The sequence below is a fragment of the Equus caballus genome, chromosome 14 (assembly GCF_041296265.1).
Source record: "Equus caballus isolate H_3958 breed thoroughbred chromosome 14, TB-T2T, whole genome shotgun sequence".
NCBI classification, from domain to species: Eukaryota; Metazoa; Chordata; class Mammalia; order Perissodactyla; family Equidae; genus Equus; species Equus caballus.
In genome coordinates this window covers 37,747,052-37,961,397 of record NC_091697.1, presented here as the reverse complement: position 1 = coordinate 37,961,397, position 214,346 = coordinate 37,747,052, and the positions used below count along the sequence as shown (strand labels likewise).

The 214,346-nt window shown below is 40.5% G+C and overlaps 2 protein-coding genes across 6 annotated transcripts; both read right to left on the bottom strand.

Annotated features, from left to right (window-relative positions):
* Positions 1–99,414: 99,414 nt before the first annotated feature.
* Positions 99,415–191,815, bottom strand: TIMD4 (T cell immunoglobulin and mucin domain containing 4). 4 transcript variants are annotated; one of them, XM_070232992.1, is made up of 13 exons: positions 191,612–191,815; positions 184,400–184,457; positions 182,417–182,758; positions 175,911–176,006; positions 172,314–172,369; positions 169,238–169,349; positions 130,823–131,161; positions 128,039–128,296; positions 126,919–127,002; positions 108,520–108,566; positions 106,974–107,067; positions 105,696–105,735; positions 99,415–104,597 (listed from the first exon to the last, which is right to left on the bottom strand). In XM_070232992.1, exons 1-13 carry the CDS (start codon positions 191,711–191,713, stop codon positions 104,513–104,515), a joined length of 1,713 nt encoding a protein of 570 aa, XP_070089093.1. In that variant the 5' UTR covers positions 191,714–191,815; the 3' UTR covers positions 99,415–104,512. The 4 variants fall into 4 exon arrangements, with proteins under 4 accessions (XP_070089093.1, XP_070089092.1, XP_070089095.1 ...); XM_070232991.1 differs by having other exon boundaries at positions 175,911–176,009; positions 191,612–191,812; XM_070232994.1 differs by lacking the exon at positions 191,612–191,815 and adding an exon at positions 184,850–184,902 and having other exon boundaries at positions 175,911–176,009.
* A 2,914-nt stretch (positions 191,816–194,729) lies between these two features.
* HAVCR2 (hepatitis A virus cellular receptor 2) lies at positions 194,730–211,861 on the bottom strand. 2 transcript variants are annotated; one of them, XM_005599264.4, is made up of 7 exons: positions 211,606–211,861; positions 210,270–210,608; positions 209,318–209,401; positions 205,038–205,078; positions 203,446–203,572; positions 199,713–199,749; positions 194,730–197,855 (listed from the first exon to the last, which is right to left on the bottom strand). In XM_005599264.4, exons 1-7 carry the CDS (start codon positions 211,658–211,660, stop codon positions 197,696–197,698), a joined length of 843 nt encoding a protein of 280 aa, XP_005599321.1. In that variant the 5' UTR covers positions 211,661–211,861; the 3' UTR covers positions 194,730–197,695. The 2 variants fall into 2 exon arrangements, with proteins under 2 accessions (XP_005599321.1, XP_014586038.1); XM_014730552.3 differs by lacking the exon at positions 209,318–209,401 and having other exon boundaries at positions 211,606–211,832.
* Between the last annotated feature and the right edge of the window lie 2,485 nt (positions 211,862–214,346).

Below are 214,346 nucleotides of genomic sequence, written 5' to 3'. Positions count from 1 at the left end.
ATTGGCCCACAGATGGGAATGCAACCCAAACTGGCCAAGAGAATCCTTCCCTAGGATTTTGTCATCTGATGCTAGGAAAAGAAACCGTCTCTCTTACTTCTGAGGTTGCTGAATTGGCTTGGTTTAAGCCTGAAACTATTGCAAGAATGCAGCTTCCCTATACCTTGCCCTATCCCAGATGTCTGGAGGAATCCAATCTGAAGAAGGAAAAATTGGGGCAGCTCAGATAGAGAAGTATCACACAGAAAGTAAGAGTGACCGAGACTGGCTGACACTGTGAATCTTCAAGATTGCCCTACCCCTATCTCATAAATTCCTTTTGCTTAAGCCACTGTCTGAGTTTGAGACATTTCAAACTTAAAAAATTCTGAAAAGGATTCATTAGGCTCACATCTAAAGATCAGTCTTAAATTCCAGATACACGCATAATCCTGTGGTTCTTCAGGGATCCTCATCTCTCTTGCAGCCCCCTACACAGATCTCATAAACTGGAGACGAAGTCCTTCATTTCATTTTGTAAACATAGATTTTACACCAGTCACCCATGTCTTTTGTACTGCACGGAGCCCAGATTAAAATTCACAGAAATTCACAAGAGGTCAAATATGCCCTTCAGTAGTGCCTGCACATGGGTAGCTAGAATAAGAGAGAAATCACTCTAAGCCATTTAGGAAGATAAGAAAATAGACAAACATTCACATGATCCCTATGATCTCTTTCAGGCTCTGACAATGTTGTGGGGTTATATGGTAATGGAGATGATCAAATTCAAAACTATCAAATCTTTGTTAAAAAAGTTAACTTTGCAAAAAGAAAGACAACAGGAAAAGCGTGCTTCTTCCAATGCTGGTGTTACTCTGAGTGGCCTCTAGAGGTCGTGTCTGGCCAATGCAATCCTCCTCTGATAATGCAAATATCTCATCGGCTTCCTTAGACTAATGTTTTGCAAATGCTGACTCATGGGGCCCTTGAAGTTCTGATGAGACAGCAGGGACTTTAACCAGGGTGAAGGGGAGGGCAAGAGGACAGGACTTTGGGTTACCATCCTGCATCAACCAGAATATTTCTTTTTAAAAATTATCTTTTATAAATCGAGTTCCCAAGGAAAACTTGTTTAAAGAAAAGTTTGACTGCTTAAAAATTAGAAACCAACTGCTCTAACTATATAAACAGCACCAATCCAGGTATTGAGTTCTTAGGTATCCCAGGTATTGAGGGTTTTAGATAATAGGAGAAGAAGGTACCAATGGCTTCTCATGGATCAGGTAACCTCTGATGCTGAAAGTTGTGTGCAAAGTATTGATCTAAAAGGCTCACCCTCTTCTGCCAACCCTTCATTAGAAAATAAGTTTCTGCTCGTCTTACTCTCCAGAGCACACGCCAGCTGATGAGCTCTGCATTTGTCAGGAAGTGAAATAAAGTTTGAGGATGGGGCACCAGTACTGCCTCTGGGACTTAATCACTCGGGCTTATCAGATTGTCCTGATGTGAAATTCTACCATTTGAGATCAGAAGCCCACCACGCAAATAAACCCCTGTTGTTCCAACACAGAGATTCCGTACATAAGCAACATTTCTTCAAGGCATTCTCTTTATATGTGATCAATAATGCAAAAAACACTTGGGCTAGCACTCTCTGGTACGAAGGAGAGACAGAAAGAGGCTATTAGGAAGCACTGATGTAACAAGCCTATAGACGTATTACGGTTTTATAGAACTTATTCTCCAACACATCTGAAACTAAAGTTATTGTGACCTTGTTAATGTTACAATTCTGTCCTTTTCCATAACCAGAAAAGGCCTTAAAAGAAAAGGAAGGACCTCTGATTCTTTATCTTCCTCTCCATTTTCAAAGCAGGCTTTCTTTTCTCCCTTGCATTTAGATTCCGTTCTTCTGATTCAGGTAGTAAGTTCAGGAAATTTTCAAAGAGACAAAAGCTACTCAAAAGAATATAAATGTCAAACACATGTAAATTTCTCTTGCTCGATTTTTTCCCCAAGTCTGGAATGTCCTTTGTTTTCTCCTGGTACGTTTCAGCTGGCTGACATCTCTGGTTGAGGAGCAATCATCCAGGCAGCGTCCTTACACTGTAATGACAATCAGTTACCAAAAATGTGCAGGCACTGATAACAGGATTCAGAAGGGTCAGAAACGAGTGGAAGAAAATAGGTGTTTCAAACAAGTGCATAGCAGCTGCTGCTGACCTTGGCTTTAGATTGCATCCAAAACATTCATTAATTTTCTATTGTAAAATAGAGGGAAGCCAAGTGAAATCCTGATAAAGGATAGTTCTGGAAGGAGAGGGGGGAACACTTTATTGTTTAAATAGTATTCTTGCAGTTAAATTAAATGCTTTCAGAAACATCTTTTCTCCCACCTGTGTCCGTTCAGCCAAGATGAAGGAGGAGGCAAAGCACATCTTCAGAGTTACACCTTCTTTGAGGATGATCCTATAGTTTTCCTACAATTGGACAACTGAACCAGGTACATGTCAAAAACAGAGGAACAGATGCACAAAAGATTTCAGCAAACCTGTAAGAACAACATGAAGAATTTATCCCAAATACATGCCCTCTTAAGGAGGTGGTGAGAATACAAATATAGAAGCAACCACAGTAGCTACCCTTCATTGAATGACTTCTATAATCCAGGTGCTCTTTTAATCCAAAAGTACTCTGAAAGCTGGTAGTATCCTCTACCTTGCTAATGAAATAAATTAACTTGTTCATGGTGAAGCAATTAATACGAGACAGATCCGGGATTTAGAATTAACCTTTTTTTGACTCTAAAACCAGGAGTCATCATCTTTGTGTTCTCCATTTAAAAAACAAAATAAAAGGTAAATTGGGAAACCAGAATGGTGAGGGGTCAGGAGATTACGTCGCGTGAGCTGAAGAATTTTAGCCATTTAATCTAGTGAAAAGAAACTCATTGGGCTTTATAGGAACTGCAAGAAAATATCTGAAAAGTTACCATATGGATGAGGAGAGATTTCTTTTGAATCCGTATGTTTTATTAAAAACAAACAAGAACTTGTGGGTTCTACTTCTAGCTATGACAAAGAAGCTTGATTCTGACTAAAGTTCCCATTAGGAACAACTGCAAAAGCTAGGTAAAACACAAGAAAAAAAAGACTCAACTGTTTATATTCATCAGAAGGCAATTAAGGCAGTCAGGATTCAATAGATCAAAAGGTCAGGATCATTTTCAAGAACTAAATTTTAGATTTTAAAAAATCATTAAAAATGATTTAGAAGGAAAACATATTGAGAAAACCCTCATATGTCAGTTTTTCCCTCCAAGTTACCCTTGCCAGTTTTTGGAGAAAAGGACAGAGACAGATCAGAAAGTGGCAATCAAGAGGTTCTGGAAAACTCCCTGTGTTGGGAAGGCTAAAATAAATTAGCTCAAGGCTCCCAAGGAAGCCAGCATTTCAAGTAAAATAAAAATATTTCTAAATAATTCCCCCTAAAAGCGAGATAATTTGTCACTAGCTGCATGACAAGAAATACTATAGGAAGTTCTTCACACAGAAGGAAGATGATCCATAGAAGAAGAGGACAATAATGCAGAAAGAAATGAAGAACACCAGAAAGGGTAAATACGTGGATAAATCTTAAGTGAATATTGACCATTGAACACAAGTCATGTTGGGGTAATAAATGTTATATATACGCATACAAACATATGATTGAACATATTTTATACATAATTTTAATACATGACAATAATAACACAAAAGGTTAGAGAACAGTAAATGAAGCTAAAAATCTTAAGCTTTGATTTACCCCAGAAGTGGTAAAAGTCGATTTAAGTTAGTATAAGTCAAAGATTCATTTTGTAATCTTTAGGATAAAATCTAAAATGAAATAAAAGAATGTACAATTAATACGACAATACAGGGAAAAGAGAATAAAATAGAAGTATTTTATTAATTCAAAAGAAGAGAAAAATAGCAGGGAAAAAATGTGGGACAAATAGAAAACATAATAAAACAATAGATTTAAACCTCTCTGTATATAGAAATTACTTTAATATAAATGGACTCAATATACTATGAAAACATAAACATGGTCCAGTTGGAGAATAAAGAATAAAACTCTACCATATGTTGCTTCCAGGAGACACACCTAAAATATAAAAACCAGAATAAGTGAAAATAAAAGGATGTTTATCTTGCAAATACTAATCAAATAGTGCTGGTATAGGCAGACTGATATAAAGCTAAGAAGATTTCAAGACAAAATATATAATTAGTGATAAAGAGGCATAGCTTGTAACGATAAAAGATCAATTTGACTAGAATGCAAATAAGTATACACCTAATAACACAGGCTCAAATTATATGTCAAAAATGTCCAAACTACAAAAAGAAGCATAACAATACAAATTCATAGCTTGAGAATAAGTCACATCTCTCAGTAATTGATAGGATACACAGAAAAATAAAAATCAAGATATATTTTTGAACAATCCAGTAAACTAACTTGACCTAATTGGGGTACATATACAGAAGACTACACCAAACAACCACAGATACACATTCTTTTCAAGCATACATGTGTCTTTACCAAAATGGGCCATAAAGCAAGAATATATCCTTTGACTACAGTGGAATTTGGAAATCAGTACCAAGAGATAACTAGAAACTCCTCAAGTGTTTATAAATTAAGCAAATGTCTTCTAAATAAACAATGAATCAGAGAGGAAATCACAAGGCAAATTAGAAATTATTCTAAACTGAACAATTATGAAAACACAGATATCAGAATTTGTGGAATGCAGCCAAAGTAGTACTTACAGAGAAATTTATAATCAAATGCACACTTTAGGAAAAAAACCTGAAAATTATGTAATCATCTACTAAGAAGCTAGAAATAGAACAGCAAATTAAATGCAAAAAAGAATAAAATAATAAAGAGAAAACAGAATCAATGAAATAGAAAATACATAATAGAAACAGAAAAATTTGCTTTTTTTAAAAGATCAATAAAATTGATAAACATCTAGCAAGACTGATTATAAAGAAATAAAATATTTCAAGAACTAAAAAGGGATATCATTAGAGATCTTAGAGATATTTAAAAGATAATAACTTCCAGCTTTCAGATACGAAGTAGAAGGTCCTAAAGGACCATTGCTCCCATCGTTTAAACTCAGAAAAACAACTGAATCCCGCCCCCCACAACCCCACATATCATATTTAAGATATTAGAGAATTGCAGATGCAAAATGGTCTAGAGAAATTAAATTACAGAGGAGTTTAAAGGCTTTCTAGGTGAGCACACGTCAGTCGCCAAATTTTCTTCTGCAGAATCTCCACAGGGACTAGTGGAAGTCTGGGCCTAGCACAGACACTGGAACTTCACTGGGATATGGAAAGCCTGCAGGCCTTGTGGCATGGCATGAATGGACTGAAATCATTAGAAGTTCCAAACGCAGAGAATTTATTCTTGCCTGCTAACTTTTCCCAGGGAACTTTTGCTGAGTGTGCAGAAGTGGCATGGATGCTGCAATGGAAAGCAAAGAGAGCATTCTGTGGTCTCACAGTGCTTAGATTCCAAAGTTCTCCTAGAGGGAGTGTTTTGTAGTATATACAGGACAGACCAAGTTCGTTCTAAAGACATTCAAAAACACAGATGAAGTGAACCTAACTAAAGCTGTAAACCAGCCACAAATCAGCTCAAGTCCTCACTGGATTGCAAAGATTGACCCCTCTCTGTAACTTAGTGATGGGGAAAGGTCATGCCTTTATATTACTTCAGGGGCTACAGTTTTTTTGTTACACAATTTCCAACATACAACAAGAACTTACAAAAAAAGTGAAGAAGCAGTATGAGATGATGCCTAATTAAGAGAAAAAACTGTCAATAGAAGCAGACCCACAGATGGCTCAGATGTTGGAATTTGCAAAGACTTTATTAAAATATATTAAAGAAATTAGAGGAAAAGATGGACAAAATCAATAAAAAGAATGAAAATTTTAGGAAAGAAACAAAATCTCTAAAATAGAATCAAATGGAAATTCTAGAACTGAAAAAATTACAGTATATGAAATGAAGAATTTATTTAATGGACCAGTAGAGAAAAAATATCAGTTATTTCATCCAGGTCATCACAAACTGGTTGCAAACCAAAGATAAAGGAAGAAATTTTACGCACAGACATAAATAAATTCTTAAACACAGACAAAGAAAATAGATTACATTTAAGAAAACAGCAATAAAAATGATAGCTGACTTTTCAACAAAAAACAATGGAAGACAAAAGACAATGAAAAAGACAACTTTAAAGTGGTAAAAGAAAAAAGTTTAGAATTCAAAAAATGGATCCTATATAAAGACATTTTTAGACAAACAAAGGCTGAAACAATATGTCACCAGCTTCTCAGGTTGAATGGGAACAATCCATAATGACAGCACAGATCTGCAAGAAGGAACGAAAAACACCAAAAAAGTCAAATATGTGCATAAGTGTAAAAGAATATTTTAAAAAGTTAAAAGCAAATTATTGACAATTTAAAACTATGATAAGAGCAATGCATCATGGGATTCATAATACATGTAGAAATAAAATATATGACATCAACACTACTAAGGTAACAATTAAAAAAAGAGGTTATAGCTTAACCTGGAATGATTTAAAAACATGATATCCAAAAGAACTCAAGCAAATAGAAAAAAAAAATAGAGAAAAGATAGGACAAATAAAAAAATAAGCCACTGGACATAGAAGCAAATATATCAATGTTTACATTTTATTTTTACGGGCAAACACTCCATCTATTGGCATAAAGTGGCTCATAATAAGACAGATTGTGAGACAATCTGGCAATCTTTCCAGACAGACTGGAAAAAATAAAACAAAACAACTATTTTTTGTTTTCAAAAGACACACTAAATATAAGTATACAGATAGATTGAAAGGAAAAGAATTTTAAAAAATATACAATACACATTCTAACCATAATAAAGCTTGTGTGGCTATATCAATATCAGACAAAGCAGACTTCAAGACAGAGAGTACTATTAGAGATAAAGAGAAACTTCATAATAACAAAATGGTTGGTTAATCAAGAAGACATCATTCCAAATGCATATGTAACTAATAGCATCACTTCAAAATACATGAAGCAGAAATTAAATTGCAATTTGACAGAACTAAGAAGAGAAAGAGACAAATCCACATAGTTGGTGGCGTTAAGATATCTCTTAGTAATTGACAGAACAAGTAGTAATTGATAGAACAAAATTATTCAGTACTATTCAGTAAAGGCAAAGAAGATTTTGAGGAAAACTGTTAACCAATTTGACCTAACTGATATGTATTCAGTGTGACAAACAACAACCCGGAATACATATTCAAGTGCACATGGAACATTCTCCAAACTAGAACATATGCTGTTCTGTAAAGCAGGTCTGAAAAGTTTAAAAACAACAAGGAAACCAAAAAGAAAATATTCTCTGCCCACAATAGAATTAAATCAGAAACCAATGATAAAGACAACTAGAAAATCTCCAAATGTTGGAACATTAAATAACGTATTTCTAAATAACCCAAAGTTAAGAAGAAATCATATTTAAAATTTGAAAATAACTTGAAGGAAAAACAATGAAAATTCAACATGTCAAAATTTCTGAGATGGTACTAAAGCAGAGTTTAGAGGAAATTTTATAGTTTAAATGCAAATATTGGAAACGTTTAAAATCAATTATTTAAGTTTCCTTCTCATAAGGCTAAAAATAGAAGGGTGGAAATAAAGAGTAGAAATCAATGAAATAGAAAACAGAAAACAAAGTAAAAAGAAACTGGTCTTTGAAAATGTTAAAATTGATAACTTCCTTGCAAGATTGATCAAGATAAAAAGAGAAAATACAAACTACAACTATCAGGCATGAAAAATAAACATCACTATAGATATTAAAAGATAACAAGAGAATGCTATGAACAATTTTATGCCAATAAATTTGTCTAGTTGGATGAAACAAGCAAATTGCTTGAAAACACATCTTACCAAAACTGACACAAGAAAATAAAGAAAAACTAAATATTTCTATATTGCTTAAAGAATTAGAATCTATAATTTAAAACCCTCCCACAAAGTAAATTCCTGACCGGATGGCTTCAGTAGTGAATTCTACCAAATCATACTAATCTTACACAAAGCCTTTCAGAGAGAAGTGATAAAAGGAATACTTCCCAACTCAATTTCTGAGACCAGCAGTATCCTGATACCAACATTCAACAAAGTTTTTATAAAAACGAAAAGAAAAGAGATATAAAAAGTCTAAAACAACATATCAGCAAATAGAATACAGAAATATATGAAAAAAACCCAACACATCATGAGCAAGTGGGCTTTATCTCAAAAATGCAAGGTTAATTTAACCTTCAAAAATCCACTGAATAGGGTCCAGCCCATGGCCAAGTAGTTAAGTTCTCGTGCTCTGCTTTGGTGGCCCAGGGCTCACCGGTTCAGATACTGGGTGTGGACCTATGTGCTACTCATCAAGCCATGCTGTGGCGACCTCTCACATAGAAGAATTAGAATGACTTACAACTAGGATATACAACTATGTATTGGGACTTTGGGGAGGAAAAAAAAAAGAGGAAAATTGGCAACAGATGTTAGCTCAGGGCTAATCTTCCTCACCACAAAAAAAAAAAGCACATACTTTTAAAAACAAAAAAGCCACTGAATAGATATATACCCCATATTCATGAATTGGAAGACTCATTATTAGGATATCAATCACCCTGCCCCAAAAAATTAATCTATAAATTCAATACTATCCTTACCAAAATCCCAGTTGGCCTTTTTTTTTTTTTTTTGCAGAAATTGACAAGAAATTGACTAAAATTTGTATAAAATGTAAAAGACGTAGTCTAATTATAAAAATCTTGAAGAAAAATAAATTTAGACAACTTACGCTACTAAATTTCAAGACCTTCTATAATGCTATAACAATTAAGACAATGTAGTGTTGGGAACAAGAATAGACAGATCAATGCAATAGACTAGAGAGTCAGGAAGCAGATCTACAAACAAACAGTTGCTTTATTTTTCCAAAGCAATTCAATAGAGAATGGAAGTTCTATTCAATATACAATCTTAGAGCTTCTGAGGGGAAAAAAAATGAACCTTGACCCCTACTTCATACCATACATGAAAGTTAGTTAATTTAATTTAGGTTGTGAATTTGAAGACGAAAACTATAAAGCTTCTAGAATAAAACATTGTGAATGCCTTTATTTTCCTGAGGTAGGCAAAGTTTCCTAAACAAGACACGAAGAACACAAATCATGGAAAAAATGATACAATTGACTTCATCAAAACAAATCTGCCCATCAAAAGACATCTTTAACAAAGTGGAAAGGCCAGCCACAGACTAGGAGAAAACACTATGTGTACGTATACAGATCTATTGACAAGAGACTTTTGTCTATAATGCGCAAACAATTCCTATAAATTGATAAGAAAAAGGTCAATAGTCCAATTTTTTAAAAATGAGCAAACAACTTGAAAAGACATCTTCCAAAAGAAGATATTCAAAAGGTCAATAAGCATATGAAAAGATTCTCAACAGTGTAAACACAACAAGGAAATTCAAATTTAAACAACCAAGGGATACCATTACACACCTATTAGTAAGACTAACATTAAAAAATTTCACAAAACCAAATACTGGAGGGAGTGTGGAGCAGCTGTAACTTTCTACGTTACTGGTGGAAAGTGAAATGGTTCAACCACTTTTGACAACTGCTTGGTAGTTTCTCATAATGTGAAATATATATTTGCCCTATGACCCTCCAATTCCATGCCTGCTCTATATCAAAAAGAAATGTGTGGATGTCTGCAAAAATACTTGTATAAGAACATTCATAGAAACTTTATTCATAGTAGCTTAAAACAAGAAACTGTCAGTTTTCAACAGAAAAATGGATTAAAAATTTGTGTCATATTCACGCAATGGAATATCATACAGCAATAAAAAAGAATAAACTACTGACAAACATAATAACACAGGTGAATCCCAAAAAATTCACAATCAGCAAACGAAGCCAAACACAAAATACACACTGTATGATTCCGTTTATATGAAATCCAAGAACAGATACAACTAATCTATTGTGATATATGTCAGATTAGCAGTTGCCTTTGAAGGACAGTGCAAATATTAAGTAAGAAGGAGTGTGAGGGAACTTTCTGGAGTGATAGATCTGTAACTTTATCTGAGTGATTCTTTTTTTGTGTGTGCAGGGAAAGATTCACCCCAAGCTAACATCTGTTGCCAATCTTTCTCTTTTTTTCCTCCCCAAAGTCCCACTGTATGGTTCTATATCCTGATTGTAAGTCTACCCAGACTTTTTTTTTATAAGGTATAATCATAGATAAAAACTTACTGAGTTGTACACTTAAGACTTGTGTATTTTACTTTATTTAAATTATACTCAATTTCAAAAGAGATAAGATATTATGAACAACTTTATGCCAAAATATTTGAAAACTTAGTTGAAATGGAGAAATCCCTGAAAAATCACATTTAACAAAATCTGAACAATCTTGTATCTAATAAAGAAATTTCATCCACATCTCTGACAAACAAAATTCCAAGGCCACGTGGCTTCACTGGTGGTTTTCTTCCAAGAATTTGAAGAAGAAATAATAATAATGTTACACAAATTGCACCAGAAAATGAAAAACAGGGAACACTTTTAAACTGGTTTTATAAAGTCAGCATAACCTTGAAGCCAAAACTTGACCCAGGACATTAGTAGAAAGCAAAGCATTAGGCTAGTCTCTCTCTTATGTTTAAGATTTTAGGCAAAGATGTCTTAACAAAATATTACCAAAATCAAATGTACCAATAAAAACATAGAAGATAATACATCACGAATAAGTCAGATTTATTCTAAGAATACAAGTTTGGTTTAACATTAGAAAGATTAGTCGTTATAATTGACCACATTAACAGAAAAATTATCTGATCAACTCAATAGATGAGCAAACCTTTTGATAAAATTCAATACACATTCATAATTTTAAAAAACTTTAGCAAACTAGGAATAAAGGAAACTTCCTTGATCTGGTATTATATCTAATACCTTAATTAATGATAAAACTCTGAAAGGTTCCCCTGCTATCTAGAAAGATACAAGGACACCAGCCGTCACCACTTTATTCAACATTGTCCAGGAGTCCTGACTAATGAAATAAGCCGTAAAAATGAAATAAAGAGCATAGCATTTGGAAGTAGAGAACTAAAATTATTATTTCAAACATCATAATTGTGTATACAGAAAATCCAAAAGAATCTATAAACTGATAGAATTACTAAGTGGATTTAGCAAGGTCACTGAATATGGAATGCATTGCATTGAGTACTGGTCACTGAATACGAGATCACAGAAATTTTAAAAGATGTAAATAAATGAGAAGATACAGCATATTCAGGGATTAGAAGCCTTAAATGATGTAAAGGCATCACTTCCTCCCAAATTTATCTATAGATTCAATGCAATACCTATCAAAATGCCTGTTTCTTTCTCTTTTTTAAAGAAAATTGACAAACTGATTTTAATATATATATGAAAATGCAAAGGGCTGAGATAAACTCAAAGAAAAAGAACAAAGCTGGAGAACTTACTCTACTAGACACCAAGATTTATTTAAAGTTTTATTAACTGAAACAACATGGAATTGGCACAAGAAGATATACTCAAACCAGAGAAAGAAAACAGAATTCTTAAACAGACCCACACATGTTTTAGTCACTTGATTTATGACAAAGGACAAAGGTATCACTGTAATTCAGTCAAGAAAGGATGGTCCTTTAAGAAACTATGGTAGATTAAATGGATATTTATATGAGTAAAACTTGATGGTTGATATTCTTTTCCCCATTTTATAGAGGACCCTGAGATGTTTATAGTTTATAGGGACACTGAGACTCCAAGGGGTAAATGATGGAACTAAGATCACATAGCTGATAAACCGGAGCCACAAAAGATAATGTTGGGCCTAGCTGTGGACCAGGAACTTTACATCCATTATTTCATTTGATTAATCTTGTTTTTATCAAAATTTTGTAGATAAGGAAACAGACTCCTAGAAGTGAAATAACTTGTCTAAGTCTACCTGTGATAAACAGAATAGTGACCCCCTCTCTACAAAGATAGCCACATCCCAATCCCCAGAATCCACGAATATGTTACCTCACATGGCTCAAAAGACTTTGCAGATGTGTTAAGGATCTTGAGATGGGGAGATTATCCTGGATTATCTGGATGGGCCAAATGCAAGCCAAGGACCCTTATAAAAGGGATACAGAAGGGTCAGAATCAAAGAGGAGATGCATAGAAGAAGGGTTCAGAGAGCGAGAGAAAGATTTCAAGATGCTACGTTGCTGGCTTTGAAGACAGAGGAAAGAGCCTCAAGCCAAAGAATGTAGATGACCTCTAGAAGCTGGAAAAAGCAAGGCAATCGGTTTCTCCCTGGAGCCTCTGAAGGTAGCACAACCCTGCCGACACCACTGAAGAGCATTTCAGATTCCTGACCTCCAGAATTGTGAGGTAATAAAATCGTGTTGTTTTAAGTCACTAAGTTTGTGGTAGTTCGTTACAGCAGCAATAGAAACCAATACCTGTATCCAACTAGGATTTGCTCCCAGGTTTTTCAATCTCCACGGTCTATGTGTTTAAGGTGGGCGAGAGTATCATAATTGGAAGCAAAGCTAAAGCATTTATCAGAATGGTTTGCCCCATAGAGATCTTTGGTATTGCCAAATTAATCATGATGTCTCTAAAACTGAAATCTCATGCAAACTACTAAAGCCTTATTTGATTTGTGTAAGCACATAGATGCACTTAGCAACTGGCAGAATCCTCATGAAGTGAAAGCTCATGAATAGTCCTGAACTTTTCTTCCCAATTTATGTATATAGGTAAGTATACAGACATACATGTATATTTTATATATACACAGACATACATGTATTATGTGTGTATATACATACATGTTATATATACACATTTATGAATATCTAGACATGCATCCAGATATACACATATATATGTATATGAATATATTTGCATTTTTATTAATAAAATATTCTTGATAAAAAATCCATAAACTATTTAGAAAAATTGCTTCCAAGAGGGGAACTGAGTTCCTAGGGAATAAGAATGGAAGGCTTTTAATTTTACAATTAGATGTCCTTTTGTACCTTTTAAATGTTGACCCATAGAAATGGTTTGCTGTTAAAAAAATGTACACATAAAAGTTAAAAATTTAAAAATTTCTCCTATTATACCTCCATCAGCAACAGTGAAGAGAGACTCTACGTGTTTTTTTCCAGGACCCTCAAAACCATTTCTCCTACCAACACTCACTGCCTTTTCTCCACTCTCTGCCTTGAGTCTGGGAGGTGTCATCTTACTGTCCCCTCTTTATCCCTGTTCGCCATAGGAAGCCCATGCCCTCCAGACCAGCCCACAGTCACCAGCCTCTCATTTCCCATGGCTCCCTGCAGAAGGGGAGTTCCTCCTGCCCTCCCTTCCTTGTTTTAGTTTTCTCCATAGCATTTATCACCATCTGGTACACTTGATATTTTACTTGCTTATCTCGATCATTGCTCATCTTCCCCCACTAGAAAGCAAGCTCCATTAGGGCAGGGATTCTTGCCTACCTGGTTTGCTCCTGTAGCCCAGCACCTGTAAGAGCGCCCGGACCTCTTAGGCTCTTGATAAATATTTGACGAGGGAATGAGAAGAAGTGAGCGAAGGAATAAGTGAGTGATCTTTCAGTGCTACACTGGAAACCCCAGTTTTTCTGGCACCAAAGTGAAGAAGAAATGAGCAGAGGGAGGTTTATTCATTATGGTCAGTAATCCACCTGTCTGGCAATACATTGCTATTTATAAGAAAGAAGAAATTGCTATTGGGTCACGTCCCCTCTGTCATATGTCAGGTCTCCTGCAGCCATGTCTTCCCCACAGCACCTGAGGCAGCAGGAGCACAAGGAGGAAAATGCTGCAAGCCGACTAACTGGACAGGAGGCCAGGTTGCAGGGCAAAGGGCTCTATGGCTGGGAAACAACTGACGTCAGAAAGGGAGCACAATGACAGTCACATCTGAACCAGGCATTAGAGCACCATGAGCAGCTTAATAAAGACATTTTACAATTTCCTAAAGGGAGAAAGCAATCTCCAGAAAGAATAACAGACGATGATACTTGGAACTTGCTGCTTGATTTGTGTTAATCATAGAAAATTTTTCAAGAGATGAGGTCCTAACCTTTTTTATACACAAATATACTCCTAAAATAGGTTCATTTATGAGAATATCATCTATGAAAAATTCCTGAATCACCCAATAAATATTTACAGAACACCGTGTGTGTGCACCAAGCACAGTGCTGGTCCTCGCAGAAACAACACTCGATGAGACACATGAAGCCCTCAAGGAGCTTATGTTCTAACAGGGCAGATGGGCAATGAGCAGGTCACCCAGAGCATAAATGCTGTCATTTCAGACCGCACTTTGCAACACAAAGGAAACAAATTGAGAGAACCTGGGGAGACCTCCTTGAGGATGGGCATGAAGGAAGGTGCAGCCGACAGCATCGCGGCCTCTCCTGCCCGGGCCTCTGACTTATCCTCGTTATGTACTCTTGATGCTTGCTTGCTGCCCACAGTGTGGTCCTCAGAACGTCAGCAGCGGCATCATATAAGAGAGAATCTCTGAGAGAGGCAGAGTCTCTGGCCTCGTCCCAGGACACCCGAATCAATCCGTATTTTAACAAGATCCCTGGGGTTTGTGTGCACGCTAAAGTTTGAAAACTACTCTTCAGGATTGCTTCTAACTGCCTGTATTTTTGCTATTTCTGTCCTCTTTCTGCATAACAAGGAGCAATCCAGAATTGGCCTCTCCCTCCCGCAGGTGTCCCCTACCATGACTGAGGGGAGCAGGTGTATTAATGCCCAGATCCCTCAACCCTCAAGTGTGCTCACTCTGAGGCGTGCATTTTACACTTTTCCCAGAGCTTCCCATGGGATTAAGCTTGGGCGCCTGCTGTGGTACCTGGTGCCCTCTATCACTGCCTTCCCTTCCCCATGTCATTTCCCTACTTCCCTGCCCATGTTCCCTGTACGTCCCAGATAAACTTCTGTCATTTGCTTCCTGTCTCAGGGTTTCTGAAGGGAACCCAGGCTAAGACAGCAGACCTCTCTGAGGAGATGATATGTGAGCTGAGAGCTGAAGGATGAAAGGAACCATCTGATGAAGAGCTGAGGGAGGAGCTCTCCCAGCAGAGGCAACAGTTAATAAAGGGCCCTGAGGCTGGGAAAAGGGGCAGTGCTCAAGCACCAGAACTGAGGCCAGTGCAGCGGGAGCACAGTGGGAAGCTGTGTGGGAAGGAAGTGCAGGAGTAGAAGGGAGAAGGGTTGATGAGCTGCACTAACACAGGTGATAGATGGCCTGACGTGGACAGACGTAGTGGTAGCGATGGCAGAAGAAGGTCAAAGAGGCAGGCAGAAGAGTCTTGACCTCATTGAAAAGTCTGAGCTGAAGATATCCTCAGACGGTTGGAAATATCCACGTGCTCACTTGACTTTTGACTAATGCCGTAAAATCAAGCATGTCCTCCAATCTTACCTGTCCCAAATAGGACTACATGAAAGATGCACAAGCAAATGGCTCCACCAAAAATGTTTAGTCCTTGTGTGAAAATGCCCAGCACAGCGCCTGGCCCAGGTGAAGCACTCAGTAACGTTTCCTTCTCTAAACATCAAGTCAATGTTCACAGTGAAGCAAAGATGGTTGAGATCATCACTAATCCACTTCCTGGCTTTCGTTCCCAGACTTAGGCTGATGTTCATTCATTTAACAAACATGTATTAGGCATCCTCTATTGGCAGGCACTTTCTGAGCACTGGGGATTCCAAGATGGGCAAGATAAGGTTACAGAGGGAAGCAGCCTGGAATACTAGATTTCCACATGGTAAGTGTGATAAACACACTATGGAGAAGGACTTATGCCACCCACTATGGAAGGAAGTATCTAACCCTTTTCCTGAGAGTTGGGAAAAGCTTCAGAGAAGAGGCAAAATTATAAAACTGGCACTTGAGTTGAACTTAAAGAATGAGTAAAAGTTTATCAGCCAACGCAAAGAGGGAAAAGAATAGCATTGACCTGAGGAAAAGTTCAACAGGGCTCGAGCGCAACCTGCATGAAGTGATGGGAGGGAAGGAGGGACCAGTTTCCGAGGAGGTTTCGACGAGTGGCTGGTACAGCTTTCTTAACTTCAGAACTTCTCGAAGACTTCAAGATGTGTTTTGTGATTCTCTGCAAGAGAGGCATCATATTTAGCCTTTCCTAATCTTGTTTGACCATGGATAGTGCTTTATAACTTCTAGATAGGAAAAATAACTTTAGATCACATTATGAAGTGATTTGTGTGCCAAACCCAGAAAGGGAGAACAAAAAAGTAAAATACATTTTTAAGAAAGGACTATCGATATGATCATATTGGTATTTTAGAAAGCTCCTTCTAATAGTCGAGACTGTTTTCTTGAACTATGATGGCTACAATAACAGGATTAAAAAATATCCCATAGGCCAGCCCGCAGGCACAGTGGTTAAGTTCCCACACTCCGCTTCGGTGGCCTGGCATTTACAGGTTTGGATCCCAGGCGCTGACCTATGCTCTGCTTATCAAGCCATGCTGTGGCAGCATCCCACATATAAAATAGAGGAAGATGGGCACAGATGTTAGCTCAGGACCAGTCTTCCTCAAAAAAGAACCATCCCCTAATCTCTACCAAGAACACATTCTAATCTTAAGAAACCATTTCTATCAAGAAGAACTTCAGTGCATCTAACTTAAGTCCTCTCACTGCAGATTAAGTTGATGTTTCATCCCTGCATCCTCCTTTACAATTAATGCTATTTTTCCAGCAGATTATCATAACAACAGAGTATTTTCCTCCTTTGCTGACTCCAGCAGAACTCTCACTACATAAATAACAATACACTAGAGAAGTGCAGGTGGTGAACACTAAAAATCAGTTGACTTCCAAACTCAAACATTTTTTCAAAGAATGAACAATTCAGCTTCCTGGGCATTTGTTCCAGAGTCTATTCCTTTCTAGAAATGACTACTCTATCTAGATATAAATAGGCTCTTTCTTCCAGGGCCTATTTCCTCCTTCATAGGACTATTCCTTTTTTGTCTCCTGAACACTATGGTCCAGGAATATTTGCTCACAACAGACTGTGCTGTCCGATGGTTGGGTTACATGCTCTTCCTCACAACACCCAGTGGGAATCCCAGATCAGGATTTAGGAGAGCTGGAACCAGGAGTCCTCTACCACCAGCTGTGTGACCTCGAGTAGGGCACTGCCCCATCTGTGCCTCACCTTCTTGGTGTGTAAAATGAAGCTGTCTCTAAAGCTTGTACTATCACTGTGAGTCTGAGAACTCCTCTCTCCTCATCTCAGCTCTCCTGTCTATAAAAGAGGCAAATTCCAGGGTTGGAGAGACTTCAGAATGCTTCCTTCTCGCGGCACATTCACCACAGAAAAATAGCAACACTGAAAATCTGATAGTAATCAAACTTTCCCAACCTCTCCTAAATCAAATGAGGTTAAGGCTGGATATTTAGCCTTTCTGGTCTATACCGTGCCCTCAAACAGCTACACAAAACATTTCTTTTTCCTTGGAATAAAAAAGTGATACAGTCCCCATAAGACAAGTGAACCTTGTGCATCTCCCAGGAAGCTCCCCTCATCATGCTGGAGCCAATCAATTAGCCCAGACGAAAACTCGGGGAAAAGAATCCAAGTCAGAAGAGAAAACATTCAAGTTATCCTACAGAGATTATAGCTTGTTATCCTAGAAGTCCTCTATCTAGCCCACAGATGGGTTTTGGTTTTTTGGGGTTTTTTAAAAATTTTGAGCCAGGTTATATAAATAAGAAGAATTCACATAAAAATCTAGATTTCCCATTTCTCTTGAAAAATCTGAAGATCCACCACTGCTGGGACCCCGTCCTCGTACTGGCATGTAACATGACTGGTCCCTTATATGTTCCCCATTGTTTCCCTGACATGTGGCCAAGGGCCTTCATCATGTTTTGGCCATCTTGTTGTTGCTGTTCTTGTTCTTTGAGAAAAGAAGAAATTTTCTCTGTATCAATATTGGAAAAGCAAGAGATACACCAAGTGGACTGATGAAGAAAAATGGGAAACGGCATATTTCTCTGGAGAAGAAAAGATCATCCCCATCTTGTTTGGGCAAAATGACTCTTATCTGCCCAGTCCTGTGGGCATTTAAGTTGGAGACAGTTTGGGAAGCCTGGGGTGTGGGAAACCATCCTGAATGGGAATCAGCTATCCCTTCTCCAGGACTCCGTCTCTCTATGTGTGAAGTAAGCTGGTTGGACTAGGTGGTCCTTCCTGGCTTGGACAGAAGGGCTAAGATCTTGTAGTCCAACAAAGCCAAAAAGCCTCTGAAAAGGACAAGCCATCCCGATTTGGGTCCTGCTTGGGTAAGAAAAGACAATACTGACACCCAGTGGTCCATTAACCAGCTCCCATTTGATGCTCTGAAATTCCTGAGGACCGCTGGGTACTCAGGCTCAGCCAGAACCTTCTTTGTCTCGGAGACACAGGAAACAAGAGACCACAAAAAGTTAGTGACAGTAAAACGAAAAAATGGCATGTACCAGTTTGTTTTCTAAAACCTTCTCGTGGAGATCTGGCTAAATCTTGATTTGGCTTAAATACATTCATTATATCAAAAGCATTGTATTCAACAATGTATTTCTCTTACATAATGGAAACAAATATACTTTTGAAAATGCAGGACTTATTTCCCAGAAGGTGGAAGCCCAAACATCCTGAATGGTTTGATTATGATTTCTTTGATTTATTAATTAGTCTTCTAAGCCCTAAATAGTAAATAACAAACACCTGAGATTATGACGGCAGGGCCTCTGTTTGACTAATTTTGTGACCCTCCCAGCACAGCCTCAAATCCTTCAATTTGGGATAATAGCGAGGTCACTATAGGAGGGAGGGCTGAGGCAGAATTGGCAGGAGAAATCCATTTTGAAATCTTCTTTCACTTCCATTGGGCTAATGTAGTTACTAGAGATTTAAAATCAGCAAGATCTAAAATATAGCCTTTGGTGACATTTAGTCTGACTGCTGAATGAGAGGAAATAAGTGAAAAATGTACTTTAATAATTATTATTTCACATCTAAAGCCTTCAATTTTGAAAAGAAGGACTAGAGACCTGGCTTCCACTCATCAGGTGAGCTGACATCTTGATGTAATACTCTAACTCAGACCGCAGCATAATAGCACTGGTGAGAATCTGGGAGGATTTAATGCTAGTTACCACAATGTCTAAGGATCTTGCCATTTTATTGCTGGACAAGACGCCAGCTGGCATCACGGCATAACTGACAGGCTCATGACACACATTCATGTCCAGATGGAGTGAACTGGTACATAGACTCTGCCTCTGCTCATAAACAATGAAATAAGAAAAAAAAAATACCAAAAAAAATCAGCCATAACTGAAACCAGCAAACAGTTAGCCATTGATGATTAAGTAGCTAGTAGCTACATTCTTTTCCTTTGTGCAATTACTGATTATAGCTTTTAGTTGCTCCCCCGCCCATTGTTAACTGTGCTGTTTAAGCAGTATGCCATCTGACTCCCACTAGGTTCCTATAGATAACATCTCCCTGGACCCTGGGTCACCATGGTAATGGGTGTCTGAGCTGTTTTTCAGGAATTAGAACCCCTTGTCCACTTCAGGCTGGTTGAGACCACCAACCCTTCAACTGGGCCTGCGCAGATGTCCAATAAGTGACCTTTTGATGGCAAGAGGCTAAAAGCTCAACCCTCAGATCATGCTAATGCCACCATTTTGGGAACATGTCCTGTGAAGAGCATGAAGTTTGACTTGACTTGTGCAGAGCATCAGTTGTCTCCCCTCTCCTCACCTCCAATCACCTCTCTCCACACTTCAGACCACCTTGCCTCCTTGGCCCGTAAATATCCCTGAGTCCCCATTTTGTGGGGAGTGGATTTGAGACTCATGCTCTCGCTTCTTCGCTTGGCTGCCTTGTGATTAAACCCTCTCTCTGCTGCAGTCTCATCTTGGTGTTTGTCTTTCCAGGCGACGGGCAAAAACGAACCTGGGTTTGGGTAACACAATCACCCGTGGAAATCGAGTGCCATAATCTCCAAGAGGTAGTGGCAAGGAAGAAGGAGACTGGCTCCTAACCTATCCCCAGAGGGTACTAAAAGACCTGAGAATGTCCCTCAATACTACCAAATTGGGCAAGAAATACAAGAAGAATCGTATCTTTTTTGTCTCTTTTGACCTCAAGGAAATACCTAGAAATGGTCTGGGCTGGGGAGAAATGAAAAGGGAGGCGAACAGTCAAATTGACCCACTTGTGCAGAAGTGCAGGCTACTGGACTCCATACTGAATTAGGGGAACTATCTAGAAGATATTCCCCTATGCTTCTTAAGTGGAGCAATCCCAGGCACAGGACAGGAAACAAATTTAAGAAAAAATAACAGAAACCAGTCCCTCCAAGAAAGATTGCACCCAACCCCAGGTGAGTTCTCCCTTCCCCCACCACGCACACAGGCTGGAGAGAGGCGGGTGGACTCAACACCTGAGCCTCCCAGTGGCGGAAGGAGGATGACACGAGTCTCAGGTGACGGTGGAAAGAGGCAGGGAGAACCGTCTCCAACTGTCAGAGGAGGGGCATCAACTACAGAGCAGCTCTTTTAAGCAGGAGTAACACAAAAATGAGGAAGGTGTTAACCTGAGAATACCCAAGAAAATATAGAGTGAAAGAAGTTAAAAAGATTAATATCTCGGTTTCATAGAAAACAAACCCCAAGAATCATTCCCAAGTGCTTTGTCTGGTGGAAGAGATTACTGAGAATAGGATTAAGCAAAATACAAAACCTCTCAAAGTCTAGCCAGCAAAACTATAGAATTAAATATAAAGCGATATGGTAAACCTAAGGAAACAAATTAATAAGCAAACTAAAATAAGACCATTTTAGAACTAATGAGTAAATTAGAAACAGCAAGAAAGAATAGATATAATGATTGAAAATGAAATTCAGAACATAGAAGAAAGACAAGGCAATCACAGAACATATGGAGGAAAAAAATAAAGCTAATGAAGAGCAGCTAATAGACATAAAAGAGGAAGTTGTTATACTCTAAAGAGAAAAAAAAGTCCCCGAAGTAGGGTTGTGGGTTGCATTGTGTCCCTCAAAAAAGATACATTGCAGTCCTAACCCCTAGTCCCTGTGAATGTGAATTTATTTGTAAACAGGGTCTTGGCAGAGGTAATCAAGCAAGAGGTATAGGATATCTAGAGGTATAGGTATCCAATAGGTTCTCTAGCTTGCAGGGGCAGCTTTTTTGTATTTTCCTTAATCCAATAGGACCAGAGAGCCTGTTAGAGAAAACAGGGACACTGAGAGGAGAAGGCCATGTGACGACACAGAGACACACGGGGAAAGACGGCCAAGTCAACATGGAAGCAGAGGCCGGAGTGATGTGCCTACAAACCAAGGAACACCAAGGAAGGGTTGCCAGCCTTCCCCAGAAGCTGGGAGAAGGGCATAGAACAGACTCGCCCTCAGGGAGAAGCAGCGCTGCTGAGATCCTGATTTTGAACCAGTAGCCTCTGCAATTGTGAGAGAAGAAATTTCTGTTGTTTTAAGCCACTCAGTTTGTGGTACTTTGTTATAGCTGCACCAGAACACTAACACAAGTAGCAAATAATCCTACACATGGAACGAAAGAACAAATCATGTAAATATGTATTAGCAGGAATTTTTTAAAGAAACAGGATAACTACAGATTGACAGGATAGATCATGTTCCAGGAGACTTTGAAATAGCTGACTGACACGAAAGCCTACCATGGTTAAACAACTAAACTTCAAGAATAAAACAATTTCCAAGCTTGGAGGCAGAAAAAGAACTCAGGGAGTCTGATCATCTATGACCCCTTCTTTTAAAAAATAAAAAATTGTTTTTGATGAAATGATGAAATTCAGCCAATCAACACAGAAATCAAAACAGAGACCTCAGTTATGCAGAACCTCAGACAGAACAACTTAAGGTGAGCAGTGAATCGATTTAAATATATACTAACAAGAATTACACTAGAAATTAGGATTAGGAAATAGAATAGAAATATTATAAATCTTGGTAGAAATATTTTAAGTATAAAATGCATAAAAAACAAATAATAATTTGATAGAAAGACATGAGTCAATAAATATTGGGAATAATTTAAATATGAGGTATAAAAAATAATGAGTCCCAATTGTTCAATGTTTTACCTCATTTTTCTTAATATTCAACATTCTTAACAAATAGTGACAAAGTTCTACATGGGAGCCACTGTGTTAGAAACTGGGAATCCAATGAGTAAGACATGGTCTTTGAACTTTTGACAAAAATAATAAATCTGATATTTGAACACTTTCTTACGTTTTTCCATTGCCATCCTCACAGGTAGCTAGTATGAAATAGGCGTTGATCAAGGTGCTTGATCCATGTCTCATGGATTCCATGCAACAGAGCTACAAGAAAATTACGTTATTATCGTCATCGTACATTTTATGAGGAAGAAATATTTAACCTAAGGTTGTTAACTTCAATTTCACTTTCGTTTCTTTTTGTCTGTTAAATTCTAGTAAAATTCAATTTAACAGCTTTTTTTTTGTCAAAGAAAGAAGAACAAAGGAAGGTAGGAAGGGAGGGGAAAATGGCAGCCAGTTTCAGCCCTACTGTTAATTAGCTGTGTGTGATGGTTAATTTATGTGTCAACTTGACTGGGGATGACCAGATAGGTGGTAGAATCCTATATCTGGGCATGCCTGTGAGGGTGTCTCCAGGAGACGTTAGCATTTGAGTCAGTAGACTGAGTAAAGACCAGGTGATGCAAGTGAGCATCATCCAACCCATTGCTGGCCTGAATAGAACAAAAAAGCAGAAGAGGGCAAATTCGCTCCCTCTGCCCGAGCTGAGACATCCCTCTTCTCCCGCTCTCAGCCATCTGTGGGCCTGGTTCTCAGGCTTTTGGACTCAGATCGGGATTTACACCATTGGTCCCCCAATTCTCAGGTGTTTGGACTCAGACTGAACTACACTACTAGGTTTCCTGGTTCTCTAGCTTGCAGGGGCAGACTGTGGGGTTTCTGAGCCTCCATAACCACATGAGCCAATTCCTATAATAAATTTCTTTGTCTCTCTGTCTCTTTCCCTCTCGGTCTCTCTCTCTATATAGATAGATAGATAGATAGATAGATGTATACATACACACATACATGATGTATGTGTGTATGTATATGTATATATCCTATTGGTGCTGTTTCTCTGGAGCATCCTGACTAACACACTGTGTGACCTTAGACATGGGATTATTCTGCATCTAAGACCAGAGGGATGGTACTAATTGTCCCCAAAACAGTTCTTCTTTCCTTTCTTTAATTATAGAACCCCTGGATTGTAGGTGGACAAATACAGAATAAGAACTATAATTCCGAGCTTGTTTAACAGTTACGTGTGACCATGTGACTATGACAGTACCCAATGGGTTGTAAGTAGATTTTGCACAATTTCTGGGAAGTGACCTTAAAGGGAAAGGGTGTGTCCCCAACTTACCCCTCACCCCGCTTGCTGCTTAAAACAGCAATGAGATGACTGGAGACATTTCCTTCATGAAGATGGGGCTCCGTTCTCAGGAAGCAGGAACAGAAAGCCTGGAGAAGACTGGATCTAAACCATTATGGAGCTGCCACACCAGCTCTGGCCAGGCTATATGTAGACTTTACACAAGAGGGAAACAAATGTCTATCTTATTTAAGCCACTATTTTTGCATTTTAGCTACAGCTAATTTAATCTGCACAGTTGCAAATAGACTTCCTTTTCATTTTTCAAAGCAGTAGACGCCCTTCACCCAAACAAAACAATCACCAGGTAACTCTCTGGTTGAAGCAAGGGTAGGAGACAGCCACATTTTACCAACAAGTAAGGTGAAGCTCGGACAGGAGAAATAACTTACTAGCAAAGAGCAAAGCTCAAATCGAGACCTGGATCATTCTGACGTGGGCAGTTACTGGCTGGCAAAACAAAACTGTTTTGGGTATGTTTCCCTGTTGACCCATATACTGTCCTCCCCTGAATCCTCCTCAGCACAAGGAGAATATAAGCTATTTTATCCCTCATCGAGTGTGGAAAACTGCCAAAGTATTTTAACTATGCAAAAATGAAAAGATCAAAAAGACAGTGGGCGTCTCTTTCAAAAGCTGACATAATTTTTGACCAAGAAAGAAAAGGAGTAATAAAGAGGAGAAACCAAAGAGCTACTAACCAATTCTGGGATCCCCATAGCTCCCACTTTCTCCACCTTGAGAATGACTTCTGATTGCCTCCCAGACATCGATCTCTAGCCCCATCTCTCTCTCCAGCTCCAAGGAGATGCTGGAAATTCAAGAGCAGCCATTCAATAAATAATCATAAAGATCTAAATAGGAGCCACTGTGCTAGACACAGGGGGAATCCAATACACATAAGACATGGTCCCCACCTTCCAAGTTTGAAATTTTCTGACAAAAATAGTAACAATGGTATTTGAATGCTTTATTAGATGTTTTACATTAGTATCATCATAGCAGCTCACACCCTAGTATGAAATAAGCATTGCTCAAGGTGTTGTCCATGCATATTATGGGTTCCATGCAACAGATCTATAAAAACTGTGTATTATTATCCTCATTTTATAGATGAGGACCTGAGGCGCATAGCAGTTAAATAATTTACCCAAGGTGACGCAGCAAGTTGTGTATGCTGTCTCATTTAAGACTCACAACAGTCCTAGCTATTGGTACCCGTATAATACCTGAAGTGTTATAGTCATTGTTGGAAAAGGTGTGGGGAAATGGATGCACAAAGATGAGTACTGAGAGTGTAAACTGATACAACTGTAGTAAAATAAGTATAAAACAAGATTTAGGGAGATAACACTACTTAAAATTTGACAGGTATTAAAACCCAAACATGAGCCCAGGTAAACTGAACTCCAAAGTGAACTTTATCTAAAATCTTACAATATAACGAGTGCTAAGATATGGGTAAGCATATGGAAGCAGCACCCAGAAAGGACCCCTCAGGAAGTGGGTAGGGGAGCATTCATGAAATGCTCCTTAAGGAAGGAGACATCCAAGCTGAGCCCAGAAGCATGATTAGGTCCATGGTAGGAAAGCCAGTGTCTGCAACTAAAGCCAGTCTTTCTCTAAATCTTCACTCCTTCTCCTGCTTCTCTGACTCAGTTATTGTCTTAATAATTCAGGTTCTAAGTCTTAAAATCACCTTTGACACGTCCCTCTCCCTTGTCTCTGCATTGAAATCCTTACCACGTCTTGTTAAATTATTGATATGCATCCCTTTTTGTTATCCCATTACCACACCTTGAGCAGAGCCCAATTCACCTCAAGACTGGACATTAGCAATATCCGATCAGCCCACAATTTTCAGCCTATGTTGTTAAAACCCATACTCCACACAAGATCTTGGGGTCTCATGGACACATGGCAAAAACTGGCATTTCACTCCTGCATGTCAATAGCCAATACAAATAGCATCAAATACGTGGAAAGATACTCAGCCTTACTAGCAACCAAAATAAGTGCAGATGATAACGAAGTTTTTACCTCTTAAATCTTGAAAGATTAAAAAGATTGGCAATTGTTGACAAAGGTATGAAGAAAAGGGCACACAAAGATTGCTTTGGGAGTGTAAATTGATACGACTGTTATGGAAAATGGTTCAGCAACGGGTATCAGCATCTTTAAAAACGTCCCTGCCTTTTCCCAATAATTCCACTTCTTAGTATTTATCCACAAGAAATAATTGGACCTGAGTCTCAACAAGTATATGTAAAGATACTTATCAGAGTATAATCCAAAACTGAAAACTATGTATCAATTATTAATTGACATTTTCTAAAAATGATAGAATGTACATATAATGGAAATACTATCAAGCCAATATAGATACTCATTTATTGACATGGAAAAATGTCAATAAATATGAATATATACATACATACACTCACACATGTATAAACACATAAAGTGAAACTCTAGGCAATGAACAAATACGTGTAATATGGTCCCATTTTTATAAATATTTACCTATCAGTGACCCTAGTAAATTCCATAGCCAAACCTTGCCACAATATCTTAACGAAAGAAAAAGGAAAGGCTGAAATCAAAGAAACACAGTTGCAAAACTAGGAGTCAACTCTTACTTGGATCAAGGGAGATTCAATGTATCACATCACACAGCACTTCTCACGCCCTTTGTTGTCCTTTCCTCTCTGGTTTCACTCTCTCACAACCTGATGTTGTGCAGAATCCTTCATCTCCCTCCATTCCTCACTCTCCACCATCTACCCAAACCTCCCTGACTCATGCTTTCTTTCCTCCACTCCTATTTTCTTCACTCTCCTGCCAGGCAGTCTTGTTCCTCTCCAAAGCATCCATCTCCAAAGCGCACCCTGGTCTTCAGAGATCACCTTACTGAGACGCAGGGGAAGGGAGAGGGAAGAGCTGAGGAAAGGGAGGGGGAGGTGTGGAGGAAGGGAAAAGTCCCAGAAGGCTATATCAAAATATTTATAAGCCTGCTGAATGGAGATTCTTGCAAGTATTTATTTTCTAGTCAAAATGGACTGGCAGAAAACTCATAGAGACAGAAAGCAGATTCAAGGTTTCCAAGGGATGAAAGAAGGAGAAGAATGAGAATTACTGCTTAATTAGTTACAGAATTTCTATTGCGGTGATGAAAACGTTTTGGAAATGGACACTGGTGATGGTTGCACAACATTGTGAATGTTATTAATGCCATTGAATTGTACACTTAAAATTGGTTAAAATGGCAAATTTTATGTTATATATATATTTTACCACAATGAAAAGGGGGGGACTGGAACAGCCTTTGCTATTTTTGCCCCCTTGGCCCCTTCTTTGCACCCAGAATACAGATAATGCCCATATTGGTACAGGAGCCATCTAGACACCATGAGATGACATGCACAAGGATGAAAGCCGACAGATTAAAAATGGTAGAGCAGAAAGATAGGCAATATCAAGGTCCCTGTGGGTGTGAGCAGCCTCCCAGTCCCCAACTGACTATCCAGATTTCTTATTATAAGAGAAAGTTAAAGTCCTCTTTGTTTAAGGTACTTAGCAAGCTTTCGGTTACTTGCCACTAACTACGCTCCTGACAGATACAACTCCTCATTGCCCCGTTATCTGGGAAATCAGATATCTGAACATGGCATTTAAGACCCTTCCCAGTCTATCCCCAACTCCCTTTGAAGACTTATCTCACTCTTTTTTTCTCATCTGAACCCCGGACTCCAATTTTGCGTTTATCTAAATATAACATTCACCTTCCTGCTTCCTATGCCTTTGCTCATGGCAGCTTCTTTCTCAGAATGCACTCCCTACCATCTCCTCTTAGCAACCCTTCAACCTCACCTCTCCCAGAAAGAATGTACCTCATTCCAGCAAGAAGAAAAGACTCTCCTGCTGAAATCTCAACCCCCATTAGATCACATTTATCAGCAGTATCCAACCCAGTGGCAAGTCTTTTCAGATCTGCTTTCATACTACATCCTCCAGCTTATTAGGGCAGAGGCTCTGTTCTGTTTATCCCTGTATCTCCAGCATCCACCACAGCACTGGGCATATAGCAGGCACGGCTACTTTAACTCATCCTATTTGTGTACAGTCTGGTATCTGTTTCATCATTGCCACTACGCGGATATTAGCAACTTCAGGTCATATTGGAAGTTCCCTCTAACTTGCCCTTCTTTTCCTCCCAATCTTCTACCTACTCCCTGTACCTATAACAAAGTTCAGAACATCCAAACACTGGTAGAGTGAATGAACACTTCAGTTTCTCATTTTACTGTAAGTCTGTCAGGAATCTCCTTCTTAATCTGTAGTCTTACAGATTATTTTACAACTAACAAAAATTGGCCTTTACCAAATAGATTAACTACTACTAACCAAATAAGTCAACTACTATGAAATAATTTTGATGGTGATGATTATTAAATCACTTGTTTTCTTTTCCTATTTCATTAGGAAAAGCAAAGCCACTTTGAATCCTTCTTGCAAAGAGAGATCAATGCATTTTAAAATACAAAAGATGGAATAAAGTTTAAAATCTAAATAAATAGAATAATAGTTTGCTATTTAAAAGGATAGAATTTCTAGTGACCACAAGCCTGTACATATATTAGGTAGCTATTCTTTCTATTTATTTCTGCTCTAAATCATTCAGCTGAATGACCACCATTAAGTCTAAATTTCCAAGTTTCTTGAGAATGTTCTCTCCATGCCAGCCTCATTCCAGACAGCAGCTCTCATGGAACTGTGTCCAGGATTGAAATTCTGATGACTAAGGTCTTCAGCAGCAATGCTACTTTAGATAAAATTATTATAAGTGTAGTCCCCCTGAAATGCATGTAGGTTAGTGAAAGAAGCCAGTCTGGAAAGGCTACACGTTGTACGATTCCAACTATATGCCATTTAGAAAAAGCAAAACTATAGAGAAAGTAAAAAGATCAGTGGTTGAATTTAGTTAATGCAACTAAATTGTACTTAAAAATAATTAAAATAGTAAAGTCGTATTTTATGTATATTTTACCAAAATAAAAAAAAGGCAAAAAAAAAAAAAAAAAATCAGTGGTTGCCACAGCTTCAATAGGAAAGATGCAGAGGGATGACCAGGTAAAGCATAGAGGATTTCTAGGGCAGTGAAATTATTCTGTATGATATGGTAGTGGTGGATACACGTCATTACATATTTGTCAAAACCCATAAAACATACAATACCAAGAGTGAAGCCTAATATAAACTATAGACTTTAGTTAATAATAATGTATCAATATTAGTTCATCAATTGTAAACTATGTGCCCCACTCATGCAAGATGTTACTAACACTGGAAACTGAGGGGAAGGGGGAAAGGAGGCAGATGGGAAATCCCTGCACTTTCTGCTCAATTTTCTGCAAACCTAAAACTGCCATGAAAAATAAAGTCAGGGCTGGCCCCGTGGCCGAGTGGTTAAGTTCGTGCGCTCCGCTGCAGGCGGCCCAGTGTTTTGTTGGTTCAAATCCTGGGCGCGGACATGGCACTGCTCATCAAACCACGCTGAGGCAGCGTCCCACATACCACAACTAGAAGGACCCACAACGAAGAATATACAACTATGTACCGGGGAGCTTTGGGGAGAAAAGGAAAAAATAAATTAATTAAAAAAAAATAAAGTCTACTAATTTTTTTTTTAAAGTTCCTTTTCTGGTCATCAGTATCTGCTCAAATAGAAGTTTAAAAAAGTCGTTAGCGGCAAGTTGTAGATTTAGGTTGACATTACCTTAATCGCTTTTTCATATTTCTTTTCTTCTCAGAGAACTGAATGAGTTCTCTGTTTAATAAGTATTCTTAAATATCAAACAACTCATTTGAGCAGATATTTATTAAGTGCCTACTTTTTGCAAGGCTCTGTGATAGTCATTCATATGCCTTTTTTTGAGGAAGATTAGCCCTGAGCTAATATCCACCACCAATCCTCCTCTTTTTGCTGAAGAAGACAGGCCCTGAGCTAACATCTGCGCCCATCTTCCTGTATTTTATATGTGGAATGCCTGCCACAGCATGGCTTGATGAGCCGTGTGTAGGTCCACGCCTGGGATCCCAACTGGCAAACCCAGGGCCACCAAGCAGAGCGCTCAAACTTTACCACTATGCCACCAGGCCAGCCTGGCACTCATATACTTTTAAATAAATAAACCAAAATATTTATTCAGAATCACTGAGGGGGAGGGAAAGGAAAGCTCTCCGTGGGATTTCCCCAGAAGCTTTTTCCTGGATGCACAGGTCACCTTGCTCCTTAATCATTGTCCCCAAAAATCTCAGAGGAACTGGGACTGTCTCTCCTATCTTCTGCACATTTTTATGGATTCCTCAGCTCTTCTCAACAGAAAGAAGATAATTCCTCAGAGCCAACGGCCACATTGATATTCATGGGATAAACGGTTTGTAACTCAACAGCTACACCCCACTAATGTAAATTTCATACACAGCTTCCAAAAGGTTAAACAATGCTGCTCAGCTCTACTGTGCCCAGAAAGCAAAAGACAGTGAGAGACTCACCCTTGGCACCAGGCTGAGTCCTCATGCAGAAAGTTCTCCCAGTAACAAAGTCTTACTCTCTGCTTGGGAGAGGTGTTCAAAGCCCTTAACAGTCAGAGGCCACTGGAAACTAATGACTCAGCACACATGCAAACAAGCCCCACTCAACTTTGTCGACTCAAAAATGAAAGATCAGAGGTAAAGGATGAGGGGAAACAAAGATGGCATTATTTTCAAGTTTGCTTTATGAATATGTACTTTTAAACAACTTTCCCAAATATGCTTGTTGAATATCATCATCCTCTCCCACTGGTCCTTAACTTAGCTCTCTAATTCCATCCTCTCTCGTTCACTCAATAGTTGTGGAATGCCTACTATAAGCCTAGCACCCTTGCAGGTACTGAGGGTATAACAATGCGGAATTCAGACAACTTCTCTGGCCCCAAGGAGTTTAATATTCTGGGAGAAGCAGACAATAAACAAGCTAATTTCGGATTGTGTTAAATGCTACAGAGAACAATAAAATTGGTTGATGGTGTAACAGGGAGAGGGATGGTGGTGAGGTATTTGGTGTATAAACTTTAGATAACTGGGTCCTGGAAGACCTCCATAAAGAAGTGACATTTAAACTGAGAGTAAGATGATGAAAAGGACTCAACTATCTAAAGACGTGTAAAGGCCCCCAGGCAGAAGTAACCTTGCATATTTAAGACAAGGAAGGAGGCCAGTTTGTCCAGAGCTGACTGAGGATGGGAAAAAGTGGTGGTCAGGGGCTGGGTCATGGAAGGCCTTGTAACCATTCTGCATTTTATGCTACATATAATAAGGAAGCAAGTAAGGATTTTAATCAGGAAAGCAAAGTGATCTGATAGATGTTTTGAAAGATCTACTTTACCATGGCGTATAGAAAGGACAACAGAAGAACAAGTTTGGAGACAGCAGATGCATCAGGAGAAGATTGGCAGAGACCAGATGATGGGGGGTGGCTTGGACCACAGGCTGTAGTGTGCTGCCACACAGACTATTATGAATGTGCCCAACCCAAGGGACAAATAGGGTCAAATTCTATCCCTTGCCCATCTTGCCAAGCCCTATGACCCAGTTTGTCAAGGGGCTGACTCAGGCTGGAAAGGGGAGCCTTTTGACAATTTGTCTACTCCAAGGAAACACCTTTTTTCCTATATGTGAAGTTGACTTGACTGCTTTGGGAGCCCCTTGAAGCAGGATAGCCCCAATGTGATGGTGAGAAGATCCTCAACGGGGGAAAGACAATAGAAGGTGACCTGAATAGGATTTACTGGTGGATTCAATTGGGGGAGAAAAGAAAAGGAATAATTAACGGTGACTTCTAGGTTTTTGGCTTGAGCATCATGGTGAGTGGCCCCATTTCCTGAAATGGGGGAAGACTGGAGACGAAGAACTTTGCAGCACTGGAAAACCAAAAGTTTTGTCTCAAACATGTTAATTGAACTCTCTATTAGATGTCAAATGGGCACTCAGGTAAAGTGAGAGTTTGGAAAGAGGAGAGGAGAGAAGACTGAACTGTGTTGGAAGGTGGCAACAATTAGAGGTCAGACAGAGGAAAAGGAGCCAGCAAGTTCCACACTTGACTCATTAGCTGCTAACATGCACTCACGCAGTGAAATAGGACATGAAGACCATTTGTTCCAGAAACAGCTGCCTGGCAGGGGGAAGCTGGGTGGCGATCACTCAACATGTGTTTTATAGCTCATTTTCAATCAAGGGCTCCCATACAAATCCAGACAGTAGATCATCTACAAATTTAATTAACTATATTTGTGCAGAATCTCAATTTGACCATAAAAATTTAATGTTTAATATAGTTTAAAGTTCAATGGCTTTTCCTTTTAAAAGAAGACAGATGAAATGGCCACAGATTAATTTTTCCGGTCATCTCCAATATATGAGTTATGAAGACAATTGAGAAGAGTGAATGTTACAAGTATAAGTCTGAATATTGGAAAAACATATAGGATTTAACTACTTTCTCCCAAATTCTCCTTAATCAAGCATTATTTTCTCTAGTTAACTAATTTTTTGCTCATAGGAACATCTAACTGGTGCCTCTTGAAGCTATTTTCTGAAGCCACCTATCTACGCCCAGGCAGAACAACCATATCACCCTTTGCCAGTGAGTCCAGACAAGTACTGTGTGCATTTGCTAATAATAATGAAAACAAAACAAAACACCCTGCAATAATTCTTGCCAGACCTGTAAATATTTATAAGGCTGAGGGTGAATTCCTTCACGTTTTTCGGTCTGCTGATTTAAGAGGAGTTGTCATAAAGAGCACTAGACCTGGATTTCAGTCATCTGCTAGTTGTGTGACTGTGGGCAAAGCAGTCACCAACAGTGACTTCCTCTGCTTCATAGGTGGGTCGCCACCACAGCATGGCTGACAAGTGGTGTAGGTCAGCACCCGGGATCCAAACCCACAAACCAGGGCCACAGAAGCAGAATGCACCATCAATCTTGTTATAAATACAAGGACACCAAAGCCCAGAGAGGAGAAATGACATATTTCTGGTTTCACAGCAAATAACTCTCAGCCTATGTTTCCCCATCTATTAAACAAGGGGCTTAGATGAGATAAGTCATTTTAAATCGGTGTTTCACAGCAGAGCGTGCCCATGGGGGTTACAGGGGAGACAGAATGCAGCCTCCATTCACCCAGAGCGGATCTGTTTTTAGGGCACTCTAAATTCCAGTTCTACATAAGATTAGTTAGAAAAGAGAGTTTCATGCTGCTAACAACGACAAAATATCTTAAAGAAACTCTTGGTTTATGAGACTTGACAAACTGGCTTGGCCAAATCCTGATTGCAGAGTCTTTGGGGACTGGAATATGGTCTAAATGTTAATGTCTTCAAGCAGGTCACAGCTCTGCAATTCACCTGGTCCCCATAGCTTCCTTTTTTCTTGTACCAACCTACTTCACTGAATCAAGGTGCCTGCCTAGCCCCAGAAATGCCCCCATCTCCCTGCCATCTCTTATATTTGGGGGCAATCTGATGGTTCACGTGCTTAAGCTCTTATTTCCATACTTAGGATGCCAATGTAGCTGCTATAAAATGTAACAGTAACTTAAACAAGATAGATTACTTCTCTCTCACATAGCAGTTTGAGTGTAAGCAGTCCAGGGCTGATGTGGCCATTGCATGGTGTCTGGGAAGAATATTCCTCCTGTCTCTTTGCCCTGCCGTCAGGCATTCATGAGGACAGATAAAGCTCAGGATTTCTAAAGGGAAAAGGGGACAATGGCTACCAGGAGAGAGCTGTTGGTTTATGCTGCATCTTCTCTATTAAATTTTAAACTCTGGGGGCTGGCCCCATGCTCTGCTTTGGCAGCCCAGTGTTTCACTGGTTCATATTCTGGGTGCAGACATGGCATCGCTCATCAAGCCATGCTGAGGTGGCATCCTACATGGTACAACCAGAAGGACCTACAACTAGAATCTACAACTATGTACTAGGGGGGATTTGGGGACAAGAAGAAGAAGAAGAAAAAAAAAAAGAAGATTAGCAACAGTTGTTAGCTCAGGTGCCAATCTTTTTTTTTTTTTTTTTTTTTTTTGAGGAAGATTAGCCCTGAGCTAACATCTGCTGCCAATCCTCCTTTTTTTTGCTGAGGAAGACTGTCCCTGAGCTAACATCTGGCCTCATCTTCCTCTGCTTTATATATGGAACATCTGCCACAGCATGGCTTGCTTGAAAAGCAGTGAGTAGGTCCGAACCCAGCATCTGAACTGGCAAACCCTGGGCCACAGAAGCATAATGTGGGAACTTAACCACTGAGGCACTGGGATGGCGCCTCAGGTGCCAATCTTAAAAAAAAAAAAAATTTGAACTCTGAGGCAGAGACTGTGACATAAGCATCTGCATACCCTACATGATGCCCAATTATGTGCAAAATCTGTGCACATAGCTGCATAATACTCATTTACTGTAAAAAAGAAACCAACAGGGAAAGGAAAGAGTCTAGATATGAAAAGCAGTTTGGGTCTGAGGCATCAATTCAATTTTGGACATGTTTAACTTGCATACTTGTTAGTCACCCAGTGGAGAGGTTAAGCTGACAATTGTATAGACCAGACTCAAGTATCGGGGCAAAGACTGGGCCAGGAATATAAATTTGGGACAATCAACATGTGCATGGTGTCTAGAGCTTTGGATCAGAACCCAGGGGAATGAATGTACATAGAGAAAAAGAGAGGTTCAAGAGCTGAGTTTTGGGGTACATCAACATTTAGAAGTTGAGGAAACAAGGAGAAACCAGCAAATGAGACAGAAATAGCCCTTGATGGAGGTAGAGAGGAATGATGATATTTCTGCTACCCAAGGAAGGGTTTCAAGAAGATGGTGTGATCAATTGTGTCAAATGTTAATGTGGTAGAAAATAAGGAATCGGAAGTGAACATTGGATTTAGCAAAGGCAAGTCATCTTTCACTGGTTACTGATTGAACAGAATGTTAAAAACAAAAGCCTAGTTGAGACAGGCTCATGAAAGAATGGATAGAGAAGAACTGGAGACAGCAAGGATGGAGGATTCTTCTAGGAAATTTTGCTGTAAAGAACAAAAATGGAGTTTGACAGGGAAATGGGGAAGAAAGGGTCAAGAAAACTTTCTTTAAGATGTGAGAAATAATAGCCTGTTCCATGGCTAATAGGAATAATCTATCAGGGAGTTAAAATTCAATGATGGAGGTGAGAGGGAATAATTGTAGCCACATCCTTGAGAAGGTGAGAGGTAATTGGATCTAATGTAGAAGTGGAAGAACTGACGTTAGAGAGGAGCACGGGCACTTCATCCTTGGTCATAGTTGGGAAGGCAGAGTACATGGATGTCAATGCCGGCAAAGGGGCAGATGTGATGGAGGAATGAGTGGCAGATCTTCTCTCTTCAGCTTTTTCAGTAGACTAGGAATAAGATCACTATTGAGAATGAGGCTGGAGAAGGAAGTAAGAGAGTTTTAAAAAAAATGAGATATAATATTATCTAGAAATGGAAGAGTGAATGGATTAAGATTGTAGAGTATGCTTGCCTGGAAGCACCCAGAATCCCCTTGAGATTTATGGCTATGAAATTAAAGTGAGAACAAATCAGACCAATTATATGTTTTATTCCTACCACATTTAGCTGCACAGATGCAGGCACAAGGTAGTGAAAGTGAGTGAGTCAAGGGTGTGAAAGGTAATGATTATAATGACCGATCTTGGAATTTAGGAAGGAAAATGAGACCATTATGGTGATAAGGTATATAAAAGGCAGTAAGATTAATAAGTTGAATGTCCAAGTGGGTTTGAAGGACTGTTGCGGTTGAGAGATGCAGGTAGTGAGCAGAAAGATGGAGGTGGTGGTTGGAGACTCAGTTACAGGAAATTGGGATTATGAAAGGGATGCAGCCATTTGTAGTGATACGTTCTGGTGTAAGACCATGTGAGTAAGTGACCAACAAACAGAGAAACAGAAAGCCTAGCTACTATGTCTTTTATCCCCATCATCAAGGCTGATTATGGCCCTCTGCTCTTGCGATAACACCCAGCTTCTCTACAAGTCAGTCAGCAAGGTTAAGACAAGTCTACATGTTCAAAGTTTCCCTATCCCCAGCAGGGATTAAGGAGGAACCAGTGCATGAGGATTAAGACCCCTCCTTAGACCCTCTATACCCATTATAAGGATTAAGAGGGAGCTCGAAGCCCTCCAATACACATAACCTTGCCAGCGTTACATGCTTTGAATCCTAAATTGAATCTCACTATGCTCTTTATTGGACCATCACTATACAGAGCCCCAGATCACCCTTCATCTCCTATACTCTAATCTTCACAGTGCTCTATGTGTTTTGGTATCCAGCAGAATTGCCTAATGCATAGTTCCCACTTTGTCCCCCAGAATATTAAAAAGATAGGTTCTCAAAGATCAAAACTTAATTATTGTGTTTTAATGCTTCATCACAAACATTCGTAAGTGAAATTGGCATACATATATTCACATACCTATATACAATCAATCCTCATTATTCACAGATTCTTATCTGTGGCTTTCTCTATTTACTAAGTCTCATTTGTAACTCCAAAATCAATACTCGTGGTTTCACAGTCACCCACAGACATGTGCAGTATGGTGAAAAGTTTGAGCCAACCGATGCACACCTTCTTAGATGAGACGGAACAAGGCAACACTCTGCCTTCTTGTTTCAGCTGTCAAAATGTGAATGTGTCCTTTTCACACTCTATTTAGTGCCACATTTTTGCACTTTTATGCTTTTTGTTGGTGATTTTGTTGTTTAAAATGGCTCTCAAGCATAGTGCTGAAGTTCTGTTGAGCTCTCCTGAGCACAAGAAGGCTGTGATGAGCCTTATGGAGAAAACATGTGTTAGACAAGCTGCCTTCAGGCATGAGTTATAATTCTGTTGCCCAAGAGTTCCTTGTTAACGAATGAAGAATATATATTAAATAGGGCATCTTTAAACAGAAACACACATAAAACAAGGTATGTATTGACTGATTAATGAGGATGTTGAATCAGAGGCTCACAGGAACCTAACCCTGTATTTCTCCCAGGAGCAATGGTTCCATATTCACTAACTCTGTGCTTGTAATGACTTTATAGAATAGAACCACAGTGCAACAGCGAATAATGGACATCAACTATACATATGCATATATGTACGTGTGTGTGTGTATTTTATGTATATATAATTGTGCGTGGATGGTAGTAAAGAATTCAGTGATCACTAATAGAATTTGGTGCCACTGTTGTGACTTGTTCTAAGGTACCAGCAGTTTTTTTTTTCTTTTTTTTTTTAAAGATTTTATTTTTCCTTTTTCTCACCAAAGCCTCCCAGTATATAGTTGTATATTTTAAGCCGTGGGTCCTTCTAGTTGTGGCATGTGGGACGCCGCCTCAGTATGGCTTGATGAGTGGTGCCATGTCCCTGCCCAGGATCCGAACTGGCAAAACTCTGGGCCACCAAAGCAGATTGCGGGAACCCAACCACTTGGCCACAGGGATGGCCCCAGTACCATCAGTTTTACACCATGACGTTTGCACCATCAGTACAAATGTCAAACAGTGTAGAAAATAAAATCTTAGTACTGTTATGAAAATACTAGGATATTCCCCTGGGGTTAAAAAAAATTTTCATTACCAAACAGATATATTTAAAGCATTAATTTCTGCCTTAAAATACATCTGCATTTCCCTGGTACTGTACGTATAAATTTCACTGTTGTTACTTTTTATACATTCATGTAGGTAGTGTCTCCAAATGCTTTCTAGATTGTAAATTCCTCAGGACTGTAATAAGTCTTGACAACAAATATTTAAATGGAAGTAAAATTCACGCCTTATTTTTTTCCTTGTTGTAAATACTTTTGTTTTATTTTGTTTTGTTAATTTCCTTAATTAATTGTTCCTATGGTATCTCTAAGTCACATCCATTAAGACATATATCAAATAGTTTATAAATTACCCATTTACACAATTTAAGGCAGAAGATGATCATATCCAAAGCATGACTTGAAGGAGTTATAAATGGAAGAGATAAACTTGGTTTGAGGTGATGGCAAAATAAAATTATTAACGGGAAGAGAGACATTTTTTATTTTTAAATTACAGATATTATTGCCCAAAGGGAGGAATAGACAAATAGATCACTTATATTGCCTTCATGTCTAAAACATAATTTGATAGGAGAAAAAGAGAAAGGATTATGATTTAAAAACAAAAGGAAAAGGATAGGTAATATGAGTGGATAAAAGAGGAGATAAATTGGAAATAAGGATTAAAAGCGAAGAAAGATTGAGAAATTATTAATAACAGACACATGTTTAGAAGGCAGTTTGTGTAGGAGACCATCTTTCAACAAATCCTATCATTCCAGCCTGATGGAGCTTCTTATCTCACCTCCTTCTTCATGTCCTAGACATGCTGTAAGGTTATTAAAGGTGAAATTTGAATCTTTGATGAGAAGAGGCTGAAAGGAAACTGGACAGAGTTGGTGTTGTCCCTCTCAGGGCTCACAGGCCATAGTTTAAGACTGAATAGGGGCTGGCCCGGTGGTGCAGCAGTTAAGTTCACACGTATTTTTAAGGGATAATTGACAGAGTAAATATCCATTTCCTCCAATGGTTATAAGCACCTTTCCCACAGTGTGGTCTATTCAGTGTTTTTGTTTTGGTTTTTTTTTTTTTTTTTTTGAGGAAGATTAGCCCTGAGCTAACTGCTGCCAATCCTCCTCTTTTTTCTGAGGAAGACTGGCCCTGAGCCAACAGCCATGCCCATCTTCCTCTACTTTATATGTGGGATGCCCACCACAGCATGGCGTGCCAAGCGGTGCCATGTCCGCACCCGGGATCCAAACCAGCGAACTCCAGGCTGCCAAAGCGGAACATGCGAACTTAACCGCTGCGCCACCAGGCCGGCCCCTGTTATTCTTGAAGTATTCTTCCAAATCCCTTCAGTTGTTGCTGAATTTTGGGTTAGACTTTGCTGCCTCAGTTGTACTATGGGGAAGTCAGGAGGGTCTAAGCCCACAGATGAGACTGAAGAGCAGCTGCTCCTCTCTTGAGCCTGAGCAGTGACAGCAGCAGCGGTCACTGGCGGAGGAGAGCAGACCCGGTGGAAAGGTGGTGCCTTGAGGGTCACCTGCCACAGAGCCAATATATGGCTGTCAGAGGAGGACGCCATCACGGCGAAACCTAAAGACTTATTCCTGAGAATGCACAGAAAATAGAGGCCTTTGAGGAGAATTAATTTTGGTCAGTGAAGCAACAGAGGATCGTGTCACATACAAGTCATTAACGTTCTTGGTAGCTGTAGGGTCAGCAAGATAAAAGACTAGCTTGGGTTAAGTTTTAATGTTTGTGTTTCTTACAAATTATCTTTTCATGAGGGTTGCACAGGCTTTACTCTGGAATCAGGAAATGATGCAAGAAGGTCGAGTCTTTCATTTGTTACAAAAACATCTCCCCTTGCTTAGCTCGCTATTGTACCTCTGCAGGACTTGCCCTAGAGATGTTTCCCTTAATGTCTTGGCTTTGTCCTTCCTCCACTGGTTTCACTAAAGACAGGATCAGTTCAGCCCAGTATGATAACACACAGCCTTTGTGTAACGGCAACCTTATTTCTCCAACTCAGAAACTGGTTAAAAGCCCTAATCAGCAAATAAAAGCCTCCTTCAGCAGACAAGTAAAGGGATTGAGAAAGCCATAAAAAGCCAAAGAAAGAAAGCCTGATGAAGTTCAAACAAATTTGAGCTCTAGGTCTCCATTGATCTCCACAGTAACTATAAAAAATGAACATGTTTATTGCCTTCTCTTGATTATAAGTCATTATTATTGCACTGTTTTCACATCTACTAATAGCTTCATAGTCGGGACTTTCCAGTAAAACACTAGAAATGGGCATTTTTAAAGATAAAGAGACACAACTATTCAGATTCTAAACTCCTAAAGTTGTGGTTTTCCAGGGGCACTTGGAATTAGAACATACATATAAACAATGAGGATCCTAAAAACCAAACTTTGGTTTTATAAAATACATGTTTAAATCTTGTTGGATAAAGAAAAGAGACATCTCTAAATTAAGAAAGGCAGGCTATATAGAAAGCTCCTTCAGGAGATAATAGTCTGGCTAAATATAAGTGTAACTAGTGAAATAAGCACAAAGGCTCATTCCTATAATGTGATCACGTATTAAACTATTGTTCTATACCTGGCAGAAGGTTGAATTGAAAAAAAATAAATAAATAAAAAATTTTAAAAATGGGCAGAAGAGGGGCTGGCCCCGTGGCCGAGTGGTTAAGTTCGCGCGCTCCGCTGCAGGCGGCCCAGTGTTTCGTTGGTTTGAATCCTGGGCGCGGACATGGCACTGCTCACCAAACCACGCTGAGGCAGCGTCCCACATACCACAACTAGAAGGACCCACAACGAAGAATATACAACTATGTACCAGGGGGCTTTGGGGAGAAAAAGGAAAAAATAAATAAATAAATAAAATCTTTAAAAAAAAAAAATGGGCAGAAGATAATATCTAGACATTTTTCCAAAGAAGACAATTGAAGGGAAGCGGAACACATCACCCCAAAATCTGCTGCTTTGGCACATAGATTATTTTGAGCTGAAGGCAATCAAGACCCAACAGGCTTAGGAAGAACTTTTACCTCACCCTTAACTGCCTAGAAGAATTTAGATAGGAAACCCATACCAGGAAAAGAGCTATGCCCAGAGATAACTTGTTTTATCTGAAAGACCTATCTGCATGGCAGGGCAAACTTCTAATCGCCAAACATCTGCTTTTCTTATCGTCCTGTGACTTGCTCTCCTCCTCTATGAAGCCCCAGATCCTATCCCATTCCTTAGCGTGCTTGCCCTTGCATCTCATATCTTTGGGGCTCTCGTACACACAAAATTAAATTTGTTTTTCTCCTGTTAATCTATTTTATATCAATTTAATTATTAGACCAGCCAAAGAATTTAGAAGGAAAGAAGGGAAAAGTTTTTCACACCTACAACATACAGATGGACAACAGGTACATTAAAATGTGCTCAAATCACAAATAATCAGGGAAATGCACATCAACACTATGTAGGGGAGGAGGACATTTCCTCTCCCCAAATGGGGGTTCGTCTGGCTGGAGAACGAATTAAATTCACATGAGACAGAATAGCAAGAGAAAATTAAACAAAGCTTTATGAGGAGCCATGGCCCGGGGCCTTTCTTCCCGAAGGAAGAAAGGGCACCGAAGAAGTGGGGTGCACAGAGTGGTTATATAGCCCCCAAACGGGGTGTTTCATATGTGATTGAAAAGTCCCTTTTACAATAGTCACGAGGCTGCTCTGTCAGCACAGCGCTTGATGGAAACGGCAGATAGGTCTGCTGTCTCAGTGAGCACCGCAGGGTGGCAGGTGTGTTGCCTCGGGCTGGGGGGGTGGGGTCACAGATGAGCGCCGGCAAGCAATCGGTTCCCAGCCTAAAGAAAGATGCTTAATCCTTAAAGAAATGCCAAAGTTGGGAGGGGGAGGGAAGTCAGTTACAGGAGGTTACCAGACTACCACAATAAAATGCAGATTTAAGTCCTTGCCTTTGGTATTGATTAAGAGTTTTTAGAGAGAAGGTCATCTCCTTTCTTCTTCCTGGTACAGAGAGGGAGGCACCTTTTACAGATAGAGATTTACCTTACAAATGTAAACGTGTCCTAACAAAGGGCAAGTTCCATTCCTCAGAGCCTCCTTGCCTATCCCAGTTTATCAAAAGCAATCAGCCTCAAATAATCCTGATGCCAAAGAGACATATCTTGGGGTGGCCATTTCCAGGTCCCCACAACTACAAGATATCACCTAACAACGGTCAGCCTGGCTATCATCAATAAGACAAAAGCTAACAAGTGTCGGCAAGGATGTAGAGAAAAGGGAACCCTCATGCACTGTTGGTGAGAATGTAAATTGGTGCAGTCACTATGGAAAACAGTATGGAAGTTCCTCAAAAAATTAAAAATAGAACTACCACACGATCCGGCTATTCCATTGGGTATTTATCTGGAGAAAATGAAAACACTAATTAGAAGATATATGCACTCCCGTGTTTACTGCAGCGTTATTTACAATAGGTTAGATAGGGAAACAACCTAGTGCCCATTGATAGATGAATGGATAAAGAAGATGTGGTGTGTGTACACACACACACACACACACACAATGGATTATTTTTATTCAGCCATAAAAAAGAAGGAAATATTGCCATTTGTGACAACATAGATGGACCTTGAGGGCATTATGCTATGTGAAATAAGTCAGAGAAAGACAAATATGATATGATCTCACTTATATGTGGAATCTGAAAAACAATGAGCTAGAGGCAGGGGAGTGGGGGTGAGCAAAATAGGGGAAAGGGGTCAAAGGATCCAAACTTCCAGTGATAAAATAAATAAGTCATAGGCATGTAATGGACAGCATGGTGACCACAGTTCATAAGACTGCATTGTGTATTTGAAAGTTGCTGACAGAGTAGATCTTAAAAGTTCTCATCACAAGAAAAAAATTATTTTTGTAACTATGTATAGTGACAGATGTTAACTAGACTTATTGTGATAATTATTTCACCATATGTACAAATATCAAATCATTATGTTGTACACCTGAAAGTAATATAATATGTCAACTATATCACAATAAAAAAACTTCATCTCTATGCTATAAGCAAGATGCATGCTTAAAACGAAGTAACTTAGAAGGACTAAAAACAAAAGGGTGGGCAAAGACATAGCAGGTAAGCGTAAACACTATGAAACCAGAGCTGTGATCCTGATATCAGGCACCCTAAGGCTGCACTCAGGCCCAAAGAAGAGTGCCTTTTATTATGTTATAGGCCACAAGCCACGATTAAAATAGAACAGTTATGAATGTCCAGATCACAAATAATATAGAGATCACCCACATATAGCAGAAACGATAAAAGCCGCAGAGAGAAACACGCTCATAATAGATTTTAACACACTACCCTCAAAGAGAGGTCAAGAGGACAGAAGGACAAGTGAGCATATGGAAGCCCTAAATGATAAAATTATTAAGATAGATGTTATAAATATATAGCAAACCTTACATTGGATAATAGAGAATATACCTCTTCTCCAGCCACGTGGAAGAATCATTGAAAAAAAGATCCACTTGAGTAATACGAGCCTCGAGATGACTAGAGCCCCACTCGATACCTTGGGGGGCCTGTAAGAGACCCTGAAACAGAAGATCCAGTTAAGCCACGGCCAGATTTCCTGACTCACAGCAACTGTGAGATGATAAATGTCGGGCTAAGCCACTAAGTTTTGAGGGTAATGTGTTACACAGAAGTAGGTAATGAATAAACAAATAGAATTGTGATTCTTAATTGGATCTAGGGGAAGAAAACACAGAGACAGAAGACATTACTGGGACAATGGGAGAATTTGAATTTGACTCTGTAGTATCAATGTGAAATTTCTTTGACATAATATTATCAGGGCTATGTAAGAAAATGACAGTTCTTAGAAGATATGTGCTCAAGTGTTTAGGGGCAAAATGTCATGTTATCTGCAATTCACTTTTAAGTAGTTCAAGAACAAAAATACAATAAAACATAACCATAAACAAGTGTATGGCTGTGTGTGTGCATGGAAAGAAAGAGAGGTGACAAAATGCTAATAACTTGTAAATGTACATGAAAGGTATATGGATATTCATTGTGTTAATACATATAAGTTAAATTATTATATAATTTTAAAATGTCACTGTATAAATTAAAATTGTCACCTCTTCTGTAGATTTTTCATTCTTCAAACTAAAAGGTTACATTTGTCACATGAATATTGCTGGAATTCCTAATACATAAATAGAATCTTTAAAATTACTCCATGGTGGGCGAGGGAGGCACAATGACCAGTCCCAGAGCTGTGCCCACTCAGCCCTCAGAACAGCCAGAGGACACTCTGGGAATAAGGCTCCATGAGGAACACAGTCAGAAAACCACTAGAATAGATCAATTTGAAGGTCTTGTCCTATCCTGGGCATCTCCAGTCTTATGCCTCTTCAGTCGTTGTGAAATCTGATCAACGGTAATAGTTTCGCCTTTATGTAAGTATCACCTTCAGCCATTTGAAATCTCACACGGTCCAGGAAAAGTTCCTGGAGAGCTAATTAGGTGTTTTGAGTTAAAAGACAGCTCTCCTACCTTGGATTTTATTTCCTTTAGAGTGTGCATAGGAATCATCGGAGAATCTTGTTAAAATGCAGATTCTCATTCATTAGGTCTGGAGTGGGGCCCCAGGGTTTGCATTTCTAATGAACTCCAGGGTAAGGCTGCTGCTGGTCCAAGGACAACATTTTGAGTTGCAGGGCCTTGGAACAACTTCCCAGCAGGCTGTAATTTAAAGTGAAGTTAAACTCTGACTCAGTCATCCCAGGGCTAATAATCTACCTGTGGATTCACTTTCTCAAGAAAGCAAAAGTAGGCACATAAAGAGGTTTGCTATAGCAAACTTATAATTGCAAAAAAAAAGGCAACAATCTAAATGTCCGTCAACAGGAAAAATGGTTAAATTATGGTTTATCTATATAACGCAATGCATATATGTTTTTAAAAATTGAAATCTAGGGGCTGGCCCTGTGGCCGAGTGGTTAAGTTCACGTGCTCCGCTGCAGGCGGCCCAGTGTTTCGTTGGTTCGAATCCTGGGTGCGGACATGGCACTGCTCATCAGACCACGCTGAGGCAGCATCCCACATGCCACAACTAGAAGGACCCACAACGAAGAATATACAACTATGTACCGGGGGTCTTTGGAGAGAAAAAGGAAAAAGATAAAATCTTAAAAAAAAAATTGCAATCTATACCTACCCTGAGACCCAGAAATTCCAATTCTAGGTATTTTCACAAGAGAAATGAAATAGGCCCACATAAACACCTATACAAGTATGTTCATAGCAGCCTTACACATAATTGCCAAAAACTGGTGACAGTTTATGTGCCTACAAATAGGAAAATAGATAAGCATACTGTAGTATATTCATTCAGTGTAATACTAGTCAGCAGCAAATAGGAGCAAAACTTCTGCTCTCCTCAACAGCATGGATAAATATCAAAAACATCATACAGTGAAAGGCGCATGACACACAAGAGTACATATTTTCTGGGTCTGTGATAATTTTCTATTTCTTGGTAGGGATTTGCATTACACAGGTGGATGCATTTATCAAAACTCATCAAATGTTACACTTAAGATTTGTGAATTTCATTGCCTGTAAAATTTATCTCCAAAAAGGAAAAATGTAAACAAATATTGAACTCTGTTTAATATGCATAGGAAGTATTTAGGGCAAAGTGGTCCAGTATCTGCAACCTACGCTGAACACATCAGAAAAATAAGATGGAGTGAGAGATGGATGGAGGAATGGCTATGTAACAATGCAAGAATAGTAAAACATTGGTGGAATCTATGTCATGGATAAAATTTCTTTAATCTTTCTGCACATTTAGGTTTTTTTAATATTTAACAGTTGTGAAAATTGAGATAGATGTTATGTGTTGACACAGAAAGACCAGCAAGCCATATTATTTTGTGGAGAAAAGTAAGTTACACAGATACACGCACATGGATACATGTTAGACTTCTGGCCAGATACACAGGAAAGTTAATTGCTGTTCTGTCTGAGGAACAGGAAAAGGTGTTGGGCAGTAGAGATGAGGAAACTTTCACTTTCTAACCGGGAAAACAGGGAAGAAATAGCAATACTGTCAAAAATAAAATTACACAAGCAGAGAAATGACCAAAGCAGCCAAAAGCGAGCTCAATGTTGTATGTAATGATAGGTTATTGGAATGCAAAAGAAGCATGTTTGTGTGCTCTGGCGCTTACAACTCAAACAGAAACATCGAACAGCTCCCTTGACCCTATTGCTCTGTGTGATTAACTTTTATGATACTAAGAAGAATCTAATTTTTAAAATTAAAATCAGTGTTCTACCGGGTTCCTCGTAATACTACTGAAAGAGAGAAAATTCAGATACCTAAATCTGTTAGGATGTGATTTGCAGCGATGGTTGTAACGGACAGCTTTGGGATGTCTGCCCAGTCAGACATCTCCCCTTCCTGAGGAGGCTTCTCGGGGTGGAATTTCAGGACCATATTTCTTCCACTTCACCCCAAACCTCCAGCCATGGCTAACCCGACTAGTCTGAACACCTGAACCCAAGATGATCCAATCAGATCCTCTCTCCCAGGAGTCCAGAATTCCATTAAAATCCATTCATTAATTTTTGCTAGTGCTGGACCTGAGAGGACAGGCAAGCTCAGGAACTACAGAGATGATGTTTTCCACCATGTGCAATTGAAAAGCAAAGAAAGCTGGTCTGCCAAGAGAGAGAACATGGCGGTTGTGCAGAGAGAAGTAAAGATGAGAGTCAATGAAGCCCCCAGAGAGCTAGCAAGAATAGCTACCTGATTTCTATTCACACCCTTGCACTTCTGTTTCCAGTACCTTGTAAAGCACACTCATGGGTCATTGCCCCTGGGTTCCATGAGACAACCACGAAGCTGTCTGTAAAATTTCTTTTTTTCTTAAACCAGGAAGAAAAATTTCTCTTGCAGCCTGAAGAGCCACAACTAAGACACTTATTGCAGAAGAATGTACAAAGTGCAATTCAGGAGGCTAGAGGAGATACCATCTGAGGCTCTGAGAATTCAAAAAACTTCATACTATATAGGATGTCACCTGGGACCAGGCTTCACAGGGCTCGATGCTCTGAACCCCTCCCTGCTGAGGACTCCTGTTCTGCGACTCTCTTCATCCATCTCTCCCAGCTGCAGGTCCAGAGGCAGAATGTGATTTGGAGATGACAAAGTCTTCATCAATCATTGCTCCTAAATTAACTTTCAATCTCGCTTTGCAAACACAGCCTCAAGATAATCTCCTAACCAACACTTACAAGTAAATTTTTACCCCAAATCCTTCCTACATAGAAGTTTCCATGACAGCAGAAATTCTGGGTCATTAAAAAGCAATTTCAAAGTTTTATCCGTGAAACTTTGCTTTACTTCTCATCTTCCTCTATTGCGCCAATGGAAGAACAACAAATGGCAGTAGGTTCAGACAAGTAGAGATTTAGAGTTTTGTGAAATAGGGTTCTTCATGCATTAAGAAAAACATGCCAGTTTCTGCATGCATGCATGAAAACGGAGAGCTGGCTGTCACTTGCTGGCTTTCCAGCTCCTGGTAGAGGTCATGGCCTTCTGTGCTTTCCAGTCCACCACTCCATTTATTTTTGAAATAGTATCTCTTAGACAGATACAAACACCCACCACAGCAGAGTTAACCTTCTCAGGACTCAATGTCTGGGTCATACTTTCCTCAGATAGAGGAAAACAAAAGAGGTAATCCAGTACTTTGGGTTAAAGTGAAGGAATTTCAACCCCTCTTCCATTTCAGCAACTTCTTAGTTGCACACTAATAATAATCAGTCAAAATAAGGAAATGGCAATGCGTATTTGTTCATTCAACAAACATTTGAGCAACTCTATGCCAGGCCATACTCTACGTGTAAGTTCAGGGAACACATGGGGAGGTCAGAATAACTATATGTCAGGAAGTAACAACATATTGAAGAAAAAGAACACAAGCTAAGAGTACATTTTAGGTAGGTTGGTCAGGAAAGACCTCTGTGATAGGATATTTGGGCAGAAGCCTGAAGAATACAGGGGAGCAGCTATCTCAGGAAAGAGCATTACAGGCAGAGGCACACCATACATGCAAAGGCCCTGAGGCATGACAATGCCAACAAAGTAGTCTCTAAGAAGAGAATATAATGTCACACAGAGAGTGAAAACAGGCCTTGATCTGTGTAAGCAAGGCACACTGCGAATGATGAAGAACTGCCTTGAGTCCTTAACACTTCACTGATCTTCATAAATCCCTTTGCTGTCTATATACCCCATCATTTTTCATCAAAGCTCCAAGGTAATTTATTACTAGAAAATAGTTCATGGTTATTTGGAAGCAAAACATTCTTTTTTCTCATTTTACCAAACTCTATTTCATCTGCCAGGTCAAACATTAAATCTGTCACATAAGCACATTACTTACTGATTTGATACATAAACAACCAGAGGCTAGCAAAAAATAATAAAATAAAGCAGCCTCGATGTCTTTTACTTGATTCAGCTATCAAGAAAATTTAAAGTGTAAAGTTGGAATCAAGATTAGCCAGTATGTGTAACTTGCAAACTGTGGCTTTTGCAGGAAAAGACAGATCAATGGAACAGAACTGGAAGTCCAAGATATACCGCCGCCCCTCCTCCCACACACACAAAGAACTTCTTCCAGGATAAGAGGTAGCATTAAAAGCAGTGGGACAGGGTAGGCCCCCACATCTCAATAATCACTCTAAATGTAAATGGATTGAACTCCCCAATCAAAAGACACAGAGTGGCAGGATGGATCAAAGAACAAGATCCAACAATATGCTGCCTCCAGGAAACACACCTCAGCCCCAAAGACAAACACAGACTCAGAGCGAAGGGATGGAGAACAATACTCCAAGCTAATAATGAACAAAAGAAAGCAGGTGTCGCTATACTAATATCAGACAAGGTAGATTTCAAAGCAAAACAGATAAAGAAAGACAAAGAGGGACAGTATATAATGATAAAAGGGACTCTCCACCAAGAAGACATAACACTTATAAATATATATGCACCCAACACAGGAGCACCAAAATTTGTAAAGCAACTCTTAATAGAACTAAAAGAAGACAGCAACAACAATACAATAATAGTAGGGGACCTCAACACACCATTAACACCAATGGACAGAACATCCAGACAGAAAATCAACAAGGAAATAATAGAATTAAATGAAAAATTAGACCAGATGGACTTAATAGATATATATAGAACACTTCATCCAAAAACAGCAGGTTACACATTCTTCTCAAGTGCACATGGAACATTCTCAAGGATTGACCATATTTTGGGAACCAAAGCAAACATCAATAAATACAAGAGAGTTGAAATAATATCAAGCATCTTTTCTGATCATAATGCCATTAAACTAGAAATCAACTACAAGAAAAAAGCAGAGAAAGGTGCAAAAATGTGGAGACTAAACAACACGCTTCTGAACAAACAATGGATCATTGAAGAAATTAAAGAAGAAGTCAAATTTTATCTGGAGACAAATGAAAATGAGAACAAGACATACCAAATCATTTGGGATGCAGCAAAAGCAGTCCTAAGAGGGAAATTCATCGCAATACAGGCTCACCTCACTAAACAAGAAAAAGCTCACATAAGCAACCTCAAACGACACTTAACAGAACTAGAAAAAGAAGAACAAACAAAGCCCAGAGTCAGTAGAAGGAGGGAAATAATAAAAATAAGAGCAGAAATAAACGATATTGAAACAAAAAAGACAATAGAAAGGATCAATGAAACAAAGAGTTGGTTCTTTGAAAGAATTAACGAAATTGACAAACCCCTAGCCAGACTCACCAAGAAAAGAAGAGAGAAATCGCAAATTAATAAAATTAGGAATGACAGAGGAGAAATGACAACAGATACCAATGAAATACAAGAGATCATAAGACAATACTATGAAAAACTATATGCCAACAAATTGAACAACCTGGAAGAAATGGACAAATTCCTAGACTCCTACAATCTCCCCAAACTGAATCAGGAAGAAATGGAGAATCTGAATAGGCCAATCACAAGTAAGGAAATAGAAATGGTAATCAAAAACCTCCCCAAAAATAAGAGTCCAGGACCAGATGGCTTCTCTGGAGAATTCTACCAAACATTCACAGAAGACTTAATACCTATTCTCCTCAAACTGTTCCAGAAAATTGAGAAAGATGGAGTACTCCCTAACACATTCTATGAAGCCAACATCACTCTGATCCCCAAACCTGACAAGGACAACACAAAGAAGGAGAACTACAGGCCGATATCACTGATGAACATAGATGCAAAAATCCTCAACAAAATTTTGGCAAACCGAATACAGCAATACATCAAAAAGATTATACACCATGATCAAGTGGGATTTATACCAGGGACACAGGGATGGTTCAACATCTGCAAGTCAATCAACGTGATACACTACATCAACAAAATGAAAAACAAAAACCACATGATCATCTCAATAGATGCAGAGAAAGCATTCGACAAGATCCAACACCCATTTATGATAAAAACCCTCAGTAAAATGGGTATAGAAGGAAAGTACCTCAACATAATAAAGGCCATATATGACAGACCCACAGCCAACATCATACTCAATGGACAAAAACTGAAAGCCATCCCTCTGAGGACAGGAACAAGACAAGGGTCCCACTTTCACCACTCCTATTCAACATAGTACTGGAGGTGCTGGCCAGAGCAATTCGGCAGGAAAAAGAAATAAAAGGAATCCAAATAGGTAACGAAGAAGTAAAACTCTCGCTGTTTGCAGACGACATGATCTTATATATAGAAAACCCCAAAGAATCCATAGAAAAACTATTAGAAATAATCAACAACTACAGCAAAGTAGCAGGGTATAAAATTAACGTGCACAAATCAGTAGCATTTCTATACACTAACAATGAACTAACAGAAAAAGAACTCAAGAAGTCAATCCCATTCACAATTGCAATGAAAAGAATAAAATACCTTGGGATAAACTTAACCAAGGAAGTGAAGGATCTATACAATGAAAACTACAAGACTTTCTTGAAAGAAATTGACGATGACATAAAGAGATGGAAAGACATTCCATGCACATGGATTGGAAGAATAAACATAGTTAAAATGTCCATACTACCTAAAGCAATATACAGATTCAATGCTATCCCAATCAGAATCCCAAGAACATTCTTCACAGAAATTGAACAAACAATCCTAAAATTCATATGGGGGAACAAAAGACCGCGAATTGCTAAAGCAATCCTGAGCAAGAAAAACAAAGCCGGCGGAATCACAATCCCCGATTTCAAAACATACTACAAAGCTACAGTGATCAAAACAGCATGGTACTGATACAAAAACAGGTCCACAGATCAATGGAACAGAATTGAAAGCCCAGAGATAAAACCACACATCTATGGACAGCTAATCTTCGACAAAGGAGCTGAGGGCCTACAATGGAGAAAAGAAAGTCTCTTCAACAAATGGTGCTGGGAAAACTGGACAGCCAAATGCAAAAGATTGAAAATTGACCATTCTTTTTCACCACACACCAAAATAAACTCAAAATGGATCAAAGACCTAAAGATTAGGCCTGAGACAATAAGTCTTTTGGAAGAGAATATAGGCAGTACACTCTTTGACATCAGTTTCAAAAGAATCTTTTCGGACACTATAACTCCTCAGTTGAGGGAAACAATAGAAAGAATAAACAAATGGGACTTCATCAGACTAAAGAGCTTCTTCAAGGCAAGGGAAAACAGGATTGAAACAAAAAAACAGCTCACTAATTGGGAAAAAATATTTACAAGCCACTTATCCGACAAAGGGTTAATCTCCATAATATACAAAGAACTCACACTGCTTAACAACAAAAAAACAAACAACCCGATCAAAAAATGGGCAGAGGACATGAACAGACATTTCTCAAAAGAAGATATGAATATGGCCAATAGACACATGAAAAGATGTTCATCATTGCTAATCATCAGGGAAATGCAAATCAAAACTACACTAAGATATCACCTTACACCCGTTAGATTGGCAAAAACATCCAAAACCAAGAGTGACAAATGTTGGAGAGGTTGTGGAGAAAAAGGAACCCTCATACACTGTTGGTGGGAATGCAAACTGGTACAGCCACTATGGAAAACAGTATGGAGATTTCTCAAAAACTTAAAAATAGAAATACCCTATGACCCAGCCATCCCATTACTGGGTATCTATCCTAAGAACCTGATATCAGAAATCTCAAGAGTCCGTTGCACCCCTATGTTCATCGCAGCATTATTTACAATAGCCAAGACGTGGAACCAGCCTACATGCCCAGAAACTGATGATTGGATAAAGAAGATGTGGTATATATACACAATGGAATACTACTCAGCCATAAAAAAAGACAAAATTGGCCCATTCACAACAACATGGATGGACCTCGAGGGTATTATGTTAAGCGAAATAAGCCAGTCAGAGAAAGACGAACTCTATATGACTCCACTCATAGGTGGAAGTTAGTATATTGATAAGGAGATCAGATTGGTGGTTACCAGGGAAAAGGGGGGTGGGGGGAGGGCACAAAGGGGGAAGTGGTATACCCACAACATGACTAACAAAAATGTACAACTGAAATCTCACAAGGTTGTAATCTATCATAACATTAATAAAAATAAAAAAAAAATTCTCCAGAAAAAAAAAAAAAGCAGTGGGACAGGGACCAGCCTGGTGGTGCAGTGGTTAAGTTTGCACGTTCTGGTTTGGCGGCCCAGGGTTCGCCAGTTCAGATCCCGGGTGGGGACACAGCACTGCTTGGCAAGCCATGCTGTGGTAGGCATCCCACATATAAAGTGGAGAAAGATGGGCATGGATGTTAGCTCAGGGCCAGTCTTCCTCAGCAAAAAGAGGAGGATTGGCAGCAGATGTTAGCTCAGGGCTAATCTTCCTCAAAAAAATAAAAAATTTAAAAAAATTTTAAAAGCAATGAGACAATGCGGATTATTAAATAAATGGTGATGGGATAATGGGCCAGACAATGGGGAAATGAAATACAGATGTGTCATCACAACTTACACCGAAATAGATTCCAGGGGATCTAAAGATTAAAAAATGAAAGTGTAAGAGTCGTCAAAGAAAACATTACGATTTTAGAAAATAATATTGTAGTGGGGAAAGCTAAGCAAGATATATAACCCAAAGGCCTCAGAGGAAAAGATTAATATCTATGACTACGTAAAAATTTCAAAATCATAAAAGAGTAAAAAAGACAAATATGGTAGAAAAATGCAACATGATAGAACAGGTAAATTCCTCAATTCACAAAAATGTTCTTCTGACATTGATTCGTCAGAAATAACTCTCTCACTCCCCTAAAAGTGCAAATAGTATGGATAGACACTTGACAGGGGAAAAAATGCAAACGGTTTTGAAACATACGTGTAAAGGCACATTCAAAATTAATTTAATTTAAAACTGTGAAATAATATTTTATTCACATTAACAAATACTAATAAGTTTAAAAACAAGGTGGTGGTGAGGGTGTAAGAAACAGTCTCTCCTCTGAGATTGTTGGTGGAAGTATAAATTGCTTCAATCTTTTTAGAGGACAGTTGGCTACATCCATAACAATCTAAAAGTTCACATGGTCTTTGACTTAGCAATTATACTTCAAGCAATTTATCCCAATAGACGCGTTCTCATATATGTGTAAAAAGGAATATCCAAGGCTGTAGCATGATTTGTAACAGTAAAAATTTGGAAACAACTTAAGCGTTCGCTGATGAGGAATGAGTTAAGGAAAGGACAGCACAATCATATAGTATAATCCTGTGCAGCCATTAAAAAGACTGAGGCTGACTTATATGGGCTGATAAGAAAGGACTTCCAAGACATAATGGCAAGTAATAAAAGCAGGACAGAGGTATTATAGATATTATATGTGCATACCCACACACATAAGAAAAATATACTAGCAAGGACAACCCTGGAAAATGTCTGTCATATCCTATGAGGCCAAAGTTCACTGGCTTTATTAGCCCACGATCGTACTGCCAGTGAGTAGCAAAGCAAGGACTCAAACCCGGATCTGTCAGACTCCAAAGCTCATGCTGTTACTCATGATGCTACATGCCATTTGATGATGCTAAAAGGACAACAAGAGCAAGAAAACAAATGGCAAGACATTACCTACTTTCCACTTCCCAAATAACCAGGTGTAAAAATGAACAGACCCACAATAAAGGAAATAATAGAATTTTACAAAAGAAAAGCATATTCATCTTTAAGTCCTTGAAGGGAAAAAACCAAGGAGGTAGAAGATTATTGAGTTCTGTCTCCCCTTCCCAGGATAATCCAAAAAGACAGCCAGAATTAGCCAACGTGAAGAACTTTTTGTCACTTATATGAGTTTTAAGAGCCAGGCCTATCAGGCTGGAATTCTTACCTTCTGGCCATTCATGAGATCTGGTGTTTTCCTTACTGGCTTTAGCTAAATTCCATCCAGTTTAAAAATTAAATAAATCCTCAGCTAGTTTGACAGCTTTCTGTGTCAAATAAACCAACTTATGTACAGGCAGATATATAAACATCCTTCAACATACTGCCAACCCATCCGGAAGGAGTGAGAACTCCCAGGTGAGCTCTGAAATTTGCAGCCCTAGAGCCTGGCGACACTGCATTCTCGCCCTTGTGTTAAATGTTTCTATGCCAAAGCCAATCATAATAGCTGCCCAGCCCTCAAGAATTTACTTTTCTTTAAGAACAATTTCTAATACCCAGGTTTGGCCCGAGCCAAAAAGCTCTGTGCCCTGTGATCCTGTCACCCAGGTGAAGCACACTGAGTGAGGGAAACCACGAGCCTCAGCTGGGCCAACCTGATTCTCTATCCCAGGAATCAGAAATTTAGAACCAAGTGACTGAGAGCCTGTTTTATTCCTGAGTCAGCTAAATGGCAGTACTCGCGACAGAAAGTCCATGAATTGCTGCTGTTGGAGTTTCCAGCATTCCTCAGGCTTCAACAATGCTTCTAATCTGTGAGCCAGTTCAGCATCCTTTTCCTCAGGCTACCCAGAGTCAGTTTCTGTTGTTTTCAACAGGAACAAAACAATAGGAACAATACGCCTCTGTTTGTTGCCTACCCAATACTCATTTCCTATTTCCTTTACTAACAGAACCCAGATTTCTCTTGGCATAACAATATATCCAATCAAGTGCTCAATCTCCCAACCTCCCTTGCAGCTAAAGACAGTCATGTGACCCAGTCGCAGCCAATGAAACAAGTGGAGTCACCATTGGCACTTCCTGAGGACCTCGTTAAAAGTGACTGCATGCCAGGGCTTTCATCTTTTGCCCATTGCTCTCACTCTCTTTCTTGGCTGGAATGCAGACGTGATGCCCAGAGGTGGATCTGCTGTCTTGTTACCCTGATGTTACAGCCACACACTAAGGACGGCAGAAGAGGAAATAGAGAAGGAGCCTGTGTTCTTAAAGACATCCTTGAACAGCTGTAGTAGCCCTGCTTCCTGATTCTTTATGCGAGAAAAATAAACCCCCATTCGGTTAGGCAGTTTGGACAGGTTTCTGAAACAAACAGCCAAACACAGTCCCAAAGGACACATCACCTGCGCTTCTGTGAAGTCTCTTGTGTGAATTCAATTTAATCCACGTATGAGGAGAGAATCTCCTAGTACAAGTTCAGGCAGGAGAGGAAATAATGACAAATAAGGACAGGTCTGCCCTCTTATGGTTAAAACACACAGATCCATAACTCACTCTAATAAAAGGTAGAGTTAAATAAGTGAGACACAGAAGTGCAAACAACTGCTATGGAAAAAGAGGGGGGACATGAAATCTGACTGAGAGATGAGGGAAAGTGTAATAGAAGAGGTGGTACCTGAATTGGACCTTGAAAAACAAGCAGAATGTTGATAGGCAAAGGGCCCATGGGCCAGGGCCAGGGCACGAACAAGGGCTTGCAGGTGTGCTGGAGAACATCCATTAAAGAGCTCCTCATCTGCTGTGATCATCTGAACACTTACTAACAGTGACAGCTGTCAGTCACTGAGTACTTACCCTGCACCAGTTTTCTACATGCATTTTCTCAGTAAATCCTCACTACAAGCCACAAAGAAGCAAGGTACTATTACGAGATCTCCAACTGAGAGATGAAAAATTGAAGCCTTATGAAGTCATTTCTCTAGGATAACAGAGCTAATAAGTGGCAGAGATGGGATTCCGGTGTGAATAAGTCTGGTTCCACAGCCCAGCCTCTTCAGTCTCTTTGCTCAAATGCTTAGTAATATTTTTATAAAGGACATTACTAAAAGATGGGAGTGGCTACTGGCACATGGAACTAAATGGAACCTGATGGCTAAGAGGACTAGTAAGTTTTTAAGTACATTGTGTTGTCAAGAGCTTGGACTAAAAGTAAGTGACTGTTCAAGACTTAAAATCACACTCAGGGCCCCAAACATCATTCACTGGTCAAGAAAGGAGCTGAGCCAGCTTTAAGTAAGGTATATAATCCCTATGTCCACAATACTTGTGACCGAGGAGAATAATGCAAACAGAAGAATATCCAGAAAAGCAGAGCCAGGGGCAAGGAAGAACCATTTACAATGGAAATACTCCCAGGGAGCAGAATGGAAGCCTCGTGAAGGAACATGCTCCAATAACAAGCTAGAAAGTCCTGAAAATGTGAGACTAGGGAGCTTTCAGAATTGCTCCACCAGTGACTACTGTGTGCCTCCCATTCTTCCCCAATCCAAATGCAAATGATTATTAAAATTATCCTGACCCTGCCTCTTTCATCGTTGTATATTGCAGAGTTAGATGAAAAGGAGTTTTGCTTTTTTCAAAAAATCACCAAAACAGAATCAAGAAGAATTGTAATCTTCTGTTTCCACCAGTGTTACGGATAGACTCTGAAAGGCCTGTCCCCTCAAAACAACTAGATCCTGCATAAGGCATACTTTTACTTTCGTTGCTGGAATCATAGGAAGCAAGAGTAATTCCCAAAGTGAAAGTAACACACATGTGTACCCACAAAACAAACTGAGCTTAAACTAGAGCAATAAACACAGAGAAACAATATGGTTACACTGAGGGTGAAGGGTTTTACCGTCAATGTTTCAAACAGAAGACTAGACCTTAAGCTAATAGGAAGTTGTGAGTGAAGGCTAAATCTGAATTTCACAAAATAAACCAGAGACTCTGGAACTAACTAAAGTGGTCCCAATATTAGTAACACTCCATTTCACAGCATAAGCAAAACAACTACAAGTCCTCTCTGGAAGAAACTATCTTCAGTTTAAAATCAACCTCATATGCTCTTAAAACCAAAGATTCTAGACTTACAAGGAAATGAACCACCATGAAGGAGAGTCAACAGAAAAAAACAATAACAGATTTAGGCTGTCCTTTCACCCAAAGAACTCTTCTTTTCTCCAAGGACTTGAGATATTAGCGTCAGATTGAGAATTAAAAATGATAGTTTATGAAACGATTTTTTTTAAAAAGGTGGAATCAGAAGACTACAGAAAATGAAAATAGTTTTAAAAATGAACCAAATAACTTAGAAATAAAACTATTTTTATTATATATTACAACATATATCATACAAATAATAGTATATGTTTACTATATATTATTATCAACGGGTGGAATAAATATAGATTAAACATTCCAAATGAGAAAATTTGTGGGTTGGAAGATAGATCTGAAGAAATGACTCAGAGTGCAGCACAGAAAGACAGAAATAAAAATTCCCAAAATAGAGAATTCAGGATAAAATGGGGAAAAAAAAGGAAGCAAAACTCCTAAATAAAATATTAGTAAGGTGACTTTATTAACTAATCAACCATACTAAAGTGAATACAAGAATTGTTTAACAGAGTAACAGAGAGGAAAAAAATGAACATACACAGAAAAAACTTTGATAAAAACCAACATTTATCTATGCTAAAAAACAATCAGCAAAATAGGAATAGAAACTCCTTAATCTGATAAAAGAAATACATCAAAAACTTCTAACAAATATTATGCCTAATAGTGAAAGGATAGAGACACTTGCTTTAAAGTCGGGAGTGAAATTCATCCTGCTTCTATTCTATATTAAACTAGAAATTCCAGCTAGGAGACAGGACAAAAATAAAATAAGGGAGCTGGCCTCAGGGCTGAGAGGTTAAAGTTCCATGCATTCTGCTTCAGCAGCCTGGGTTCGCGGCTTCAGATCCTGGGCACGGATCTACTCCACTCATCAGCCATGATGTGGAGGCATGCCACACACAAAACATACAGAAAGACTGGCACAGATGTTAGCTCAGGGTTAATCTTCCTCAAGCAAAAGAAAGAAAAAAATGAGGAAGGCGCCAGCCCTGTGGCTGAGTGGTTAAGTTCACACACTCTGCTGCAGCAGCCCAGGGTTTCACCTGTTTGGATCCTGGGTGAGGACCTAGCGCCGCTCATCAAGCCATGCTGGGGTGGCATCACATGTCGCAGAACTAGAAGCACCTACAACTAGAATATACAACTATGTACTGGGGGGCTTTGAGGAGAAGAAGGAGAAAAAGAGATTTGCAACAGATCTTAGCTCAAGGCCAATCTTAAAAAAAAAAAAAAAAAAAGAGGAAGATAGGCAAGGGATGTTAGCTCAGGGAGAATCTTCCTCACCAAAAATAAATAAATAAATAAAAGACCTACTCTGTCCACTGAAAAGATCAGGAAGCAAAGACTTCCCACTAGCAATGGGCACACCTAACACTCAGATATTGGTCTTTAACACCGTTCTCCACCGAAAGAAAATACAGCTCCTTGGAGAAATGACTGACTCTGATGAGGATTTTTAGGCTGGGTAATTTTAAAACTACAGATGAGAAGCAGGCTCCGAGGAGTGGAATTTGCTTGTCCTTTGTTGGTAAACATTTACATTTCTAAGGGAAACCTCTATCTGTGAAGATGCCTCCCTCTCTGTGCCAGGAAGAAGGGGGATGGCCTTATCTCTAGAAACTCTTAATCAATGCCAGAGGCAAGAACCTAAGTTGTTTACTGTCTGGCAACCTCATGTAACTGACCCCTCCCCCCCAAATCCTCCTTTGTCTTTAGCTGAGGATAATATTTAAGGGGTTGCTTCTGCCATTTACTCAATCCGGTTTGATTCTTATCTAAAGGTTGTGGGACTGCCCAATGGCCGGACCCTATGGGCACTGATACCATTTTAACTTTTTTACATATTCTTTCCTTTGTCTTGTAAAGAGATAACTCACATACCTATGCCTTAAATTTAGCTCTAACCTTCAACTTGGGGGAGCAGAAGCTCTGACTGCCCATGGCTCCTGTACCCATGCTATTCCACACTATTCTCTAAATAAAAGAGCACTACTGCCAGATCTTGAGAGTCCAAGAAATCTTTCTTTCAACGACTCAGCTCACTGACCCCGCATCAATTCCATGATTCTAGTGTTTGTGCCAGATTGGGACAAGATGAACCTGAAAATTCCTGGAATATGCCTGTAAGTAAGGAGGTGCTGAAAAATGATGTGAGTATATCACAAAGACACAGGAACCAGTTTTGGACACTAAAATAGTTAAGGACAGTAATTGATTGTAAACATTGGGAGAACATATGGGGATTCATGACGTCATTCCAAAAAAAGTAGATAGGTAAATAAAGTAGGATAATTATAGTAAAATGCTAAGTGTTGAGTGATGAATATGGAAGATATGCTGGAGTTAGAAAATTAGCATTTTGCAAACTTCTAAGTAAAGATTGGATCAGGCAAGAAGTATCAATGAATGTTAAATCTATAGGAGAATTTTGATGAGAAGCAGGAGATCTGCATGGTCCTTATTATTCTTTGCAAGGAAGAAACATAATTAATAGTGCAGTGGAGAAATCAGACAGCACCTTAACTGGGTGATCAAAATAAACATCTCCAAGGAGGGACAGATGAACATGTGGTGCCACCAGCTGTGATACCCTCAGAAGGACATGTTGCTCAGGTGGTGTTCTGGCCAGAAATGTATACCCCAAATGCAATCACAGGGAGCTGTCAGGCAATCCTAAACTGAGACACATTCTCTTGAAAATGTGTACAGAGTGGGAGCGGTAGGAGACGAGAAGGGCCTAAATGCAATGTGGTATCCTGGATTAGATCTTGGAACAGAAAAAAGGTATCAGGGGCCGGCCCGGTGGTGCAGTGGTTAGGTTCGCACATTCTGCTTCGGCAGCCAGGGGTTTGCAGGTTCAGATCCCGGATGCAGACATGGCACCGCTTGGTAGGCCATGCTGTGATAGGCATCCCACATATAGGGTGGAGGAAGCTGGGCAGGGATGCTGGCTCAGGGCCAGTCTTCCTTGGCAAAAAGAGGAGGATTGGTGGCAGATGTTGGCTCAGAGCTAATCTTCCTCAAAAAAAAAAAAAAGAAAAGAAAAAAGATATCAGTGGAAAAACTGGTAAATCTGAACAAAATTTGTAATTTAGTTAATAGTATTATATCAATGCTAATTTCTCAGTTTTGACAAAGGTACCATAGTTATATAAGAAATTAATTAGGAGAAGCTGGGTAAAAGATATATGAGAACTCACTGTACTATTTTTGCAACTGCTTTGTAAATCTAAAATTATTCTAAAATAAAAGATTTTAAGAAAAAACAACAAAAAAAGAAGAAGGGTTGTATTTTTCAAAAAATGCCAGTGTTATAAAAGACAAAGAAAGGCTATGGAAATGTTCCAGACTAAAGGAGGCCAAGGAGACAGCACCACTAAATGCAATACCTGATCCTACACTATATCCTGTCCTGGTGGGATAAAACTGGTATAAAAGGTATTGGGTCATTTGACAAAATTGGAATATGAATTGTAAAGTATGGTATCAATGTTAAATTCACTGATGTTGATAACTGTACTGTGATTGTGTAAGAGAATATCTTATTCTTCAGAAATACCACTGAAGTATTTAGGGATGGGGGAAGGAGTACACGCGTGACAGAGCAAATGAGGTAAGATGGCAACAAAAGGTGAATCTGGGTAAGTGGTATTGCCATGTAATTCTCATACTAACTACCCAGAGTTGGGTCAAATTTCAGTTTGAGAGCACAGTCCTCCACAAGACTGCCTTCATTTCAGACACCAACCACAAACTCTGTGGTTTCCAGGCTGCCAACACTTCAGACCAACTGGCTATAAATTCAAGGGTTCTCATTCGGGTTCAATGATTTGCCAGAACTCAGGAAAGAGTGAGACTTATGATTACAATTTCATTATAAAGGATACAAATCAGGACCAGCCAAATGAAGAGATGCAGAGAGTGAGGCTGGGAAGGCACTGGAAGCTTCCATAGCCATAGGACACGTCACCTTCCCAGCAGGTTGATATCACTACCAATCAGGGAGGCCCTCCTGAGCCTCAAGGTCTAGAGTTTTTATTGGGGTTTTATTATATAGGCATAATTCATTGAATCATTGCCCAGATGGTTGAACTCAGTCTCCAGTCTTCCTCCCCTCCCCACAAGTCAGGCCAATATCACATGGTTGGCCTTTGTGGCCTGGCTGGCCCCCATCCTGAATTATCTCTTCAACATAAACTCAGGTATGTTGAAGGAGCACACCATGAATAACAAAGACATTGCTATCATTTACAAAATGCCAACGATTTAAATCTTACCTCCCAGGAACCAGGGACAAAAGCCAGTCAAATTCTTTTCTTATTCCAGTTTTATTGAGATATCATTGACATAAAACATGGCGTAGGTTTAAGGTGTACTGTGCAATGATTTGATACACATATATTGCAAAATGTTTACCACAATAAGGTTAGTTAACACACCATTCACTTCACATGATTACCAGTTTTTTATTGTTATTATGATGAGAACATTTAAGATTAAGATTTATTATCATATTAAAAATAGAACTACCATACGATCCAGCCATCCCACTACTGGGTATTTATCCAAAGAGCTTGAAGTCAGCAATCCCAAAAGTCCTATGTACCCCAATGTTCATTGCAGCATTATTTACAATAGCCAAGCCATGGAAGCAACCTAAGTGCCCATCAACAGATGATTGGATAAAGAAGATGTGGTACATATATACAATGGAATACTACTCAGCTGCAAAACGGAACAAAATCATTCCATTTGCAATAACATGGATGGACCTTGAGGGAATTATGTTAAGTGAAATAAGCCAGCTAGAGAAGGATAATCTGTGTATGACTCCACTCATACGAGGAATGTAAAAATGTGGACTAAGAGAACAGTTTAGTGGATACCAGGGGAAAGGTGGGGTGGGGGGTGGGCACAAAGGGTGAAGTGGTGCACCTACAACACGAATGACAAACATTAATGTACAACTGAAATTTCACAAGATTGTAACCTATCATTAACTCAATAAAAAAAAAAAGATTTATTATCATAGCAACTTTCAAGTACCCTTTGACCAACATCTCCTCATTTCCTCCCACCCCTCAGCCCCTGGTAACCATCAGTCTACAATCCGTTTCTATAAGTTTGATGTTTTTAAATTCCACATATAAGTGAGATCATGTGATGCAGTCATGCACTGCATCACGACATTTCAGTCAACAACAGACCACATATATGATGGTGCTCCCGTAAGATTAGTACCGTATAGCCTAGGTGTATAGTAAGCTATACTGTCCAGGTTTGTGTAAGTGCACTCCATGATGTTCACTCTGTGATGGAATTGCCTAATGATGCATTTCTCAGAAACTATCCCTGTTGTTAGGCAACACATCACGGTGTTTGTCTTTCTCTGACATATTTCACTTAGTATAATGCCCTCAAGATCCATACATGTTGTCATGAATGGCAGAATTTCCTTCTTTTTTACAGTTGAATAATATTCCATTGTGTGTATGTATGTATGTATACACACTCTCTCTCTACATATATACACCACATTTTATTTATCCATTCATCCATTGATGGATACTTAGGTTGTTTCTAATATTCTTACTAAGTATTGGTCTGTTCAGATTTCCTGTTTCTTCATGATTCAGTCTCAGTAAGTTGTAGCTTTCTAGGAATTTATCCATTTCTTCTTAGTTGTCCAATTTGTTGGCACGTAATTGTTCACAGTAGTCTCTTATGATCCTTTGTATTTCTGTGATGTCAGTTGTAATGTCTCCTCTTTCAGTTATACTTTTATTCATCTTTCTCTTTTTTTCCTGGTAAATCTAGCTAAAGCCTTTCAGTTTTGTTTATCTTTTCAAAAACCAACTCTTAGATTCACTGATCTTTTCTATTGTTTTTCTGTTTCTGATCTGATTTTTATCTCCTTTCTGCTAACTTTGGCTTAGTTTGTTCCTTTTCTAGTTCCTTGAGGTGTAACGTTAGGTTCTTTGAGATCTTCTTTTATACTGTAGGCATTTATCACTATGAACCTCCTTCTTAACAGTGCTTTTGCTGCATCTCTTAAGTTTTGGTATGCTGTGTTTCCATTTTAATTTGTTTCAAGATATTTTTGATTTGCCTTTTGATTTCATCTTTGACCCATTGGTTGTTCAAGAGTGTGTCATTTACTTTCCACATATTTGTGCATTTTCCAGTTTTCCTCCTGTTACTGATTTCTAGTTTCATATCATTGTGGTCAGAAAAGATATTTGGTATGATTTCAATCTTTTTAAGTCTGCTAAGGCTTATTTTGTGACCTAAAATGTGATCTATCCATGAGAATGTCCTATGTGAACTTGAGAAGAACAAGTCTTCTGCTGCTGTTGGATGGAATGTTCTGTATATGTCTGTTACTTCTATTTGGTCTAAAGTATGGTTCAAGTCCAACTTTTCCTTATTGATTTTCTATCTGGATGATCTATCCATTGTTGAAAGTGGGTATTGAAGTCCCCTAATATGATTGTATTGTTGCCTATTTAATCCCTCAGATCTGTTAGTATTTGCCCAATATATTTAGATGTTCTGATTTGGGTGCCTAGATATTTACAATTGTTATATTCTTCTGATGATTGACCCCTTTATCATTATATAATGACTTTCTTTTTCTCTTGTTAAAGTTTTTGACTTAAAGTCTATTTTGTCAACATAAGTTTAGCTACCCTTGCTCTCTTTTGGTTTCCATTTGTGTGGAGTGTCTTTTCCATCCCTTCACTTTGAGCCTGTGTATGTCCTTGAGCTGATAGGAGGCTTTTGTAGGCAGCATGCAGTTGGGTCTTTTTTTTTTAATCCATTCAGCCACTCTATGCCTTCTGACTGGAAGACTTAATCCATTTACATTTAAAGTGATTACTGGTAGGTAAGAATATACTATTGCCATCTTGTTAGTTGTTTTCTGGCTGTTTTGTACTTCCTTTGTTCCTTTCTTCCTCTATTGCAAATTGATGATTTTTTGTACTGGTATACTTTGATTCCCTTCTCCTTATCTTGGATGTGTCTACTATAGGTTCTTGTTTTATGGTTAACCTGAGGCTTACTTGAAATATCTTATAGATGTAACAATTTATTTTAAGCTGATAACTTAATTTCAATAACATACAAAAACTCTGTCCTTTCACTCCTTCCCCACATTTTATGTTTTTATTTTTTTAGGAAGATTAGCCCTGAGCTAACAACTGCTGTCAATCCTCCTCTTTTTGCTGAGGAAGACTGGCCCTGAGCTAACATCTGTGCCCATCTTCCTCTATTTTATATGTGGGACGCCTGCCACAGCATGGCTTGACAAACGGTGCCATGTCCACACCTGGGATCTGAACCGGCGAACCCCAGGCCACTGAAGTGGAATGTGTGCCCTCAACTGTTGCACCACCAGGCCGGCCCCCTTCCCCACATTTTATGTTTTTGATGTCACAATTTACATCTTTTTACATTGTATATCCATTAACAAATTATTGTAGCTGTAGCTATTTTTAATACTTTTGTCCTTTAACCTTTACACCAGAGTTAAGTGCTTAACACCATCATGTTACAGTCTTAGAGTATTCTGAATCTCACTGTATGTGTAGCTTTACCAGTGTGTTGTATATTTTCATATATTTTTAATGTTACTAATTAGTGTCCTGTTTCAGCTTGAAAAACTCCTTTCAACATTTCTTGTAAGGCAGTTCTAGTGATGATGAACTCCCTCAGTTTTTGTTTGCAATACATCTTGCCTTCATTTCTGAAGGACAGCTTTGCAAGGTACAGTATTTCTGATTGGCCGTTTTTTTCTTTTAGTACTTTGAATATATCATCCCATTCTCTCCTGGCCTGCAGGGTTTCTGCTGAGAAATCCCCTGATAGTCTTATCAGCCAAATTCTTTATTATACAACAATATATAAGTATACTTATACTATCTTGTACTATTTTTATTTTGCAACTTTTCTGTAAGTTTTCCAAAGAATACATTAAAATATACAGAGGAAGTTATAAAGACTGTCTAGGAAGAAAGAAAAACTAACAAGAGTCACAGGGAATGTGTTTATATGTAAAAATCAAAAATGTATAAATAAAAATTATCAAAACTAATAAGAGTTCAAAAGGTTTTGGCAGCTAAGATCCACATACAGACATCAACTGTGTTCCCATATGTGAGCAACTGTTTAAAAGAGCTAATATTTTAAGTATCCTATTTATAACAGCAATAGATATATAAAGTATTTGGGAATCAAGTATTAAAATTTATGAATAACTGAAAAAAATTTTATTTAACATTAAAGACCTAAATAAATAGATATATACTGTGAACATGATATAACACATCTTATTATAAAGATATCAACTCTCCTCCAAATTATCCTGACAGGGTTGTTGTTAATGCTGTAGTTATTATTGTTGTTTTTTAAAAGTGTGTGTGTGTGTGTTTGTGTAAACAGGCAAGCTGAACCTTAAACTTCTATGAAGCAGCAAAGAACCAAGCATAACCAAGGCATTTCTTAAAAAGAACAGAGGGACTATCCTTACCAGGTCTCAGGACTTACAATTAAGCCATAGTAATTAACAAAATGTGTAATTTGATTCAGGGATAGACAGAGCAAATGTTATTAACTATTGTATCAAGTAGATGTTTTTGGCTGCAATAGTGGGAAAACTGTGACTTAAATGGCTTAAACAATTTATTAAGAAATCCAAAAGTAGAGTTATCTTCAGGGTTGATTAATTTTGTGGTTTGACAGTGAGATCAAGGAAGCAGGTTTGTTCTATCCCGCTGTTCTGCCATCCTGAATGTGGTGACTTTTTCCATCTGGCTGGCAGTCTTCATAGCCACAAGATGGCTGCCAGAATTCCAGGCATCACATCAAGATACAGTAATGAGAGAGGCAGAAAAGGTAACTATCTTCTTATGTTTCTTTCTCATAAGTTAGGAAATCTTTCTAGAAGTCCCAAAACAAGTTTCCCCTCAAGTCTTCAAGGCCAGTATTGTATCACTCACCCAATTCCCAAACCAAATACACTCATTCCTAAATCAAATACTGGCAAAGGGATTAAGGTCAGCATGATTATCTGAGACAAATAATTCCAGGTAGAATTAATGTTGGGGTGACAACCATCAAAACAATAATGTTAATTCTGGTTAGTAAGAAAAAACTTTGGTATTATTCTTTAAACATTTTTTTCTCAACATTAAAAAGTAAATTAATCCATCACCAAGTGAAACTGAGATGGTCTACTTAAAGATCATAATATTCAATCCTCTCTTTTAATAGTCATGGAATCAGTTGAAAAACTTGTATTTGTTGAGTTCCTACGAAACACCAGATATTGTGCTAAATCCACCGTCACACCCAATCCTTACAACCCCCCTTTAAGCCTCAGTAATTCTCCTTCTACGAAGGACAAAATGCAGCCTAGAGAAGGAAAGGGACTTGTGTCGAGTCATCTGTTGAATAAGAGTTAGAGCTGGGATCACACCCTGATCTTTGAACGAGTTCTCCATTCTTCAACCTAAACCTGAGTTCTCTGCCCTGTTCCAGAGGGGAAATAATTATCATCTGAGATGTAGAGTCGCACATCAGGAATAGTTGGCAAATATTCCCCTAGAATAAGATGTTTTCTTCTCCATGAACTATGCAAGAAGAAGAGATGGTCAATTTCAGAACTCTTAGGACCTGCTCTCCAGCGCCAGACTATGTGTTGGAGCAGGGTGGCAGATTGCTTCACAGGAAACAACTCAATCTTTCAATGATTTCCCAAGAAACACATAAGGTCTGTGTGTAAGGAAAGCGCCCTTGTATTTCTCCTCTACTCTCACACTGCTTCCACACTCGCAACAGTTTTGACGCATTATATGGGCTTTCCACATATCGAGGAATTCTCTGCTACACTAGCTGAGTGTCCTACAGTTCAATTCAATTCTGACATTAACTGGAGTTAGCCCAGATCCCACAGGTCAAGGACTCAGTCCCATGAGACTGACCCCAGCTTCAGACACCCATCGCAAGTAGTAGATCACTAGGTTACCCTCAACTTCTGTCCGACTTAGCTACAAATCAGAGGTTCCCATGACCCATTTTAGATTCCATTATTTGCTAGAACAGCTCACAGAACTCAGGAAAACACATAGGTTTACCAGTTTCTTATAAAAGATATGATAAAGGATACAGAGGAACACTCAGATGAAGAGATACACAGGGCGAGGTCTGGAAGTGTCCCGCGCACAGGAACTTCTGTCCCCGTGGAGCGGGTGTGCACCACCACCCTCCTGGCATGTAGATGTGTTCGTCAACCCAAAAGTTCCACAAACCCCATACTATTGGGATTTTATGTAGGCACGATCAATTATTAACTCCGTTTCCAGCCCCTCTCCCCTCTCTGGAGAGTGGGGGATGGGGCTGAAAATTCTAAGTTTCTGGTTATGCGCTTGGTCTTTCTGATGATTATCCTTCACCCAGGAGCCCACCAAGAGTCATTAAAACAAAAGACACGTCTATCTCCCAGGAAATTCCAAGGGATTCAGGAGCTCTGTGTCAGGAACCAAAGTCAAAGACCAAATATTAGAACAAAAGCTGCTCCGGGGGCTCTCCTCACTCAGGATATTACAAGAGTGTTAGGACGCTGTGCCAGGAACTGGGGTCAAAGACTAAACGTTAGAACAAAAGATTCTTCTAGCACCCATATTTACAAGAGTTTTGAGAACTCTGTCAGGAACCGGGGGCAAAGACCAACATGTATATTTCTTATGATTTCACAGTCTGGCGTCCCCATCGTGCCCATTCACACAAATCAACTTTCACAAGCACTGGGACATTTTGGCTTCCTTAAAGGTGGGGTACATCAGGGTTTGTCAACAATCCAAGGTGACTTAGGGTCAGACGATTAAGGGAGGAGCAACAGTGTGGAAGGGAAAAACTTTGAGAAGAAAAAGATGAGCCAGACCGGTCAGATGGAAACTAAACAGCCCAGTGCTGGGGACAATCGCCTGGCCAGTGGTGCGGGCATGATGAAAAGGTCCCTCCGAGGCTGCCTGTGATTGAAGCCAGATTGTCAAAAACAGACAGTAAACCAGGAGAGAGAAGCAGGAAGTTAGATGGTGCTGTCAACTTGCCAGGGGATATGCAGCAAAGAGTACTGGACTGGCATGAAGAGTGAGGAGAAAAAAACGTAGGGAGGTGGTGGATGAGTTTTTTAAACAGCCTCCAAGGACACCTGTGAGAAAGGCCGTGGCATCTGATGTCATAATAACAATGAGTTTGCAAAGAGATAATCTCATTACCTTCCAGGAAATGAGGCTGTCTGCTGGCTCCCGGTCTGCAAGCCGAGGGGAGCCAGCTGAGGGTCCCCACCTTCTAACAGACCTCTGAGACTCTTCTGGAAGACAAAAGCTCCTGGAGCTCTCTCTTTAGCAGCTGAACAACAGTGGATGAGCGAGAATTGTCTGCCAGTCTACCCCTACTCAACCCTGGAAGGAGGGGATGCACTTGGGGCTGTTTAGAAAGGCTTGATTCTGCTCTGGAGCTGAGACTGGTGACTCCCAAGAACCATGGGGCAGCTGCTTCATTAATTTCCTCTTAAACTTTATTGTAGAAGGACAAGCCTGTTAGTCTGCAGCAGACCAAGGAATCGAAAACCCCAGGGGAAAACTAGCAAGTCCAGTATGTTCACAATGTACTCTACAAAGTCCTAGGCATTCTGTAAAATTGTCTTAGGGATACAACTAGTGGACAGCGGGGAGAAACAGCAGGCAGGCCCCCAAACAAAGCGGCTTTCCTTGTATGAGTGTCGAGTCATGGCTAACATTTGTCAAGGACTTACAGCACGCCAGGCACTGTGCTGAGCACCTCACATGTGTTCTGTCACTTGGTTCTCATAGCAACCCCAACAGGTGATGCTATTAACAGTTCTATTATACAGGCGAGGAAACTGAAGCACAGAGAGCTTAAGCAATTTGCCGGGGGTCACACAGCTGGTAATTGGCAGTGGTGGGATTTAAACCCAGCTCTTCACCACTGTGTTATGCCGGGGTCTTCTGTAAGATTTCCTGTGTTCAAAGGGTTTTCTCCCCATACACGGGAGAGGTTTTATCCAAGGTGCTTCACAGGCAGCAACCTTAAGAATGACAGCCTGAGGCTTATCAAAATCTCTGACGGGCAGCCTCTGAGAAGTGAGAGTCCCAGCTGGTCTGCAGTTTACTCTGCCATCTGGTAAAATGAGGAGAATATTAAATATTGACCTCTTGTGGCTCAGGCAGGCTTTTTGAGTTGCAAGGATCTCATGTCTGAAAATCATCTTCTACAGTTATGTCAGGAACTTCACAGAAACTGTCCTGCAGACATTGTTCTTTTTCTCTTTCTCGCTCCCAGAGCTAAAGAAAGAGCAGGGGCCGATCTGAGGGCTCTATCCAGACGGTTGCCAGGAAGGCCTGCACCAAAAAAAGAAAGAGGAGGAAGCAGTGAAACGGGGAGAAAGGAGCTGCGGGTGGAGATGATGGAGAAGATGCTGAATAAACATGGGAGATGGGCAAATGAACATTATCTTTCGTACTAAAGAAGGAAACAGTTTGTCTCCTGAAGAATCACTGGTGGTTCTTATGAGACCGTGAAAGTCAGCCCTGTTTTCCTACCTTGCTCTAAGAAAGCTCAGTTAAATTGTATGCTCAATTTCAGTCTATTTCCTCAGCTTAGGTTTTTGACAACCAGCTTCTCACTGACAATAAAATTGAAAACCATCCCAAATGAGATAACTGTGCCCTGTTATGATCCAACTTCACATTCTTTTGGGGGAAGTGGGCAGAAGATAACTAATGAATTACTGTGCTGGCCCAACCAGGTCCTTTCTCAACCAGGATTTTCTCAGAAACAAATCCCACTCTGGCAAACAAAGTCTGAGAAAAAATTAATTGCTTTCTTAAAATTTTGTATTTGATTTATAAATGTTTACAATTTTTTTAATTAACTTAAAGTGCTTAGAATACAGAAAGAATCTGAAACAAACATGAAAATATTAGCATCTGGGTGGTAGGCACATGGCTCTCTTTTTCTGTGCATTTGAAATACATCATAATCTTGAAAATAAACCCAAATTGCTGAGAGAGAGGACCAGCTGGTATGAGAATTGGAAGCCCTGGGCAGCCTGGTTTTTGTGACATGAAAAGCTCATATTTTGAATCTGAAGTCGGTGAAATTAAGGTAAGAACGAAACCCTCAGTCTGCGGCCTTCTGATTGTTCAATCATTCAAACACAATTATAGAGCTCCACTGTATACTTAATCCTTTTCCGGATGAATGGAGCAGATATGGTCTACCCTCCTTGAGCTTCCAATCCAGTGAAGGAACAGACAAGAAGTAAACAAATGAGTGAATAAACACACGTTGTGATAAGTTCTCTGAAAGAAAGCAAATAGTGTTGAGGTAGAAAGCACCAGTGAGGCGGCTTTGCTCAATTTAGACAGGGTGATGACAGAGGGCCTCTGCGAGGAAGTTCTATTTAGCTGAACTGAAGGAAGAGCAGGAAGGGAAGAAGAGCGCATGGTGAGGTCACTGGATATGCACACGCCCTGAAGCAGGACAGAGCTGTATAAGTCCCAAGGGCAGAAGATGGCCAGATTGCCTGGTCTACATGTTGAGGAGGGAAAGGAGCTGAGATGAGGTTCAAGAAACAGTCAGGGGCCAGACCAGACACGGCTTTGGACACACAGGAAGGAGCTGGCCTTTTATCTAAAACAAATATGGCAGCCACTGCACGTCTTAGTTGCTAGGAAGTAACATGTTCTCAGTATACCTTGAAAAGACCCCTCCGACTCCTGGATGGAAAATTGGCTCCAAGCTTGGTACAAGTGGAAGCAGGGAGCTAAGTGAGAACAGGGATCGGTTAACTGCAGCCTGCAAGCCAAATCCAGCACACCGCCTGTTTTTGTAAATAAAGTTTTGTTGCAACACTGCATGCTCATTGGTTTACTATAATCTGTGGCTGTTTTCATGCTACAACTGCAGAGTTCAGTGGTTCAGACAGAGACTATATAGCTCACAAATCGAAAAATATTTACTATCTGGTCCTTTACAGGAAAAACGTTCCGGCTCCTGAGTTAGAAGGCTGTAGCAGTAGCCACAGTACCGTATGATGGTGGCTAAGCAGTTTTCACCCAACAAGAATTATTGGACATCTGCTGTGTACTTTGGATAAAGACAGGATCCTGGAAATACAAATACTATGTAAGACCTGATGTCCTCTTTGGTAACTCTCCATCCCATCAGATTCATCCCCTCACTAACGCTTACAAAATCCTACTCTTTCAATGCCTCAGCCATTCCCTTCTGAACCTTCAAGTTTGATTCAAGTCCTGACCTCTCCATAAATTTTTTCCTATCTGGGACCTAACTCTGTATTTTTTAACTCCAGCCATAAGTATCTCCTATGTTAGATATTTTGGCCTTGATTATGCTGTGTATATTTATGGTTTTGGATGACTGAAACATTTTTCCCCGTGGTTATGAAAACAGTAAATATCCCCACGTTGTCCCCTACGGTCTGAGGTACTAATCAAGCTGCTCACCCAAGGAGAGATACCTAGTTCCAAAGTCACAGCAGTTGGTTCAGGGACAGAACATGATCCTAACAGAACCTTTCCCTCGGGGGCATCTGCTGGAGCCAATAAGAATGATTTTCTCTTGTCTTTGCTGTGATGGTGCTAGAAGCCTCGAAGTCCGGGACTGCCAACACCCCTGCCAAATGTGTTCATTCAGAGACACACACACAGCCCCCCTTTAGTAAAGGGAGAGGCAATGGTGAGAGTCCTGATGGTCTTCCCTGAGCCCTGCATCTCACCTCTCATCCTGACTAATTACATAAGCCAAATACCCCTTTACTGTTTCAGCTGACTGACTTTCTGCCATTTACAATAGGAATTCTGACTAATATAATCTCCATCACCAGCTGGGCAACTATCTCCGCCAAAAGAAGCCTGAGTCAGGGTCATTTGGTATCTCTACAACCCTCAGCCCAGTGCCAGGGAAATTCAAATCACTGGTACACTAGACGCTAGCCAGTTAGTGGGCACTTAGGCCTGTTATATTTTGATCTTGCTGGTAGGGCTTCACCTATAGTCAGAACTTTTCTAAGAAGAAACCTAGGGAAGATCTGGTACCAAACCAAGACACTCTACCTTCCATTACCTCCGGGGTTGGCTTGGCCACTAACTTGCTGTGTGATCTCAGATAAGTCCTCGATACTCTCAAGTTCCCCACCCGTATAGTGAGGAAATTGACCTTTCTGAACAACCTTCCCCATTCTCTGATTCCTGAGCTTAGGTCTGTCCAACTCCTCCAGGAAAATGAGCATTTTTAGCCCATCACTTTGGGACCAAGGTGACTGTTTTCACAGAGCGTTATTTGATTTTGTTCTGGAAGATGTAATCTCTGAGCCACACACAGAAGCAGGAGTCTGCTATTTACATGGGGCTTCTCATTCCGCCCTGACTTGGGCAGCTCCCCACACCAGACAGGGACAGGCTAAGGAGAAGGAGGGCACCTTGTTTTTTACTGTGGCTACACGTGTCTCATGAAATATCTCAAGTGCTACTTGAAAAACACAACATGGAAGTATGAAAACAAGATTTACAAATGTCTTAGAGGCCAGCATGACCAAGAGGAATTCTAAAGCTGGCTGAAAATGTTATTTTCTTCTTTCCTATAAAAGCACTCATTAAAAAAAATAAAAACAGATCAAGAAGTTCTCTGGCAATGGTTTCTTGTTTCTGACCCTTAGCCCCATTTCTCATGAGCTCTATTGTTCATTATCCAGGCTACAATACAGGTCAAGATCATCATGGTGTTTTTCAGCTGGGGCACTATTAGCATTTTAAATGAGATTTTTCTTTGTGCTTCAATGTCCCCTGCATTGCAAGACACTTACCATCCCAGCTAAATGCCAGTAGTACGGTCCTCCAACAGTGGCAGTCAAAAACTACCCCAATGCATTTTCAATAACCTCCTGTTTAATACCTCCTATCAAATTCTCATTTTGCAAATGGGTTAAGTGAGGCCCAGAGATGTGACATGGTTTCCCAAGATCACACAAGTGAGATAGGGCTAAGAGATGGATCTGAAGCCACATATTTTGACATCCAATCCCCGTAATCTTTATACTACCTTAATCATCTCTGATAGCTGTGGGTTTCAATTCTACAGCTCATGCTGTTATAAACCTTAGAACCAAATTATTAATATTAATACCAATACCAACCATGACCTCCCAATTATACTTTGATTGCACTTGAAACATTCTTACGCTGTAGTTCGGCAAGTTTTTTTCATATTCATGGAAGTCTTCGTTACCCTAGGCAGCTCAGCAAACTTGCATTTGTTAGTGGACAAGGAGTAGCCTATCCGAATCCAAAAGCAGCATTCTAATTCCTGCTCATTGGCTCCCAAGTGGTAGAGAGACGAGTTGGTGGAAGTACGTTCAGAAGGCAGAGATCAAATATATTCAGGGACTCAGAAAGCTACTTAGTCCATAGAATCTTAGCCTTTCCGACATTTGGAGCACTGTTTGGTCAACAGTTGTGTCTTCTCATGAGTTGCTCCTATTGGATGGTCTGTAATACTTGCCGGGGGGGGGGGGGGGGGGGGGGGGGGGGAGGCGGGTCTAAGTTTTTAGCAACAATAAGGTTTTGGGGCAAAATCTGCTCATCCCTTGCCTGTTACAGCTCCCCCAATCCCATCCCTTTACTAAATTCTGCAGAAGGAGATAAACAGATGGGAAAAGAAAGATGCTACATTAATTAGAGTTATTGGTACTCACAGTGCTCGCATTGCACTGCCCTGTCACAATAGAGTCCCTGGCAGCCAGGATGGAAAACTCTTCCTGCACATCACCTGTCTCGGAGTCCTCACGCACACCCCATCCATCAATATTGCACGAAGGTGAAAAGGGACAGAGCCTTCTGGACTCTGTGTTCTGAGGGTATTTTCAGTGCAATTCATGAGCCTCTTTTCATGCATTTGCCCCCTCTGAGATGTGCTGCAGACAAGCCCCATGATCAATGACCCAGTGATGCTCAGTCACTTTTTCAGAGTTGTGCTAGACCAACAGGTCCGGAGTTGCATTTTAATAGCAACACTCTCTTTTAATCCAGAGAGTCTTCCTTCCTACCAAGAATTTTGAAGACAGAGAAAATAGATTGAAAAGATTAACACGATGTGAAAAGAACAAAGCTAAGGTCCTAAGTTTGGATACTTTTTAGCCAGAAGCATATAAAGCAGTAAATACAATATCATGGGGATGCCAATGTATAGCTAATAACCATGAGGGGAAAAAATAAATATATGCACACCCTAAAGAAAAATGTGGCAATGGGAGAGTTTTCTTTTTCATATTTTTAGCAGTGTTATTAGGAACTCATTTGGAGTGAATTACCATTTAATATCTCTAAAATATCCAATTATGATTTTGCTGTCCAGGGACATAATTTTTCTAAATACTCCTTCATATGACATAGGCCACTTAAAACAAAACTAAAATTTTGCCCTTTGTCCCCACTGAGAGTCCATTTTGAGGTACGAGTTCCAAAAGCCCCTTTTCTATTTTTGACAATAATCTTTTGGGGAAACCAGAGAAACTAGCCTGTGTCCGATAAAAATGCTGCCAGCTAAGCACAAGGATGCCCTCTTAATCTCCCCTCTTTTTGTAAAGTTGAGAGCTACCCAAAGTGTTTATCCAAATCCGTTCTTCAACAAATATTTGTTGCAAACAAGGAAAAGGCATACAGAAATTTACTGTTAGCAAGGAGAGTAAAAAAACAACCATTCATGACAGAGAGAAAAAAAAAAAGAGACTCTAAAAAATGCAATTATCTGGCATGCCTTAAAGCCAGTCATAACTATTTTAAATTATTTTGCATATAAATATTGGTTATCCCAATGGGAAAATGTAAAACCCAAAGAGAAATGCCTAGAAACAATTGAGTTGTAAATCTGGTATTACAGTTGGTAAAGTTATGCGGGAAAGAAAAGCATAACGTCCTGCCTCACACCCCTGACTGGCTTTCAGTTCTTTCCTGTGAAGCATACCGGCAAAGCAAAACTTTCTGGTGGTGAAAAAAAATAACTTGAAAGTGAATCAAAATGACTGCATCAGACAAAAATCAATAAGACTGATCTTCAACTCAATTATTTCCCCTCAGAGGATGAAGAGCTCTCATGATGAGATATTTTGTAAATATGCTATTGGTATATATTTGGTTTGCTTGAACATAAAGTCACCTCTCAGTCATTGCCACTATTCCATTCTTCTCCACCCAAGGCTTCACCTCCATCTGAAGAGGTAGTAATTAGAAGATTACCAGGGAGAAGACTGTTGTCTTGCTGCAAATTGCAGATGGTTAAGGAGTAGACGATCTTGGTTTGGAAAGCTTGCCAGAATGTGGACAGAAGAGTTTTCAAAGCTTAAGTGAATAAATTCCCATCAGTGTAGCTCCAATATTCTTTGACTAATAAAAGAGAATCTCAAGTCTTCCATCCCAAATAATCAAAATCCTCAAGCAATAGAAAATCCTTTTTGTATTCCTTTGAGATCAACGTTAGTGTGTTAAGCCCAGGCAAAACATGCCTCGTGCCTTAGGACACCAACCTTTTTTTCTTTAATACAAGTGGGACCATTGTTTAATAAACATCGAAGGCAGAGTAGACGACATTTTAGAACAGTCCTCAGAAAAGTTGTAGATGAAAAAGGCGAGAAACGAACAAAGACTCTCTCCTTAGCCAAACTCTGGGCAGGCTCCTAGAAGCCCTTTTCAACTAGGCCTCATCCTTGGGCCTGGTTTCCAAGAGCAAGAATCTTGCTAAGTCAGTTTATGGAGAATCCCCTACTCTTTGAGGATAACTGATACCTGATTACCCTCTCCATCCCCCAGTTGATGTCTCATCACTCTGGGCCTGCCTTCAGCAAGAATCCCGTTAAGTTGATTTAACCAGTATCTCCCTTTACCCTGATATTTCCTATTAGTAAATTTCCCATCCACAGACTCCCACGTTGCTCCTTGGCTATCAATCCCTCCTTATCCGTGGTATATTCTGAATTGAGCCCAGTTCTATGCTGAGGTATCTATTCCCCTGTTTCAATAACTCCTGGGTGAATCTGTTTCACCACTTTAACTACTGTCAGGCTATTTGCTTTAACAACATCAAACAAGTTCAACAAATAAGAAAAAGTGTCCACGGCAGGGCGTTTCTTGGATGGACTGCATGTTTGTGGGCACCTCCTGCCTTTTGCTTTTGTTTTAAAGTGTTAGCCCCAAAATCATTTCTCTTCTAACTTTCTCTCTTCCACAGAAGTGTGTAGTGGCTACTGGGAATTCAGGGCTTCCCAGGGCTCCCATGCACCATGCCTTAAAGGCGGCTCTTCTTTATTTAGAGAGTGAGTCACATTGCAAAAAAACTGTGATCATCCTTGAAAATATTCCTAACAACAAAATCCAGAAGAGATATTTGTGATTTGAGGATGGGTCAAGGGAAAAAGAAAATTTTAATGATATAGAAAATGCAATTAACCCAGAAAATGCCAATCCCCTTACATTATAGTTTTTAAAGATGTAGAGCTTGTTTTTGAAATTATTTGTCTTATAGAATGAAAAGCAGTGAAGCAAACTAGAAAGGCAGTGATGAGGTTGTGGATTCTAGCCTCTATTCTGACCATTTTTGCAGAGAAGAAGGTACTTATGGTAAACAATAAGAGCTGCGCCTGGAAAGGGAGGCGGGTGGTAGGGTGGATGTACAGCTCACAGAACCCATTAAATGCCCAGCCAAGGAAGGTTGCTGGCAACCTCTGGGCAAGGTGAGCCATCAAAGGTTTTGATGAAAGTGAGGGCTTTGATTGGAGTTGTGATTTAGAGAGTTCCCTGGAAGCATTGGTCCTTGATGAATAGATGGGGGAAAAACACCATGGGCAGACAAACCAGTATGATAATACTGACAGGAGATAATGAGGGCCTGAAGTGGATAAGGCAGTAGGGATGTGAGATGATGAATACGAGAAAGCCCAGTAAGGAGAGGCAAGACTATAAGATGCTCTGTTTGGAACATGCTGGCTTCCACAAATGGCATTTGGAAAAGAGCTGTTTGGAACAGTGGGGCATGAAGGCAAAAATGGGTTACAGGTTATCAGAAATACAGGACCAGAGAATCAGAATCAGCTAAAAATTCATTGAGTTTCTGCCAGGCTCCAGATCCCTTTAACTATAGATGAGGTATTGAAACAGAGCAAATTCATCTATACAACTAAACAGTACGCAGCCTGCTGCAAAAAAACAAACCGAAAAGCACAAATGGCCCTCAGGAGCAGCCCTGAAGCAGTCGGCCAGGCCTGGACATAGCTTCACATAAGCTTCAGCCTCCCTTACTTAGCAAACTCTTTCCCCTTGTGCTTGCTTCTGATGAATAAATGAAAAACAATAGGATGTACTGGAGTATATGAGGAAGCCATTTGGTTTAAAACTAATTCAGCCTGACCTTGTTTTTCCAGAAAGGCCTGACATGGCCTGTTGAGCATGCCTTGTACATTCGCTTTAAACATTTACAGTGTCCCAAAGACACGAATGATGCCTTTAAAGATAGGGATGTAGCTTCCGCCTATATTGGTGTTTCTTTAAAGAACAGCATCTCTTCCTAGAAACAGGATTAATTACTGACTTGCTGAGTTTACCTCATGACCACTGACCTGCTGTACCAGCAAAGCAATCCCATGACTATTGTAAAAGGGACATCCTGTCATATGCAATGTATGCTTTGTCCTAAGATGGTATATAACCACTCCATACACCCCACTTGTTTGGTGTGCTTTCTTCCTTGGGGAAGAAAGCCCCTGGCTATAGTCCTCAGACCTGGCTCATAATAAACTCACCCCAATTTTGATTTATAGATTGATTATGGATTATTTGTGTTGACACTTCCTTGGCAACAGTGCCTGGCCAGCTGCTGGTTAGTTCTGTAACCGCCAAAGGGGGTGTTCTACTTGCCACAAGACAAGCCAAGAGTCAGGAGGCAAGGTGGTAAGAGAGAAAGGTCTTTTTATTACATCTTACCAGCAAAGGGGAAGATGGTGGACTCATGTCCTAAAGAACCATCTTAAAACTACAAAATTTTGAAGCAGCTTTATAGGGCAAATGGGCTGAAAAAGGGGGATCTTGGGATGTTGACCGTCTGGAGTTGTAGTCCTTGAGACCATAGAGCATCCCTTTCTCTCTTCTCTGGTGACGGATATCAGGAGAGGTTTTATCCCAAAGGTTGTCACATCCCTGGAAAAGCTGAAAGAACACAGTAATTGCCTTATCAGAATAGGTAGGTCTATGTATAAGCCAAGGCTACAAACATAGCAGAGCAAGCAGATGTGTACTTCTCTAAGCTATGTGAAAACTAGAGCATTGCTAATAAGGAAAACGGGGTGTCTTGTTATAGTTCCAACATAGTTCCCCTCTCTAAGATGGCTTCCCTGATGCTAAAATATGTTAACCATTGGCTGTATTTATTTTAGTTATTTAGGCGGCACTAACAGTTCCATAATCTATGGCCTCTGCCCCAAGGTGAATGTATTCTTAGGTCATGAATGCTGAGGCTGGAGCAAGACTCTGGCTCTCTCCGACCCCAAGAGACATTTGTATTCTGCTGCTCCCTCTCTGAGAACTTGAACACTAGTTGTGCATTCCTCTGCCTCAACAGTAGCCTTTTTGGTTCTCCCCCCATCTTCATGACCCCCAGTTCGGGAGAAATGTCTTCCTCTCACTAAGGATTGCTAGAAGACTCGAGTAGACTCCAAAGTTCAGTCGTGACTAGCTTTTGCTCAAACTATTTCTTCTAGCTTCAAGGAACCATGAGCTTCCTTCCCTTTCTCTCACTCTGCTTCATAAAACTGCAAGTTAAAGATACTGGGAAACAATCCTCAATGCCCACTAATATGCAAATGGTTAATAAATTATGGATTTTCCCTGCAGTCGAGCACCATTCAACACTTAAAAATCAACGAATCCTATCTATGTATGCTGATGTGTGACAAATAGAAATGGCAAGCAATAGGATATATTGGAGTATATGAGGAAGCCATTTGGTGTAAACCTAATTCGGCCTGATTTTGTTTTTTCCAAAAGGGGCTGACTGTGGCCAGTGAGCACGCATTGTATGTCTGTTTTAAACATTAACTATGGCAAGAACAAATGCCCTGAAGATAAAGATGAAACTTCCCCCCACATTGGCATTTCCTTAAGGATAAGCATCTTTCCTTAGGCTAGGAACTGATTGCTGTGCTCACCTTTGACCACCCAGCTCACCTGTGACCACCCAGCTCCAGACAACAGAACTGCCTCCCTGCTGTGTCCACCAAGACAGCAACCTACCTGCTGTGTCCTTCAATCGCTGTGCCGACGGAGCAGTCTCTCGACTATTGTAAAAGGGACATTTCAACATCATTTTTGGGGGGTATATAACCACTTTGTACACCCCACTTCTTTGGTGCCCTTTCTTCCTTTGGCAAGAAAGGCCCCAGGCCATGATGCTCACATTTTAGCTCAGAATAAACTCTCCCAAATTTTCATTTATAGATTGGTTATGGATTATTTTCATCGACATGTGGAACAATCTCTACACTGTCAGTTACATGAAGAAGAAAAATGCAAAACAGATAGCGTGCATTACCACTATTTTAGCCAGGAAAGGGGCTCCAGATGCTTGTGTTTCTATCAAATAGCTCTGGTTGAACACTGTTTTTAAATTATAAGCTGTCAATCTCAGAACGCAGAGCCCACAGGTTTGCCCCAGTTATGCATGAGTCAGGGGAAACAAAACTTACAACAAAATTATTCTAGTCACTACTTGACTTCTTCTATCCTATGGAAATTGGTGAAAACTCGTTTTCTGCTAATGTCTTGTTACCAGGATACCATTTTTCCAATTACTCACAAAGAGCAGAGATTATTAACCCTGTGATTTTATTCCAGTGGGATTATTCAAATCTCACTTCCTGCCATCCACAGAGGTTAAATAATGAATTATGAATGGCACAACGATAATGAAATTCTCAGAATGAACTTCTGTAAGCTCCAAATAGGTTTTCTTGGTATGGTGGAGGGGGCAAGGAGAGAGAAGGCAAGTCTTAATAGTGTGAGGGTCTGATGTACTCAATTTGATTTATAGAGCAATGAGGATGCCCTCAAAGCCTCTATCTGAAAATTTACCCACATTCCATTCAACAAACATTGTTAAGCCACAGTGTCCAGGAGATTTTAGAATTAAATGCAGTAGGAACTAATTGCAAGGGTGTCTGCTGCCAAATTACCTTACCTGGAGCCTCTTCAGAATTTCAACGAAACCGGATTTGTTACCAAACTCTGACCCGGGCTACTTTCATGCAGAAAGGGAGTCGGACTGGAAGTGGCTACCCCACCTCATTCTCCCTATAATGAGTTCACAGGGGATCTGTGAGGCTCTGATCCAAGTGCGTCAAATAGGCACAGGTCATTGAGAGGCAGAAGGTGGTGCAGCAAGGCCCAAGAGTGGATGGAGCCTGAGCCTGGGCTCTGGTTGCAGCCGCCTACACCAGTAAGCCCCGTAAAAACCCTAGCAGCTTCGGGGACATGTCAGAAACGCAGAATCAAGGGCCCCCCCCCCCCCCCCCCCCCCCCCCCCCCCCCCCCCGACCCCAGACCTACAGAATCTGCATTTTAACAAGATCCTCAGGCAATTCATGTGCACATACAATTTGAGTAGCACTGATGTTGAGTAGCACTAATGAGAAATGCTCCTTGCTTTGAATACAAAGAAGCAGAGGAGTCCCTCTCTTTTCAGGCTAGCCTTGAAAAATGTTCAAAACTCATAATTTTATCAAATCTTGGTGTGACACTGATGTTTTGGGAAGATACTCCTGCAGAGAAGGACAGCATCCCAATTTCACCCTGAGCCCCATCTGATGTCACGCAAATTCTGTGCCCTTTCCGGATCTCATTTTCCTTTTTTTTTTTTTTTGAGGAAGATTAGCCCTGAGCTAACTACTGCCAATCCTCCTCTTTTTGCTGAGGAAGGCTGGCCCTGAGCTCACATCCATGCCCATCTTCCTCTACGTTAATACGTGGGATGTCTACCACAGCATGGCTTTTGCCAAGCAGTGCCACGTCCACACCTGGGATCCGAACCAGGGAACCCCAAGCCACCGAGAAGCAGAATGTGCGAACTTAACGGCTGTGCCACTGGGCCGGCCCCTCATTTTCCTCACATGTAACATGAAGACTTTAGAATGTGGGGGATCAGAATTTGCCACCCCAAAATATGTCTCATTGGCTTGATTATTTTTAAGAACAAAAGACTCAGAAAGAAACTTTGAACTTCCCCCTAACTATCTAAAAGAATTTACGATCTAAGGCCTGTCCCAGGCAGGCGCTATCACCATAAGACAACTATAGTATAATATAAACTAGGTGTCAGACAGGGAGAAACCTAGCAAGGCTCACCTAATCAAAGTCCTCCCCATGTCCCATTGTTTTTTTGCAAGGTATGGCAAACATTTGTTTACCAAACATTTGCTTTTCCATCTCCATGTGAATTGCCTTCCTCCCCTTTGAAGTCCCAAACCACTACCCCCAACATCTTCCTTTTTCTTTGGCTAAAGATGGTATTTAAGGCAGTGGTGTCCACCATTTCGGTGAGTTACTCAGTTTTCCTGGGTTTCTGCCACGTATACATATTATTAAACTTTGTTTGATTTTCTCCAGTTATTCTGTCTCATGTCAACTTAATTTTTAGACCACGCAGAAGAACCTGGAGGGTAGAGGAATAGTTCTTCCCCCCCTACAGTTTTATAGCATCTTCTAAGCCCCCTCCTGGGCCATGACAGTCTACAGTTTTATCAATAAGAAGAACAATATCTACTATGGGTCTTCAGATCACAGGCAAAAATGCCCTCCAATTTCTCCCCTTCACTGAACCCTGGATTAGACAAGGCCTTCTTGCCTGAGGTCCTTTTGATCTTTTTTGGCTTTCTTGGTTGTGCTTCCCAGCTCATCACTCTGAGGAACTCACATTTACCTTGAGGACAGCTGGTCTGCATTTCCTGGACTTTGCTTCAGGGAGTCTGCCTAGTAACTCTAAAGTCACGGATGCGGGGAAGTCTAAGCTTTGGTCAGGATATCAGGCTCCTTCCCAAAAGAAGGATAACACACATACATACACACAGAGTCTACAAAGAGTAAACACAGAGTTTAGCTTCTTTAGTATTTGTCGTATAAAGATAACAATCTTAGTATTCCACAATGTACAGTGGGCATAAGCACAGCTAGTTCCTCTTAACATAGAATCCCAAGGTAAAAAGTCTCCTTAAACATCGAGTACCCTAAATTACGTTTAAATATCCCCTTTACAATATCCTGACACATTATGTTTCAGTCTGTTTGAATATCCCCATAATTAGGAAAACCATGGTAGCCCATATGATTCCATCTCCTCTATGGAAATTTCCCTCAGTTTGTCTCACCATGCCACCCAGACCAGGTAGTGGGATCTTTGTGCTCCTGATACCAAACCTCTTAATCTCAACTTCCTGTGCCCAGTGCACAGTAAGCCAATCACTGAGATATCTGTGCTTGCAGATAGAGAAAGGTTTATTCAAATTGACCAAAACAAGAAGGCAGGAGGACAGGTTCTCACAAATGCACCTTAACAAGAGAAGACAAGAGAGGGCTTTATAGAGCTAAGGGCCTTGGCAGGAAGAGTTTGGGAGAAAAAAGGGGTAATCCATGTTTCTTTCACTCCAGATAAGCCCTTGGGCAATCTGACTTCTGGCCATCAACAGCAACCTGGGGCTGATTATCTGGTGATCATAACTTCCTTGAGGGCATTCTTTTTCTTCTGCAAAACAAGCTCATAAATCCTCGTGACCCTTGAGCCATCCTTCAGGTTAAACAAGAAAACAGCAAATTGACAAGATTAACTTCTTCTCATCTATGTCTATGTTGGGAACAAGGTCGAAAAGTAATCATGTTCTTTTTTTTTACTTTATTGATTTTTTTCTCTTTTTTTTCACTTATTGAGGTCATATTGGTTTATAACATTGTGTAATTTCAGGTGTACATTATTATATATCAGTTTCTGCAAAGACTACATTGTGCTCACCACAAATAATCTAATTTTTATCCATCACCATACCTATGTGCCCTTTTAACCCTTTTGCCCAGTCCCCAATCCCATTCCTGCTGGTAACCACTAATCTGTTCTCTTTATCCATATGTTTGTTTATTTTCCATGTATGAGTGAAATCATATGGTGTTTGTCTTTCTCTGTCTGGCCTATTTTGCTTAACATAATACTGTCAAGATCTATCCATGTTGTTTCAAATGGAATGCTTTTGTCTTTTTTCATAGCTGAGTGGTATTCTATTGTATATATACACCACATCTTCTTTATCCATTCTTCAGTTAGTGGGCACTTGGGTAGCTTCCACATCTTGGCTACTGTGAATAATGGTGCAATGAACATAGGGGTGCATAAATCTCTTTGTATTGTTGATTTCATGTTCTTTGGATAAATACCCAGTAGTGGGATAGCTGAATGGTATGGTATTTCTATTTTAATTTGTTGAGAAATCTCCATACTCTTTTCCATTGTGGCTACTCCAGTTTGCATCCCTACCAGCAGTGTAAAAGGTTTCCCTTTTCTCAACATCCTCTCCATCTTTTGTTATTTTTTTGTCTTGGTAATTATAGCCATTCTGACGTATGTCAAGTGATATCTCATGGTAGTTTTGACTTGCATTTCCTTAATAATTAGTGATGTTGAACATCTTTTCTTGTGCCTGTTGGCCATCTATATATCTTTGGAAAGATGTCTGTTCATATCCTCAGCCCATTTTTTGACTGAGTTGTTTGTTTTTTTGCTATTGAGTTATATTTCTTTAAATATTTTGGAGATTAACCCCTTCTCAGATATATGATTGACAAATTTTTTTCTACCAGTTGGTGGGTTGTCTTCTTGTTTTGTTCATGGTTTCCTTTGCCTTGCAGAAGCTTTTTAGTCTGATGTAGTCCCAATTGTTTATTTTTTCTTTTGTTTCCTTTGCCTAAGTAGACATGGTATTCAAAAAGACCAATGTCAAAGAGTGTCCTGCCTACATTTTCATCTAGGAGTTTTATGGTTTCATGTCTTACATTCAAACTTTAATCCATTTTGAGGTAATTTTTGCATATGGTATAAAATAATGGTCTACTTTCATTCTTTTGCATGTGGTTGTCCAGTTTTCCCAACACCGTTTATTGAAGAGACTTTCCTTTCTCCATTGAATGTTCTTGGCTCCTTTGTCAAAGATTAGATATCCAGAGATGTGTGGTTTTATTTCTGGGCTTTCAATTCTGTTCCATTGATCTGTGTGTCTCTTTTTGTGCCAGTACCATGCTGTTTTGATTACTATAGCTTTGTAGTATATTTTGAAGTCAGGGATTGTGATGCCTCCAGCTTTGTTCTTTTTCCTCAGGATTGTGTTGGCTATTTGGGGTCTTTTGTTGTTCCACATAAATTTTAGGATTCTTTGTTCTATTTCCATGAAGAATATCATTGGGATTTTGATCAGGATGGCATTGAATCTGTAGATTGCTTTAGCTAATATGGACATTTTAACTATGTGTATTCTTCCAATCCATGAGCATGTACTATCTTTCCATTTCTTTATGTCTTCTTCAATTTCTTTCAATAATGTCTTATGGTTTTCATAGTATAAGTCTTTCACCTCCTTGGTTAAATTTATTCCTAGATATTTTATTCTTTTTGTCATGATTGTAAATGGGATTGTATTCTTGAGTTCTCTTTCTGCTACTTCGTTATTAGTGTATAGAAATGCAACTGATTTTTGTAAGTTGACTTTGTACCTTGCAACTTTGCTGTAGTTATTGATTATTTCTAACAGTTTTCTGGTGAATTCTTTAGGGTTTTCTCCATATAGAATCATGTGATCTGGAAACAGTGAGAGTCTCACTTCTTCCTTTCCAATTTGGATAAATTTTACTTCTTTTTCTTGTCTAATTTCTCTGGCCAAAACCTCTAGTACTATGTTAAATAAGAGTGGTGAGAGTGGGCGCCCTCATCTTGCTCCTGTTCTCAGAGGGATGGCTTTCATTTTTTCACTTTTAAGTATGATGTTGGCTGTGGATGTGTTGTATATGGCCTTTATTTTGTTGAGGTACTTTCCTTCTATACCCATTTTATTGAGAGTTTTTGTCATAAATGTATGTTGGATCTTGTCAAACGCTTTCTCTGCATCTATTGAGAGGATCATGTGGTTTTTATTCTTCATTTTGTTAATGTGGTGTATCACATTGATTGATTTGTGGATGTTGAACCATCCCTGAGTCCCTGGTATAGATCCCACTTGATCATGGTGTATGATCCTTTTAGTGTATTGCTGTATTCAGTTTGCCAATATTTCATTGAGGATTTTTGCATCTGTGTTCATCAGTGATATTGGCCTCTGATTCTCCTTCTTTGTGTTGTCCTTGTGTGGTTTTAGTATCAGGGTAAGTTTGGCCTCATAGAATGAGTTAGGAAATGTTCCATCTTCAATTTTTTGGAATACTTTGAGAAGGATAGGTACTAAATCCTCTCTGAATGTTTGGTAGAATTCTCTGGAGAAGCCATCTGGTCCTGGACTTTTTTTGGGGGGAGGTTCTTCAATCTCCTTACTTGTCATTGGTCTGTTCAGATTCTCTATTTCTTCTTGATTCAGTGCTGGGATATTGTGTGAGTATAAGAATCTACCCATGTCTTCTAGGTTATCCAATTTGTTGACATATAGTTTTTCACAGAGTTCTCTTATGATTCTTTGTATTTCTGTGGTTTCCATTGTTATTTCTCCTCTTTCATTTCCAATTTTATTTATATGAGGCTTCTCTCTTTTTTTTCTTAGTGAGTCTGGCTAAGGGTTTGTCAATTTTGATTATCTTCTCAAAGATCCTGCTCTTAGTTTAACTGATCCTTTCTACTGTTTTTTAAGACTCTATTACTATTTTGCTTATTTCTTCTCTAATTTTTATTATTTCCCTCCTTCTGCTGATGTTGGGCTTTGTTTGTTCTTCTTTTTCTAATTCTGTGAGGTGTAGTTTAAGATTATTTATTCGAGATTTTTCTTGTTTGTTGAGGTGAGCCTGTATTGCTTTAATTTCCTTCTTAGAACCACTTTTGTTGCATTCTGTAAGGGTTGGTATGTTGTATTTTCATTTTCATTTGTCTCCAGTTTTTTTTTTTTTATTTCTCCTTTGATTTCTTCATTGATCCCAATGGTTGTTCAGTAGCATGTTGTTTAGTCTCCACTTATTTGTGGTTTTCCCAGTTTTTTTCTTATAGTTGATTTCTAGTTTCATAGCATTGTGGTCAGAAAAGATGCTTGATATGACTACAATATTATTAAATTTATGGAGGCTTGGCTTGTTTCCCAACATGTGGTCTATCTTTGAGAATGTTCCATGTGCAATTGAGAAAAATGTGTATTCTGTTTGTTTGAGATGGAATGTCTATAAATATCTTTTAAGTCCATCTGGTCTAGTGTTTCATTTGAGACCACTGTTTCCTTGTTGACTTTCTGTCTGGATGATCTATCCATCAATGTAAGTGTGGTGTTGAGGTTCCCTATTATTATTGTGTTGCTGTCAATTCTTCCCTTTAGATCTGTTAGTAGTTGCCTTATATACTTTTGTGCTCCTGTGTTAGGTACATATATATTCATAAGAGTCATTTTCTCTTGGTGGAATGTCCCTTTTATCATTCTATACCGCCCTTCTTTGTCTCTCATTGTCTTTTATCTTGAAGTCTGCTTTGTCTGATAGAAGTATGGCAACATCTGTTTTCTTTTGCTTGCCATTTGCTTGGAGTATCATCTTCTATCCCTTCACTCTGAGCCTATGTTTGTCTTTAGAGCTGAGATGTGTTCCTTAGAGGCAGCATATTGTTGGGGTCTTGTTTTTTAATCCATCCTGCCACTCTGTGTCTTTTGACTGGACAATTTAATCGATTTATATTTACAGTAATTATTGATATATGAGGGCTTAATACTGCCATTTTATCTCTTATTTTCTTGTTGTTTATATTTCCATTGTTTGTTTTCCCTTGTATTTCTGACTGCTATTTCAGTTTAGGGGTTTTCTCCAATGGTTTTCTCAGTTTTCTCTGTATTTATAATTTGTGGCTTTATTCTGATTCTTTGTTTAGTAGTTACCATGAGGTTTTATAAAAGATCTCATAGATGAGATAGTCCATTTTCTGATAGCCTTTTATCTCCATTAGCCTAAGCAGGTTCCATTCCTTTCCTCTTCCCCTTATGAGTTATTGTTGTCACAAATTATTCTTTTTTGTGTTGTGAGTTTGTGACTAAATTGAAGGGTTTATAGTTAATTTTTATGCTTTCCTTCTCTTTATCTTTTGTGTTATAATTCTTTGATAACCTCTTCTGATAGAGAGCTGAAACTTTATGATTTTGTCTGTCTATTTATCTCCTTGCCCAAAGGTTTGTAAACCTTTGCCCTTTTGTTTTGGGTAGGAAGGCTTCTTTCATAATCTTGTAAAGGAAGTCTAGTGGCAATGAACTCTCTCAGCTTTTGTTTATCTGGGAAAGCTTTTATTTCTCCATTGTATCTGAAGGATAGTTTCACTGGATAGAGTATTCTTGGCTGAAAGCTTTTGTCTTTCAGTATTTTGAATATAGCATCCACTTCTCTCCTAGCCTGTAAGGTTACTGCCAAGAAATCCACTGACAGCCTGATAAGGATTCCTTTGTAGATTTTCTTCTGCCTTGTCTCCCTTTATATTTTTTCGTTGTCATTGACTTTTGCCACTTTTGATATTATATGCTTTGGTGGGGGTCTTTTTGCATTAATGTAATTAGGAGTTCTATTGGCTTCATGTACTTGTAAGTCCAGTTCTTTTCCCAGGTTTGGGAAATTCTCAGCTATTATTTCTTTGAACAAGCTTCCTGCTCCTTTCCCCCGCTCTTCTCCCTCTGTAATACCTATAATCCTTATATTGCTTTTCCTAATTCAGTCAGATATTTGTCAAAGAATTTATTCATTTTTTTTAAAAAGTCTTAGTTCTCTCTCCTCCTCTACCTATAGCATTTCTGTAATTCTATCCTCTAATTCACTAATTCTGTCCTCCATAACGTCAGCTCTGTTTTTTACGGTTTCTAGATTATTTTCATATCTCATTAATTGCATTCTTCACATCCAGAATTTCTGTTTGGTTTTTTTTAGAGTTTCAATCTTTTCGGTAAAGTATCCCATCTGCTCATTAACTTTATTCCTGAGCTCATTGAACTGTCTTTCTGAATTTTCTTGTAACTCATTGAGTTTCTTTATGACAACTATTTTGAATTCTCTGTCATTTAGAATGTAAATTTCTGTGACTTCAGGATTAGTTTCTAGACATGTCATGTTCCTTCTGCTATGAAGTGTTACTAGAGTTCTTCACGTTTTTGATTAATTGATCCTTTGCCAGCAACTACTTTTGTGGTAGTATCAGATCACAGATTCCCCCTACTACTGCTGGGGGGGAGCAGGAGCTGCTTTCTGATCCTGCCCCATCTGCTGGAAATTGTGTGAGTAGGGCTACTCTGTATTTGTGCAGGCTGGCTGTAGCTGCTCTGCAGGTTGCACTCATGTGGGCAGGGCCTCTGTGCTGGGCACGTGGGTTGGGCACTGTAGGTGGGGCTCTGTGCTTGGGAGGGGACCAGCTGAGCTCCTGCATGCTAGGTGGGAGGGATGCCTACACAGGTGCTGAAGCACCGCTCTGTGGGTCTCTTGGGCTCCTCTGCTCCATGAGTGGGATGCCTTCTGAGTGGGTGGGGCACCTTCTCACCTGTGCTGTGCTAGGGTGGAGGGACACCCACACAGAAGTTGAGCTGCCACTTGGTGGATCCTGCAGGCTGCTCTGCTCTGTGGGTGAGGGCACCTCCTGAGTGGGTAGGGTGCCTTCTCCTTGCACTGTGCTCAGTGGGTGGACACCTTTGCAGGGCCTGAGCTGCCGCCACTTATTGTGGAGCATTCCCTTGCGTGGGGCCACTGCAGCATAGTGGACACCCCCTTGGGCTGGGCTGCAACTCCAAAAGCATTCACACAGGCTGGCCTGTCCCCACCTCCACTTACAGTCATGCTGGATGCTTTGTAAGGATCCACAACTTGGCTTGCTGCTGCCATGGAGAGGGAAGGGTGTACTCACCTAGTTTCACTGCCTCCCCGGTATCCAGTCCTGCCACCTTCAGATGTATAGCTGTGTGGATCTCTCAGAAGTCCTGTTGTGCTGTGCAGGGAATCCTCTCCTGGTTAATGAATGTTTGTTTGGTTGTAACTTAAAGGGGAGAGACTAGGGGAACAACTTACTGTGCCATGATGCTGACATCACTCAGTAGTCATGTTCTTATTGAATATTTACTGTAACCCTCAGGTACCTGGCTTCACTCTCATACTTCTGGAGAGATTTGTGTTGCAAAATTAAAATCAGAGGTTATCCTCAGAACATTAGTGACTTTTCTTTTCTAGGGTCTTGTACTCCTTTTCAAGCTTAGGGGGTAGCAGGAAGCAGAAAGAGAGGGGAGTGCCTTTGAAGCAGAAAGGTTGAAGCAAGAGAAAAAAAGATGAGTTGCCCCAAGAATGGGAAGAAGATGGAAGTAACCCACAAATTAACGGACACTTTTCCAGTGTAGTGTTTAAGAGATGTAGCTGATCTTGGAGAGAGAAATGGCTGCCTGAGGGTCTTGGGGGCTGGACTCTAGTTATTGGGGATTCCACCTAGGTAAATAAATATTCCTGGGCCCAAGCTTGGCTTAAAAGTAACTGAGACCTTTGTCTTCAAGAGACCCCACCCTCCCCACCTCAGGCTTAATAACGGACATGTCAGTGGCAGCCATGATGGATTGAAAATGAAGGATCTTTCCCCCAAATTCTGGCCACAACTCATCTCTTCAAAATTTGGATGTGTCAATCAATTATGAGGTAGGCTTTGGTTAACTTAAAGCAAAGAGAAGTTTATTCAGGCTTTGTTAGGACTGCAGACTGGGAAGCACAGATTCAAGCACCACTTGAATTGCGTTCCACTTATTGAAGGGAGAAGGAAGGTTCTATAATAGTGGCTAACAAAGGCAAAGAAAAAAAAGGAAAAGAATGTCTTTTAACAAATTCCAGGCCCAAGATGATCGTCAGAGTGAGAGTCAGTAGAAACAATCCAGTAAACTTAGGAATGTGGGAGATGACTCTGATGGGAATGGCATCTCTGTCCCAGTAATCCTGTCTTCCTTAAGCAAACTTGTAGATGCATTTCAGGCATTTAATGAGTTCAAGGATTCATCCTGAAGAAGGAATTTGTTCCTCTCCTCCCCCTGTCTGCCCAGCTCCACTTTAGTACCTTAATATGAGAGACTTTTTTTTTTCAAATTCCACAGATATGTCTGGGAAGGGGAGAGGAGCCTCCAAAAATGACTGAAAGTTACTTTCCTTACAGACCACCAGGTTTTAGGTCTAGAGTCAGATTTAGAGAAAATTAGGTACTTTGGGTTTTTTTATACTTAGACTTATTGTTTAAATTTTATTTCCACTATAATGGCATAAAGTAGTGTAAGAGACTCAAATGAAAGATTTCTTGCTTCAGTTAAAGCTCTATCTAATCTAGAGATAATACTTTGATATCTCTTGGTGATGAAAGGAATTATAGCCTAATATGAAGTAATATGACCCTTTATCATGTCATTTTATCTCTCTATGTCTTACTTCCCTTCTCTGATAAATGGGGATAATGATGCCATGCCTTCACAATGATTACTGGTAGAATTCTAGATTCCCATGAGGATGGTCATATTAAATATTTTTTTTAAGATTTTTTAAAAATTTTTTCCTTTTTCTCCCCAAAGCCCCCTGGTACATGGTTGTATATATATATATATTTTTTAGTTGTGGGTCCTTCTAGTTGTGGCATGTGGGACACCACCTCAGCATGGCCTGATGATCGGTGCCATGTCCACGCCCTGGATCCAAACTGGCGAAACCCTGGGCCACCAAAGCAGAGTGCGTGAACTTAACCGCTCAGCCATGGGGCCAGCCCCCCAAATTTTTAATGGCCATAAGATTTGTAGAAATTGTTTAGGATATGGGTTAAAAGCTTGGACTCCAGGATCAAAATATCTGGGTTTAAATCCTAACTCTGTGTGAGTCTCTGTGTGGCTCTGGGCAAGCTAGTTACTTTCCTAACACTTCAATTTCTTCATGTATGAAATGGGGATAATAACAGTAGCAAGTTTGTCAGGTTTGGGGAGAATTAAATAATATAATTCATGTAATGTTCCTAGCATAGTGCTTGCTATGTGCTAAGTGCTAATTAACTAGTATACATTGAGGAAATTGAGGTGAAACCACTTTATAGGATTAAACACATCATATAAAATGTAAGTCATTATTATTAAGTACGTGGTATTTCAGTTGACTCGAAAAGAAATTTTCCTATTTTTAAAAATAAATTAAACATCTGGACCTAAAACATATATAATTATAACAACAAAAAGAGAGAAAATACTTATATCCACAGATGGGGAATATTACTTGTTTGGGCCTAAAAATAACCCAACACTGATATAACTCAGATCCAGTTTCCATAAATATTCATGGGGTGATTAAATAATAGAGAGTTAAAGTATAGTGTTCAAAACTTCCTTTGTGCATGTATGTCTGAATATCAACATCTTCAAAATTAAACAGTTTTCCGCCATCTGCAGAACAGATGACACAAGGGTCTAATCAATAATTCATCCTAGCAAAAGAAGTCATTACACAGCCAAGGCTATGACGAAAATCCTGTCAGAAAGCCTTGTTTTAGCTAAACAAGACAACTTAATTTAGTGCAAAGTGAATAATCCAACTCTCTATAAATCATTCATTCCAGAATTAAACATTATGGATTTCTCCATTAAATACATATTCCAGGCCTGGACACGTATTAACTTCTCTGGTGCTTGGCCCTAAGGGATGGCCAACCCGGTGTTCTTGGAGTCTCTGAAGCTACCAAGTCCACTGGGCAGAAAAAAAGCAAAACAAAGGAGAGTTCTGGAGAAGCCAAGAATTTAGAGTTGGGCGTACTCCAAGCCAACCTTTCACATAATCTGGGCATCCTCTTCTGTGTGAATACTACTATGAATGAGGAATTTCCTGCCCATTTTAGTGAAAACTCTTTCCATTTGAAATGGCAGGAAACCCAACTCAAACTAGCTTAAGCAAAATGGGAATTTATTTTCTCATATCATGGAACGCGAATAGTCAAAGACCATAATTTCAGTCTTGGCATGATCAAGACTCAACTGATGTCACCAGGGTTTGTTTTTTATTCCCTTAACTGAGCTCCACTTGCTCTCAAATAGACTCTCTTTATGATAGCATAATGGGAGCTTCAGCCTCCCATTCTCTCCTTCAGAGCCATCAGGAAAAAAATGAGCATCGCAGATAATTCAAAGAAAAGTCTTAGAATTGTATCTTTTGGACTTTAATGACAAAACTTGGGCCTTGTGCCCATCCTTGACCCACTCATTATTATGGAGAGTGGGATATGCAGTGTCTGATTCCCCAGGCTCAGTTTACATGCTATGATTGGATAGGGATGAGACAGCAGTAAGGGAACTACACATAACAAAAGGACAGAAGAGAGGAATCAAAGAAATCAGTCCAGATGGAAAAACAGAACAAATAAATACTGGGTGACCAAAAGCCTATTCTCCACAATATTCACCACTGATGCTTATTCTAAGTTATTCTAGTAAAGCATTCCTTTGATTAGATAGAAATTGATTTTTGGAATTTCCATTTCCAGTCCTAAATTTGCCTTCTGAAATCAAATAGAACAAGACTACTTCCTCTTCCCAATGGCAGTCCTTCAACTGATTATAGACAGACACCAAATCTCCTCTGGTCTATTTTCCTCCAAGTTAAATGTATCAACATACTAGGAAGTAGACTTTTGGTACTGGGAATAAATCAATGCATGCTATTAAGTAGACACTAGAATCTTATTGTGGAACTAAGTTTAACTTTTTGTTCTGTTCATCTTTGTTTCAAAGAAAATAGTTTTGTTAATAAATTTGATAATAATTAGCATTGGAAAAGCTCCTGGGAAAATAAACATTTTCAAGGACAATCAGTTCTGGTAACGTGGATCAGGTAATTTAGACCAGCCATCCAACTGAAAACATAAAAACCTGTGCAAAATATTTTAAAATATTCTTTAAAATATCAAAGAACTAACAAAATAACCGAAAAATCACTAGGCCTAAAACTAAAGAATATGCTAAACATGAGAGCTAAGTCTGGAACTCAAAGCTGCTTCTGCCTTGGAAACATTTTCCAATCTGGAAGGAATAGCTGCTAAATTGAAATGTGGTTTGGGATGTCCCATGAAGTTACAGAAAAAGTGTCAAGGTCTAGAACTCACCCAAGTAAGGGACTTTGATAAACCACTACCTAGTATAAGCTAGGCTGAAAAGGAGCTATGCCCTCACGATAAGGTGAACCAATAGTAACACTGTTTTCACATGGGTTTGCAACCTGGTTCCAAGTTACCTAAGTAATCCATGGAATTTTAAGCACTGAACTTGAATTTTGGTGGTCCTAGATCAGTGGCACACAAAAGTACCTGGCAGAAGCAAATGCAAGTTCTCTCTGGAGAAGATCGCATTATTATGGGACTCAAATTAATCCTACAAATAATTTTCAAAGGCAATAACCTCCATACAATCAAGAGAGCCAAGCACACAGGAAATTAAGACACCATGAATAAGAAGCTACAGAGATGAAGGACAACAGAAACAGCGCCCAAAAGACCTCAAATAGTGGAATTATCAGACAAACACACTTAGTATTTTCAAAGAAAGAAAGCTAAGAGCTTGAGTTTCGAGTCCATTCAGTGGAGGAAAGAATAGTCTCTTCAACAAACGGTGCTTGGACAACCGGATTTCCACACGCAAAAAAAGTGAAGCTGGACCTCACACCATATCCAAAAATAAGCTCAAAATGAATCAGTGACCTAAATATAAGACTAAACTAAAAAACATTTAGAAGAAGCATAGAGGTATATTTTCATGACCTTGGATTTGGAAATGGATTCTTAGATATGACACTAAGATAACAAGCAACAACAACAAAAAATAGACAAAATGGACTTCATCAAAATAAAAACCTTTTGTGCAAAGGACATTATGAAGAAAATGAAAAGACAACCTACAGAATGGGAGATAATATTGTCAAATCATACAACTGATAAGAAATTAATATTTAGAACATATAAAGAACTCCAATAACTCAACACCAAAAGACAAATAACCCAATTTAAAAATGGGCAAAAGACTTGAGTAGACATTTCTCTAAAGAAGATATATAAATGGCAAATAAACATATGAAAAGATGCTCAGCATCACTAGTGAAATGCAAATCAAAACCAGGAGATACCACTTCATACCTACTAGGTAAGCAGTAGGTAAGGTAGTAGGTAAAACTTACTGGGTAAGTTTTTTTTAGGAAAAGGAAAATAACAAGTGTTGGTAAGGATATACAAAAATTGGAACCCTCATACATTGCTGGTAAGAATGTAAAATGGTGCAACTACTTTGGAAAACAGGAAGGTGGTTCCTGAAAAAGCTATGTATAGAATTACCATATGATCCAGCAATTCCATTCTTAGGCATATACCCAAACAAACTGAAAACAGTGACTTGGAAGAGATACTTGTACACCAACGTTCACTGCAGCATTATTCGCAATAGCCAAAAGGTGGAAACAACCCAAGTGTCCATAAACAGATGAATGGATAAACAAAATGTGATATATACATACCACGAATGTTATTCACCCATAAAAAGGAATGAAGTTCTGATACAAGCTATAACACGGATGAACCTTGAAAACATTACACTATGTGAAATAAGCCATACGTAAAAGTACAAATATTGTATAATTCCACTTACATGAAATATCTAGAATAGGCAAATTCATAAAGACATAGAACGGTGGTTGCCAGGGGCTGAAGGAAGGAGGAATAGGGCGTTATTGCTTAATGGTTACAAGGTTTCTATTTGGAATGATGAAAAAGTTTTGGAAATAGATGATGGGGATGGTTGTACAAAATTGTGAATGTAATTAATACAGGTGAATTGTACACTTAAAATGATTAAAATGGTAAATTTTGTTATAAATATATACATATATAATCTCCACATTTTTAAAAAAGTAAGAATCCAGATAGAAACCAGAGCATTTTTCTTATATTCCTCATCATTTGGCAGTGGTGGAAAACCCCTACAATGGACCAAAATATATGAGATGGATTTAAAATTGAAATAAAAAATAACCCAGCATATATCTTAGGGGCAATAATCATTCAGTGCATTGTCTACATTCCACAATCCTGGTGTTTTTAAACATGATTCAAGTTCAAAATGATGCCCTTGCCATCTTCCAAGATTCTCCATTATATTGGAAGTCCAAAAGTATGGCTGATATCAAAAGCATAAATGAGAGGAAGGAGAGGGTGGCAAATGACAACCATAACAGGTGTTCAGAAGCCACAGGAATGCCAGCATCACTCAGGAAGAATTTACGATGGAATGCAGAATTGGAAGCCAGAGCCAAACCTCAGGCAGGTAGGGGTGTTCAAGAAAATTAGCTGTGAACCAGAAGCAATGGCTGAAGGTAAAAACCAGAGACGAAGTGGGCAATGCCCTGGGGTTGACCTTGGTGGACCAAGAAAGAACAAGATCAGAGCAAAGCCAGAGCTGAGCACAGGATCCAAAGACAAACAAAGGTAAAGCAGGGACAGAGTCCAGAAATGATGGCAGGACAGTGTGGTTAGGAATCAGAATAGTTAATACAAGCACTGATTGAATGCGAGCCTCTGGGCCACACTGTCAGTGGATCTGCAGCCCCTGCTTCAGAACTCCACTGGCGAGATTATAAAAAATGTAAGCAGTAGGGCCCAATTCCAGACTCACTGAACCAGCGTCTCAGGGGGGTAGGACCCGGGTGTATGCATTTTAACACGTTCCCAGATGATTCTTTGGCTCGCTAAAGTATGAGAACTGCAGATCAGGAGACACACATGCAGCTTCTGAAACAGACCAGAAGCCTACAGTTTCAACATTCCAGCACTCCAAGGGCACTGGATGTATCCTTACCGGGGGACTACGCGCCTCCTGCCATGACCATGCACGTCCTGCCAGCAAGTTTCAGTAAACATAGACTTACTTTAAACTTGCTGGGGCTGCAGAATGAGCGAACAACAGAGCCTGCTGGTCATGGAGCACCTGCCCCACGCAGAGCACTGTGCCGATTGCTTTCCTGGCATGGCTACATTTAATGCTTACTTATGGGGAGGTTCCCATTATTATTCTCAACTTACAGGTGATGAAGCTGAGAGTAAGAGAAGCCAAGTCACTTGTCCTGGGCCATCTGGTTGGGCAAGAACAGCTTCAGGTTCTGGGCAAGTTTGACTCTAAGACCTGTGGCTCTTTCCATACACCATTGCGTTGCAATAGTTAAATAAAGGGGCGGGGGGGAAGTTGTAGCATTAGTTTATGGTGAGTCTTTGGTTAATTAAAAAACCTCTTCACCACAGCATACCATGGCATTATAGTGAAGCAAGACTGCTGTCTTTTCTAATCACCTTGATCCCGAGCCAGAAGGTATTGTCAGGTTATGTAATCTCGTTCAGGCCTTTTTTTCATCTCAGTGAAGAAGGCTCTGAGATAAAGTTTGGGAAGAGATGGGAAACCAAAGCTCAGAGGAACAGATTAAAATGATGCAGAGGCATCCTGAATCAGGAGAAAAAAATGATAGGACATTGTTGATGGAGCTGTGGAAGGGAGATAAGATGCCAACGGCATCTCAGAGGGAGGAGAGAAGGGGAAGGAAAGAAACAGAGCAGAGGGAACAGAGATAACCGGGGTGGAGAAAAGAGATAAGAGGCTGCATAAGGGTAAGGCCAGGGAGGAGGACGGCAGGAACAAGCTTCTCTGCAGACAATGGGACCCAGGCCGCTTCCTTTCCCTCTTTCATTAGGTCTCTCAGGGTGTATTTTAAAAGTGGAGGGGTGGACGAATTTGGAGAAGATTTCAAATGCTAGATCTTGATTATTCAGTCTCTGTTTCTGAAAATATGGCCTCACTTGGAGGTAAATCTAAACTTGAGTCTCTTCAAGAATGTGAGACCCAGGCCCAAAGACGCTTCTGGCTTCATGCCCTTCACACTCCACCACCCATTTCCTGGTTGGTGGTATTCAGACAGACCAGGGCGGGAGAACGTCTAATCTCACTAAGGCAGTTAGGGGAAAACCTACAACTCCCAGCTGAATAGTCCTTTCCACCTTATACCAGAGTACAATCAAGATGGGTCCCTAGGGTACTCTATTCACCCAGAGGGGCCACAGCATGGGGTTAAGGACCAGGCTTTGGGGCTGCTCCAGACTTTGAAGCCCAGCTCAACTGCAGACTAGCTACTTTATGCATCTGAGCTTCCTTTCCTCAACTGTCAAACAGGGATAAAACTGGCAACTCCCTCAGAGAGAGATTGTTACAATTCCATAAACTAATGCATTAAAGTGCTTAGCATAGTGCCTGGCATAGAGTAAGTGCTCAAATCATTATAATGGCAATCACTAGTCCTGTTATTAGGTCCAAGCACAAAGCCATGTATACTTTGGTATGGTGGGCACCCCATAAAGATGATATTTATCCGTTGGATCAAGGAGGAATCAGGATACTTGATTCTAGTCCTAACTAGGGTGGGAACCCAGATGGGCACTTCACCTTTCTGTGTTTCCATTTTAATTCTCTGTGAAATGGAGATATGACCCTCCTCTGACACAGAGTACTGTGTGTTTGAGAATGCTTAGAAAAGTATGAAACAGCATAGAAATAGAGAAGTGGTTATTCCCATTTCTCTATGACTGCATCTTTACCGAGCTGACTACTCTCTGCCAAGCTTATAGTGTTTCTCTGTAGCTAAGAATTTTTGCTATAATTTGCCTTCACCCTCCCCCAGGGTTGAAGGTTTCCACCTCATTCCTCCATTGACTCCTAACACTCGCATCAAAGGTACAGTTCCACAGCTTCCAGAAAGTGTGTAGGCAGAATTTCTAAACTTTGATCCTTTTTTATCCCTTCTTTCTCTTTGTTTATGTCTCTTCACAGGGACATAAGAAATGATCCAAATACGTGGAATCATGAAATGCATCGTAAAGATGGCAATGGCTTTGTAGACTATAAGCTGCCTGGGAGTAGGGACGGTGTCTGTCGTCTTCATTCCTATATCTCAGCACCCAACGGGGCCCTTTGGCACACCAGAGACATGCAAAAAGCTTTTGTTGGATGAGTGAACGTGTGGAAATCAAAGTTGTCTACCCAACAGCCATTCCCAATTTCTCTCATGCTGCTTGATCCTAAGTTTTGGCTGAATGGCAATGTGCACAGCCTGGAAGCTGAGTACTGATTGGTGTGAATTGCTTTTAGAAATCTCATCCTCCTTTGCCAAAGGATAGGCATGTGACCCAGTGAAATATATGGCCAATGAAATATATGGGGAAGTCTTCTGGTAACTTCTATGAAAGATTTTCCTTTTGGATGAAGGATAAGAGTGACATTAGGGAAAAAGTCCCATTTCCCATCCACCTCTTTCCTTCCTGCTGAGGATGCTTTTGTGTGAGGGCATATTAGAGCTGTGGCGGCCATCTTGCAACCATGAAGGAAGAGCCAAGAAAGTCACAGAGATTCAAATATCTCATCTTAGTGAAGCTGTTGAATCTACCCTGAAACAGCCTAAGTCCAGATTTCTAGTTATGTGAAATAACTAAAAGTTTTTAATTGTCACTACTTTTTCATATTCTCTTACTTGCAGCTGAATACATTCTTACTGAGAGAATGAACTATTATGCAGGAATAATTGTTTGTTCCCTGAGGAGTTTCTCCCATTATACTCAGTTACAAAAGGGCAGATAGTTGCCTTTTTACCAAATTCCTTGTTCTGCAACAAAGGTTTCCACCTTACGAATCCTCCATGTTTCTCTTATAATCTTAGCGTCATCTCCTCATTATCCCTCTGATGTCTCTGAAGAGAATAATAGCACCACCTTGACCCCCAGACATTCCTTCTCTGTTTATCTTTTCTGTTTTCTCATTATTACTTTCCACAGACCAAATGTTATTTCTTGGTTGTTAATTACTTTAATAGGCCTCATCCATAGTAATTGGGAGATTAAAGTCATTATCTTGTCTCCTCAGATCTTCTTGAGCAATTTTATTGATCATTTCTTTGAGCAAAATCATGTGGGGCTATTAGACCCACATAAACTTGTAACTTAGGCCGAGAGTTCTCTGATGAGTTAGCAACATGACTTTCTGGTGCAAAGTACCCTCCCCTTAGAACAGTTGTTCGCAAACATTGCTGCATATTAGAACGACCTGAGGTGCTTTAGAAGCTCCTGATGCCCAGGTCTACCCCGTGCCAATTAAATCAGGACCTCAGAGAGGAGTCGAGCATCAGTATTTTTTTAATTCCCTGTATGATCTCAAAGTGCAGCCACATTGTTTGAAAATCAATGCTTTAGACCAGTACTTCTCAATCTTTAACATGCATGTGAATCACACAGAGACTTTGTCCAAATGCAGATTCTGATTCTGCAGGGCTGACATTCCACATTTCTAACAAGGCCCCAGATAAAGATAAAACTGCTGGTCTGAGCCCCACATCTTGAATAGCAAGGGGCTAGAATCTAGATTTCTATTATATTGCTATTCTATTTCTATTGTAGTCTATTCTATTGCTGGATCTGAACAAATTAAATTCCACTTGGGTCCAATTGCACAGTCACAGACTAAAATCATCACTGCGATAAAGGCAAGAGCAGGGGCTGAGGATGAAAGAACTCAGAGGGCTGTTGTTTTTGATCTCTAGTTTAGTTATGGACTTGAGCTGACAAACCATCCTAGTTTGCCGGGGAGCAAGGGGGTTCCCACGTGTAGGACTCTGAATTTCAAAACCTGGACAAGTTGGTCCCCCTAGTTTCGGTAGTGTTCTTAAGAGAACAACAGAACAGCCAAGCTTTGCACTTCCACATTCCAATTCCTCTTTCTGGGAGTGACAGTCATGAGTTGTGGGTCTGCTGGGAAAGACGGCTCAAAGAGAAGAAATGCTGAGTTGCATGCACCCACAAGAACTTAATAAATGTGACTTCAGAAGGGTAAATAATCAGGCAGATGCAGGTAGACTTAGAAAACTACAAGGTCAAGTTTATGACATGGCCACAGAGATAAGTCTAGGGTACGTGGTTTAGGTCTCTGCCCTGGAACTGGTTTACTGTATAGCCTGGGGTAACTCATTTCCCCTTCCTGGGCCTCAGTTTCATCAGCTAAAAAATAGGAGGTGAATCGAAGGATATGTAAGGGTCTTTCCTGCTCTCCCACTCCCTTACTCTACATGCAACATTGATAAAGCATACAACTGTGGAACAGAACCTTTTCAGCTCAATTAGAAAATGAACCCGCCTTCTGTCTTGTGAGCAGCCTTCTCCAGAGCTCCCCAAGCTCCCTCCTAACAGTATTAGCATTCATCTTACTCGGGAACCCTCCCTTTCGCTGTCCTTTGATGCTCAGAGAGCTGAGAACTCACAGTGCTTTTTAAATTTTTTTTAAGATTGTAACATGTTTACAAATCCAAATGAAACTCTATTTTGAGACCCAGCCTTCTGGTTACAAGTGGCTTCCTCCTTCTGCTCTTGCATCCACCCAGGGAGCCCACTTCTCAACTTTTTGTTTTCTTTAGAGAGACAGAGAGTCTCCCCAGCCACCCATTGCCGGATTCCTGTTAACCTTTCATTAAGCCCGCTGACAGCTGGCTTCAGTTCTTCATGAGTTAGTTCAACACATTCCCATTTAAATGTGTCCCACCTGGCTTCATTAAGGCTCCTGCCAGGTTCTCCACTTGCAGCTTCCTCTGCAAATGCAAATAAGATTCTGAGTAAATAATGTGGGGACAAGGGAAGATTGAGCGATAAAGGGGTTGGGATTGGAGAACCATCAAAACACTCAGATTGCCGAGCATCTGAGTAAACTAGAATCCATTTGGGACCAACACAGGTCAATGCTGCAGTTCTTTATGCATGAAGTCCTAAATTTGGGCCTCGCTGTGAAGGACAGGGTAGTGGTTAAGAGTATGGCGTCCTTCCAGCCTGGTTCAAGTCCCGCCTCTGTCACAGGAAGTTGGACTACGTGACCTTGAGCAAATTCCTTCCCCTGTCTCTGTTTTCTCAGCTCCGAAAGCAGAAATAATGTTTCATCGGGCTGTGTGGATTCAATGCGAAATTGCCTTGCAACACTTAATAGAGTGCCCAGAACACAGCAAATGCTCCTTAAGGATTGGATGTTCTCTCTTTCATTTAGCCTAGAAAGGCCAAGGTCAAGGTTGCAGAATTAGGTTGCTCTAAATCCTCAAGGTTTGATTGTGGACCCACCGATAAACATTAGCCAAAAGAGGCACTTCTCCATCAAAGTCCTTCCTTGGAGAAATGGAAAAACAACACTGAGCCTACTCTATTGCTTTTCCATGGGTGTTTTTGTCTCATTTAGATTTTCAAGCTCCTTAAAGGGAAGTGATTCTCTCTTCTCGTCCTGGACACGCAATAGATACTAAGAAGTTTGTAGATGGCGTCTTGATTGCATAGAGAGGGAAAGCGAGCAACAACTACTCCAACAACCTCCTCTGATCAGGGAGTCTCAGTATAAGAATGATATGTTCACTAATTCGTCATTTGGTAAAACCAACCCCCATCCCCTGGATGTTTGAGTCTCAAACTGGTTGCCTTGTGTAGCTTACCTAGGATGTTATTTTAACTAACTTTGAATGTTAATGCCTTTAAGTGGACGCACACACACTCTGCTTTGTTACAGGCCACATCACGTCCCACTGCCTCACTCATCTGTATCAGCTGCCTGGCCTCTGAAGTCATCGTCTGCCACCCCAGCTTTGGGGAGACCCTAAGTGTACTTCTGCTACACCGTGCGTAGAAGTCACGAGACAAGAATCTCAGATCTGCATTTGGAAAAGTCATCTCTGCCCCAGCATGGAGAACAAATCAGAGACGGAAAGGAGTGAAGTTGGTGAGTGTGGTGAGGAAGCTATTGCAGGAGTCCAAGCAGAAAGTAAGGCTAGCTTAAATGAGGTCTCTGACAGGGACCTCCACCTGGACCTTGGCCTGCCGCTTCTGGAAACTCTCCATGCTCAGCATAGCCACCCCCACCCCCACCAAACCCTGGTTAAGGAGGAATCTTTTCTTGAAATCTCTATCCCCATGTTACGGATTTTTTGTGCTGCAATAATTCTCAAACTCTAGTGTGCATCAGAATCACCTGAGGGTTTGTTAAAAAACAGATCACTGGGCTCCACCCCACAACCCCCAGAGTTTCTGATTCAGATGGTATGGGGTGGGGACAAGAATTTGTATGTCCAACAAGTTCCAGGGGATGCTGAGGCTGCTGATCTGAAGTGCATAGTTTGAAAAACACTGAGCTAGAGCAGTGGTTCTTAGCCCTGGCTGCACATTAGAACCACTTGTGGCATTTTTTTTAAAATTTAGACACCCAGGCCACACCCCAGACCAACTGCAAAAGGATCTCTTAAAGATGGGACTTGGGAATTGGCATTTTAAAAAAATTCTCCAGTTAATTGCGATGTTCAGCTAAGGTTGAGAGCTACTAGGCTAGAGGCTCCTGGAGGCCATCACCAGGTCTAAAGTACTGTGATTGGTCATTTAAATGTGTTTTGGTCTAACGGAGGATTTTCAGAAATATACTTGGGAAGAGGTTGAAGATGGCCCCCTTGCAAAACAGAAGGGTATTCATTGAGCTTAAATATTCTGTTTAGGGAGTATTTGCTGTCTTCTTTTTTCTAATCAGACCCAAGTTAGTGGTGGCATTGATGGTGGTGGTGGTTCTGGAAGATGACAAGGGAGCATGAACTAAGTTAGGCTGGGTTGTATCATCGACTTGCAAAATATTAGACCTGACTATCTATACAAGGTCATCTAGTCCCACTCTATTTTCCAGTTGGGGAAACTGAGGCCCTGAACCGGACTTTAGGTCCATTTTCCCCCTCATTTTCTAAACTTGAGTTTAGCACACTAGCCAAAATCATTTCTAGTATCTTAAGCTGACATAGAGGAGCAAGTCAAGCCCCAAAAAGAAGCTACCCACAGGCTGCCAGTTGTTTCCTTCACTTAGGCCAAACCTGCCACTCTGCTCAGCACCGAAAGAATGAGCCAGAAGGCACGGTCCTCTGGGCGAGTTGTTCTTCAAGTGCCCGGGTGAGAGGGGGATTTTTAGATTAACTGCTGGGTCCACACGAGAAATCTACAGGCTGTACCAGTCAAGCACAGCCTTGACTGCACAATACAATCAAGACTGACTATTTTCCTCTCTTAAAGGTAATATCAAGAGAGTAGAAATACAAAAGGTGGTTACCTTGAAAGACTGTGTGCTTATTTCATTAATGCTGCTATTGCCCTAAACATACTTGGAAGTATTTCAGGGAAATTTCTTTCAGACCTGGTTGACTTTCCACATTTCTGCCCAACCCAAGGCCTCTCTCATTCTTTTTATTCATTCATTCAACTGTTTGTTTTCATCTCTCTCCAAGGTTTCTCATGCTGCTAGCTATTAAAGTCTTTAAATAAACCTGTTCTTTTTAAGGAACAAATTTTCACGAACTGTATTTAGAGAAACTAATCTGGACCACCTTACTGTCACATCCAGGCGCTGGCCCTGGTTGAATGTCTACACCGTTCACCACATTTTGCTTTGATGGACTCTTGGTTGTTTTCAAAATTAAATTCCCCAAGCAAGCATTAAGATGCGACGCTATGGTCACCTCTAAGGACATTCAAATGTGAACAGAAAATAGTAGAAAACCTAGCAGTTTTAGAGGTGAGCCAAAACTGTGGTGCAATTCCACATCATTTCCTGCATTACTGATGAAGCATAGACCCAGGGCTGCTCACATCACACCTAGGCTGGGGCACTGAACTCTGAAAGTTGGGCATAAAAAGGGAGATACAAATGCTTACAAGGCAAAGGCAGGTAGGGCAGAGCAAGGACCAGAAATCATGTCCCAGAGGAAAGGCAATTTGGAGAGGCCTGAGGTTCTCCTTCCAGCATCTGGAGCACTACTTTTACCAGGTAAAAGAGAAATTAGACACATTTTGCGTAAGCATGAGGAGTTCAACTAGGACCCATAGGCAGATGCTATCTGGAGGTAGACTTTGTTTCAAATATTTCTAGTCTCGAAACTGCCCTGAGATTGAATGGACTTCCTTGGGTGTGGTAGTGAGCTCACCATCACTGAAAGTGTTCAAGCATGGTGTGGAAGATCACTTAGCAGTGATGCTACAGAGAAGAGTAAAACATGGGGTGGAGAAGGTGTGGTCTCTAAAGTACCTTTCATTTGTGAAAGCACTGGACCAATGACAACAATGGCATAGATGGGGCTTTAAAAAAAAAAAAATCAAAACATTCTAAGACTTCTTTTGATAAAAATCACACATTATGTCCCAGTCCTCAATCCTAAGGAAAAGTGGCATGTTAGAGTGTGAAAAGACCGTCTTCATCCTCTCTTCCATGCTGCATGTCATCAAGGACATTTTTACTTTCTCCAGCGTTGTCTAACCTACAAAGAGAAGAAAGAGGCTGATAATGGGAGACACCAAGACCAGAGTCCTTCAGTCCATCCAGTCCAAGCCACTCATTTCTCAGATGGGAAAACTGAGGCCACAGGGAATAAGGACTTTTTCCAATCTATTCTAATAAGGGAATTAAAAGTTTCTTACTAGCAAAATATGAAATGATCTAAATGTGTTTATTTACCAAAAGGACCTCCAAGTACAACCTTGGAAAGTCACCTGGCTAAGCCTCAGTTTCCCTAGTTGCTAATATTTATTTGTTAATAAATACTATGGTATTGATTTGATAAGGTCTTCATCACAGGTTATACCAAATTTTCTCATTTCTTTCCAAAAAGGTATAGAACGTGACAGATATCTAAAATCCCTTTCCAGAGACTCTTCAAACTATTTTTAAGAAAAATAAAACAAAAAAGGAGCCCACCCTGTGGCCTAGTGTTTAAGCTCAGCACGCTTTGTTTCAGCGGCCCAGGTTTACTTCCCGAGCTCAGACCTACACCACTCATCAGCAGCCCTGCTGTGGCAGCATCCCACATACAAAATAGAGGAAGATTGGCATAGATGTTAGCTCAGGGCCAATCTTCCTCAGCAAAAAAATAATGAATAAATAAATAAATATATCCATAGATAGATAAAAAACAAAGGAATTGCTCCCATGGTCTAAACGGGCAGAGGAACCAAATCCCAGGAATGATATTCTACATGTCTTTTCATTTTCCATCCTGCCAAGTCTCCTCTCCAAGAACTCCAGTTTAACAAGGTCTTTTTAAAGTGAATTGGCTAGAGTTGGACAAAGAATTTCCAGCACAGAGTACAGTGCCTTATCACCTTCTTTTGTGTGTCTTACTGCTATTAATGCAACCTGTCTGTGTATTTGCATTTTGAACAAACATAACACAGTGTTAATCAAGACAGAGGTTAACGTCAGCTAAATCCCCAGGTCTTTTTCATCTCTAATGCCACATCTCTCCAGCCCTGTATTTAATCAGAACACAAGCACAAGTCATTAAACCACTGAGTAGTATCTAATCATTTGTAACAGCTTGTACAATCATTACAACAATCAGTCATGCAAGATAAATTACCTTGTGTGTTTCTGGAAACAATTGGTTTTCATGACTTTCCCTGAAAAGACAAGGCAATGTTGTAACAGACTACCCGTGCCAGAACCTGTGAAGTGCTAGGGGAAGGGCAAAGCTACCTTTTGAAGAGCAGAGGTGGTCCAAAGGGGAGAAGTTAGGGGCTGGCTCTGGCAGGGAAAGCCATTCCTCTTCCCAGGTCAAACGACTGATTTCTTTGGACCCCAAGACTGTGCCCATCAATTACAAAGTTGCTCCAGCGTTTGGGCCATGGCACTAAGCAGCTTCATTCTTGAGTCATTTGCCCTTCAAAATTCAAGGACTCCCTTGAATTTTAAAACACTTCCCTATGAGACATACCCAGAATTTTCAAAACTGTACCACACCCTTTTATGAGGGCTCATGGCAGGCTTCCACGAAGTCCCAAATTTCCGTTTGCAGTGTTCATCAGGGACAGGTGTTAAAATATACAAGTTTCACATCAAACAAGCTGAGATGGTTACTAGTCTTATCTCCTCACTTATTACCTTGAAACAGCTTCTGTTAATAACCGCAGAACAACTTTTTTTTTCATTTTACAATAGGACTAGGTGCCATATGCCTATACTTCGCATGCAAACTATAAAGCCTGTGTCATGACTCCTTTTTGTAGTGTTTTAAAACTGTTTGAAGACAGGGAGGTGGGGTGCAAGGTCATGGACCAGCTAGAGAATCTAATAAAAACTATGGACCCCATCCCCTGAAAATGCAGACATGAACATACGAGCACTTTAGCACATGATTTCAAGGGATTCAAATGTCCTCTGAGGTCTATCTGTGGACCCTAGGTTAAGAAAGCTTGCTTTAAAGGAACAAACATGAAGACAGACATCATTGATGGCTCTATTCCTGGGGCAATCTTGGCCAGAGGAGGAGCCCTGGCCAAGATGATGAGAATAATAGGACTTTCCACTTAAGCAGTAATAAGGTTGAAATGAGTTCGGCATGTCAAGAGTATAACATCAGGACTGGCACAGAATAAGTGTCCAATAAATGAAGGTGCTCTTATTTTTTTTCTTTTCCAAAATATAAATTCTATCAGAAGGATGATACACAAAGCCTGAGTATCTTAGGGAGAAGGAGTTGACTGTTAACTCCTCAGTTGGGATGCAGACAATGATAGAAATGGAGAGTGGAGAAGGGAACGGAGAAAGGGGCAGGAAGCAGAATCAAGGTGCTCCCAGGTTCTCCTGGAGTCTCCATAGCTCTGAAGGGCTCCATCCCACCTGGTCCTGTCCTCCTTACCTCGAATGAAAAACGCCACAAGCAAGGCCAACAGCACAAATCCCAGGGAGGGAGCAATGATCATCAGCAGGTCGAAGTTCTCAGCCATTTTTACCTGGTGAGACACAAGGAAGGCGATTGGGTCATTCCTTTTTGAACGTCATCCTCACATGAGTTTCCCCTCCCTATCTTATCTTCCAAACGCCCGCAGCTTCACTGCATCTCAGCACCTTCTGTCCGATGTGTCTTAAGATCAAAACGAAGCTAGTATTACAAATCAGAATTTTCTAAAAAATCTCTGCAGACCTGAAACATTTTACCAGGCCCCCAAAATTTCCTCAGTCTTAGATGTCAGGCATATGGGCTGTGGGGCTCGAGGGTCTGAAGATAAAAAAATAACTGGGCTGTGAACTGTGTTTTCCATTGTTAAATCTCTTTGCTGGCCATAACCTGAATCCTTTGAGCTCCCCCTAGCCCTGTGCAGTTCTTCTCAGGGAGGACTTAGACTTCTAGAGGCAACAAGATTAAACAAAAAAATGGAACTCAATTTCAAATCTTCTGCAGCAATGGTTCTCAACGTGTAGCCAGGGGACCTGTGAGGTCCAAATGATTTCCAAGAGACATTCTTTGCCATTTCCACCGTCGTTCTCTCACGAGATGTCCAAGAGATGACGTGACACGTGATGTGATGATGTCATCACCCTGATGATGCAATATGTAAGCAGATTCGAGAGTCTCTCTGTCTCCTATCAAGCCAGACATTAATGAGGGTGCAAAAACGTAAAGCCATGCCACTTTCCTCACTAACATTTTTTCATTTGGGAAAATATACTTATTTTTCATAAAAATATTAACATGTAATGAGTTTGTTATTCTTAATTTTAAATGAATTCATAAATATCGTTTTTTAACTTCTCAGTTTTAATTTTTATGAATATAAAGGGATCCTGGCACCAAATAGTTCGAGAAGCGCTTCTTGACAGGCAGCATCTCATTCTTGTCGGGGGGATCTGCCATCTCCCATTGCCCAGGCCAGGCTCCATGCTCACCTTCTTGTCCCATTCTCCAACAGAGCAGCAAGGACAGGACAACTATCTCTCTCCAAGGAGAGAGCAGAGGAAAAAGACAGAAGGGAAGGAGGAACTTCACATTTCCTTTATAGATGTCTATACTGCCTGAAGTTTTTACTTAAAGTGGCCTGAATCCTTTTTGTAATAATAAACACTAATGGAGGATACTCTCAGGAAATGAGAGGAATGCTGGTGGCAGGTGCCGATTCTGCAGGATGTCACCAATCCCGGCCACACAGAAGGAACGCACATGATTTTCCATGTTTTTGTACTTTTTCCTTTTTTGCTTTTCAAAGCATCTGCACATACAGCAGTCACAATATCAACTTTATTTCTGCCAAGAGTCAAAGTCTACAAATTCCTTAGCTATTTCATAACAGCTGCGATTCATTTTGCCACTTAGACATATCTGCTCCCCTAGTGCATTTCTGCAAACCTGTACTGTGGATTTTTAAAATCTAAGTCATATACTTCAAATACCTCGCAAAGAATTTTACCTGTTCTGATTCAACTTCATCTTGCCCAGTAATTGCTGTCTCAGGTGCTGGGAAGGAAAAAGAGAAGAAAATGTTTATATTTCCTGTGGGAGAATAAAATACCACATCCTAAAATAGGTATTTCAAAGCTCATCTGGAATTTCCCTTGACATGTTTAATCTTTTCATCCCATCTTTCCTTTTTTGTGTACTTTATTTATGCATATTTGTTCTGATATGGTTGTATCTAAAGCTCGCTCATCTGCTATCCGACAGTATCCCACAGGAACATCTCCATTTTACAGATGGGTAGAGTGAGGCATTAGGCCAGCAGGCAATTGGGTCTAAGTTTTCTGTAGACCCCAGTAACGCGTTCAAGATTGTTATCCAGCAGGAAAATGTCAGTCTGTCAGTTAACAAATATTTATTGAGCACTTATTATAGGATGCACTATGCTAGTTATTTCATCAACCTTGTGGAATTTACAACTTAGTGCAGAAAATCAAATTTAAACAAATAACGTAAATAGTTGAAAAAATTACTAGCTACAACTGTGCAAAATTCTGGGAAGAAATAGTACAGGATATCCTAGGAGCATATCCTGAGGATGGCTGTGAAGTTTAAGCTGAGGCTGCAGTCACGTATTTATAACTGATAGTTGAATTCAACAGGGTAAAGACACTGAGAATTTACCTAGTGCTAAGCACTGTTCCAGACACAAAGAATGCTGAGGTGAATATGGCATGACCCCTACCCTCAAGAAATACATAGTACAGTAGGTAAGGGAGAACAGATGGTTATTTCAGCCTAACAGGCCAAAGGTAATAATGGAGTGTAGACAGGCTGCTGGAGAGGGCAGGCAGAGGGAGAAGCCCTGGCACATCGTAGTTTAGTAAGAGCTATTAGAATTAAGCTTTATGAGGACAGAGTCCCTCTCTGCCTGCTCCACTCTGGGACCCCAACACTGTCTGGCACATACTTGATATTCAATAAATGTTTGTTGAATGAATAATACCTGAGCTGAGTTAAGGTTGTATAAGAATTTGCAAAGAAAAGTGGCAAAGGTATTCCAGGTACACAGAACAGCATCAGCAAGGCTATGGAAGTGTGAAACAGTATGGTTCCCATGTGAGATGGCAAGCAGCTGTGAAGGTGTAAAATGAGGGATGAGATTGAGATGGGCAGGAACCAGTCATGGAAGGCCTTTGTTCCATGCTGATGAGTCTCAGTTTAATTCTGTAAGAAACGGGAAAACACAGAAATGTTTTAAACATGTTATGGAGCGGTTAGGAAGATAAAGAAACAGCCAGGATGAGAGTTACCATCTGATTCCAGGTCTGAAATTCTGAGCTAGTAGAAAAGAAGAGAGATAGAGAGAGAGAGATTTCAGAAATGCTTAGGAGGGAAATCAACAGGATATGGACATTGAATATGGGGGGTGAGAAATAGACAAGAGTCTTAGGGAACTCGCAGTCTCCTACTTGAGCCACTGGGTCATTGCCTGAATTGTCCACTAAGACTGGGGACAGCGGAAGCAGAGCAGAAGGGCAGGTCTTGGGGGAAAAAGGTGAGGAGCTCAAAGTTAGAGTCATTGAGTATATAAGGTACTTGAGGGACACACTCAAACACTAGTCGCCTAACAAGCAGTTAATGGATATGAATTGGAATCAAACTCAAGAAAAGACTGGAGTTGGAGATACTGATTTGGGAGTCATCAGTATCTGGGCAGCATTAAAATCCTCAGTGTATAAGAAATCCACAGGTTGTATGTCAAGAGAGAGAAAAGAGCAGGCATCCTGAGGAACCCAGCACTTAAATGGTCAGCAGAGAAGTGGGAGGAAAAGGGAGCTGAAGAAACGGGCAGAAAGCAGAAAGTGAGAGCAGTGTCATGGAAGCCATGGCTGGGGAAAATACTTAGGAAGGACGCAAAATCATACTTGCAATAAAACCCTCCAATAGAAACAGAACATAAAGCCACACAAAGACAAGGCCTGGATATAATAAATATCCAGGCTAATAACCACTGAAATTGATCATTGTTTGCCCCAAGCTTCCTCGCTCTCAAGGTAAAACGAGAGATGTGATAGGTTCTGTAAAGCTCATAATTTGGTATAAGAGAGCTTATTTGTTCAACAGGGAAAGCGACTTGTTGAATGCCAAGGAGCATAAAACTCCAAGGTGGAAATTCAGCATATTTTCATATCCTACAACTCAGTTATTGCTGTTTTTCCCTTCGCTATTATCCCCTCGAGCTGGAAATTGCAGGTAAGAATTCAAAACTCCTACCCCTGTTCTGTCCAAATCCTGTCGTATTACAATCATTGGTGATGGATAAGCCTGAAATTGAAACCATCAAAGAGAAAAGACAGCCTGGGTCAGTTTTGTCAGAGCTAATCTGTATTTTAAATTGGAATTGTCTAATGGGAGAGACAGTCTACAAGCACAAATACCACCAAGTGACACCAAACAGCACTTTTTCTCCTCTTTTTTCTTCAGAAAATGCCAAAAGCCCCCATGGGCAGCACTGTAAGGGCCACAGCATTATACACCAAATAGCAATAAGAAACACAAATTGATGGCAATTTTTCCTCCTTGTGAGAAGTAGCAGTGCTAACAGCTAGGGGCTGGGATTAGACAAGTCAAGACGGCTGGTTCTTATGTTGTCTGTGCTCTCCTGGCCCTTGTGTTCTCAAGGCCCTGAACTCTGACACATGGACATTCAGGCAAAGGCAGGAGCCTCCCAGAGCTTGCCAGAAAAGCAATTGAGCAAGAGGAGAATTATAGTTGGTTAAATAGTGTCCCCTCCAAAATCATATCTACCCAGAACCTCAGACTGTGACCTTATTTAGAAAAAGGACATCTTTATAGATGTAATCAGTTAAAGATCTTGAGATGAAATCATCCTAGGTTTAGGACAGGCCCTGAGTCCAATGGCTGGTATCTTTATAAAAAGAGAAGAGGACACAGAGAGACACACAGAGGACACACACACATACAGTGAAGGCCATGTGAACACAGAGGCAGAGATTGGAGTGATGCTGTCTCAAGCCAAGGAATCACCGGGGCACCAGAAGCTGGAAGAGGCAAGGAAGGATGCTCCCCTAGAGCCTTCAGAGGGAGCACGGCCCTGCTGACACCTTGATTTCAGACTTCTAGCCTCCAGAACTGTGAGAGAACACATTTCTGTTGTTCTAAGCCACCTGGCTTGCAGAGCTTTGTTACTGCGGTCCTGGGGAACCAATACAAAAATTAAAGGGAATTGACATGGAAAGGGTGAGAGTAGACTTTGATAGGGGTAACCAACCTAAGAAAGAGCCAGGAAATGGGTCTGAGCACAAGTAAGAAAACTAAATCCAATTGAAAGGCCTACCATTAAACTCAAAAGAGTGTTAGTCTAATGTCATATTATTAATAACATTGCAATGAATATTTATTCCTCACAAAAAACCATATGGGACAGACATTATCCCATATTGCTAGTGAAAAACTGAGGTTCAGAGGGTTGAGCAGCATGATCAAGGTTGGACAGGATGTAAGTGGTGGGGCTGAGATTTGAACCTGTCTGATTGACATCAACACCTATGCTCTTAACGACCTCATTATACTGAAGCTAAAGCACAATTGTACTGTGTAGATAGCATGTCCTACAGATGCAAGAAGGAATGTTCAGTACTGCTACTAGCATTGAATCTGGCAAAGAAATGGTCCAGAACAGTTGTCTCCAAAGAGGGCTCAGTGCTCACCATGAATGTACAAGGCCATCCACTGGGAGTGGGGAAAATGAGAATTTCCATTGAAGTTTATTTAAATCTCATCTTTTAATCATTTATTTGGAAGGGATATATTTTGAAATGTACATATTAGTGTAGAGGTATGTGTGAAAAAATTATATAAATGTTTTACTGCTAAGAATACATTATTAATTGAATCTAGAGAAGAATGAGTCATTTTTCTCTCATAGTTTGGAGACTATGGTAAGCAGAATAATGACACCCAAAGGTGTCCACATGCTAATCTTCAGAACCTGTGAATATGTTACCTTATATGGCAAAAGAAACTGCAATGTGATTAAGTGAAGGATCCTGAGATGGAAGATTATCCAGGATTATCCAGTAGGCCCAATGTAGTCACAAGGGTCATTATAAGGGGGAGGTAAAAGGTCAAAGTCAGAGAGGAGATGTGATGATAGAAGATGATGATGGGTGAAGAGGTGAGAGAGAGAGAGTTGAAGATGCAATGCTGCTGGCTTTAAAGATGGAAGAAGGAACAGCAAGCCAAGAAATGCAGGCAACCTCTTGAAGCTGGAAAAGGCAGGAAATGGACTCTCCCCTAGAGCTTCCAGAAGGCATGCAGCCCTGCCGACACCTTGATTCCTGGCCTCCCACCGTCCAGAACCATCAGATAATATATCTGTGCTGTTTTAAACCACTGTTGATGGCAATTTGTTATAGCAGCAACAGGAAACTAATACAGAGACACTGATCACTAAGATCTAAGAGAACAGTGGCTCTGGAGCCACGCACAAGGGATGAAAGGAAAACTGACCTTTCATTTAAAATTTTTGGTATGCTTTGTACCTTTTCCATGTACGTGTACTATCTATCTTAAAATAAATTAATTAAAATTTAATAACAACAAAAACTATCTTAAAATTAACCACTCTTTTCCTGGGTCCACAGGCCAGAGGACACGGGTACTCCAGCAAAATGGAATTCCTGTAAAACATAACCCCAGACCTCAGAGCACCATGAAGCTGCAACCTGGCCTCCCCCATGCTTTACCTAAATACTGAGTATTTACCCCAGGTTTCTCGACTGTGTGAACCTGGGCACGACATTTCCTCTCTCCGAGCCACAGTTTGTTTATTTGAATTGTTGATATTTCACCAGCTTATCTCCTTCCCCATTCTTGACCTTTATATTTCTGTGTGACTTTTTACAAAGAACTTGAATGAACAGAGAAAACTATCATTACAAAATAACTTTTTTAAAGGCTATAAAGCTATACTTAGTATAGGGAATGACTATGTAAATACAAAAATATACTGAAATAGACAGACAAACACAGGCTACCTCTTGCTCTCCAAAGAAAACTAAAAAGAAATACTAAAAGGCTAACTGTATCTGACTTTGAGTGGAAATCTTATAGGCAATTAACATTTTTTCTTAGGAGTACTTTTGTATAATTTCTAAATTTTCTCAAATGTGAACATTTTAACTGTAAAATATTCTATGTATCATGTGGTAATCACTGGAAACTCTTTCAGAAGCCTGAGTCAAGAGCAAACTCTTAGGGTGTGTGTCATTTCTCTGAAGTGTTGCCACAGTGACCTTCTAAGGGCAATGTTGAAGACAGCTGTTAGAAACCCACTAACCCACAGCTGAAGAAGCGTTGGGTGGTGCTATCAGAAAAGGCACATCCCTAGATCTAAGAGCATTGACGTAAAAGATGTACAGGATATACACATATTGGTTGTTTTGAGAAGTCAGAAATGGTTTGTTTTTTTAAATCTTGAGTGCATAGAAAAACTGGTGAAATCCAGGTAGGTGTGTAGACTAGTTAATTATATTGTACCCATGTCAACTTCCTGGTTTTTGTAGTAATGTATGATGATACCATTGAGGGAAGCTAGAGCAATGTATAAACTTCTCCATACTATTTTTGCAAGTTCATATGAATCTAAAATTATTTCCAAATAAAAAGTTTTTTTAAATGGTTTAAATACCTTATTTCATAAGGTTCAATCTGATATATGCATGGTACATAGTAGCTTTGCAGTAAAGATTTGTTGAACAAAATTGTTGAATGAATTTTAAAGTGAGTTTCAAAGAATAGAGAATGATTTTGTGAAAAATTTTGGAAAAAATCATGATAGACGTCACTATGTTATTGGAAAAAAAGATCTGAGAGGATATAGCCTAAACTCTCACAGTAATTGTCTCTTTATCTTGGTCATTTGGGGAGTGGTTGGGGATATTTGGAATACAAGGAACTTTCACTGTATAGAGTTTTAACTTTTTCTTTTACAAGAGCATCTATTTATTTTGGAGCATGAAAAATAAAGTTTAAATGTTAAAACTATAGCATAAAAAAACCATGTTTAGGGGCTGGCCCAGTGGCACAATGGTTTAGTTGCTGGGCTCCACTTCAGCAGCCCGGGATTTGCTGATTCAGATCAGGAGGACCTACACGCTGCTTGGCAAGCCATGCTGTGGTAGGCGTCCCACATATAAAGTAGAGGAAGATGGCACAGATGTTTGCTCAGGGCCAGTCTTCCTCAGCAAAAAGAGGAGGATTGGCAGAGGATGTTAGCTCAGGGCTAATCTTCCTCAAAAAAAAAAAAAACCCACCATGTTTACCTTCAAAGTACTTCCAATCTAGTAGGGTAGGAGGCAGTGTTCAGTGCACGCTCTGGAAGAGCCCTACTGAAACAGACTCACTTCTGCCCTTTCTGGGGAACGTGTCCTGTATCTGGACGCTGTAGATCAAGGGCGGGCAAACTATGACGTGAGGGCCAAATCCAGCCTGAGTTTTAAGAATCATTTTTATATTTTTAAATGGTTGGGAAAAAATCAAAAGAAGAATAGTAATTCATAACACATGAAAACCACAGGCAATTCCTATTTCAATGTCCCTCGATAAAGTCTTACAGAGGCAGACTGGCGCCCATTGGTTTACGCATCGTCTCTGGCTGCTTCTGCCCTAGGAGGACAGAGCTGAGGAGCTGCGACCGAGACAGCACGACTTGTAAGGCCTTCAATATGTACTATCTGGCCCTTTACAGGAAAAATTTGCTGATTCCTGGAAAAGTTAGTCTACTGAGGCAAAAACAACACCCATGGAGTCAGGGAATTAGACATATTATATCCGAGCACAATTTTAATCTTAAAAACTTCAACCTTCAGACTCCAGGGTCTTGAGAGAATTCCTCTTCAAGGTGGTTATGCCCAAGATGGTATTCTAGAACCCACTCTCTCTCTCACTCCAATAAAATTATGTGCTCTGTGCAGTTCTGGAATGGCATTGAAGTTTTACACCTGAAAATCTTCTAAGAATCCATTTTGAATATTCCCTCTGTTCCCATGCCATTAGCAGAAATTTGCTTCCAAATTACTAGAAACTCTCTCTGAGAATCAATTTATTGAGCACTACTGCACGCCTGGCATAGTGATGAGCACCTAATATCTCATTTAATGCTCATAAAACCCCTCTTACAGATGTATAAACTGAGGCTGGAAAAGTTTAAATTGCTCACCCAAGGTAACATAGATAATAAAAGGAAATTTGAACCCAACTCTGAATAACTCAAAACGTCATGATTGTAATCACTCTGAGAGAAAAGAAAAAGATAATATTAAAATCCTACTTGAAAACACAAAGTCTCTAACCATTGGGCTTCATGCCAGAAATCAACTGGAAATAAAAGCACTGTATCTTCTCAGTGGCTACATATTAAAACTCCTAATACATATGTTGACTCATCATTGAATTCATAGACTCTGGGACTCATCTGTCTCTATTTCTGAAACAAATTTAGTTCTGAAATAAGTCAATTCAACGGATACAATCTTAACTCAATCCTAGAATTTTAAAAGTGACAACTTCAAGGCTTCAGAGAAGTTTCTGTTCTTTTATCGGTAACGTCTGGCTTATGCTGACCCCTTCTGGATCACTGGGGTTATGGTCTTAAAATATCCAAACGATAGTGAAAGGATCCCAACACCTTAGACTGAATATTTTAGAGTTGAGAGGAATTTGAAATTATCTCCTTTGGTTCCTTTCTTTTTTAATCAAAAGTAAAACTAAAATCTAGAGAGAGTTTCACTTGCTCAAGGTTTCAGAGTAATGAGTAACAAAGGAAGTGCCTAGAACCCATCTTCTCTGACTTTGCCTGTCAGCACTGACACAGATCTGGATTCTCAAAGTGACTTTGAAAGTAGAAACACACATTTATTGAAGTCACATATTTCCTTTAAGTTTTGGAGACCTATGCATGTTTTTAATATGTAGAATGATCAAAAAGAGCACTGTATGCTTAAATAAATCAACTAACAGAGCATTACATACTTGAGTCCAGCACTCCTTAGCTCCAAGGTCAAAATTGGGTGGGATCGATTTTTGAATTTTGAAAGGGAACAGAGAGCAAATTGTGTTGGCACCCAATGTGGTTCATAAACAGGAAGGAGTAATGACGTGACTTCACGTTTCATGCAGGTGAGGTAATAGAAGGAAACCAGAGACTCTAGAACACCATGATTTAAGAATCACTCAATTCCAAACTTGACCTCAACCTTCCACTGCCTCCGAAGACAGCCCAGCAACAAAAAACTCATCAGCCCTGTGAGATCCCCGAGTCACCACCCAGGCTTCTGCTCTCACATGCCGATATCTGAGGGTCTCAGTGATGCACAGACAAGACCTCATCCCCAATCCTTCCCCACTGGGCTCCTCTCTGAAGGGTACCGTCCAGCACTATCTGCCCACACCAGCTGATCAATAAATCTTGACTGAGGAAGGTGGCCAGGTGCACATTTTACTAAGAATCCTCAGAATTATTAACAACAACAAAAACAATAACAAATGGATACCATACCCCAAGCACTTACAGCAGGCCAAGCCCAGTCCAGAGTACTTTCCACGTTTGAGCTCAGAGAATGCTCTGCCAGAGCGTGTTCACATTTATTATCACATTTGAACTTCAAAATGAATCTATAAGGTAAGTAAACTTTGGCAGAATTATTGAAAGAAAGGAAACTGAAGCTCAGAGAGGTCCCATATCTTGCCCAAAGCTGCATAACTGGTAGGGATTGCTAGTAACTGGCAGAGCAATGACATCTGATTCCAAATTCTACTTCTGCTCCCCTCTGCTGTGCTGCTGAGCATCACAGGGGTCAGCGGTCCACAAGTGCAGCTAGGCTCTTGTTAAAGGGCATTGACACCTGATCGTTGACTTGTTCACAGTGGGGAGAACAGATACCTCACCTCATCACAGAACTCGCTGAGGTTTACCCACTCATCCTACCCCCTTGTGAAACCTGAGGTCTCTCCAGTGCCTGGCTCGGTGTGAGAAGGATGCTTCGGTCTACAGAGTGGTCACCCAGCTCACTTGATTAACCGTTAATGAGGACCCCTCACAGGGCTGGCTCCAGGTCTATTTCAGTGGCTGGCACCTTATATCTTTTTCATTCTCTGTTTGCCTTACCACGGGCATGCCTCTCTGAAAGCTTGGCGACTCTCTTTGCTCTTATTTAGTTGACCTTTCTGAAGGTGAGCTGTTAGATGCTAGAATTACACGGCTTCAATTCCGACTTTATTAATGAAAAAAAATCATTTGTATGGTTGGTAGAATATAATGCTATTGTGAGAAGAATCATGAGAATCCACTTTTTGTCCTTTTCCTTCATCCCCTGCTGGCCTACCGATTCCAGCCTGTGACCGGCACTGGGCGTGAGAGATAAAACAAATCAGCTAATGCCTCACGAAAGATGTTGACTTTGAAATCAACTGCATCCAATTTCTTTCCTCCTAACAATGGCATTTGTGAGTGAAAATGAGCTTTGCTTCATTCTCCTGCCTTCCTCTGTTCCTTCTGCTGAACTTGTACTGAGAATAGCAATTCCTCCTACGACTTCTTTATGTCCTTGATCAACTGAGGACCCAGAAAAGTGTCAAGTCCTGACAGGACTCGATTTTGTGCTCAATAAAGTAGTGCAGGGTGCAGAAAGAGCTCTGATTTGGGAGCTAGAAGAGAGTCCTACCTAGGGCTTATTTCCCACTTCTCTTTTAACTTTTCAATGCCTCTGTGCCTCAGTTTCCTTCTATGTAGAATAAAGAGAGTGTTTTTAAACCAGCAATTCCTAAATGCCTCCTGAGGGCCAGGCCTGGGCTGGCTTTAAAAGAATCTCCTGAGGAAGCTTGTTAAACATACAGTTTCCTGGACCCCCGGAGGCTCTAATTCTGCAAGTCTTCGGTAGAGTAGGGCAACCTATATTTTCACCAAGCTCCCTGTGATTCCAGTCTGTGGCCAGGTATACATGGCGTGGATGATCTCTAAGTTCAAAGTCTTGGTTCCCAGTCTTCTCCTGCTTCCCTAGGAGGTCATGATGAGATCTGATTGCTCTTACACCTTTACTTTTCTATCCTTACTTCCCTCTCTAATCTCCATTTTTAGATCAAACCGTACCTCCCCCATTTTTGAGGGGATCCCCTTCTCCAACCCTGGGACAGGCCTTCCTCTATTCACTATCCCCTTCTCTCTACCCCGCCTCCCCTTTGAATATTCACCCTCAAACTTCTTGAAAGAACACCTAACATTCATTGTCTAACAGTTGTTCATCTTTGTTCTTCAGGGCATCCACCCACAGACCTAAAACTGTTCATTTAATGGTCCCGCTGCCACAGTTCGTGGCCGCCTTTCTAAATGCATCGTCCGACTTAACCAGCATGCAGAATTCCCTAATATTTAACTGCACCCTCCATAACCTGTGTGAGCCCAGCTTCCTCTGCCCCTGTGCTCTCCTGGATCCCTTCCTACTTTTGATGTCTCCCTCTCTGCCACCTCAGCCAGCTTTTCTGCTTCCACCACACCCTCTCCCAATGTAGTTGGTCCTTTAGGGAGGTGGAAGTTTCTCCCTTTACACCTCTTCATCCCTCCCTTCATCTCACACAATTATCTTTAGATGATCCCACAGAAGCTTCAATTACCAGCTCTGCTAATGAGACAATATAAAAAAGTGTTTAAGAGCTCAGTTTCTAGAGCCAAGAGACCTGGGAATTCAAACTCTGGCAAATTTCTTAACCTCTCCAAACCTCAGTTTCTTCTCTTTTGTAACGGATGTAATAATACAATCTTCCTCACAGATCCAGATAATGCCTCACAATGAGACAATGCATTGAAAGCACGAGCCCAGCCCTGGCATATAATAAGCACTTGATAAGTGTCATTTATTATCACTGACTCCCAAAATTATACCTATAGCCCTGAACTGTCCCTTGTGAGATAATGTGTATGAAAGTATTTGTATGGTGGCAAGTCCCTATTCAGCACTTACGACGTGAATCATCATAGCAGCTATTATTTTATCAGAGGTAGGTGGCACTCATCAGAGACACCTGTCCCCACCCAGGCATCTGTAAGTCAGCCCAGCTCCATGTTTCCAACTGGCTGTTAGACGTTTCCCAGAGGCATTTCAAGCTCAAGATCTCCCAAACAAATTTCACTCTTCGTCCTGAGGCTCCTTCACCAGTGAACCCATCACATTGATCTAATCTCCCAAGTATGGAGAACTAGTCATCCTTCATTCTTATTCCGGTCACCAAGTCTTTTCAGTTCTAACTGCTAAATGGCTTTGACTGTTCCCTCTTGTTGTTAGTGCTGCTGTCATTCTGGTCTAGACACTCATCTCCAGCCTGAATTACTGCAGGAGTCTCCTGGTAGCCTCTTTGCCTGCAGGCTTGCTCCCCTCCAATACATCTTCCACACTCTTGCCAGAGCAATTTTTCCTAAAACAGAACTGAAAATTTCATTCTCTACTCAAAAGACATGAGCAGTTCCTTATGACCCTGGGATGAAATCTAAATTCTTTAGACCATTAATCAAGTCCTTTAAGAACCTAGACCATTCCCAGCTTCCTGTCTCCATTAGACTAAACCAGACTATTAAACAATCTCCCAAGATTTCATGCTCTTCTCAAGTCTCCCTGTCTTTGCTCATACTGCTCTCCCTGCCCATTCACCCTTCCCTCTTCAACGAAATGTTCTTGTCCTTGGAGAACCAATTCCAAGGTCACTGAGTGATATCATCCTGGCCCTCCTTTCCAAGACAGAATCCATCTCTCTCTTCTTTGGGCCCCAGGACACCTTTTCATACTTCTATCCAAAACAAAGCACCCTGGATGATTTGTTGTTATGTACAAGTCTGTCTATCCCACCAAAGTGTGACTTCTTTAAGAACATAGGTCATGACCTACTCGTGTTGATATGTCCTATGCCATGTACAGAGAGGCAACTAGATATGCCATGTTTAATGCATGACAGATTTGAAAGACCTTTACCAAATATCATGTTATTCATTTCCACATATCCAAACCAAATGCCAAGATAAAGATAAAATTCCATCTCCAACCACTGTTCCCTATGAACTCTTCTATTCGATTGCAAAGGCCAGCTTGCTCCGGACCATGAAGCTGGCTTTGCAAAAGAGAAACATACAGTAATAGAAAAAAATGTTTCTAAAAGCATCCCCACTCCACTCTGCCACCATCCTACCCCTAGGACCAAGAAAAAGTTGCTGGAAGAATCTCAAGGAAAGAACAATGTTATTATTACCCAAGCAATGTTCATTTCTTCCAATTTTACTGGGTTGACAGCAAAATCCTCATATGGATTCGGGTGCATTCAATTTGAGGTTGTTCTACAGCTTTGACTTCATGCTGGTGATGGATATAATGATCCATTTGGGGGCTGAAAAAATGTGCATTCTAATACCAGGGGAGCAAATATGAAAATCTGCCCTCAGGGAAGCTCTTGAGAGACAGTTGGCCCCCTGCACATGGAATCAGAACGGGGCTCTGGTCTCAGCTCTCTTCCTAACTCACTACAAGGCCTCTGTCTACTCACTGGCCTTTTCTGGGGCTCAGTTTCCCAATTTTCCACAGATAACACCCCTCACCAGGAGTTCATGGACCAACGTTTAAAACCCCTGAAACCCGGATGTGACTCTCAGCTCTCTCTCTGTCTAGCTGTGTGATCTTGAGAAAGTCACTCCACACCTCTGAGCTCCACTCTAGGCAGATTTAGAAAGGAGGTGAGGATTTGCCCCCTGGTTAGGACTTCTTCAGGCAGTGTCTATAGACCAAACACCTTAAAAGCAGAGGAGGGCACTAAAGTGGGAGATATGTACTTGGAGGTGTCTTATAAAATAAGTAACATGAATCTGGAAGCTCTTGCATGGCAAACTCGACCATGGCTCTTTTTCAGTCACAACTTGATTTCTAAGCCTAAATTATAGGGAGGACCCTACACAGACTGAGTGACAAAACAGCTGAGAGGCAGCAGACGCTTAAAGATGTCCACCCACAGGAATCAAACCAATAATTGAGAGTTCTACAGAGCCACCTAAAGAGGAGTCAGTGAAGGCTTTCAGAATCTCAGATTTATTCTAATAGTGAGTCGAGAATTACTACCATGAGATTTTAAAAGCTTCTGTAACTGCCCCAAGTTTGTAATTTTGTCACTCACCAGGTGTTTCCCTCATGTGATTAGCAGTTAAAAAACCCATAAAACCGGGGCTGGCCCCGTGGCCGAGTGGTTGAGTTCGCGCGCTCCGCTGCAGGCGGCCCAGTGTTTCATTGTTCGAATCCTGGGCGCGGACATGGCACTGCTCATCAAACCACGCTGAGGCATCCCACGTGCCACAACTAGACGGACCCACAATGAAGAATATATACAACTATGTACCGGGGGGCTTGGGGAGAAGAAGGGAAAAATAAAAAAATCTAAAAAAAAAAAAAACCCATAAAACCAAAAAAGTGCCCATGTGCTTACAAGGAACAGCGAGTCAGCTGGGAGCTTTTGGAAGCGGCCCTGTTCTCTGGCTGGACTGGCCTAACAACGAAGGTGCGTGAGTAGAAACACAGCAGAGATGTAAAGAAGGGAGGAATCAGGAATCCGTCACGAAGACTATTATCTACTAATCAGTAATCATGTATGAGGTATTTTTCTCACGCATTTCCTCACTTAACAGCTGTATGAAATAAATACTACTGTTATCTCCACTGTATATTTGGAGGAAACTGAGATTTAGAAAAGGATAGAACAACTCACTCACCTGAGATTCTAAAAGAAAAGAAAAATCCCAGCACAAAATGGCCGAGCTGGGGTATAACCCTGAGCCTTCAGACTCCCCAGCTGAGCTCTTTTACCCCCACCCAATGCTACCCAGAAGACTGTGAGGAGAAAAGACGAGAAATAAAGGATCTGGGATATTGTTGAGGCGGTGAAAGTGAACCTGAGGCATAATCAACAGAGGACGGAATCCCAAGCCACCCAATTTTATTTAGGAAATGACATAGTCATGTGGCTCTGTTGCCTGGCTTCAGAGCCCCGACCCAATAGAGACTGGGTCTTTAGGGAGTAATTTGGGGCCATTTCACACATTTCTGCTGCCAAGCCATAAATGAAATTAATCCTCAGGCTGGACAGAATGATTTGAGCTGCTAGAGAGGTAAGGGTTTGTATTCCCCAACAGACTTCTTTAGCTGTGCGGGACAATCCTAGGAGAGTTTTTATTGTTGCTGTTGTTATTGTTAATTGTTTGTGTTTGAATTGTGGTTCCTAACCATTTGGGGCTTTGCAGAACGCTTGAAGAATCTAATTAAAGTCCTAGACTTCTCCCCCCAGAAAAATATATATGCACACATACACACACGATTATATATAGAATTTCAGGGTGCCCGCCCCCACCCCCTAGCTCATTCACAGACAGCGCCGTCTAGGAGTGCATGGACACAGTTTAAAATCCCTGAAACCTGGCTGGGAGTCCCAGCTTTCCCTCTGCCCAGGTAGGCGATCTTAAGCAAGTCACTCCACATCTCTGGACTCCATTCTAGGCAGCCACAGAGCGGAGGTGAAGAACTGCCACTCTGGGGAATGGTAACTTTAGGGAACAATAATTTTGACAAGGTTCTCTTGAAGGATTTAAACCAGCCCTCAACCTTAGAAGCCTTGCCACCTAAAAGTTACATGAAGAAATGAGAAGGGAACTGGGGACATTTAGCCAGGGGTAGAGCACCCCACAGAGGCACGCAGGCCCTCTGAACTGGGTTGAAAGCTTTTTCATGTGGATGGAGAAGAAGTCTCACTCTGGAAGTGGCTCAGAGGGGGAGATGGGGTGGAGGGGAAGCAGCATAGCTTGATGTTAGTGTGGCATCCGCGTTGAACAGGCATGGGTTAAATCTAGGTCTGTCATTTACCAGACAAGTTATGCAACCTTCCTGAACTCTAACATGGAGGTGATAATCATGTCTAGCTCGCAGGATTTTGCGAAAAATCAAATGAGGTAATGCATGTAAAGGGCTCAGTCTTCAAACAAAGACAGACCTCAACAGGTGTTATCTTCTCTAATAAACTCTCTGACTCTCCATTTATTTATCTGTAAAATGGAGATAATAGCTGTACCTGACTAGAAGGTTCTTGTGAGACTTGAATAAGAAAACATATGTTAAAAACCCTTGGTACAGGACAGAACACATAGCTAAGTCCTCAGTGGGTGGTAAGTGCCGTTCTTATTAGGAATGTCTCATTATGAAATCCAATGGGAAGAGAAGACAGTAAAGGGAAAGAACATGACTGTTCACTTCAGACTGGAAGGCAAGGCGAGATCAAATAAGATCTAAGAGCATGGAATCAGAGCTGGACTTCCCGGATCTGGCACCTGAGAGCTACGAGGCCTTGGGAAAGTTACATGAAATAGGGATACGAACATCTGCTAAAGAGGGGTTGCACAAACGGCCCCATGAGGACAGCTTGGCATTGTGTCAGAACATGATACATGCTCTATAAACTCTGATTTCTTCCATAACGAGTAGATGTTACACGGAGGCTCACAGACCGCCTTGTGACAAGCTCCTTTTTCGCAGTGCAGCCTATGGCTATTATAGCAGTGTTCTTTCTCTCCTGGGATTTGTCAAGGAGGATTGAAATGAAAATTATCAGGGATATTACAGAAGAGGGTAAAACATCAGATGACCTCTTGCTCCGCTGCAACTCAGTCTAAAATAGTCCAAGATTTAAATGGCATAGATGATAACATTTTGAAAACTCCTTACCCACTCTGCATCCCTTTTCTAGTTGCTACCTTCTCTTTTGCCAGAAAATAGCCCCCACCCTTACCCCATCCCATGGACAAAGATTTGGATCTTCAGTGCCTCATTTCCCTTAGGTTTTCAACAACCAGTCCAGATTTTCTGTCTTCCCCCTGTACGAGTTAGTGCCTGCCAAAGCTTTTCCACTTTAGAGCATCCTGGCATTTCGTCTTGATTTACAAGCTTCCTTCAAAACCTATCCCCCTTGCACTCCCTCTTGTCTGTCCCTTCCAATTCTATCTTCTGAGCCTCTATGAGTGATGTCACATTGCCTCCTTCACAGAGTTAAAGGATGGCTGTTTTCTGGCTAATAAACCTATGGAAAGACACTCAAACTCTCTGTTAATCAGAACAACAAAAGAAGGAGATGACATTTTCTCAGAAGATTGAAAACAATTAAACCAATGGTCATATCAAGTGGAGGGAGGATAAGGGGAAGCAGATACTCTGTGGGTGGGAAAATAAATGGGCACAGCCTTTTCAAGAGGACAATTTTGAAATAGCTATCAAATTTAAAAGTGTACACTTCTTTCAGCCTAGCATTTCTACTTCCAGGTCACCACCCTAGCTAGAGAAACACTCGCATAAACATGTAAGGCGGCACTCACACACAAGGATGTTCACTGCAGGCTACTTATGATAATGAAACATTGGAACAACCTAACTGACCCTCGTTGGACAATGGATACTGTAAGTATCTGTAGCATAAAATTCCACCCAGCAATTTAACATAATGGTGCAGATCTACATGGACTGAAGAAGAAGGCGGGCCGAGGCATAATGTTAGGTGACAACAACAAATGCAAAAGGCTGCATACAGTATGATAGCATTTGTTAAAAATTCACACACAAAACAAATTGTCTATTTCTATATCTGTGCACACACACAAGGGAATAGAAAAAGATCTGAAGAATGATCATTTCAACTAATAGCAGTGATTATCTCAGAGGAAGGGCTGGGATTAAAGACAGGGAGTCAGAGAGAATTTTATTTCTGTCTTTTTTTATGTAATCCTAACAAAAATACATGAGTGTGATATGTAGTGTAATTTAAAATAAATTAGGAACATTTTGAAAAATGAATGCGTGATTTTCCTACTAGCGTTCCTAGCTTCAAGTCAGAAGTGGCTGAGGAAGAAGGGGAATCCCAACAGAGGGCTCGAAGAAATGAGCGGAGGAGGAAGCCAGCACAGATGCTTTGGGCATGTTTCGCTTTCATCCCAGCTTGCGGGAGGATGTAAGACGTGACCACAGTGGAACCAAAATAGCTGAATCCCAAGACAAGCAGGCAGATGACAGACTGTTCCCATGGCCAAAACAACCCACTCTCAGGAGCACAGCCCCCTTGCCTCTTGGCTGAGGAAATGTCACCAAGTCACTCATTTCCCACATCGATGCCTGGAATGTTGACTGGAGAACCCGACATTTGCACCCAGGAAAAAACAAAGGAAAAGAGAAAATAGGAATAGGTAAATATTTCCCTTCCTATTTTTGGTGCCACCCTCTCCCCTAAACCAACTTCTGTCATTAGAAAGAAGCGCTAATGTTTTCTGAGCATTCAGTACATGGTGGACACTCTTCTAAGTGCTCTACATGCATTCTCTCACTGAATCCTCAGAAAGAGACACAGGATACATGTTACTATTATTTCCTTTTTACCAACGAGGAAGCCAAGGCCCACAGAGATTAAGTAACTTCCTCAAAGTCACGCAGAGGCAGGATTTGTACCCAGGCAGAATGACGCTAGAGCACACACATGAACCGCTCTACTGCACTGCCTCCCTATGTTGTACTATCACAAGCCTTGATCTCTTTGCGCCATAGGTGTCTGTTTTCTTCTGCTTGATTATAAGCCCCATTAAGATAACATCTATCTTTTGAGATGCTACCATTTGAGTGCTTACTATGTACCAGGCATTTATCTAAGACCTTTACGTGCATGAAGTTATACAACTCTACAACAAACCTGGGAATAAACAGGCCAGAGACCCCCAACAAAAAGGAGTAGAGCTGAGAGTCAAGCCCAGGCAGTCCTCTCTAAATCCTTAGAAGAGTCCTTAGAAGAGTCCTTAGAATCCCCAAGGATGTGAAACACATCTTATTTTCAAGGCATTCTATGACCCTGGGCCCTAGTAAATCCTAAAGAAGTCTTAATGGATGGATCAAAGGACAAGTGAATGAAAGACTTCTCCCTCCACTGTAAAAAGCCGGTGAGGTCAACAAAAGAAGATTGATGTGCTTGGAATTATCACGAGACAGCTAAGCACCACCTGGCTTGGAGTGGAAGGGCAGATATTCCAGAGATATGCTATCATGGAGAACTGCACGAATGAATCAAGGTTGGTGTCTGTCTGTCTGTCTCTCTCTCTCTCAAAGCCACAAGAATGAATGAACCACAATTGAATGAACCACAATGAACCACAATGCTACCCTGACACCAGTTTGTCCTAGGTGGGCTTCATGGCACAGAGGACCCAAAAGTTATCTCTAGTCATCTGATTCAACAAGATTTTATTCTCCTAATCCAAGGGATGAGGAGAGAGTGTGTGTCCACAAACCTTTGGATGTGAGTAAGGCAATGTCTCCAGAAGTCACCTCGGTGATTCTCTGGGAGTCACTGGAGGGAGGGAAAGTTTCTGATTCTGGAAGAGAAAAAATGCGTGATAAAAGGCAGCTAAGAAAGCCTTCAAACCAACTTATGATTGTTTCCCAATGTTCTTTCCTCAGAATCAAAGGTTGAAACATGGTGGGAGCTTTGATAAGCCCCCATAAGTAACAGAGCTAGTAACTCAGTGAGAGTTCCAAGGTAAGGATCAAGAAGGATTGAGGAGAAAAAAGAAAGAAAGAAAGAAGAAACAAGGGTAGAACCAGTTCATCATCAAGGGATATTTTAAGGCCTCTAGAGGACTTTGCTCAGCCAATCTCCAATTCCCAGGCAGAGATTTAACCCCTGGCAGGAGGGAAATAGAGTTTGACCTGGGGTGACTTTTCCTGGTTCTTTAATAAATGTCTCCAAGACTCCTGGAAGGTCAACTGGAGTGTCAAAAAAGCTGACTTTTCAAAAACACAAAAGGAAAAAACAGACAAAGAAAGGAAACCATAAAACAAAGAAAAGGAACAGTTTAGTGAAACCACATCCTCAATGACACACACACACAAATTCAGTTTAGGTTGAATTGTATCCCCCCCAAAATTCACATGTTGAAATTCTTACCCCCAGTACATGAGAATGTGACTATACGTGGAGAAAGAAGTAATTAAGGTAAAATGAGGTTATGTGAATGGGCCTAATCCAATATGACTGGTATCCTTATAAGAAGAGGAGGTTAGGATACAAACATGCACAGAGGGAAGACCACGTGAAGACACAGGGAGAAGATAGCCATCTATAAGCCAAGTAAAGAGGCCCCAAAGTAAATCAACCCTCCTGACACCTTTATCTCAGACTTCTAGCCTCCAGAATAGTGAAAAAATAAATTTCTGTTGCTTAAGGCACCCATTCTGTGGTATTTGTTATGACAGTTCTAGAAAACTAATACACACACACACACACACACACACACACACACCCCAAGAGCAGGTCTCTGGACTGTCCCGTTCAATGGGAGAACCCTGTTCCAAGAGAGTAAGATACATATGACCAGCAGAAGAGAAAGAATGGCCAATTGTACCACATACCTGAAGGGAGGGTAGGCCCCTCTGTGGGAGGTTCAATGGTTGGAAGAATTGTGGTTGCCTCAGGAAGGGAGCTCAGTGTTGTCAGAGGGCATGTGGTTGCCGTTGTTGTGAGGGCAGTGGTGGTTTTTGTCTCAAGTGGTGTTCTGGTTGTGAGGGCAGGTGTCGTCATGACTGTTGTTGGAAGCACCGCTGTGGTTGTCGTCACAGCAGTGGTGGTGGTTGGATGACGGGTTGTTGCTGACTGCGTGGTTGTTGGGGCTGTAACCAATAGAAGAGATGTCTGGTATCAGGTGGAGATGGAGGAAAAGGGAAACAGTACAAATATGTCTGGGATCCATCCATTTCTCTGCATTCCTGCTGCCCTCACCTAGTCCACTAGCTGGGACCATTGTAGTGCCCACAAAAATTGGGTTTCTTGCCTCTATGCTTGACCTTTCCGATCCGTTCTTCACACATTGGCTATAACAATCTTTTAAAATGACAAATCTAATTATGTCAGTCCCCTGCTTAAAAGTTTTTACTGGATCCTCCTTGCCCTTAAGATAAAGAATCCACCTCCCAACCTCAGCCTACAAAATTCCACCTGATCTGGCTCTTTCTTTCCAATCTCCTGTCAATCTACTCATCTTACTTTTCCCCCAGTCCACTGGCCTTTCTTCAGTTCTTCGAACATATTAGGAACCTTCTATCTGGAGGAACTTTGAACCTACTGCTTCCTGGTCTCTCCCTTCACTAGGCTAACTCTTACTTAACCCTCACCTCTCAGCTAAAAGGGCACTTCTGCAAGGAGGTCATCCATATTGTAAGAAGAATTAGGTTTCTTGATTTTGAGCTCTTGTACTTTACCTTGACAACATTTATAGCATTTCATAACTACACATTTATCTGATGATTATTGTTTAACACCTGCTTCTCCCACTACTCTGTTAGACCCAGAAGGGGAAAATCTGGTATTTATTTTGTTCTCTGCTACAAATCTAACACCTACCACAGTGCTGGCATGTAGTGGGTGCTCCATAAACATTGCACGAATGAGTGAAGGAACAATTGCATCGAAAGTGAGCCCAAACACAAAATTCCAGTCAAGCAAGAGAATAAGCTCTAGAGATCTGCTGTATAAGATTACACCTATGGTTCAAAATAATATATTGTACACTTGAAAATTTTTTAAGGTAGGGTAGAACTCATCTTAGGTGTTCTTTTTACAATGAAATAAAATTAAAATTAAAATCTGAGAAAAAGTGAGCCCAAAGTATGCAACATGGCATGAGAATGTAGTCTCTTTCAGATATTAAAGATTAGTTCATGCCAACACCACTCACCCTCTAATGATTTGAATTTGGGTTCATTAGCCACAGTTATTCTATAGATACCACCTTCTCTTTTCTTTTTATTGCAGTAACATTGGAGTATAACATTATATAGCTTTCAGATGTACATCACACCACCTTCTCTTAAAAATGCCAAATTTCCATTAACTCTAATGGACCAAAGAGACACTATTAGTTTCAAGTAACTTAGAAATGACCCCATAGAGTATTGAGGTCAACAAGCATTTTATAAAATAATATCTGGTTATACTAGGCTTGAAAAAAGAAGATTCAGATTGGCATCATTTAACTTCAATAGATCAGAATACCTGCTATCTCATAGTTGCTTCGAGAGAAAAATATACTAACGTGTATGAAAGTTCTCCACTTAAAAGCATCCACGTCAGTTGTTCTCAAATTTCAGAGTGCATTTGAGTCACTGAAAATCTTGTTAAGTGTATGGCTATTTAGACCCTGCCTTCCAAGATGCCAATCCAGTTAGGAATAGAGCTCAAGAATCCTCCATTATTGATGCAGATTGAAAACAGAGCTTCTTTTGAGAGGCTCCATTTCAGCCAAGCAGGAAAGGTGATTATTGTTAGCGTAATTCAACTGTAGCCTGCCCTCCATGCAGCTTATATCTTTAGGAATTCCACCATATTCCAAATGTTATCAAAAGCAATGATAACAACAGAAGGAAAGAACACCTGAAAACTGCTAGGAGTCTCTCCAAATGCCATGCCCTTTCCCTCTGCCAGAAGTCGCAAACTATCAGCTTACGAGCTGAAGCTGACCCATGGAAACATTTTATTTAGTTTACCCAGTATTTTCTTTAAAATTTTGAAATCTTTGCCGATGTGCAAAAATCCATATAGTTCACACAAAAGTTGAGAGATCTGTAAACACCAGACCCAAATTTCTGCAAGGTAACAATCCCCTAGATAAGAAGCAGCCGTCCTCCTCAGATTGACCCTGCAGTTCACTGCTTCCCTTCCCCAACACCCAACCCCTACTCACTCATTTCTGTGGCCTTCCTGGCCCACATGGGCATTGCTTCATACCGTGGCTCCTCCAGTCATAGCAACACATCTCAATTATTTATTTATTTATTTATTTTTTGAGGAAGATTAGCCCTGAGCTAACATCTGCCGCCAATCTTCCTCTTTCTGCTGAGGAAGACTGGCCCTGAGCTAACATCCGTGCTCATCTTCCTCTACTTTATATGTGGGACGCCTACCACAGCATAGCTTGCCAAGTGGTACCATGTCTGCACCTGGGATCCGAACCAGTGAACCCCGGGCAGCCGAAGTGGAACGTGTACACTTAACCACTGCGCCACCAGGCCAGCCCCGCATCTCAAATTTAATCTGCCCACTCTTTGCTTAAGCAGCTACAGCCTCTCCAACACCACCCACTGAATCCATTAACCACTAAGTCTCTCCTTCCACAGACAGGAGACTCTTCAAGGGCTCACCTCTCCTCAGCAGCAGACGAATGTTCTTCTTCACATCGTTGAACCAGCCAGGCACCTCTATGCGGCAGCAGTACACACCGCTGTCGCCTTCATTGGTGTTGAAGATGGTCAAGGACACATCGCCTCTCTTGATATTCCCCAGGAGTTCGTATTTTGACGACTTCCTCGAGAGCACACTCCCCCCGTTGGTGTGGAGAAGCTCCTCATTGCATTTGGAGTTGGGACACTGGCCTTTGCCCCAGCACATGCTGTTGCTGCTCTCAGACCAGAAGGAGTGCATACAGGGCAACGTCGCAGTCTGACCCAAAGTCGCTGTCATGACAATCTCTGAAGCTGAAGCTGTGAGGAAAGATGAGAAAACTAGGTCGTACAGTACTAAAATCTCTCAAATATGCCACACAGGGATTGCACAGATAGATGCTTCTAGGCAGATGAAGAGAGTCATAGTGTATCTGTTTCTTTCACCTAAATTCTGATGTGCCCTTCGCTGCTGCTGAGCTCCTGACTCTACACCCTTCCAGCCTCCAAGTGGAAACAATTGACCCACCTGAGTCTCTGAACTCATCTCCACAGCAAGACCTTTTTGATGACTTAAAAACTCTCATCTTGAGTACTATTCAATAAACCAATAAACTCTCCAGTGAAAAATCCTGACCCTTTAACCCAATTCCACTAACTCATGTAAACAGGTCCAAAACCAGCACTCTACCCACTGTATCTCAATAAGCAGTGATCATGGACTACTGACGAATGACTCAAATGGGTCTCCCTCTGTCTTCCAACCCAGAGAGGACTATGGCAGGAAGATAGGCTGTTGAATTATATTCTATTGTCCTTCTCTACTTGTAGTTTTAGAAGTAGAAATTAATTGCTTTGGACCATTTGTTTGTTATTAGAGAATATGAAGTTAGGTGGAGTTTGAGGATTTTTTAATGTTAGGACTGGAAGGGACCATAAGAATGATCTAGAATCGCAGCTGTGACATACGAAAATGCTGGAGGGTTAGTTTTTCCATGTTAGATATGTGAGATGGAAGGTATCACCATTTCTAAAATAAAGTATCCATGTCCCCCAACTTTGGCTACTTATCAGCATGACCTAGAGAGCTTGTTAAAAATACATATTTTGGATGGGGCTGGCCCAGTGGTGTAGCAGTTAAGTTCATGTGCCCCACTTCGGTGGCCTGGGGTTTGCTGGTTTGGATCCTGGGCATGGACCTACGCACCACTTATCAAGCCATGCTGTGTCAGGCGTCCCACATATAAAGTAGAGGAAGATGGGCACAGTTGTTAGCTTAGGGTCAATCTTCCTCTGCAAAAAGAGGAGGATTGGTGGCAGATGTTAGCGCAGGGCTAATCTTCCTCAAAAAAACAATACATATTTTGCGGCCAGCCCTGTGGCCAAGTGGTTAAGTTCATGTGCTCCACTTTGGTGGCCCGGGATTCACCAGTTCGGATCCTTGGTGTGGACCTACACACCACTCATCAAGCCATCCTATGGTGGCACCCCACATACAAGAACTAGAATGACCTACAACTAGGATATACAGCTATGTACTGGGGCTTTGGGGAGAAAAAAAAAACGGGAAGATTGGCAACAGATGTTGGCTCAGGGCCAATCTTCCTCACCCAAAAAAAGCATACTTGAAAAAAATACATATTTTTATTGTCCAACCCAGAGTTAGAATCTCTGGAGCCAAGGCCCATGGAAATGTATATAACCGAGTTCTCCAGGTCATTCTGATATCATTGGCCACTCATCCCGGGTTTGAGGATCACTAGACAAGCTCTCCTAAGGTTACTTCCATCTTTGAGAATCTGCAAAACATTTTCACGGTTGCAAATGTTAAGCCCACTGGTTTCATTGAGCATCAGCGATTGTTCTAAACCAAATAAAAGCTACTGAAGTGAGAGCGAGGCAGGCCAAAGCTCCAAATCTTCACGATACATCCTGCTCCCTCTTGGTACCTAGGTCTCTGCTCATTATTTTCTCCAAAGTACCCTCCTGTGAGACTCTCTATTCACAAATCTTGTTGACCCAGTAGGCTAAATTGTATAAAACACGGCCAGCAGCACCCTGTCCCTCCCTGACCCAGGTGTCAGGAACATCCAGATATCCTTCTCCAAGAGAAGGCAGGCACAGCCCTAAGAGTCGCTCACATAGCAAGCAGAACATTGTGGTGCCTGGGTTTTTCACAGTTGGCTTTCATGATGAAGGTCATTCCAAATTCAGACCAGTCTGCAGCCTTCCCTGAACTCACAGTCTCTTTGCTTTGCCGCCGTGGAAGTGTTTCCCAGATTGTAAATGCTGTGGAATCCCATTTTGCCCCCAAGGAAACCAAGAGAAAAATAAGAAATTCATTGTCTTCACCCTCAGCTGTGTTAGCAACACAGAAAACATGCACCTAGACCTATAACTTCTAAAATATGAGTTAGTTCCTATGAATATTTGGTAAATTAATTTTTTTAACGTGCAAGATTTCTCCTAGAGATTCAAGAGTTTATTTTCCCAAGTATCATAGCATAGAAGGAAGTAGGCTACTACTCAATAAGGAAAGACGCGAGAGAAAAACTGGCAAAGGACTTAACAGGCAATTCATAAATGAAGCCAGTAAATTTCTTTTACTAGATTGGCAAAAATTTAGAACACTGATAATATCAAGTGTTGGCCAGACAGAGATCTAAGAAATGACTTAACCTACTGGAGTAAACTGGAGTGAAATGGGGTGTGAGTTGGTACAGCCGTGCTTAGGGGTAATTTGGCAGTTTCTGTGAATACTCAACATGCATGTCTTAGATAAGCCAGAGCAATTTCATGTTTTATTATTTACCCTGGAAAAACACACGTGTACAAGGAGACCTATTTGCAAATGTTTACTGCAGCCCTCATAGATATGTGAATGGAATGAACAAGGTGTATATGAGGAGTGGCTAAACTATGGCGGATTCCCTCCGTGGAATCATATGTAGACAACTAATAGGATTAGAGAGATCTATATCAATTGGCATGAAAACTCCAAGCCTCATTAATGTATGAAAAGGGCAAATTCCAAAGCAACGCATAAAATATAAAACCATTTTGTAAAATAAATAAATAAGACAGTTTGCGTTTTTTTGTGGGCACAGACATATGAAGGCAAATGCATGTAGAAGTGGCTGGTGGGATGTACACCCAGCTCCTTGTGTCAGTCACCTCCATGATCAGGGGAAAGGGACTGGGCTGGGGGTAGTAGTCAAAAGGGATTTTAGCTTTATAACATTTTAATTTCTTTCACCAAGGGTGTTTCTGTATTACTCATCTGATCAAAAATTAGTATAAAAAAAAGGAAGCAGGCAATTTGGTGTGGCAGAAAAACACCCATTAGGCTTATGTTAAAAACCTCATTCTGCCAGCCACTGCTTTTGTGTTCTTGGAGGAAAGGCACAATAACCCTGCCCTCATTATTATCATAAGACAAAGGACAGAGAGAATACTCCCCTGAGGTATAGTTCTAAGCATGAGATGAAGTAGAAAATGCTACATGAAATTAATAAAGAATTCGTACAAGTAACCAAGCACTCAGAATGTAGAAATAGGACAGGAAACTCTTCCTTCCATCTGCAAATGTATACTGGAGCAAAGGAATTGTTGATATCAAATCAATTCCCCTTTCTGGGGAATTACCCAGGATCGTGGGTTCAACCTCAGTTCTGCTGCCAGCTTGGTTCTTTCTCTAGGTGGGGACCTTAAGAAAGACCCTTCCCCCACCCAGGTCTCAGTTACACCTTCTACAGAGAGAAGGATTTGATTCTGCATCTTTTAAGAGCACATCCAGCTCTGACTGATCCTCGGTGATTCTCTCTCTTCTGAATTGGTCATTTTAGAAAAGGTACAAATGGAGAACTGACAGTTCTGCAGGTGCCGCCTCCTTCAAATAAAGCTGGAGAAGCCCACTCAGTCAGCATCCAGCCAGTAGCAGGGAATGCGGACACAGACTCTGGCAACTTCCAGCATAACAAAGTCCTCCACACCTCAAATTCCAAAGACAAAGAACAGTAAAAAACGTTGATAAAGAAAGTGACCGGGACTGCTTTCATTCCACTCACTCCTACAGAGTATGTGGGGAGAGAGGCGGCTAAGAGAATTAGCACAAGGGGACCAGTTCTCTGATGAGCACTCCAGGGAGGACAGGAACTCACAGCAGAAACACCTACAGTGGTCCCGAGGCCACGGGTGCTCAGGAAGGGCCTGACTCAGGTGGAGACCTGAGAGTGTGCGGACTCATAGAGGAAAGAAGGACAGAAAGAACAACCTGACAAAGGGGTGGAGAGAACACATTTGTTTTCCTTGGAATGTAGATGTTTTCTCATGAAGCACATTTGAAAGATTCGTGTGCCCTGTACCACCAGGGAGGCAACGGTCTGAACTGGCCCAAACTGAGTGTGTCCATTTTTGTTGTCCAAAACCTGGAAACAATGTGCAGAAAAGAAACCTCACCTTGAAGCCTCATCCCCAGCAAAATAAAACAAAACAAAAAGCAAACAAAAACTCCTGAAAATAAAGAGAAAAAAAAGAATTATAATAAGAGCTCTTCCTGGAACAAATTGCCCCAGCCCTGACTGTGCTAATAACACTGCAGATGAAGTTTCTTTTCCCCGCTTCATCTGACCCCTTATTCCTGTGTGTCTTCTTAAATTGTCATTTCTTATATGAACACAAATTACCCCACCCTAAAACCCCCAAAGCAGTCTCAGGGTGAACCTTGTGAAACAAGGAAGGAGAGAGACCCTCTAAAGAAGAACACCTGGGGGGATGCCAGCAAGAAGTGGGCTTCTGCTCTCCTGAGGCCCAGTCAGCCGTGGAAAGCCCTCACAGGGTGCCAGGCTGTCCAGCCTCTTGAATGGAAGGTTTCAGAACACTTACTCAGATAAAGCCGCCCGAGCTCAATCAGCACCCAGAGAATGAGAGGCTTTTCAGACATTTTGACTGTTGGTAGGTCCCAAGAGTCTGTCCATCTGTCCAAAGTCCATTTCTTATACTCCAGTTAATGCTGACAGGGCGGGACCTTTAGTTTCATTTCTCTTTTTGCCTCCTAACCTTCCCTTTCCCCCATCCTGAACGTCCTCCCTCAATCTAGGACGCACGATAAAATGTGCTAAGCACTTTTCTCCTGGCCACTAGGGTGAGTGTGCTAATATGCGGACTGATGGTGTGGGTGTACATGTACTCCTTTGTCCGTGCACGTAGGGGTATTTCCTACATGTGCATGAGCATCCATGTGTGTGCTTGTGTGTATGTGCATGTGTAAGCTGCACATGAACCACTATCCACCTGGCTACTGTGCAGCTTATAATAAAATGCAATTAACTCTCCCCACGGGTAGTTGTTTACACGTGGACTCCTCATAGGGACCCAGGGAAAGTTAGATGGGAATGTGGCTCTGCTCCCATTCTGGGCTTTCCCTCGCCCAGACCCTTGGCCCCCGTGCCCTGATAATGGAGAAAGAAAAGCAGAACCATAATCAACCGTCATATAAACCAGAATCACCATTAGACTTTACTGGACAAGGAAAGAAGAGGCACGATAGAGGAAGCATGCTGTGGTCATCACAAGACAGGCTCAGGCAACAAACAAGCCCAAGGTCTGGGCCCAATGCCCGCACTTGTTAGTGAAGCCAGTTGATGGGGAAGAGCACAAAAGATGCTTCATGAACCAGATTACAGGGCTTGAACTAAATGATGTTTATAACCCTTGGGGACTCTACAGAATCAGTGATATATCCAGGACCACAAAACCAATTAGAGGAGGAATCAAATCAATGCTCACCAACCAGGTGTGATTTCTAAAGATTTAGATTACGGATTTATATCATCCCCGTTGGTTACTGAATGCTTAATTATAAGCCAGGCACTCTGCTAAGTGATATAGATGTATTATCTAATTCTTACAACTCTAAGAACTAGATAATATTATTTTTCCCATTTAACAGATGAGGAAACTGAGGCTTAGAGGAGATGCTTAAATGGCATTCACAGCTAAAAGGTTGCAGAAACAGGACTCAAGCCCCAAAGTTCCTGATCACAAAGCCCATGCTCTTAATCCCCACACCCTCCTTTGACCTGTGATCCTTAGCGTCATGCAGCCAGAAGACCAACCACACCAGCAGCCAGCTCCTACCCAGCCCCAGAGAGGGAATTTAAGAATGCACAAATGTTCTAGGTTTAAAAGAAAAAATCCTCATTTGATTGTAACCCGTCAAACAAGCCTCAAACATTCAACATTGCTCACACTGAAGGTATTGGGGAAAACACAAATATTGGGTGAGGTTCTGGACTCAGAGAAGCCAGAAAACAAGCTGATAGAATGAAAATAGAGGATTCAGAGAAAATCTTCCTGCTGAATGCCCACTAAACTGGGGGATTTTATCTCTGGATAAACTGAATGGCCCTAATAAAACGCTTACAGATATCGATATTTGGGTGTCCCCCAACAATCCCGCACCATCCCCTTCAATAAAGTCACCAGTGCAGGAGCCGCAGTCATGCACACAGCATTCCTAATTAGGTTTCATGTGTCACTGTAAATATGAATGGATACCCGAGGATCACTAGACGTTTAGGGAAGGGCTTCAACGTGAAAAAGATACAAAGACAACATCGAAGATGGCTTTTTCACTCACATGTCTAACAAATTGATAGAATGACTAGAAGAGCTAGAGGCTGGACAGACAACTCTCTCTCTCCAGGTGGCCTTCCCATAAGGCATCTTGGGCTTCCTTACAGAATGGCAGGCTCAAAGCAGATGGGTTTCTTACAAAATATCTGGATTTTTCAAAAATGAGCATTCCAACAGGCTCAGGAAGAAGCTGCATTAGATGTGATTCAGTATCGTTTCCACTGTATTCTAATGGTCAAAAAGCAGGCTATAAGGCCATCTCAGATTCAAGTAGAGGCAACAATACAAGGATGTGGATACTAAGAAGTTCATTGGTGGTGAAGGGAAGCATCTTTGGAGACTAGTTACCATAACCACCAAACCAGGCTGGAGCAGAAGAGCAGGGGACTGAGGTTTGGGGTGGTGGTGGTGAGTATAACTGGTAAGATTATTTCATGCTTTTAGGTATTTTGGAAATAGATTTGAAAGGTCTTTGACAGATAGGTTAGAACGCTCAGGATGAATTTTGATGGACACTTGAGAAATCAAGAGAAGGAAAAAATGAGGCAATTAGTACAATTAGAAAACATAAAATGTTACACAAGAAAGAATATGTAATTATAGTTCTTGAAAGTATTTGTTCAATGTGAAAGATAATTATATGCTGGTAATAATGTAAACTGTAGCTACTGGATTAATGCAAAATTGTGACATGACTGCATTGGGAAGATGGGCAGAGAAAAAGTGGGATGGTGGTACAAGAAAGCCAAACTCTATTCACTCTTAAGGAAGGTCAATAGATAATGTCATAATTGATTGATCTGACAATATCAGTATAAGCACATTATTAGTAATATGGAGGGAAAAAATAGAAGAAAAAACTCCAAAAAGTTTAAATTTTATGGGAAGGAACTGACTACTTTTTAATTATAAGCCTTTTAGAATAATTTTACTTTTAAAATGTACATAGTGAGCACACCTAGCACCCAGATCTTAATTTCTAAATACCATTCTCCAGTAGAGGGAACCAGGGCTCCTTGGAGAAAGGGCCCTAGGACTGGGGCAGGAAATATTTAAAATGAGTCGGGAGCATCTCGTTGGCTAGAAAGTATAGAAGTACTCCCCCAAAACCCCACAGTGATGGGACTGTTAAAGGAACACAGGGAACAAAGGAAAGAGCTCCCAATGACCAAAGTTGGAAAAATCTTAGCAGCAAAATAAATAGAGTAGTACTGGATAATAACCCAAAGTATGAAATAAATATCTATGCTGCTATAAATAAGTGATTGAATCAAATAAGTGGGGGAGAAGAGATAAATCTTCCGTCTAGAAGAATTCCAAATAATTTATGTTGATACTCCCTCCTCAAAGACATGATGCATAACTCCCACTCCTGAAGTATGAGCTGGACACAGCGTCTTCCTTCCAAAAAAAATAAAGTGTGGAGAAGGAGGAAAAAGACTGACTTTACAGCGGAGAGACATGGCAGGCGATCAAGGTCAACATCAACAGAGATGAATCATGTTGACGGTATGCAGCCTTGACACAATGTGATGTAAATGGCATTTTACCTCTGTGGTCTTCCTCCTAAGAACCATAATCCTAGCGCAATCATGAGAAAAACAGCAGACACAAACAAATTGAGGGACATTCTACAAAATATCTGACAAGTACTTCTCAAAACTGTCAAGGTCATCAAAAACAAGGAAAGTCTGAAAAACTCCTATAGCCAAGAGGAACATAAAGAGATATGACAATAAAATGTAACATGGTCTCTTGGATAGAATCCTAGAAAGAAAAAAGCCAACACATAAAAACTAAGGAAATCTTTGGACTTTGGTTAATAATAATGTACCAGGATGGGTTCATTAAGTGCAACAAATATACCACACTAATATAAGAGTTAACAATAGGAGAAACTAGATGTGGGGTGTATAGGAACTCTCTGTATTATCTTCCTAATTTTTCTCTAAATTTAAAGGTATTTTAAAATAAAGTTTGTTTTTCTAAATGTACGTATTCTTTTATTTTAGAAATGCAAATGTTAATAGTAACTTGATATCTGGAAGGGGTCACACACTGGAAAAAGATACTAAGCTTGGTTTTCTTCTTTTTCTAACTTAAGGTCCATGGACAGGCTTCAGGGAATTCACGAACATTCTAATATTGGATGTTCACTTTGTATTACTGTATTAAAGCATATTATTCTTGAGAAAGGTCCATAGCAGTTCTAGGTATTTCATGTCTTTGCCGTCTTCTTTTTCTGCATATAGAGGTTTGCTGCTGGAGGGCCAGTCCGCCCTCATTCTCAGCCAATGCAGTGCATGTGAAGTTGATTTCATTCATGGCCATGGTGTTTGGCTCAAGGGTGGACAAGTCACCCAAACAAAGCCAAGAATACAATCTTGGCACATTTACTGGGACTTTTGAGAGATAGAAACCGTCCCTATTTTCCACTGGTCTTTGATCTGTGAGGATATGAGCCAGAATTTTAGACATTGTGCCACAAATGAGTGAAGTCCGCCTGATAAGAGAACCAAACAGGCAGAAGGCAAGCGGAGAAATAGACAAGCCTAGGTCTTTGACAAGCTTTCAGCACCTGAAACAAGGCACATCAATGTGCCAATAAACTCTCTTTTGGACTTAAGACAATTTGTGTTGGGTTTTCAGTCATTCGGAATCCAAAGACCCCAAGTTCTTAAACCTAGAAGCGCCTCTACATAGTGGTAATTCAGCTGGATGGCTGAAGTTTTTCCAATCTTAAGAGTTTACACTATTATCTGGTCTGACTACCTGCCTCACCAAACACCTGCTTTCACTCTCAGCTTTCAATCATTCAGCAAGTGCTTGTCAATCTATGTCAATCTATCAAGGCATGTGGGAATTCTGCTAGGCTCTGGGAATAAAGACAAATAAGGCACAGATCCTATCCTTCAGGACCTGAAGGTTTCAAATCTTCAAGCAGAGAAGGTATTATCAGGCCCCACGTTGAAGATAAGGCCACCAGAGGCCAGAGAAGATGAACGACTCTTAAGTAATAGGAAGAAAATAGAATCCAGGTTTTCCAATAAAGAGCTCTTTGTGGTCACCAGTAGTTCCCATCTGGTAAATCCAGTTAGATGTAATCCCACTCATTCATTTTTACTCATTCAATTCTTCATCAATTATAGCAGGAGTTAGTAAACTACGGCCCATGGACCAAATCCAGCCCACCACACCACTTTGTGAAAAAGAGTTTTATTGTAATGCAACCATGCCCATGTGTTTACATATTGTCTATGGCTGCTTTCACACTACAACGGCAGAGTCGAGTAAATACAACAGATACTGTGTGGTCGGCAAAACCGAAAATATTTACTAACCGGTCTTAACAAAAAAGTTCGCCAACCCCTGAACTATTGAGGCCATGCTATGTGCCAGGCACTGCGCTAGGCGCTGAGACTGCAGTGTTAGATCACCGTTCCTGTCTTCAATAAGCTCACGGGCTAGTGCCTCCTAGTGGGAGAAAAGCAAGTTAACAGACGATTCAGCATGTGATAAGATGTGACAGGGAAAGAACAAAACACTACGGGACTGTTGGGAAAAGATTCCTAGCTCAGTCTTGAAGATGGAAGAACAGAGTCAAGGACACTTTTTGGAATAGACCTAAAGGACATTGGAGAGGGTCGGGCAGAGTGGAAAGAATTTCAAGGAGAGTGAAGAGCACGTAAAAGTTCAGTGGTGATAACAGCAAGGCACTTTAACTGAAGAATTTCTGCTTTACAGGTGTTTTTTATAGTGTTTAAAAGTAAATGTAGAACTTAAATGTTCTTACTAAAACCAAAAGGTAAATGAGGAAATAAATAGAATAAGATAAAACAAGTTTATATGTAGGTCAACAATAAGACGATGTAGTGATCCAAGGACTATGATTGGGGGGTGTGTGTGTGTGTGTGTGTGCGTGCGCGCGTGCGCATGTGTGTGTGTGTGTGTGAATTTCACTCTGACTGGACTTCAGATCCAGGGAAGAAGTGAGCGTGCCGAGCAAGGGGGCTGGAACACAGGCCCGGGGCAGACCGTGAAGGGCCTGGTGATCCACAGGAAGGAGTATAGGCACTGCTGAGGGCAACGAGGAACCCACTTTTTGCGGATGATTATTAAGCCTAAAAGTAAAACCTATAAAAGAAAGAATTCCACAATTGGAAGCATTTTCGTTAAAATGGTGTCCAGAACTAACCAGTTGTGTAAGATCTCTAAATCTTCTCCAGCGTGGCCAGTCTATGACTACACATTCTCTTGAGGTCAGGAAATGACTTCCACCTGGAAAGGGGGCTATTTTCTGAGTTCTTTTAGTGGGGGCAGAAGGGTGGCCTCTCCTGCTTATTGTCAACTATAGAAGTCTATTCAGCAAATTTCCTTTTACTCTGACCCTTGCATCAGCTTTCTTATTTTCTGTGATTTCCTGTGGGATGGGAAATCAGACTGCCAAGGTTCCATTTTGATCACATACCAGCTGTGTGGCTATGAGCAATTTACTTAACCCCTCTGTGCTCAATTACCCCTCTATAAAATGGACATAATAGTACCTATATCTTGGATTGCCGTCAGCCCTAAATGAGATGGTCCATGGAAAGCATTTAGCAGAGTACAAGGCAAATAGTAAACACCCAACAAATGTTAGTTATTATTCAAGTAGTTGTTATTCAGGTAGTGTTAGAGGAACACAGATAAAACAGATGATCTGTTGTGTTGGATGTATCTTGTCACTGCCTGTTCAACATTCCTTCCTTTGTGAAACCAACCCGTCCCCAGTCTATGTGGATCCGGTCCGGCATATGAGTAGAGCGGGCATATGCCTTAGTATAATCATTCATTTTAACCCCTTCCCTTGTGTGGATTGATACAAGGCAAAAAAAAAAAAAAAAAATAGAATGCTTCACTTGGAAAAGCTGGTTCAATCCGAAACACGGAGAATCATGAATCTTGGAAAAGAAAGGCAAGTAAAGGATCACTAATTTACATATCTATCCAAAGCTTGACATACGTAGCCAAGCTTCTGCTTGCATATTTCCTTCCAAGTAGTCCATTCTACCTCCATACATCCCTAGTTGTTAGGCAAATGGAGAGGAATTAATATTCACTAAGCTGTGGCTATGTGCTAAGCCTTGTGCTAGGTTCTGTTCACATATAATCCTGACAACAAATCTGTAAAGGCATATTACATTTTACACAACACATACAAGGAAAGAGAGATTGGAAGATGTTAAAAACAACTCAAAATATAGTCAGAATGGCTATAATTAAAAAGACGAGAAATAACTATCGGAGAGGATGTTGAGAAAAGGGAACCTTCATACATTGGCTAGTGGGAATGTCAACTAGTGCAGACACTATGGAAAAGAGTATGGAAAATCCTCAAAAAATTAAGAATAGAACTACCATATGATACAGCTATTCCATTTCTGTGTGTTTATCCAAAGAACATGAAAACACTAATTTGAGAAGATATTTGTATCCCTATGTTCATTGCAGCATTGTTCACAATCGCCAAGACTTGGAAACAATCTAAGTAGCCATCGATGGATGAATGGACAAAGAAGATGTGGTGTATATAAACACACACAGACAATGGAATACTACTCAGCCATAAAAATGAAATGTTGCCATTTGCGACAACATGAATGGAACTTGAGGGTATTATGCTAAGCAAAATTAATCAGACAGAGAAAGCCAAATAGCGTATGATTTCACCCATAAGTGGAAGATAAAAACAATAATGATGGGGCCGGCCTGGTGGTGCAGTGGTTAAGTTCACGTGCTCCACTTTGGCAGCCTGGGGTTCACTGATTTGGGTCCTAGATGCAGACCTGCCCACCACTTATCAAGCCATGCTGTGGCAGGCCTTCAACATATAAAATGGAGGAAGATAGGCACAGATGGTAGCTCAGTGCCAATCTTCCTCAGCAAAAAGAGGAGGATTGGTGGAGGATGTTAGCTCAGGGCTACTCTTCCTCAAAAAAAACAAAAACAATAATGACAATAACAAGCAAACAAACACATAGATATAGAGATGAGATTGGTGGGTTACCAGAGGGGAAGGGAGGAGGGGGGAGGGTGAAAGGAATAAAAGGGCACAGGTGTATGGTGACAGATAGTAATTAGTCTTTGGGTGGTGAACATGATATAATCTTCACAGAAATTGAAATATAATGATGTACACTTGAAATTTATATGTTATAAACCACTGTTACTTCAGTAATAAAATAAAAAATATATATAGCTCTTATTGTCTAGTATATTAGTTAGAGATTATTTGAGGACAAAGGCAGAGCTTCACTCATATTGTCCCAAAAAGGAGGTGACTCATGACAAGGGCACATGTGGTCTGGAATGAAAACCCCATCAGGAACCTCCAAGGCATCATTTGCTCTGCTCTTCTCTTGGGTGTCTCTTTCTGCCTTTCTCTGGAGCTATCCCCCTGACCAGCTCCCTTATGATTTCAGCTCACTCATGGTCCCTATCATACACTCCAGCCCCAAATCCTCTCTGTGACCCTCAACTCAGGCCTCTGAGTTCAGACTCATTCTCCCAATTCTAAATTACAGATTCCTGAAAGAGAACTCTAGTCCCTCCAGTTCCCAATTTCCACGGCAGGCTGCAGGTTGTAGTTCACTGGCAGGCCTGTGGTTAGTTGCCTAGGATCAGCCACGCCCATGTGGAGAAAGATCCCACTGCAGAGAACTCAATCATTCCATCATTCCATTTTCAATTTGGGACATGTGAGCTATGTGTGGGATACAGTCCCTCAGAAGTGGCTGGGGTGGACAGGCAATGACTAAGAACTCTAATACAAATAAGAATTTGTTTATGAGTCTGTCACCAAAATAGTCAGTTGAATCACTTAGGAATCCTTTCAACTATGAGTAACAGAAAATCCAACTCACAGAAGCTTAACCATATAAGGGGTTTGTTTTTCCTCTCACAACAAGAAGTCTGGATGCAGGCAACCCAGAGATTCAAAAATATCACCAAGGACTCAGGCTCTTCTTTTCTGTTCCTCCATGTTGGTTTTTCACAACATAGTTACAGGAAGGCTGATGTACTTCTCGACATCAAACTCATCTTTGGGAAGAGGAAAGGAGAGTCATAAGGGTTTTCACATCATTATTCCTTGACTTTTATTTGGGAAGGGAAGCCCTTCTAACCAGACTTCCACATATAACTTATTACCCAGAACAAGGCCACTAGCTAACCCTTAAGTCCATCCTGTGAGACATCTATGATTGGTTTAGATTGATCAGGGCCATCTCCTGAGCCTGGGGTAGGGACTTAGAGTCTCTGAGATCAAGGGATAGAATTTGATGGCTTCCTGAAAAAAAATGGAGTTCTATTAGGAGAAGGAAAGGCTGTTGATTGAGCAATGGACAGCATATTCTTGAACAGAGAACTCCTCCAAGACAAGGGACCAGGTAAATACTCCCCTTGTAGTTGGCCCAAGGCCAGCCTCTACTAGATAAGTTCTTGTTGAGTCTTGAATGAATGAATGAATGAATATTTTGACTCATTAAAGGGAGAAACTGATACAAAGTAGAAAGAAGTGTAGAGTGGCTGTCAGGAGATGCAAATATTTGAGAAATCTCTGTGAGACCTCGTCTCACCTCTCTGAACCTCAATTTCCTCATCTGTAAAATAGGATTGAATAATCCCTTCATCATAAAATTGATTTGGAGATTAAATGAGACTACTTATGAGTAAATTCTTTGAAATCATAAGGAATTAGGAAAATATTGTTTCGATTTATAAGTAATAGAAACAAATATAGGAGGAAGTTGGCATGAGTCAGTTGGCCTTAGAAATCATCCTTACAAAGGGATATCCACAAATAGAAAAGGAGAAATGGAGCCTGAGTGGATACATGTTCCGATTGGTTCAAGAAGTCGTCGTCACATTGATTTTACCCTCTGGAAATGAAAGAGAGTCTCCATCTGAATAATACAGAAAGTTCTGAAATCTTAGAAACCCAACTCTTAATTCTGCTAGCAAGGTCAGAACTTGGGTTAAGAAATTGAAAGTGAGAAGATTAGATGTAAGAGCAAAAAAGTACAGCATTCAGCTACCCTGGGGATACCCTAGTTGGTTCAAATATGGTGAAATCACTACTTCCAGGTCACGTTACAGCTGTGACTGAATAAAGCTGACTGCCTTCACCAGTTGACTTCAATTTGATTTCCTATAGCTTAGTGATAGTGATTTTGACAAATATTCCAGTTATCTTCCAGGCACATGCTCCCCACCCCCCCAGGATGCTGGATATGGCCTCATGACTTGATTTGGCCAGTGCATATGGACAGAAGTGTCATGGGTCCTTTGCAGGTGGAAACCTGTAAGAATTGGTGTCCAATTCACTATTTTCCCTCTGTATGACAGAGCAACTGGCTCCAAATAGTGAAAGCTCCACAAGCCTGGGTCCCTGGATGAGACTAACATCAAGCAGGAACTCTCCCCCAGTGATTCTTGATGGAAGCAAGCAAAAACAAAATCAAAATTTTATTGCTCTAAACCACTAAATTGTTGGTTTGTTTAAGCACAGAATAATGCAAGGTATCCTAATATCACCTCAGTCATGTGAACAGCAGTGAGGAATGGTTAAGAACATTCTTTCAAGTGAGACAGTCTGGGATTGGAGGCCACATGGCCTACCATTCTACATCTGTAGCCTTGTTGTTGCTCCTCAGACCGGATCTGTGGTTCTCAGATTTGGCCACGTCTCAAAATCACAATTTGTAAAAAACATGCCAGGTTCTTCTGCAGACATTGTGATGTCTTTGGTCTTGGGTGGGGCCCAGGCATTAGCATTTTTTTAAGCTCAAATGTGCAGCTTGATTTGAGAACCGCTTGTCTAAAATTCCTTAATTTTACTTAACTGATTTATCCTTCAACACTCCAACTGCATCTTCTCCAAAAAGTCTTCCTGAATCCAAAGCTCCTGCTTGAGCTCCGGTAGCAAGCTGGGCACACCTTATCTCTGTAATTATAACATTATATTAAGATTATCCATTTCCATCTCTACTTTCTAACCAGATGTGATCTCCTGGAAGATAGAGACTGTACAAGATCTTCTTGTAGCCCCAGCACCTAGCACCAATCCTGGCATCATACTATATATCAAGGTGTATACCCAATAAATGCTTATTTATTTAAACAGAGAAAAGATCACTTGATTAAAATTAAGAAACCATTGGTAACCTTTGAGAAAACTGCTTTAAGAGAAGGATGGAAGAAATAACAATCATTCCGGATTGAGAAGTGAATGTAAAAGTAAGTTTGGTTAACTATTTGAAGACATCATCTTCACATGGGAAACAGGCAGATGATGATGGTAAAGAGAATGGGTTATTTTTAGGACGGGAAAAAAAGTAAGTTTTTTAGAGTTGGTAAAGCTCTCATTCAAAAGGAAAATTATGTTTCAGCAGAAAAGTATAGCTTTTGCTAGTCAAAGATTCAGAAACAGAAGAAGGACGTGGAGAAACAAGCACAGGTGGACAAAATGTCAAAAGTGGTTATTTCTACGTGGTGAATTTTGGATAGCATTCTTTTTTTCACTTTTAGCAGGTGCTCGTTAAGTATTTGTTGAATGAATAAATTTTTTTGTGTGTGAGTGAATGCATTTTTTCACAGATGCAGAGCTGAGTTCATCATACAGTTTAAGGCGCAATATCATCATTGGTCTACTAAGCCTCCTCATATTTTGCCTGCTACCTCCATACCTACCCCAATTTTTCTCTAATGTATTTGGATATGTAAGTATCCTTGAAAGATGCATAGTATTGCTTTGTATATTAGGTTTTAAATTTACAAAATATCTGTTATAGATCTCATTCTGCTTCCTTTTTTACTCAACCAATGTTTTTAAGATCTAACTGTGTTACCGTACAGTTATTTTATAGCTTCTAGTTGCTACGTATTATACCATTGTAGGCATATCCCCTATTATACTCATCCATCATCTTAACGATTAACACCTAGTTTGCCTCCAACTCCCCACTAACACAAAAATATTTCGCTGAACAACCTCATACATGTCCCTACACAGACCTGAGAAAGATTTTCTTAGGGGTAGGTATCCAGCAAGGCGATTGTTTAATCATAGGCTAGTCACACACAATTTCTGTAAGGACTGCCAAATCTCTCTCCAGAATAAGTGACCAGTTTTATTCTACTAGCTATGAGTGAGAGTTCTGTTTCCCCACATCCTTGCTAACATAATCCTTCTTTATAATTTTTGCCAAGCTCTTGGATGTAATGTGCAACTTCGTTCTCTGTGGATTTCTTTGATTGCTAGTGAATTTAATCATCTCTTCACATACTGGTTAATGTTTGCTTCCCCATCAGTTAATTGACTTCTCTTATCTTCGTCCATTTTTCTATTGGTTTTCTTCCCCTCTCTCTCTCTGTACGTGTTTAATGTCATCTCTGAACATTAAAAGTAATCTCTTCTGCTCCGTCATCCCTCTACCAACTTTGTCCATTGAATACTTCACTGAACTGAAATCCTTAATAAAGATTTATTAAAATCCATCAAGCTTTATCCTTACAGCTTCTCCTTTGTGGGGCTTGTTTAAGAGTTCCTTTCCCACTCCAAGATTACTATAATATTTACCTATATTTTTTCTATTAACTTTATAGTTTTACTTTTGCAATTGGTTTTTAATGGCTTCTGGAGTTCACCCTTATATATGATATGAGATAGGACTCCAACTTTATTTTTTCTATAACCTAAGCTAGTTTTCTCATCACTTTCTGCTAAAAATCCATTCTTTTTAAACTGATTGGTGATCCCATCTCTATCATATGCTATGTAGAATATTAGACAGGTAGATAAATGTATGTGAATGTGTGTGTGTGTGCTCTGTGCTGTTTTCCTTGTTGCATTGAGGGTTGGGTTTTGGTTTTTTTTTTGCTATTGTTCTTGTGCCAGTATCACATTATTTCTTACAATGGCTTTGTAACAGGCTTTACTATTAAGAAGGGTGAGTCTTTGCCACAACTAGAAGGACCCACAACTAAAATACACAACTATGTACTGGGGGGATTTGGGGAGAAAAAAGCAGAAAAAAAAAGAAGTGTGAGTCTAAAGCTTCCCACTGCCTTTGATTTTTAAAAAAAAATTTTTAGCTATTTTATTCTTCCATGAAAATTCTAGAATCAGTTGTTGAGTACTTAGAGAGATCCTGTTAGGAGGATGGACGGTGGGAAAAATGGGTGAAGGAGGTTAAAAACTACAAGCCTCCAGTTATAAGATCACTAAGTTCTGGGGATGCAGTGTACAGCATGGTGGCTGAAGTTAATGACACTGTACATATCGTATATTTGAAAATTGCTAAGAGAGCAGATCTGAAAAGTTCTCATCACAAGAGAAAAATTCATAACTATGTGAGGTGATGGCTCTTAATGAAATGTATTGTGGCCATCATTTCACAATGTATCCACATATCGAATCACCATGTTGTACACCGGAAACTAATACCATGTTATATGTCAATTACATCTCAATAAAACTGGAAAAAAGATACTATTAGATTTTTACAGGAATTGGCTTGAATAAGATGATTGATTAAAGAAGAATTCATATCTTTACAAACGTTAAATCATTCCATCCATGGACTTGGTGCATCAGGTTTTCTTGTTTTCCTTAATAGTGTCTTAAATATTTCTTCATAAAGGTTTTGTGCACCCTGGATTAGGTTAGTTACTAAATCATTTATGCTTTTTATTGATAATATGATTTATACCTTATTTTTACATTTTCCAGACAACTATTGATGAGATAGAGATTGCTGTTGATATCTTAGCTACTTTCTATTTCATATTCAATTAACACGGATTACTTTTCAAAAATTTTTTTATAAAAGGAGGGAAAAAAGAACACATATGAAAAGTTTGCCTTTGCAGGAACAAAGCTATTTCTTCCTCCAAAACAGGAGGGAACAAAATAAGAAATGTTAAGGATAAGGAAAAATGTAGTGCATTAAGTGAAGGAAGTCAAACAGTTATTCCTCAAATTGAAATACAGTCATGTGCCACATGACGACGTTTCACTCAACGAGGGACCGCATATACGACAGTGGTGCCATACGATTGTACCGGATTGCCTAGGTGTGTAGTAGGCTACACCATCTAGGTTTGTGTGAGCACACTCTGTGATGTTCACACAATGACAAATCGCCTAAAGACGCAGTTCTCAGAATGTGTCCCCGTCCTTAAGCGAGGCATGACTGTAGTCCTGAGGGATTCAAACCTCATCCTTTGAAGAAAGAAAATACTTTTCTGTGAGAAAACCCGGTCCAGTCCTCATGAATCAAGGAGTTACTAGGGAAACAACTCTGTCCAAAAAGAGTTACATAAGCCAAGAATTGAAGAACCTTCAGAGCGAAAAGAAAACATAGATCAGAATGGAAATCTAACCGTGATATTCTCCACCTACTTCCTCATCTCTAAAATTAGGAGACCGTACTGAACCATACCTAAACTGCCTTCTGCCTCAAGTGTCTAAAAATATTCTTTTTAGAAAATGAAGAACTGGGAGTGGAAAAAGAATTTTAATTGTGAATGAATCTCCTCTGTTGACTTTCCTATCCTATTGTTTTCTCTGGCAAAGACTTCACGAACAGTTATTCTTCATGGGAACTCAAGGGGAATAAGTTTAGTCCATATAAGTCCACAGAGACAATTTGGGAACAGACACTTTTGGAGAGGAATTGGATTATTTTTATCACTGTCATTTTGGCTGCGTACAGAACTGGCCTTTCCCTGCCATCAGCCCCACCCCCAACTCTATTATTGAAGTTCTTTTCAACCGGGTCCATGTATTTTAAGAGTTTTCTAGTTTCGGGAGAGAAGAGGAAGAGGGAGAAGTGAAACTTCTGGAGTTGCATTGCTAAAGTAAGCTTGTTCTTTTAGATCCTTTCCTGCCAAATTTTTACCCAAAGTTCCTCTTTTATGAGGTGGGAGGGGTTTTTTCCATATTCAAATAAAAAAAGTATTCGAGACAAAGTAAAAAACCCACCACCTGAGTGTCTTGCATAATAGATATATTTCTTCACTGAGATGAGTTCCATTCCTCCGTCTATACAGCAAGTCCAACCCCCCACCAACATCTCTAGGGTAACTTGGAAAGAAACCAAAGTTGAACTTTTGAAGAAGGAGAATTCCTAAAAGTAAATGATCATCTCAAAATGCAAAAATATGGTTTAGAAATAGGTGGAGATACAGATAAATTCTTGAAAACAAATATAAGACTATTGCTAACAATAGCACAAAATTGAAAATAACCTGAGTGACGTGTCATTAATATGAAGATTCATACTGAGTCCCCATTATAAAGACTCAGCAACCATTTAAAAGAATGTTGTAGATACATATTTACTGATGTGAAAATCTCCAGGATAGAATTGAGGAATACGATCTTCATGATTGAATATGACAATCAAGACACAAAAGATTATGTATTTCTGAACCCATTTTGCAAGAAGAAACACACACAAGCCTGAAATGAAAAAGTGCTAATAATGGTCTCCTCTGAGCAGAGGAAATGGGCAATTTTTGGTTCCTTTTTCCTTTACAGATCTATGTCTTTTTAATTTTGTGTAACAATTAACTTACATTCTTGTATTATAGCAAAGGTTTAAAAAGAAAGAAAACAAACTGAAAGCAAGTGAGCACTAGAGATTTATGTCCTGGTCTTAGCACGTCCAAAGTCTACTGGTAGAAAAGTCTGAGTAAACCACCAAGCTTTCCTCGTGCCTCAGTTTCGTCACCTGTAAAGTAGGAAGAGCTGCCTTCCTCTGGCATGAAGTTTTTGTGATGAGCCAAAACATCTTCCCACCGACAACTAGCTATAAGTTAAGCATACACTTGCCATAAGGCCCAGCAATTCCACTCTTAAGTATTTACCCAAGAGAAATGAAAGCATGTCCACACAAAGACTTGTATATAAATGTCCACACCATTATTCCCAGTAGCCAAAGACTGGAATGTTGATACAACAAAATGGTGCTCGCAATAAAAAAGAACAAACTACTGATACATACAACAATGTTGATGAATCTCAAAAACATTACACCAGGTGAAAAATCTAGACATGAAGGGCTATCTACTATACTACTCCATTTGTATGAAATTCTAAAAAAAACAAAACTAGGGGCCGGCCCAGTGGTGCTGCGGTTAAGTTCGCATGTTCCACTTTTGTGGCCTGTGGTTTGCTCGTTCGGATCCCGGGTGCAGACATGGTACTGCTTGGCAAGCCATGCTGTGGCAGGCATCCCACATATAAAGTAGAGGAAGATGGGCACAGATGTTAGCTAAGGGCCAGTCTTCCTCAGCAAAAAGAGGAGGATTGGTGGCGGATGTTAGCTCAGGGCTAATCTTCCTAAAAAAAACCCCCCAAAACTACAGTGACAGAAAGCAGGTGAACAGTTGCTTGAGGCTGGAGGGGAGGGGAGGGGAGGGGATCACCTGCAAAGAGGCGCATGGGAACCTGGTGGAGTTATGGAAATATGTGTATCTTGAATGTGATGGTGGTTACATAATTGTACGCATTTGCCAATATAATGTACACTTAAAATGGGTGAATTTTATGTATGTAAATTACACCTCAATATAGCTGTTTTTCAAGCACATAGCGGAACTTAAGGAAAAAAAAACACCATCCAACAAAGTATGTCAAAAAATATTGTAAAATGTAAAGCTCTGTAGAAATATAAGGAATTTTTCTTAAGTGCATTTCTTTTAAAACTAAATAAAATACAAAGAAACAACGTTGGCATATATTCAGCTAATGATAATTTCCCTTTGATAAATGGGGGAGTGGGTGTAAGCAAAGAGAAAAAAGAATAATTGTTACCCGCTCCTTTGATTTCTTTTAGCTGTGCTAAATTTTACATAGCAGTTCAGAGGAAATATATACATCCTCTATATCATTTGAATACTGTTCTCTGAGAATACTTTGTTGGAAAGGAGAGAGGAGAAAGTAGAGGAGAAAAAACTTTCTCAGCCTCAGCGCCAAAGCTTGCCATTGGAAAAGTAGCAAAACTGTCATCGGATGTTAAATATTTGGAAAACCTTCAAGTTCACATTCCGTGTTTCTAACGACATTTTGGAGAAACTGAGTCTGAGAGTAGTTCTTAATTACTTGCTTGAGGATGCATGCTAACAAGTGGTAGAGCCAGACTCTTCTGTGTGATTAGAGCCTGGACATCTGGTCACCACCCCACCCCGCCTCAAAGAGAAGCTTCCTGCAGAATAAATATATGGTAAAAATCAATGAGGGGATGGTGAGGGTCAGGGAGGAGGAAGTCCTTTGGAAATAAGAAGTGAGGACGACGGTGGTGTGGCTACACAAGGAGAAGGAGCCCAAAGAGGAAATGGTAAGGCGCCAGCTGTGGCCTGGCTGGCCTCTGGTGCCCCACACCATGGGGAAGGCAGGGGTGCCACATGACATGTCTGCACTGTGCTTAGGGTGACCACCCAGTGTGTCTCAGTCACGGGGTGGGGCCTTCACGTGCTAAGGGCTCCAGGAATCTCTGGGTTGAAAAGGAGCAGCTAACGACTCTCCTTGTTAAACTAAAGGATATTTACATTCTGTTTCTAATTTGTCTTATCGCCCCCTTGCCCAGGTTTCTGGGCTCCTGACGCCAGTCATGTGTTGCTTTGTTTCACCATGCGGCGCCTCTTTAAAGAAGACAGTCTGGAGTAGTTGAGGAACCTGCAGAAAGCCACAGAGCTTTACACCCTCTTTACATTGTTGTGTTTCTGAGGGACGCTTTTGTAAGAGACTTCCATTGGTTTCATGTTAGTATTATTACAAAGCAATGCATGGTCATTATGTATCTCTCTTTTCTTTAAGAGAGAAAAACCGGACAAGTAGTTTATGATCCCACCACTCATTGATAGTGTCGTGATGTAGATTCTGCCAGTCATAATCACCCATGGCGTATCTATGCTTTGGTGACCAGCTTTTTTCATTTACTGCACCAAGATCAGGTTTCATATTCTCAAATTTTAATTTAAACCCTGTTCTACTGTGTGTTTTTTAATGTCTCCAGGATTGATTGCACACTGTATGGATATGTCATAATTTATTTAAATGTCTCCTTTACTAGATAGTTAGGTTCTGCTCCCCAATTTTTTACTGTTACAAACAGCACTTTAATAACACCACTTGTGAAATATTTTACAAAATATTGAAATTGGATCTAATCAAGCATTTAGCTCTTAACTTCCAATTTACAGGAAATGAAACAATCTGAAAAGTTCACAATGTGAAACATTTTACAGGACAACTAATGTAGTTTTTCAACAAGTCAGTGACATGAAAAAAGGGAAGAGTCACTGTTCCAGATGAGAAGAACCTTAAAAGACAAACAACCACATCTAATCAATGGGTCTTGTTTGGATACTGATTTGGAAGAATCCATTATAAACAGACACTTGGTGAAAAAATCAGGGAAATTCAAATATGAACTGGTATTAAAGAGTTATCACTAGTTTTTTTAGGTGAAATAATGATGATTACACACAAATTTTGTTTTTATGTTTCAGATACATACTGAAATACCTATATAAATGGCCATCACTTTAAGAAGTTTCTTTGTCCATAAAAATGTCTAGGACTATCAACAAAGAAATAGGAGTTATAAAAATGAACCAAATGAAAATCGTGGAACTGAAGAATACAATAAGTAGAATAACTGAAATAAAAGCTTGGTGGATATGCTCCATACTAAAGCGCAGACAATACAGGACAGAAGCAGAGGACCTGAGGACACATTAATAGAATTTACCCAGTCTGAGTAACAGAGAGAACATAGACTGAAAAAAGAAAAAATGAACCAAATCTCCATGACCTGAATGACTATAACTAAAGAGCTAACATTCATATCATTGGAGTTGCAAGAAGAGAGGAAGAAAAGAACTGAGAAAACGGGAAGAAACAATGGCTGGAAATGCCCCAGTTAGGCAAAGACATAAACCTACAGTTCACAGCTGAGTCTGTAGCTCAGGACAGAGATCTGCCTGTGATAGAGATTTGGGGGTCTCCAGTAAGTAGGGAGAAGATGTAAAGAAAGAAGTAAGTGGTGGATTGAGTCCTGGAGGACACGAACACTTAGGGAGACAAAGAGGATCCAGCCACACATACTAAGAGGAAATGCAGAAGGGTAGGAAGAAAACCAGGACAAATGGTACCAATCACTGAGAGCAAAAGGGAAGAGTGTTGTAAGAGGGATGGTTTGGTCAGTGGTGACAAATGCTACAGAAAGGTCAAGTGTGATAAGGATTGAGAAATAGCCACTGCACTGACATTGAACTTTTGGCTTATGGCTTCATTGGAGGAGTGGAGCCAGAAGCCAGGCTGCATCAGTTTAAGGAGTAAATGGGAGGCATGGAAATGGATATTTGGAACAGAAAAGTTTGGTTCAGAAGTAAAGAAAGAGAAAGGGGATTAGCTAGAGGTTTTTAAAGGGTCAAGGGAAAGTTGTTAGGGGCTTTTGTCTGTCATGCTCGCAGACAGAGGGGAAAGTTCCAACAGAAAGCAGAAGGCTGCACATACAGCTGAGTGGAATGTGCATATACCAAGATATCTCATAAAGTTCTCATAGTCATGGTCCTTGTTCAAAGCCCAGATGCCTTCAACCCAAGCTTTTCTTTCCCTATTCTTGGATCCCATTAAAAAAAAACCCTTCTTCCCACAGTCCCCAAGTTACACGTCCCTCTATCAATCAATCCAAGTCCTGTTCCTACTCTTAATTTTTTTTTTATTGAAGTGCAATGCACACATCATAAAGCTTTCCATTTTAAAGTGTTTTTTGGTGTATCCACAAAGTTGTACAACCGTCACCACTGTCTAATTTCAGAACGTTTCATCACCCCAAAAGGAAGCCCTACCCATTAACAGTCAGTCTCTACTCTCTGCTCTTCCCAGCCTCTGGCAGCCACTAATCTACTTTCTTTCTCTATGTATTTGCCTATTTTGGTCATTTCATAGAACAGAATCATACACTATATGGCCTTTTATGTCTGCCTTCCCTCACTTAGCATAATGTTTTTGAGGTTCACCTATGTTGTAGCATAAATCAGTACTTCATTCCATTTTATGGCTAATATTCCATTATATGGATATATCACATTTTATTTATCCATTCATGACTTATGGACTTTTGGGTTGTTCCCATTTTTTTGCTATTAAGAGTAGTGCTGCTATGAATAATAGTGTACCAATTATTCTGTGAACATACATTTTCAATTCTCTTGGATATATACCTAGATGTGGAATTGCTGGATCATATGGTAACTCTATATTTAACTTTTTGAGGAATGCCAGACTGTTTTCCAAAGTGAGTGTACCATTTTACACTCATGACTGCAATGTATGAGTCCCAACTTCTCCACATCCTCACCAACACTTAGTATTTTCTGGGGTTCTAAAAATTATTATTGTAGCAATCCTAGTGGCTGTGGAGTGGTGTCTCCTTGTGGTTTTGGTTTCCACTTCCCTAATGAATAACAATTTTAAGCATTTTTCATGTACTTATTGGCCGTTTGTATACCTTCTTTGTAGAAATGTCCATTGAAGTCTTTTGCCCATTTTTGAATTGGTTATTTGTCCTTTTGTTCTTGAGTTGTTAGAGTTCTTTATGTATTCTGGATGCTAGACTCTTATCAGACATATGATTTGCAAATATTTTATCCCATTCTGTAGTTTGTCTTTCACTTTCTTGATAGTATCCCTTAATGCAGAAAAGTTTTAAATTTTGATAAAGTCCAATTTCTCCATTTTTTCTTTGGTTGCTCATCTTTTTACTGTCATAGCTAAGAACCGTTGCCTAATCGAAGGTCATGAAGATTTATACTTATTTCTCCTATTCTTAATCTTAAAAGTAACAAATGCTGGCAAGGATGTGAAGGAGAGGGAACCCCTGTCCACTGTTACTGGGATTGTAAATTGGTACTGCTACTGTGGAAAACAGTATGGAGATTCCTCAAAAGATTAAAAATAGAACTATCATATGATCTAGCAATTCCATTTATGGGTATATATTTGAAGGAAACAAAAACATTATATTGAAGAGATATCTGCACCCTCATGTTCATAGTGGCATTATTTACAATAGCCAAGACACAGAAATAGTCTAAGTGTCCATGGATGGACAAATGGATAAAGGAGATGTGGTATGTATACACAATGGAATATTATTTAGCCAGAAAAAAGAAGGAAGTCCTACCATGTGCAACAACATGGATGGATCTTGAGGGCATTAAACTAAATGAAGTAAGTCAGACAGAGAAAGGCAAATACTATATCGTCTCACTTATATGTGGAATCTAAAATAAAAAAAACAAGCTCATAGAAAAAGGGATCTGATTTGTGGTTACCAGAGATGGGGGGTGGGCAGTAGGGGAATTGAATGGAGGGAGTCAAAAGGCACAAACATCTAGTAATAAGATATGTAATTACTGGGGATGTAATGCACAGCATGATGACTATAGTTAACACTGCTATATGGTATATTTGAAAATTGTTAAGAGAGTAAATCCTAAGAGTTCTCCTCACAAGGAAAAATACCATTTTTTTCTTTTTTCATATCTATATGAGATGATGGATTATTGTGCTTATCATTTCACAATATATGTAAGTCAAGTCATTATGCTTTACACATTAAACTTATACGGTGCTATCATTATATCCTAAACTTATACGGTGCTATCATTGTATCTCAATAAAACTGGAAAAAATAAAACTGCTCTAAAGAATAAAGTTTGTGGGGCCGGCCCGGTGGTGTAGCAGTTAAATTCACATGTTCCACTTCTCAGCGGCCTGGCGTTCGCCACTTCGGATCCCGGGTGCAGACATGGCACTGCTTGGCATGCCATGCTGTGGTAGGCATCCCACATATAAAGTAGAGGAAGATGGGCACGGATGTTAGCTCAGGGCCAGGCCTCCTCAGCAAAAAGAGAAGGACTGGCAGTAGTTAGCTCAGGGATAACCTTCCTCAAAAAAAAAAAAAAGAAGAAAGTGTGATAATTAAAAAAGAAAACATACAAAAAGAAATCTTAAAAGTGTCTGTGCTGCAATTGCACAATAAAGATTTGTTAAATTTGAATGGAAGACCAGTTGGGGGTAGAAAAATCAATGTGAATTTTCTTTCTTAAAAATTGTGACTCTATAGAGGGGAGCTTACTCAACTTGATTTTCAAAAGATCTACAAAAAATATACAGCTAATATCATACTTGTGATAAACTAGATGCTTTTCCACTAAAATCAGGAACAAGGCAAGGGTATCCCCTCTCACCACTCCTTTTTAATATAATACTGGAAGTCCCAGCTAACACAATAAGACAAGAAAAGGAAATAAAATTTATACAGATGGGGAAGGAAGAAATAAAAGTCTCTTTGTTTGCATATGACATGACAGTCTATGAAGAAAATCCCAAAGAAGTGACATAAAAAAAAAATCCTGGAACTAATAAGTGATTACAGCAAGGTTGCAACTTGTAAGGTTAATATCCAAAGTCTATTTCTTTCCTATATGCCAGCAATGAAAAATTGGAACTTGAAATTAAAAACATAAAACTATTTACATTAGCACCAAAAAATGAAATACTTAGGTATAAATCTAACAAAATATGTATAAGATCTATAAGAGGAAAGCTACAAAACTCTAATGAAAGAAATCAAAGAATTAAATAAATAGAGAGACATTCCATATTCATGGATCAGAAGATTCAATATTGATAAGATGTCAGTTCCTCCCAACTTGTCTATATACTTAATGCAATCCCAATGAAAATCCCAGCAAGTTATTTTGTGGATATTGACAAACTGTTTCTAAAGTGTATATGGAGAGGCAAAAGACCCAGAATAGTCAACACAATATTGAAGAACAAAGTCAAAGATTGACGCTACCCAAATTGAAGATTTATTATAAAGCTGCAGTAATTCTAACAGTGTGCTATTGGCCTGAGAATAGAAAAATAAATCAATGGAGCAGAATAGAGAGTCAAGAAACAGACTCACACAAATATAGTCAACTGCTCTTTGACAAAGGAGCAAAGGCAATTCAATGGAGAAAGGATTGGTTTTATAACAAATGGTGCTTGAACAACTGGATATCCACATGCAAAAAAATGAACCTAGATGGAGATCCTATATCCTTTGCAAAAATTAACCCAAAATGGATCATAGCCCTAAATGTAAAATGACAAACTATAAAACTCCCAGAAGGGGCCAGCCCTGTGGTCTAGTGGTTAAGTTTGGTTCACTCCTCTTCAGTGGCCTGGGTTTGGTTCACAGGTAGGGACCTACACCAATTGTCAGCAGCCATGCTGTGGTGGCAACCCACATACAAAATAGAGGAAGACTGGCACAGATGTTAGCTCAGGGCAAATCTTCCTCAGGAAAAAACAAAAAAACCTCCTAGAAAATAAGACAGGAGAAAATCTGTATGACCTTGAGTATGGCAATGACTATTTAGATACAACACCAAAGACATGATCCACTAAAGAAAAAAGTAATAAATTGGACTTCATTAAAAGAAAAAAACTTCTGCTCTATGAAACACACTCAAGAGAATGAGATGAAAAGTCACAGACTGGGAAAAAATATTTGCAGAAGACATATCTGATAAAGGACTGTTATGCAAAATATACCAAGAACTCTCAAAACTCAACAGTAAGAAAATGGACAACCTGATGAAAAACTGGTCAAAAAATATGAATAGACACCTCACCAAAAAAGATATACAGATAGCAAATAACCATAGGAAAACATGTTCTATATTATATGTTATTAGGGGATGCAAATTAAAACAATGAGATGCCACTACATACCTATTAGAATGGTTAAATTTCAACACAAAATGGCAAGGATGTGGAACAACAGGCACTCATTCCTTGCTGATGGGATAACAAAATGGGACAGACACTTTGGAAGACAGTTTAGTAGTTTCTTACAAAACTAAACACACTGTTACCATACAACCCATTGATCACGCTCCTTCACGTGCACACGAATGTTTATAGCGGCTTTATTCATAACTGCCAAAACTTAGAAGCAAGCAAGATGTCCTTCAACAGGTCAATGAATAAACGAACTGTGGTACATTCAAACAATGAAATATTATTCCACAATAAAAAGAAATAAGCTATGAAGCCACGAAAAGAAACAGAGGAAACATAAATTCTTATTGCTAAGGGAAAGAAGCCAATGTGAGAAGACTACATACTGTAGAATTCCAACTACGTGACATACTGGAAGGGTAAATTATGGAGACAATAAAAACGTTGGTGGTTGTCTCATGTTTAAGGGGAGGAAGGGATGGATAGGTGGAGCATAGGAGACTTTTAGGGCAGTAAAACTGTTCTGTACGATACTTTAATGGTGCGTACATGTCATGCATTTGTCAAAACCCATAGAACATACAAAACAAAGTATAAACCCTAATGTACTTCTATTGATAATGTGTCAGTGTCAGTTCATCAATTGTACCAAATGTACCTCACTTGGGAAAGATGTTGATGGTGGCACATGCTCTATGTTTTGGGCAGAGGAAGAACTCTGTACTTTCTGCTCAATTTTGCTGTGAGCCTAAAACTGCTCTAAGAAGGAAAGTCCATCGAGAAAAGTGTCAGCCAGTCATCATCCAAGCATTTTTCAGGCTCAAGCAGGTGCAGGGTCTGCCAGACAGAGCAAACCCCCTCGCCGCAGTCCACAGTACAGAACAGAGAAGGTTACCTTAGAGCATGCCCTCACAGGCCAAAGGGGACTTTCTTCTTTGCTTATTGTTACAACTTGAGAAAAAAAACATTGAGTTCTTAGGAAGCCCAGGGACAGTCAGCTGGACAGCTGGGGGCCGGCTTTCTGAGAAGTGTTACAGAAGCGTGGCAGCGTTTAGACTTCTTGTTCCCACGGCTGCCACCAAAATAACACTGTTGCCATGGAAGCCAGGCATAGAACAGATCTACTGTCACCTAGCGTCAAACCGTATCTCTACTTGGTTGTTCACCTGTCCCAGTCCATTGTTGATATTTTCCTGTTTTGATTTGTATCCTTTATGCTTTTCCAGAGCACTTGACACAGAACAAGAAAACATGCTGTCATCTTCTTTCCCCGAGTCCCTCTAGGTCACTGGTTCTCAACCTCGGCTACACATTGAAATCACCTGGGGAGACTGAAAAACTAACACTATCTGGGCCCCACCTCCTGAGATTCTAATTCAGTTCCTTTGGGAGTGGGTAGTGGGCCAAACTTCCCAGGTGATTCTCATGTACAGCCAAGGTTGCAAATTACTAGTCTCAGAAAGTCCTTGAGGTTCACACACACTCTTATGCTCCAGCCAGTCATATGAAGAGAGTTGTTTCTATCTCATAAAAGAGTTTTAAAGACACTCTTCACTACCCCACCCCTACTATGTGTAAGCTAGGTGCGGAGAAACTACAGACGCTTCCCTCAATGAGCTCGGTATACAAAGCATCATCAACCTAGACTTCTCTAATACAGAGGGCTAAGTTATATAGGGTCACTATTGGTGGCTGTAGTTTGTACAGCACAAAGATCCCAGGCCGGACTCCGTTTGACCAGCCCCTGCCCTGGCTCGGAGCTGTGTCAGCCAGAAGGAGGAGGGGGCCTCTTTGCAATTTACCCAAGAGTGCCACGCACACTAGGTGGGGCTTGACCTTGCGCACAAGGGCCTGAGCTAGGCACCAGTGCCATGGCTGGCATATGGGATGCACTGTAATATTCGTCAAGTAACTAAAAACGGCTGCACAGAAGTGTTCATAAGGGGGGATTAATTCTGTCAAGGGGGTGAGGTCCAAAAAGGCTGACAACGTGACATTTGAGCTGAGCCTTGAGGAATGACATGCCCCGTGGAGAGACAGAGACAAGCCTTCCCAGAAGGTGGGTTGACCTACAGAGTGGCGAGTGGGTATCTGAGGCATTTCCATCTGCTGGACGCAGCAGAGAGGGGCTGCACGAAGCAGGCAAGGGAGAAGCTGTGAAGGGCTTACACGGAGCAGAGACTTCTATCCACTGGGGAGCAGCGGGAGGCTTTTCAGCTAGCATGTAACACAGTCGGGTCTTGGGTTTTAGATCACACCTGTGGCTGTGTGGAGGAAGGACTCAGGGGACGCTCGGGAAAAGCACTGGTGGCCACCAAAGACTCCAAGTCTTTGGGCACTGATGTTAGCTCAGGGGCCAGTCTTCCTCAGCAAAAAGAGGAGGATTGGTGGCAGATGTTAGCTCAGAGCTAATCTTCCTCCAAAAAAAAAAAAATCCATTTTGGACCAACTGAAGCATCCCCTGCACCACCCCACTACTCAAAGCTGCAAGTTTGGGAAGAGTGGGTTCAGCTGCTGCTGGGCCCAGTGTGATCAGAGCCAAACTTTAACACCCCAACCCTCAGCTTCCAGGGCCCCTCTTCCTAGGCCTGGGTGCCCACACTCAGTCCTGTGGAAAGCCCCTCACCCTCAGGATGTACCCCTCTCCTCCCCTCCTTCCCCCACGGATGTGCTCTTCTGTCACCCCAACCAAACTGGCTTTTTATATTTGAACTTTGAACAGTGTCACTGAAGCACGTTAATAAAGGTTCAAATATAATTTGGTGATGGATAGCAGGTTTACCCTTTAAGGTGCTAAAGTGCTTTGTTGTCCAAGAGGGGGGCTTTTCCTCAACAGACATGTTCCCAGAGCACTGTTCATCCAGCACCTTGTGAGATCCGATGCCCTCCTCTCCAGCTTCATTTCTCTCCACTCCTCTTCACTCACTTTGGGGCGCCACACTGGCTTTTTCAGTCCTTAAAACACAGCTTACTTTCTCCCTCTTGACACACATCTTCTTCCTGCCCCAAGGCCCTTGCATTTGGCGGACCCCTTCAAACGGCTGCCGCCTACACCTTACTTTGATCTCAACTCAAATATCACCTCTTTCCCAGAGGCAGCTCCTGATTGGCCCAGCTAAAGCTACCCCCCTCCCCACACCCCCACATCCCGACACCCCCCAGGCATCCTTTTTCACTGTGGTTTTCAACGAGGGCGGGTATCACCTCTCAGGAGACCTTTGGTAATGTGTGGGGACATTTGTAGTGTCACAACCAGAAGGCACAAGTGTCCTCTAGTGGGTAGAGACTGGGGATGCTGCTAAACATCCTGCAATGCCCAGGACAGCCCCCCAGAACAAAGAGTTATCTCGCCCCAAATGCCACAGTTGAGAACCTGGCTCTATCACTATATTCTCTTTTTTCCTTAGCATTAATCAGCATTAGAATTGATGGTTTTGGAGTTTCTCTCTACTAAATTGGAACTCCTTGGGAACCGGAGTTCAGGGTTGTTCTCTGCTCCATCCCCAGCACCGAGAGGGATGCTGGGCTCACCTGTCTCTCAAATCTTGCTCCGCATGCCCTTGACTGTGAGTCCACAGCAAGTTGAAGATGCCTGGCCCTGACTAACTTTTGAGGCTGAGAAAGCAAGTCAGTCTTCAAAATGAAAGTGAAAATTCCTTTTATTAGTGGGTGAGTATACACACAAACGAAAATAGTGACGAGGAGTCCCTCACACCTTCCTGTACTCACAGAATTATCTTCACAGCCGTCAGTGAAAGATTGGTTCTGCTACTTCTTAAAGATGTGCAAAATTTCCTAAGTTTAAATATACAGTCTTAATTACACCCGTGTCCTAATGTCCCAAGACAGATTGTAGAAAATGGAATCCCAATTGTCTCAAAGGGTCGAAAACAAAAATCAATACATTCTACAAGATTGATATACTTACAGAAAACAATTTAATATTAACTAAATACCGCCCCTTCCTTCCCTCTAACCCATTCACCCTCTCAGTTACTGACAAGCTTTTTTGGCAGCATAAAATTATAGCCAAATTACCCACACAATCAATTTTTCCAAAAAAGAAGCATTATTCAAAAAAAAAAAAGAGGTACCGTATGGCAAGACTTAAAATGCTACACCACTGAAACTCTTTACTGAGCACTCATGCTAGATCTGCTATTACTGCGAATTCGACCAAAAAAACCACCTTTGCATTTCTGTAGTGTTTTTCACTTTTCAAAGACTTCTCACAAGTAGCATGTCATTGGAATTATCACTATATACAGTGCAGGTACGGAAATGATTATCTCTAATACATCTAAAAAAAATTTAGGCATAAAGAATGATTTGCCTTGGGGCTGGCCTGGTGGCCTAGTGGTTAAATGTCCGTGCTCCGCTTCAGCAGCCTGGAGTCCACATGTTCAGATCCCAGGCACCGACCTAGCACCGCTTGTCAAGCCACGCTGTGGCAGCATCCCACATAAAATAAAGGAAGATAGCACAGATGTTAGCTCAGCGACAATCTTCCTCAAGCAAAAAGAGGAAGATTGGCAACAGATGGTAGCTCAGGGCCAGTCTTCCTCACAAACAACAAAAATAAATAAATTAAAAAAAAAAAAGGAATGATTTGCCCTATGTCATCCAGTGTTGCTGGTAAGAGTTAGGGTTAGAACTCAGGTCCTATTCCTAATTCTGTGTGCCACCTGCTTCCTCCACACTCCCACATATGGGTATGCAAGGAGTCATTGTGCTCATGGGTTTCAAACAAGTTATGGAAACGATGGAGCAAACAAAGTTAACCAGATTCCCAGAGCCTTTAATGTGCCATCATAAGTCTCCAGGAAGGGTATGGAGAAGAGAGCAAGTGTCATAAATTCAAAGCCCCACAGTCACAAAGCAGGTAACAAACGTGAGTGTGCAGGAAAAGCAAGAACTGGGGGGCTGAGGGGATGTAATGCTATCGAACGGGGCCCTGACTACACAGTAATGCAGTTAAATGCTGCCAGGTCTTTCCAGAGACGCTACAAATCTGGGCTTTAATCTGAAATCCCTGTGTTTATGCACATTGTCTTGAATTTAAAAGAAAAACATTGTAGTTTGAACAAAATTGTTTAGACCAGATCAGGCCAGCAGCATCTGACAAATCCAACGTAGAATGTTTAACAATTCTATTTGCCCCCATAACCTTTATTCATAGGTCCTATTAATTTCCTAGAACTCTGCAGAACAGTGTCAAAAATGTTGCCTTGGAAAACAAGCATCCTGACCTCCTAAACCAATAGGGTGTGAGTAGTTCTGAACCCCAAGCATGATTTATTTTAGCATTTACTCATATTGAAATTAATACCCAGCCTTGTTCATGTAGAAATGCTTCTGGTGACTAAAAATATCCTTACCTTTAGCCTTTGTTTAACTCTCTTGGCAAAACCAAAAATTTAATTGAATTGTGAAAAAAAATAGCATTGGAATTGATTTCATACGAAAAAACCCTTTCATCCTTCCAAAACAATTTTAAAAATCAAAGTGGTTTGGGGACAATTTAGAATTTTGGTTGAAACTAGTAACACTCTCAAACAACACTACTATATTTGCACAACTTTTCTAAGGCAGAAAGCCTTTTTCCCTACTCCTTCCCTTTCCTTTTTCCTTTTATTTATTTCTGCCCTGTCTCATTCTAAAAGACTAGTGCAGAGAGGCTGACACTTGTCCACATAATTTCCTAGAACTGTGACCCAGATATAGCAGAAATAACATATATGTGTTAAATCACGTGGCAATTGATCTTCTTCCCCTGGTATCTGCTTGGTCCACTCACCCCCTTAGCTGCTTCTAACTGCTAAAATACTCATCCTGGTCCCAGAGAAAGCACTTAATACCTTATATTTCCAGAGCCATGAGAAACCAGTTCTACCTATAACGGCGAAATCACACATGGGGGACATAAAGACCTGTGCACTCCTGTGATTTTAAACCCTTGGGGGACCTGAGAAACTTAATATTTGGAATTACAAGATAAAAAACAAGAGATAGTCATAAAATGCTTCCAAATGAAGTCCTTTAAGTTTCAAATTGGATTTGCTGATTTTAAGTCCTATTCCACTTTTCTTGAGAACGTTGGTGACCAAGATAGAGGTTCTTTTCCTGTCTTCCCAATGAAAATTCTTGATGGATACAGGACTCATAAGGTCTAAAGAGAACATACACTTTTAAAGTGTTCATTTCTTGTTTGGGAGAGAGTTCTGCAATGATCAGAAAGATGGAGCCAGTTTTAGTATAAAACATTAGAACTATATTAACTGATGAGGTTGACTGTACACAGACAAGCCAGAGTCACACTCTCCAACATCACTGCCATGTGGAATGCCATGTGAAACCAACAGAAAAATCATCCTGGAGCTTAAAAGCACTCTAACCTGGTGATATTTGGTCACTGTCTTCTGTAATCAAGGGCGTAAAGCCTTAGCGGCCACTGGGTCTTAATTCATGACGTAAAGATTGTCCTCAATAATGTAGATATTGTCTTCTGCTCGGACATGCACTTCAGCTGCACTTTGCAAAGCTCCAGTCTGAGGGTCATTAAATGAAATCAAGCTACAAAAAGAATAACAGGAGTGAGGGAAAAGCAGACCAATTCTAAAGTATGAGCAGCACGTTTGTTTATGCTCAGGCAATACTGAGTATTTACAACTCCCAGAGCCCTGTTGACACAGCCTATGAAATGCATAGAAGCTTCCAGGGTTGTGACTATCAAGATGAGGAAACTCTGTTTAATATGCAGGTAGAAGTAGTCAAAAAACTCAGCAGTCTCCTTCAAGAGATTCAAGTAACAGAATACAAAAATTGAAAATCTAAGAAGATAGATACCAGACATCAAATTAAAGTACTAGATCAAGGTGCATATTCTCAAAGGTGGCTAAGAAATGGTTTGGGTGGTATTTTTCCAATGTGGATTATGATCCTTGAGAGAGGGTCATTAAATCATTTAGTAGTCTACGTCCAGTATTTAAAATAAATATAGAATACAAAATATCAGAGCATATTGGATGTAAGAAAATAGTATTGTTTCACATAAGTGTGTGTTGGATCACACTGTCAAAAACCTTCCTGTGTCTTAATGGTCAGAATTTGAAAGCCATGGGTTAGATGATTTTTATAACACATACATTCACACGTCGTGTACAAAAAGGTCATGTGTGAAGTTTTGATACGGCTGCTGTTTCATAATTTGTATATAGTGACTGTTTTTGTCACCTAAGCCTGCCTAGAAATGATATTGAGTCTTCATTCAGCTCATTTTCAGATGGACCAGTCATACAGGTGCGAAAACAGTTTAGGTATCGGTAGCTAAAAATGAGTCCATGTGACATAGCTGCCAAAAGAATGTCACAAGGAAATGCCCATTTTTGTTTTTTTTGCTTTTTATATTTTATGACATTTTCTAAAATAAATATTCTCTTTTATAATTAGGTAATAAAAAGTGGACCTTTAAAAAAAGTTAGCAAAGGACAGAAATCAACTAAGAGGATGCTATGTTCCATGCTTTTCTGCCAGTAAGGAGTATTTTTTTCTTTCAATCTTGGAAGTACACAGTCAAAAACTTCTATAAGTATGGGTTTTGGACTCTAAAAGTCCTAAGATTGAGTCTTTTACCTGCTGTGTAGTGTGACCTTGGACGTCACTTAACATTTCTAAACCTGTTTTCCAATCTGTAAACTGAGAATAATAGTGCCTGTCTCACAGGTGGATTGCTGTGAAGGGCATGACTGCAATAATAGAAGCCAACATTTACAGAGCACTTACAGTGTGTTGGGTATTGTTCAAGGCACATCCTGTGGATTGGCTCATGTCGTTAACTCTGACGTAGGAACGACTGTGTGCAAAACATCCCACCAAAGAGAACTAGGAATAATAGATGGAAGCCTAAGAGGGATGAATTATGAAAAGAAAGACCTTGCTTAAAGCCCAAGCTGGACCAATGAAGCAGGCTCTTGGATGAGGAAGTGGTGGTTTCCTACCATTACAGGTGTTCCGGCAGATGACCACAGGGCATGGATACAAGTAAAGGGGATTTAAGTTTTAAATGGGCAGTAGAGTGGATTTACAAAAATTGTCTATGCCTATAAGTTCAAATGCCTATGAGGTCAGAAAACTAATGGAAATGAGCAGAGCCCTCCGGGTACCGAACAATAGGGGACGATGGAGACCTTGGAGAACGGGAGGTACTTGCCCCACCACAGAGTCTTTGCACTTCTTCAGCCTGGAGTGTCTTCCTCTAGATCTGTGCAGAGCTGCCTTCTGCTTCTCAGGGCTCCCTCCAATAGCCCATTATCCTTCTTTGTATTCCCCATTGGTATTTGTCTGGAAGCACTAAGAGGACTCTGTTTATTTGTTTATATGTTTTCTGTCTGTTTTGTTCATCTCTTTGGAACATACTAGGCATTCAGTAAACAAAGCACTGAATGAAATCAAAGAACAAACCAAACTCATTCAAATGTTCCATCGAACACAATTCACAATTTAGTTCTCTTGCTCTAAGAGGTTAGGATCGAGATGCTCTTTCTGTAGCAGTTTTGACACAATTCCAGGGAAATATAGAAAGCTAAAAATATCACAGAAAGGTGTGGACAGCAACAGAGGTCCTCACTAAACTAGATTTTTCAAGATCTAGGGTATAAAATGGAGAGTTCAGGAGAAAAAGAGGAGAGGCACAGAGAGAAAGTTTTCTTTATTTTTACTAGAATAGGAACATCAAATGGTGTTGACACAAACCCTTTCAAACTTACCCGAGTTGCTCCTGATTATTTCTAGCGCTCAAATATTCTAAATCGGGAAGTAGTTGAAGAGAAAATTAAACACGTCAGCCAAAGAGTTCACAAGATATTTTTCTAAACAAGTATATTATTTCTGCTATGACTTTAATATGAACAAAATCTGTACAGAGCTCAGAGCCTGAAAAAATTAAATTTAGAAGAATTTTTTAAAAAATAAAGGGAAAAAACCCCAGACTGGCCTCGTCCCTTGTAACTTCAGGTAACTCCTGAATTTGTAGGACCCAAACAAGCCTCTTAGCATAAAGGCTCTCATGCTCATTAAGGGTTTAGTGTATTCACCCACGTGCCCAAACTTACTTTAATGCAATTACTAATAATTATATTTCACTTTAAAAAATGGATGACTGTGGTCCTTTCATGGGCAACAGGTTATACACACACACACACACACACACACACACACACACACCGCTGGTGGATAGCTGCTTTTGAAACTTTGTTCTAACCCTATCCCTGAAATCAGTTTCCTTCCCAAAGTCTTATTGCCTCTTGAGTTAAATGAGTTGTAAAACTCTCTAGGCTATCGTTCCTCATGGGGACAAGAGGGGACGGGACAGGAGGAGGAGTGAACACATCTTTTTTTTTTTTTGAGGAAGATTAGCCCTGAGCTAACTGCTGCCAGTCCTCCTCTTTTTGCTGAGGAAGACTGGCCCTGAGTTAACATCCGTGCCCATCTTCCTCTACTTTCTATGTGGGTCGCCTACCACAGCATGGCTTGCCAGGCAGTGCCATGTCCGCAACTGGGATCCGAACCGGCGAACCCGGGCCGTGGAAGGGAAACGTGCGCACTTAACTGCTGAGCCACTGGGCCAGCCCCCTACAAATCTTATATATTACAATGGAGTGCTGCCTTCCAAAGCCCAACTCTACCCAGCAAACTCTTATTCCTTAGTATTTAATTTCTCCTACAGAGAATATAAATTTCACTTTTCTCTTTACAGGTCAATCATTTCAAGAAAAAAAAAAGGGCAAGGTGAAGAAACAGGGAAGTTATGTGAGACCAAAATCACATGCCATGTGGCACTGCTTGACCCAGGCAGTCTGGCTCTAGAACCCTTGCATTGTTCCCTTACACATAATTCTGAAATGACTTACTTTTGATAATCATGACCACCAAAAGAGTGAGCAATATCACGACAGTAATGCTGATCCCAATGTACAGCCCCCCACTGCTGGTCGTCCGTGCTTTCTGTGCCACCAGCACACGCTGAGGAAATATCAGGAGATTGAAAAAGCATCTTGTTAGAGTTATGGGTAGAAAACAGTTCCTAAAATGACATACCCAGACCCATTTATCTTTATTAGCCCTTGGCTACTTCTAGACCAAGAAGGGTAAGACCAAAGGATCTGAGGTTGTCAGCATATGGTGAAGTTCTATTGAAATTCAGAATGTACTTGCAGATGTTGGCAATGTTTCCTATCTTGCTTGGGGAGGCATTTACATAGCTGTATACATTTGTCAAAGCTCTGACTGTACACTTCCAATGGGTGCATTTTATTATACGTATTTTAAAAGATCAGTAAGCTACTTCCGTAAACGCATCCTCTTATTAAAAAATAAAAAAAAACAATTTTTGTTCATATATAAATTGACTTGGTGATGTTATCTGAATGTGCCCAATTAGTGAATTTGGTCCATGATTACAGTTCTTTTTTTTTAACTATCATTTAAGATTCTATCTATGTCTACATAAATGGACTTGAAAGTATCTGCTCACAGACATGGCCCCAATTAACAATTAACTTAAAATGCTGTGCAATAGGGTAGAAATGCGGAATTTTGTTGAAATCTCCTAGTGCAGTCCATAGGGGATCACCACCTCCCGGAATAAGCCTGAAATATGCCAGGCGTTATGTTTGGCCTCTCTTCATAGCTTAGCTCTAATCCTGAAGAGATCCCACAGCGCAGGTATTTTAACAGAAAGGAAATGGAAGATCAGAGAGAAGGATCCAGTTTCTTTCTGTGTAAGAGTTTAATCTCTAGAGTCAGAATCCCAGCTGTTTTACTTAGTCATTGTGCAACCCTGGACAAGTTATTTAGCGTCTCTGAACCTCTGTTTCTATGTCCATCAACTACAGATTAAATACAGTTCTTGGGAAAGGAACTTTCAGGTATTTCCTGATAAACACAATGAGGAACATAGGCGCAGGTAACAGTGTTTGAGCCATCCTTGCTTAAAGCAGGAATGGTCTGTGTCTGGCAGGAAAAAGTCATGTTGTTATTACCTTACCACTGGGCGGTACAGTGGTTAGATGGAACTTGGGGTTGCAGGAGGCAGGCTTTGCTTTCATTTTGTAAAATATTATACTCCATAAAAGCTGCATGTTCAATTTAGAATGTGCAGCTAAGCTTAAAGAAACTAAAATCAACCGTAATCCTAACCTCCAAAATCAACCACTATTATAATTTTTCATTATATACTCTTCCAGAATTTTATCCTTCTGGTATTTTTTTTATCAGAAACGATTACCATATTCAGTACGTACTACAGGATATATACTATTTTAAAAGTTGCTTTTTTCACTTAACAATCAATAGTAACTGTCTTCCCATGTCTGAAAATGCACTATAGTGACTATATTCCTAATGGCGATATGTGGGCATGCTTAATTTTTTTTTCAAGTAATTTTATTGGGATTATAATGGTTTATAACATTGTGTAATTTCAGGTGTGCATTATTGTTTATCAATTCCTGAATATACTTGATCATGCTCACCCCCAGTAGTCTAATTTTTATCTGTCACCATGCTGACCACATCATTAATCCCTTACCCCTGAACATTAGGTGGTTTACAACATTTTCATGATTACAAGTAGCAGTCATGAACATTTTTTTTCTCATACATTTTCATGAATCTTTTCAATTCTCTCCTCAAGATAGAGTCCAGGAAGTTGACCTACTGGGTCAAAATATATGCTGCATGTTTTCAAGATACCTGGAGATACTCTGACATCCTCAGAGTCAAGGTACAAAAGGCCCATGAATTTGCTACCGCCTATTGTGAACTTGCTTCTAAATTGCTCCTACTTGCTGCTAAGCATAACTTTTCCATAGATAACTGAGGTCAAGAAATATTTCACCATTCAGAAGTATTTTGAAAATCCAGCATAAATCTGGCCATATAGCAATATAACAATCATTTACGTGGTGGCAGTTCTGACATTTAGCAGGTATATACGAATTCAGCCGACATCCATCAGATCAATCAGTGCCCATGTCGTACAAGTTGCTAAAATTTTTAATGTCATTCCTATGTAGTGTTCTCATCGTCACAAAGGTATACAAGATAAAGCCATTTGACCCAACACTAAATCACTCCACCTTGCCTGAGCTTGAACTCGCCTTACTATGGCTGCGTTGTCATTTTCACCACATGCAACCAGAAGGATTATTCTCATACCTCAAACTCTTTTTGTTTATTGTTTCTAATAGTTATTTGCACATAGTAAAAGGAAACATTGTATCTCTCAGAGAAGCTAAAAGAAAATGTTCTATTGATAAATTTATCTGACTTATTTGCAAAGATGGGACTTGGATGTGCATCATGAGACTAGAGCCCCTTAGATTTTTCCAAGCTCACTGTGGAAAAAGCATGAGAACAACTTACAGAATCACAAAGGCGTTTAAGACTCTAAAACCTTAATAAGTAACCATATGAAGAGGTTTATGGATAGAAAAACTCAGCAGTGGTCTCCAAATTTCCATATAGGAGAGCAATTGGGTTGGAAAAGAACATTATGGGGCCTGGGTTTAAGCAAGCACACTTTCACTTATGTAATATTTTATTTGGGGTGTCCTCCGCCCTACAACATGGATGCAAAGCATGTTACTTCCCTAACGGTAAGAAGTCTTCCTTGGTACGTTGGGTTAACTCACTCTCTTTGAATTAGTTCATTCTGTTTTTCCAATTTTTGGCCAAGAGTGTGTGTGTGTACAGAGTAAAATATCACTTATCAGGTATTTCTAACAAACTGGTCCATCTCTATGAACTTTGCAAATTAATTGAAACATCCGTACTTAAGAGGCGAATTCTTTTCTTCCTTTTTTTTTTTAACTGGAAAGAATCAGTCTGTGGGCTAGTCTTACAGAAGTAATCTCTAAATGTAACTGGCTTCCAGAGAAATATACATGTGAATCTGGCTCATAAAGTAGGAAGAAATATGCTTACAGTTTGATTGCTATGCCAAGGGTCATCTGAAAACTCTGTCACAGTGTCATTCGCATCTGTTCGACAAGAAGGAAAATTAATTAGAATTACAAAAAATATTGAATTTTCACCGCAGACACTAAATATATTCACATTGCCTTCTGGTGATGGCTGAAAAGCTGACTAATAATATGATCAAATGCTGCAGACATTGCGAAAGTTATACCAAGTTACTAACATTTATGAGCTTATCCTCTAAGTTTGTGTTTCTTAACCATTTTGTCACGGACCTTTTGAAAATGGACCCCTGCTTTCTTCTTTATGGAAAAAAGTGCAAGTACACACAAAGTTTTACCTAGAATTTTGGGGGACTCACAGATTCTCATTCTTGGAACCAGGTTAAAAATGCCACTTAAAGGTAGGTAATCAATATTTTCATGCCAACTGAGAACCTGTCAATAAATGCCCAGAGGCCATATGCACATTCAGAGATCAGCAACACTCTATTTAGAATGGACATTGCATTGTCTTTACATTCAAAATGTGAGCAAAATGTACTAAGGTATCTAAAACAGGTGGCATACAATTCCTGCACTATATGCCAGTGTGCCTAGATGGTAATCCAGGAGAACTTTAGAAAATACCTGTTACATCACCCACAAGGCCAATGTACCCTATACTACCTAAAGCTAAAATAGAAAAGGATATTATGCCTTAAAGTTTTGAAAATTCAAATTTTAACAGTTTTGAAATATCTATTTTGTAATACCGAACATCTGTTGTTGGCCTTCCTGGGCAACTAAGGTCAAAAACAGAATTCTCTTTTTACTGAGTATCTACTGAGTGTTTACTGGTATAGCCAGCCCTGATGGTCTAGTGGTTTAGATTAGGCGCTCTCACTGCTGCAGCCCGGGTTCATTTCCCTGTCAAGAAACCACACCACTCATCTGTCTGTTGCCATCCTGGCAGCTGTGTGTTGCTGTGATGCTGACAGCTCTGCCACCAGTATTTCAAATCCCAGCAGGGTTGCCCATGGTGCACAGGTTTCAGTGGAGCTTCCAGAATAAAACAGTCTAGGAAGAAGGACATGGCACCCACTTCCAAAACATTGGCCATGAAAACCCTGTGAATAGCAGTGGAGCGTTGTCTGATATGGCGCTAGAAGGTTAGAGGATGGCGCAAAAAGACCGGGCAGAGTTCTGCTCTGTTGAAATAAGAGTTAGAATCAACTCAACAGTACTAACAACAAAAAAAATCTACCATCTATTAAGCACTTTCCATGCTTATAACAATTTCCTTATCCCATGTTATACATGAGGAAACAGACCTGGAGTGGTCAAATGAGTTTCCAACTCTAGCAGAGGACAAGAGCCTCTGCTCATAACCAGCACACACTTTGCACTCCCATCAAATGAAAATACTACGGGTCGTCGGAATCCCTAACTACTGACAAAGCCATAGAATCTCAGGGGTAATAAAATTGGACTAACCGTATCCCCCAAAATCTTTACATTACTATTGTGCTTACATTTTACTCATTCGGAGACCACTTCTTAGCCAAAGGGAATATCTAGGTTTAAGAAATATCTACAGTCTAGGCTCTGTCTGTGACTTGTGTTATTTCCTTAGGTAGCCCTTCAGGTGTAGAACTGCATCATGCAGTAAAAATAGCACGGATGGGAGTCAGATAAAATTTGAGTTTAATGCTGAAAATGTCCCTTAACAATGTGACCTTAATCAAGGTCCTTTGAATACACATATATGTATGTATGCATATATGTGTACATATGTATGTATGTCTGTGTGTATATATATAGACATAGATAGAATCTAGTGTAACCTTGAACTACAAGCTATTAACAGTACTCATCTCATAAAGTTGTTAAATTAGATATTGCATGTAAAGCATTTAACACTATAGTAGATAAATATCAGCTACTACTAATGACGTAATAATGGAAGGAGCAGTTTCCGGAGGACAGTGTGAAATGCACTTTCCAAATATGGTGCCTTCAAGCATCATAAACATCCAGTTTGCAACAACTTGCCCACGGGCACACAGCTAGTAACTGGCAGTTGAATTGGGAGCTGTCTGACTCCAAAGCAGAACTATAGGGCCTCCTCAAACTGGCAATGGCAATAAATAAGGCCTGCCTTGAAAGAATTAAATGAGATAATGTATGACAGTTTCCTGGCACATACATCTGTCAAAGGTGGGTGGTGGACCATATGACGACGAAAATCCCTTCCAGACGAATATTCTTTGCTTCTGTGAGGCTTCAGCCTACTGAAGGTTGACTCAGGCACAGCGAGGACTTGGCTCCAGAGCCTCACGTACGTCGCCAAGATGGCAGCAGGCACACAGTCATGGGGACACAGCTGCTCCAATGTCTGCTCTGCACTGGAAAGCTCTACCTTGACCAGGTTTTAGTGACATGATATTTTAGAGAATGATTCCCCTTTCCCACTTTCTTTCTCCTCATACCCCAAAAGTGTGGGGTGCAGCTGCTCCTGTCACTGTTATCCTCTGTTCTTAGCTGTTTTCACTTTGTTTTTGAGCATGGAAACAGTTCACACTAAGGATTCCACTTTCAAAACTAAATATCACCATTATCTAATCCCATCTGAATGGGCCCACTGTGAATCTCCCGGCAGGTCCATTTTAAATTAACCAGCTTCCAGGAATGATTGGCAAAAGGCAGGTCAAATGGGGGTCCCCTACAGATTGGCAAGTCCTGGGTACAAATGAGTCACACACATGAGGAGTCTTGCAAGACTTGACCTTTTCTGGATGGAGCACAGGCACAAGGACATGTAAGCCAGCTCTGCATTAAAAGGGGTTCTGTGTGTGGCACTCCCCAAACTTACCCCTATGGGTAACAAAGCTAGCTGGGAAAGATGACGAGGTTCAGTATCACCTTTCTCTACCACAGTAAAGACAGGTCAATCTTATATTTCAAAAGAGCAGAGATTATATGGGACCTGCCCAGAATGGGGAGAGTGGGGAAGACTTTTTGGTAGGGCATGCCTCTTTGATGCCTGTGTTGGTGTCCTCAACCCATCTCAAAATGACCAGATACAAGCTTGATAAGGCAGCAGGGGAGCCTCCTCACTGTATTTAGGCTCTGGGGCTTAGGCAAAGCATAACTGGGTGACCAGTTTGGTCTGGATTTAATTGTTTTAAGGCTCCCCAGTAATAAGTTTGGAGTGAAGACTGGTTCATTTGATTTAGAAAAATAGTGATAAGCATGTGGGTGTTCCCAAATCGTACAAGCTACCCATGCCAGTCAGGTATCTGTATTCTGGACATTCTAAGTAATAGTCATAGTTGCTATTGTATCTATCACTTTCTCCCTTTGACTATGTCCCAAGCGCTTCATCTTACGTAATCTTCACAAGGATTCTACCAGATCAGTAGATATTCCATCCATTTTATAAATGGTGAAAACAGATTCAGAGAGGGTAAGACATTTGTTCAAGTCACATAGCTGATTAGAGTGGCCAGTGTCGGCACACAAGACACATCCGTCTTATTCCAGAATATGTGCTGTTAACAATCTGTCAATGATTATCACAATTTGAGTGCTCCTAGGTGTTCAGGAAAGTAAATGAAGTTACCTGTTGGGCAAAAGAGCACTGCTACCCCAGTTGTACTTGTTTCCTGAAGGGTGGTAGGCTGGGTTTCTGCTGTCTGCGTTGGAGAAGATGAAGTAGCTACTGGAATGAAAAGAAGGAGATAACTATGTTCTATTTGTGGAGGAAAATTCCCATCCCCAACAAAAACAGAAAAGAAAACTAAAATTAGGAATTACTTTTCAACTCCCTTTTAGAAATTTATTCAAAGATGGCCTTGAGGCATTGCACTGGCATCTAGGTATTCCATTATCATGAATAAATCTGAGCTAGATAATGATCTGGATAGCTTACCTATAGATAGAATTATTTAACACTTTTTATACTCCTAGGATCCGCCTAAATGTATAATTCCTACGACAGTGCATGTTATGCAGGACACCCAATTAAGATTTTATTCATACAAATGACATTTCACTTTCACAGAACAGGGCCTGGGAGTTTGCACGAATCTGCCCTTGCTCCTTCATAACAACCCTAATCTGGATTTCCTCGCCTTAGTCAAGTTCCCAATTATCCATCCACACATGTTTCCAGGGAGATGCACACACTCACCAGCACAGAATACATCCTCACACCAATTAATTCCCTGAGATCTCTTCAAGCTAGCTATATTGTCCAACATCTGAGCCTTGGTAACGATTGACAACCCTCAAAGCAATGTTCTCGGTAGACTTTGACCCTGGCTCCTCCTGCAGTGGCATTCTGGTCACTCTTTTTGTTAAAACTGATTTCCTGTGTTGTCTGATCCATCTTCCATTTCTCACTCGAAAGCTTCACTAAGCATTCTCCAATACCAGGCTGTGTTTCCCTTTCCTTTTTTGAAATTACTCCTTTATTTTCTATCAGCTGTCTCCCCCTACCTGCAGACTTGGTCACTTGCCTCTTTATAAGGTATTTATGTTCCTTCCCCTTATAGCACCACAGAATTTCAGAGCAAATTACTGGTGCTGGCTGGACAAGAATTCTCAAACCTGGGCTTTCCTTATTGCCTCTCATTGGTCTTTCTGTTTCCTCTCCCTCACGATGGTCTTCACATTTCAACATCACCCTTTTTCATGTTCTGAAATGTTTTCCTTTTTTCCTCTAATACTCAAACTTCTAGCAGAATGTAGCTCTCTTTAGGAACTAAAAACAGAACAATACAAGAAAGGCAGATGATCAGATTCTTTATCCAACTTAGATCTGTGCAAAAGACCTCTTGAGCTTACCTTTTTTCCCAAGGTTGGGTCTTTGTGGGCATCTTTCTTTACTCCTCTTCTCCTACAACCTTACATCCAAACATTCCATGAAGATTTTAGGCAAGTAGCATGTACTAGAGGCAGTGAGCACAGCCAGGGAGTGGATGCAAGATAAACATCCCTGTAATGGATTAGCTCCAGTATTCACTTCCTTCCTGTGTTATAAAGTTCACCTCTAAGCTCAAACACTTTAGGAAGCTATCAGGATAAGGATAAGACTCAATTCACTTAATGTCATCCCCCAGGAGGTCCATCCTCCATGGACATATAAACCAACACTTTTATTTAAATCTCTGCTTTAAATGAAGTCAATAACTAATGCATATTCACCAAATCAGGTCCACTAATCCATCCACCTTCGCAGGTTTAAACTAAGTATTGAGAAACTAAATCAATGTTGAGAAAGTCAACAGATTCTCTAGCGTGTTCAGTTGCCTGGAACAAAGCTGTTTTTCTTGCAAAGTTTTATGGCTCTAAAATCTCGGTTTTAACCTAAAGCCCTTTCTTCCAAACTCAGCTCATAGCCCAATCCTCCTGGTGAAATACACACACAGTTCAATGAGAGTCAAGGGAAATCAATGTGTTCCGTCAGATTTTTCTGGCTAAAAGTTTGCAACATCTCTGTTACTCCTCAGAATCCTGAGCCACCTCAAGGGCTCAAAAGGGGTCAAAGAGTTTTGGAGGCTTTGAGAATCTCCACTAAAAGTTATCTTTTTAATCCTAGAAATAGAAGATTTGAACCTAAACTTGTCCTCAGAATAGCAAGCTATTTCTCCACCTATATGTCAAATTATTCTCCATTTGTATTAAATCTAAAGTCATATCTATCAGAAATGTGAAGCACAAACCATATGGCCTGAATTGAAGAAACAAACGTGTAAGTTTTAAAACCCTGAAGTCCTTAAATCTGAAGTTCATTTTTTCATCAGTATAAATAGCATCTTTTGCAATTTCCACGCTACATAAATAAATTAAAGGATGCTAGAAGCAAAACTGTGTAAGTCACTGACTGCCCTGAAAAGACAAGGTAATTGTATAAAGGCTTTTTCAGCGAGAATGTCAGATCAGGACAAATTCATCCAAACATGAGCTCAATGCTTGTGATAGAAGGCATGATCCAGGAGTGAAAAGCATAAGCCCCAAATTCAAATTAAGGGAGACAGCATCCTGACTCAATCACTTTCTATCCATATGACTTTCCACAATGAACTTAGACTCTGTGCCTCGTTTCCCACAGCTATAAAATAGGATTGAATCACATCTACAATGCAGAGGGTTAAGAATTAAGTAATATAATACTCATACAGCACTTTGCATGGTTCCTGGTACACAGGAAACAGAGTAACCTCACTCTGTTAGTTAACCTCACTGAAATCTTATCCTCAAGTGGAACGTCTGACTTCAGAAGAGAAATGACTTCTTGTGAGGAGAGAAGCTCATTAACCTGACCCTTGTACTCCAGCATTCCCTATACTTTCCTCATAAATCTGTGCTCAACTAGGCCAAATCCACACCGTTCTCATTAGATGTCCAAGATCAGTGGTCTGGCTTTTGTTTTGTGAGTGGCAGGGGGTGGGGGTTGGCTAATAATGAATCCCTTTGAGAATGTGACAATAAGCTATGGGTCCCCTCACTCTGAAAATGCTTATATGTTCAAAAGGTGCACATAATTTAGGCCAAGGGATTCACAGACCCTGTAAAGCCCTCATTTGGAACCCAGGTAAGAACCCTGACCATAAATTGTACTTCCGCCTTAACACAATGCCCTGGATGGTTGACAGCCTCTCGTTAGAAGGCCTCTGGGCTCAGAAACACATCTGTTTACCTGGCTTGAGGTTCAGCATAGGTGCTGGCATTGGAGGAGCAGAGGTAGGGACCCTAGGTGATGTTGGAACACTGGTGACCTCAGCTAGAGTTAGAAATCAACATGAAAGCAAGGATCAATCAGGCTGCAGGAAACAAGAGCCTTGCGCTGGGCCTGTACATACACCAACACAACCTATGAGAGACTGTCCCCAGGCAGAACCGGACACTAATTTCCCATGAACTCAGAGTTCTTGTCCTTGGTCAACTGGAATCTGTGACTAAGGAGGGCTTGAAGACGTGTTTGCTAAAAGGAAACAGTTGCATTGAAAGGTATATATTCAGGAAGGCTCGGAGGTGAAAAACGACATCTGGGATCTGCATTGAAGCACTTTGAAAAGACCACTCATGCATATTAGATTTTTGTATCGTCTTAAACATCTGTGAGGTAAGGGGAAATGTCTAGAGTTGGAGCTATCTTTGTCCTCTCAGTGGTGAATGACTAAGACTTAAGTAGTAGTTTCCAGGCCCAGAATAGTTACCAAATAAATAGCATTCAGCTCAGTCAGTTCTGATGGACCCAATGCAGTTCCCAAGGACCCTGCATCTTAAATGAGGCTTAACTCACACCCACTAGCATATACCAGACCACACAGATGATCTATACATTTGGTTAGAAGGTGGACCAGACCTTTTAAGGTTCCTTCTCACCTAAGAGATAACAAGGAGAGGTGACAATTTCGACTCTCTCCAGAACCGGAAGTGGCATAGGATTCCAAACCACTTACTGAAGGTCTCAGAGCTACCCAGAGGGTAAGCTGAACCCAGAATTAAGCCCAAACACAGTACCTGGCACAAAAGCAAGTCAGTGAAGGGCTAAATCAAGATTGTGTACTTTTTTTCTCATTAGGCACATTTTTTTTCCTGTGAGAAGTTTCTTTTAAATTTCAACTCTAGTAACAATAAAAGAAAACCTCGGGTTCCTTGGATAGGGGGCAATTGATTTGAAAAGTCTTCTAAGAGACCCAATTTAATTTGGCATCTAGCCAATTTTCCCCTTGAAGAGAAAAAAAAGTTTTTCAACAAATACTTGTTAGTGCCTGTTATGTGCAAGGCATTAGTTTAAAGAGGTCAGCAAACTTTTTGTAAAGGGCCAGCTAGTAAATGTTTTAGACGTTGAGGGCACTATGGTCTCAGTGGCAGTTGCTCAACTGTCAGCGTGAAAGTAGCCATGAATAGTATAACAACGGGTGTGGCTGTGTTCCAATAAAACTTCATTTATAAAAGAGTTGGTCAGCCTGTTTTGTAATCTGATTTGACCCAGAGGCTATAGTTTACTGACCCTGATCTAATGTGTAGTCAGAGGCTTTTAAGAAGAGGACAATCCAATCCCCTCCCTCCAGTTTAAAATCTAATCTAGAGAAAAAAGCAAGCAAGCAAAAAATCTGACCAAAGAATCATAACAGAAACAATAAAGAGGAGGAAACCTAATTGGCATGACTAGCGAATTTGTCTTCCTCAGCGGTAAATATTTTCTCCAGGAAGAAGCTAGGAAACTAAAGGGTAGATGCTTGAGTGTGGAAAGGGTGTGGAAAAGCTCTAACAGAAAGTTGAAGAGTATGTGCAGCCTGTGAAAAGTGCAAGAAAATTCAAGCAAAGAATTGGTTTATTGGAGGATCTCCTTCCCACTGGACAGAGTAGTGGCTTTGTAAATACTTGCCTATTAAGGAATTTCTAAGCACTATAAAGTTCTCCTACTAATTTCTTTCTGTCATTTTTTTAAGTCAGCCAGAACAATAATACAATTTCACAACTCCAAAAAAGTCGTACCCACAATCTCTTCTCCACATGCTGCCTCCTCATGTCCATCCTTAGTACACTATATCCCCAGCCTCTTTTGGCTTCCCTAAATTGCCTTCTAGATTACGTTTCCCCAAAGTCAGCTATTTTCTCCCTCAGAATGACCTTATCTTACTTGCCCTCATAAAAGAAACAAGCCGAGTCCAAAAGTTGGGAGATTGCAAAGTCAAGTTCCTCTCAATTAGAAAGAAAGAGACATAGCTTCTTAGGGCCAAGCGTATTGGGTCCTGTTACCAACAGAAGACCTTAGTGGATGGAGATTCATTAGGAAAGAACACCAGAAACCAGGAAATCCTGAAGAACCTACTCCTTTCATCGAATGGTAAAGAAAATTAAGATGTCTACATTAAGACAGGAAAATGTGAACTTCCCAGATATTTAGATTTCATGAAATTCTTAAAAGCAACTAGTGAACAGATATTGGGATACATATATTTTCATATGGCAATAAAATCATTTTAATTTTTAAACAAGTGATTTTGTGATATGTGAGATATGCTTCAAAAAATCTGAAGAAGGAGGCTGGCCCATGGCCAAGTGGTTAAGTTCACGCACTCCGCTTCGGAGGCCCAGGGTTTCCCCAGTTCGAATCCTGGGCGTAGACATGGCACTGCTCATCAGGTCACGCCAAGGCGGCATCCCACAACTAGAAGGACTCATAACTAAAAATACACAACTATGTACCGGGGGGCTTTGGGAAGAAAAAAGAAAAATAAAATCTTAAAAAATAAAATCCAAAGAAGGGCAGAGGGAGGGGGTGGAACTATGTATGCTTATAAACGTATACGCAACAAGATTGAGTTGACAATTGTTAAAGCTGGGTGATATATCTTCTTAACAGTACCTTATATTATATTACCTACTTTAGATATTTGAAATTCTCTGTAATCATTTTAAAATGTTAAGAAAGGATATTTTAAAATTCTTCTAAGACATAATCTCAGAGAAAAGGGCAGTTCTTTAAGTTGAATAAATTCAGTTTGATAAAAATGTTCACTATATTTCATTATGGAATACTGAATGCTTTTTCAGGAACCCACCAGCATTTTTTTTTAAGAAAACACTTTTTTCATTTTTTTGAGTAAGACTGGCCCTGAGCTGACATCTGTTGCCAATCTTCCTCTTTTTTTTTTTCTCCCCAAAGCCCCAGTACACAGCTGTATGTCCTAGTTGTAGGTCATTCTAGTTCCTTAATGTGGGATGAAGCCACAGCATGCCTTGATGAGCAGAGTGTAGGTCCGCACCCAGGATCGGAACCTGCAAACTCTGGGCAGCCAAAGCATGGAGCACAAACTTAATCAATCAGCCACGGGGCTGGTCCCTCTACTAGCATTTTTGAAGCACTGTTTTAAGAGATGGTTTGCTGACTGGGAAGACCCTCTAGTCTATGGTTTTGAATCAAGGTTGGTCTTAATACTTCATTCTACACAAGTAAAAGTTCTTCTATTTTCTAAGAGTCACTGGAAAACAAGATAGTAGGAACATCCTCTTTCCCCATGAAAGGAAGAGAAAATTACTACCAAACAGAAAATTCTAGCTCAGTTAACCCCCATGAAGTGATCACAGGAAGAAGGAAGACAAGCTCACCTGGTTTTATCTCCAACGATATGGTGTGTTTCATATCATTAAACCACCCCCTGTGCTCAACACGGCAACAATACAGGTCACTGTCAGCCTGGACTGCATCCTCTATGGTCAAAGACACATTCCCTTCCAAAAGGTTTCCCTTTAGCTTATAACGTATGTTCTTCTGAAAAGTGACATGGGTTCCATCAGTCCGGATAATTTCATCTGAGCATTGAGACATAGGACATGCCCCTCGGCCCCAGCACATGGTCGTGATGGCTCCATTCGCCGTTGAGTAGGTGCAGAGAAGCGTAACAGGTTGACCCACCACTCCACTCACTTGTGTATAAGAAACTACAGCATCTACAAATAAAGAGAAAACAGAGCACACGGCCTCAATATTTAATTTTAAACATATTTTGACTGTTTTCTTTGTAAAGTTCATTTGGTTTGTAATCATATGACTATATCTCAAATTTTTTAATTTATTATAAGTATTTTTCTATGTTAGCATATTCTTTATCAGCATTACTGTTTATTAGCTATATTTGTAGACAAAATATGACAAACTTTTTTCTGTATTCAAGATTGTTTTCTAATAGGATAAATTTCTAAGAGAGCAAGTACCAGTAAAAGGGCAGAAATGTGTTAGTCTCTTGATGAATATAGCCAAATTTCTTTCCAAAACCATTTGGTTTGAACCAAATGACACTCCAGTAATACATGAGCCATGTATTTGATCATGTGTCCAGCTATCTACTTATTAAGCAGGTAATACATACACGTGGCTTTTCCTTTCCTCTAGATTCAATCACTGTCTCAGTTGAAATATGTTTAAAAATTCCATTGCATTTAAAGTTTTAATTTTTAATGTTTTTGAAACTGCTATTGCAAATGAAGTCACCTTACAACTCATCTCATAAAAAAAAAGCACAGCTAATGGTTTGTTTAAAGTGTTGTTGGCTTAAAGGCGGAAGTCTAGTCAACTCTTCAGAAACCAGTTTTTAGAAAATTGGTTCCTAATCCTTCCAGGAGGAACTGAGGCTTGTCATGGGCTTTAGGATCCATCCAAAATGTTCAAGCAGGAATCCCTTCTCACAAGTTGTTGACAGCCCTACAACTGAGCAAGGTCCACTTACCCCGGTGAAACCAGAGAATTGGAAAGTATTCAATCAAATACTCAATCATGTCACTTAAAAACCAACACGAAAACTCTATCCTGTGGCAGCAATATAAAAATCTTATATTGCCAAATGCAGTCAAGGTGGCCCTTAAAAGAGGTCTAAGACTCAGCAACTAATCAATCATATTTAAGACTGGGCTATGAATTTGGGAAATGCTCTGGGAATAAAATGGTCATTGTTACATAAAATAAGAGTCGATTTTTTCACTGGAATTCTTACAATATTTAATTTGCCCAGTACCATTTTTGGATTACAAAGATAAGACATTCTAATTATAAAAACTAAGTTGTAGAAGTATAATAAAAAATGAACTTTCCCCCATAATACCACGTCTAGAGATTACTGTTTTTAAAATTTAGGATGGGTCTATTTCTAAATTTTTCCCCTATCTCATAAAATGTTTTGAATTAAAATATTTTATTTTTAAAAGAATTAGTTGTACTTGGTTAAAAAAAGGTGTCAAACAGCACAAAATGGACTCGTCTCTTTTGCACCCTAACACTGTTACTATTTCTTACATACACTTGAGTAATCCGTGCATACACAACTACCTACTCACTCTTTATGTTTATACACACATGGCAGCACATGACACACTGTTCTGCATTGTGCCTTGCACATTTATTCATGGATTTTGTAATTCGTAGCATTTAAGTAATCTCTTGGGAGTAAGATTTCAGCCTGATTCTTTGCTCACTACGTGACCCATTACCTTCCAAGAGCAAGCCCAAGGACATCCATCTTCCTGCACCACACCCACACACCCTCTGCAGTCCCCTCTCCTCAGGGCATCCAAACCCCAGCCCACCTATTCACTTACCTGTCAGAAGTAGTATGAGGCTTGAGATGGCTACCAGAGGACACATGATGGCACTGGCCTGAAGGAAAGAGAAAACAGGCTGGTTGGTGTGCCCCTTATCCGACAGTATAGGAACAAGTCTTAATCTTCAGAGTGCAACTTCTCCTTTCACCCTGACTGTGCGTATCACATGAGCCAGCCCTACTAGCAATGAGAAACCACACACACATGCACACTTTAGATGTCTGTTAGCTCCAGCGTGGCTGAGTGATCTGTACCTTCCAATAGACTGGCAAAGCTGTTCTCGGAAGCAGCCCCTTACTTCCCAGCTCCTTCTGCACACAGAATCCAAACTGACTCCTGGTGCTGACACAGGAGATAAGGGAGCAAACAGGAAGGAAACCAGAGGCTGACTCAGTTGGGGGAACACCAGAGCAAAGACTAGTCTTCCTGTGGCCAAGGTTCATTTACCTTGGGCCCCTGAGATGAGAGTCAACTGGCCTTTTGGCGAGTGCAAAGTATTTCCTCCTTTTTGGCCACAATGAGTAGTCCCCAGCCTCAGTCACACGGCCAAGTTTGCCATTAGCAAGAATTATGCAAGAATGTGAATCACTGTGTCCAACCATTAATGCTACAGGAAGCAATGACTCAGACCACATCTTACTGAGTGATGTCAAGAGAATGTTTCAGGAAGCAGAGTCTGGACCAGACTTGGGTTCAGATCCCAGCTCTGCCACTTAGGAAGCAGAGTATCCCTCCAAGTTACTGAGTAACTCCAAGATTTGACTTTCTTATTTGTAAAGTAGCACTAAAAATAGTTGCTGTATCTCCCTCAAAGGATTGTTATAATGAGCAAAAGTGCTGTGGGACAACTTTGAAAACTAAATCTAAATACGCATTAATACTAGCCAAGGTTTTCGGAGACTACTGAGTAGTGGGCTCTGCGCCAAGCATTGACATGCGTTTAATCCTTACAGGGTCCTTTAGGCAGGTGTTGCTTTTAACCCCATTCATGGAAGAGAAAGCTGAGGCTTGGAGAGGTCAAGTGAACCTAGATTCCAGACGAGGTCTTCTGATTTTTGCTCTTTTTTTTTTTATTTTTTTGAGGAAGATTAGCCCTGAGCTAACTGCTGCCAATCCCCTTCTTTTCACTGAGGAAGACTGGCCCTGAGCTAACATCCATGCCCATCTTCCTCTACTTTATATGTGGGATGCCTAACACAGCATGGCGTGCCAAGCGATGGCTTGTCCGCACCCAGTATCCGAACTGGTGAACCCCAGGCTGCCGAAGCGGAACGTGCACACGGCCCCATGACTTTTGCTTTTAATCATTAAACCATATAAACATGTGTCACACTGCCTAGTACTTCATTAACTCCTCTCTGGTCTAAAGATTCAGTGACATCCTCCCAGGGAAGCTGGTGCTCCATTTCTAGCCTTCTTGAAGCCTGTGACAGGCTTCATGGAGAAGTGGATAATGGCCTCGGTATACTGTAAGTCCTGCCCCGGAATACAAACCCCTGACTCCAGGCAGCGTCTGCACTTGGAAGAGATCTAAAGCCTGATGCTACAAACTGGTGGCTCAAAGACCATATTTGGCCTGTAGAAGGCTTTATAAGACAGGGTTGAAAAATTCATTTCTCGAAGGCTAGAATTTTAAAATCTGGAGAGCCCACATTAAAACTCAGCTTTTTGGCTTTTTGTGAAATAAAATTAGATGGCAACATGGGGCCCCCATACCTTACCCTCTTCAAGTCTACCCTCTCCAGCCTGCCCTGCCCCCGCCTCCCTGGGGAGCTTCGGTGTCTGAAGTTGGCCCGGGTTGGAGGAGGCCCCTGCCTTACACCTTCCTCCATCTCCTTGAACACAAGATCTCTCCTGTCACTGGGGCTTCACAAAGACTGTCCCCAAGCCTATTTGGCAAAATTCACCTCTTCCATGAAATAAAGGGCTTGGACCATACGATCTGTAATAGCCCTTCTGGCTTTACGATGCCTTGCGCTTGAATTCACCTGAGTCACAAGATGAGTTCTACCATGGAATAAGCACATTTTGGATACCTGTCATCCTCTTATTCTCTGCATTTACACACTTCAAGGGGACACTATTGACTCCACCGCAACCACCATCAAAGGCGGGGAAACAAATTCTGAAATGCCTCACACAGAAGTAGGTCATGCCTTATTTATTTGGGAGGCAAAATATTTTATGGCTAGTTTTGTTATACTCTGATACTCAGCCAAAGGTCAATAGGTCAGTGATAAGAATTTTTCTAATTTAATTCAGTTCTTCCATAGTTATTACCGATATACTGAGGCTAACGGGGTATGACTCAACATACTAAGGATGAAAAATTCCAGGATTGTGCAATCAGGTGGAGACACAGGTAAGAAAGCAAGTAACTAATAAAATCAGGCAGAATGATATGAACAGTAACTAGATAATCTGAGCATGGCATTCCCCCATTTACAACCCTCCCATGGGTCTTTCTGAGAAAAATTAAATCTAACTCTTCATCCAGATTTACAAAGTCCCAGGGATCTGGCCCTGCCTTCTTCTTCTCAGATTTTTCTACCACTCTTTCCCCTGCCCAAAGGGCTTAGCCGCTCAGGGTTCTCTCAAACGTATCCCCACTCTAGGACATTTCCCTTGTGGCGCACTCTGCCTAGATCCCCATTCCTTCACTCCCTCAATTTTGGAGTTCTACTGTTCATTCTGATACTGCTTACGTGTCACCTTCTCAGACATTCCTCTGGTCCCTCCATCTAAAGTAGCCAGTCACTCTGTCTGTATCACTCTATTTCAGTTCTCCACATAGCATTTACTACCTTGTTTCCTGTGAAATATTTGTGTGTGTGTGTGTTGTCCATCTCTCTTCCCTCTTGTACACTGCTATCCAGTAGAACTTTTCTGTGATGATGGAGATGGTCTCTGTGGGCGTTATGTGAGCACTTGAAATGTGTCTAGTATGACTGAGGAATTTAATTTTTTCTTCATTTAATTTGATTTTGGGGTTTTTTAAATTTTTTACATTTTTTTCTAAGTAATTTACAGCCGCTCATGGCTACTGTGTTGGACAGCACTCAACGCTGGACCATAAACGCCTTCAAGGCAGAGCTCTTCCCTTCCATCCTCTGCTCTATCCCTGAAACGTTGTAAGGGACCCAATAAATATTGACTGAATACACTAATGGAAGGACAAAGGCACAGGGAGAGACCGTTCATCAGCTGGGGGAGTGAGCGGGGGAGTGGGAGGAAATCTCTAACAAGAGTGATGTGTGAGGTTCACAGTTGGAGAATGGGGGAAGGGGCGGAGAGCATTTTAAGCAGAGGAAATGATGAGCAAGAGCCAAGACAGGAACATACAACCAAGGCTCTGAGATGTTAAAACTGTACTGTTCTGTAGCATTGAATTTTCTGACAAGCCCATCTCCCATGAGAGCCTCCACTGTGCCCTAGAGGCTCCTGAACAGCACGATGGATTTTTTGTACTTGAGCTATACAACCTCCATAAATCACTACCCTTAGAGTCAACTTTGTGACCCCTTGAAGGATACAGCCCAGTTAAGGGATAAGGCTCAGACACCCAGCACGAACTCCCAGCTGCTAATTCCACATGAGAAGGAGTGCCCTGCAGGTGCACAGGGGTGACAGGATGAGGCTTACCTTTTTTTTATTATTATTTGAGGAAGATTAGCCCTGAGCTAACATCTGCTGCCAATCCTCCTGTTGTTGCTAAGGAGGACTGGCCCTGACATCCGTGCCCATCTACCTCTACTTTATATGTGGGACGCCTGCCACCGCACGGCTTGACAAGTGATGTGTAGGTCTGCACCCAGGATCCAAGCCAGCGAATCTCGAGCCACTGAAGCAGAACATGCAAACTTAACCACTGCACCACCTGGCCAGCCCCCAGGCTTACCTTTGAGAAGGAATGCTGTGGCTGCTAGATTGAGAAGCAAAAACACCTGTCAGGAGACTACGGCAGTATTTCAGGAGAGAGGAAAGGATAGCAGCAGAGATGATCAATGAACATCCAGAGCTCTCGATGTTTAGAAAGCAGAGCAAACAGGATTTCCTGCAGGATGTGAAAAGCAGGAGTCTAAAGATGACTCCAAGGCATTTTGGCCTGAGCAACATGAAGGACTGGAGGTGCCATCAACTGAGACAGGGAAAGCTGCATGTTACACCAGTTTGAGAGGAAATATTCTGGATTTTGGACATGTTGAATTTGAGATGTCTTAGACACTCAAGTGAAGACTCTTCAAGTTCAGGAGAGAGGTCTGGGCAAAAGATACGTATTTGGGAGTCATTGGCATAGAAATGGTATTTTAAAGTCATGAACCTGAAGGAGATGCTCAAAGGAATGCCTATGGCAAAGGACTAGGCCCTGGCATGTTCCACAAAAGGCTGAGGCGGAAGAGGCACCAACGCACAAATGGAAGCAAACCAAAGGAGCGGGCCCATGGCCAAGTGGTTAAGTACGCATGCTCCGCTTCAGTGGCCCAGGGTTTCACCAGTTCTGATCCTAGGCACAGACATGGCACTGCTCATCAGGCCACGCTGAGGTGGCGTCCCACATAGCACAACCAGAGGCACTCACAACTAGAATATGCAACTAAGTACTGGCTAGCTTTGGGGAGAAGAAGAAGGAAAAAAGAAAAGATTGGCAACAGATGTTAGCTCAGGTGCCAATCTTAAAAAAAAAAAAAAGCAGCAGCAAACCAAGGAAGCAGTAGGAAAAGCAGAAAGCAAATGGCATGCTGGAAGCCAGGTGAAGCACATGCATCAGTGAAGCAGTAGTGATCATGAATCAAATGTTGCAAAGGCAAGGTGCCGGAGTTCTGCTCCAGCTGAGTCCAGGCTCCTGAGGGAGGGATGGAGTCGGCGCAGTGAAGAAGGAGACGTGAGACTTGAGTCGGTGCAATCAAGTCTGTCTTTACTGTGCACAAGTGTCATTTTTATATTTTTCAGGATTAGTACAGAAATAGCTCTACAAATGTTCTCAGAGAGATCAGGAAGCACAAAGCGAGCACAAGAATTTTTACTAGCATTCCATTCTATAGAGCACAAGGTTAATGATCATCTTTTCCGCAATTAACTATTATTTATTGTCTCTAAACTAAAGGAGATAGGTAGCTTAACATGTGTTGTCGTAGAATATGTTTAAATTTAACTTCTAAACTTTAAAGGGTATAGAAATGACTTCCTCTACTATTTTGGGACGAATATACATTGACGTCAGGGATGGGGTCTATTTGAATCTTCTGTTCTTCATGTATAGATTTATGGGTTCAGAAACAAAAGTAATTTATGGTAAAGTTAGATCAAAGGCAGAGAGAAGGTCCAGACATTGGGACAGGACAGCATTCCATCTGTTCACGAATTGGGGGAGCTACCCTTGCCCCCACTGATCATCTAGTCATTGTTCAGATGGTTAATGGGAACAAAAAGCAACTCCCAGGTATCTTATCCCCAGGACTACGTGCGTTCTCAGCAGGTAGTTAAACATCTTTACATTCCCATGCCCCTTAGGGGGTGAAAGCATTTCTTTGTCTTTCAGGGGGTAGGACTATTTGTCCCTTGAGCACACTGCCCGGAGAAAATATCATTTTGCTAGTAAGGCATCAGGCTGAAAAGCTAAGTTAAATTATATATCTTCAAGAATAAAAAGCAGAAACAAGTATAGTCATAACCTTGATAGAAAGCATGCATACATTTCAGAAAATATCAGGGGTGTCGGCCGGCCATTCTTCACCAGGGGCGTCCCTGCGCCCCTTGGCCCTTCTCAGCCCAGACCCTGTCAGACGGCTGTATAGGCGTCGGTAACAGGGCTCCCGGCAGCAAGGGAGGAGGTTTGTCTATAGGACTGAGCAAGCTGGGGATCATTAACGACCTTGACAAAAGCAGTTTGGGGAAAGAGCAGTTAAGCAATTGTTCACTTTCCCTATGTATGTTACTCCTCAAAAAGCTCACAAGGAAAGGGAAAATGAGGAGAGAATTAGAGACAGAGAACTCTTCCAAGGAGTTTTGCCACAAAAAAAAAAAAAAAAGGACGGGGGAGTTGGGGAGTAGGGTCAAGAGAAAGTTTTTTTAGGATGATAAAAATAACAGCATGTTTGTATGATCTGGAGATGATCCAGTGAAGCAAATAAAATTGATTTGGGAAAAGGAAAATCTGTACAGCAAAGGAGGGATGGAAGCCAGCGCCCAACTAAAGGATTCCGCTTAGACATGGCCTGGGGTAGCATGTCAGCGAGAGCGAAGGGACTAGGGACCAAAGCACAACCATCTGGCAGCACTCCGGTGCTACTGGAGGTAGGGGTCGTGAAAGCGAGAGCAGCCCACGAGGTTGATGTTGTTCTCCAGCTCCCTGCAGCTGCAGGCTGTCGGGGAGGACTAGCAGAAGCCACTTCCCAGGAGAGCTCATTTTTTTAACCTTCTCTGGTATCTGTCTAAATAATCCAATCGGGTATCTCCCCCACCTTAAAAGCGTTCAATGTCTTCCCGGTGCCGAAGTCCAAATTCTGAAAGCTGCCTGCCTTTGCAAGCTGGCCACGCCCTTCTACCTCAAGCCTCACAAAACTCCAAGCAAACCAAACCATTTGTACATTCTAGTCTTTGCAAACTCCATAGGTTCTAACACAGAAGAAACTACATACTATCAAACCTCGAAAAGTCAGAAGCCAGTACTAGGCTCCTCCTTTAATGAAGATTACACTTTACACAACTGGTTATTTTTCACAATTTACAAATATTTTTACTTTACAAATCACAGAAGTCAATGAACCAAACTGCTAATACAGCTATGCTCTAGACACATGTATTCCCATTTCCATAATATTATGTAATACCCATTTCACAGATGAGGAGAGGCCCAGCAAAGGTATGTGTTGACTCTAAAGTCAAACAGCTTTCAAGTAAACCTAAATAAGTATGGCCTCCTCCAAAGGCACCACAGTGTTCCCACTGTGGTTTAATTTTTCCTCTCTATTCCTCTTGCTGGTGTTGCCTAGGAGAAGGTTAAACAACTCAAATGCGTAAATCGATTATTGCAGTTTAAATGAGAATCGATTTCCCAAGAAATCCAAAGAACTCTATTTTATGTGAATTTCCCCTAGTTTCTATTAGCTCAATCATCATTGTCCTAATATCCCATATAATACTGAGAAAGTTCAACCAGAAAAATTCTGGTTTTCTCTTTGGCATAGGTTTCCAGGAGGCTGTACTTACAGATGAGTTAGGAGGTAGTTTTCCAGCTCCACTGGTGGTCTGTGACTGATCCTTTCTCCAAAGGTTTTTATGGATACAGACAACTTTCTCCCAGAATTCCATTCTTTATCTCTTTGCCACACCTTCACATAAGAATGTTGGGAAGTATCTTCAAAGTCTGCCAATCTTTTTGCTGGGTTTGATCCACTTAATAACTTAAATAGATTATAGGGAGACACTAGTGGGCTAGAACAGTATTTGCTCTCTGCTAGGCCATTTTTAAAAGATCTAGCACAGATCTTGATTTTAGGTCGGACTCTAGGCCTGAAAAGTCATACAGACTTCGAGATTGTTTATACATGAAGGGACCTTAAATTACTTGGGGCAAATTCTCTCATTTCTAGATAAATAAACTGAGGACCCAAAAGAGGAATAGAGTATGGGACTCACAGAAGTCACTTGGGGCCGATGCAGAAGTGAAAGCCAGATTTGCCTACTTCTACTCCACTGGTCTTGTCACTCAACAAATATGATTTCACCAAACGCTTATTGAACACCCATGCTAAGCCATGGAACACTCGAAACAAACAAAACAAACCTATACTCTCTGCCCTGAGAAGTTTAGGAAAACAAGCTTCCACCTTTAATAAGAATGAGGTAGAGCCACATTGTGCGCCAGTATAATTTGTACACGTCTTTCACATGTTAATAAGATGTCAACTGAGACTCCAGTTTTGAAGCGTTGGAAGTGTTTGACAAGGATGTCAGAAAACTGGACTAGAGCTGAAATCCTTCAGCTAGAGGGCGCTACTTGTGTGAAGCAGAATGTTTCCCCAAGAAATTCTGATATGAGGGGGAGCCTTTTTTCACTTCCCACCCCAAACGATGGCTGTTGTCTACTTTAAAATATTGATAACATCACGGATTTGGTTTTGAACTAAAACTTTCACTTTCAACCAGTGAGCCTTGCTGCATTATCACATGATTGTGAGACATTTCCTCCACATCCATTTTAGGGAAGACCGGTGGTGATAGCATGGGATTTTACCAAGAAGAGGTAGGGTGGTTTTCTAAGGGACTCTGTACTCTCCCAAACCAAGACCACTGCAGGACGGCAAACCAAGTTGAACCTCCTGAGCTAGTAGCAATTATTCCAAATGTACACTGAGCTTTGTCGAAACCCTTGTCAAGGCACTGTATCAGTGGTGGTGGGCAATGGGACTCCAAACAATATATCAATGTACTGCTTATATAGAGTATGTAAAATTTCTTTTTTAACCATTGGCCCTGAGCTAACATCTATTGCCAATCTTTTTTTTCTTCTTCTCCCCAAAGCCACCCAGCACATAGCTGTATATTCTAGTTGTCGATTCTCCTAGTTGTCCTATGTGGGATGCCGCCTCAGCATGGCTTGACGAGCTGTGCTAGGTCCACACCTAGGATCTGAACCAGCAAAACCCCGGGCTGCTGAAGTGGAGCACGTGAACTTAATCACTTGGCCACAGGGCCAGCCCTAAAATGTTTTAAGAAAAATGCCCCCAAAACAAGCAAGTCCCCAAACTGTCCGTTCCTACAAAAGTGGAAGTCTTTTACATTCATGTATTTTTCACAGTCTAATCACAACCATTCTTTTCTTTATCCAAGATAGACAGAGAGAAAAGAAAGCAACGTAAGTTGCCTAAAGCTACATTCAGACATCGTCAAGCACCTAGAAACATGGAAGGTTATGAAATAATGCTTCAATAACCATACAAGCGCTAACGTGGCAATGCACATGTTTTTCTACAAAGCAGAAAACACAGCAGGTCACTCTATATTTATTTGGGGGTCTGCTCTTAGAATCTATGTCACCTGTATCACTTCATGCCTTCACCTGGTTAATATTTATTGAGCACCTGCTGTGTGCCAGGCAATCCTTATTCTCTGAGAGTCACTTGGAATTTTATAGAGTGAAATTAAACAAGTGGTAAAGACAAGAATTAGTATTTCCAGAAGAAAGAAAAAAATAAAGAAATCATCAAAAAATTCTTTTCTGTATCATTCAGAATCTAGTATGCAGATCTGTCAATGCCTACTGCCTTTGATTGTCATCATTTGCTTGGCTATCAGGCTGCCCTGCTGGACTTCCTTGAAGGCAAACACGAATGTTTCTATCTGTGGCACCTGTGCCATGGCTTGAGTTTGCAATATAGCAGGCATATATTCATTCTACAAGTTCTTATTCAGTATCCATTACAAATCAAGCATTATACTGGCTCCCTGGGGCTTAAGATGAACGATAGAGTTTACTTTCTAGTTGATGATCAGGGGAGACAAACCACCAAAAATGTAAACAAATAAGAGAATTTCAGATTTGAGTAAACCACGTAGGAAATAAAGTGGACTAGAGATGGGGAGGTTGGTACTTTGGATAGGGTAGTCAGAGAAAGCTCTGATAATATTTAAGCAAGAAACACAAAGATGAGAAAGAGACAGCTCTGCAAACAGTCTGAGGGAAGTATTCCAAACGGAGGGAAACGAGTCCATTGAAAAGGCGCTGGAGCCAGAAAGAACTTGGTTTGTTCTAGAAGCAGAAGGAAGACCACACATTTTCTTGAAATAAGGCATCCAGATAACTAAATGCAGTATTTCTTAATTTTTACCTGAAATTTCATCATTTCAGATAACTTATTTCTCTCATGGTGATTAGAAGCTGTTTGGCTGCTGCTTATGTAAGAGGAGTTTTTGCTGGAGTAGAGGGGTTGCTGGGAGAGTTAAGGAAAGGCACGTTGCTCGGAGGACTTCGCTGAGGCCTGGGCAGCTGGCAGACTTTAAAGCTCCCTCGCCCTTGGATCCTTACTTCAACCCTCAGATTTAGCCAATGCTAAGGTCAAGAGATTTTTTTAAGCTTTAGTGGTGAACTTTGGGATAAACAAATGAATCAAAAATCTATATCACTGGTATAGCAAAACCGTGTGAAACAACCTTCACCTACCATTACATAGTTGTCACTTTTTACTTAAGTGCTTCTGAACAAGAACTAAATTCAGTGTGCAATTGAGTAGTAGTGGCAAGTAACATTGTGGATAAAAATATTGAAAACAGATTAGATATAGATATATGGACATTTCAGAGCTGACAAAGAGAAGATAAACACTGCTTTGGAATATAAAATATTTGTTTTACATGAACTAGGTTTAAAATGAGTAAGTACAAATACAAAATGTAGAAATTATAAAGAACAGTAAATCAACTTATCATGAAGCAGGTTTTCATGTAGACTATAAAGCTATAGTGAAATATTTTCCAAAGGTGACCCACCCACAAAACAATTATATTAAAATAATATGCATATTTAAACAGATGTCCCACCACCACCACCACCACCACCACACGTGAGTAGCATAAATAACCATTTAAAAAATAGATATCACTGCCTTCTCTGGAAAAAGTGAGACACAACCATAAGCAGAAGGAATTTGAATAAGAATTCACAAAAGAAATCACTGCTACCAGTCAATGAGTGACTTGGAATGACCTTAATCATTGCAGTCAATATGACTGAGAAAAAGAGGATCTAGAAGCTTGAAACTAACATTTTTGACTCATACTGCTCCTTTGTACAAGTTTCCTCTGAAAACTGGCCAAAATCTGAGCCCTTGTCAAGCTTGAGAACCCTCCAACCAAATGTTCCAGCTATCCCCCTTTTCTTTGCCACTTCCCAACTGAGTCCCCACTCCAAATAATTGAAACCAGGGTTCTAGTCCTGGCTTGCTGCCACACCCTACTGTTGGCCATGACCTTGAACTTAACATATTCATTTCTTCATTTCTTTCTGTGATGAGGAGGGAGGGCTGACAGGAAAACATTGTCATCATGCTTAACTCTAACTTTTTTATTACAAAAGAAAATGGAGAAAATAATTCAAACCATTACAGAAGCACATAAAAGGAAAAAGGAAAAATCTGTCTATTGACCATTTGCCCTTACGGGCTAACCATATTAATTTGGGTATATTCTTCCAGATTTTTTAAAGAAAAAAAAATTAGCACCGACTATATACACTATTTTAGAACTGTTTTTTTCTTTTGACTTAGCAATATAGTATTTCCCTCTGACAGGTAACCTAAGCTCTGTGAAAGTAGGGATTGTGTCTGCTTCTTTCACTGTTATATTTCCAGGGACTAGAATAGCGTCTGGCACGAAGTAGGTGCCCGTAAATGTTCACTGAATGAATGAAGGGAATGAGTCCTCCTTCCTGTCAGATCAACTAGAAGTTGTACGGGGTCAGGGATGTGTCTATTTGGTCTCTATGATCTCAGCACCAGAGTACCCGGCAGATAGTAAGCACTTAATAAATATTTCTTGAATTAGCAAAATAGCTCAATGATGAAACCACGTATTCTTTTTAACTGCACCAGTGTCTTGACACACCATAATAATCAATTATTCCCCCATTGATGGAAGGAGTCTCTTACAAACACCGTTGCAATGATCATTCTTGTATATTAACCCTTGTATAAAGATTTTTGTAATAAGAATCTCTTTCAGGGGGAACCCCTGATTTGGTCCAAATATGTTCTAAGTCCCTCCCCTAGAATTTCGTTACTTTAAAACACTTACACGATTAATTTTTCAGCATGTATAAGAGCAACCGCCTATAACTTTGCAAAATGATCTCCCTTACATATCAACTTCTAGAAAGCCAGTGCTTCCCAAAACTGTGTAGATGCAGCCCAAACACTATAATGCACACAACAAGACTGCCAGGAAGACATCTAGAAACAAACAAACAGGCTGCCTGCATCTTTGGTGACCACGATCTTCTGCATGTGGCACAGTAGCACTTTAGTCACCACCTGGGGACAAGCAGTTTTCAGGCAGCAACAGGTTGTATTGTTGATTGATTCTTCATGTGCTGCTGAGGGTTGGGCAGAAAGGGAGAAACAGGCAAGAGAGTAACAGACTTCCAAGGGTCTGAGCTGGGAGATGAGGCTGAGAAACAAAGGCCACTTCGGCCTAGATAAGAGCACATATGGGAGCGTAAGGGTATTTGTGATTTCTCCAAGAAGAGAAGTTACAGAGATCTGTCTAAGCTTCCAGTGGAAAAGTCTTTCTAGAAAGCTACCTTTCTGCTTATTTAATTTTTTTCACTCCAAAGATATTTAGTAAATTTCTATTATGTGTCAGAGCTGTGCCAGGCACTGGGAAGGCAAAAAATAAGCAAAGCAGACCTAGTCGCCACCATCTTGGAATTGAACCTTAGGAACACTGTCTTTCCGTAAGGGACCCGACCCCGACAAACACAGATTGCTGGAGTCCTTTGTCTTCTTCCCACCAGGAAACGGAATTTACGTCCCAGTCACTGCTTCTTCTTCTGTGAAAAACACAGATCCAGTCCTTTCCATGAATGGAGAAGTTGGTCAGAGATATTTCACTCTGAGTGCACCACAAGCAAAACTTGGCAAAACACACCAAGTGCACTTCCTTTTTCTCGGGAACGCCTGCCACAACACAGTTCTTGCTGGGCAGTCTTCTCAAATGGCAAAGCAGAGCTGTGCCGTGGCACTTACTGTTGGAGAATCAACATTCAAAGAAGCATAAACCTTGAGACTCAGAGGGAACTTCCAAGATCATCTTCCTACTCCAGTAGTTTCTTAACCTTTTATGGGTCACAGATTTCTTTGAAAATAAGTGACTCCTTTAGACTTTCTGTGCCAAAAAAGACATGCACATATATCTCAGCACATAATTTGACCTATATTTTTGGGAACTTCATGGACACATGATAAGATGGAATTTCCCGGAATTTCAGAGCTCCCATATTAAAAATTCCTCCTTTGTATAAAAGCCCATTAGATCTCTAATGCCTTGATTAGCACTCTCTGAGTTGGGTAGCGCCATTGGCTGGAATACAGAAGTGATGGGCATAAGTAGAGTGCAGGTCACAGTTCAATCCCCAAGTGAGCTAATTATCTTCAGAAAATGGAAAAACTCTGCTTGGTGGCCATGGACAGAGCCTCTAAAACCGGTCAGCTGACACATTTCACAGTTTTCAAAGAATACCAAGCTCAAAAATGAAGTAGTTGGATCTGACAGCATTGAAAGGTGACAACCCAGACGTTGTCAGGATTGTTGCTCACTGTTAACAGAGCAGTAATACTCATATGGATCCTCCATTTCATATATGTTCTCCTCAATGGTATAGATGTTTTCCTCTGAGCGCATCCCTTCTGCTCCTGCATTTTCTAATCCCAAGGGAGGGAGGTTGGCCAAAGTGACAAGGCTGTGGAAATAAAATGTTGCAGTTGAGTTTAGCACTTCCCAGGCAACATAGAATAGAGTTAAGAGAATAAGCTTTACTGAAAAGATGGCAACCAAATGCAGTACATGATCTTTGATCGGGTCCTGGCTGGAGGAAGAAACCCCATAAAACAGCAATAGAATAACTGGGGAACAATTGAGGAAATCTGAATTAACCCTAATTTTCTTAGGTATAAAAATGGCATGTGTTATCTAAGAGAACATCCCTATTCTAAGGAAGTACAGAGAGAAGTGTTTAAGTGAAGTGTCAAGATGTCTGAATCATCCTTACAAATGGTTCAGAAAAAAATCATGTATTACATAAATAAAGAAGCAGATAAAGCAAACATGTCAAAACATTAAATCACGTGTTTAGGTGAAGGGTTCTATTGTTCCTTGTGCTGTTATTTCAATTCTTTTGTGGGCTTGAACAATTTTGAAAAGAAAAAACAAAGAATATGTGATAGATCCGATCAGACTTGAGTTTGAATTCTGTCTCTGTCGCTTACCAGCCATCTGACCTTGGGTAAGTTGGGTTGGTTTTTTCATTCATTCATTCAAGACATTCTTAGCGTGTTACACACTGTTCTATGTAGCAAGAGTACAGAAGTGAACAAAACACAGAAATCCCATAGAGGTTGCATATCAGTAAACTTTGTGTCTCAGGGTCCTCGTCTACAAAATGGGAATGAAAAGTGCTCTATCTCACAGGGCCACTGTAAAGGAGTATTTATTCATTCAATCATAAAATATTTATTAAGCGCCTACTAAGTATCAAGTGCTATGCTAAGGGATACAGTTATTGATGTGCAGACAAGTTCCTAGTTTTCTATGGAGGCTAATTATAGGCAGAGATGAATAGCAATCAAATAATTTCACAAATAATTTGTGAAATTAAAGAATTCATGCGTGTAAATGTTACCTATGGATATTATCACATTTCAGATTTCAGCTCTAATAAAGAATACTGGCACAGATGATCTGAAACCATTGATAATTAAATATTTTATTTGTCCTTATTTGACTTTTTTACTGCAGGCTATTTCTTCTTCATAATTACACTGTCTACACTTAGTCTAAAATTATTACTGATTTAGATAGTACCCAATGGACAGAGTCATTTTTTTCTTAAAATACTTTGTATTGTACTTATGTACCAAATGTCACTAAAATCTAGTAAAGATTATGTAAGCTATGTGTATTTGGAATGGGTGCATGTGTGTGTATATATATATATATAGTTAGGAATGGAGACTAAGACCGAGATATAATAGATCAGTAGTTTTCATCCCTGTTTGCAAGGATCACCTGGAAAGCTTTTAGAAAAATACCTATGCTTAGGTCTCATCCCCAAAGATTCTGATATAGTTGCTTTGGGGTTGCCAACAGTATGTTTAAATGCTCTAGGTCATTCTAATAGGCAATCAGAGTTAAGAACACATGGATTGAGCTGTAAAAGCCCTGACAGTAGACTCTGGGTTTCTTGTTCACTTCTGTAACCCAATGGCCAGCCCAGAGCCTGGATGTAGTAGGTGCTCAATCAACTGAAGGGTTAGTTCATCGAAAAAATCCTTAATTCAGAAATAAATAAACATTTCCTATCAATGGGGAGATAAATTCTATATCTGTAATTTTAGGACTAAGGAAACTAGAAGGATCAGGCGGTAAACAGAGCAATGTGTTGAATTTGCATTCCATAAATCTAGGCCTACAGCAAAAAGGAAGTGTAAGTTTATATCCCAAAGTCCCAGGGCACGACTTCTAGAGCAAAGATCAAAGCCATAGTAGAGTAGGAGTCTCCAAGAGTCCCGCCTTCCCCTACCCCACCCATCATTCTTACCTTGAATTCTGTAACTTCTCTTTGCTATGAGAATACCCTAGGTAAAAGGGGGAAGAGAAGTCAGTTAAAAATGCTTTCATAAAATAAATGAGATAAGAAATAAAATGGGCTCGCTGGAGGCAAGGATTGTTTAGGGAAATCTGGTCTCCTCTTATACTGAATTGAGTCAAACTACCAGTGTGTGTCTTGGTTTATTACATGAACCATGCTAGAAAGTAACAAAGATGCATTTTTCACATTCAAAAAATATATAGAGCACCTACTATGTGGCAGTATGCTAAGCACTGGGGAAACAAATGTGAATTATGAGCCCTGACTTCATGAAGCTTATGTTCTAGTGAGGGAGGCATTTAAGAAAAAAAGAAAGAAAGAACAGTAAACAGGAAAATAAAATAATTTCAAATTATGATGCACTATAAAGAAAACCAAGAGTGCACTGGAACAGATAATAGAGAGCGTGGTCAGGAAAGAATTCTCAGAAGAGATGACTTTTAAGCTCAGTTCTGAAAGAAGAGAATGACTCAGGCAAGTAAAGAGACAAGGGGAACATTCCAGGTAGAGAGAACCCCTGGTAAAGATGGTGATGAGTGCCTGAAACTGAAATCATGGCTGGAATAAGAGAGTGGCCGAGATAAGATCTGAGAGGCAGGCTGGGGCAAGATCCTATAGGACCTTTTAAGTAACATTCAAGAGTTTGGATTTTATTCTAAGACCCGTAAGAAATAATTGAAAGGTAGAAATATGATATGATTGGGTTTTTAAGATCCCTCTGGCTGCTATGCAGAGAATGGATTAAAAGAGGTTATAAAAAATAAGGAGATAAGTAGAGATGATGATGCCTCAGAGTAAGGTGGTGACTGAGAGAGATGCAGAATAATGAATGGATTTTAGATATATTTTTGAGAAAGACTCTGTAAGAATTGAAGCTAGATTGTGAGTTGGGAGTGAGGAAAAAGAAGATTCAGGAATGTCTTCTGGCTTTCTGGCCTAAGCAACCAGATGGATGGTGGTGAAATTCTATGATGGGGAAGATCAGAGAGGGAGAGGTTGGGTTCTGGGAAGGTGGAACATAGCATCTAGAGCTCCATTCTGGACATGTTAAATGTGGGAGATATATAAGTGGAGATAGCATTTGGACAGTTGGAAATCAGTACCAATACTCTGAGAGTTGGAGAGAGAAATTAAGGATGACATTTAAGTCTATGGGAATATAGGTCATCACCTAGAGGGTGTATAGAGAGGAAAAGGGCCAGCCCTAAGGAATCCCAACATCTAAAAGTCAAACCAAAGAAGTGGAAATAACAAAGTGACTGAAAAGGAATGGCCAATGAAGTAGGAGAGTGATGTTTCAGAGGTGAAGAGAAGGAATACTTTCCAGAATGAGTGAGAGTAACTTGCTTAAATACTGCTGAAAGATTGACTACAATGAAGACAGAGATGTCTATTGGATTTAGCAAAATGGAGGTCATTGGTGAGCTTGATTAAAACTATTTCCATGGTGCTTCAGGGGTAGAAGTTACATGGTGGGTTGAAGAATTCAGGGGGGTGAGAAGTAGGGACAATTCATTTGAGAAATATGGCTGTGAAGGAGAGCAGAGATATGAGAGTAGCTGGAAAGGAATGTGTGAACTAGAACATATTTTTATGCTATTAAAAATAGCATAAATAGGGGGCCGGCACGGTGGCGCAGCAGTTAAGTGCACATGTTCCGCTTCAGTGGCCCAGGGTTCACCAGTTCAGATCCTGGGTGCGGACATAGCACTGCTTGGCAAGCCATGCTGTGGTAGGCGTCCCACATATAAAGTGGAGGAAGATGGGCACGGATGTTAGCTCAGGGCCAGTCTTCCTCAGCAAAAAGAGGAGGATTGGCAGCAGATGTTAGTTCAGGGCTAATCTTCCTCAAAAAAAAAAAGCATAAATAGAAAGGGAGAGATGATTCTGGAGAAAGGGATAAAAGGAGGACTGAAGTCTAGGCTAAGGCAAAGGAGATGGAACAGGCTTTTGATACTTCATCAGCTGAATGAGACAGGAGGGAGGTGTGAGTAGCAGTGAGGTATGGAAGCTCATCTCAGAGAGTGCCCTAGAAAGATATAGGATTGCTGGCCATTATTGAGTGCCACTTTATGGCTTTGATGTCATGACTTAAAAACCTGTCACCTTGGTTATAAGATTTTCTCCAGCAGCTTCTAAGAAAAAGATTATAAATCAAACAGGACTTTCCCATCTGTTCTTCTAAGTAGCCATATTTTTTGGAGTAATATGTGTGTGCAAAGCATCAGACTTTTCTAATTCCTCATTACCCTCCTTTCAAACCCCTTTAAACAAACTAGAATGATCCCTAGTATCCAGGCCTTGGCAGAACTCAAAAAGATAGTGAGTGTTATCATTGCTCCTTATCAACCCGTAGACTTAACATTCGGGTGATCAATTCACAAACTCCACTGCTACCTCTGTGTAAATCAAGTAAGTGTGGGTGGGGTAGTTTCTTTCTCCGAACAATTCATCTACTGATAATGGCAGAACAACTTAATGGTGAGGAATAGGACAACCCTGGTTTCAAACCCTATACAAATCAATTAACTGTGTGACTTTGGGTAAGTTACTTAACCTTCCAGCACGCTGGTTCTCCATTTGGTAAACTAGAATAGTATTAATACCTCTCTCATAGGGTAGTTACGAGGATTTAGTGCCTGTAAAGCCCTCAGTAGCTTCAAGCTACACAGTTAGGGTGACCAACTCATCCCAGTTTTCCCTGGACTGTCCCATTTTAATATTGGAAGTCCCACATCCTAGGAACCCCCTTCAGTCCTGGGCAAATCTAGGACAGTTGGCCACCCTCCAGGAACTCCATGCTTGTGTATTAGTGAGAAAAGCTGCCAGAATGCACGAAGCCCTGGGGTGTAAGACCTTGGCCTCTGCCCTCAAAGAGAAGAGAATATATCACAATTAGAAAAGTGTGTGAGGCCTTTGGGGCGATGGAAGTGTTTGGGTCTTGACTGTGGTGATGGTTTCCCAGGTGTAATCATCTATTGAAATTCATCAAGTTGAACACACTTTAAATATGCAGTTTATTGTATATAAATCATACATTAATAACTTTTTTAAAAATAAAGATAAGTAACTGCGGAAAAAAAAAAAAGAATGTATTGAGTTTCACGATGGAGGGAAATACAAATGCTGCAATCCTGGCCATGAACCAGTGTTAAAAGGACTTGCAGCCCTTCTCGAAAGACCTACACCTGAGAAACAAGACGGACAAATGCACAGACGTGATTTTCTTCGTCGTGCTTCCTAATAAACCTGGAGGTGTTCATGAATTAAACAGTTTTGTTTACTTAACAAAAGATAAAAGAACAGGTATGGGAATCAGCCCGCCTGGATTTGAATTCTAGCTTTGCCACTTACTGAATCTGAAACCTTGGGAGGTGGTTTACTCTCTCTAAACTTTACTCTCCTCTGCTGTAAAATGGGGATAACAATACTACCTACCTTATAAGATGGTGAGGATGAGAAAATGTAAATAAAACATTTAGCACAATGCCTGCCTGTTCCATGGTAAGCACTGAATAAAAATTAGCTATTATTGTTGTTAGGGTTTGAAAGATCTAAAGGCTATTTATTCTAATGACCTTTAGGCACAAATGTAAATTTATATTTCTATCTAGGATTATGTTGGTTCCTATATTAGCAGTTTGTTGTCAGAGGGAGAGAGAAGCAACATTAGATGACTTACATATGAGAATTAAAGCACCAAAGATAAGAGCCAGAGCCAGCCCAGCAGAGACCCCTGCTCCGATGTAGACGCCTATTCTGGTGGTCGCGCCAGAGTCTTGTAACTCATTATCCAATGTGGATATTTGCTATGGAAACACAAACAGAATTGCAGCCAACAGCCAGAAATCGGTTGTGCACTCAGCGAATCTCATGACTTGTGCCTCAGACTATCCCTTTCATAGGATCACAGCATTGCAGGGACCTTGAAACCACCCTTGATCTGTCCCCTTCTAGACAAGCCTCAAATCACCCAAAGAAAGGGATTAGCTTAATCTTTGGAGTTAGCAAGGAAATAACATGTGCCGTCCGTCCTCTGCTGTGGGTGGAGAAGGAGCTCTTAGAAATGGGCTCCCCTACTCCTCAAACAAAAATGGGCTTGAGAGTTGAGTCCTGTTCATTCACGATCCCTTGTTCTTCCCAAGGAGTTTCAGAGGGGTCTAAATTTGGTGTCTTGCAATGAAACTCCTATTTCCACAGAAAGACAGTGATTTAAAAGCCAGGACTTTGTAACCAGACAGTTGTGAGTTCAAATCCCAGCGCTGTCGCCAAGAGCTGAGTCATCTTGTAGAGTTACTGAGAAAATTACGTGAGAAAAAATATAAAATGCTTGGCACAGGGCCTGGTACATGATAGATGTTCCATCAGTGGTAGCTATTATTGCTATTGCTCTAATTAAGTTGATGTTTTAAAAACTGAGAGTCACACAGAAAGTCCTTCTGCTTCTAAAATTTCAGTCCATGTTCCCCCTTTAAACAATAAGAGTAAACACTTTTAAAACAAGGAAGTCAAGGAAATTAATCTTCCATTCCTTCAATAAACATTTACTGCAGGAGTGCTGTGTGTGAGGCATTGTGCATTAAGCACTGTGGGCACACAGAGGTACTTAAAGGCCGTCCTTGATCGCAAAGATGGGAGGGACAAACACAAAATGCTGAGCCTCAGTTGTGAACACACAAAAGAGATTGAGTCAAGTGACTGTGGACTCCTGGATACGTCCTCAAAGAATTTTTAAGTCACTGCTGTAAGGTTGCTTTCTAGTGATTTTCTCTTTTACTCTGAGAAGGTAGGGGACACTAAAATTGTTGTTAATTGTAATACTGCTTTGCTGATAGTTACACATATAAATTCTTGGATTAGAATATTCCTGACCAGTCTCCTGGCATACATAAATAAATTTAAACAAACAAATAATCTCTCTCATTAGGGTTGCAATGGAAGCAAGAAGAAACATTCTGGGGAGATGGAGGGTCTTCAAATCCTCCCCAGTGGTATAGAGTCGTGAAATTTGATAAGAGGGACAAAATGCTAATGCTACTTCTTTTTGGTTTTCCAGCACTTACTATGTGCCAGGCATCTTACATGCATCACCTCATTCCTTCCATACAACAGGCCTTTGCGGTTAGAATTGTCATCAGCAGCATGTTACAGCCAAGGAATCTGAAGCTAAGGGAGACCAAGGAAGGAGTGGGCAAGAAGGAAGGCTAAAGCCACGCTTTCTTTTCTCTAAGTTGAACACAATGTTAGTTCATACACACACACACAGTTACTTACTGTTAGATTTTTGTCATGGAGGGTCTCCAATGTCTGTGTCTCTGCGACAAAGAGGAAAAACAGCCAATAGAAGAGTTAGGAACATTTTATTTTATCTGAGTTAAAAAAAATGTTAAAGATGCCTATAATCCTATCTGAAATTAATTCTGCTCCCATAACCTTTACAATAATTAATTGGGAGCCCAAGAAAATTTACTGAACACTTACAAATCAACTTTAGGATGCCCACGTTTTTCTCATCTAGATAATGAACCCAGCTACTTAATCTCTGTGAAATGGAGACTTCTGCCAGGAAGCCCTGTGTTGAATATGTGGTTTGTTATGTCCACAGGGCCCTAATGGGGTCTACAAAATTCCAACAACAGTGATAACACTCAGGCAGGCATTATATTCTAATTAGACTTCAAAAGATAACAAAGGTTAATTTTCTTGAAAAAGTTTAACATTTATGCAAATATTAAAAATTATTTATTTTTATAAAAAATTATTATTAAACTTAAAAATAATTTATTTTGATAGAGTATTTGGTTGCCTAAAAATGAATATAATAACAACTATAGTTACAATTTACCATGAACGGGCATTGTGCTGAACTCTTTAAATGAAATATTTAGCATTCAACACAACTATCCTAAAATAGGGACTACTGGCACCATCACACAGATGAAGGAGCTGAGAATTAGTAAGTTAAGTGATCTACCCAAGATCCCACAGCTTAGTGAATGACAAAAATGGCCTTCCAATTTAGGTCCACATGGCTTTAAGCATATACTCAACTATGCTGCCTTCAACAACCTTCACCTGAACATTGTCACTACTGCTCAGCACATCACATCGTCCAGCTGCCAGCCCACCTCCTTTCCTTTTCATTTGTTTATTAATTTATCTGCCTATCCATTATTCTATGAACTTGTGCTATACCCCTACTCTATGCCAGGCACGGGGGACAGAGCAGTGATCAGGTGGTACAGGCCCTGACCTCATGGACACTGCATTCTAGAAAATCAATATGAGGTCATCGGCTTTGGAAAAACTAAGCATGCATACTCATTTTTCTGGCTGAGTCAGAGACTCTGAAAATTATTTTTTTTTTTTTAAGATTTTATTTTTCCTTTTTCTCCCCAAAGCCCCCTGGCACACAGTTGTATATTTTTAGTTGTGGGTCCTTCTAGTTGTGGCATATGGGATGCCGCCTCAGCATGGCTTGATGAGTGGTGCCATGTCGGCGCCGAGGATCCTAACAGGCAAAACCCTGGGCGCACTGAAACTTAACCACTCAGCCACAGGGCCGGTCCCTGAAACTTCTTAAATGTCATGATCACTTTCTGGAAACCTAAAAGTCTAAACCTTTGAATGTAAAACCCTTGTGTGTAAAGGGTTTGAATAACTGCTGTTTTCATAGACTATGCTTTTATAGTATTAAAAGCATACTTAATTAAACATAGTAAAGGTTAGTCTCTGCCTAAATTTTTTTTTTTTTTAAAGAGGAATTTAAAGTATAAAAACCACATTGGTGGAATGGCTAAGTAAACATGAATCTTAACGACACATGAGATTTTCTAATTCAAACCCAGTTTCTGCTTCCCTGTAATTATTTTTCTTGGTCTAAATGATGATGACTTTTTCTTGTCTGACGGCTTTTTTTTTTTGCTTCATTTTACAGTGAAAATAATCAATAAAATAGACCACTGCTGGGTTATTGTGGCTTATTTTCACATAGATAGCCATCAACAAAGATGAATGGGACAGCTGGAGGAATTTGCAATATTTTCCCTAAAGAACTCAAGACTTGGCTGGGGTAGAGGCAACAGTGGGGGTGGAAGTGATGGTCTTATAAGTATAAAAATTCAATCGTTACCATCCAGCAAGTACTATGTACCAGAGATGGTGTTTAGCACTTTACATGTACAATCTCTTTTAATCTCCACCATGGTAGGTAGGTACTATTATTTTCGCGTTTTTCAGATGAGGAAACTGAGTCTCAGAGAGGTACTTTGCCCAAGATCACACAGTTATTAATTGGCAAAGCTGAAATTCAAACCAAGTTTACCTTCAGAGCTGAGGACTCACCCATGACCCGGTCCTACCTCCTTCAGGTGGAAGAGAGATCGCATTTGTTCTGTGTTCAAGTTGGATTTAGGAACTTCCAGAATCCTTGGGACTCTTACTTGTTAAGGCTCCACTCCACTTTATAGCAAACATACCAAATGTACCCACATTCCACATTCAAGAAAAGATAGGTATAACTACAGATGAGTTGACTGGCAGGTAACTAATTGACATAATGTTACATACTACAGAAATGCCATTAGGGCCAGCCTGTGGCCAAGTGGTTAAGTTCGCACTCTCCACTTCGGCGGCCCAGGGTTTTGCTCATTCTGCTCCTGGGTGCGGACATGGCACCGCTCATCAAGCCATGCTGAGATGGCATCCCACATGCCACAACTAGGAGGACCCACAACTAAAAATATACAACTATGTATCGGGGGCTTTGGGGAGAACAAGGAAAAATAAAATCTTTAAAAAAAAAAAGAAATGCCATTAAATATTCATCAATTTCAATTTTTCATTTTATTTTCCTATTTGGAGCTATTTTTTGTTTGTTTAAATATTTTCTCGGGCCTCTGAAAAGCTCAGAGACTATAGGTACTGTGTCTATACCCCCTGATGCAAGAAATGGCTACATTTTTGTTGTCCTAGAGGGAATGGCCTAACAAGTAAAAGCTAAAGGGAAGGAGACTTCTGCTCGTAGTGTAGGCAATTCTAAGGAAACGCACTGCCTTGGGAGGAAGTGAACTCCCCATCCAGGAAGGTGTGTGGGCAGTGAATGACCACTTGGTGATGTTGTAAAGAGCCTTGGGGCACAGGATCGGAAAGTGGGACTAAATGATCCCTGAGGTCCCTTCTGGGTCTACGTTTGTAGGATTCTTTAAAACATAACAATGGCATACAATAAACATCTGGTATGACTCGATTAGCCCACAATGAGGATGATCATCTGTCCCCCTCATATTTAATTTCCTCACTAATTGCGTAAGAGCTGTTGGCTACCAATCGCTAAAGAACAACCAAAGATTGAACCTTTAGAGAGCTGAAGTTAATAACTATAATAATAACTAATGTGTGGGCACTTCCTGTGGGCCAGGTGCTATGCTGAGCACTTTACATACATCATCACATTCAACCTTTACAACAATCTTATGAAGTAGGCACTGGAATTACCCTCGTTGTAGAGGTGAGGAAACTGAGCCTCATAGAGTTTGAGCAACTTTACAGAGTTCATAAAGCCAGTATGAAGAGCTGACATTAACACCCATTCTACCTCTTACTGAAGAACCTAACCACAATCTCATTCTGCTTCCGGATCTTACTGATAATATTAATAACAATAACTAACATGCGTTGAATACGTACTATGATTAGACACTAGGCTTAGCACTTTAGACGCATTTTCTTATTTACATAAATAAGAGGTTTATGAGATTAGGAAATGGGACTTAACTATTATTAACCTCATTTTATGGAACAAAAGCTTGAGCTCCAGAGAGGTTAGGACTCTTAGAGGAAATAGTTAAGATTAACCTCCCTGATCAGTGTGATCTGATGTCTGCCCTTCTGGCGCTATCTTCTCTTCCAGAGCAGCGTGGAAAAGTCCTTGCTGAATTAATTAAAGAATTTAGCTGCTCCTTCTGAGGTCGGAATCTGAGGAAGCTGATGGGCTTTATTCCAGTTAGAAGGGATCCTACAAATCACCTAAACCAACCCCAAACATGGACTGGAGCCAATTCACGACAAAACACCACCAGTCTGGGAGTAAATCAGAAAATAATGATTCTGTAATGAGTTTTCCATTAAATTAAACCTACTTAATTTAAAAGACTGTCCCTTTTTTGGTGCAGTGTTGGTAAGAGTAGATAGAAATTTGTCTTCTCTTATTTGGCAAAATATGTGGATCACCAATATTCTTTTTGGGGGGTTGGGAATTTTACTGGGTCATGAAATCCAAAAGTCTCTGAACCTACTCCTTGGACAGAAGAGGAAGGTGAGATCCAGAGAAGTGAAAAGCTTTGGCCCAGGCCACAGGGTTAGTCGTGACTAATCCAGAATCCTAGCCTGGGGCTCCTTTTTCCCCTGCATAGGTTTGTCTCCAACTCCTCCCTCCCCTCAAACACTATTTCAGCTGCACAGAAACATTCATGCCTCCACTCCTAAACTTACTCAAAACCCTCTGAACTCAGAAACTGGCCAAAGGCTTCCTCCTACACCCCATGTGTAATTACCTGAGCCACGTCCCTTGGTGGTGAGCATCCTTGGAAAGGCTGTAGTGAAATGTCTCCATGGACTGGGAGCAGTGGTGACCTTGGCTAATGTCAGAAACCAACGTGAGGACGAGAGCAGAGCGTTTGTTTCGGGGAATCAGAGGGGGAGCATGGCACAGAAAGAGAAACACATGCTTAACTTTCCAACCTCGCTGGGGCTGGCTGAGAGTGTATCACACACTTAAAATGTTTCTTATACATTTTGAGAAGGACGTTACAGTCATCATTGTCACGGTCTCGTTGTTAATAATAGAACTAGCGGCCACAAAAGGCCGCACTAAATGCTTTTCATAAAACTTCTGCTAAAATCCTTCCAATGACCTATATGATGGGTGTTATCATATTTTATAGAGGAAGAGGTCACAGCATTTAAATATAACTTACCCAAGATTACGCAGATAGTAAGAGGCAGATTTGGGTTTGAACTCAGCTCCATTCACCACAAAGTACACGCTCTATAAATCTTCAAACACACAAGCACATGCTCCCCTCACACACACACAGTCCAGTGATTCTCAATTTTGGCTGCACGTGGGCAAGAATCACCTGGAGGAAACTTTGTAAAATCCTGGTGCTCAGGCTCTGCCTCCAGAGACGCTGATCTCTCTGATTCGTGGGTGGGGCCCAAGCATCTATAGGTGTTAAAAAGCAACCCAGGTGATTCTAATGAGTGGCCAGCATCTCGAACAACTGATCCAGGCCTTTGCTCCCATTCTCTAGATCCTATCTATGAGTTTCAAAACAGACGGAGGGAATTAAACGTGGCTGGGCATCACTGACAGGGCCTGTTAAACTTTAGGTCTTAGGGACCCACGCTGTAATCGGGGAGGTCAGAGGTGAGGGCAATCAGTGTATTTAACATGATTTGCAGGTGGATCTTGTTCATAAAGAAGGCATACAAAGGTTCACTCACCTGGTTTGATGACCAACTCCAGGTTTGTTTTTTTATCGTTCATTAGGCCTGGGAATTGGATCCGGCAGCAATAGGTCCCACTGTCAGCTAAAGTCACATTCTCTATGGTCAAGGACACGTCTCCTTTGTATAAATGCCCCGTCAGCCGATATCTGCTGGATATCTGGTATTTCAAGTTCTTTCCATCAGTGCTGACCACTAGACCATGACATTCAAACACAGGACAGGGTCCCCGGCCCCAGCACACAGGCACGAGATCCTCAGAGGGGGCTGGAGAGTAGTGGCAGGGCAGATGTGCATTCTGACCCACCTTGGCTGTGTATTCCCCTTCCAAAGACCCTGAAGAAAGAAGGAAGGAGAGCACGACGCAGGCAATGAGTGAGATTGGTCCATTTCAGGAAAACTGCCAATAATGCCTCGTAGAATAAAAACGAAACCACTGCTGCTATCCTGTTGGAGGATAATTCACAATGACAATGATTCTCAGACATGAGGGGCATCCGAATTACCCGGAAGCCCTGTTAAAATGCAGATGGCCGGCCTCACCTGCTGGAGTTCCTGATTCAATAGGTCTGGGGTGCGGCCTACGAATTTGTATTTCTAACAAGCTCTTGGGAGTTGTTTACATGGCTGGTCTAGGAACCTCACTTTGAGAACCGAAGCCCTAGGAGAGACCTGTGGCCCAGGCCAGTGAACACCGGAGGGCAAGGCTGATGGAAACAGACAATGAGAAAACCGGCCATTGTCAGCCAGGAAAACAGCTCATCCATCTGGGCTAGTTGTCTGTTCAGCAACAAAGGGTCGTTATCCTAATATAAATGTCTCTCTCCTTTTTTTTAAAGCACCGGGTACATGATGAATAAAAACGTTGGCTGAATAAGAAGCTAGTATATGGCTGTTTTGAGGTTTAAAATTAATTGCCTTTTAAAAAAAAAATACATACATAGTAAAACATTCAAACAGTATAAAAGGTGTATGAAAGTCTACTTCCTCTCTCCCTGCTCTTTCCCACTTCCCAGCTGCCCTTCCCAGAGCCTGAGCATTAAGAAGCATTCATGTATTCCCACTCCCCTGCAACACACACACAAATAGAAGTCTAACATATGCATTATTCTGCTCCTTGCTTTTTCCAATTGACATTATGACTTAGAGACATTTCATATCATTATGTCTAGCAGCTTCACTGTTTGCATCATGGATATATTGCAATTTATTTACCCACTACTCTGCTGGTGGACATTTAGTTTACTTCCAAGCTTTTGCTGTTACAAACAATGTCCATCCTCGTATCTTTATCTTGCACTATCCAACTGCAAATGTCTATGCCCAGACTTACTTGTAAGTAGTAGCAGCAACAGCAGGACACAGTCAAAGGAAAGATGTGAAAACATGTGTTCCGAAGAAGAAAAGTCAAAGAATGGCTCTGTGTAGGTGCCGTTTCAATTCTCCAGTTGAACTGGATACTTCCTGCAACCGTCTCTGTTCCACAATCACAGGAGTGGTGGCCACTCCCCTGGGTGCCAGTCCAGCACACCAGGGCGTCTGACTGTCAGTTATTCCTCTATTCACACTACCAAGGCCACAGTCACATCAAAGGAAACCCCAGTTCTCTGTCATGTCACACCACACACATCCTGCAAGAGCTCTGACATTTATCCTCCTAGTATCAACAAAGAGGAAGCAATACTCAGAGGAAGAAAAGTATTAGTCAAGAAAAGTATCTCTCTATGCCCAAGAGCATGCAGGTGACAAAACTAGGACCGGTTATCCCAGTATGTACTTTTTCTAAATGTTTGAAATATTTAATAAAAGACTTTAAAAAAAAAAAAAAAGTCTCTCTGAGGGGCCGGCCTGGTGGCGCAGCAGTTAAGTTCACATGTTCCACTTCAATAGCCCAGAGTTCGCCGGTTTGGATCCCGGGTACGGACGTGGCACTGCTTTTCAAGCCATGCTGTGGCAGGTGTCCCACATATCAAGTAGAGGAAGATGGGCACAGATGTTAGCTAAGGCCAGTCTTCCTCAGCAAAAAAGAGGAGGATTGGCAGCAGATGTTAGCTCAGGGCTAATCTTCCTCAAAAAAAAAAAAGTGTCTCAGCAAGCAGAGAGAGACTTCTAATATCTCTGATGAAATAGTCCTCTGCTTGAAATGGCAGGGTACGGGTCCAGCTAGTTTCCACGGAACACAAGGTAGGAACATATCATCCATGCATTCATTCAGAGAAGTCAGTCAATTGGTCAGTCATGTGACTAATGTTAATGAAGCACCTACCATGTGTCAGGCAGTGGACTAGGAGATGAAGAATACCATAATGAATGATGTGTTCCTTATCTTCACATTTTTGGGCCTTTTCCACTCCAATCATGAGCCTAATTCCTAGCCTTGTTCTAACATAAATTGGGCTATATCGTATGACCTTGCTGGATCTCAGTTTCCTCACTTACAAAATTTACAGAATGAGAAACTTGTGTTGGATGGTATAGGCACAGCTCCCTGCTCTAATATTCTGGCTTTGACTAGAACTTTCAAACTCTTTCGCTTAGGAAAGACATTTCTTTCTGCAATGCTTCTTCGCCCTACCGTGGGTAGAAGTGAGGGGACTTCAGTATTCTATCTCATCTCACATACACGAGATGTCCCCTCTGCTCCTACCCCAGGAGCTTCAGGCATAATTTGTCAGAAAGTGTTGAATTCCAGCCACACTCTCCATCACAAAGGTAACATCTCACACCCAAAAGTTCTCAGCGCTGGAAAAGTGACTTCTGTTGGCTTAAAAGCCAACAATTCTTCACAAAAGGGAAGTGAGCTCACATAAACAGTTTCTGAAAACCTGATGGTGGCCTTCCTCTATCTTTCCTTCCTGAATTTCCTTGTCACTCTCCTTTATGCCATTAAATGCATTTAACATAAATATCCAGCGTGTTCAGTGTGTGTACCTCCATAGCACCTCAGAGCTAGCATTTACTAAAGAGACCATAGTCAATTTCTTCATTTTATCGATGGGGAAACTGAGGCCTGAAAAGACTGATTTGCCCAAAGGTGCATGATTGGGAATTTCAAAATGAGAACTCTAGTCCCCTAAGCTCTAGATTTTTTTCCACTATAAACTATATATATACGTTCCATGAATTTCATATTTGCCCTTAACATGTCTGCCCACATAACTAATAACAACCAGTAAATGCCCATATTGAAGTGTAAGGCGGAGTGGATTAAACATGGGGTCAGGGGTCATATTTACTAAGAGCATGACTCCAGGCAACACCCTTAAAAGGTTCAGCCATCAGATTTTGTGTTTTGTTTTTTTGTTTTGTTTTGCTTTTTATTGTTATTACTCTGTTTTCTGTGCATCTCCAGAATTGCCGCTGGGACCAGCTTTACAAAACATGAACAATTTATTAGTTCATTGAAGTCTAGACATAAAGGAGCCAAGAAATCTACTCCAACTCCCTTCTTTTTCTCTGTGTTTAGGGAGCTGTTTCTGAACATTTTCCTGTTCATTTAACTTTTACTTATTGTTTATTAAAAATAAACTGTCTAGGTAATACATCCAAATGGCTAAAACTTAAGCAATATAAAAAGCATATATTAAGAAGCTTTGTTCTCACTCCTCCAAGTCAACCAATTTCTCCACCCACTCTCTAGGTTTCCATTTTCATAAGTCTCTTGTGTATCCTCCCAATGCAAACACAAGAAATAAAATAAATATTCTTTTTTTTTTTCCAAGGAAGATTAGCCCTGAGCTAACTGCTGCCAATCCTCCTCTGTTTTTGCTGAGGAAGACTGGCCCTGAGTTAAGATCTGTGCCCATCTTCCTCTACTTTATATATGGGATGCCTACCACAGCATGGCTTGTTATGCAGTGCCATGTCCACACCCAGGATCTGAACCAGCAAACCCCGGGCCGCTGAAGCTAAACGTGCGCACTTAACCACTGTGCCACTGGGCCAGCCCCTAAAATAAATATTCTTATTCCCTCCTTTCTTAGACAAAATATCATATCATATACGTGGTTTTGCACTTTGCATTTTCTACTTATTATTTTATATAAAAATTTTTGACATATACAAAACCAGAGA

Coding starts and splice junctions, on each gene's coding strand:
- TIMD4 (XM_070232991.1), bottom strand. CDS start 191,713: ATGGAATTCTGGGAGAAAGTTGTCTGTATCCATAAAAACCTTTGGAGA. Junction 182,759..184,399: donor CCTCATACTACTTCTGACAG/GTAAGTGAATAG, acceptor CTTTATTTGTAG/ATGCTGTAGTTTCTTATACA. Junction 169,350..172,313: donor CTTGGCATAGCAATCAAACT/GTAAGCATATTT, acceptor ATATTTCCTCAG/CGTGTGCTGGTGGCACAGAA.
- HAVCR2 (XM_005599264.4), bottom strand. CDS start 211,660: ATGTTTTCACATCTTTCCTTTGACTGTGTCCTGCTGTTGCTGCTACTA. Junction 199,750..203,445: donor TGGTGCTTTAATTCTCATAT/GTAAGTCATCTA, acceptor CCTTTTACCTAG/GGTATTCTCATAGCAAAGAG. Junction 197,856..199,712: donor GAGAAGTTACAGAATTCAAG/GTAAGAATGATG, acceptor TTATTTCCACAG/CCTTGTCACTTTGGCCAACC.